The sequence below is a fragment of the Chlorocebus sabaeus genome, chromosome 2 (genome assembly GCF_047675955.1).
Source record: "Chlorocebus sabaeus isolate Y175 chromosome 2, mChlSab1.0.hap1, whole genome shotgun sequence".
Taxonomy (NCBI): domain Eukaryota; kingdom Metazoa; phylum Chordata; class Mammalia; order Primates; family Cercopithecidae; genus Chlorocebus; species Chlorocebus sabaeus.
Window position 1 is genome coordinate 63,196,143 of NC_132905.1, and position 270,964 is coordinate 63,467,106.

A 270,964-nucleotide genomic window follows, 5' to 3' on the forward strand; every position below is an offset into this window, starting at 1 on the left:
AAGGCTAAGGCAGGAGAATCACTTGAACCCAGGAGGTGAAGCTTGCAGTGAACTGAGATTGCACCACTGCACTCCAGCCTGGGCAACAGAGCAAGACTCTGTCTCAAAAAAAAAAAAAAAAAAAAAAAAATGTGGACCGGTCAGGCACAAAGGTCATGAAAACTGTTTTTTGGGATGCTCAAAGCATTTTGCTTGTTGGCTTTCTGGAGAACCAAAGAGTAAGAACACCTGCTTATTATGAGTGTTAGCTGAAGCTTTCAGAAGAAGCCCCAGAAAAGCTTCACCAGAAATCCTTCTCCACCACAATAATGCTCCTGCTCATTCCTCTCATCAAACAAAGGCAATTTTGTGAGAGTGTTGACTGGAATTCATTAAGCATCTACCATACTGTCCTGATTTGGCTCCATCTGACTTCTTTTTATTTCCTAATCTCTCTCTTTTTTTTTTTTTTTTTGAGACAGAGTCTTGCTCTGTCACCCAGGCTGGCGTGCAGTTGTGCAATTTTGGCTCACCGCAACCTCTGCCTCCCGAGTTCAAGCGATTCTCCCTCCTCAGCCTCCTGAATAGCTGGGATTACAAGTGTGTGCCACCATGCCCAGCTAATTTTTGCATTTTTAGTAGAGACAGGGTTGGTCAGGCATGTCTCAAACTCCTGACCTCAAGTGATCCTCCTGTCTCGGCCTCCCAAAGTGTTGCAGGCATGAGCCACTGTGCCCGGCCTGTTTCCTAATCTTAAAAACAAAATCTTTAAAGGTGCCCATTTCTTTTCAGTTAATTGTGTTTAAAAAAAAAAAAAAAAAAAAAAGACTATGTTAACATGGTTAAATCCCTTGGACCCTCAGTTCCTTAGGGATGGACTAAATGGCAGGTATTATTGTTTACAAAAATATCTTGAACTTGACAGAGCTCATATTGAGAAATAAAGTTTCTACTTTTTATGTTTATGTTTTAACGTTACTTTTCCATGAATCTTTTGAAGTCCCCTTGTAGGTGTTTAGGGAGGGGAACGTAGCTGAAGGTGGTGAGGGCCACCTGTCACATAGCTCTGTTTCCAGTACAATGCTCTTGCCCTTGGCGCCTTCAAGTAGCACTTTGATGGGACAAAACTGGCCTCACTGGTTATTCCAGCCCCAGTGGAAAGCAGAAGCCGCCTCAACAGCCAATGAGAAAGCCCTGCTTGTGAGTGGGAGAGGTGGAGAAATTGACAGAAGACAGCTTAGAAGTCCAAGGGAGAGTGTGAGTGGGAATGTGGTTTTGGAAATTACTAAGAAAAATGTGCAGGTAGAGAATACCTTTCAGCTGGTAGGGCAACACCCTGACCATGCCCTTAACAGAGGAAAGGCAGAACAGGTAGTTCAAGACTGAGAAAAGCCTTAGAGTTGGCTGGCCATGGGGCACTCAGAAGGACACCAGCAACAGGACTTTACTGAGGTTCAGGACTCCTGCTTCCATTGAGTCCCCCTGTCTCTTAAACACCATCTGAAACTTCATGAAGGCCCTCGACACCAAGTTAGGTCAGGGATCCAGGCTTTCACACACCAGAGGGGTCTCCAAACCTTTAGAACAGAGGTTGGCAAATTTTTCTGTCAATGACCAGATAGTAAATATTCCAGGCTTTGCAGGCCATAGAGTCTGTTACAACTACTCAACTCTGCTGCTATAGCATGAAAACTGCCATATATAGTGCATAAACAAATGAGCCTGGATGTATTGCAATAAAGTTTTATTTACAAAAACAGGTGGTGGGCCAAGTTCGGCCCACAGGTTGTAGTTGGCTGACCTTGCCGTAGAACAAAGCATTGCCTCAAATCTTGCTCCAGGACTGAGCTCCGACACGAGGCTACACCCTGCCCTAGGATCAAGCCCAAACCCAGACCAAGGCCAAGCCCTTAACAAGCCCCAGACTGAGACTAGGATGAGTTTCCAGCTTGTGACTGGAAACAGCCGTGACTCAGAGGCTGACTAGGTCATGACTCTGAGGCTAGATGAGCCCTAGACCTTGGCCTCACACTAAGCCCTGGATCCTACCATAGCTAAATTCTGACTTGACTCTGGCTCTAGACAGCTCTGGCTCCACATGGAGCCCTGGTCCAGTCCCAGACAGTCCTGATGCCAGACTGAGCTCCAATCCTGACTAAGTGAACTCTGACCCCAGACTAAGCCCTAACCTCAAACAGAGCTCTGATCCAAGACTGAGCTCTGAGCCCGCGCTGAGCCCTAATCTAGGCTCTGGCTGAGCCCTGACCTCACTCAGACCCCAGATGGATCTGGTCTTAGCTTTGGATTTCCATTCTGATCTGAGTTCCCCTTATCCCTGGTCACTGGGTGAAGATAGCCTGTCCCTGAGCCAGGGGTCTGCGCTCACCTTCCTTTCTCTTTGAGATACTTGGGTAGAAATATTTGAGAAGCATGGTGACCCCCTGGATCCTTTAGCTCTGTCACACTGTGAGAATCTGCATTCATGGCCCAATCCTTATGGAGCATCTGACCAGGGATCCCTCCGCTCATCATGTGGGTTCCTTTCTCCTCTTATGCATCTGCCACAAATGAAAGGAACCCTGTAAGCATCTTCCCTGCCACTCCATGTATAAAGATGCTCCTTCCCATAAGGAGACTCCACGTGTCCCAGATCCATTCCCCCTTGTGGTGGCTCCAGACACCTCATCCTTCCAGCAAATGCCAGCTATCTGTATGTCTCAAGCTCGGCTGTTGGAGGCTGAGTTCCTAGGAAGCTGATTGTGAGATGGAGTTTAGGATGCAGGATGTTGATCAAAGAGTGATCTAGGGTTCAACACCCATGAAAGGGAGTGGGGGAGCATGAGTGTTCAGAGGGAGGAATCAAACCATGGTGCAGGCCCAGAGACAGCCTGTCCTGATCCCAGGCAGCTCTGGAGCTAGAATGGCCTATCTGAGTTGTCCAGTTTGGGTCAAGATGGCTGGGCCTTCCTATGCCTGCCTCTGTTAGTGATTCACCCAGGAAGGGGCATGACTTTGGGCGAAACAGCTCTCTACAGCAGGCGCCAGCCCTGGAGCAGCTGACAGCTAAGGGTCATCTGCCTGCAGCACTCACAGCAGTTTGGGGAACGAGCCCTCCATCGAGGGAGCTCTGAGCCATGCGTCTCCATGTCCCCCACCTACATTCTGTCCAACCCCAAGAACAGAGCAGTGAGATGACAGGTTGCCTAGGCTCGTGCCTACAGGGATTATCCTCTAGCTGATGGAGACAGGTGTTCAATCACATTTGAAAAGATATGAAAAGTAAAATGAGAAATAAAAGTAAACAAGTAGACAAATTCGTGAAAAAATAAGCTAATTAAATGTAGTGAACAAGTGCCAAAAAGAAAATAAAAGTGACAGCCACCTCTCCCTGAGTGGTGGAGTTAAGATAGCCCTATAGCCTTACTTTATTTATTTTTATTTATTTTAGACAGAATCTTGCTCTGTTGCCCAGACTGGAGTGCAGTGGTGCAATCTTGTTTCACTGCAACTTCCGCTTCCCAGGTTCAGGCAAATCTTCTGCCTCAGCCTCCTGAATAGCTAAGAGTACAGGCACACACCACCACGCCTGTCTAGTTTTTGTTTGTTTTTCTTTTTTTCTTTTAGTAGAGATGGGGTTTCAGTGCATCAGCCAGGCTGGTCTCGAACTCCTGACCTCAGATGATCTGCCTGCCTCGGCCTCCCAAAGTGCTGGGATTACAGGCATGAGTCACTGCGCCCAGTCAAGATAGCCCTACTTTGGATGGAGGTACCAGAGAAAGATTCTCTGAGGAAGTGATGTTTGAGCTGAAATGTTAATAACTACAATAAAAATAATGATGAAAATTTAACTTAATTAATGTGCTTCCTACCTGCCAGGAACTGTTTCAGGTGCCTTACACATATTTATTTAATTTTCATAGTAATGTAAGAAAGTAGGTGCTATTATTATTTCCTCTTTCCAAATGAAACTGAGGCACAGAGAAATGAAGCCACTTTATACACAATTGCACAGCACGTAAGATGCAGACCTGATATTTGAACTCAGGCCAGCAGAGACTGCACTCTCAGCTGCTATGCTTTACTGCATGTGAAGAGCCAGCTGTGCAAAGACGTAGACAGCTGTGTTCCAGGTAGAGGCCACATGCATCAGTTTGAGGCCCTTCCAATAACACTTATTGGGAATCACTTTTCCCACACAGTCTTGTGGGAGGGTGACCTTGGTTCCCATTTCCCACTGCCCCTTTCTCTTCCTCAGGCTGAGGAAGACACATCCTTCTGCAGCCTGTCTTCAGTACAGCCCACAGTGGGCGTCTTGACTCAGAGGGTGCATATGCTCCCTCCTAGAACTTGGATCTTAAGAGATGAGAGCGGAGAAAAGCTTCAGAAGGCACTAAAGGTGGTGGTGGTGGTAGAGCCCTAGGCGGTGTTCTAACCAGGTGATTCCTGCTGAGACAGTTGCTGTGTTCCAGTTGCCAATTGCTGGGTAACAAGCAAATGATAACTTAAGGCTTAAAATAATGACAGTTATTGGCCAGGCACGGTGGCTCATGCCTGTAATCCCAGCACTTTGGGATGCTAAGGAGGGTGGATCACCTGAGGTTGGGAGTTCCAGACCAGCCTGACCAACTTGGAGAAACCCTGCCTCCACTAAAAATACAAAATTAGCTGGGTATGGTGGCGGGCGCCTGTAATCTCAGCTAGTTTGGAGGCTGAGGCAGGAGAATTGCTTCAACCTGGGGGGCAGAGGTTGTGGTGAGCCGAGATCGCACCATTGCACTCTAGCCTGGGCAACAAGAACGAAATTCTGTCTCTAAATAAATGAATAAATAATGACAGTTATTTTGTTCTTGAATCTGCAATTTGGGTGGGGCTTGGTGGGGACGTGTCATCTCTGGTCAACTCAGCAACAGCTGGTGTGGCTCAAAGACTGGAGGCTGGAATCATCTGAAAGCTCATTTACTCACCTTGCTGGTGGTTGACGCTGGCTGTTGACTGAGCCCTAAGCTGTGGTTGTCAGCTAGAACACCTACCCATGACCCCTCCACATGGCCTGGGCTTCCTCACAACACGGTGGCTGGGTTGCAAGGCCAAGCATATCCAGAGAGAAGGAGCACCAGAGGAAAGCCATCTCGCCTTTATGGCCTTGTGTTGGAAGTCACCTAGTGTTGCTTCTGCCACATTCTATTCATTGAGGCAGTTCCTCCCCGTCCCAATAGACTCCTATGAAGGGGTGGCCTGCCCCTCCACGCCTGTGGGTGTTTCTCGTTAGGTGGAACGAGAGACTTGAGAAAAGAAATGAGACACAGAGACAAAGTATAGAGAAAGAAAAAGTGGGCCCAGGGGACCGGCACTCAGCTTACAGAGGACCCACGCCAGCACCGGTCTCTGAGTTCCCTTAGTATTTATTGATAATTATCTTTACCATCTCAAAGATAAGGGAGTGGCAGGACAATAGGATCATTTTAGGGAGAAAATTAGTAGTAAGACATATGGATAAAGATCTCTGTGACATGAATAAGTTCAAAAGAAAATGCTGTGCCTTGATACGCATATGCAAACATCTCCACAAACCTCTTAGCAGCCTTGCTTCAGCAAGTCCGCCAGGAAGTCCCACCTTATGCCGTAAGGCGGTTTTCTCCTATCTCAGTAAACAGAGCATACAATCGGGTCTCACATCAAGATGTTCCATTGCCCAGGAGGTGCAGGATTTTTAACCAGCCAGCTGCCTTCAGGCACTTGTTTAACAAAGACGCATCCTGCACAGCCCAAAATCCATTAAACCTTGAGTCACCACAGCACACGTCTCTTGCAAGGACAAGGTTGGGGGTAGGGTCACAGATTAACAGCATCTCAAATACAGAACCAAATGGAGTCTCTTATGTCTACTACTTTCTATATAGACACAGTAACAGGCTGATCTCTCTTTCTTTTCCCCACACTCCAACTCATTGTAAGAGGTGGAAAGATTTTGGAAGAGCTTATGGGACTGGAAATATTGCTGTAGCTATTTTTGGAAGTATACAGTCTGCCATGCTGTTTCTTGCTGCCTGCTTCTTGACTCTCTGGAAATTCATGGGATCCAGTATTCCCTAGGTCTGGTCTGTCTCTTAGCATCCTCTCCAATGTTTGCTTAATTTCCACTCCCCATCCCCTTTTGCTTAAGCCATCAAGAGTCAGTTTATTTTGCTTGTGACAAAGAACACTGACCCATATAGGTGCTGATGTAGAGACGAACCAGATGCATCTAAGGAACAGAGTGAAGTCAAAGTGTCCTGCAGCTTATTACCCTCTTCTTGACACTGGTCAGTTGCCCTGACCTTCAATCCCTAGATGGTAACCAAAGAAGGAGATTCAGAGGCCAATACCTTGACTCTGATCACTCCAATATCTTCTCATTCAAGTCATCTTTGTAGTTTCTTCAGGGCTAAAGGGATGTCCTTCAGAAAGATCCCTGGCCTCCTGTTCATTGGTCAGCCAGAGGAGGTTATGACTATTTCTTATGTTGAAATAAGTAAAAGAGAGGGGTGGTGTAAGTGATGGAAGTTCTTGTATTGGAGTTCTCCAGAGAAACAAAACTAATAGCATGTGTATACAGACAGAAGAGATTGATTACAAGGAACCGGCTCACGGAATTATGAAGGCTAACAAGTCCCAAGATCTGTAGTTGGCAAGCTGGAGACCCAGGAGAGCTGGTGGTGTAGGCTCAATCTGAGTCCAAAAGCCTGAGAACCAGGAGAGTTAATGGTGTAGTTTTAGTCGTAAGGCCAGCAGGCTTGAGATCCAAGAAAAGCCAACGTTTCAGTTCAAGCCCAAAGGCAGGGGAAAGCTGAGTTTGAAGGCAGTGAGGCCGGAGGAATTCCCTCTTACACAGAGGAAAGTCAGCCAATTATTGTCCCATTCAGGCCTTCAATTGATTGGATTAGGCCCACCCACATCAGGGGGGGCAATCTGCTTTACTCAAGGTCTACCAATTTAAATGTTAATCTCATCCAAGAAACCCTCACAGAAGTGTCCAGAATAATGTTTGACCAAATGCCTGGGCACCCCATGGCCCAGTCAAATTGACACATTATAACTGACTATCACAGTGCTGAAGTTGGCCATTGAATAGACCTTAGAAAGCAGTGGCAGTCTAAGTTGGCTGTTGCTATTTATAAAATCGGTTTGCATCAAACATAGGCATGGGAGGCAGGGAGTTAATATTGTCTAATAACAACAATATTTAATGAGCTCTTATCATGTGCCAAATAGATAGATAGTATTGTTATTTCTATTTTACGGAGAAGGATGCTGAGTCCCTGAGATGTTGAGTAGCTTCTCATAGATTAATAAGTTAGTAATGGCGAAGCAGACAGTGAATTCAGGCAGTCTAGCTCCAGAGCCCTCATGTGCACAACCATCACAGAGTACATTTCTTTTCCTTGCCTGGGACATTTCCCCAATGTCTTTCTGGAATGAGAAAAGGGCAGATCGGTGAACATGCCATACAGTGTATGTTTATGCATGTATGTGCATGTGTGTTGCTGGTATTACAGCAACTGTTTGACACTTGCACACTATGTGACACTGACTTCATTTCTTCCCTCTTTCAAAGGCATTTGCATTTTTAGAGAAGTATCTGGAGAAGGCAATACTTATGAAAATAGATTTAGAAACTTAGAAACCTTTAGACTTAGAGACTTAGAAACTTATAGACTTAGAAGCTCAGAGACTTAGAGACTTAGAAACTTAGAAGCTTAGAAAAGCCACACCAGGTGGCTATCTAAAAGCACCCACCCAACGACCAGGTGGCCATCTAAAGCACCCGCCTGATGTCTGTGTGGCTATCTAAAACACCCACCCATATTCCTGGAACTCAAACAGAAGAACAAGTCCGGGAAATACCCCGCGCGGGTTCAAACCAGGTTCAAACCAACCAATTAGAGTAAGACATCTTGCTCAGGCCATAACCTGCTCCAATCATCTTGCGCCTCAAGCTTTGTAAATTTTTGTAGTTTTTGCCTTTATAAACTGTCTGTAAAAAGCATTCGGGGTCCTGTGGCCAACTTCGGACATAGGACCCTAGCGCGCTAGCAATAAATCTCTCCGCTGTGACTTCCGTGTCGGGTGGTCTCTCGCGGCGACCCCTGCCCAGGAAGGAATCTAAAAACTAGGTTCCTACACTTAATCCAGATTACAGGATTAAGTATTACTCTCTTGGGGGAATTTAAAGTATTAGCATGGGAACCTATTTGGATTACAGGACTTCCCAATAATCCCTCAAATTTTAGGATGCCTCCAGAACTGGGTGAGGTTCCAGAATCCTGTCTCACTAGACCAGGTCAAGTGACACAGCCCAGCCTAGAAATCTGACCCTCTTTAATCCCCCTTCTCTCCAGAGAAGTTGTCAGCCAAGATGCCAACAGGGAATGTGTTGATCTTCTGAGCTGTGTGAACCCAGGGAGGTTATGCTTAGGGGAGACTGAGGCCTTTTTCATCTCCAGACAAGGGCTAAACCCGTTTCCATAGCCTCAGAGCTGAGCTAGGTAGATGAGAAGGTGGTATGGTGATGCACTGGCATTTACATTTCTTCTTCTTCTTTTTTTTTTCAAGACAGGTCTCACTCTGTTGCCCAGGTCTGGAGTGCAGTCACACAATCTCGGCTCACTGCAACTTCCACCTCCTGGGTTCAAGTGATTCTCCCACCTCAGCCTTCTGAGTAGCTGGGACTGCAGGCATGCACCACCACACCCAGCTAATTTTTTTTTTTTTTTTTTTTGGTAGAGATGGGGTTTCACCATGTTGGCCAGGCTGGTCTCAAACTCATGACCTCAAGTGATCTACCCGCGTCAGCCTCTCAAAGTGCTGGGATTACAGGCGTGAGCCACTGTGCCTGGCCAGCATTTACATTTCTTGAGTATCCAGAGGCAGGAAGTGGGAGTGGTGACTGCGAATGAGGAAAAAATGTTCATTATTATTACTTCCATTTGGCAATGTACTGGAGCATCCAGTGCAATAAAGTAAGAAACAGAAATTAAAAGGGTAAAGATTGGAAAAGAAGAACTAAAATTGTCTTTATTCACAGTCCATATGATTATGTACAATTATAGAAAAATCCAAAAGTATCTAAGGTTAGTAGGATTAATAAGTGAATTTAGTAAAATTACTGGATATAAGGTTAATATAAAAGAGTAATCATATTTCTATATACCAGCAAGAAAAATTTTTAAATAAATTTTAAAAGATACCATTACAACAGCATCAAAAGTCATGAAATACTTGTAAAAAAGAATATAACAAAAGATGTGTTAGGCTTCTATCCAGAAAACAATAAAATATTAATGAGAAAAATGAAAGATCTATATAGTTGAAGAAATATACCAGGTTCATGAATTGGAAGACTACAAATTGATCTATGGGTGCAGTGCAATTGCAATAAAAATCACTATCTATCCATGTAGCCTAAAATGTATATGGAAATGCAAAAACCCAAAAGTAGCCAAGAGTATTTTAAAGAAGAACAAAATGAGAAGACTATCCCTATTAGATACCAAGATTCATTATAAAGCTATATTGATTAATATGATGAGGTATGACAGGAGGAAGATAAGGCCAATGGAACAAAATGGAGGCCAGAAATAGACCCATGGATGGATATTTGATTTATAATAAAGATAAAATGAAGGTTTTTAAAATAAATGATGTTGGGTCAGTCGAATATCCATAGAAAAAAAATTAAAATCCGGCTGGGCACAGTGGCTCACGCCTGTAATCCCAGCACTTTGGGAGGCTGAGGTGGGCGGATCATCTGAGTCCAGGAGTTTGAGACCAGCCTGGCCAACATGGTGAAACCCCATCTCTACAAAAATACAAAAATTAGCAGGCATGATGGTGGTTGCCTGCAATCCCAGCTTCTGGGGAGGCTGAGGCAGGAGAATCACTTGAACCCTGGAGGGAGAGGTTGCAGTGAGCAGAGATTGCACCACTACACTCCAGCCTGGGTGACAGAGCAAGACTCGGTCTCAAAAAAAAAAAAAAAAAAAAAAAGAGAAAGAAAAAAATTAAAATCCAAACGGTACCTGTGAAGACAAACGTGACGCCATCTTGGATGCTAATACACCGTGTTGACTTCTGATTAAACCCAGTCCCATGAATGCCTCCTGATTTCTATTTTATTTACTGTCCTTAGTGTGAGAACATGTACTCACTATAAATCCTGCCTTTAAATCAAAGCAACCTTGATGTTATCATACAAATTATAGGCTATGACACACACAGCATTCTTGCCTGTTCTGCAGGGTTACCTTTCATTGTCTTTACAGAACATTTACACTCTTTCCCCATAGTATGTAAGCTCTGATTTTAGGGAGTAACAGTGGGGAAATCTACCTGTATCGCTGCCGCCTAAGACTAGGCTTCTGTACATAAATTCCCTAATAAACCATCCCCTACTCACAAACTAGATTTGTCTGCCTCATTCTTTGGTTTATTGGCTCCTTCTGCATTTGTGGGTCACTTTGCATATCCAGCCCTTTCACAGAACAATCAGGGGTCACTTTACCTATATGGTCCTTTCGTGGAACACTACCCCACAGCATTCACAAAAATAAATTCCAGGTGGATGGCAAATCTAACTGTGAAAGGTAAAACAATAAAGATAACATAGAAAAAACTGCTACCTTAGAATAGGAAATATTTATTAAACGGTGCACACAAAAAAGCATTAACCATAAAGGAAAACATTAATAAATTGAACTACATTAAAATTTAAGACATTGTGTTAATCAAAAAACACCAGTAAGAAAGTAAAAGGGCAAACCATAAAATGAAAGAAAATATCCGTGACACATAAAATGGACAGAAGTTTATATCCAATGGATGTCTACAAATCAATAAAGAACAGACAGACAATGCAATTAAAAATAGGTTAGACACTTAAAAATGCACTGTAAACAAAATTTCTTAGAAAAAGAATTTGGAGGAAAGATACTTTATTCCAGTGAAAAGTTTGCAAACTGGGAAGACACAGCCTTCATGTAAAATGAAGATGCTTTCCAGAAAACAAAGGGAAAGCTCAGGTTTTATAGCAAAACTTGCCACCCCAGTTCCCAATTAGGTTCATTTACGCAAATGAAGGATTCAATCTTGCTCTGATTGGTCAATACAGTTGAACCCTGATTGGTCAAGGCAGGTGACCTCTGACTGGTTGGTTCAGGTGAGATCTGTAAGTCCCAAAGTTAAAAAGGTGTGAGCATTCTGGGAATGCAGAGTACATGTATAACCTCTAGTCAGCAAATGGCTGCTTGGCTGTATTTTATTTTATTTTACTTTATTTTATTTTAAGATGGAATCTCATTCTGTTGCCCAGGCTGGAATGCAGTGGCGCAGTCTCAGCTCACTGCAACCTCTGCCGCCTGGGTTCAAGAGATTCTCCTGCCTCAGCCTCCCCAGTAGCTGGGATTACAGGTGCCTGCCACTGCACCGGGAAAAGAGGGGGAAAGGGGAGCATCAAAATGTCCACATTCCCAGGATATCATCAGGAATGGCAGAGTACTAACCCCCAAATTCCACTCTCCATTAAAGCAGTAAGAACATTGACAAAAATTGTCAAAAACAACATGTTCAGAACTCTGTAAATTAATCAAAGGCTTCCAACAATCTGAGGAGTGTTTATTCAATTAAAAAAAAAAGGCATGAATATTAGTTCAAATGGTAAGAGCTTTGTAGTGGGTTTTTTCTTGTTTGTTTGTTTTCTGAGTCTCACTCTGTCACCCAGGCTGGAGTGCAGTGGCCCAATCTCAGCCCACTGCAACCTCCACCTCCTGGGCTCAAGAGATCCTCCCACCAGCCTTTTGGGAAGCTGGTAGTTCAGGCACATGCCATCATGCCCGGCTAACTTTTGTACTTTTTGTAGAGACAGGGTACCACCTTGTTGCCCATGGTGGTCTCAAACTCCTGGGCTCAAGAGATCCACCTGCCTCGGCCTCCCATTGTGCTGGGATTACAGGTATGGGCCTCCCTCCTCGGCCTCTTTGTAGTGTTTTTACTTCCCATCTCCTTGATTGTCTTAAAAACCGACATCGCTGCAGTTATAGTGAAAATCAGTAGCTTGGCAGACACTGGAAAGGGAAGAACAGGTTTCGAACTCCTCCAAGACATCATTCCCAGTGAATTATTATTATTTGACCTCTCTGGTGGTTCCCTAAAATCTTCACTTGTAGGGTTTCTTTTTATTTGAGCGGACTCAGAGCTTGCTCAGTACAAATAGACTCTTTCCCCTAGGAGTTTGTTGAAAACAAGCAGCGGAAATTGTTTACCATCAAAACTACCTAAAGTTGGGGCAAATAGGGTAAACAAAAAGCTAACTAAAAATATTAAAAGATGAGAAATGAGATGTCCATAGGGAACTTTGAAAAGCTCCAACATACATTTGGAAATCTAGGAGGACATTTGCATGCATAGGACTGTGCACCTGCCCAGGACTTCCTAAGATATTCCTGTACACCTGCCTAGGAATAACTTAGGATGACCTAAATTTTCACCTCTGGCTGCTACACAGGAAGGAAGTGGAGGATAAGAAGTAGCTGTAACTTCCTGCCTGAGAATTGAAGGTATGTCCTAACATACACAAGGAACTCCTCAGCAAAGGCTCGGGAGCTTGTTGGTTCAAGACATTTAAGGGAATCTGTGTTCAATAATTAGCTGACTACCAAGCTAATTGAGCAGAGACTCCACTGGTAATACACAACTTGAAAGAATTAATACAAGAAAGTCACTAAACGAACAACAAAAATAACAAGGCCTTGGGGAGCAGTGAACTTTGGCTTCCAGAGTCGCCACGTTATTTTCAATATCCAATTTTCAAACAATATATGAGACATACAATGAACTAAGAAAATATAGCCTATACCCAAGAAAATTTTAAAAACTCAATAATAACTGTTCCTGAGGAAACCCAGATACTGGATTTACTAGACAGTTTAAATAGTTGTTTTAAATATGTTCAAAGAACTAAAAAAAAAAAAAAACAAAAGCTATGTGTAAAAAAAGTTTTTAAGTATGAGGAAATGGCTCACCAAATAAAGCATATCAATAATAGATAGAAACCATATGAAAGAACAGAACTTCTGGAGTTGAAAAGTATAATAAATAAAATAAAAAATGTAATAGAGGGACTCAAGAACAGATTTGAGCTGACAGAAGAAAGAATAAGCAAACTTGAAAACAGATTAATTTGAGGTTAGAGACCGGCAGGGCTTGTTTTCTAGTCACAACCCTGCTGAACAAAATAGGATCCGGTCCAGACAGGATGAAGTAAAGACACTGGCTGAAACCAGCAGATGGTGGCAAAAGTAATCCTCAGCTGCCCTCGTTGCTCATTAGCATAAATCACTTCCACCAGTGCCAAAGCAGTTTTACAAATGCCATGGCAATGACGCAGAAGTTACCACCCCTTTCCTACAAAGTTCTAAATAGCCCACACCCTCAATTTGCATCAACCTGCCCCTTAAATTGCATGTAATCATAACTGGGTAAAATACAGTTGCCAACACCTTGCCGACTCTGGGTGCACTGCCTATGAGTTAGCCCTGCTCCACAAGCAGTAGCACCATTCAGTAAATGATTGCCGTCTAGCAGGGCGCAGTGGCTCATGCCTGTAATCCCAGCACTTTAGGAGGCCAAGATGGGCAGATCACTTGAGGTCAGGAGTTCAAGACCAACCTGGCCAACACAGCAAAACCTTGTCTCTACTAAAAATACAAAAATTAGCCGAGCGTGATGGTGCACACCTGCAATCCCAGCTTTTCAAGAGGCTAAGGCAGGAAAATCACCTGAACCCAGCAGGTGGAAGTTGCAGTGAGCCACTGCACTCCAGCCCGGGTGATAGAGCAAGTGAGACTCCATCTAAAAAAAAATAATTATATATATATATACACACACACACACACACACGGTTTTTTATGAAACATACAATCTATGTTAATCAGTTGGAAACTGAACAACACATTTCCAAGTAATTCATGGATCAAAAAGGAAGTCTCAAAGAAAAGTAAAAGATGTACTGAATTGAATTAAAATGAAGATAACCACATATCAAAATTTGTGAGACACAACTAAAACAGTACTGAGGGGAAAATTCGTAGAATATTTACATCGGAAAAAAATGAAAAGCCTCAAATCAACAATCTAAACTCCCACCTTAAGAACATAGAAAAAGGGCGGGGCACAGTGGCTCACGCTTGTAATCCCAGCACTTTGGGAGGCCGAGGCGGGCAGATCACCTGAGGTTGGGAGTTCCAGACCAGCCTGACCAACATGTAGAAACCCCGTCTCAACTAAAAATACAAAATTAGCCAGGTGTGGTGGCGCGTGCCTGTAATCCCAGCTACTTGGGTGGCTGAGGCAGGAGAATCACTTGAACCCAGGAGGCGGAGGTTGCAGTGAGCCGAAATCGCGCCATTGCACTCCAGCCTGGGAAACAAGAGCAAAGCGCCATCTCAAAAAAAAAAAAAAGCCTAGAAAAAGAGGAGCAAATTAAACTCAAAGGAAGTATAAGAAAGGAAATAATCACCAAAATCAACGAAATAAGAAACAGTAAAACAGGCCGAGTGCGGTGGCTAATGCCTATACTTCCAGCACTTTGGGAGTCGAAGGCAAGCAGATAACTTGAGATCAAGGGTTTGAGACCAGCCTGGCCAACATGGTGAAACTGTGTCTCCACAAAAAATACAAAAATTAGCCAGGCGTTGTGGTGGGCGCCTGTAATCCCAGCTACTTGGGAGGCTGAGGAAGGAGAATTACTTGAACTCAAGAGGCAGAGGTAGCAGTGAGCGGAGATCGCACCACTGCACTGCAGCCTCAGTGGCAGAGTAACTGAGACTCTATCTCAAAAAAAAAAAAAAAAAAAAGAAAGAAACAGAAAAACAATAGAGAAAATTAATGAAATGAAACAAAGAGTTAATTTTTTGAAAACATCAATAAAGTTGATAAACTTCTAGCAAGACTGATCTCCCAAAATTGAGAGAACATATAAATTGCCAATATCAGGAATGAAACAGAGGATATCACTATAGACCCTGAAGACATCAAAATAATAATAAGAGAAAATTCTAACTTAGAAGAAATGGACCAATTTCTTGAAAAATATGCTACTGCAAGTCACTCAGTATGAAAGATCATTAAAATAGCCCTATTATTGTTAAGGTTTTAATGTGTAATTTTTTAACTCTCAAAAAAAAACCCTCCAGGCCCAGGTTATTTCATTAGAGAACTCTACCAAATATTAAAGAAGAATTAACAACAATTCTACACCATCCTCTCCAGAAAAGAGAGGCAGGTGGCATTCCCATCCCATTTTATGAAGTTAAAATTACCCTTATACCAAAACCAGTCAAAGACAGCACAAAAAGAAAACTATAAACCAATAACCCTCATTGATATAGATGCAAAAGTCCTTAGCAAAATGAAGGAATAGAAGCTGACAGTAAAGCAATGAATAAAGGTTCCAATATTCCATTAACATATCAAAAGAGGCTCAGAGCAAAAGGTGACAGTAAAAAACAATCTAATTAAGAAAATGGCCAGGCCCGTTGGCTCACACTTGTAATCCTAGCACTTTGGGAGGCTGAGGCAGGCGGATCACTTGAGGTCAGGAGTTCAAGACCAGTCTGGCTAACATGGTGAAATCCCATCTCTACTAAAAATACAAAAATTCACCGGAAATCACTTGAACCCAGGAGGCGGAGTTTGCAATGAGCCGAGATCGTACCACTGCACTCCAGCCGGGGCGACTCCATCTCAAAAAGAAAAAGAAAAAGAAAATGGCTAAAAGACATAAACTTTTCACTGAATTGAATGTGCAGATGGCAAACAAGCCATCTGCCATGAAAAGATGTTCAATATTATTAGTCATTAGGAAAATGCAAATTAAAACCACAATGAAATGTCACTATATAAGAACAGAATGGCAAAAAAAAAAAAAAAAAAAAAAAAAATAGTGACAACACCTTCCCTCCTGGCAAGGATGCAAAGAAACTTGGTTACTCATCTATTGCTGATGTAAATGTAAAATGTTATAGCCACTCTGAAAAATAGTTTGGCATTTTCTTAAAACAACTAAACCCGCAACTAACATATAGCCCAGCAATTGCACTCCTGTTCATTCATCCCAGGGAACCGAAATTTGTGTTCCCACAAAAACCTGTACATGAATGTTTATAGCAGCTTTATTCATAATAGCAATAGATGAAACAACTTGGATGTCATGCAACCTGTAAGTAGTTAACCTGTGGTATATCCATACCATAGAATACTACTCAGTGATAGAAAGGAATAAATTGTTGGCACCTGCAACATCTGGAGGAACTTCCATAGAAGTATGCTGAGTGAAAAAAGTCAATCCTAAAAGGTTACATACTGTATGATTGCATTTATATGACATTCTTGAAACAACAAAATTATAGATCTAGAGAACAGATTAGTGGTTGCCTGAGGTTAAGGAGGGTGTGGGAGTGAGAATGAGTGGGCAGGTTATAAAAAGACAACACAGTCACACAAAGAACCTTGTTATGATGCAAATGTTCTCTATCTTGATGGTATCAATGTCAATATCCTTGTGATATATCCTGGTTGTGTTGATTTACTATAATTTTGCAAGATGTTACCATTAGGATAAATCAGGTAATATATAAGTATGTCTCCCTATTGTTTCTTACAAAGGCATGTGAATTGATAGTTACCTAAAAATAAAAAGTTTAATTTAAAAAGTTTAATTAAAATAGTTACAGGCCAGGTGCAGTGGCTCACACCTATAATCCCAACATTTTGGGAGGCCAAGGCAGGAGGATCACTTGAGCTCAGGAGTTCAAGATTAGCCTGGCCAACGTAGCAAGACCCCATCTCTACAAAAAAAAAATGTTCAACTTGAGACAGCTGATTGAAAAATAAAAATATAAATATAACAAAATTAATTGAGATTTGTTGTATTGCCTAGCATGTATATTCTGTGTATTCTTGAGAATGCTCAATGGGTACTCGAGAAGAGTGTATTCTGCTGTTGCTGGGAGTTGGGGATGTCTATAGATTTGTTAAGCCAACATATTTATAACAGCTGTGGTGAACCCTGTGTCTGCTAAGTCTAACATCTGGTGCCCTCAGAGATTTTGTGTATTGACTGCTTTTTTCTGTATATGAGTCGTACTTTCCTGGTGTGCATGTGCATGTGTGTGTGTGAGAGAGAGAGAAAGAAGAGAGAGACAGTTGCATGCCTCTTAATTTCTTGTGGAAGACTGGACATGTCACATAATATATTGTTGCAACTCTGAATTCCGATTCCCCCAGGAGAGGTGGTTGTTACTGCTGTTATTTGGTTATTTCCTGGATTTGGCTGGATTAATTCTGTGGAACCTATTTCCCTAGCACTGGGTGAGGGCTGATGTCTCTGTGGGGTTTTTTTTGTTTTTTTTTTTAATTCTTGTTTTTATTACTGTCTGACTTCCTAGAAGTCACCCCTGAATTAGCATATGATTAGTCAGAGGTTGTGCTTAATCACCTTGAGCAAATAAGCTTTCCATCCTTTGGTAGATTTTCTTAAATTAATGTTCCTCGATTTGTTGTGTGTAATTAATAAATCCAAAATGGAATTCCTGATTCTTGTCACCTTTCATTTGTCAATGAAAACTCTATCACTTTAGCTTTTTAGGTCAAAACCCTTGAATTATTCTTTATCCCTATTTTTCTCCCTCACCTCATTAAATCCAACTTCAAACCCTGCCAGTTTGACCTTCAAGAGGTACCCAGAATCCATCTGTCTCTCAACACCACCACCAACCCCAGCCTGATCCACGCCCCCATCATCTGTTGTTTGCAATATGGCCGTAGCCTCCTCACTGGTCTCACCGCTTCTGCTCCTACCTCACTTTCTGTCCCTTCTGCTCCTTTTAAGCAGCCACAGGGAGCCTCTGAAAAATCTAATCACATCATATCATTCCTTTGTTCAAATCCCCTCCATGGATGACCCCTCTCATTCAATGTCCTCCAGGAACCCTGGCTCCTCTCTGACTTCATCTTCTACCCTTTATTCTCTTGCTCCTTTAATGCCAGAGTGACTGTATCAGTCAGGGTCTACTAAGATAGAAACCATACAGTAATTTGTGGGAGAGAAATTTAATATACAGAATTATTTACCATAACAGGGGGTTGGAAGAAATGGAAGGTGTTGAGGTCAAAATAAAAATACAGAGATGAATCTCTACATTTAAAACATTTTATTTGGAAAGCAAGAATTGCAACTCAGGACACACACATAGACCAGGGTGTCTTCAGTATGTCCAAAGAACAAAGAGAAGGTTGGGAGTTTAACTGGAAAAAGTAATGTTGCGTATTGTTTTGAAAGAAAGTTCATTGGCATTAGAGGAGCTTTTGGGAGCTGGCAAGCTCTGACTGGTGAGTGGCGGCTGTGGGTAAAACCAGCCTTAGAGGCATGGCATGTTGTTCCAGCAGCTACTAGGTAACACTGGTCTTAGGGTTACAACAGGACATTTAGCAGCTGGGTGTGTGGAAAATTTAATTCTTGGAGTAAGTGCTATGTGCCCAATGTGATTTTTTCCCCCTGGCCCCTCAACTCTGATTTAGTCGGATAGGACAAGAATGGCCTCAATTTGCATAGTCAATTTTCACAGGGGTGAGCTAATAAGAAATAAAGAGAATGCCAAAGAATGCAGGAATTGCAGAATTAAGGAACATCTACTATCCCTAGAGTGCCCAAGGCAGAGCACACTCCCCTCACCCCAACAAGGTTGAGGGCCAGGCTTCGTTGGACAGGGCATGCTGTGGTTCAGTGGATCTCAGAGAAGTCACTGTGGTTCCTTACTGGTGGAACTTGCTGGAAATATGCCCAATGGGATAGCAGGGAAAGCCATTCATGGTGAGCCATTTCCCCAGAGGCACTCTGTTGCAAATATTATCCCAGAAGGTGCCAAAAGCAGCTGCTGGTTGCTGGGTGCTGATGGCCACCATGCATTGCAAAAGCCATCTTCCTTACAGAAGTCTGGTGCTGGAGAAATCACTGAGGCTGTGAGCCAGGCCCTGGGGAAGCAGGGCAGGCTGCAGAACTGCTAAGACCTGGAACTCCAGACTCCAGAACCTGGAAAGAAAGCCTGTCTTCCTCCAATGTCTCTCCAGCACCCTCTACCGGCCAACCTTAACATTGTGCCGGCTGACAAAAACTATTACGAGGCTTATCTATTCTACAGAGCAGGCGCTGAAGGGTGGATTTGGAGCTGAGATGCAATAAATTGGTAACTAGCATTGTGACCTTCTTGATAGTCTTTGAAAAATAAAGCTAGTTCCCACCTCAATGCCTTTGCCGTTGGTCTACCCTCTACCTGGAATTCTTTTTCTCAGTTCCCAAACATATCTGTGTAGCTTTTCCCCTTATCTCCTACAGGTTTCTGCTCAAGTTAATCTTTATCACTAGAGCCTTTCCTGACCACCCTAATGAAATAGATCCATGTTGACAGCACTTTCCATCTCCCTTTCTGTTTACTTTTCTCCATAGCGATTATTACCATTTGACATCGTTTATTTACATGTTTATTGTTTACTGTCCATCTCCCATTTCTAGAACGTAAACTATCAAGGACAGGGAATTCTTCTATTTTGTTCCTTCTTATACCCAGGAGAGCTGAACAGAACAGTACCTAGCACATAGTAGGCATTTAAATATGCCTTGGATTAATGAGTGAATTATAGTAAACTGGAAGCATACAGGAAGAGAAGGGAAACCCCCAGCCACAGCCTCATCACGTGGACACTACCACAGCTAACATGATGGCAACTTTTCCTTTAGGTTTTTCTCCACTGAGGAAGTTTGCTTTTTTTTTTTTTTTAAGACTAGTCAAGATCAGTAGTGAGAAGGGGGGAAAAAGTAGACCAAAGAATTCAGTCTTTGACTGTGAACAATCAACGGAGATATCTCACTACCTTCAGACTAGTTCATTTTAGCTTTCTTTTGTTTTTTAAATTTTTATAGGGGCTTAACATATACACTGAAATGTATTTATATCAAAAATGTGCAGCTCACTGAATTTTTTCCACAAACTGAACCCACCCAGGGAACCAGCCCTCAGATCAAGAAATAGAACATTATCAGCACCATGGAAGTTCCCTTTGTGCCCCTTCCAGGGTAACCATTATCCTAAATTGTAGAAGCAAAGATGAGTTTTTGTACTTTGTATGAGTGGAATGACATAGTACATACGCTTTCGTGTTTGTCCTTTGGCTTCTGTCATTGACATTTTGTATAGTATATTCATTCATATCGCTGTGCGTTATTGTGGACCTTTTGTGCTCTTTGATGTGTAATACTCCATTGTTGGAAACACTATAATTTGTCCATTATACAATGCTGTTTGGGCAGTTCCCAGTTTGGAGCTATTATGAATAGAGTTGCTACACATATTCTTGTGCTTGTTTTTTTCGTGAACACATGTCAGTATTTCTGTTGGGTATGTATCTAGGAATGGAATTGCTGGATCACAGGATATGCAAATGTTCAGCTTTACCAACCAATCCTTCCCCCAAGGATATATTCTTTCCTTCATGTCAACTCGTATTTGCTGACATAACCTACATGAAGCTTTGTGTGTGGTCTTCAATACGAGGCATCACTCCCTTAAACCATTTTGGACCTGCTAGGGAGCCTGCCCTGCTCTCCCCAGAAAGCTTCATGATGTCAGTCTTTTCATGCCTCTTGGTACATGTGTAGAATCCTCCATGGCATATGACCAACCACATTTGGATGGAGAGGGAGGGTCAATGCCACCCTCAGGTGAGGCAACTACAAGACACGCCCCCATTCTACAGCTGAGGAAACTGGAGCTCAGAAAAGTTATTCATCATTCATTCATTCAACAATATGTATTGTCAGCACAGAGCAGTGGGAACAACATAGACAAATTCCCTGCCCTCCTTAGAGTGGGGGAAGTAGTTCACAGAAAAATACTGCTTTTTAACTGCATAAAAACATAATCAGCCTCCTTTATAACTAAACATATACAATTAAAACAAGGAGATTTTCTTATCAGATTGAACAAGATCTAGCAAAATAACAATACACTGTATTGGCAAGGATGTTGGGAACAGGCATCGGTATACACTGTTATCAATAGCATAGAATAATACAACTAGAGGGCTGTCTGTTCAGCATAGCTACCAATATTTATCGTATTTTATTTATTTATTTATTTACTTTTTATTTACTTCGAGATGGAGTCTCGCTCTGCTCTGTCACCCAGGCTGGAGTGCAGTGGCACAATGTCAGCTCACTGCAACCTCCGCCTCATGGGTTCAAGTGTTTCTCCTGCCTCAGCCTCCCAAGTAGCTGGGATTACAGGCATGTGCCACCATGCCGGGCTAATTTTTGTGTTTTTAGTAGAAATGGGTTTTTGTCGTTTTGGCCAGTCTGGTCTCAACCTCAAGTGATCCGCCCGCCTCGGCATTGCAGGCGTGAGCCACTGCGTCCGACCCTCTACCAATACTTTAAATGTAACCCCGCCCCCGCTCCTCAGAATTCTACTTTTAGGAATTTAAATACAGAGGGATGGCTACATGGCTAAAGAGGGACAGGGCCTGACACTTCTTCCTCTCTTTAAATAAAATGTATTTTATTTCTATATAGGTCTTAGTAGAAAATGGGGACAATACAGAAATTAGGAAAAAAATGTAAGTCACGATCCCAGCACCCATGCTAAGGCGGAGCCCACGCACTTGCGGCTCCCTTCCTCCCTGCAAAGCAATGCTGCCCCCTTGTGGATTTGATGGAGGTTTTTAAAAACACATTATTTCGCACTTAGATTTTTTAAATGCAATTAATTTTTTTAACTAGGTAAGGCACTTAATGGTTCAATATTTATTTATTTATTTATTTATTTATTTATTTATTTATTTATTTATTTAGAGATGGAGTTTCACGGTCTCGGCTCACTGCAACCTCCGCCTCCCGAGTTCAAGCGACTAGCCTCAGCCTCCCGAGTAGCTGGGACTACAGGCATGAGCCACCACCCCCGGCTAATTTTGTATTTTTAGTAGAGACGGGGTTTCTCCATGTTGGTCAGGCTGGCCTCGAACTCCCGACCTCAGGTGATCCGCCCGCCTCGGCCTCCCAAAGTGCTGGAATTACAGGCGTGAGCCATCTGCACCAGGCTCAATATATAAAATTAACTGGTATTCAGTGAAAATTCTCCCTATCTTTTCTACTCCTCTCAAACCAGGTTCCTTTCCCCACAGGCAATCAAACTGGCCAATTCGTTATATACAGACTTCCAGAGATAGGTCATGCACATGCCTCGGTTCAATAAATGACAGTTTCCTTCTTTCCAGTCCCCGCCTTTGAATCATGACTGTTGCTCCTAAAAGCCTAGAAACGCCAAATAAAAAAACTTTTATGCAAATTATCCAGCATTGCCTGATTTACAATTACAAAAAATCAGAAATATGAATTCCCAAAATAAGAGCAATGCCCAAGTTAGATTGCATTAAGTCATCATTAAGACTTGTATAACAACATGGAAAAATGTCTATCACAAGTTTTGTGTTTTTTTTAAGACAATATACAAAAGAGGACATAGGTAATTTAAAAGTAAAAACAAGAAGCCTGGGCAAAAAAGTGAGACCCTGTCTCTACCAAAAAAAAAAGAAAGAAAAAGAAAGTGAAGGGAAAAGAGAAAAGAGGAGGGGAGGGGCAAGGAGAAGAGAGGAGAGGAAAGAAAAGGAAAAGGGGAAAGGAAAGAAGGAGTCAGGGAGGGAGTGAGGAAGGATTAGCTGGGCATTGGTGGGGTGTGCCTGTAGTCCCAGCTATTCCGGAGGCTGAGGCAGGAGAATGGCTAAAGCCCAGGAGTTCAAGGCTGCAATGAGCTAAGATTGCATCACTGCACTCCAGCCTGGGTGACAGAGTGAGACTCTGCCGCTCCATTTCCTGCTGCTCCCACCCCTGGAAACTTCTAATCTGCTGTCTCTACAGATTTGTCTATTATGGGTAGCAAATATCCCCATAAAAGCAATTATATAATAGATGATCTTTCATGTCTGGCTTTTTTCTACATGGTAAGATGTATCAATATTTCTTTCCTTTCAGCTCTATTGTAGTCCATTATATGTATTGTGAAAGTTGTCAGAACCAAAATGGAGTCACCTGTATGTCTTTTAAAAATCCCTGACAAAGCCTAAAAAGGCTATGGAAGATTCTGATGCATAAATAACAAAAACTATCACAAAAGACTGTAAAAACATAATCTTGCACAAAGACCATTGCAACCTTATATACATACAAAAATATTTCTGCAAGGACTTCTGCCTGGCCACCGCTTGTCCAACCTCAGACTGGTGCCACCAGGACTTATTATTAATCCTTGGAGTTAAGGTTATCCCAAGACAATTACATAATCCTTGTTTTTCCTTTTAATCTGTCTTCTTTTACCTCCCTGAATACGCATAGTTCACTATGGCACACTGACTCCCATTACAATGCCCTGTTCATGAATAGGTATCATTTTCTTTTAGAGCCTCTGTTTATTTAGGTTGACAGTATATACCACAATCTGTTTATCCATTATATGTTGAATACTTTGGGTTGTTTCCACCTTTGGGCTGTTATGCATAATTCTGCTATAAACACTTGTATACAAGTTTCTGTGTATGAAACTGCCTTTGCAAAAGTGACAGTAAGAGAAATCTGACATGGCTGACTCTGTCTTGCTTCTGAACTCACAGGCCTACATCTTAGTACAATTCAGGCCCCTCTCATCCTCCTAACTTTAGTGCCTTTCACTAGTTTTAAAAGGGCAGTTTAGCTTTTGGGAAGAGCTCATTAAATCTCATTGTTGATGAGTTTTTATAGAGCTTTATCTCCAGCCACCTCTACTCCAGGAGGCTGGGGGTAGTTGGGAGTGAAAGTTCCAACCTTCTCATCACTGGGTCTTTCTGGTGGCTGGCCCCATCGGGAGGCTAGCTAGGGGTCCCACTCTAAGTCATCTCATTAGCATGAATTCACGTATTACCAAATGTGCTGATTACAAATAACAGATACTCCCATTACACAGGAAATTCCAAGTGTTTTTTAGGTGCTGTGACAGGAACCAGGAACAAAGGCTAAATATATTTCATATTACTACCACAGATAAAAATACCTAGGAGTGGAACTGTCATATTATATAGTAATTCTGTTTAGCCTTCAGGAACTGCCACTGTTTTCCATAGGGGCTACACCACTTGACATTCTCATCAGCAATGCATGAGGGCTCCTGTTTCTCCACATCCTCACCAAGAGTTGTTTTTTTTTGTTTTTTTGTTTTTAATAAATGAGCCATCCTCTTGGGTATGAGCTGGCATCTTATTGTAGTTTTGATTTGCATTTCTTTAATAACCAATGATGTTGAACCAGTTTTCATGTACTTTTCAGCCATTTGTGTATCTTCTTTGGGGAAATACTTGTTCAATTCCTCTCATTTTTGAAAAGGGTTATCTTTTTACAAGAATTCTTTTCATAGTTCACATCTCAGACTATCAGATAGTTTGCAAAAATATTCTGCCCTTCTGTAAGTTGTTTTGCACATTCGTCACCGCATTCTTGGATGTACAAGTTTTTAATTTTGATGAAGTTCCATTTGCATATTTTTTCTCTTGTTGCTTGTTTTCAGTGTCCAATCCAATAATCCATTGCCAAATCCAAGGTCATGAGGACTTACTCATTTTCTTCTAATAGATCTAGCTCTTATAGATTGTTTACCAATTTTGAGTTAATCAGTGATAAACGAAGGTATATGAGGTAGAGCTCCAACTTCATTCTTTTACCTGTGGTCATCCAGTTGTCCCAGTACCATCTGAAAAGACTACTCTTTCCCCAGTAGATGGTTTTGGTACCATTGCAGGAAATCAATTGACCATTTATGTAAAGGTTTATTTCTGTACCCTCATCTATCCATTGTCTATCTTTGCCAGATGCAGCTTTGATTAGTTTTCTAAGTTTTGTGGGACTTCTACTAATGTGATCAAGATTGTTTTGGCTATTTGGGGTCTTTTGCAGCTTCATATATATGAGGATTAGCTTCGCCATTTCTGCAATGACCACTGCAATTATTATAGGGATTACATTGAATGTTTGGAGACTATTATTTGCTACTATAATAGTAAGTCTGGATCCATGAACATGTTGTCTTTCCTCATCTACTTAGTTTTCTTTCAGGATTTGTACTTTTCAGTAGTCTCACCACCATGGTTTGATTCCTGGGTATTCCGGTATTGCTTGCTTTCTTAGGTATTCTTTCGATTGCTATCCCAAATGGAATTCTTTTCTATTTCCTTTCAGATTGTTGGTGGTGTATGGAATAGTTTTTATGTGATCTTGTACCCTAAAACTGCTGAATTCATTCATTAGCTCTAGTAGCTATCTTGTAGATGGTTTCCTATACACAGGATATCTCTGCAGAGATAGTTTTACTTCTTCCTTTCCAATTGCGATTCTTTTTCTTGCCTAATCGCTCTGGCTAGAACTTCCAGTACAATGTTGGAAGTGGCCAAAGTGGGAACCCTTGTCTTATTCCTAATTATAAGGGTAAAGCTTTCAGTCTTTCACTATTGCTAGCTGTTTCATAAATCCCTTAATCTTGTTTAAAAACTGCCTTCTGAGCTGGGTGCAGTGACTCATGCTTGCAATCCCAGGCAGAGGCAGGATACCTTGAGGGCAGAAGTCTTGAGACCAGCCTGGGCAACACAGTGAGACCCCACTATCTCTTTAAAAAAAAAAAAAAATCCCTTCTATTCCCAATTTGCTGTATTTATCATCAAAGGGTATTGAAATCGTCTCAAATGTTTTTTCTGCATCTGTTGAGAAGATCCTGTGGCTTTTTCTTCTTCTATTAATGTAGTAAGTGCCGCTGACTGCATTTACAATTATCTCCCCCCTACACAGCAACTTTAGAACAGTGTTCACCTTATTTTTGTACCCTTAGAGCTTGATGCACTAAGTACTAGAGTGCTGCTCAGTGAACACAGGCTTTGGGTGGAAGAAATCATGAAGATACCACAACTCAAAAGTTATGTTAGGTTATATGTTATGTGTGTGACCCTGGCAGAGAGTTATGCCAAAATTGTTCCTCTTCCAGTAGAATTTTCATTGTTAGCATTTGCTTCATGGAGGAGCTATCCAGGTAAGTGCCTTCCCAAGAGGACATTATGGGTACTGATTTCAACAAAACTGATCTTTGAATTTGATTAAGTGAAAATGTCACTTTTCAATTGAAAATGTTCAATTTTAAATTATCTTAGTGTACAAGGATGTACAGATGCAAATGGGTAGTAAAATGTTTTATAGGGAAGAAGCTGAGGGATTTTTCCAAGGCAATCCTTCTTGACTCTATTAAGCACCCAATATATCAAAGATTTTTCTAAAAATAAAGACACATAGGTACAATTATAATGTTCTCTTAAGAGTTTATTATAAACCAGTTTCATAGGCCACAAGGAAATAAAAGGACTATGTACAGCCTTACGGGAAACAGGCAGGGAGCTGAGGAGGGCCAAGATGAGTCTAGGGCCTTGGTGGGCGCATTCCCGGGGGAGGGGGCCCTGTAAGGGAAACCAGACAATCCCGTGAGACTCCGCGAACAACAGCATAAGAAACAAACAGGTCTGTGGTAACGTGGCCCTGAGGAATCGAGCCCACGCCTCTGCGGAGCTATTTCCATACTCTGTGGCCAAGGGTCAAAGAAGGCCTGAAGTAAGAGTAAGAAGTTTAGTCAGTGCCTGATCTGCAACTTGAATCCCCAACCCTGCCCCAGCCTCCCAGGCCCTGCAGTAATCAAGTGAGGAGAGGGGTATGCATGGCATATGTGCTAACTAGGGATTTCTCTGAGGCTGACTGGGTTCCTATGCCTATAAAAACCCAGAGGAATAACCCAGACTAAAGAAACAGGGGTCACCAAGTTTGCCAATGGGTTATCTTATGGGGAAAGAACACTGGGCTTGGAGTCCAAACTCTCTGGGGGCCTATTTTCTCATCCATGTGGGGACTGATCTCAGAATTTCTCCAACTGAAGTTAAAGAGAAATCCATAATAATAATATAGCAAAGCCCAGAGCCCCCTCTTAATTACTAGGCACTGTCAAACCAAAGAGCAGTAAGACAATCTCATAACTTTTGTTAGGGATCCTCAGAATGCATTATTTCATAGTGTCCTAAGGCTGCTGCCTCAGATATTGAGAAACACTTTGGGTACAGGGCTGCTCTAACTGTTCTAAGAGGGGTGGTAAGCCCAATTTTAGAAATGCATGTTCCCTCTCTCTTTCCTTTCTGGATTTCCCTAGACTTAAGGCTTGAAAGCCCATGGGAATATGGTCTAAATGCAATCTTCCCTCCATTTCCTATCCCACTAGGCTCTAGGGAAAGAAGCCTAAGTTTTACCACTGCAGGCACTTACCTCGCATCCCAGGGGGAGGAGGCCGCATTCCCGGAGGGGGCATGCCCATTGGAGTCCCTCTTCCAGGGGGGATCCCCATTGGGGGACCCATAGGAGGCCTCATACCAGGAGGTGGGCCCATCATGCCTACAAGAGAAAAGCCCCAAGAATATAGCTCAAGTATCTAATCTTGAAAAGGTAGCAAAAAAACTACCAAGCTTTCCACCAAGTTCTGAGAAAGAGGGACTATTCCACCCTCTCAGCAGCTCCCAGAAACTGATACTGGGAGCACCTAGGGCTCCCAATGGTTCTTGTCCTACTAGTTTCATCCGTCAGCCACGCTGGATCTCAGAGTAATCCTGCTTAATTATATAAACTCATCACCAGTTTCAGTGAAGTTATATCTCATCATTAATCCAGCTAAGGCATCTTCTATCCATTAGCACTGGTCTCCTTATGGGCTCCTCACCTGGAGGGGGTGCTCCTCGGCCCATTGGTGGGGGAGGACCCCCACGGCCAGGTGGGTACTGGGTCGGGGCCCCGGCAATACTGGCTGTGGCAGCAGCTGCAGCAGCTGCAACAGTACCTCTTCCTTGTGGGGTCATCACCTAACAGGACATAAGAAGAAAGAGTTAGAAGAGTCCACTACAATGCAGCTTCCCACTCTCCTCCCCAACTGGGGGAAGGACAGCGGGAAACAGCAGACACCAAATCCCTTAATGCCGCAACTCTCAGCACCAGACTTCCTATCCAAAACCACGTCAGGAAAGATCAAGCTTGAATTCCCAACTCCCATCTTCTAGACCTGAATGTAAGGATGTCCAATCCAAGTGAGAGAAGGCAACTGCCTTTTCAAATATGACTCATGATTTCAAATGTTGTCATGAAAATATTTTCCTTAAATAAAGTTGGCTAATTCGTACATCTCTTTGATAGCATCAACATAATTTACAATGGCAAATTATCATTTTTCACTTGATTCTAGGGCCACGTAGAAACCACAGTGAAACACTGATAGTCTGACAATCATAGGTTGGTCACTCTGGACCCTTTTGAAACTATGGGCCCTCCCCTTTATCCTTTATTTTAGCCACCAGGAGGTGGTACCCTTTCCCCAACCCCTCACCTGTTGGGATGGCCCGCCAACCCCACGGACTGGCCCAGCAAGTCCTGCAGGAGCCTGAGGCATGGGAACCCCAGCCGGGATTCCTCTGCCGGCAGCCCTGCCGATCCCTGGGCCCCCGGCAGCTCCAGCAAGCGGCACTCGAGCAATACCAGTCTGAAAAATAAACAAACACGCTCTGACGCCCAGTGGCCTGAAGATCAGAAGCATACTTTGGAAAATCATTGCCAAGAGAGCCCCTCAGATTTAGAGGGCATCGAAACAGCTTATAAATACTACCTCCCCATGTGTGCCAACACCATTCTTCCTCCATCAAGACTATGAGTGATCCCTGAAGCAGGGTAGAACTTAAGAGTAAGTCTAGAGAAACATGCCACAACTCAACCACCTATATGCACTCCTGTGAAAGTTCAACCAAGAGCAAAGGGCCAGGGTTCCACTCAGGGTTCAGCAGGCAAGGCATTAAAGGGACATGAGATCCATTCCCAGCTGATTCTAATCCGCTAGGTGACAATGGGCAAATAATCCCACAATCCCAGGCTGAGTTGCCTCATCTGCAAATGACATGGTTATGGTAAAACTGGTTGTGATCACAAAGGTTTACAATGGGTTACGTTAGACCAGCCAGTTCTATTGGAAGTAGGTACTAAGAAATTTGAATATGTACATAGGCTTTGAACCAAGATACGCTAACATCCCTTGCAGACATTTATAACTGGAAAAGGCAGAAACGTAAAAATCCCCGAAAAAGAAAATGACGAGGATAAACTACTCTGTACTCACTTGAGAAAATCTTTCGGTCGTTAACTTGACTTGGTGTAGAGCAATTAGAAAAATGCTAACATTAAGTGAAAACACAGAACAACATAATATATGCATATTATAAGTACAAAAAAATTCAGATAATCTATGTGGACTTGTAAAAAGTTAAAAGGATTATTCTCTTTTGATTAAAATAATGTCTTGGCAGGGCCCGGTGGCTTACACCTATAATCTCAGCATTTTGGGAGGCCAAGGTGGGCAGATCACAAGGTCAAGAGATCGAGACCATCCTGGCTAACATGGTGAAACTGAAGCTAAAATACAAAGATTAGCTGGGCGTGGTGGCGCACACCTGTAACCCCAGCTACTCGTGAGGCCGAGGCAAGGGAATCGCTTGAACCCGGGAGGCGGAGGTTGCAGTGAGCCAAGATCACGCCACTGCACTCCAGCCTGGCGACACAGCGAGACTCCGCCCCCTCCCCCAAAAAGGCTTCAAATGCAAAAGAGAAAGGGAAAACAAATTTCACTAGGTCTCTAAAGCCTGTTCTATTTCTATGTGTAGCTTGGTGTTTACAGAATCAAGATTGTCTGAGATCAAATGTCAGTTTCACCACTCAGTAGCTGTGGCACCGTGGGCAAGTTACTAAGCCCTGTTTTACTCTATTTATAAGGTGAGAATTTATCTCTAAAGACTTATGAGGATCAAATAAAATACTGAAGTGGTTGGCGCAAAGCAGATTCTCAGTAACTATGAACTATAACTGTACAAAACAAAATACACACATATTCTACTGTTTTGGAGTTACAACTTTTTAAAGTCCACCTAGGCTTTATCATCACATTAAGGACTGACCCGGATGGCCTCAGGTGCTTCCTCCAATGACTCACTATGTACATCATCTGAGAAAGAAGTAGAGCTTTAAAGTCAGAGATATCCAAATTCTAGTTCCCTTTTTCTACTTCTTTCTTGCAGGGTAACCTCTTTAAGATTCTATTTATTATCTGAAAAAGGGGGCAAAATCCAGAGGATGCCTGTGAGAACCGCAGTGAAACAGAATCTAACACAGAGCCTGGCTCACGGTAGGGCCTCCCTCCTCCACAAGGCTTCCTGCTCTGACTTACATCTTTGGGAGGAGGTCCCTCTACTGTCATTGAGACCAGATTCTCCCCTCGCAGCAGCACCAGACCGAGGACTCGCTTCTCTTCCCTTTCGGCTTGTTTGGAGTTCTTTGGCCTAAAGAGAGGTTTAGAAGAAACAAAAAAAGTGTTAGAGGTGGGTAGTTCACCTGCCTAGTGGCCTCCAAGATTTGCTTACACTGCATCTCCTAACAAACAGTACACAAACTTTCCCAAGATAGCCCTCCTGGATAGTCTCTGCAGTCTGAACACATAACCTCTTAGGTGGCTATCTACCTGTTTCCTACCACAAGAGGACACACTGTAGGACAAGGGCAACAAAGCCTAGGTCTGGCCCATATACTATTCCACAGCAACTGTGAAGGCCCTTCCCTCAGCTAAGTCTTAAGTCTTTTTTCTTATGACCCTATTACCTCCCTTCAGCTTAAGGCCTTGCCAACATCAGGAGGCTGCCTAAACAATTCCAGTCAAATGACTCCCACCCACCTCACTTACGTGCAGTGTCCTTCTAATATCAATTCAACCTCACAGGCCTATAATTCTGCCCCTCATCTTACATCAGAAATAGAAGCCATAGAAGGAAAAGGTTAAGAGAAATTTCACATACACAGAAATTGAAATTTCATATCTGTTCCTCAAAAGCACAAAAACAGAAACCCCCAAAAAGCAACAACCAGAAAAAGATGAACAAAATATAAATGTGAAGTAGGAAAAATAACTGCAACAGGATAGGAAAGTGGGGGGAAAAAGCTAAAGCTAAGATCCTAAAAATAAAGGGGAAAAAATAGCCTGATTTAAAAAAAGAACTCAAAAGATTTTGTTCTGATATTTTACAGTACATCAACTGGTTGTCTGCGGATGGACAGTTTTTCCCTTTTTCGGCTCACATTTTCTTATTTTTTAAAATAACAACCATGTATTTTCCTTTCATAATTAGAAAAAAACCCTTCTGGATATTTTAGTTTCTACTCATAGACTTCTTTGTATTTTCAAAAATATTTTCCAATAAACATTTTTTATTATCAGGAGGGAACTCTGGAGTAGCTCCACACTCATCTGTTGGCCCCTCTAATATGTACCTGGCACCCAGGCATCCCTACCACATTTTTAAACTATACTTCTTGACCTTGGGCCACAGAAGAAATCAGCCCCAAGGAGCATCAAAGGGAATTCAAAGCGAGGGACAACATAATATGGACACTGCATATGACAAAAGAGCTGATAACTACGGAAGTCACATCATCTTTTAGTGCCTCAAGTAGCCTTGAATGTAAAACATGATGGGAAGCTAGATCTTATCTTTCAATGGGCCAAAAGCTTAACATCTGTGAGACTCAAGACAAGGGAGTTAGCCAATAACTTATGTAATTGTAGCGAAGTAGAAAATATCTCCAATTGTTTGTATAAATGCCAACAAAAATCACTGGCCCCAAACCCACATGGGGAGCTGAGCACTTACCCTGAAGAGGGTCAGAGGCTTCTTAAAGCAGTTTCAGACCAGGCTGCATTGGGAGAGCCCTTTAGGCTACAGCTTTACAAATAGGCAATGAGGCCAGAAACTCAAGCTCTCCCCCCTCACACACCTGTGGGGAGAACATGAGAGCCCTTTACCCCAGTACCCAGGGGCACACAAAGTCAGAGAAACAAAAAGCCTAGCAGCCCTTCACAACTTGTACTTTGCCAGACCTAGAGAGTAAGGTTTGCTGGACTGAAAAAGATTTCTTAGTGTTCAATGTCCCCATTTAAGTCTGCCCTCTAAAACTGGAGAATAAACAGAGAAGAACCAACTAGCTACATCACCACCTCTACTGCTTGGCCCACCCACTCAATCCATTCCCATCCTCCAGTCTCCGCCCCCCACAGTCCACTCCTCACTTGATCTTCCTGAACTCATCACAGTCACAGAGGATCAAATTCATGTGCTTGTCAAAAGCCTTGAAGGTGCCAATGAAGATCCGGCCGTCCTGCAGGATGCACCTCATCCTGTAGTCAATATGCTGCAGCATCTTGCTGCTTTTGCCCACCGTCTGCAAGGAGAAATAGACAGGGATGAGACTCTGCTCTTTCGGACAAAAGCACCTCTGGCCCTCCCCAGAACTTCCCATGGCCTTCTTGTCCATGTGTCCATCTTTCTCAATAGATTCTTAGCTCAGTCTTCTACCCACAGTCCTTTCCTTGGAATTCTCCCATGCCACCCTGTTTTAGGCCTGACCTCTACCCAGTAATCTGCTATTCTCTCTTCCCTTAAAACCGGTCTTTCTCATATTATAATCGCCTTTGTCTATGTTGTGTCAGTTGCAGGGATGAGAGTATACAGTGTGTCCCCAAATGAATCCAATCCATATATACTAGAGCCATCTACCATTGTGCAGATTATAGGTATGTGACTCAAGTGCTATGGAATATCCAAATCTCATTAAAAAGACTGAGTAAAGGAGGAGCTAGAATGGGGCTAAAACTAAAAATCTAATCAACAAGAAGCTTGTTATCAGCAGGGAGATGAGCTTCAAGGTGAAAAATGAAATCCACAAATCAAGAATTTGTTAGTGTGCCTCCAAGACTATATTTGGCAGATGGAAACTCTGGTGGTTAGGGCGCTAATCGGTTTGGACATATAATGGTCTTTAACCCAACAAACATTTGTCTTTATAACCTGGGTTCCAATGTGCTAAAATAAAGAAGTGACTATAGAGGTATCACTTTGTGAACTGTCAGGTACCCTAAGCAGTTGTATTTCTCTATATAAACAAATCACCTGGCATTTGATCTGTGTATCATCCTCCCATCAGTCTGACTGCTATACCCCAGTCTGACTCCCAAGTGCGTTCTATGGACCTCTGTTCCTCTCTGTGAGCTCAGACAACAAAGTTCCGAACCTGCAAATATGCAGATCAAAACTTTGACTCCATGGCTGGGCTCAGTGGCTCACTCCTGTAATCCCAGCATTTTGGGAGGCTGAGGTGGGCAGATCACCTGAGGTCAGGAGTTCGAGACCAGCCTGGCTAACATGGCAAAACTCCATCTCTACTAAAATTACAAAAATTAGCCACGCATGGTGGCAAATGCCAGTAATCCCAACTACTCGGGAGGCTGAAGTGGGAGAATCGAATCGCTTGAACCTGGGAGGTGGAGGTTGCAGTGAGCTGAGATCACGCCACTGCACTCCAGCCTGGGTGACAGGGAAAGACTCCATCTCAAAAAAACAAAAACGAAACTTGACTCCACACAAAGATACTGGAGCCACCCTCAGGTTAGGTGGTTCAGTTTCCCTTCAATGACCATTTTAACCACAAGGAATCTGAACCTTTAGGGCAACATTCACCCGTCCAGTTGAACTAATGTTCACTGTGTATCTGGCACTGTGATAAGCACTGTACATCTCATTTAATCCTCAAAATTGGACCCATTATTATCCCTATTTTACAGATGAGGTCACTGAGGCTGGGAGAGGTTAAGTAACTTGTCCAGTTTCACAGCTGGAAAGCTGTGTTGGAACCTAGACAGAATGAATCCAGTGTCTATTCTAACCAATTATCCAAACAATATCCTACCAGGTTTTCCTGCTTCCAGTCCAATCGAATATACATGCCAGAGCTAGAGCAATCTTTCTAAACACCACTAAGTTTATGTCATTTTGCTGATTAAAATCCTTCAGCGGGCAGGGTGAGATGGCTCACGGCTGTAATCCCAGAACTTTGGGAGGCCGAGGCGGGTGGACTAACTGAGGTCAGGAGTTTGAGACCAGCCTGGACAACATGGTGAAACCCCGTCTTTACTAAAAATACAAAAAATTAGCCAAGTGTGGTGGCGGGCACCTATAATCCCAGCTACTCGGGAGGCCGAGGCAGAATCGCTTGAACCCGGGAGGCAGAGGTTACAGTGAACCGTGATCGAGCCACTGCACTCCAGCCTGGGCAACAAAAGCAAAACTCCATCTCAAAAAAAAAATTAATTAATTAAATTAAATCCTTCAATGACATGCCTCACCACCACCAAGGTAAAATAACATGCAAGGCCTTCAGTAACTAGCCTCCTGCCAATTCTTCCCATCTTCCCTACTCTTTCTTCCTTTCTCCTCCAGCAACTTTTTCTCAGTCAACAGGCGCAGAAAAATCCAGTAACTTTTTAAATCTTGCTACTCTTCAGCCTTTGTTCCTTCAGTTCTCCGGGTCTGTAATACTCCCCCCATTTTCGCCGGGTACATTCTTGCTAATCTTTTAGGAAACTGCTCAGGAACCATCTATTTGAGAAAACATTCTTACGCCGCCCGCCGCCGTTACTTTTACCGAATGACCATAAAATTATATTATGTGTCTCCAACTACCTCTGTGAAGGAAGCAAACATATTTCAGAGAGTAGCCCCAGCGCCTGAGAAGTCAGGCACAGGCAAACACAGAAACATGATGAACAACTGAGTGGAACTCTTCCTCCAAACATTCCCTATCCCCTCCTCCGCCCTCCTCTCCATCAAGGAGACCTAGCAAGACTCTAGCGTGGTCCACAAGCCCCTTCCTTCCACCCACGTCCACAACTCTTTCTCAGACTCACAACCTTTCACAAGTCTGAGCCGTTTACCGGGTCCCCCTGCGGCTCCAGTGCCTGCTCCGAAGCCCGGGACATATATTTATTCGGCAAAAGTTAACTTAGTACCTACGGGGTCCCAGGCATTATGGCTACAGCGGTGTCGAGAGCCGCGGTTCTACCCTCGCCCCTGCCGAACGACCTCAGCCTCCGTCCCCGGTTCCAACCTTTTCCTCGACCCCATGCCTAGCCGAACCGCCAAGGTCCTGGTCTTTCCCGCCCAGACCGAGCGGCCAAGGCCCAGGCCTTCACCGCCGTAAGTAGCTCTAACCCACGGCTTCCTCCCCGATCAGTCGCGGTTCCCACTCCACAACAGACTCAGAAGTTCCCGCGCCGCCAGCCTGTGCCCTCCTCACCATGGTGGCGGTTCTGATGGCTCTGATCCCCGCCGGATTCGCCTCCACAGAGGCCTAGCCTCTCTCCCGTAGCCGATTTCCCGCCGCCGCTACCGGAAATGCAGCAGCACGTAAAATGCGGTCGGGTGGAAATCTACTTCCGGTCCGGACACGGAGCCCTAGAGTTCCAGACACTGAGCCCCAGAGTTCCGGCCACGGAGCTGAGCTTGTGCCGAGCAGGGGCGGGGCCTGGGGACTGGGCGTTAACATCCGGCTTTGAAGTAATAGGAGAGCCTCAAGTTCCTGTTTGGACACCTTCCTAGCTTAAATCCGTACTCAGGGCTGCTCTGTGTCACACTCATTTCTCTTCACCCCACCTTTTCCATCACCCTCTCCGGCTGTCTCCTCTACAGCCACTATTCTTGCTTTTCCCTCCACTGGCTGGACGTGCTCCTTTTCAGCCCCTCTGCATTTGCTTTTGCCTCTGCCTGGAATGCTAGTCCTCAAGGTATACCAAAAGGCTGCTGCCCTCACCTCTTTCAAGACTTAAGCTTAAATAACACTTTCCCAGTGAGGATTTCCCTAGCCATCCTGTAACCTTCCCACCCACCTCATCCTCATCTCTCCTGTATTTCCCTCTTGCTATCTCACACGCTGTGTATTTTTGTTATTTTATTATCCCCTCCCCATTAGAATGTAAGATTCATAAGGGTGTGAATTTTTCTTTGTGTATTACTCATTGCTGTAGTGCCTAGAACACTTTAGTAGCGCAAAATAAGGGCTCTACCCATATTTGTTGATAATCGCATCCAGTCATATGACATTTTTTTTTCTATGGCTTGCTTTTTTTTTGAGACAGACTCTCAGTCTGTCACCAAGGCTGGAGTGCAGTGGCAGAATGGCGGCTCACTGCAACCTCCGCCTCCCCAGTTCAAGCGATTCTCCTGCCTCAGCCTCTCGAGTAACTGGGAATACAGGCCTGTGCCACCACCCTTGGCTAATTTTTGTATTTTTAGTAGACACGGGGTTTCGCCATGTTGGCCAGACTGGTCTCTGAACTCCTGACCTCAAGTGATCCACCCGCCTTGGCCTCCCAAAGTGCTGGAATTACAGGCGTGAGCCACCACACCGGGCCCTTCCTATGACTTTTAAATACAACATATACACCCAGGGTTTTCAAGTTTGTTCCTCTAACCTTGGCCTCATCATTTAACTCTTGGCCCTTTATATCCAGCTGCCAGCGTGATGTGAATGTCTAATAGGTATACCAAATTTAACATGTTGAAAACTGAATTATTGATTCTATTCACTCCTTCTAAAACCACTTCACCAGTGTTCCCCATCCCCGAAGTTTTTTGGATTAAAAAAGGAAAAAAAGAAAATGACAAATTTGAAGCATATTTCATTCTTCCCTTTCTCTGCCATCGAATAATCAAATTCATCAGCAAATCCTGTGGCCCCCACCTTCAAATTATCTTGAATATGACTGTTGTCACCCACTCCATTGCTTCCACTCTAGTCATAGCCACCATCATCTCTGTCTTGGATCATTGAACAAACCCATAACTTGTCTCTTTGCTTCCTTTCTTGTTCTCACAGCAGCCAGAGGGATCCTTTAAACGTACTGGGATATCAGATGATTTCATGCCCTGGTCTCCACTTACCAAAAACTGCCCAGCACACATGGAATAAAATCTAACTCTGCACTCCTCTCCAACCTCACTCATCTCCTTCAACATTCCCCTCATTCATCATTCTCCAGTCACACTAATCTCCTTGCTGTTCCTCAAATCCAGCAAAGAAAGCTTCCACCTTGGTGCTTTGTCATTTTCACACCATCTCAAAAAGGTATGTTCTGTTATCTGGTTTCTGTCACCTGTAGATGAAGAGGTGAAGCCTCATAGAAATGAATTATATTGCCCAAGGTGGCAGAGTCAGAGTGGGAATATAGGTCTGTCTGGCTCCTCAGCTGTTCATTTGCCCCCACCTTACCCAGCTGCCTAACACATCATTCAAGCATGCATTTAAAATAATTTTTATTTAGCATCTACTAAGGCCATGCACTGTTATTGGGATAAAGTCCTTTCCCTCATGGAGCTTTACATTCTAGTGAGAAAGACATAGTAAATCAAATAAATAAGTATGCAATGTAACATTAGAGTGATATGAAAAAAATAAATAAAGGCAGAGGACTGAGAGGGATGGGATACGATTTTGGCTAGGTGGTCAGGGAAAACTTCTTTGAGGAGTGGTATGTGAGCAGAGACCTGAACCTACACTCAGGTCTATCAGAAGGATGAATATTATGAAGGACATTCTAGAAAATGTATATAAAGGGAATCATATAATAATATGTGGTCTTTTGTGACTACCTTCTTTCACTAAGCACCGTGTTTTTAAGGTTCATACATGTCATGACACGACACGTATCAATACTCCATTCCTTTTTATGGCCAAATAAGATTCCATTGTATGGATGTACAGTAGTCCCCCCATATCCGTCTTTCACTTTCTGTGGTTGCAGGTACCTATAATCAACTGCAGTATAAAAATGGGTGAGTAGAGTACAAGATATTTTGAGACCACATTCATGTAATTTTTAATACAGTATATTTTTATAATGGTTCTATTAGTATTGTTGTCAATCTCTTACTGTACCTAATTTATAAAGTTTATCATAGCTATGTATGTATAGGAGAAAATTGTATATATAGGGTTTGGTAGTATCTGCCATTCCACGAATCCACTGGGGATCTTGGAATATAACCTCCTCAGATAAGGAGGGGACTATCATATTTTGTTTTTCAGTTCATCAAATGATGAACATTTGGATTGTTTCCACCTTTGGCTTTTATAAATAATGTTGCTGTAAACATTCATGTACAAGTTTTCATGTGGACATGTTTTAATTCCTCTTTGGTATCTAGCTAGGAGTGGAATTTCTGAGTCATATGATAATTCTTATTAATCATTTGAGGAACTGCCAGACTGTTTTCCAAAATGGCTTCACCATCGTACATTCCCACAAGTGGCGTATGAGGGTTCTGATTTCTCCAAATCTTCACCCATATTTGTTATTATCTGACTTTTTGATTCAAGCCATCTTAATGAATGTGAAGTGCTATCAATTTCATCGTGGTTTTGATTTGCATTTCCCTCATGACTAATGATATTGAACATCTTTTCATGTGCTTTTTGGCCATTTATCTATCATCCTTGGAGAAATGCCCATTCAGATCCTTTGCTCGTTTTTTAATTTGAACCATTTGCCTTTTATTATTGAGTTGTAAGAATTCTTTCTACATTACAGATACAAGTTCCTTGTCAGATATATGATTTATACAGGTTTACTCCCATTCTGTGCGTTGTCTGGTTTTTGTTTTGTTTTGTTTTGTTTTTGAGACAGAGTCTCGCCCCATCACCCAGGCTGGAGTGCAGTGGTGCGATCACAACTCACTGCAGCCTGACCTCCAGTGCTCAAGCAATTCTCCCACCTCAGCCTTCCGAGTAGGTACATGGACTACAGGTACATGCCAGCACACTGGCTAATTTTTGTATTTTTTTATAGAGACAGGGTTTCGCCATGTTGCCCAAGTTGGTCTTGAACTCCTGGGTTCAAGCGATCCACCCACTTCAGCCTCCCAAACTGCTGGGATTGCAGGCATGAGCTAACATGCCTGGCCTTTTCACTTTCTTGATAATATCCTGTACAAAAGTTTTTAATTTGGATGAAGTCTAATTTATCTTTTCATTGTTGTTGTTGCTCATGTTTTTGGTGCAATATGAAAAATCTCTTTTGCCAAATCTAAGATCATGAAGATTTACCCCTTTGTTTTCTTCTAATAGTTTTACAGTTTTAGCTCTTACATTTAGATTTTTGATACATTTTTAGTTCATATTTTATATATGGTATAAGGTGGGGTCAAACTGTATTCTTTTGTAAGTAGATAGACAGTTGTCGCCACATCATTTGTTAAAAAGACTCTTCTTTCCCCCACTGAATAATCTTGGCACCCTAGGGGAAAATCATTGACCATTGACACATGGTTTTATTTCTGGACTTCCAATTCTATTCCTTTGATCTCTATGGCTATCCTTATGCCAGTACTATACTATCCTGATTACCATTTGCTTTATAGTAAGTTTTGAAGTCAGAAAGTGTGAATCCTCCTCCCTTTTCTTTTTCAAGGTTGTTTTGGCTATTCTAGATGCCTTGCAACTCAATTAGTTTGCCAGTCTACAAATAAGAGAAAAGAGGTCATGAATTCAGAGCCGGGGATTAAACAGGCAATTCATTTGGTCTTTACTTGATAAAATGGTCCCAAGTTTCAGTCTAGATTGGGGCGGGCCAACTTTTTTAAAATACGTATAAGACTGGTTTGTTTCCAATACATTTTTTGTTAAGGGCCAGAGAGCATTTTAGGGTTGGCGAGCCATTTGGTCTCTGTTGCAATTACTCAGCTTTACCATGTAGCATGGAAGCAGCTATAGACAATACCTAGCAAATGACTGTGGTTGGGTTACAACAAAATTTTATTTATGGATACAAATAGATGTCACAAAATATTATCCTTTGAATTACTTGCAACCATTTAAAATATAAAGACCATTCTTAGCTCAAGGTCACACAGAAACATGTGATCAGCAAGGATTGGTGTTTAGGCTGTAGTTCGCCAAACTCTGATGTAGACCATCAGATTTCTGTGTCTAGATTCAGGATCACAGCCCCAGCTGCGTATTCATAATTAATAGTTTTGACTTGTATTATTTCTTTGGCTTATCTCTGGGCTTACTAAATATATGCAGTCAAAATTCATGTCTTTGCCCTCATTTTAAAAACACACACATATACGTTCACACCTGTATCAATCTGGGTTCGACAAGGAGACAGAAACCATACAGTAATTTAAATTAAAGAATTATTTTGCTGGGGATGGTGGCTCATACCTGTAATCCCAGCACTTTGGGAGGCTGAGGTCAGGAGTTTGAGACCAGTCTGGCAACATGGTGAAACCCCATCTCTACTAAAAATACAAAATTAGCTGAGTGTGGTGGTGGGTGCCTATAATCCCAGCTACTTGGGAGGCTGAGGCAGGGAGAATTGCTTGAACTGGGGAGGTGGAGGTTGCAGTGAGCCGAGATTGCGCCATTGCACTCTGGCCTGGGCAACACAGCAAGGCTCCATCCCGAATATATATATATCATAAATATAAATATGAAAAGAAAATCCTACAGCTGAGGGGGATTACCCAAGGATAAACTTGGAAAGAGGGTTCCCTCCCCAAGGCTAGGGTTCAGTCCTCCTTGGAGTTGTGGTTGCAGCCTATTAGATAGCAGAAAAGTTTGAGGGGGAAGGTTGTGCAGGCCAGAGTTGGTCCACAGTCACTAGGCAAGCAGGAATAACCCTCTGGGGCACAAGCAAGCCAAAGCTGGTAAATAGTACACAGAGGGAATTGGGAATACAGAGAGAGCTGGGGTGTTGATGTTGATACAAGGCCTGGATCACATGGTGTCTGTGTGGGGAAGGCCTAAGGAAACAACAGGAGCCAAGGTTAATGGGTGGATGAGCAGAGGCGGCCAAGGCACTGCTGTGGGCACTGCTGGAAATGGAGGCTGGAGAGCTGCAAGAACCTAGTACACTTCTGTGCACAGCTTGGGCTGGGACAGCCAGTGGTGGCTACTGGGGCCCTGGTGTGCATGCACTAGAGCTGGGGAGAGGGTCAATGTGGGCTGGGGAGGCTCGAGCCTCTGCACAGGAGGAGGTCAGGTGGTCTGCTTGCTAGACAGCCAGTCCTGTGGGGCCCCCAGCATATGTGGGACTACAGAGAGGGTATAACAGTGGCCTGGGCTGGGGCACAGGCCTGTGCTGTTTAGGCTCCCAACTGAGCCACCAGTGCCTAAGTGGAGAGCTGGAGAAAACGTACTCCTTTGGTGGCCAATTGGTAGAAAAAGCTATGTCCTGCAGGCATTTAGCATGGGAGAAAACTTCACTGGCCCTGGAGTGGAGTAAAAATGGGTACTCTCGCAGAGGTTGCAGTGAGCCGAGATCACGCCATTTCACTCCAGCCTGGGCAGCAAGAGCAAAACTCTGTCTTAAAAAAAAAAAAAAAGAAAAGAATAAAACAGGTACTCTCCAGGGACCTGGTGAAAGAGCCACCTAACCCAGGAAAGAGGGCCCTTCCCCCTGCAGTGTTGTTCTGGTGCCCTCTACTGATAAACCTTATGCCAGCTGGCAAAGGAAACACATAAAGGGCCCAGATCCATTTTCACAGACCAGGCAACAAAAGGAGAATTTGAAGTTCAAACAATAAATTGATAATTGGCACAATTTCACATACACACACAGACACAGCCTACCACATAGAGAGGCATAATCCTGGATGCAGATGGGAAAAAGAGGAGATACAGTTTGGCTTACCCTCTAGAGAAGAAACTATTCTTATGGTAAACACAGATAAGAGGGGTGTTGACTTTCTGCTTGGATTCCTGGAGTGGTGAGAACTTTTTCTCTTTTGCAAATGTGTTTACTGTTCCAAAGCTGTGTTTGTGGGAGTCTTCTTTTACATTCTCACCTGTCTTCTACATTCAGGCAATCACCAAGTGCTTTGGAGACAAACCCTATGAAGTCTATCTTCTCTTTCAGTCCACTCTGCTATTGCCATAGCTTGTTATAAATTTTGCCTGGACAACTGCAATACTTCTGACTTCCCAAATTTATACTGGTCTCAGTGCTGTTTATCACACTTCCTTTCATTCTCTTAAGTTTCCTCTCAGATTCTCTGCAATATCTCTTCCAGATCTCCAACCCCATATGAAATTCCTTTGCCAATATATTCAGCAGAAAATCTGATTGGAAATGTTTTCATATTCTTACTAGCTATGTCAAGTGTACCTCCAATACTGCACAATTTATTTACCCTAAGATTTTTACAGGTTGAGCCTTTCTCTCAAGACAGGTGATCAGATACAATGGCTCATGCCTGTAATCCTAACACTTTAGAAGGCCAAGGTGGGAGAACTGCTTAAGCCCAGGAGTTCAAGACCACCTGGGTAACATAGTAAAAACTTGTCTCTATTAAAAAAAAAAAAAAAAAAAAAGACAAATAAGCTCTTTTAGTGGCCGTGACTTAGGGGAAGGTACAGGCCCTTCTTCTTTAACCTAGGTTTCAGGTTACTAGAACAGACACAGAAGAGAGGAAGCTAAGACAAAAACAATTTTAAGTAGCATTAAAATTGACAAAACTCAGCTCTCTTTCTCCCTGCCAAAAAAATCACTTTCTAGTTCCCAAAGGAATTGGAAAGCAGGGAAAAGGTAAGAACTGATGGCTGGCAGCAGCAAGGGCGCTGCTGAGCCAACTGCTCTGCCTGAGATTGGGCCGAGCTGGGGAAGCTGGACTCGGCCTTGGGGTCTGCATCAGTAGCAGATAAGAGCATCACCTATCGTCATGTGTAACCTGGCTTTGTGAGATTTTTCTAGTCGTCAACTATTGCCCCATAACTCACAGAAGGAATGCTTTTACCCTTTAAGAACACTAGTTAGGTAGAACTCTAGGAATCTTGTTTCACTATTTTTTATTTTTATTTTTATTTTAGGATTATAGAACGTCATGCTTCAAACAGTCCCAAATTTCTCTTTAATCAAAGAGCAGCTGTTTGGCTATTCTCCAAAATCATTTCTAGGTTAAAATTAATGAATAAGATATAGGGCTAGATAAAAATAATCTTTCCACAATGAGAATATAGATTTTATCCCTTACACATTTCATGCATATTAGAGAAAATAAAAAAGCATAACATGATATTTACTCATGGAAAAAGATTATGCAATGAGAGAATCTCATGTCTGTCAAGAATCCTCTACCACTTGCTCTCTTTTAGAAAAAATGATTTTAAAAATTATATGTGCTTGCTTTGTTTTTGTTTGAAATGGAGTCTCACTCTGTCGCCCAAGCTGCAGTGCAATGGCATGATCTCGGCTCACTTCAACCTCCATCTCCCAGGTTCAAGCAATTCTCTTGCCTCAGCCTCCCGAGTAGCTGGGATTACAGGCATGTGCCACCAAACCTGGCTAATTTTTGTATTTTTAGTAGAGACAGGGTTCCACCATGTTGGCCAGGCTGGTCTCGAATGCCTGACCTCAGGTGATCCACCTGCCTTGGCCTCCCAAAGTGCTGGGATTGAGCCCAGCACTTCGGGAGTTTTGGATTTGAGCCCAGCACCGGGTGTGAGCCACCGCGCCTGGCCAACTTACTTTGGATATATGAGAAATATATGCACAGATATTTTGAAATTAGGTTAGAGCTTGCATGTATAAATTATTTCACCTTTAATCTGAATTACTTTACCTAATTTCACAGCCAGGTGCTGTCAGATTACCTGCCATCTTGAAAGTCCCTTCAACCCAAATCCTTTCTGTGGACTCATCACACAAGGTACCACCTTATAACTATTCCAGGTAGTCATATTTCTGTAAGTTTTTTAAATCAGATTTCATTGTTTCTGCTCATTGTGATTACTGGGTCAAATGTTTCCAAACTAAAATTGACCTTTTTTTTTTTTGCCAAAGAGATAAGGTCTGACTATTTTGTCCAGGCTGGTCTCAAACTCCTGGGCTCAAGTGATCCTCCTATAATGGCTTCCCAAAATGCTGCGATTACAGGCATGAGCTACCATGCCTGGCAATCCACTACCAATTTTTCAGAAAACTCAGCAAAAATCAATATGAAAAAAAAATTCTAAAACTAAAAGTGAGGAAGAATGATGGTGGGTTCTGAACTCAAGATCATGGTTTGAAGAAATGGGTAGGACATTTGGATAGCTAAACTAAAAGGCCAAAAAGAGGTGCAGCTCAAGACTTCTTGGAGTGAGGCTTAAATGGTGAGGCCAGGAAGGATGCAGGTAGCAATCTGACTTTAGTTTGAGTCCCCCAGTTCTCCGTACCCCCCATCCCACCCAATCTGGGCTTGGTCCCCTCATTAGTAGGACTTGTTTGGATGCTGCAGGTATTTGAACACCCATCTCATGCTGGAAATAAGCTGATACATAAAGACTGAACTCTTCCTTCTTAGGCACCAAAGCCATAGTCCTACAGTGGAGAATCTGCACCTTTCTTTCTTCTGAGAGAAACTCTAGTACATTTCAATTCCGTTTCCTGCTGAGATGGAATGGAAAGGTCCTGATAGTGACCCTTCCTAGAAACAAAGGAGGGGAGTGAGCATACCCTGGGGAAGCCCCTTCCGGGGCTGGAAAGATGACATCTTTGCCCCTCTCCCTTTGCTGGGCTAGGGTGGGCAGTCCTTTCCCTGGGCCATGTCTGAGGTCGCTACAGGTTATGGGGGATTTCAGTAAAAATCAATAATAATTCTGCATCATTTTTTTTCTTTCCACTCCTTTTTTCAAGGGTAAGAGCTGGTTTTCTTGTTTGTTTTTTCTTTCCAAGTGGTAGGAGGAATGTTGGGATTGTCTGGAATTGGGAGGGCCTACCCTTCATTCTTCAAAATCCTAGAGATTATATACCTGCATATACTTTTCCCTCAGTGGCCTCCAATTCTGATCAGAAGTTGGTGTTATAGGGGTAGTTCTGGCAAAGGGTAGGGGCCCACACTCCCAGACATGCACATCCTTTTCCCCCATCAGACCTGACTTTAAGGAGCCATTGGAAAATTGATGCTCTGGTGTGAATGTCTCCTCCAAAATTCATGTTGAAATTCAATTGCCATTATGATGAGATTTGTGGGTGGGACCTTTAAGAGGTGTTTAGGTTATGAGGGCTCAGCCCTCACAAATAGATTAATACCAATATCACAAGAGTGGATTAGTTATCTTGGAGTGGGTTCCTGATAAAAAGGGTAATTCCAGCCCCCTTTTTCTCTCTGTCTCACATACTCGCTTGCTCTACTGTCTTCACCATGGGATGATGCAGCATAAAGGCCCCCACTGGATGCTGGCACCATGCTCTTGGACTTCCCAGCCTCTAGAACCACGAACCAAATAAATATGTGTACATTATAAATCACTGAGTCTGTGACATTCTGTTATAACAGCAGAAAACAGATTAAGACCGCTAACTTCATGCCTGGGGCAGGCAAGTGGGGAGAGGCCTTGGAGCCAGTAATTCTTTCTTTTTTCATTGTCTCCTTGAATGAGGTGTCCAAAACACTTCGTGCTTCTTCTGATTTTCCAAGCCTGATATGCATTTTATGGATCTTGCAAACTCCAGTTGGGCAAACAAATTTGCTGGAGCCTAGGAAGACCCTCTCCAGTGAATAGTTATTGACCCAAGACAGAGAATCAGAGCCAGGGCATGCGGAGTTTATTCAAAAGTCTGGGCAATTTGGGCTCTGAGGGAGGAAGATTAAAAAAGGGTGTGGGTAAAAGACAGATCCTTGGCCTGAAAAACAATGGATGGAGTATGACTAGGTTGTCTCAGACCAGTTATTGGAGGGATGATGTGTGGGTATCATTAGCAGGACTGGGCTCTAGAATTAGAGGGCCAAGGGGACATGGTATCGGAGCTATGTTTAGGAGTCCTTACATCTATTATTGTTGATCTGACATGGGGAGTAGCTAAGAGGCCCAAAGCAATGACTCATGACTCGAGAACAGTGTGGGCATGGTTAAAGGACCTGCCCCTGCAATCCAGAAGGCTGCAGGGGGGATGTGGTTAAAGGGTCCCTGAAACTGGAGGACTGAGCAGATCATTAAGGACTGCAAAACTTCAGTGGAGTAGAGAAGTATTCAGCAAAGACAGCTGCAGAAAGAAAGAAAAAGAGAGAGGGCGAGGTGGGGAGAGAAAGAGAAAGACACAAAGAGAGAAAGAGAATACCTAGGGAAGGAAGCTTTCACAGAAGCTGAAGAAAGTGACCAGTCTGGAGAAGAGGCAACCCAGCCCCTGGAGACCTGGAAAATCCCCTCCCGGCAACTGGCCTGTCTCTAGAACCTAATCACTCCTCCACATGAAAAGGAGTAGATTCTCCAAAAAATCTATTAGATTGATTCTCAAGGGTTGAATTCATGCAGGAAACCCCTGACTGTGAATTTGAATTCCTTGCACCTTTCCGGTCAGCTGAGTGGCCAAGCCACACAGCCTGAACTTACTAAAGAAATTTTGAACTAAAACAAAGGGATAAGAAAACATGGGAAAGAAGTGGTATATGAAAATAAAACGAGTTGATCATTTTTTGATTACTTAAATAAAGCCTACTTTTTTATTCGGATTCCAAGAAGTAGAAAAGAATGCTTATTTAACAGTTACTGCCATCTTCGCTCACATTCAGAGTACATGGGGGAGTCAAGACATCTCCTGAAAACCCCTCAGAGGTGAGTGAGGTAGGGACTTGGGGTAAAGACTCTGTCTTCCTAAGTCAGTTGAGGAGGGACATCGGGATGAAGCTCCACCCACAAGCCCTGCACACACAGGTCTTCTCCCTGAGTGTGTCCTCCTTTAGTACAAGATGAGGTTGAACTTATTGCTAATGTGTTTCACATTTTCCCTCCCCACCCATGTAAAGCTTGTCCCAAAAAAGCTGTTCTTTGCTGAGGTGTGCCTTTTTACTAAGTCCTTGTCCATTCTCCCGACATGTGCAGAATTTCTATTCTATATACTCTGGGGCTTATTGAGGGGTGACTTGTGGCTGAAGCCTTATCTACACCCCTTATATACCTAACATGTCTTAGAATCAATTCTCTGGAGAGACAATGAGATGGAAAATTGAGGATTCACTGGGGAGTGAGGGCAGGACTGGGCAGAGGAAAAGGCTGATGTACAACGTGTCTGCAACCCAGTGATCCTTCAGTTCAATGGGGATCTCTGGATCTGGAATGACCTTCTGGAATTGTCCGCATTGAGTCAAGGGTTGGGGCCAGAAGCTACCCCTGCAAAGAGGCATAGCCCCTGTGGTGTGTGCAGTTCCCTGTGGCTGAGAGCGAGTTCCAGAGTGGAATGCATCACTGCCAGCAGCAACGCTGTTCTCTCAAGCAGCTGGGGTGTTAGCCATGAAAAGGTCATCTGGGCAGAGCTCCACAGTGTCCCCACATGCAGAGTCTCCCTGTGGTGTGTGATCACAAAAGCTTTGCCCATACATCCTGCAAACAAAGACCTCCTTCCGGAGGGCCACCTTGTGCCTGACTGTCCATTCTTTTGCTGATGCTCACCAACACTCCCCAGACAAGGGTGCCTTCCCCTGAAGCAGTCATTGGATGTTTGGTAAATGTTGATTATTGCTAAAGCCTTCCCACAGTCCCTACACAAAAACTTCTCTCCTAAGTGTGTCTTCTTGTGCATGCTGAAGGCTGACTGATGGCTACAGTTGCCCATACTCTATACTCATAAGGCTCCTCTCCTGAACGTGTCCCTCCCATGCCTGATAAAGGTCGACACATCTCTGGAACTTCACTCACAATCTGCATACACAGGGTCTACTTCCCATGTGTGTCTCTGGGGTAACATGAGGCTTGACTGATCACTCGGGTCTTGTTCACAACCCCTGTATACACAGGTTTCTCCCGTCAGTGTGTCCTCTGGTGTCTGACGAGATTTGACTTATGACTAAAGCCTCGCCCACACTCCCTACAAACATAATGCTTCTCCCCTGAGTGTATCCTCTGGTGGACAAGGAGGAGTGATTTCCGGCTAAAGCCTCGGCCACACTCACTGCACACGTAAGGCTTCTCTCCTGAGTGTGTCCTCTCATGTACAATGAGGGTTGACTTGTCACAAAAGCCTCGCCCACATTCCCTGCAAATATAAGGCTTCTCATTTGAGTGTGTCCTCTGGTGTCTGATGAGATTTGACTTCTGGCTAAAACCTCTTCTACACTCCCTGCAGACATAATGCTTCTCCCCTGAGTGTGTCCTCTGGTGGACAAGGAGGAGTGATGTCCGACTAAAGCCTCGGCCACACTCACCACACACATAAGGCTTCTCTCCAGAGTGCGTCCGCTCGTGTATGATGAGGGTTGACTTGTCGCAAAAGCCTCTCCCACACTCCCTGCAAACATAAGGCTTCTCATCCAAGTGTGTCCTCTGGTGTTTGATGAGATCTGAGTTCTGGCTAAAGCCTCGCCCACACTCCCTGCAAACATAAGGCTTCTCCCCTGAGTGTATCCTCTGGTGTTTTCTGAGGGTTGACTTGTCACAAAAGCCTCGTCCACACTCCAGGCACACATAGGGTTTCTCACCGGAGTGTGTCCTCTGGTGTCTGATGAAGGATGACTTCTCACTAAAGCCTCGCCCACACTCGCTGCAAACATAGGGCTTCTCCTCTGAGTGAGTCCACTGATGTCTCTTGAGGATGGACTTATTTCTAAAGCTTTGCCCACACTCCCTGCACAAGTAAGGCTTCTCTTCTGAATGTGTTCTCTGGTGTCTGCTGAGGTTGGACTTCTGGCTAAAACCTCGCCCGCACTCACTGCACACATAAGGTTTCTCCATCGAGTGCGTACGATGGTGTCTGATGAGGGCTGATCTATCTTTAAAGCTTCGCCCACAATCACTGCAAATGTAGGGCTTCTTCCCTAAGAGAGTCCTCGGGTTTGTAATAAAGTTTGATTCCAGGCTACGGTCCGGTTCACACTCTCTACAGTTGATTGCTCCAAATCTCAAGATTTCTGATTCCTTCAAGCCTTTGTCTGGCTGCACAGGGTTTGGTCTTTGGGCTGAGCTGGGCTCTATTTTTACCACCATGTTGCCTTTTCTGGGACTTGCTGACTGTCTTTGGAGTGGGCTGGGGAATGCCCTTGAGGTTTCTCTCTCCTCTGTCCTTGGAGACCAGGGTTTGGAACCACCTCCTCTCTCCTGACCTTCTGCATTTTCATACCAACAGCTTAGATGGGAATACTGCTGCCCCTGCTGTTTCCAATGCCTTGGGCTAGAATTCCCTGGATGGGAGTGATTTTCTGCACATAAGCCCAGGAAGATCTGAAGTACATGCTGGCTGAGGAATTGCTGACAGGAGAAGGCCAGAAGGCAGGAGGAACAAGGGTAGATTTCTGGCTTTGGTTCTGCTGAAGAATGAAAGTTTTCAGTTAGAGTAGCCATAAGTAGGGCTGCTGAGTTGTTCTGCCTTGTCTTAGGACAGAGAATGTTTTACTGCCATACCTGTAATTGATAATATAAGTACAACACAATTTGCTTCTGAGCAATGATTCCTTTACATTCCATCACATTTTCTATTGAGATCCAGAAAATCCACACCAAAAATATCTTGAGAAACCAGGAACCTCTCAAGTGAATATTCTGCTCTGTAAACAACTTCAATTATAATTAGCCTTCTCCTAAGCCACAGACATTCACATTGGTATATACTGTCCACAACTCTTTGTTCTGCTTGGAGATAGTGGTCTCTATGACACATGTGGAAATCCCCTTATGACTTTTCTTATTATATAAAAAAGGGTCTCATAGACATAAAAAGTCCCTCCATCTGGAGGGCTTCCGAATGTAGGAGAAAGTGTATGGAATACTGGTTAAAGAAATTATTGTATATAAAACAAATATAAATTTCAGGCTGCCCACCTGTAAACAAAGACTTATTAGAAAATGTCAAAGTATTAGGTTTTCTACTAAGTATTATGAATTCAACAATGAACAAGACATGGTCTGTGATTTTAGGATTCTGGCACCAAGCCAAAACAACAAAATCTGCCTTTCTTTCCACTTTTCATAAATCAGTAAAAAGAAAAACTTTTCATTTACAGCAGCACCTGCCTATAAAATATCAAAACCAGATGTTGCATTTCATCACAACAGGATCTATCCAATTGATGCTGAGAAATGACCACGTACTTGGCCCCAGACCCTACTGGGCCTAATTAAAGACTTCTGCCTAACTAAGGAACACTGGAATGTTTATAATCAACTGTGTCTGTCCGTAAAAACTCATCCTATCCTATCCAGAATGCTAGTTTTCAAACCTTAATTAGCATAACCATCATGAAACTGCTCCCTAAGAGTAAAACCTTTTATTTTTTCCCCCTCACCAAACTATACAGTGAATTTCTTCACTGCTGTGTCTCCTTGCCTGTTAAGTAAATGATTTGTGCCATTTGATTTTTTGACCTTTTGTGGTCTTTTAGTTTTTGACAATGTGTTTTCCCTTTGGTTGCTTTGACAGGGCACTCACCAGTGCTGGAACTGCTGGACTGCCAGAGGAACACAGCTGTGTGTAGACTGCTCCGTAGGTGCTCAAAGCTGCTTCTGGCAGCCTTGCCATAGGTGAGGCTCTGAGCAGCCGTCAGGCTCTGCTTGCTGTCACTGAGCACTCCCTGGGTTTATTTGGTTTACTTGGGTTCTCAAAGTAACTCATTATTTGTTTCTATTTCTGGTCAGTCATCTCTTATAAGACTTGTGGTCATTCTGGTATTTTGTGACATGAACTTTTTGTCTTGATATTTTGACTGTGATTCGCTGCCATCTTTTTGGCTTATCTAGAAGCATACCAGGTCATTCAGACTACAGTCTGAATATATATATGGCAGTGACGTAACACCCTACATCACTGAGAAGTATTTCAGTAGAAAAAATCTCATTTGTGTCTATTTTGTGTTAAACACTGGAACCAAAAGCTCCTTACACTTAACACCCTGCTAAAGGGACCCCGTGTATACTCATTATGATTCTAATCCTTACGCCTTACTAGCAAAGTGTCATCATTTCATTAAAGATAATTTAGATTTACTGAGGCCATTTTGAGGAACTCTGTTTTCTCTCATGCCCCTTTGCTGTATAATAATTCAGTATATATTTCTTTTTTTTTTTTTTTTTTGAGATGGAGTCTCGCTCTCTCTCCCAGTCTGGAGTGCAGTGGCACGATCTCAGCTCACTGCAAGCTCTGCCTCTCAGGTTCACGCCATTCTCCTGCCTCAGCCTCCTGGGTAGCTGGGACTACAGGCGCCCACCACCACGCCTGGCTAATTTTTTGTATTTTTAGTCGAGACAGGGTTTCACCATGTTAGCCAGGATGGTCTCGATCTCCTGACCTCGTGATCCACCCGCCTCGGCCTCCCAAAGTGCTGGGATTACAGGTGTGAGCCACCGCACCTGGCCAATAATTCAGTATATATTTCTAAAGAACTATATAGTTGAGAGATCTGGCTTGCATCATCAATATATTTACTCATTTGCTTAATCTTAAAATGCAAGGAATAAGGCCAGGTGCAGTGGCTCACGCCTGTAATCCCAGCACTTTGGGAGGCTGAGGCAGGCAGATCACCTGAGGTCGGGAGTTCCAGAACAGCCTGACCAACATGGAGAAACCCCATCTCTACTAAAGATACAAAATTAGCCAGACGTGGTGGCACATGCCTGTAATCCCAGCTACTTGGGAGGCTGAGGCAGGAGAATCTCTTGAACCCGGGAGGCAGAGGTTGTGGTGAGCCAAGATCGTACCATTGCACTCTAGCCTGGGTAACAAAAGCGAAATTCTGTCTTTTAAAAAAAAAAAAAAAAAAAATGCAAGGAATATAGTTTCAGAATTGTTGACCCACATCCTTACAAAACACAATATACAAAATATAGTCCATATAGTTCAAGATTTGTATGCAGTTGTTCTTTGTCAATAGAGAAGGAGTTGGCCAATTTTTTCTGCAAAGAACCAAAGAGTAAATATTTTAGGCTTTGTAGGTGACATGGTCTCTGTCATGACTGCTTAACTCTGCCATTGTATAACAAAAGCAGCCATAAATAATTCATTGTTCCAAAAAAACTTTATTTACAAAAACAGGCAGTGAGACAGATTTGGCCTGTAGGCCCTAGTTTGCCAATCCTCATTTTCCTATGGAGTATGGTCAAGGCTCTCTGTTAAATGGGTGGTTTTCCCCTGTTACCTGTGGTCGTGTTATTATTTTGGAACAGTTAGGTAGATTTGTTTCTCTGGGTACTCCATTTTAGGGATTTTCCCTCTCTTTGTTCATTTAATTCCTTTCTTTGAGTATTTAAACACTAATATGCTCCAAAAGTGCAAAACTATTCAGAAAGGACATGCCTCTCCTTTCCATAGCCTTCCAGCCAAATTCCAATATAACCTCACAGCTAACCAATCTCATTAGTTTCTGGTTTATTAACCCTGTATTACTTTGTGGGGGAAAAAAAAAAGAAGAAGAAGAAGAAACAGATATGCATATGCTCATAATTTCTCACTTTTAAAAATATTCTTTGCACTTGGCTCTTTTCACTTAATATATCCTAGAATTTACTCCCTATCAGTTTAGAGGAGCTCTTCCGCATTTTGGAAGGATGTATCATAACTTCTTCAACCAATTTACTACATAAGGGCAATTAGGTTACTCTAATATTTTATAAAGAAACAATGCTATAATGAATAACCTTGTGCAAGTGTACTATCTTTGGAGATGAATCTTCAGGGTAAATTCCTATAGGTAGGATTGCCAGGTCAAAGCATATGCATATATAGTTTTGTTACATGTTGCCAAATTTCCCTCCACAATAGCTGTAGCATTTCTGCATTGCCATCTGCAGTGTATAATGTTGCCTGTATCCCTCAGCTTCGCCAAGTGTTCTGTCAACCTTTCGAAATGCTGCCAATGATAAGAATGGTGTGTAGTTTTAATTTGCATTAATCTAATTAGAAGTGAAATTGAACACCTTTTCAAACATTTAAGGGACAATGTTATATTTTATTTTGTGAATTGTCTATTCAGGTATTTTGCCTATTTTCTTCCTATCTGGTTTTAGGGTTCTTCTCTTTGAATTTTAAGATTCATTCTATATTATGGAAAATAACTCTTTATATGTGATATACTATGTGTGGCAAATATTTCCTGGAAATTTGTCCTTTCTTTTGATTTTGCTTACAGTGTCAAACTTATCACTCTTCTCCTCTAGGCATCTGGGTTTTTAGTCAAATTTAGAAAACCTTTTACTATGTCCAGGTGATAGAATGTTTACCCCCATTCTATCCTAGTATGTTTATGGTTTAATTTTTTACATTTAGATCTAGTCATTTGGGATTTTTCTTGTATATGGTGTGTGGTATATGGTCCAATGTTATGTTTTTCCAGATGGATATCTAGTTGCCCAACCCCATTTATTAAAATGTCCATCTTTACTCCAGGGATTTGCCACCTTCATCACATACCAAAGTTCCATAAGTACTTGGGTTGACTTCCTGACTTGCTCCTTGATTCCACTGGTCTATTTGTCTAGTCATGGGCCAGCACCACAATGTTTTCTTTCTTTATTTTCTGCTTGCAGCTTCAACTCAAAGGACACATTTTAATTCTAAAGGTTTTATAGCATACTTTAGTGTCTGATAAGGATAGTACCCTGTTATGGCTTTTATTTTTCAGTGTATTCTTGGTTATTTTTCCACCTTTATTTTTCCATGTGAATTTCACAAAAGAATTTCACTTTTTTATTGGGACATGTTAACTTTTTGAATTACCTTAGGGATAACTGACAACCTGATTTTAATCTATAAAAATATTTTTTGAGGTCAGGCATTGTGGCTCACACCTGTAATCCCAGCACTTCGGGACGCCCACGCAGGTGGATCACTTTAGACCAGGAGCTCAAGACCAGCCTGGGCAACATGGCAAAACCCTGTCTCTACTAAAAATACAAACAATTAGCTGGCATTGTGGCATGCACCTGTAATCCCAGATACTAGGAAGGTTGAGGTGGGAGAATCACCTGAGCCCAGGAAGTTGAGGCTGCAGTGAGCTATGATCATGCCACTGTACTCCAGCCTGGATGACAGACGTGAGACCCTGTCTCAAAATATATATAATTTTTTTTTTAATCAAAGAAATTTTAACACAGATTTGGTATTAGATGATATCATTAACTTTGTTGAATGTAGTTATGGTATTGTGGTTATGTAAGAATCCATTTTCACTTTTTAGAGAAATGTGGTATATTTAAGGGTGTCATGATATTTAGAATTAACTTTGAAATAATTTGGCCAGAAAGGGAGAAGTGAATGATAATGCAAGCGGGCAATGTGTTAGTAACTATTAAGTCTAGGTAATTCGTGTTGCTCCTTGATCTATCAGCCAAACAAACACTTATTTCTTTCTTTTTTTTTTTTTTGACACGGAGTCTCGCTGTCGCCCACGCTGGAGTGCAGTGGCCGGATCTCAGCTCACTGCAAGCTCCGCCTCCCGGGTTCACGCCATTCTCCTGCCTCAGCCTCCCAACTAGCTGGGACTACAGGCACCCGCCACCTCGCCCGGCTAATTTTTTGTATTTTTTAGTAGAGACGGGGTTTCACCGTGTTAGCCAGGATGGTCTCGATCTCCTGACCTCGTGATCGGCCCGTCTTGGCCTCCCAAAGTGCTGGGATTACAGGCTTGAGCCACCGCGCCCAGCCATGAACACTTATTTCTAAGATTCAGCCTAAGCTACCCTCTTGCAGCAAATGGTATTTTGGTCACAATATCTGCTGTTCCTCCCCACTGAGCCCATCTCTGAAGGAGGATTATCTTTCCCACCACAGTGACATCAGACTTAGCTGTGGGATTTGCTTTGGCCAATGAAGGTTAGCGGAAAGTCAGTGCACTTTCAAACAAGTTTTAAGAGCCACGATGTGGTCCCATCATTGCTCTTTTTCCCTATACCTTGAGAACCCCACGATCCAGACAGAAATTGCTCCTTTTGCTTGGATCCCAGAACCAAGAGAGTTGAACCACACCTGAAGTAACCAAGAGGTAATGTAAGTGAGAAATGAACATTGGCTGTTATAAGTATTGGGGTTATCACAGTATTATCTGGTCTAAGCTTATTAAATTATCTCCCCTGTGAAGGCTTTAAAGATTATTTCAGAAAGAACTGGCCCATTTATTTCTAACAATGCCCTTGAAGAAAAGACATTAACATGAATATGTGAAGAAAGAGAGAAAAACAGATTTGGGCTGAGCAACATGGCTCACACCCGTAATCCCAGCACTCTGGGAGGCCAGGGTGGGTGGACTGCTTAAGCCTAGGAGTTCGAGACCAGCTTGGGCAATGTGGCAAAACTCTGTCTGAAAAAAAAGAAATAAAATAAAATAAAATAAGGAAAGAAAAGGAAAAGGGAAAGGGGAAAAAGAGAAAAAAGGGGAAAAGAGAAAGAGAAAAGAAAGAAAGAAAGAGAAAGAGACTGGTTTAGGAGGAAAAATGGTATGCTGTCAAGTTTTTATAACTTAAAGAATAAACTTGCGGTTGCAGGCAAGGAGAAATATGGGGATGAAGCACAGGTGAGACAGCGGTAGATAATGGGTTCATTATAATATGTGATGGGGAAAATCGTTAAAGTTCACAAATTGTTAAAGGGTATAAATATAAACACGGAAAAGGAGCATGTGACACTAACTCCTATGGACCCCTGCAGTCCAAAGAAAAGAAAAAGAAGAAAGAGAATAGCCCAAAAGAGAGACGAAGAGGCTGGAAACTGTGGAACATTATGGTGTCAAGCAAGACAAAGCAAACAATTTCAAGGAATGCAATTGGGATCCAGGTTTTTAATATCAAGATTCATTTGAACTAAGTCATTTGTTTGTTTGTTGTTTTATGGGTTTTTTGTTTGTTTGTTTGTTTGAGATGGAGTTTTGCGCTTGTTCCCCAGGCTGGAGTGCAATGACATGATCTCGGCTCACTGCAACCTCCACCTCCTGGGTTCAAGTGAATCTCCTGCCTCAGCCTCCTGAGTAGCTGGGATTACAGGTGCCTGCCACCACACTTGGCTATGAACCAGGTCATTTTTAACATTTTCCTCTGAATCAGTTATATGTATTAACAGTGGGAGAGAAAACAGTATGACCAGAGAAAAATAAAAACAAAACCTAGTTGGACTAAGTAGCTAAGACCAAATCAAAACACACTAAACCATTCACAAAAATTATCAATCTTTTTTTTTAAAAGAAAAACACAGCCCACACAGAACCAGTCCGAAATGGATGAATCTATACTGATTTAGATGGAGCCAGGTCAGATGGGAGCTAGTTCAAACCAGAGGGAATCAGATCAAAACACATCAAAGAAGATGAAAATGGAATAAGGTAAGTCTGATTAAATCATATCAGGGAAACAGCCATGCCATTTGGAGCAAACTCCTGAAGAAACTCCTCCCTGAAACTGGTTTGTGTCTCCAAAAATGTGATTCTTCCCTACATGTTGTATCTAGAAATATAGGAATATCTAGAACAGTAAGCTCCAGTATAGCAGCCACTGGCCATGTGTTTACTGAACACTTGAAACGTGGCTAATCTGAACTAAGATGTGCTCTAAGTGTAAAATACAACCAGGTTTTGAACACAGTACAAAAAAAATAAGTAAAATACCTAATTAATAAGTTTTTACGTTAATTTCATGTTAAAATGATATTTTAATATATTGGGTTAAATAATATATATATTCTTAAAGTTGATTTCACCTGTAGTTACACTTGTAAAAATGTGGTTACTAGGAAATTTAAAATTACCTATGTGGCTCACATTATATTTCTACTAGACAGCACTGATCTAGAACAAGGAGTGGAAAATGACTGCCCACAAGCTAAATCCAGTCCTCTGTTTTTGTATCACCTACAAGCTAAGAATGGTTTTTACATTTTTAAGTGGCTAGAAAAAAGTAAAAAGAGTAGTAATATTTCATGATACATAAACATAATATTAAATTCAAATTTCAGTGTCTATAAAGAAAGTTTTATTGGAACACATCCACGCTCATTCGTTTGCATATTGTTTATGGCTGCAACTCAATGGCAAGTTAAGGGTTGTTACAGAGGCCTTATTACCTGCGAAAACAGTTATTGTTTGGCCCTTTACAGAAAAAGTTGGCCAATCCCTCATCTAGAGTTATGTTGCAATTGACATTTATCAACCCAGATTTAAATAATTTTTTTATTTTTAATTTTTATTTTTTCAGACTGAGTTTCACTCTGTCACCAGGCTGGAGTGCAATGGCACAATCTCAGCTCACTGCAACCTCCGACTCCCTGGTTTAAGCGATTCTCCTGCCCCAGTCTCCCAAGTAGTTGAGATTACAGGCACATGCCACCACACTCAGCTAATTGTTGTATTTTTAGTAGAGACGGGGTTTCACCATGTTGGCCAGGATTGTCTCGATCTCCTGACCTCGTTTAGGTTTGCAAACAAACGAAAAAGAAAAAAACATGGTTTATGAAACCCCCAAACCACAATAAACTTGACTCTTAATTTTAACTTACATCACAGAGCTGCATCTCTCCCTACTCTCCCCCTTGCAAACCACGCCCCAAGCCTCACTGGCCTCCTTGCAGCTTCATGTATTGGGCAGGTACATCCCTTCATTAAGGTCTTCGTGTCAGTAATTCCCTCCACCTGAAATGCTCGTACCCTAGATACCTACAGTTCTAACCTCCTCACCACATTATGTCTTTAGCCAAATATTACTTCTTCAGTGATTTCAAATACCCAGTTTTAAAATTCAGCCAGTCACCCTATCACACCCAATACCCCTTTATCCTGCCTTATATCATTATTTTTTACTAAGTTGCACTTATCACCTTTTAACATACCGTATTATAATATCCTTGTATATGAAGCTTTTGGTTTGTTGTCTGTCTCCTTATACTAGAAAGTAAGCCCCATGGAGGCAGGGATTACGATTTTGTTTACTAATGTGTTGTAAATATCTAGAACATTTTTTTGTGGTACATAGTAGGTGATCAATAAATTGCTATTGAATTAATGAAGGAAAGGAAAGAACACAGCCTCACCCAATGAGAGAAGATTCCTATAATTCTCCAGCATCACTTCTTTGTATAGATTCCTCTGCTCTGGACTCAGTCTCTTCCATTCTGCTTCTGTGAAGATCACAGCCACATCCCTGAATGTAACTGGTACCTACAAACAACCAGTAAATTAATGTACAGCAAGCCACCATCAATCTTCCCTGTGTGTGGAGCACAGCTGGTGACCCTGGAGAGCCTGGATATGCAAGTTGATGTAATTCATCAGAATATATGGTTCTCCCTATGAAGAAGTTCTGAACACTACTGTGTGCCTAGTTTTCTGTTAAAATCTGTGAGGAGCATAACTGAGCACAGAACACATTCTAGGCCCTTGACATGTATGATTTCACTGGAGAAATGATTTGTGAATTACTTTGTAAACCTCAGGCTGTGTTTAGGACAGTGACCTTGAGAATTCATAATGAAGGAATTCAGAGATAAAACAGCAGAGAATGGGCTGCAGAAGGAACAAAAGCATCACAGACTTAGGGCTTGTGCTGGGCAGCAGGGAGTGGTAAAGATTTAGAAAGAATGGAAGAAAACTTCGATTACAGAGAAAAATGGGAGTGAACAGATGGGGTCTGGAATGAGCATTTCTTAAAAGCTCAGGTTACTAAATGGGATCTATAAAATCCTTGTCTTTGCTATGTGCTTTAACAACTTTTTTCAAGAAAGCCTAATGCTTCACTCATCTACCCAGATGTTGACCGCCTTTTCCCTTCCCAAGAAAGAGAATATATGTCTGTTCTCTGGGAAATGAGCCAGCACTTCAGGGGGAAAAAAAATGTAATCCCAACTCACCACTATTTGGGCTTTTCCCTCCTTTTCCTGGGGCCAGTCAGTATCATTAGAAGGCAAGCCTAGTGAAAGAAAAAGAAGCTATGAGAAACCAGACCCCCGCCCCCCAGGCTCCCTGAGCAGCTCTTTTGAACCTTAGGATGAAGGAAGTAGTCACTTTACTCAGAGGTGACCTCTGAAGCATTTTCAGGTGAACCTGGAGACTTGGCTCCCTCTTCATCTTTCTGGCCCTTTCTCACCTTTCGCTTTATGATTTTGGATCAGTTTCTTCATGGTCTCTACATTTTCCCCATTCTTTGAAAGCAAAATCTCTTCCCAGTATTGATCTCCCAGTGCTGAAGGATGAGGCAACATCATGGCCCCAGAGTCAGCCCAGTGTGAGCCTTGAAATTCTGCCAGAGGTCCAGGTAGATGTTATTTCATCTCAAGATGGAGTTCTGCTGCCTGTGGTGACTTCTTCCAACCTTAATTGTAAAAGCTCATCTTGTTTCCATGCAGCCAGGACCTGTGGGGTGAAGAAGCAATTTGCTATTGCTGGGGCTTTTATTGTGGGCCCTAGGCTTATGCCTCTTCAACAGGGATTCTGTTCTCTCACACCCTCCTCATTCAACAAACAGAGTCTCCATCTACAAGGGTTCCCTGGATTTTCTACCTTCATTCACTCTACCTTCATTTCTAGGCCCTCATGCTTATGTTCTGCCACTTTCCCTTAGCTCTCAAACCTTACTTCTTCTGTCTCTGTACCTCAGATTCAAACTCTATGTTTCAGATCAGTCTCTGCTTCTACCTGAAGCCTGAGTCAGAGAGAAGACAAATTTTAACATAATGCCTATGGAGAAAGAGCCTCTGACTGTTTCCTGCAGACCAATCAAGGCGTGCAGAACTCAGCTTCTGATTCCCCTGCCCCAACCCCAGGTTCCATCTATATTCAGTTACTTATGTCTTGGATGGGCACAGTGGCTCACACCTGTAATCTCAGTACTCTGGGAGGCCAAGGCAAGCTAATTGCTTAAGCTCAGGGGCTCAAGACCATTCTGGGCAACATAGCGAAATGCCATCTCTACAAGAAATACAAAAATTAGTTGGGCATGATGGTGTGTGCCTATAGTCCTAGCTACTCAGCAGGCTAAGGTGGGAGGATCACCTGAGCTCAGGGAGTCAAGGCTGCAGTGAGCTGAGATCGTGCCACTGCACTCTAGCCTGGGTGACAGGAGTAAGAACCTATCTCAAAAAAAGAAAAAAAAAAAAAAAGATCCCTATGTCCCTGGTATTCTGAGGAGTTTAGGAGATCAAAAGTCAGTCCTTCTTACTTAAGGGAGAGCTCCAGGTCTCACAATTACTCTAAAGCGATAACCTCCTAGCTTCCATTTCTATGCATGTCTACAACATGACCTTACCAGAGATGTGCATTTGTGTATCCTGATGGGCCCAAATCAAAGTCCTACACTGATGTGGTCCCAGAGAAGGCAGGTGGTATTAGGAGTTATGCCACCTTCAGAAGCTCCTCAGACACTGTCCAGGATTTCAGCCCAAATGACTACAGGCCTATTGTTACCTAGTACCCTTCTGAGACTAGCTGGGGTCTCTAAGCAGCTCTTGTAATTCATCCCTCAACACCACAGGCAGAGATGACCACTCCCTCTTCTGTCCAACCTGGGCATCATACCATATTGCAATTTCTCTATTTACATGACTGTCTTGACTAAACTGTGAAGCTTCTCATAAGATGAAATGAATTTCAGTCTTTTTGCTAATCTACTTTTAGTGATTAGGATAAAAGAGGCCTTTGTGGTAGATTTTATCATCATTCCCAATTATTTGTTACCCTATAAAAAGACGGTACTTCCTTGTCCCAGACTTCAGGCTTGACCTTGTAACTTGCCTTGGAAAATGAATGAGTGAAAGCAACGATGCCGTTTCTAAGCATTGCATAATTCCACCATTTCTCTTGTTCTGAGAACAGCATGTCCCCAAAGGGACTGTGGTTCTATTGTAAAAGGTCATGGTACAAAGCTAAAGCCAACCTATAATACCTGCAGTACAACGTAGCTGAGGCTGACAAAACCTTTCTCCTAGTAACACTAGTATCTGTAGCTAACATTTATAAAGCAAGATCTTTAAGTGCAGACTTTTTTTTTTTTTTTTTTTGTGAGACAGAGTCTCACTCTGTTGCCCAAGCTGGAGTGCAGTGCTGTGATCTCGGCTCACTGCAACCTCTGCCTCCTGGGTTCAAGTGATTCTTTTGCCTCAGCCTCCCAAGAACCTGGGATTACAGGTGCCTGCCACCACGCCCGGCTAATTTTTGAATTTTTAGTAGAGACGGGGTTTCACCATGTTGGCCAGGCTGGTCTTGAACTCCTGACCTCGTGATCTGCCTGCCTTGGCCTCCCAAAGCACTGGGATTACATGCATGAGCCACCATGCCTGGTTACTAGGTACAGATTTCTGTTAATCTTCACAAAACAGCCAAGAGGTGGATGCTGCTATTTCTTTCCATCTCACAGAGGAGGAAACTGGGGCATCAAGAGGTTGGTTTATTTGTCTTTAAGATTACACAGCTACCAAATGTGTTCTAGGCACAGCCACAAATCTTAGCACATTGAAGGCCCAATCAATAGTGGGAACTAGGGCTGGGTGAGAATGGGTTTATGGGCTTGCGTCCTTGTAGTAGCATGTTTCACTCTCCATCCCCAGTGTGTGCCACTCCTTATAGGTATACACCCTATCACGTTGAACTCAGGAGTGACCATGTGACTTGATTTGCCAGTGAGCTATGATCAGAATTGTCTCTTTGGGTAGAATCTAGTGATGGGGACAGTTTTCACACTATTTATACTGGAGCTTTGGAATGGCTTCAGAATGCTGGAAAATGCTGGAACCCTAAAAGTGAAAAGTCAGCTAAGCTACAAACGACTGTCTATAGTTATCATTTTGCTATTGTTTGTTTTTTCTAGGAATCTGAGAACACACCACATAGCTCCCAGACCATGTTTCCTCCTACCTGCTGGACATCTCACTTCAGCAAACACTTACTGAACATCTGCTACAAGCTAGGCACTGGGATGAGCTTTGCAGATATCAGGGAAATATGACAGCACCCTGTCACGGAGAGCCCAGCTGAGGTGTGCAGCGCCGTGAGCAGGGCAGTCCGCAAGCTGTCACATAAACACCTAGTCTCCTTTCCTTCTCTTCCTAACCTGCTACTCCTTCTTTCCTCAGCTTCTTCACTTCCAAGACTCCCAGTTCCATCACCACACTTGACCTCTGGGTCATCACTGACTCTATGCCTCCCTGCCACGCCTAACCAATTACAAAGGCCTGTAGATTCTGTCCACATCAGAGCTGCCTCCCATCACCCCGCACCAGCTGGGAAGCTCAGACAACAGCAACAGCCTCCTGACAGGGGTCTCTGCAGATCTCCCCCACACCCCGATACTCCTTATCCATGCCTCCCACAATTGGCTCTATGTGCTGTTGATTGAGCTATTCAATCGTTCCATAATTACCAGTGCCCACTGTGTGCTAAGGACTGCTCCAACATTTGGGATACTGCTGCAAATGCAACAGAAAAAATACCAGCCCTCATGTAGCTGCCATTTTAGTGCGGTAGGGGCAAGGAGATGGACAAAAATAAAATATAGCTCAGAAAAGACACAAGATGTCAGATGGCGATACGCACTGAAGGATCCAGTGGTAGAGACTGGAGGAGTTGCAATTTTAAATTGAGTATTTAAGGAAAGCTTTTTAAAGGTGATTTCTTGAGATCTGAACAATGTGAGGGAGTGATTCATGTGGGCCACTGTGTCAACAGAACTATAAGGAAAGAAACCAGCCCATTGAAGGTCCTAGGGCAGGAGTGAGCCCTGCTCTTTCAGAAATACATTCCCTGTGGCAGAAGGGTGTGAGACACAGTGGTGGCAGTTAAAAGCAGTCAAGGACAGTGGTACCAGGGCACAGGTCATGTGCAGTCTTGAGAATGCTGGTCTTGATGTGGAGGGAAATGAGAAGCCATCAGAGGATTTGGAGCAGAGGGATAACAAGCTTGGATTTACATTTTAAAAGATGTCTCTGGCTGGTAGACTAGGAACAGACAAAGGGGACAGGGGACAAGGAGAGAGGCAAGGAAATCTCATAAAGGCTGTTGAAATAATTCAGGTGGGAGATAATGGTGGTTTGGACAAAAGTGGACACAGCGGAGGTGGTGAGTAGCAATCACATCCTGAATTTCTTTACTGTATGTGATTTGCGAGATGAAAAGAAAAATCAAGACAATTCTAAGATTTTTGCCTGGAGCAGTTGGAAGGATAAGACTTACCATCAGCCATGCACGGTGGTTCATGCCTTTAATCCCAGCACTTTGGGAGGCCAAAACGGGCGGATCACCTGAGGTCGGGAGTTCGAGACCAACCTGACCAACATGGAGAACCTCCATCTCTACTAAAAATACAAAATTAGCCAGGCATGGTGGCACATGCCTGTAATCCCAGCTACTCAGGAGCTTGAACCCGGGAGGCAGAGGTTGTGGTGAGCCGAGATCACGCCATTGCACTCTAGCCTGGGCAACAAGAGCAAAACTTCGTCTCCAAAAAAATAAAAAGTTGTTTGGTGCTAAAGAAGAGGCTGAGGACAACTTTGCCTGAGAAAATCAAGGCATGCTTTGCAATGGAGTAAATGTGTGACTGAATCAATAGGAGCTCAATTGCCAAGTAGAAAACCACAGAGGAATAAAACAGTACAGAATGGAATCTATTCCCATACAGCTACAAGGGCGCACTACTACAAAAGGAGTAACTGGTAGGGACAAGACTGAAAAGGTGAGTTGAGAGATAATTCAGATATTAATCAGATATCAATATTAACAATTACAGTTCATATTTACTAAGCATATACTATGTGCCAGGCACTACCTTATAGGAATTATCTGCCAGGCCTTACAGGAATTACCACATTTCTTCCACACAACTCCCTGAGATGGGCACTATTATTTTCCCCATTATACAGATGAGGAGTAGAAGACACAGTGAAATAATGTCTCCAAGGTTACACAGCTAATGTGTGGTAAAGATGGGCTTTGAATCTAGGCAGTCTGTCTCCAGAGCCCACACCCAGGCTGGAGTGCAGTGGTGCGATCTCGGCTTACTGCAACCTCCACTTTCCAGGCTCAAGCCATCCTCCCATCTCAGCCTCCTGAGTAGCTGGGACCACAGGTGTGCACCACCATGCCCAGCTAATTTTTCTATTTTTAGTAGAGATGGGGTTTTGTCATGTTGCCCAGGCTGAGTTCAAGTGATCCATCCCTTCAGCCTCCCAAAGTGCTAGAATTATAGGTGTGAGCCACCACACGTGGCTTCACACTGTAATTACTGAGTTTGGACAGAGTTGAAAGTAGGTAATAAGAAATGGCCCGCTTGAGTAGGTGAGTGGCATGATCTTTATTTTTTCTTCAGAGGAGCAACTTAAAAGGCAGGGTGGAAGGTAAACTAGTGGTGGAGAAGAGATGAAAATTTGGGTAGCACAGCAGTGAGATGAGGGGAAAAGAATAAAGGGGTATGCCAAGGTAGAATTGAGAGGACTCCATCACTAATTAGAAGGATGAGAATTTCAGTATCAAAGTTATAAGCTACATAAAAGTTCAACTGTTCAAAAAAATTTACTGGGCTAGCTTTCTATTATAGGTATTGTTAGATTATAACAATATAGGTATTGTTAGATTATATTGCTCTGATAAGATTACTTTTTAAAAAGTTTGTACTTTTCTGTAAATCAAAAGAATATGGAGTCATAAAATGGCAAGTGTTTTAGGGTTAGCCTAAAATTGGGCATTGTCATCGATTTCAAAGAAGGTATGAACTAGCAGGCTTAAACAGCCTAATTCTTCTTTGGACTGGTCCTTGGCAGCAGTTCCTTTTCAGACTCAATACACAGAATTCAGACAGATATAAGTCAAAACAAAACTTTACAAAGCCAAACGTATTATCTTTTGCATTAACCTATTTTTTTCCATCATACATGCTACTAGTATGTGCATTAGCATGATATTCTAACATACATTGCATTAAAAATTAAAAGGTGGCGCCAGGTGCGGTGGCTCAAGCCTGTAATCCCAGCACTTTGGGAGGCCGAGACGGGCAGATCACGAGGTCAGGAGATCGAGACCATCCTGGCTAACACAGTGAAACCCTGTCTCTACTAAAAATACAAAAAAAAAAAAAATTAGCCGGACGAGGTGGCGGGCGCCTGTAGTCCCAGCTAGTTGGGAGGCTGAGGCAGGAGAATGGCGTGAACCCGGGAGTTTGCAGTGAGCTGAGATCCGGCCACTGCACTCCAGCCTGGGCGACAGAGCGAGACTCCGTCTCAAAAAAAAAAAAAAAAAAAAAAAAAATTAAAAGGTGGCAGCTCAGGGTGAGCTTTTCTGTTATTCATTTCTTCCTAAATTTTTAAGGGCTTTTTCTCAGTCAATAGTTTGTACAAACTGGTTAGTTTAACTTCAATACCCATTTCATTAAAGTTGATGGATCGTGATGAGATGCATTTAAGGCAGATAGTGATCAATGTTTTTTTATCTCTTGAACACAAGCTTTGTCTGAATGATATTCTTTTATCTCTTGAACACAAGCTTTGAATAATAACTACAGGTTTTAAGTGCTGTTACATTAATACCATAATGTATGTGTTAGAAACAAAGGGCTATTTCAAAGGTAGATACTTGAAAATTCTCTAGTCTCAATGTATATGTGTATTGAATATACTCTAAAAATAAATGTGCAATTTGCCAGTAGGACAATGCAGTGATTAGCATTAGGTATGTCTCTTTGATATCCTAGCTATGTCCCACTTTCTTCTAAGTGCAATCCTTTCATGTTCACTTGCTGTTTCACCCCATCTACTCTAACTTCATTTGGAAGACTTGTCTAGAGGATAGCATGTATTTTTACCTTTGCAGTGAATTGTATATGCTAATTGTAACCACAGCTATTTTTATGTTAACATAACTCCAAATGTTATATTAAATGTTCTATTATATATCAACTCTAATCCCTTAAGTAAATTTTAAGAAATAAGTTCTTGTTCAAAAAAAGAAAGGAAGAAGGATAAGAATTTCAGAAATAACAAGGTGGCAAGAAAGACTCAGAGCTCCCGTTGGTGACCAGGGGTGGAAGACACAGTTATTAACAGAAATCAGCAACAGATAAAGAGAAAAGGGAGAGGGAGAATTGGCCTTGCTGAATTCCAGATACTTCTCCCTCTTATACTTCTTACCTTAATTGTTAAGTGTGTACAGTTTGCACTAAGCAATGGCACTTTTTTAGAAGAAATGGGCAGATTTTAAAACAATCTAGAATTAAGACATTAAGGAATTACTGTCGGTTTTGTTGAATATGGTAATATTATGGTTACATTTTTAACAAACAGTCCTTCTCTGTTGGAAATGCATATGATAGTATTTTTAGGTAAAATTATGTGATGTCTGGGATTTCCTTCCAAATACTCCAGCAGCAAAAACAAGAAAATGAGGGGGCAGGGGCTCAATGAAACACGGATTACAGAATGTTGGTAACTAAAGAAGTTCTAAATCCTAATTCTACCCAACCCAGTCATATTACACAAGTAAATTTCTTAACCTCTGTAACATGCCACTTCTATCAATTCAGAGTTTTGATTCCTAACTTTCAAATTGTTGAGAGTTTAAAATATTATGGAGACCATAAACCCAGTTGCCTGGCAGATAACAGTGGCCCAATAAATGGTAATTACCATCATTTTTTATTTCACAGTAGCTGACAAATCCCTGGGAATCCAGCAGCCAGGATGAAATATGCCTGGGGCAAAGATGGTGGTTACCTTAATGAGAGTACCAGTCTGGGGTAATATTCCCTGTGGAGATCCTTGCCCTTAAAATCGCCCCACTATTGTAGAAAAGCAAGCAAGGCCTTGAGCCTCAATTTGGACACTTCAGGGTACAGATGTCAGATGGGCAAAGGAAATTCAGCCATGGTTTCGAGCAGAAATGACACTACAGGAATGTGAAAGGTAAGTGGTACCTACCTGATAGGAGGTTCTCAGGAGCACAGAAGTCCTTCCTTTCTCAAGAGATAGTCCTCTCCCAGCAGGCAGGTATTGGAGAAGGTGGACCTGAGGATGAAACAGGCAGTGTGAATTTCAGGATTGTCTCCTAGCACCCAGATATGGAGGCTAGAAATCCCCAAGTTTAAAATGAGTGCGCCAGCTAGGAGCGGTGGCTCATACCTGTAATCCCAGCACTTTGGGAGGCCAGGGCAGGTGGATTACCTGAGGTCAGAAGTTTGAGACCAGCCTGACCAACATGGAGAAATCCTGTGTCTACTAAAAATACAAAATTAGCCAGGCATGGTCGCGCTTACCTGTAATCCCAGCTACTCGGGAGGCTGAGGCAGGAGAATCGCTTGAACCTGGGAGGCTGAGGTTGTGGTGAGCTGAGATCGCACCACTGCACTCCAGCCTAGGCAACAAGTGTGAAACTGTGTCACAAAAAAAAAAAAAAAATTGAGCAGGCCTCCTCTTCCTTTAACAAGAAAGCCTCAGATCTGTCAGAGAAGAGAATAATGTAAACAGCTTCTAGGGCACAGAACCACGTGGGGACATCAGAATACAGTCTGCCCTGACAAGCTGCTATTACATATTTATCCCTTTAATGCCTATGGGCCTCAAGTTGTACTATTATTAGTAATAGTTAACACTTACTAAACTCTGACTGTATACCAGAGACAATTCCAGGCACCATACAAGTTTTACCTACCCAAAGCTCCATGAGTTACATACCTTCCTCAAATTGACAATGCTAGAAAGTGCCTAGATTTGAAGTCTAGCTGTGGAGCGCCACACCCTTAGCCAGCTGGGCCAGTAATGATGTCAGCAGTGACCAATCCCTATGGGGTCTGACAATTCTCAAAGTGTATCCACACATAGGGTTTAGGGGATGTAGATGAAACAGAATTGGCCATGAGTTAACAAATGTTGAATCTGGTGACAGGTCCGTGGCAGTTCATTGAATGGCTCTACTGGGTAGGTTTAAAATGTGCCCTTATGAAAAAATTAAAAATTAAATTAAACGCCTGATATCCAGAACTTGCCATATGCCAGAAGTGATTTGGATTGTCGACCAGAAGCCATCAGAGTTCTCCACCATACCTAACCCTTCACAGCCCCAAACCAGATATTTGGCCCTAATGTGTGAGGAAAAAGCAGTCCAGGAAAGAAGGAGTCAGCCAAATGGGCCACCCAGATGACGACCACACCCAGGACCTCTGCCACAAAGCACAGGGAGCACCTCCCACATGACACGCCTTGAGATAACAAGTCCCAGAGAAAAGGCCTGTCCCCATTAAAAAAAAAAAAACTACCTAGATGTATGTCAGAGTGATACAGCCCGCTATTATTAGAGGACAAAACCTCCCTCACCTCCCTAAAAACCCCAGGGACTCCTGACCCAAGACACTCGCCCAGACCCTCTCAGGATATTCTGACCACGTCTAGCTCACCTCCACTTCCACCCCTGCAACCCCTAACAAACCAAGGCCCATCAAGCATCAAGGCCTGAGATGGCCTCCCCCAAACCACCCTCGTCACCACTTGGGACATATCCAGCCCCACCCAAAACACAGAAAAACTCGGAGATGCAGGACTCAGAACGCTCCCCAGCCAAAAACCACCCAGGGATGTGCGGACCTAGCCACGTCCCCATCCCAGCCTTGGGGATGTTGGTCCATTTGGCCCTGGCAGAACTCAACCCCACAGCCCAAATAAACCCCAGGACGCACAACTGGGGCCGCCCTTCCTATTCGAAAACCGGTTGACCCAGAATAATCCCGCCTGGTTCAAGACAGACGTTAGAATTCCAGGTCACTCTCACAAGACAGACGATAGAATTCCAGGTCACTCTCGTCCCCCCAGGGGAAAAAAGGTCCGCAGAGGTCCCGGCAAGCAGGGGCTCACCCCATCGCCCCGTCCCAGGGAGCACCGCGAGCTGCGCCCCCTCCTCTAAAAACCAAATATCTCCAACCCGCACTCCCCATCGGCCACACTCTACCCTGCGTCCTAACCTACACCCGGCCTTTCCCGAACCTCCTTTCCCCACGAGAGAGGGCATCCTGGGGCCAAGGAGCCGCGGAGGCCGCGCTCACCCGAGCCAGTGGGCCCGGGACCTCGGCCGTCGACCTACGCCAGAACTACAGTTCCCAACATCCTCGCAGGCTTCGGCTCCCATTGGCCGCCACGTAGCCGCTTCTGGGCCGTGCAACGGTTAATTTTCCAGGACATTGGCTACTGCAGTGACATCCTCTCCGTCTCTTCTTAAAATACCCATGCTGGGCTGGGCGCAGTGGCTCACGCCTGTAATCCCAGCACTTTGGGAGGCCGAGGCGGGCGGATCACGAGGTCAGGAGATCGAGACCATCCTGGCTAAGACGATGAAACTCCGTCTCTATTAAAAATACAAAAAAATAGCAGGGCGTGATGGCAGGCGCCTGTAGTCCCAGCTACTCAGGAGGCTGAGGCAGAATGGCGTGAACCTGGGAGGCGGAGCTTGCAGTGAGCCGAGATCGCGCCACTGCACTCCAGCCTGGGCGACAGAGCGAGACTCCGTCTCAAAAGAAAAAAAAGCAAAAAAAAAAAAAAAAAAAAAAAAAAAGCCATGCTGAAAACAGGTTCTGGCTCCCGAGTGAAGTCTCTGTCCTCTAGGCCCATTCTGCCAAAAAAAAAAAAAAAAAAAAAAAGACTACACTCCCCACAAGCCTCTGCGGCAGCTTCGGCAGGCGCTTCCGGAAGCTGAGGTTACCGAGGGAAGTCATTTCCGATTGGCGAATCTAGACGGAGCAGTGCGAGAACTGTCAGGCGTGCATTGGGTACAGAGTTTCCTGCACTGGACCCACTGAATTCCCTGGGCTGAGGCTCCATAGCATGCGAGCTAGCTTATGTGAGCACTATGTAGATTCGACTTCGTGCTGCCTGTGGGACACAGGCAGGGCAAAACCGCCTCCCAGCGTCTCAGTTGAACCCTTACCCTCAGCACTCCTGTGGGTGGCCTGTAGTCACCTTCCTCTTGTCGAAGTCCTCAGAGTTAGTGACAGACTCTCATCCAGTTTCTGGAGGAGGGAAGCCTCACTCAGGATGGAGTCTGGCTCTGTGGCCTCTTATCTTAAGATCCCGATTCAGATCTGTGCTACTGGAGCCGGGCGTGGTGGCGCGCGCCTGTGATTCCTGTAACACCGAGGGAGGCTGAAGCTGGAGATGGCTTGAGGCCAGGAGTTAAATATATATATTTTAAAAATAATAATTTTTTAAAACTGGGCTACGCTGATACCTTGTGCAACACGGCAATTGGGGTTTTGCAGATCAGACCTTCAGCTCATAGGAGGAGTGTTTAAATCTTAATGGCAAATACAAATTGAATTAAATTTTACTTCTTACTGAAAGGGAAATAAACCTGACCTCCCGCCCTTGGAGTATTTCCGTAAGAAATCTATGTGTAAATGCCGCTTTGATATGTACCTGACACTTGAAACGCTGAATAAGCACCGGCCAGCTTTACGAAATAGGAATGTTTCCCCCAAAGGTCTGGTGAGCCATCTCTTTGAAATGTAAACAGTGACGAAGATAGTGCCCTTATCTCCCTGTCACCTTGGGAGTTTAGCTTAGGTGCCTAGCTCCAAACTGGTAACCGCCCGCTTGTCATAGATAAAAGTTTTATTTTTTATTTTTTATAAAGGCAATTAAAAGATGGCTACTCCAATTACCAGGTGAATTTAGGATGAACTATGAAAAATTGTACAGCAAACAATGTCAAATCCTCTTACAAGGGGGCAAATTACCATTAATTTTGAGGACATGTTTGTAATAGATTGTATCTGCCCAACTAGATAAAAAGTAAGATCTCTTTCTGTCTGGCATCTGATTAGCAGATTGTATATGATGTGCTTCCCAGTCCAGTTCAATATTATTTGGTAATAAAACTTATCTTTATTTTCTACGTTTGTGTAGGGGATTTTCTGGGTTAGCAGGAGATTTTGTTTTTATTTTTTCCAACACCCCCTTCCATCCTCTTATTTCTTTTTACCTTCCCAATGTCAGCCTTCTGAGACTTCTCTGTTCTCCAGTACTCAGGAGATAGAGAACAAGGCCCCAAGGCCATTGTGAGCCAGAAGACAGACAAACAATTCTTGATATTCTGTCCTGGCTTTCACAGAAAGGACCAATTCCCTTCTCTTTTTTTTTTTTTTTTTTTTTTTTTTTTTTTTTTTTTTTTTTTTTGAGATGGAGTCTGGCTCTGTCACCCAGGCTGGAGTGCAGTGGCCGGATCTCAGCTCACTGCAAGCTCCGCCTCCCGGGTTTAGCCATTCTCCTGCCTCAGCCTCCCGAGTAGCTGGGACTACAGGCGCCCGCCACCTCGCCCGGCTAGTTTTTTGTATTTTTTAGTAGAGACGGGGTTTCACCGTGTTAGCCAGGCTGGTCTCGATCTCCTGACCTCGTGATCCGCCCGTCTCGGCCTCCTAAAGTGCTGGGATTACAGGCTTGAGCCACCGCGCCCGGCCCCTTCTCTTGTCTTGGAGGCTGCCATGTTAGTACTGGGCAGAATCTGTTACTAAAACAACAGGGGTTGGGTCTAGGTCCTGCTGCTTGCCAGTCAGAAAGCCAATCACTGAGACAACGAGTATTGCAAGGGAAGAAGGCTTTAATTGAGTGCTGCAGCCAAGAAGATGGGAGATCAGTCTCACATCCATCTCCCTGACTGACCAAAATCAGGGGTTTGTGTAGCAGGGAAGAAACGTAACTGTGGGAAAACAGAACTTAGGGAGAAATAAGAAAGAGGATTTGGAACAGGAATCAGGTGATTGGTTAGGCAATCATGACTGATGAGGAGTGTGGGTTCTCATTGTCCAGATGCAGTGATTTGGTAAGTTGCAGTTCCTTGATACTGTCTGGGAGGACTGATGGTTGGTTTTCCTGAGAAAGGAACGCAGGACAAATGTGACCTTCTAAAGTTTTAAGACTGGGAGAATCCATTTCTTTTTCTTTTTCTTTTTCTTTCTTTCTTTTTTTTTTTTTTCTGAGACAGGGTCTTGCTCTGTCACCCAGGCTAGAGTGCGATGGCATGATCACCACTCACTGTAGCCTCAACCTCCTGGGCTCAAGTGAGTCTTCCACCTCAGCCCCAAGTAGTTGGGACTACAGGCGCATGCCACCACACCTGGCAATTTTTTTTATTTTTTGTAGAGATGGGGTTTCACCACATTGCCCGGGCTGATCTTAAATTCCTAGGCTCAAGTGATTCTCCCACCTCAGCTTCCCAAAGTGCTGGGATTACAGGCATGAGCCACCGCACCTGGCCTGGAAGGACCAATTTCTGTTTATTCAAAGAAACCATAAACATCAGTTCTGTGGGACAATTGAGACAGTTTCAAATCCAGCCCCTGATCTGGAGCCCTCCCTCAGCATCCCTCTGTGCTCCATGTGACTGTTATTCATCAAGTGAATAAAATCTATGGAACAGTTTAATTAAAAACACAAGGACAGAGGTGACATCAATGGGAAATCTCTGTCCCTTCTGTTTAATTTTGCTGTGGACCTAAAATTCCTCTAAAAATGAAGTCTATTCATAAAAGAAAAATTAGGAAAATTTTGCAATGTTTTACTTGCCCCTCACCCTGCTGTCCTCCCTGGCTCTTCAGCAGTCTCGAAGCCTACATTCACAGCATGGGATGCAATTATGACAGACCCACAGCTAACATCATACTCAGTGGTGAAAACTGAAAACTTTTCCCCTAAGGTCAGTGGCAAGACAAGGATGCCCACTTTTGCTGCTTCTATTCAACATTGTACTGGAAGGTCTGTTTACAGCAATTAGACAAGAAAAAAAAAGCCATCCAAATGGGAAAGGAAGAAGTAAAACTATCTCTATTCACAGATGATGTGATCTTATATATAGTAAAGCCTACATTTCTATAACTAACAAGCAATTTGAAAATAAGAAAATAGTTCCATTTGCAATAGCATCAAAAATAACAACATATTTAGGAATAACTTTAACCAAGAAGGAACAAGATTTGTACACTGAAAATTACAAATCATTGCTGAAAGAAATTGTATAAGCTCCAAATAAATGAAACTACATACTGTGTTCATGGGTTGAAAGACTTAATATTGTTAAAATGGCATTACTCCTCAAAGCAATCTACAGATTCAATGCTATCCCTGTCAAAATTCCAATGGCCTTTTTGCAGAAATGGAAAAGTTGATCCTAAAGTTCATAGGGAATTTTAAGGGACCCAGAATAGCCAAAACACTTTTGAAAAAAACAAGGTTGGAGGACTCACTCTTCTTAATTTTAAAACTTAACACAAAGCTTCAGTAATTAAAACAGTGTGGCACTGCCGTAAGCATAGACATAGACCAATGGATAGGATTGAAAGTCCAGAAATGAAACCATAGAGAAATGGTTAATTGCTTTTCAATGAGGATGCCAAGACCATTTAATGGGGAAAGAATAGCCTTTTCAATAAATGGTGCTGGAACAACTGGATAACCGCAAGTAAAAGAATGAAGTTGGACCTCTACCTCCCACTATATACAAAAATTAACTCAAAGATGATAAAGATCTAAATATAAAAGCTAAAACTCTTAGAAGAAAGCATAGGGGTTAATTTTCATTACCTGGCATCTGAAAAGTTGTTTCTTAGATATGACACCAAAAGCAGAAGCAACAAATGGAAAAATAAATTGGGCCAGACGCGGTGACTCACCCCTGTAATCCCAGCACTTTAGGAGGCCAAGGCAGGAGGATCATTTGAGCTCAGGAGGTCAAGACCAGACTGGGCAACACAGACCCTTCTCTACCAAAAAAAAGAAAAATTCCCCAAAAAATAGCTGGGCATGGTGGCAGGCATCTGTAGTCCCACCTACTTGGGAGGCTGAGATGGGAGGATAGCTTGAGTTTGGGAGTTCCGGGCTGCAGTGAGCCATGATTGTACCACTGCACTCCAGCCTGGATGACAAGAGTGAGACCCTGTCTCAAAAAAGAAATAGAAATTTATCAAAACTTAAAACTTTGTGCACCAAAGGACACTACTGGAAGAGTGACAAGGGAACCCATAAGAATGAAAGAAAATATTTGCAAATCATATATCTGATAATGGTCTAGCATCCAGAATATATTAAGATGTCTATGACTCAATAAAAAAAAGACTAACAACCCAATTTTTAAATGAGCAAATGACTTGAATAAAGGTTTCTTCAAAGAAGTAAGTGCATACAAAACAGCCATCAAGAACACATCAAAAAAATGCTTAATGTCACTAGTCATTAGAGAAATGCAAACTAAAACCATAATAAAATGCCACTTCACGCCCACTAGAATGGCTATAATAAAAATACTTTTTAATGGAAAATAACAACTGTTAGCAAAGATGTGGAGAGATTAGAACCCTTATACTGTACATTGCTGGTAAGAATTTAAAGTGTTCTATCTGTTGGGGAAATCCGTTTGGTGGTTCCTCAATAAGTTAAACATAGAATTAGCATTTGACCCAGCATTTCCACTCCAAGCTGTATGCCCCAAAGAATTGAAAACAGATGTTCAAACAAAAACTTGTATAGCATGTTTACATCAGCACTATTCAGAATAGCTGAAAGGTGGAAACAATCCAAATGTTCATCAGTTGATGAATGGATAAGCAAAATATGATAAATCCATACAATCAAATAGTATTCAGCCATAAAAAGGAATGAAGTATTGATACATGGTATAACATGGATGAACCTTGAAAGCATTATGCTAAGTGAAAGAAACCAGACACAAAAGACCATATACTGTATCATTCCACTTAAATGAATTTATATGTCCAGAATAGGCAGATCCATGGAGACAGAAAGCAGATTAGTAGCAGGGTCTAGTGGGAAGGTGAAATGCAAAATGACCACTTAATAGGCACAGGATTCCCTTTTGGGGTGATGAAAATGTTCTGGAATTGCCATAATGGGATGTCTTAATTGAAGAATCACATAAAAGGAAAAAGAAATTTAAAAATAAGAAAATAAATACAAAGAAAAACAACAACAACAAATGAAAATTTTCTGGAATTAGATAATGGTGATTGTTGGGCAATACTGTGAATGTACTAAATGCCTCTGTGCAACTTAAAATGGTTAAAATGGTTAAATGTGAAATTTCTTCTATTAGAATGAATTGAGATAAATATCACCTTTATATGAGCTAAAAGCCAAGGATACACACTTGCCTCAACTGCACTTTTCTTCTTCAAGTAAGACCAAATTAAATTTAGCTAGGGAGCATTTATGGAAATGAGCTTGAATCGCCTGTGTTCTCAAAAGAATCTTCAAAAGGATTCAAAAGTACTTAAGATGTTCAAAACTTCAAAGATCTTAGAATTTCTCTTATTGGGAGTTATAAGCAATTATAGTGAATCAAAGCAGTATTTGTGTAAATGAGCCCATAACCATACATGTTCTCAAAGAACCTTCTTGTTGCTAGTCAAATCAAAGTAAGATGAATCTAATCAGTATTTGTAAAAATAAGCAGTCTAAAGAAGCTCAATATTTACATATATATATATAAAAAATATCTTTTGATATCTTTTGAAAAGATTTTTTTAAAGACTAATACTGTGTGTTTAATGAATCAGAAGCCAAAGCGGGCCAGGCATGGTGGCTCACATCTGTAGTTCCAGCACTTTGGGAGGCCAAGGGAGGTAGATCACTTGAAGCCAGGAGTTCAAGACCAGCCTGGCTAATATGGCGAAACCCCATCTCTACTAAGAATATTAATACAAAAAATTAGCCGAACTTGGTGGCATGCACCTGTAGTCCCAGCTACTTGAGAGACTGAGGCAGAAGAAATGCTTGAACCCAGGAGGCGGAGATTGCAGTGAGCCAAGTGAGCTGAGATTACCCCACTGCACTGTACTCCAGCCTGGGTGACAGAGTGAGACATTGTATCAAAAAAAAAAAAAAAAAAAAGAAGAAGAAGAAAAAGAAGCCAAATCAGAAAAAGGAAGGAAAAAAAGACTAATACTGCAGTATTAGTAAACACAAGTTCAAACATTCTACTCAATTTATTGCTGATTAGAATACATTGATATTAATGTAAACTTTAAACAAACCAGGTGAGAAACACACTTTCATCTCACTTATTATTTGTCAGAGCTATTCATGATATTTGTGAAAAGGAGTTCTGAATCCCATATTTTTTTTCTTTTTTAGCCTCAATATATTACCACATTAAGAATCCCATATTGTTCTTAATAAATTTATAAATGTAGTCAAAAGCATTCAAAATATGTATTGTTATATGGAGGAGTTACAATGACTCAGCAGGATTTGTGAAATCAACTTAGAATTGTTCTCCAAAGAATCATAAAAAATATTCCAAAAGCATTAAAAAGTACTCCACCTCTAACTTCTTTTTTGAACTACTATTGCTAACTAGATAACTAGTGATAACTCAAGACATATATATGTCCTGGAGCCTCTCTTTTACATACTCTAGTTATTCTAATTATGTCTAGTTACCTAGTTAGTCTGGGTTATCTTGTTATCTCTACTTGTCAATAGTTCTCACTAGTTGTATGAACAAGAAATAAGCTATAGTTAACAAAAATGTATGGTTGACATTCTTTGCTTAACATTTGCCCTTGACTTAGATCTTTGGCATGAACTTCAACCTTACACTTCGAGGTTCAATATGAGGGTGAGAGACAGGCTCAGGTGATGGTACCGGAGTGAGCATCACACAGTCAGGGCGATGATCTGTATCTGCATCATCAGAAGGATCAGAGTAAGGGTGAGTGTCAGGGTCAGTTGTTGTGAAAGGAGGAGGGGGGGGTCAGACTCAGAGTGAGATTGAGGGTCAAGGTCAGAGTCAGAACGGGGTGAATGTGAGGGTGAATGTCAGGGCCAGACTGAAAGTGAGAGTGATGGTCAGACTGAGGTGATGAAATGAGAATGGGGGCTAGGATGAGGGTGAGGTTGAGAATTAGGGTGATGATCAAGGTTAGGGTTTGGGAGAGAGCAGGCTGAGTGTTTGATTCAGGTTAGAATCAAGGTGAGGATGAGTCAGGGTCACAGAGATGTTAAGGATGTGATGTTCTGGTGCGTGCCTGTAATCCCAACTACTCAGGAAGCTGAGGATTGCTTGAGTCCAACAATTAGAGGCCAGCCTGGGCAATGTAGCGAGACCCTGTCTCAAAAAAGGGAGGGGATTGTGATTTAGGGTAAAGGTGGGGCCAGAGTGATGCTGTGAGGGTCAGAGTCACTGTTAATGTCAGGCTGAGGGTGAGGATTAGTGTTTGATTTAGGATCAGAGTAGGTCCCAGTGAGGATTAAAGTCAGAGTGAAAGCAGGTGCACAGTGAGTGTGAGTATGGGCGTGAGAGAGAGATCAAAGTCAGTGTCAAGGTAAGCGTCCACCTGAGAAATAAACTCAGAGTGAGGATGAGTGAGCAGGGCAGGGTCAGGGCAACAGTGATGATGAAGGTCTGGTTTAGAGTCAAGGGCAAGTGTCAAGATGAAGCTGAAGGTCAGGGTGAATGTGAGAGTGAGGGAGAGTGAGGTTTAGCTGAGGATGAAAGTGAGAGAAAAAGTGAGAGTCAAGTGCAATTCAGGTCCAGTGTATGAGGCTTAGGTCAGGTTTAAGGCAAGGGTCGGGATAAGGGTTATGATCACAATGCGGGTCAGGTTGAGGATAAAGGTCAGGCTCAAGGCCAGAGTGTGTTAGGGTAAAGGTGGGCATGAGGTTCAGGGTCAGGGAGAAGATGTGAGTTGACATTGAGGATGTCCTTTATGATTAGTGTCAGTGTCACGGTCATTACTTTTTGTGCCTTACAACAAATTGGGATGAACCTAGTCAATTTAAGTCAGAATCATACATTCATATCTAAGGTAACTTACTATGGTGAATTCAATCAAATATATATGAAACTAAGCAGAATAGTTGAAAAGAGGTTGAAAACAGACAGGAAACCATGCTTCCAACTAAGGTTCAGGTCCAGGTTCGGGAATATTTCAAATGAAATGTCTCATTGTGCATTAGAGCATATTTAAATGAAACCAAGCTGTTTATGTCAAACGAGCTCAGAATCTGTCATTTTTCCTGAATGATACTGAGTGCTCCAGAGAAACAGAACCAACAGAATTTGTGTGTGTTTATATATTTGTGTATGTGTACACACACACAGGTATATATACAAATACACACACATATATATACACACATATACACATAGCAGGAGAGCCGATGGTGCCGTTCCAGTCCAAAGGATGGCCTGCTGAAGAATTCCTTCTGGTCTTTTTTTTGTTTTTATTTTTGAGATAGGGTCTCACTCTGCACTCTGTCACCCAGGCTAGAGTACAGTGGCATGATCATGGCTCACTGCAGCCTCGACTTCCTGGGCTCAAGCAATCTTCCCACCTCAGCCTTCCAAGTAGCTGGAACTACAGGCACACACTACTATGCCTGGCTAGTTATTAATTTTTTTTTGCAGAGATGGGTTCCCTCTGTGTCACCCAGGCTGGTCTTAAACTCCTGGCCTCAAGTGATCCTCTCACCTCAGCCTCCCAAAGTGCTGGGATTAAAGGAGTGAGCCATTGCCCTTGGCCTCAAATTTTTATTGCTTGTTAGAATAAATTGACATGAAAGTAAGCTTTATCTAATAATAATAATTTTAAAAAGGTGAGAAACACACATCATCAAAACTGTACTTAGAGCTAAGACAAAGAGAAACATTATATGTGAAAGACATCTCAAAATCACCTATTGTCCTTAATAAAATTTTTTAAGTACTCAAAGATTATTTATGTATTTTGAGACAGAGTCTCACTCTGTTGCCCAGGCTGGAGTACAGTGGCTCGATCTTGGCTCACTGAAACCTGTGCCTCCCAGGCTCAAGCGATTCTCCTGCCTTGGCTTCCTGAGTAGCTGGGATTACAAGTGCATGCTACCACATCTGGCTTTTTGTATTTTTTGAGTAGAGATGTGGTTTCACCATGTTGACCAAGCTTGTCTCGAACTCCTGAGCTCAGACAGTTTGCCCACCTTGGCCTCTCAAAGTGTTAGAATTACAGGCGTGAGCCACCTTAAAGATGAGAGCCTTAAAGATTGATTTCTATTTGGGAGAATTATAATGAATCAAAAGCAGTATTCGTGTAAATGAGCTCATTCTCACACTGCTCTTAAAAGATCCTTCTTATTGCCAGTTAGAGCAAACTAAGTAGAATCTAGAATTCTGAAGCCAACATAGAATCACTAACTGTTGTCAAATAATCTTTTGTACTCCAAAATACTCCAAAATATACAAAAGTATTCAAAAGTGCCAAACTCTAACTTCTGATTGCTAAATAGCTACCCCTCCAGTTCCACACTCACTCACAACCTACAACCCTCCCTTATAGACACTGCCTTCCAACATACCACGTGCCCTCAGCCCCGTGTCCACTTCCCTACACCACTTGCCCCACATCCACTCAATATCTATGCCCTGATGCTCACCCACACACCACCTACCTCTGCCCTATAAACCACTTACCCTTGCAGCCCACGCCCACTGATATGGTTTGGCCCTGTGTTCCCACCCACCCAAATCTCATCTCGAATTGTAATCCCCACATGTCAGGGGAGGGACCTGTTGGGAGGCAATTGGCTCATGGAGGTGGTTTCATCCATGCTGTCCTCGTGATAGTGAGTTCACACAAGATCTGATGGTTTAAAAGTGTTTGGCAGTCCCCTGCCCCCCTCTCTCTTTCCTGCCACCATGTAAGACATGCCTTGCTTCCCCTTCACCTTCCACCATGATTGTAAGTTTCCTGAAGCCTACTCAGCCATGTGCAACTGTGAGTCAATTAAACCTCTTTCCTTTATAAATTACCCAGTCTTGGGTAGTTCTTTATAATAGTGTGAAAATGGACTAATCCACCCATTCACCACCTTCTGACCCACACTGATTCTCTACTTACTACCTCGAATACCCGTAACCTACCCCACATTACATACCAACGCCCTACCCACACCCTGCCGCAAACTCCTTTACTACACTCTTATAACGATTCTGACACTGACACCCTAATCCTGACTGTGACACTGACCCTCCCTCTGACCCTGTACTTCCAGCTCACTCTCATACTCCCTCTGGTCCTAACAATAAGCCTGACCTTCACACTCACACTGACTCTGAACTTCGCCTTTGGATTCGCCTCACCTCATTGAATAGAACAAAAAAACCAGCCTCCTTAAACAGAGGAAACTCTTTAGCAGACTGCCTTTGGACTGGAATTGCACCATTGACTCTCCTGGGGCTCCAGCCTGCCAGCCTCCATAATTGTGTGAAGCTATTCCTCATACTAAATCTCCATATCTGTGTGTGCATGTGGTGTATACACATATAAATACACATTCTATTGGTTCTTTTTCTCTGGAGAACACTGACTCATTCAGGAAAAATGACAGATTCTAAACTCGTTTGACATAAACAGCTTGGTTTCATCTAAATATGCTCTAATGCACAGTGGACATTTCATTTGAGATGTTCCTGAAGCTGGACCTGAACCTTAGTTGGAAGTGTGGTTTCCTGCCTGTTTTCAACTGTTCTGTTCAGCTTTACATATATTTAATTGAATTCACCATAGGGAGATGATTCTGATTTAAATTGTCTAGGTTCATCCTAATTTGTTGTAAGTCACAAAAAAAATAAGGAAATTTAGAGAACAATATGTGATTGTAAGATTATTTTCTCTAATACTGATTAGATTCACGTAATTTGGCTCTAAGTTATTTTTGTCTGCTCTATCTCACCATTTCACACTTATTAAGGGGGAAAGTCCGGTTCTTAGCTTGTTTACTGCTTGGTTGTACATAGTTTAATCTATATTTCTACTAACTTAACATAATAGAGTACTTTGGAGGATAATGACTGCTTCTGAGCTAGGTTTCACTAATACTGCTTAGATTCACCTTAATTTAATGCACTTTAAGATTCTATGTTTGTATTCTATGTGCATGTTATGAGCTAGCTTGTATATATTATGAAGTTTACGTATCATTTTTAAATGTATAAATTTCACTTATAATGGATGAGTGATTTTGAACTTGACGTCATTTATATCACCTAATTTATGTGCTACTAGCAAGGCATGGTACCTCACACCTGTAATCCCAGCACTTTGGAAGGCCAAAGTGGGAGGATCTCTTGACCCCAGGGGTTAGAGATCAGCCTGGACACCATGGCGAGACCCCATCTCTATTAAAAAGAAATAATTTTGTTAATTAAAATATGTATTACATATGCCTAGCTACCCTTTAATTATTCCTAAGAGGTTACAATCACTTTTCAGAACAATGTCTGATTCTGAGCTTGTTCATTAATATACTGCTTTATTTTTATTTGTATTTTTATTTTTACTAGATATGCTCTAACTCATCTTAAAGAGGAGAATCGGTGGGAAATGGGTCTGAGAAGATGATTGGTCAGCTCTGGTCCCAGAAACTTGGGCAGGCACCCCCTGTAAAGCACTTGTCAACATGGGGACTTGTCTTCTACGCAGAAAAGTGGTTACTCATACAATGGGCAAGTGGCAGATATTCAGCCTCTGGAAGAGAATACTGGGGACAATTGCTGGCAGCACAGGTTGGCATTTGGACTCTGAAGCAAAAAATGGGGACTTCACTTCTGGAGGGAGAGGTGGGGACACAGCCCCAGGGCAGGGGGAGGGGACTTAGCTTCTTCGGGGAGACTGGGGAGACGCAGGGAGGAAGCTTCTGGCGTGGGAAGTCTGTAATGAGTGGCATGGATTTAGTCTGTAGAACTGAAATCAAAACTCATCTACTAGAAAGGTTAAGTGTAGACGTAGCCTTTGGGACAAGTGGTGAGGACATAGCGTCTGGAGGGAGAAGCAAGAACGTAGCCTCTGCTGAGGGAAATGAACATGTAATCTCTGGGGCAAAAGATAGGTACTTAACGTCTGGCATTGAAATCTAGACCCAGCCTCTGGAAGAAGAGTGAACTTACCCCCTGGACAGATGGTGGAAACCTTGCTTATGGGACAAGCATTGGGAACTCAGCCACTAGAGTCAAAATCAGGGCAGGCATAGACTCTGGGGCAAAAAGTGGAAACTTCACCTCTGGGGTGAACAGTGGGGGCTTCTTCTCTGGAGTCAGATGGGGACTCAGCGTTGGGAAGAATACAGTGGACTTTTTATATTCTGGAGACAGAAGTAGCCTTTAGGGAAAGAGATAGCGATAGCCTGTAGAGCCCAAATCCAGATGCAGCCTCTGGAGGGAGAAGTAGGGCCCTCACCTCTCGGGAGACCTCTGGGAACTCAGCTTCCAGCTCTAAAAGCAGAGCCCTAGACTCAGGTGTGGGTAGTGGGATGTAGTCTCTGAGGTAAGAGACGACTTCTGCAGTCAGAATTGGAGCCCAGCCTCTGGAGAGGGAAGTGTGGACCTAGCCAGTGAGTATATGGTGAAGACTCTTAGCCTTTGGATGGAGAAGTAGGCTTAGTCTCTGGTGTGGGAAATGGGGATTTAGATTCTGTGTGGGAAGTGGGGATTTAGCTTTTGAAGTGGGAGATGTGGTCTTAGCCTCTGAAGCTGAAAATCTGGACTCAGCTTCTAGAGGGAAAAGCTGGCACATACTCGTGGGTGGTGGCGGTCAAAATCAGTTCCACAAAGAGGGGCTTTTATGCCAGGCTGGAGGAGCTCCCCCTAGTGAGTGAGGGAAGCAGGACACTTTGAAATGAATGTTTCTCACCCTGTTTGCACATGTAAAGTTTACAAAGCACTTAAGAAGCATGTAAGGTTTGTTTAAAACGAATAAGTTATTTTGAGTTTGATTTAACATAAACTCTTATATATCTAACTCTTATATACTCTAAGTTACTCTAAGAAGGTCCTTTTGAGAATGCTTGAGTCTGCACTTGTTTTAATATCAACTGTTACATGTGAATTATCTCTAAGTAATAAAAGTGTGGTGGAAAATGAATGAGTAATTTTGAGCTTGATTTCACCTAAAATGCTTAGTATTGACTACATTGAGTCTAATTCCACATAACAAGTTAGGTTAAGGACATATTCCTTAATAGTGCTTAGATTTATCTAAATTAGTTCTAACTCATTTTATTTACTTTCTCACCATTAGAAGTTTCCTTAGAGGGGAATGTCTGATTCTTAGCTTGTTTGCAAACACTCTACTTGTTTGTAAACATACACTTCCGTTTCAACATAATAAGGTACTTTGGAGTTACCTTAGAGGTGATGCGACACTGTTTTTAATTAACCTACTTAATTTGTTCCAACTTGCACTTAGATGGTACTTTTCAGGTAACTGCGTTTCCTTTTTTTCTTTTTCTTTTCTTTTCTTTTCTTTTTTTTTTTTTTTTTTTGAGACAGAACTTCACTCTCGTGGCCCACGCTGGAGTGCAGTGGCACGATCTCAGCTCACTATGACCTCTGCCTCCTGGGTACAAGCAATTATCCTGCCTCAGCCTCCCAAGTAGCTGGGATTACAGGTGTGCGCCACCACACCTGGCTAATTTTGTATTTTTTTTACTACAGACGGGGTTTCACCATGTTGGTCAGGCTGGTCTTGCATTCCTGACCTCAAGTGATCCACCCACCTCGTCCTCCTAAAGTGCTGCGATTACAGGCATGAGCCACCATGCCTGGCCAAGGTGACTGTGTTTCTGAACTTGTTTGCATATGTGCAATTTACGCAGCACTTACAAAGCTCATACATTTTATTTTAAATGTGTGCTTTTGAGTTTGTTCTCACATAGATGTCATTTGTCCTAATTTACCATATGAAGTTGAGTTTGGGAATACTACTTAGATTTATCTTCATTTGTTCAAACTTACAAAAAGATACTTAGTTGGAGATGAGTCTTTCTAAGCCAGTTTATTAGTTTGTCTTCCTGAGCTAACATGCTCTAGTTCACAATAAGTCAGTCTAGCTCAGTTTCAATTTTAACATAAGCTGCTTAATTACATTTATATTTACTCCGACTCATAATAAGAAGTTACTTTTAAGATCAAAGTGTGAGGTCAGGCATGGTGGCTCACACCTATAATACTTTGGAAGGCCGAGGCAGGTGGATAGCTTGAGCTCAGGAGTTTGAGACCAGCCTGGGCAACATGGTGAAACCCTGTTTTCACAAAAGACACAAAAAAGCCAGATGTAAGCAACTTGTGCCTGTGGACCTGGCTACTTGGAGGCTGAGGTGGGAGGATTGCTTGAGCCTGGGAGGCAGAGGTTGTGGCAGCAGCATTTGATCCAGAGCAACTCCGTCTTGAATAGGGGCTGGGCAAAATAAGGCTGAGACCTACTGGGCTGCATTCCCAGGAGGCTAGGCATTCTAAGTCATAGGATGAGATTGGAAGTCAGCACAAGAAACAGGTCACAGAGACCTTGCTGATAAAACAGGATGTGGTAAAGAAGCTGGCCAAAACAAAAATGATGATGAAAATGACCTCTGGTCGTCCTCACTGCTCATTATACACTGAGTATAATTCATTAGCATACTAAAAGATGCTCCCACTAGCGCCATGACAGTTTACAGATGCCATGGCAATGTCAGGAAGACCTTATATGGTTTAAAAGAGGGAGGAACCCTCAGTTCCGAGAACTACCCACCCCTTTTCCAGAAAACTCATGAATAATCCACACCTTGTTTAGCATACAATCAAGAAATAACTATAAGTATAGTCAGTCCAGCAACCCATGCCACTGCTATGCCTATGGAGTGGCCATTCTTTTATTCCTTTTTTTTTTTTTTTTTTTTTAAATAAACTTGCCTTCACTTTATGGACTCGCGGGGAATTCTTTCCTTTTTTTTTTCCATTCAGAATTTTATTTTAAAACAAAGAATCAGAGTAACATTAATAATAGGAAATCCATATGGAAATATTCACTATCTTCTCAGTGAGAAATGGGAAAACAACTTCCCTGCCTTACTGCCAACCTACTGTTTGAGGAGCCAGAAGTTCACATGAAGTTGCAAGGTCACCTTTTCCAGCTAAACCCTACTCCATAGCTATGTGTAATCTTTTTTTTTTTTTTTTTTTTGAGACAGAGTCTTGCACTGTGGCCCAGGCTAGGGTGCAATGGTGCGATCTCAGCTCACTGCAGCCTCTGCATCCTGGGCTCACGTGATTCTCCTGCCTGAGGTTCCCCTGTAGCTGGGATTACAGGAGCCTGCCACCACACCCGGCTAGGAATTCTTTCTTTCTTACACACGATCCAAGAACCCTCTCTTGGAGTCTGGATGGGACACCTTTCCGGTAACAGTTGCAGTGAGCTGAGATCGTGCCACTGCACTCCAGCCTGGGTGACAGAGACCCCATCTCAAAAAAGAAAAGAAATCGAAGTGTGATTCTGAGTCTCTTTTAAAATACTGCTTAGGACAGCTGGGGTGGCCCATGCCCATAATCCCAGCACTTTGGGAGGCCTAGGCAGGAGGATCCCTTGAGCTCAGGAGTTCAAGACTATACTGGGCAACATAGTAAGACCCTGTCTCTCTACAAAATAAAATTAGGTGGGCATGGTAGCACGCACCTATGCTCCTAGCTACTTGGGAGGCTTAGGATCTGCTTGAGCTGGGGAGGTCGAGGCTGCAGTGAGCCATGATCATACCACTGCACTCCAGGCTGGGGGACAAAGGGAGACCCTGTCTCAAAAAGGAGACAGATAAATTATACTGCTGAAATTCATCTCAAGTCGCTCTAACTCACAACACATGCTTACCCTTGCAGAGAACGCGTGATTTTGAGGTTGCTTTCACATATACCTGCTAGTGTCCACTAGGTCTCCACTTCCCACCGTGAGGCTGGGTTTTGTGTTCTGGTTCCAGGCTGTCCCCACACTGCCTGCCCCTGCGGCGAATCGCAGGTTTGGCCGCAATGCCAAGTCCCCAACTTGGCCAACAGGGGGCGCCCGGCCGAACCGCTAGGACTGAGATGTGCGAGTTTCCAGGCCCAATTCCTCAGGTTCAACGCGGGCGAGAGCTGCGGGCCCTGCCGGGGGAGCCCAAGGGGCCTTCGCAGAGGGTCTGGAGGCCTTTCAGGAAGGAAGCCAGGTGCAGTGACGACCCGAAGCCCAGACCCCAGGCCGGGCGCTGCAGCAGGCCCGCCCTCCCTGCGTGGCCCTTCCCTCTTATTATTTTTATTTTGAGCGAGGTTCTCGCTCTCTCACCCAGGCTGGTCTCGAACTCCTGACCTCAACTGATCCGCCCGCCTCGGCTTCCCAAAGGGCTGGGATCACAGGCGTGAGCCACCGCGCCCGCTGGCTCCCGATCTTCCGCGGGGCCCAGAGGCCAAGGTCCCGGCCTTTCATTCGAAAGCGGAGTGGCCCTCTCCAGAGTCGAACGGAATCCCCGCTTCCCGGCTTCCCGCTCCTGAGGCTTAGTCCCCGCCTCTCCCTGAGGGGCTCAGCCAGGTCCAGAGGCGGATCCCGCAGTTTTCACCCCAGAAAAGGAGTCCGGAATTTTGATCCTAGGTCTAACCCGGCCTTCCGCTCCGAGACTAAGTGACTGTGTACGCCGCCGGCGGCCGAATCCCCACCCGCCCCACCAGAGGCGAAGCCCCCACTTCGCGCTCAGGGGAACGAGTCCCGATTTGTCGCCGTAGTGCCGACCCAGGCTGCCAGCCGCAGAGTCCCCGTTGCCTCCCCACCCGCCACCCTGCGGAGGCTGAGTCCCCGCTTGTCGCCCAAAAGCGAAGTCCCCATTTTTAGCTTTAGTAGCCTCAGAGACCTGACTTCTCCAAGCTTCCGTAGGGAGGTGAGGATGGAGAGCATCTGGCATCCGGAGCCCCTGGCCCTGGCACAGCTCCGAGGCCTCTGGGGGGTCAGGGGATGGGGGAAAGGGTTCGGGGACAGCAGGGGCGATGAAGCCCTAAACCCTGAGCCATTCGCCCTGCTTCTGGCTTTAGAGGGACTTGCGCACATGTGACTGAGAACATTCACCAAAAAGGTGTTACTGTTACCGGAACGGGGTCCCGATCCAGACCCTAAGAGAGAGTTCTTGGATCTTGGGCAAAAATCCCAGGCGATTCCATAGAGTAAAGTGAAAACAAGTTTATTAAGAAGGCATAGGAATAAAGAATGGCTACTCCATAGGCAGAGCAGCAGCGTGGGCTGCTCAACTGATTATAGTTACTTCCTGACTATGTGCCAAACAAGGGGTGGATTATTCAGGAGTTTTCCGGGAAAGGGGTGGGCAGTTCCCAGAACTGAAGATTCTTCCCCCCCTTTTAGACCCTATAGGGTAACTTCTGAACATAACCATGGTATTTGTAAACTGTCATGGTGAAAAAAAAGAAGACATTTTTATCATGCTAAAATATTATAATTAGCACATAATGAGCAGTGAGGACGACCAGAGGTCACTTTCGTGGTTTTTGGTTTTGGTGGGTTTGGGCAGGCTTCTTTATGGCATGCTGTTTTATCAGCAAGGTGTTTGGCTTTTTGTTTGTTTGTTTGTTTGTTCATTCTTTTCTTTTTTTCTTTTTTTGAGCCGGAGTTGTCTGTCACCCAGGCTGGAGTGCAGTGGCATGATCTTGGCTCACTGCAACCTCAGCCTCCCAGCTTCAAGCCATTCTCATGCCTCAGCCTCTCAAGTAGGTGGGACTACAGGTGCGTACCTCCACACCTGGTTAATTTTTGTATTTTTAGTAGAGTTGGGGTTTCACCATGTTGGCCAGGCTGGTCTTGAACTCCTGACTTCAGGTGATCCGCCCATCTAGGCCTCCCAAAGTGCTGGGATTACGGGTGTGAGCCACCGCTCTTGGCTAGTACCTTGTGCCTACCTCCTATCTCATCCTGTGACTTAGAATGCCTAACCTCCTGGAAGTAAAACCCAGTAGGTTTCAGCCTTATTTTACCCAGCCTCTATTGAACCAGTTGTTCTGGTTCAAATGCCTCTGACGTTACCAAAAAGAAAAATGTAAGCTATAATCACAGTCAGCACCAAATTAGAAAAACTTAATGAAACAGTCACCTGTGAAAACCAGAGACAGATGTGCGAATATACTAAAAAACACAGAATTGTTCACTTTAAAAGGGTAAATTTTGTAGTATGGTCATTATACCTCCATAAAGGTGTTCTTAAAAACAGACACATAAACAAAAAAGATTAGTTAGACCCTGGGGTTTCCCACTTCTTTCCCACTTCTGCAGATTCAAGGTTGGCTCTCTAAGAGGCTGACGTGGTGGAAAGCTCTGGGCTGAGGGTTTGTAGGCACAGCCAAGGGCAAGATGAGAAACCATATGAAAACAAGAGAACTGAGTGAAAATTTGCCTCCTGAAGAGTGGGACTCCGAGCTGCCTTCTCTTCCTCAGCTCCCCAAACACTGGCAGCCAAGGCGTGTTCTCTGAGAAAATGGGAAGATTTTTCTCTGGGAATTCTACCCTGCCCAGAAGAAATGGCCCATAAACACTGGGAGTGGGTGTCTCTTATCCCTGCCTTATCACCCTACAGCAGTGGGTCTCAAACTTGAGGGATACCCCATACCCCTGCCCCTCCTTCTCCTGGTGCATTTAACAGTGCCTGGAGATGCTGTGGGTCATCTCACCTGGTGGCAGGTGGGTGTTACAGGTATCTATCACATAGAGGTCAAGGATGCTGCTAAACATCTTACAACTCAAAAGACAGCTCTCACACAACAAAGAATTATCTGGTCCAAAATGTCCCTAATGCTGAGATTGAGAAACACTGTCCTAAACTGAGGCCCACCCATCCGCAAGGCCTGCCCACATGCAGAATTCTTCCACATAGCTTTTCAGCACCTCACAATGAAATATGAGCAGATAGCAAAGTGCCCCCAAACAAAAAAACAAGGATAAGAAGAGTGATGATTTAAAAGAGTTTGCCCAAGTGACAGGGAGACCAGTGTTGTCCCTGACAAATGCATCTCAATGGTGAAGTCTCCCTGCGTCCATTCCAACTCCCTTTGCCAAGGTCAAAGCTCACTGAGCAGTGGTCCAACCACAGGACTACTAGTTTCCAAGCAATCTTAAAACAGTGGGACTCTCTGGCTCAGCGGAGGTCTTCTCCACTCCAAACTGTATGCATGAATACTCTGACATTCTAGGATCTCAGATGAGCTGAGTCTTGCTAGGGAGAGCGAGCTCTAGAAACAAAGTAGGAGGTAGAATTCAAAACATCCAAGGAGAGGTGTTAGGGAGGTAATTCCTATGGCAGAAGTGGCTGAGAAACTTAAAGCAATTAAGTTGTCTCTGCTGCCCTGGGCTCTGCTACCACAACACCAGGTTATCTCCAAAGGGTTGGTGATGAGCGATTGCACATCATAGCCTGGCTTAGTGCTGCTCTGTGGAATAGAGAGAAAGCTTAGAGCCTAGTAGGGTAGAGAGAACACAGAAGAGGCTGGAGGTGGAGCAGCTGACAAGGCGAGGGCCACACCTCTACTACCATGTGGCCATATCTTCGTGAGGCAGTGAAGTAAGGAACTTTGCAGCAGGTGCATTGTGGAGCAGAAGAAAAGGGCAGGCTCATTCATGCCCTGGCAAAAGTGGGGCCCAGATGCACTGCAGGCCTAGGCAGTGAGGCTGGGAGCAAAGTGATAGTGAGCAGGAATCCCACAGAGCTCTCTCCTAACTCTTCAGGGCTTTGGGGTGTTCTGGTTATGACCATAATATCTCACTCCGTCCCCAAAGGCTCTTGCAGCAGAATTACCTCAACCCAGCAGATGAAAAAATGGAGGCAGAGAAAGCTTCAATAACTTGCTTATGGTAGTGTCGGGTGAAGAGGGGCTTGTCACCCTCTTTAATTAAGTTTTTAATTGGGCCAGGTGTGGTGGCTCATGCCTGTAATCTCATCACTTTGGGAAGCCGAGGTGGGCAGATCATTTGAGGCCAGGAGTTCAAGCCCAGCCTGGCCAACATGGTGAAACCCCATGATTTCAGCTGACACCTAAAAATGGGGGTTGACTTGATTTATTTAACACTTCTGATTTCAGCTGACACCTAAAAATGGGGGTTGACTTGATTTGTCTAACACTTTTGCTTTGAGGAGCATTCCAGTTGTCCTTATCCCGTATGGGCAGAAGTAACAGAGCCCCTGAATCTAGGCTCCCTACTTTCTTTCCCTGACTCTGCCTCCTGGGGTGGTGGGGGAGAAGCAGAAGAATAAAAAAACTATGACCCATAGTCACCAGCTGGTTGCAGTTTTCCTTGTGGGCTGTGTAGACTGTGCCTCTCAGTCTGTCTGGCTTATATCTGGCAGTAATCCTCCCCTGCCCTTGGAGTAATGGGTGGGGCGCCCTCAGGTCCCAGATACCTGGATGTGGGTCCAACTTCCTGCCTAAGAGTCTGAGATGGCAGAGACAACCTCAGCAGTTTCTCAAAAACAGGACCTTTCTGCCGCAACTTCAGTGCTGATCGAGAAAGGTCAAGGAACCAAGACTCTGACCAAACAAACTTAGGAGCACTGTTCATATTACACAACCCAAAGCTTTCAGGGACATGCTGCTACCATCCAGATCCCTATGGTCTCTCTCCCACCCTGTGCCACAAACTACCCCAGCACCAAGCTCGTTGGTGTGGGTTCGTAAGTGGAGGGCAGCATCCTTGAGATAGCGCCAGCTCGCGTTATCCAGCTAGGGTGTTAGCTGGCGTAACTGGATCCTCTCCATTGTGCCGGTTTACAACGTTCTGTGAGCAACACTGGATGTTTTGTAAGCAGATACCCACAGCTAATTATATATATATATGTATATACTTCTAATTGGAGAGATAAATTAACAAGATGGCCCAAGAAGCTTCCCCAAATAAAAGCTTTGGGGACAAAAGCACCCCTGGATTTGAACGCCCTGTGACTTTTGGTGCAGATTGCACATGTTATTTTTGTTGTTGTTGTATTGGGTCCTGGGCTTTTATTTTCTCTGAGCAAGCCATAACCATGAAAGATAATTAGTACAGAGCTCACCCTCCTCAGCTCTAGCAATAGGGACGTTCACTATCCTGATAACATTAGGGCACAACACTCTGTTATTATTACTCTTCAGAATAATGTTTGAGTTGAATGTCCAATAAGTGTTATTCAAATAGTATTAGCTTACGTATTGTGTTAAGAATGAAGAAAAAGAAAAGGAATATTTCACAAAAAGTTAAAAACACGTTTTTGTGCCACTTTTCCCTTAAAAGTTGCAAATGTGTGAACTCAAGAGGTTTCCAGTTACAGACATGTCAAGACCACCATGGAGAAAAAGGAAATCTTGATGAGGCAAAACCCAAGGGCAAAGCAGAGAGGGAATCTTCCCGGAGGCCGGAATGCTCTGCTCAGACACCAGACCCCACCTGGCAGTTTGTTAGAGTTATGGCTCTGCTAGGAAACATCATTCCAAGTCATATTGTAAAATGCTGGGTGGGCAGTGTGCCCAGGGCTCTGCCACATGTCCTGAGGTCAGCAGTCTTCATAGTTGTGCCCCAGGCAGAGGGGATAGTGGGAGCAAAGAGAAAGAGAAGTTCTAGTACCTCCAGTGAGAGTGAGAGCAAGTCACATTAGCGGGTAGGAATGGCTGCACTGAAAGAAAGAGGCAGAGGGGGCTGGAGGGTGTTGGAGCTCTCCAAGGCCTTAGATGGCACATTAGAGAGTCTGGGTTTTACCCCTAGGCCATGGAGTCCCAATGAAGGGTTTTAAGTAGAGGGCAGATGAAGTCAGACCTCTGCTCTGGGGGCTGCCTTGGCTGCCATGCAAGAGAGAAACTGAAGGGCAGCAGCCCAGTGCTCAGGTGGGAGGAAAACACGGGGACCTTTGGAAAGGAGGATATGGTGTGGTCTAGGTTTTTCCCAAGAGGTCAGAAAAGTGTAGGGAATAAAAGCCTGGGCTTGGGAGTAAGAACAGTCAACAGGGCTGAATCCTGTCTCCAGGGACTGCTGGGCCACATCACATCTCAGCCTCCATTTTTTCATCTGTAAAGAAAGATAATAAGACAATCTGCCTCAAATGGTTGTTGTGATGATTCAATAAGTCATTTGAAGGGGTTGGCAAGTGCCTGGCAGAAAGGCAGTGACAGGTAACTCTCAGCTGTGGCTGTCTTGAAGGGTGGGCTTTCTGAGTGTGCAGCCTGCGCGTGGCTGCCCATGGCTCCGCACTCAGAAGTGCCCTGTACTTGGTCTAATACTGTGCTGACACCATAGTAAAACTCTTTTTTTTTTTTTTTTTTTTTGAGACGGAGCTGTGTTGCCCAGGCTGGAGTTCAGTGGCGTGATCTTGGCTCACTGCAACCTCCACCTCCCAGGTTCAAGGGATTCTCCTGCCTCAGCCTCCCGAGTAGCTAGGATTACAGGCATATCCACGCAGCTAATTTTTGTATTTTTAGTAGAGATGGGGTTTCACCATCTTGGCCAGGCTTGTCTCGAACTCTTGACCTCTGGTGATCCACCTGCCTCAGCATCCCAAAGTGCTGAGATTACAGGCGTGAGCCACTGCGCCCAGCCTATAGTGAAATTCTTAAGAATTTTTATCTTTTGGGTTGGATGCAGTGGTTCATGCCTGTAATCCCAGCACTTTGGGAGGCTGAGGCAGGAGGACTGCATAAGCTAAAGAGTTCACGATCAGCCTGGGCAACACGGTGAGACCCATCTCTTAAAAAAAAAGTTTTTAATTGGGCCAGGTGTGGTGGCTCATGCCTGTAATCTCATCACTTTGGGAAGCCGAGGTGGGCAGATCATTTGAGGTCAAGAGTTCAAGCCCAGTCTGGCCAACATGGTGAAACCCCATCTCCCCCATCTCTACTAAAAATGCAAAATTAGCCAGGTGTGGGTGGCATATGCCTATAATCCTAGCTACTTCGGAGGCAAGAGAATCGCTTGAACCTGGGAGGCAGAGGTTGCAGTGAGCCAAGATCATGCCAATGCACTCCAGTCTGGGCAACAGAGTGAAACTCTGTTTCAAAAAAACAAAACAAAACAAAATTAGCTGGCCTTAGTGGTGCTTGTTTGTGGTCCCAGCTACTTGGGAGGCTGAAGCAGCAGGATCATTTGAGTCCAGGATGTTGAGGCTGCAGTGAACCATGTTCATGCCATTTCATTCTAGCCTCAGCCTGTGAAGAAGAAGAAAGAAGAAGGAAGAAGGAAGAAGAAGGAGGAGGAGGAAGAGGAGGAAGAGGAGGAGGAGGAGGAGAGCAGGAGAAGGAGGAGGGGCAGTCAATGGGACAATGGGGTGTGTACATGAGCAGTGGAGATATGAACATATGCTGCCCTGTTTGCATATCCCATATATTATGCCCCACGAGCACATAATTCCAGTGGGCCCATGATGCATGGGCTCAAAGCAAGACTCAAAGCCAGTACAAGGCAGTGGTGTAATATCTGTGGTTAAATATATAGGAATGCCTCCAGCCCGGAGGGGCTACACTTCCCATTTAATCCAGAACTTGCTTCAAATACTAAAAGATGGCAGTGGTGTTCTAAGAAGCATGACAACTAAGGAACCCTACCCTATTCTTTTTCATTCAAGTTACTTCCCTGGATTAACCAACCACATAGGCTGATAATAATGACCCGGAAGAAAAGGAAAAGATAGAGCAATCCATAATTCCTGTTTTTTTCAGTTCTTTTTTTACTCATCAGTAAGCCAAAGGCAGGGAACATTGGTAGAATATGCACGTGTCAAGATGTGAAGTAAAACCATTGAGTTAGCTTTGTGCAGCATTTCTACAGTCCTGATAAGCCTGAAATCCTGCACATGTACAAGCTACAAAATACAAATTGCGTCATTTCAGTGACTCCACATAGGAGTCAAGTACTCTTATACTTGCACTGAAACCTGGTTATTGCTCAATGTACGGATGAACAATGGGATGCATGCAAATAATTTAAAATTTTGAGTTTTCTCAAAATGACATTAAATAGCAGAAAGAGAAAGGCTTTATATTTTAGTACCTTTAACTGTTTGTTTTTCTTGCTTTTTGGATAAGGGACCCCACATTTTCATTTTCTACTGGGCCCTGCAAATTATGTAGACCTCTCTGCTGCTTGTATTATTAACCCCTGGGGGTGGGTGAGTGAGGACTGGGGAAAAAGCAGTAGAATCCTAATAGTCATTGGAGGCTAGAAGGACAGACATGTTATAGAATCCTTGCATTTGTTTCAGAGATACACCTTGGGTTCTATGTCCAAGCAGATGGGCCAGCCTAGCGGTGCTCAGGCCTGTCCCACCCTCCTCTTGGACCTTGTCTCTCCTTTGGTCTGAGTGAGCATCAGCATCCCTGACCCCTCCGCCTCCCCCCCCCGCCCTTCATCCCCACCAGCCTGGCTCCCTCAGTTCCTGCCCCAGCCTATGTGGGAGGACGAGCAGCTGCCTTTTTAGAATAGCCAACATTAGGCCTGGTTCCCTAACAGCAGAGCCTGAGATGGGGCAGGCAGGGGGTGGGGGTGCTCTCAGGAGAAGAGGCAAGAAGCAGGACAGGGCAGGGGAAGGGGATGAGCAAAGACCCCACTGGAGTCCAGCTTCTGGCTGATCTCACAGGAAACTCTGGGATGCAAATGACATCAATAAATTGTTCCCTTTTTGACAAAGGCTGGGCTGTCATACCTCCTTGTCCATCCATCCGTGACTGTAGGCTAACCCGGGGATGGTGACGGGGTTACCTCAGGGTTCAGCAGCCCCTGCTCGGCCAAGGGCAATTCTCCTCCATAGAAAGGGTCCACTATGTGCCTTAGCCCTGGGGGATGGGTGCACTTGCTCTGACAGGAATCTGGGCAGATCACCGGCAGTATCCACTACAGAGTCTAACCCAGAACAAGGAAACCACAGCCCAGAAGTGACCTTCACAAGAAGGCACTTGGGGATTGAATGGTCAACCCAAGTCAAAGCCACATATCCCAACTTCCAGACCCAGACTCAATTGATCTCTTGTCACGGACCTGTCCAGGAGACACAAGGGCTCTGCATTTTTTCATTTGCTCCATCTGATACATGGCGGTGACAACACTGTCTCATTGGGCTGTTGTGAGGAATAGAGAGGTTGGGGCAAGAGTGCCCTGGGCAGGACCTAGCACAGGGCAGTGCGTAACACACATTCCACAAGGATAATATTTTTAAGACATCACTGTCATTTTCTTTCTCACGCTCTCCGATACGAGAGCTGCTCCCTCTTGCCTGAACATATATTTATCTCAGGAAGCATTGGAATTGATCTAAGTGGCGTGTAAAGGAAAAAGCAAAATACTCTGTGTTCAGTATCTGACTTCCAAACTTGAATTTCTGAATTCTATAGAAATAATTGTGGAAAGCAGGGTTTGTTGTGAGACAGAAGAAATCTGCCAATTCCTAGATCACTCCTTCAGACACCAAGGGCTAAACCCAGCCACCAGACAGCAAAAACACATCAGCCCCTGAGGACAGAGGTCTCTGTTTCATTTGCTGATGAATCCCCAGAACCAAGAACTGGCTCTGACCCTAGTGGATGCTCATTTTTATCTGTGAGAAGGAGAAAAGTGGAGTTATCAACAGTGTGGTCAGGTACAAGGGAATTTGATAGTCCTATCTGCAGGGAATGTCTCTCCAGAGATGAAGATGTTGTAGAAAATCTTCCTCCTCTGGCAACAGAGAACAACAATAGCAGGGCAAAGGGCTGCTGGGGGTCCTCACTCGTCAGAGGAGAGGACTTGGGGCACCCCCAGCAGGAACCTTGCTCACCAGTCCTCTGGGCCAGGCTGTCCTGTGGCTGCACAGCTGCCCATGCTGCTTCTCACATGAATGGGGGCCCTGCACTGGGATGGCCCTGGTGGGGAGAGGGATTTGCTGCTGCAGTCCTGTAGTATGGATGCCAGAGAATCCAACTGAGATCCTCTCACTGCCTCATGCCCTGGGGACTGGGGAGGCCCTGCAGGAACCAGCTGGGTCAGAGACCAAGGTGAGGGACAAAGAGAAAAGCTTAAAAGCTTGAGATGAACTGTTGCATGTGCATTTTGGAGGTAGTTCCTTTGCCCCTTCCCTCACCAAGGTTGCATGAGGACAGGCACTCCTACTCCTGACCCCTGAGAAAGTACATGGGCATGATCAGAGGCTAGGTCTGTCCTTGACACCCATAGGAGACTTGCTCTGGGGCAGACTCTTGATTCTGTTGTGTCATAAAATCCTTTGGCATCCTGGTAAGGTCCGTAGACCCCTTTTCTTATTTATTTACTTATTTACTTATTTATTTATTTGTTTGTTTATTTATATTTTTGAGCCAGAGTCTCACTCTGTCACCCAGGCTGGAGTACAGTTGTGCAATCTCAGCTCACTGCAACCTCCACCTCCTGGGTCAAGCAATTCTCCTGCCTCAGCCTCCTGAGTAGCTGGGACTACAGACACATCCCACCACACCCGGCTAATTTTTGCATTTTTTTAGTAGACATGGGATTTCAACATGTTGGCCAGACTGGTCTCAAACTCCCAACCCTAGGTGATCCGCCTGCCTTGGCCTCCCAAAATTCTGGGATTACAGGCATGAGCTACCACGCCCAGCCACAGACCACTTTTCAGAACATAGACTTTAAATCCATAAAATAAAACACTAGGATTACAAAGGAGACCAATGATCCTGAAATAGGCATCAAAATCACTTTAAATAGCTTTCATATAATGACAATATATGCCTCCTAATTAAATAACAAGATTTCATGGCAGGTCTCTATTATAATTTTGAAGTTGTGATAACATGTAAGATATTTTGAGGCATCCTCATTGGTTTAACTGGGGAATAAAATATCTGTGACTTGCTGGCACAAAAATCACATGTCTTTGCTTACATTCGTGATTGAGGGAAATGCTAAATCTCAGTTGAGACTAAGAAAAGTGAAGGTGTAATATTTTCTCCATCACTATTCACAAACTCACAGAATTCAATCCACAGCTTTGGGGGTTCCAGGGATTCCAGGTTAAGAACTCCACACTCTGAGGCCTTGTGAATGTCTTCCAGAGGGTCCCTCTGACGCTTTGGTGATGGTTTTCAAAGCAGCCAAATCTGTGCCTCCCTGAAGCCAGGGGAGGAAAAGCTGCTGAGGGAGGGGGTGGGGGCTGAGTGGGAACATTCATCTGTGTGGTCTCGGGACTCCTGCAGCAGGATTCACAGTGCAGGTTCCTGGGGCCTGGCACAGACTGACTGATTCCAATACCCAGTGCCACTCCTGGGAATATGCATTTTATTTTTTAAAATTTATTATTATTGTTTTTCTTTTTGTGGAGATGGGGTCTCGCTATGTTGCTCAGGCTGGTCTTGAGCTCCTGGGCTCAAGCAATCCTCCTGCCTCTGCCTCCCTAAGTGCTGAGATGACAGGTGTGAATGACCACATGCCAGAATCTGCACTTTAAACAGAAGCCCAAGTAATAACTTAAACAAACATCCAGAATTTCCCTGGTGCTTTGTCCCAGTTAGAGACTCAAGATAATGGGAGAGGGCCTGGGATGCTCCTCACACCTCCTCTGGCTAGAGTGCCAGTGGCATCATTGCCGGGAGATGAGCCTGCAGCTCCTAGCCCCTCCAGGGCCCCTCATGTATAAGTGATGCCTGAAATGTGAGGCTACGCTGCTGCTTTGCCGGGAAACCTGAGAAGAGGAGTGTGTGGCCGGATTGATGGGCCGGGAACTCACCGCCTTCCTTCACCCATCTCTCTCCTGCAAACTTCATCCACCTCTACATTCAATCTCAAACCAAGAAGCCCTGGCTGCTGTCAGGTCTAGGAGGGGAGGCCAGCCACCATGAGGGAGGAAAGCGGCCCAGGCTGAAGGTGTGCATGCGTAAGCACGCTGCGTGAGCCTGTGCGGGACCCCAGCAGCCCTGCTGACCATGAGCCACCAGGTAAAGGGCCTGAAAGAGGAAGGTGAGTCCACGTCTTGATCCTATGTGGCCCGCCCACAGGGTTCCTGGGCAGCAGCAGGGGATGGGGGAAGCACATGTGGTGTTTAAGAGGCATAGGGAGGAGCTGGGTTTGACTCCAGGGCCTGCCCCCTGCACGCTGAGAGACCTCGGCTGGTTATTCAACCTCTCTGGTCCTTGTGCATGAGATGGGGATAGTCATCACCTCCTTGCAAGGCTACTGGAAGGATTCAAGACAACCCGTGCACCGTGCCTGTGTTCAGGCCAGCACTGGAGACTGTCCCGGCCGCTGCATGTTCCTCAGAGCCTGCTGGGGCCTCTCAGCCTTCTGTTGTCTCAGTTAGGGTTGCCTGTTCCGAGCCAGCCCCTCAGCAGATTTCTATCTGTCTCTGTCTCTGTCCAGGGCAGGGGGTGGGGGATGTTCTGACCTCATGACTGACAGTATCAGAGAAATGTCACAGGCAGGGGACTCTATAATTTGCTGAGCAAAACCACTGGAGCTGGGTCCCAATTTGAGGCAGACACAAACCAGCTGAGGGGTCCCACAGTGACTGGGGGGCTGCAGGGAGGGGGACTCACCGGAGGTCAGCCATTTGTCAGCAATCCTGTCTCTTACAGCACGAGGTGGAATGAAAGGGCGGGCGAGGAGTGGCTCTCCACGCACAGGTGAGACGGGGGTGGTGGGTGTCTGGGGAGCCTGCTGTGCCTGGGTGCCCTGTGCCCAGCCCAACAGTCCAGCTACCCATCTGACATTCTCCTTCATCTCCTTCCCTCTCATTCAACACCCTGCACGGAGCCTTCCTGGGAGGCAAGCTGTTTAACATGGGAGAGGGCAGAGTACCACTCAGAGAAGGTGCTACTTAGCACTCGGTGTCAGGGGAGACTCCCAGGGTTAGTGACACTCTGAGCTGAGCCTTGAGAAGCAGTGAACCTTCACCAGACAGAGGGCAGGGAAGCTCGGTGCAGGCTTCTGGTGGGTGGTGTGGCCAGACCCACATCCAGGCTGCCAGACTCCAGGGCGAACACTCTTAACCTCCAACAAGTAGCAGCCATAATGGGTGCTCCATCACCTTCCCATTGGGAATGTGACCACAGCTCTCCCATGAGCTGGCGAGGGAGCCAACTTGCTCCAAGAGAAGCAGGAGAGCCCAAGGAAGCCACAGGTGAAGAGAAAACCCTTGGTTGAGACTGAGGGTTCAGAGGAGAGGGGCAGAAGCCACACTCACAGGCTGGGCATCTTCATGTCACAAAATATTATGGATGTGATGCTGTTTTCTTCCCCTTCACATCCCAGGCAGGGCCGGGTCCTGCACCCAACCCTAGAAGGCAAGAAACCAGAACCTCGGGGACCAATGGGGTTCTGGAGGGTTGGAAGAGATCTCCTTCCTCCCCCATTCTGGGAGGGAGGGCCCTATCCTGGCCCCACTCTGGCACGCCATCAGCAGGGAGCTGGCCCCAGGAGCCCCTTCATCTGCCCTTTCCCCTCCTGTGACTCGCTGCTGCCTGGTTGTCGGGAGCCTGAGTCTCAGTGAGGAGCTCTGTTACAAGGGGAGAGACCCAGGAGCAGGAGACATGGAGGAGCTGGGCAGAGGCTGACAGGGGATTCTGCTGTGGCGTCTCAACAGCCCTTCCTGGCCCCCATCCCGGAACTTGCCTCAGCCACTGTCCCTTCTTCCTACCCCACCAGCCTGCCTCATCCATTCTTTATCTCAATCCAAAGATGTAGGACCAAACCTGAGAAAGTTCCCTGCCCCAGGGTGGCCAGACGAGAAACCTTCCTCCCGGGGGTCAGGCCGCGGTGCTCCTGTGGTGACCACCGCCTGTAGGATGCTCGGGCTGGTTCTCCACACTCCACTCCTCTCGTTGTCATCCAGATGTTGTCCCTTCCGCACCTAGCCTGGCCTCCCTCTGCCTCCGCTGCAGGGCTGTGCCGTGCGGGACTCCCCTGTGAGCAGTAGTCCTTGAGTAGGACTGAAATGGAAGACCATTTTGCCTAACACACAAACCCTTTCCTACTGAAATATTCCATGTCGCCTCTGCCATTTTCCCTTTCCCATAGAACACAGGAAATCGGTCAGAATTTTCACTTCACAGATCTAAGTGGTGAAGGGGTGCAGTAAAGTTAAATATTGAGAATATATTAAATTAACTGAAACCCAGCCCCATGAAGCTTTCCATTTTAAATCTCCTCTGGCGTCACCTGCGACGGGACCTGATAGCCTCATCCTTCCGTTTATACTCTACCAGGAGGGAATAAAAGTTTAAGAATACAATGTTCTTTTCTCAGAATAGCTACAGTTTGTTACTGTGTTCGTTGAAAAGAAGGATGAGAACTCTCCTTCCTCCTGTATCATTTGGTAAACGCACTGAACTGTTGAAATGACTGGACTGGAGGGCGGCTGCAGCCTCTCCTCAGCCTGTGTTTTGCACTGTGAATTCTCTGACCGAGTCAGGTGCTACACAGGAGGAGGCCTGTTACGTTTAGGAGAGCGTGTGCTGGGCTTGGAGGCCTTCCTAGCAAGACAGCTGCCTTTCCAGCTCCTAAATTATGCATTATGTGGAGTCTGCTGAAAACTGATTATGAAAGAGGAAAAAGCAGCTGATTTTCTGTGTAGAAGTGGTCTGGGGAAGATTGAAGGGCAAATTCTGGTTTGTTTTCCACATTGCATGTGAATTTTGTTCAGTTGGAGAACTAAATTACAGTAGGAATTACAGCTCGGAAAAAAAAAAAAAAGTGTAACACCAAATTGTATCTACGGTGCTAGGAAGGGTGCTTGGTGTAGTTCATTATCACAATGAAAACCATTGTATTAGCTGACTGAGAACACAGAGAGAGCTCACAAGAGGATGCAAACAATGACATTCCCATTCAGTCCTTTCAAGCAACATAGAGTGATCTTTATGGGAGCCCAGGGAACCCTTTCCATGATCCCTTGCCTTGATCTCTGCTTCTCTGTCCTTTCTGGGTGCTGGGCTCAGTCCTAGAGCTCTCTTAGGGGTCATGGCTGTGATAATATTTGTTTTGCTCTGTCCCTTTTCCAACAGGGAGAGGAGCATTTGTAAGACAAATCATCGCTCACTGGCTAACACTGACTAGCTTCCTACCTTGGATGTTAGGCAAAAATAGTATTTCTTTATGTTGTCTTATCAAAGACTGGTTTTCCATAGGGAGTGAGAAGAAGGAAAAGGTTGGGGCAGGAGTGGGCTAAGGAAACCTGCTCTATGATTAATACAGGACAGGTTCTCTTAGCTCACTCCTGCAAATAGCACACAAAACTTTTCTTTTCTTTTCTTTCCTTTTTCTTCTTTTCTTTTTTTTTGAAATGGAGTCTTGCTCTGTTGCCCAGGCTAGAGTGCAGTGGTGTGATCTCAGTTCACTGCAACCTCTGCCTCCCCAGTTCAAGTGATTCTCCTGCCTCAGCCTCCCAAGTAGCTGGGATTACAGGTGCACGCCACCACGCCCGGCTAATTTTTGTGTTTTCAGTAGAGACAGGGTTTCACCATCTTGGCCAGGCTGGTCTCAAACTCCTACCTCATGATCCACCTGCCTCAGCCTCCCAAAGTGCTGGGATTACAGGTGTGAGCCACCACGCCTGGCCGCAAGACTTTTCAATGCACCTATGCCAGTTGTCTCATCAATCCCGGCAGTAACCTCAGCATTTAAAACCGAGTCTCAAAGACATGGAGATGGCCAGGCACAGTGGCTCATAACTGTAATCCCAGCACTTTGGGAGGCTGAGGTGGGCAGATCACTTGAGGTCAGGAGTTTGAGACTAGCCTGGTCAACATGGTGAAACCTCGTCTCTACTAAAAATATAAAAATTAGCCAGGCGTGGTGGTGCTTGACTGTAGTCCCAGCTACTTGGGAGGCAGAGGTGAGAGAATTGCTTGAACCCAGGAGGCAGAGGTTGCAGTGAGCCTAGATGGCACCATTGCACTCTAGCGTGGGCGACAGAGAGAGGCTCTGTCTTAAAAAAAAAAAAAAAAAAAAATGGAGATTATTAATGATGGCTTCACACCCGTGTTGGTGCCTCTTTTTGCCTTTAAAATAAGTGCAGCAATCACAGCTACTATGCTCACAAGTTACCTTGCCTGTAGCAACTGCGGAGCAGTGTTACCCTCCCCACATCACCTTCTTCCATGTTGCTAGTGTGACCCTTTGATGCAGACCTTGCCCCAGCAAACATGCTCTGTTATCACACCCTTACCCTCCGGATTTCAACCCAGTTCCCTGTGGGTGCGTTCCCCTCTCCTCCTGCCTCCCATACCAGAACACACCTGGGACACAGCTCTGCCTTGGTCACCTATGCCCCAGACTCCCTGGCATTTCTGCTGGGGCCCCTCAATCCCCTGTTTCCTCTGCCTGGAATCCTCCTAACTTGCTACCACAATCACCCCCTCCATTTCTCTACCCACTTCTTCTCTTGGCAAACTCCTATTCATCCTTCAGGATTCAGAGTAGCCCCTAGGTATGTATTAAAGACTTCATAGTAATTATTTTTAATTGAGCCGTAAAATATTTCACACAGTAGATAAATCATAGGTTAATCAAACATTATTCTATTACTGAATATTTAGGTTATTTCTCATTTTTATAATAGAAATAATGTTGCATTGAAGATTCTTGGGCTTGGGTTGACTCCTACAGGTGGAATTAATAGATCAGAAAGTACTTTTAGGCTGGGCGTGGTGGCTCACGCTTGTAATCCCAGCACTTTGGGAGGCTGAGGCGGGCAGATCACTTAATCTCAGGAGTTTGAGACCAGCCTGGCCAACATGGCGAAACCCTTTCTCTGCTACAAATACAAAAATTAGCCAGGTGTGGTGGCACACACCTATAATCCTAGCTACTTGGGAGGCTAAGGCACAAGAATCTCTTGAATCCAGGAGCTTGAGGTTGCAGTGAGCCAAGATCGCACCACTGCCCTCCAGCCTGGGCAATAGAACAAGATTCTGTCTCAAAACCAAAAAAAAAAAAGAAAAGAAAAGAAAAGAAAAAAGAAAGTATTGTAAAGCTCTTGTTACATATTGCCAAACTGCATAAAGAGCTGCATTACAATTTTTATTGCTACCAGTAATAAATATACATTTTAACAAGTCTCATTAGTCCTGGATGGAAAATTTTAAAAACCTAATACCATAAACAAGACTTGAAATCTCATTATTGACTTATTTTAAATTTGTTTTGATCATTAGAAAAACTGCATTTTCACCTGTTTCCTAGTTGCATTTCCCCATGAGTAACTTACCTGTTCATAAGTTTTGCTTAACAGTCTTTGTGTCCTCCCCCATATTGATATGTGAGTTCTTTCCATTAGTCTCATGTTTGATTAAAAATTTTTCTTACTTGAAAAAAAAAAAAAGATTCAGAGTAAGTGTTGGAGAGGAGAATTTTTTTCCTCTACCTTCCTAGGTTCAGTGACTACAGGCTCTGTGAATCAAACCGACAAAAGACAGATCAACAAGAGGGGGAAAAAGGATTGGATTATATATGTACAAATGAGTGTTCACAAGGAAGACGACTTAAGGAGGTGGTTAGAATTTGGGGCTTATATACCATCTTAGAGGTAAATATCATCTTAAAGGGTGATAGAGTGTGGAGAAGAGGCTTGACAAAGGAAAAGCATTTTGGGGCTTCTGGGTAAGTTACGGAAGGTGACTAGGAAATGTATGGTAAATAAATGTTACTTAGTAAGGTTTGTTAAACAGGTAAGAGTCTTCTCAGGTGCTAAGAGCTGTCTCTAGAGTAGTTATCTTCCAAGTATAGGAGAGGGAGACCCCTTCCAAATGGAAATATACGTCCTGCTTTTAGTCCGAAAGGGGAAAGGAGCGACACATATGTAATTGCTTTCAGCTTGAAATAATCTTTATGCCGAAGCGGCATATTTTGGGAAGGTATCTTCTAGTCTCCTTCATAAACATCAGTTCTTTGTGAAGCATTTCCAACCATCCTGACGATAATTTATCACTCCCTTTCTCTTTCTGTATTTTTACAGTCTTTTCTCTTTAGTCCACCATTTTCTATCTTTCCTTCCTTCCCTCCCTCCCTCCCTCCCTCCCTCCCTCCTTTCTTTCCTTCCTTCCTTCCTTCCTTCCTTCCTTCCTTCCTTCCTTCCTTCCTTCCTTCCTTCCTTCCTTCCTTCCTTCCTTCTTTCTTTCTTTCTTTCTTTCTTTCTTTCTTTCTTTCTTTCTTTCTTTCTCTCTCTCTCTCTCTCTCTCTCTCTCTTTCTCTCTTTCTTTCTTTCTTTCTTTCTTTGACAGAGTCTCACTCTGTCACCTAGGTTACAGTCAGTGGCGCATCTTGGCTCGCTGCAACCTCTGCCTCCCAGCTTCAAGCAATTCCCCTGTCTCAGCCTCCTGAGTAGCTGGGATTACAGGCAAGCACTACCACGCCTGGCTAATTTTTGTATTTTTAGTATTTTATACTTAGTATATTTATTAATATACTAAGTAGTTAGTATTTTGTGTTTTTCTTTTCAAAAACAAAATACAAGGCCAGGCACGGTGGCACACACCTGTAATCCCAGTTACTCGGGAGGCTGAGGCAGGAGAACTGTTTGAACCCGGGAGGTAGAGGCTGCAGTGAGCCGAGATCTCACCACTTCACTTCAGCCTGGGTGACAGGGTGAGACTCTGTCTAAAAAATAAAATAAAATAAAATAAAAACAAAATACATTTATCTAAGTTATTGTCCAAAGCTGGCTCCCTAACACCCCACAACCTGTTGATAAGACAAAGCTGATTTATTGCCTATAGCAGGCAAAGCTTTGGCAGTATCTTACAGAGGGGAAGGTAAGGCCGGAACTTACTGAGAATTGGAAATTTGATTGAAGGCAGGTCTTTCAAAGTGAGAACTGGAATGAGATTGGGTAAGAATCACAACATAATAGTCCACAATAAACAGCATGGCCAGGATTTTGAGGTGAGGCATTCAAAGAATCTTAGAGCCCAGCTTGAAGAATTGACAGGTCTTTGGGAAAATCCTGTAATGAACAATCAACATTTGCCTGGGTAGGAGATGCCTAGAAAAATAAAGACACGCTCATGAAGCAGAGGCATAGCACAAAGTCATCTTAATACAGACACTAAGGTGTAGCTGGGCTGTCTGTGTCCACACTCAGTGTGAGGGAAGATGGTTTAAGTTCTCAATTTCTCCTTGTGGTCATTCTTCAGCCCAAGCTGAAGGAAAAGCCATCAGTATGTCAATCTAGATATTCACCAGTATTTGAGGGGTCATCATTTCATATCAATTGTCTGTTAACAGTTGTTTCACATCCAGTTTCTGGTGGCAACTGTTTCAACCTGCATGTCAGATTTTCCAGTTCTATTTTTTTTTTTTTTTTTTTGAGACAGAGTCTCTCTCTGTCACCCAGGCTGGAGTGCAGTGGCATGATCTCGGCTTACTGCAACCTCCGCCTCCTGGGTTCAAGTGATTCTCATGCCTCAGCCTCCCAAGCAGGTGGGACTACAGGTGCTTGCCACCATGCCCAGCTGACTTTTTTTTTTTTTTTTTTGGTATTTTTAGTAGAGATGGGGTTTCACCATGTTGGCTAGGCTGGTCTCGAACTCTTGACCTCAAGGATCCACCCGCCTTTGCCTCCCAAAGTGCTGGGATTACAGGCATGAGCCAACGCGCCCAGCCAGATTTTCCAGTTCTCTTTAGTGGATAACCCTTGCTGGATGATTAGAATAATGGCAGCAGTGCAGCAGCATTTAAAACTCTGGAGATCCCACCTCTGAATGCTGGCACACAGACAAATACTAAGAGAAGGATTATCATCAGAGTTTGTATAATCTACTTCTCAGCTGGGAGCTAAGAGTGCCCCAACTAAACAAGAAAGTAGATCTCATCCCGAATCTGGAGTCCATGTAACCAAATATGAGGTTACTCATCAAATTACCCAATTTCTGATTTCTTTGTTTACTTCCTAGATCTTTTTAGTAATATTAAAGATTTCAGAGAGGTCTGCAGGAATGTAAGTACAGCATTCTTCCTCTAAAACAGCACACATTCCCTGCCTTAGGAGATCAATATCTTATCTAAGGCAGCTCTGTTCTGGACCACCACCCACCCAATCTCATAAACCTCTTGACAAATGAGTTTTATGACCTTACTGACATTGTCTAAATCATCTGCTATTCTCTCAACCACAGCATGCTACATTTACCCTACTATCCAGATCTCTTGTAAATTATGAAATGAAGGTTGGGTGCAGTGGTTAACACCTGTAATCCCAGCACTTTGGGAGACCAAGATGAGAAAATCACATGAGGCCAGGAGTTCAAGGTCAGCCTGGGCAACATTGCAAGACTCCATCTCTACAAAAAAATTTAAAAATTGGCCAGGCATGATGGTGCATACTTGTAGTCCTAGCTATTCAAGAGGTGGAGGCAGGAGGATCACTTGAGGCCAGGAGTTCAAGAGCAGCCTGGGCAAATAATGAGACCCCTGTCTCTACAAAAAAAAAAAAAAAAAAAAAAATGAATTAGACATGCATGGTGGCACACACCTGTAGTTCTAACTACACAGGAGGCTGATATGAGAGGATCTCTTGAGCTCAGGAGTTTGAGGCTACAATGAGTTATGATGGCCCCATTACACTTCACTCTAGGTGACAGAGCCAGATCTTGTCTCAAAAATAAATAAATACATACACACATAAAGGCATGCATACATACATAAAGTATGAAAAGAAGTGTCTTGAGGGGAGAAGAAAGAAATCTAGAATGCCCCTAGGGTACTTAGGATTTCAGTTCTCAAACCAGGGCCCAGTTTTTCTCCTTCTTCAATGAACTATCTACTGATCTCATTTTACTAGAGAACAAATTAATAGATGATATCATAGACAATTCTGAGAGTAGGTATTAGTTTACAAAGGTAAGAAGTTCCTGTCTTGTTTGTGAGTAAGTCAAGAGGCTTCTGTTCCTTATCCAGTATCCATCACCGGGGGCCATTCAGTCATCTGGTTTTGGCCAGAATACTCCTATGTGATTGTCAAATAATGCTGTAAACTGTTGGTACCATTCATCACGAATAGTTTGGTGTCAAGCAGGTAATTGTGTAGTTTTGAGATCACTAAGTAGATCTAAAGCAAACAGAAGAGGAAGAAGAAGAAGGAGGAGGAGGAGGAGGAGGAGGGGAGGGGGAGGGGGAGGGGGGAGGAGGAAAGGAAGAAGGAAGAAAGAAGAAGGAAGAAGAAGGAGGAGGAGGAGAAGGAGGAGGAAAGAAGGAAAAAGGAAGAAAGTAGAAGGAAGAAGAAGGAGGAGGAAGGAGGAAGAAGGAAGAAGAAGAGGAGAAGGAGGAGGAAAAAACAAAACTGATGTCTTACTTTCTTTGAAAGTAGACAGTCTCCAAAACTATACCACCTATTCCTCAATCCGCTTGTAATTCTGTCAGTGAAAGTCTGGTCACAAAGACTAGCTCTCACAAAAGGTCCCCAGGTAGTGTTTCATGGAGGCAGGGCCCTTCTAGGACATGAGGAAGCTTTTGGATTTCTCCCCGCCTGACCTATTGCAGAGTTGCCATCTAAAAAGTCATCCAGTGGTTGAGTCCAGTTACCCAGGAAACCAACTGATTTCTTAAAAGGAACTGGAACCAAATTAAACTAGGTGGCTCCTGAAGAAAAATGTGCACTCTAGACAGTTCATGGGTTAACTGTAGCTGGGTACTAAACTCATACCAACAAGTGATTAAGGATGTAAACAGAAATATTAAAAATATAAGTCTTGTAAGTTACATAACTAAAGTAGCCTTAAGTCAGGGAGAGGACAGGAGGTAGGTAAAAGAATAGGAAACAGAGGAATATCGATTATAGAATAGCAATCTGCAGACTTGGGCATAAGCTGTAGATCTTCGACATAAGCTGTCTACATCTGAGGCTGTCTGCTTTGGGAGGTCTCCTAAGAATCTTTAGCTTGAGGTCACCAATAGGAATGGTTTTCTAGTAATTTTAGGATGGTTTATGTCTGTTTTGTTTTTTTTTTTTTTTTGAGACAGAGTCTCGCTCTGTCGCCCAGGCTGGAGTGCAGTGGATCTCAGCTCACTGCAAGCTCCGCCTCCTGGGTTTACGCCATTCTCCTGCCTCAGGCTCCCGAGTAGCTGGGACTACAGGCGCCCGCCACCTCGCCTGGCTAGTTTTTTGTATTTTTTTAGTAGAGACGGGGTTTCACCGTGTTAGCCAGGATGGTCTCGATCTCCTGACCTCATGATCCGCCCGTCTCGGCCTCCCAAAGTGCTGGGATTACAGGCTTGAGCCACCGTGCCCGGCCGGTTTATGTCTCTTGAGTTGAAGAACCTGACCAACTCTTTAAGAGTTTCGCCAGCATGTTAGTCGTTACCTAACAGAGTCCTTCCAACTAGGGTTCTGAAATAGTTCTTTGTTGAAGACAAACTCTGGAGGGTTTAAGAAAGCATTGGGGGCAAAACAAATAGTATCTGTAGGTGACACAGACTTTTTTTTTTTTTTTTTTTTTTTTTTTTTTTTTTTTTGAGACGGAGTCTCGCTCTCTCACCCAGGCTGGAGTGCAGTGGCCGGATCTCAGCTCACTGCAAGCTCCGCCTCCCGGGTTTACGCCATTCTCCGGCCTCAGCCTCCCTAGTAGCTGGGACTACAGGCGCCCGCCACCTCGCCCGGCTAGTTTTTTGTATTTTTTTTTAATAGAGACGGGGTTTCACCGTGTTAGCCAGAATGGTCTCGATCTCCTGACCTCGTGATCCGCCCGTCTCGGCCTCCCAAAGTGCTGGGATTACAGGCTTGAGCCACCGCGCCCGGCCCCCAGACTTAAACCGGTTGAGGGTAACTTATTCCTGAAAACTTTCAAAAGTGAAACATTTCATAACAATGAAACTGACAGGAAAATTTGGATGCTTCCATAGCATGCAAAACAAACAATGAAGGCATTCTAAAAGCTTTGGGTAAAATGTCTATAATGATTAAGCATGTTTTAACAGATAATGTACACTATATCTAATTTATAAAGATGGATAACCATAATTTTTACAGAGAAAAAAATCTTGAAGTAAAACATATAATTATCTAAAAACATAATGTACATGACATACCAAGAAAATATCAAACATATAAGAAAAATATATCAAGACTATATGAAGAATATCAAGTAAAAAGATTCAGTAAGTAAGTATGGAGTAGGCCCTAAACATCTACATTTTAATAAAAGTCCATAGATATGTCTGATGTGCATCTCCAATAGAAAAGCACTGGCCTGAAGGAGGCTAGATTGAAATTAAAGAGGAAACATTGTGTCCAAATAAACATTTTAAATGATAACTGAATTATGACTGATGATTCCACCGTTGTCTAACATCAGGCAGAGCACCACCAGGACTCCGACGACGAAAGGAAACAGACCATAGACAATGGAGGAATTAACAAATCTCTGAATATAGAACATATAGTTGCTGAAATGTTTGAACATTTTACCTACACAAGTTAACCTAGAGAAGGCTAAGCATCTCTTCTGATCTGACAAGCTTCCGGCAAAATCCTAACAACAATGTATCAAATCATCCTAATTGTTTCTGGCTCCTGTATTTTAAATAAGGTGAAAGAACAAGTCTTGTGGCCTTCTAGGGCCCCTCTGGGAAATCTCAAAGGTAGTCTTAGGTAAAAAGGTATTCTGAAGGTTATTCAACTTCATTTGAGAGTCAATCTTAGAAACAAACAAAATTGTCTGGAGAGTTGAACACAGGAATAACATTTGGCTACTCATTTGAAAGTGGCGATAAAACATTTAAAATATTTAAAAACAAGCATAGAAGGTAAGGTGATCACCCGCTAAGAACCTTAACTCTTTCATAAGTGAAGAAGCTTTATTATCTTAAATAAAATTTCCTTTCTGCAAACCTTCTGCTATTTCCTATTTCCATTCGGGTTTTGTCCTTCACAGATGTCTTTACTACTCTGGAACAAGTAGGCATTTTACTTCAGGACAAAACTGTTCTTTTTTTCTTAACAAAAACACATTTTGTTACTTTGCATACAAAGTTGTACCTCTCTATCAAGATTGATCGTAATAGAGTATCATTTAATTATAACTTTTAACCAAAGGATCTTCTGTTTCACAGAACAAACTGGGAGAATGGAAAATTGTCAGCTGTCACACATCAGCATTTTAGATTAGCAAGGAACATATGTAAGTCTAGAAATAGCATATTCAAGTAGAATTAAAGATGTAAGCTAGTCTTTTACTTAATGCTGAAAAACCAAAGAAGGCATAGCGGTTTTTATTAAATTAAACATAATAAATTAGTTCATTTGCCAAATTTTTACCTAATTTCTGGGATTTAAAAAATTTGTGTTTTTTTTTTTGTTTTTGTTTTTGCATTTGTTTAGAAACAGGGTCTTGCTCTGTTACCCAGGCTGGAGTGCACTGGTGCCCTCTCAGCTCACTTGGGCAATCCTGCTATCTCAGTCTCCCGAGTAGCTAGTACTACCAGCACTTACCACTGTGCCTGGCTAAATTTTTAGATTTTTGGACAGCCAGGATCTCACTGTGTTGCCCAGGATGGTCCTGAATTCCTAGGTTCAAATTATTCTCCCTCTTCAGCCTCCCAAAGTGCTGGGATTATAGGCATGAGTCACCGCGCCCAGCCTAAGCACTTAATATCTTTTCAGCCAATTAAATGAGCTCTTTTATTTTGTTGTCGTTGTTGTTTTTTTTTTAAAGAATATTTTTCCAGCCAGGCATGGTTGCTCACGTCTGTAGTCTCAGCACTTTTGGAGGCCAAGGTGGGCGGATCACTTGAGGTCAGGAGTTTGAGACCAGCCTGGCCAACACAGTGAAACCCTGTCTCTACTGAAAATACAAAAATTAGCCAGGCATGGTGGCACGTGCCTGTAATCCCAGCTACTCAAGAGGCTGAGGCAGAAGAATCCCTTGAATTCAGGGAGCAGATGTTGCAGTGAGCTGAGAGCACGCCACTGCACTCCAGCCAAAGAGGAAAAATATTTTTCCTATCCTTCTACAGTTTGCAACTCCTTTATCTTCAGAAAAACTTACCCTTGAGTTTCCTCAGAGCATCTCATTCAGCAATCATTTCATTTTTTAAAAATAGACTTCATTTTTTACAGCAGTTTTAGGATTAGAGAAAAATTTTGCAGAAATTACGTAGAGTTTTGGCCAGGTGCAGTGGCTCATGCCCGTAATTCCAGCATTTTGGGAGGACAAGGTGGGCGACTCACCTGAGGTCAGAAGTTGGAGACCAGCTTGGCCAACATGGTAAAACCCTGTCTGTACTAAAAATACAAAAATTAGCTGGGCACGGTGGTGTGCACCTATAATCCCAGCTACTCGGTGGCTGGGGCAAGAGAATCGCTTGAACCCTGGAGGCAGAGGATGCAGTGAGCCGAGATCACACCACTGCACTCCAGCCTGGGCAACAGAGCCAGACTCTGTCTTAAAAAAACAAAACAAAACAAAAAGCTCCGTGCAGTGGCGCATGCCTATAGTTCTAGCTACTTAGGAGGCTGAGGCAGGAGGATCACTTGAGCGTGGGAGGCTGTAGTGTGCTGAGATTGTGCCACTGCACTCCAGCCTGGGTGACAGAACAAGACCCTGTCTCAAAAAAACAGAAATTAAAATTTTTAAAAATTACATAGTTTCCATGTATAACCTTCTTTCCTCCCCTAGCCCAGTGTTTCTCCTAGCATGTTGTATTGGGTGTGCTGCATTTGTTAACAACTGATGGGCTAATACGGATACATTATTAACTAAAGCGCATATTTTACACTAGAGTTAACTCTTTGTACATTCCATAGATTTTGACAGATGCATAATAAATCATGTATCCATCATCACAGTATGATACAGAATAATATGCCTTCAAAATATCCTGTGGCCCAGTTATTCAACCCTCTCTCCCTCCTGCTGAACCCTTGGCAACCACTGATCATTTTTTCCGCTGTCTCTAGAGTGTCCTCTTTCTCCAGAATGCTGTATAGTTACAATCATACAGCATATAACCTTTTCATATTGCCTTCTTTCACTTAGAAATATGCATTTCAGTTTCCCTCATGTCTCCTCATCGCTTGAAAGTTCATTTCATCACTGAGTAATAGTTCATTGTATTTATGACCACAGTTGGTTTATGCATTCACCTATTGAAGGACATCTTAGTTGCTTCCACATTTTGATAATTGTGAATAAGGCGGCTGTAAATATTTGTGTGCAGGCTTTTTTTTGGGACATAAATTTCCAGCTTATTTGGGTTAACACCTAGGAGTGCAAATGCTGGATTTTATGGTCAATCTATGTTTGGTTTTGTAAGAAACTGCCATACTGTTTTCCAAAGTAGCTGTACCATTTTGCATCCTCACTAGCAATAAATGAGAGTTCCTGTTGTTCTACATTTTTTATAGCGTTTTGTGTTGCCAATAAGCGTGTAATAGTATTTCATTGGCGTTTTAATTCACAGTTCCCTAATGACATACCATGTAGAGCATCTTTTCATATGCCTATTTACCATCTGTATACTTTCGTTGATGAGATGTCTGTTCAGATCTTTTCTCCATTTTTTAATTGTGTGTTTCCTTATTCTTGAATTTTAATGTGCATATTTTGGATACAAGTCCTTTGTCAGTTACATGTTTTGCAAATATTTTCTCCTAGTTTGTGGCTTTTTAAAAAAATTCTCTTAACGGTGTCTTTTGCAGAGCAGAAGTTTTTAATTTTAATGAAGTAAAACATCAATTTTTGTCTTTAATGGATTATGCTTTTGGTATTGTATTTTATTCTTGGTTTTTGTTTTTGTTTTCATTTATGGTGTGGTATTTTAAAAGTCATTGCCAAATCGAAGGTCATTTCAATTTTCTCCTTTGTTATCTTTTACAGTTTTATAGCTTTGTGTTTTACATTTAGGTTTATGATCCATTTGGAGTTAATTTTTGTGAAAGGCATAAGGTCTGTATCTAGATTTTTGGTTTTGGCCTATGGGTGTCCAGTTGTCCCAGCACAGTTTGTTGAAAAAAACTATCCTTTCTCCATTGTGTTTTCTTTGTTCCTTTGTCAAAGGTTGGCTCTGTTTGTGTGGGTCTATTTCTGAGCTCTCTATTCTGTCCCATTGATCTAATTCTCTTTCACCAGTATCACACTGTCTTGATCACGGTACCTTTATAGTGTTGATGTGTATGAAGTAGAGCTTTATAGTCTTGATGTGGATTGTGTTGGATATTCTGGGTCTTCTGCCTTTCCATACAAACTTTAGAATCAGGGCCAGGTGCAGTAGCTCACGCCTATAATCCCAGCACTTTGGGAGGCCAAACTGGGAGGATTGCTTGATCCCAGGGCGTTGAGAACAACTCGGGCAATATAGAGACTGCGTCTCTACAAAAAAACAAATATATATATATTTATATATATATAAATATAAAATTAGCTGGTCATGGTTAGTGTGCACCTGTAGCCCCTGCTATTTTGGAGGCTGAAGTGGGAGGATTGCTTGAGGCCAGGAGTTCGAGGTTGCAGTGAGCTATCTTCGTGCCATTGCACTCCAGCCTGAGCAAAAGAATGAGACCCTGTCTCTAAACAAACAAACAAACAAGCAAACACTTTAGAATTAGTTTATCAATATCCACAGAATAATTTGCTGGGATTTTGACTGATATCGCATTAACTCTGTAGAGACAGCTGCAAAGAACTGACATTTTAATAATGTTGAGTCTTCTTATTCATGAATGTTCCATGTTCGTTCCATTGAACATTCATTTATTTAAGTTTTTGAGTTCTTTCATCAGAATTTTGCAGTCTTCTTCATATAGCTCTTACGCATATATTGTTAGATTTACACATAAGTTTTGTTTGTTTGTTTTTGAGACAGAGTTCTGTCATCCATGCTGGAGTGCAGTGGCACAATCTTGGCTCACTGCAACCTCCGCCTCATGAGTTCAAGGGATCTTCCCACTTCAGCTTCTGACGTAGCTGGAAATACAGACTCGTGCCACCACACCAGCTAATTTTTGCATTTTTAGTAGAGACGGGGTTTCACCACGTTGGCCAGGCTGGTCTGGAACTCCAGACCTCAACTGATCCATCTGCCTTGGCCTCCCAAAGTGCTGGGATTACAGGCATGAACCACCGTGCCCTGCCAAATATTTCACTTTTTTTAGTTCTAATATAAATGGTGTTGTGGTTTTAATTTTAAATTTCAATTGTTCATTGCTGGCGTATAGGAGCAATTGACTTTTGCATATTAACCTTGTATCCTGCACCCTTGTTACAAAGTGGCTTATTGGTTCTAGGAAGTTCTTGTGGTTTGTTTTGTTTTGTTTTGTTTTTGTCAATTCTTTGAGATTTTCTACATAGACAATTATGCTATCTGTGAACAAATACAGTTTTATTTCTTTGTTCCCATTTAGTCTACTGTTAACATCCTTTTATTGTCTTGCTGCATTATCTAGGACTTCCAATACAGTGCTGAATAGGTGACAGGAGACATCCTTGTCTTGTTCCCAGTCTTGGGGGAAAAGCATCTAGTTTCTCACCACTAAGTATGATGTTAGTTGTAGGGTTTTTGTAGCAATTCTTCATCAGGTTGAGGAATTATCCCCTCTATTTCTAGTTTGCTGAGAATTTTTAAAATCATGAATGGGTGTTGTTTTTTTAGTGTTTTCTCTGCATCTATTGATATGATCCTGTGATTGTTTTTCATTAGCTGTTGATATGATGGATTACATCAATTGATTTTCTAATGTTGAGCCAGTCTTGCATGCCTGGACTAAATCCCACTTGACCTTGGTATACAACTCTTTTTATATGTTCTTGAATTCAATTTTCTCTTTTATTAAGGTTTTTTATATCTATGTTTATAAGAGATACAAGTCTGTTTTGTGTGACGTTTTTGTCTGTTTTTTGTTCTAGAGTAATGCTGGCGTCGTAAAATGAGTTAGGAAGTGTTCTGTCTGCTTCTATTTTCTAGAAGAAATGTCAAAAAAAAATTGTACCATTTCTTTTTTAAACATTTGATAAAATCACCAGTGAAATCATCCAGGCCTGGTGTTTTCTACTTAAAAGGTTATTAATTGTCGAGACAATTTCTTTGATAAATATAGGCCTATTCAGATTACCTGTTTTGCTTTGTGTGAGTTTTGGTAGATTGTGTTTTTCCAGGAATTTGTCGAGTTCATCTGAGCCAGCAAATTTATAGGCATCAAGTTGTTTGCAACACTCCTTTGTTATCCTTTTTTGTTTGTTTGTTTTGGTTTTTTTTGGTTTTTTTTTTTGAGACAGAGTTTTGCTCTTGTTGCCCAGGCTGGAGTACAATGGCATGATGTCAGCTCACTGCAACCTCCACCACCTGGGTTCACATGATTCTCCTGCCTCAGCCTCCCGAGTAGCTAGGATTACAGGCACCCGCCACCACGCCTGGCTAATTTTTTGTATTTTTAGTGGAGACAGGGCTTCACCATGTTGGCCAGGCTGGTCTCGAACTCCTGACCTCAGGTGATCCACCCTCCTCGGCCTCCCAAAGTGCTGGGATTACAGCATGAGCTACCATGCCCAGCCTCCTTTATTATCTTTTTAATGTCCTTGAGATAAATGGTGATGATCCCTCTTTTATTTCTGATATGAATAATTTAAGTCTCCAGCCTGGGCAACGGAGCAAGACCCTGTCTCAAAAATAAATTGATAAATAATGTATGTTTTCTCACCTTTGTTCTTGGTTGGCCTGGCTAGAGGGTCATCAATATTATCAATCTTTTCAAAGAACCACTCTGTGATTTCATGCTTCTCTCCGTCATTTTCTTGTGTTCAATTTCATTGATTTCTGCTCACATTTTTATTATTTCTTTTATTCTGCTTACTTTGGATATAATTTGCTCTTTTTTAGTTTTATACAGTAGAAGCTTGGCTTATTGATTTTAGATCTTTCTTCTTTTCTAATACATGCATTCAGTGCTACAAGTTTCTTTCTAAGCACTGCTTTTGCTGCATCCCATAAATTTTGATCAGTTGTATTTTCATTTAAATGTAGTCCAAAATATTTTTTCATTCTTTTGAGGCTTCTCTGACCTATGTGTTATTCAGAAGTGTGCTGTTTTATCTCCAAATATTTTGGTATTTTCCAGTTATCTTTCTGTTACAGATTTCTAGTCTAATTCCGTTATGATCAGAGAGAGTATATTGTATGATATCTCTTCTCTTAAATTTGTTAAGGTGTGTTTTATGGTCCAGGATATGGTCTATTTTGGTGCATGTACCATATGAGCTTGAGAAGAGTCTGTTGTCGTTGGCTGATATGTTCTATACATATTAATTTAATCCAATTGATTAACAGTGGTATTCAGTTCAACCACGTCCTTACTATTTTCTACCTGCTGGCTCTGCCAATGGTTGTTAGAAGAATATTAAAGTCTCCAACTAGAGTAGTGAATTGGTCTATTTCTCCTTGCAGTCTTTTTTGTTTGTTTGTTTGTTTGTTTGTTTTGTTTTGTTTTATTTTGTTTTTTGAGATGGAATCTCACTCTGTCACCCAGGCTGGAGTGCAATGGTGCCATCTCTCCTCACTGCAACCTCGCCCTCCCAGGTTTAAGCCATTCTCCTGCCTCAGCCTCCAAAGTAGCTGAAATTACAGGCATGCGCCATGATGCCCAGCTAATTTTTGTATTTTGCAGTAGAGATGGGGTTTCGCCATGTTGGCCAGGCTGGTCTTGAACACCTGACCTCAGGTGATTCAGCCACCTCGGCCTCCCAAAGTGCTGGGATTACAGGCGTGAGCCACCGAGCCCAGTCTTTCTCCTTGCAGTTCTATTGTGTTTTTGCCACATGTATTTTGGCACTCTGTTGTTAGGTGCATACACTTTAAGTATTATATATCTTCTTGGAGAATTGACCCTTTTGTAATGCTCGTTCTTTTTATTTTTTATTTTTTGGCCTTAAACTCCTGGGCTCAAGCGATCTGTCTGCCTCTGCTTCCCAAAGTGCTGGGATTACAGGCATGAACCACCACACCTGGTCTTGCCCTTCTTTATCTCTGATAATTTTACTTGCTCTGAAAACTGCTTTGTCTGAAATTACTCTAGCTTTTTTTTTTTTTTTTTTTTGATCAGGGTTAACACGGTTATCTTTCTCTGCCCTTTACTTTTAATCTATAAGTGTGTTTATATTTAAAGTGGGTTTCTTATAGACAACATATACTTGGGTCTTGGTTTTTGATCAATTCTCTGACAATCTCTTTCTTTAGTTGGTGTACTGGGATTATTTACACGTAAAATGATTATTGATACAGTTGGGTTAATGTTTACCATATTTGTTGCTGTCTTCTCTTTGATGTACTTGTTCTTTGTTCCTATTTTTATCTTCCACTCTTTTTCTGCCTTTTGCGGTTTTGACTGAGCATTTAATATGATTCCAGTTTTTCTCCTTTGTTAGCATATTAATTTTGCTTCCTTGTTACTTTTTAAAAAGGGTTTGTTCTGTAATTTGCATTTCTAACTAATTCAAGTCCACTTTTAAATAACACTATACCTCTTCATGGGTAGCGCAGGTACTTTATAAAAGGTTATTCCCAGTGTCTCCCTCCCGTCTCTTTGACATTGCTTTAATTCATTTAGCTTATCCATGAGCTGTGATTATCCAACATATTGTTGCTATTATTATCCTAAACAAACCCTTATCTTTTAGGTCAGTTATGAATTTAAAAAGAAGGATTTTATTTATTTGTTTATTTATTTTTGAGATGGAGCCTTGCTGTGTCACCCAGGCTGGAGTGCAGTGGTGCGATCTCATCTCACTGCAACCTCCACTTCCTAGGTTCAAGCGATTCTCCTGTCTCACCCTCCCCAGTAGCTGGGATTACAGGCACGTGCCATCATGCCCGGCTAATTTTTGTATTTTTAGTAGAGACAGGGCTTCACCGTCTTGGCCAGGCTGGTCTCGAACTCCTCGTGATCCACCCGCCTTGGCCTCCCAAAGTGCTGGGATTACAGGCGTGAGCCACCAGGTCCGGCCTATTTTTTCTTTATTTATTCCTTCTTGAATGCTCTTCCTTTATGTAAATCCAAGTTTCTGACCTATGTCATTTTCCTTCCCTCTGAAGAACCTCCTTTAACATTTTGAGGGGCTGGACAGGGTGGCTCATGCCTATAATTCCAGCACTTTGGTAGGCTAAGGCAGGAGAATCTCTTGAGGCCAGGAGTTTGAGATCAGCCTGGGCAAGATAGTGATACCCCACCTCTAAAAAAAAAATTGTTTTTTGATTAGCTGGGAGGCCAAGGCAGGAGAATCACTTGAACCCAGCAGTTCAAGGTTATAGTGAGCTATGATGGCACCACTGCACTCCAGCCTAGGCAACAAGGTCCCTGTCTCTAAATGAAAATAAAATAAAACCGTTTTTGCAAGTCAGGTCTACTGACAACAAATTATCTCCATTTTTGTTTGTCTGAGAAAGTCTATCTTCCTCACTTTTGAAGGATAATTTTGATGGATACAGAATTCTGTGCTTTTTTTTTTCCCCCTTCAACACTTTAAATATATCACTCTACTCTCTTACTTGCACAGTTTCTGGAGAGAAATCTAGTGTAATTCTTATCTTTGTACCAATAGGTAAGGTGAGTTTTTTCCTCCAGCTTTTTTCAAGATTTTATCTTTGTCTTTAGTTTTCTGCAGTGTGAATACGATACGCCTTGGTGGAGATTTGTGGCATTTATCCTGCTTGATGTTCTCTGGGCTTTCTGGATGTGTAGTTTGGTGTTTGTCATTAATATTAGAAAAGTCTTAGCAATTATTAATTCAAATATTTATTCTCTTCTTTTCTCTCTTTGCTTTCTGGCATTCCCATTATGCATATGTTACTCCTTTTGAAATTGTCCCACAGTTTGGGGATATTTTGTTCCATCTCTGAAATTTCTTTTCTTTTTGCTTTCAGTTTGGGAAGTTTCTATTGACATATCCTCTGCCCACTGACTCTTTCCTTGACTGTGACCAGTCTACTAATGAGCCCATCAAAGGTGTTCTTTACTTCTATTACAGTGTTTTTGGTTTTTACCATTTCTTTTTTATTGTTTCTTAGAGTTTCAATCTCTTTGATTATATTACTCATCTGTTCTTGCATGTTGTCCATTTTTTCCATGAGATCTGTTAACATATTAATCAGTTATTTTTATTTTTGTTTTCTTCAGATGGAGTCTTGCTCTTGTCGCCTAGGCTGGAGTGCAGTGGTGCAATCTCGGCTCACTGCAATCTCCACCTCCCGGGTTCAAGCAATTCTCCTTCCTCAGCCTTCCAAGTAGCTGGAATTACAGACGTGCACCACCACGCCCAGCTAATTTTTGTATTTTTAGTATAGATGGGGTTTCACCATGTTGGCCAGGCTGGTCTCCAACTCCTGACCTCAGATGATCCACCCGCCTCAGCCTCCCAACGTGGGAAGATTGCAGGCGTGAGCCACTGCACCCGGCCTAATCAGTTATTTAAAATTCCCACCAAATCTCTGTCATAGCTGAGTCTGATTCTGATGCTTGCTCTGTCTCTTCAAATTATGTCTTTCGCCTTCTAGTATACCTTGTCATTTTTTTTGTTGAAACTGAGCGTGATGTGCTAGAAAAAAGGAACTTCAGTGAATATGCCATTAATGTGAAGTGTTATGTTTAACAGGATAGGAGTTAGGCTATATTTACCATTTGCTGTAGTTGTAGGTGTCAGATGATTCAATCTCCCCTAAAGCCCTTGCTACTGTTTTCTCTATTCATTTAGGGTTTCCCTCAATATAGCAGTTTTTTCTGTTATAACCCCCTGACATTATACAGGGGTCCTATTGATGTGGTGGTAAGGTGTAGGGGGGAGGAAAAATGTTCTATAGTTCTATAACTATATCTCAGTCTTTTAGTGAGCCTGTGCCCCTGGGCTGTGACCTTCACAAATGCTTCTCAGCTTCCTTCCTCACCTCAGGTGAGACAGGAAAACCTGAAGGGACTAGAGGTGGGTACTTTTCTTTCCCCAGGTCAGTTACGCTCTGGTCAAACTCCAGTCAGCTAGGCTCACTTCGGCAAAACAGTTTCCCTCAAGAGCAGACCTTTGTTAAGATCAGAATGCTCTGGGCATATTTCAAACTGGTTGTTTTTCCTGCTGGAAGCATCAGGGAATTTTCCTTCAATCCCCACAGGCATGCGCCACCGCACGAAGCTATTTTTTTTTTTTTTTTTTTAAAGACAGAGTTTGGCTCTGTCACCCCAGCTGGAGTGCAATGGCATGATCTCAGCTCACTACATCCTCCACCTCCCGGGTTCAAGCGATTCTCTTGCCTCAGTCACCCAAGTAGCTGGGATTATAGGTGCGCACCACCATGCCCAGCAATTTTTGTATTTTTAGTAGAAATGGGGTTTTACCATGTTGGCCAGGCTGGTCTCCAACTCCTGACCTAACAGTGAAATTCAGTAGGGCTCCTGGAGGTAAAACTCATGAAAATGTGCCCCAACCAAGGCAGTCATTCTCACCCAGACCAGAGGCTTTCAAAATAGGTGGCCTTTGGACCTTGAGGGAGAAGAGATTTCTTTCCCTAGCCTTTGCAAGGTTTGTGGCTGAGGCCCCAATAACAAAAGACAGATTAACAAGAGAAAAGCATCCAATTTTATTTAATGTAAGTTTTAGGGGACACACAAGCCTTCAGAAATGAAGACCCAAATATACGGGAAAAACTGTATTTTTACGGACATTTGTGCAGAAGTATGATTGCAGGACAAAAGGGTATGATGTCACGGTTATCAACCAGGGGGAAGTAGCAAGGTCTGTTTGTTCAGATTCCTCTTGGCCTCTCTGTGTGACTTTCCTTTCCTTGGGTATAGGGCAGGACACCTGTCACAGGAGGTGTTCAAGGGAGAAGGGAGGGAGAAGTCTAGGGAGTGACCTTCCTGCTTCTGCAGTTTTCTTAGTTTCCTTCGGCTTAAAATACTCAATATACCAAGGTGCCATATTTTGGGGTGTCCTGTTCTGAGCCCCGCAGAGCTCACAAGCTCTCATAATCATCTTGGACGTTTGATTTCTCACGGCCAGGGACATTTTCCTGGGCCTGAGGCCGTTGGAACCAGAACTGTCCATTTCCTGCCCCTGCAGGTGACAGGCTGGGAAGGAGATCCTCGAGCAAGCGGGCTGTCAAAGCCGAGGCGACTCCGGGCAGGCGCGGAGCTCAGCGAAGCCAGAAGGAGCGCACTGGGGGCAGCCCAAGCCCGGGGTCTCCCAGGAGGAAGCAAACAGGGCGCAGGAGACACGGAGAAGAGCTGGGGGAACAGGAGCGGAGCAAGGCAGAGAGGACCTGCCAGGGGAGGAGAAAGCGGGACGAGAGGGCTTCCTTCAAGGAGCAGACAGCAGCCCCAAAGAAGAAAAAGGAGATTCCGAGGAAGGAGAAGTTGAAGCGGCAGAAGAAACCCAGGTGTGTTGTGGCTCCGATTCTGCGCGCTCGCTCCGCGCGCTCCCGCTCCTTCGCGGCCCTTCTCCTTCCCCCATGAGGGGCTGATGTCCTCCTCCCTGGTGAGAAGCAGCCCGTGCCCTCGCTCTGGCTTCCGCGTCTCCCAGCCCTTACCACTGCCCCGCTCTGCGGTGGGTTCTTTATCCCAGAACCGGGATGAAGGTCGCAGGTCCTCGCACGAGGAGTGCCCACGGGCTCTCCACTCCAGTGTCTCATGGCACACTGGTGAAGTGGGGCGCGGGTGGTGAGGTGACAGGGCAGCAGGGTGGGACAAGACCCCGCGTCCCCTGAATTTCAGCTGGTGACTCACCCCAGCTCTTGAAGAGGAGGAGCTGAGACACATGAACAAAATTGGATTCAGGAACCATCCGAGGGCTTAAGCACACCTCTTTCCGGATTCCGGATCTGGGCCAGTTTCCTATTCCGGAAACGTGGCACTGTCTAGGAGACCTTCAAGGATGCTACTAGCTCTGAAATTCTGGAGCTTGGAGGTTTTATTTGTTTTGCCTCCTTTGTTCCATTACCATTAGCACCAACTAGCACGTGTGGGTTAGTGGACAGGGCCAGCTTATGGTATCAGAAAGTGAAGATTTGGGGTTCATGTTTTTGCTATCAATTTTAGTAGCTGTCTCTCTCTTTGCCTCGCTTTTTCAATCATTGAGGATAATAGATGCCTTATTCGTTGCTCAGATTGTTTTAAGAATTCCTTGTGATAGGAGTAGGAAGGCTTTTGCAAGAGCTGGGAATATTAGGATTATGGTGAAGAGTTGATGTTCTTTCCCGCTGGTTTGTAGCAAATCCTCCTTGCCCACAGCTTCAGTTGGGTGCTCCACCTTCCTCTCCACCTTTACAGACAGGCTCTTAAACAAGGCCACTGATTTTCTTCTGTCGCCATGCCAACCATCCTGGCTTGGTTAGAGCCTTTGTCTACTGTCTGGCTGCTCCCAGACATGAACTAAAGAGGTAAAGGGTGCATAGTGCCCTTGGCCATTTAAAAATAACGTGAATGCACTGTTGATGGGCCCTGGGTGTCCTGAACTTTAGAGGGAGCCTGTACCATCCCAATGAGCCACAGACTCATTCGTCATTTTCAGCTGAGGGCCATGCCAGGGCATTAGAGAGATAAAAACGTTCAGTTCCTGTTGCCTAGATACTGACAGTGTGGCACAGGAGATAAGACACAGGCACTGGTAATCCTAAGACAAGGCAGAAAGCAATATGCATGCAAGACAGGACTTGACGGAGCGCTGAATTCCTGGGGTGCTGGGCCATCAGGGTTCCTCCATGGAGAAGGTGAACATCTCAGTGAGGCTTTGAAGAACAGGTGGAATGTGAATAAGCGATGACTGAATGCCCAACCCCCCAAACTGTGGGAACACCCTATGCAGAGACTCAAAGGCAGCTATCATTGATTGGGTGTGCGCGAAGTATGGCAAAAAAAAAAAAAAAAAAAAAAAAAAAAAAAAAAAAATTCTCTGTGTTCTAGGCTTTTCAACCTTTAAGGGCATCCTAAAACTTCTGCTTTGCTCCCCGGGAGTTAATCAGAAGCTAAAACACCCTGAGACTGCTGCAAACCTGTCTCTAAAACCTGCAGTAACCCAAGCTCACACCCTGATACTGCCATTTATGAAACACACTCAGGCCGCCCAACCATAACCCTTCCTTAGTCCTTTTCTTTACCTACCCGATTGGGCGCTGTCTCGCTCAGCTGAGAGTCACTATTTTTATCACTAAAGGAGTCAGAATAGGCTGGAGGCTGTAAGGAGCACACACAGACACTTGGATTTTGGGACAATTGAGCACATAGTATTATCTGGGAGATGGGGAGGTCCCCAGCTGGAAATTCTCCACAGCCCTGCTGTCCAGTATGACCGCCACTAGCCTCATATGGTTGCCAAGCACTTGAAATGTGGCCCATGTACCTGAGGAACCGCATTTCTCATTTAATTGTAACTCAATGTTAATACCACTGAGTTGACATAAGCATTGGTGAATTTACTTAATTTGGGCAGATGTAGTTTTGAAACTGATTTGATTTGACTTTGAAGCCAGAACAGTTCTTCTACAAAAAGAAAAACTACTGTTGTCAATGCAGATACAAATATCAAAGGAAAATAATATTTTGCTACTTGATTCAGTTATTGGGAATCTTTCAAGTATGTCTAAAACAATTTCGGCAAATCTACTTTTTTCACCTATCAACTTATGAAATATACAGATTAAATATATCTGATGAAAGTTTAACATCTGAATAGCCTTGCAGTGTGAGTACAAAAGGAATACTGACCTTTGAAGACAGTATTTTTTAAATGACTGAAATATCTCTAATAATTTTCTATTGATTACAGGTTAAATTCCAGTTTTTAATATATTTGATAAAATAAACTATATTATTAAAATTGCTTTAATCCATTGCTTTTTACCACTTCAAGGTGCCTACTAGAAAAATTTACATTACAGCAAGTGGCTTGTGTCCTATTTCTGTTGGGGTGCACTGAGCTGTGTGTGGTTTGTGGGAGGACTCGGAGAAATGGAGGATGGGGACGCAGCCCTCTGGGGCCCTGGGCTACAGGATGGAATTTTGGTCTCCACTGCCAGGCAATGGGAGTCACCAATGGCTTCTGAGCAGGGGGCAGGAGTGCCATCTTGCCTGTGGGTGCCTCCTCACTCCACAGCACCTGAGGACACCACCTCCTTTCCATCTCCCCTCTGCCTCTGTCCTGGCTCTGCCTCCAGATCATCCTCCTTGGCCTCCAGCACCTCTGGTGGGGAGTCCCTGTCTGAGGAGGAACTGGCCCGGATCTTGGAGCAGGTGGAAGAAAAAAAGAAGCTCATTGCCACCATGCGGAGCAAGCCCTGGCCCATGGCGAAGAAGCTGACAGAGCTCAGGTGAGCAGGCTGCGGGCCAACCAGGGCCGCCCGATTCCACAGCTCCTTCTGATGGAATGGGAGCCCCTCCCTCCACATTTCCCCAAAGGGGCTTGATGTGAAGGGGGATGCTCCAGCAAGGAGCACAGCACTCAGGGAGCCTCATGACAGTCAAGGCAACCCTGCTGTTCGTCAGCACCACAGGCCCTGGAGGGGGAGCCACGGAAGACTCAGAGGACTCCCGACCTGTGCCCATGCCTTCCCCTGCCTGGCTGCCCCTTTTGTCCCATGCTGCACCTCATCTTGTGGCTTCTATGCCTCCCTCACAGCCCAACACAGACATGCCTTCCCCTGGAAGCCTTCTAGACCCCTCTCCTCCTCAAAAGCAGCTCTCTCTCATGTTCCTGGAGCACCCAGCATCTCTCCACGTGTACACACTCTCACTTGTGTGATTTGCACAGTGAGTGGGAGAGAGTCTGTCTGAGCCACTGTCACATGCCCATTGCCTGGCACAAGGTCAAGCTGGCCCCCATGCAGCATGAATATTACTCTGCGAATGGCAGCAGGCCTCCCGCCCATGCTACTCGACTCCTGTTTTCTACTCAGCCACTTCTTTGGTTTTCATGTAAAAGGCTGATGCACAGAGCATTGGATGATTCTGGGGTCTTTGCTGCAGTTTTGAAATAACAGTAGACTGGGCGCAGTGGCTCACACCTGTAATCCCAGCACTTGGGAGGCCAAGGCGGGTGGATCACTTGAGGTCAGGAGTTTGAGTCCAGCCTGGCCAACATGGTGAAACCCCATCTTCACTAAAAAGACAAAAATTACCTGGGTGTGGTGGCAGGCACCTGTAGTCCCAGCTACTCGGGAGGCTGAGGCAGGAGAATCGCTTGAACCCAGGAGACAGAGGTTGTAGTGAGCCAAGATCATGCCACTGCACTCCAGTCTGGGCAACAGAGCAAGACTCCGTCTCAAAAAAAAAAAAAAAAAAAAAAAAAAAGGCCTTTCTTCAATAACTTCCTTCCCTTTTGAGTGTTGGGGGAGCCTAAGGGCTTAACAAACCTGGCCAAAGTCACCTTGAGATCCAGGCCCCCTAGAAGCTTCTCCCAGAGCAAAGGATCCCTCTTCTTTTACCTTTTCACTTCATTTACTACCCACCATTTGGTTTGAAGAAAAGGAGAGGTGAGCTTGCAGAGTTCCCATTTGAAAAGGATTCTGCTAACAAAAAGGGGGCAACAGCACCTTACAGATGTAGAATTTACAACAACTGGGAGGTGCAGGGCAGCAGCCAATGTTTCCATATGCCAAATGCTATCTCTTATAAGGAAGAACATGTTATCTTAGATAGCAGATAACTTGTTAAGAGAAATTTACTGTAAAAATGTTAGTTGTTATTATTTATATATCTTCACAGAGTTCAAAAAAAGTTTGCTATGCCCATTGAAATTCCTAAACCAGGTGGACTCTTCACCGTGACTGGTCTTCATAGTTTGCAACTAGCCTTTGGTAGGGTCCCCTGTTCTCTTGGGGGTTTGCTGGATGTCTGGACACAGAGTCTGAACAGAGAGAAGAGAAACATTTGCTGCTGGGCTCAATGGCTCAGGCACAAGAGCTGCCCCTACCTTTGAGAATTGTTATCTGAAGTTGCTAAATCTTAAAACTTGGCACATTTAAGCTCACAGAACTCCAAGTGCTTTCGAGTATTTGCCCACTTGTAAAATACAAGAAGTGGACAAAAATATGAATATTGTGAAACCATTCTTTGTTGTTGCAGTGGTGTTGGTGGTCACTGATAAGTCACTGGCAGGACATCTCCTGCCAAGAGGGGGAACAGGGAGAAGATCCCATTTAGGAGGACATACAGCCCAGCTCTTGACCCTGGGGTTAGGAGCCGGACAGGCAGCCTCACTAGCATTGAGACACTGAAACATCCCAATAAAGCCAGCCTCAAGGTTAGAATGCAACTTCACATGTATCAACTGCCCACACTTGTACCTTGGAGGCAGCAGGAACAGTGGGGTAGGTATTTTGTAGGAGCAGTGGTGACTGTAGCAATTGCAGCCAGACACACAGCTCCACAACACCTTCTTCCATCTGCCCTAAGATGGACTTCATTCTTCACCCACATGATTGGGTTTATCTAGTGGTGACTGATAAACTAGCTCTCTGAGGTGTGGGACAGGAGGAGGAGCCCTGGTCATAGTATTTGCTGATTTCCATGGTCTAAATACTCCCACCATGGCCAACTCAAAGCTACTAACAGTTTAACAACTGGTTGCCCAAGTTCCTGAAGATTTAACAATCTGTTCTCAAAGGCTGTCCTCACCAGGTCCAGCAACCACTTCAGAATATTTAATAGACAAATTGATTCACTTGTTTCTCATCCAACTTTACCAGGATGTTCATTCACTCACTCATTCAACATCCATGCATTCCACAAATACCTGTCTAATGATGCCTTACTTACAATGGTTCAACTTATAATTTTTCAACTTCACAGTGGGTTTATTGGATATACCCCATCATAAGATGAGGAGCATATGGGCTTATGATGGTTCAACTTACAATTTTTTTTACTTAACAATGGGCTTTTTGGGGTATTACGTACATGTTCTTTCTTTCTTTTCTTTTCTTTTCTTTTCTTTTCTTTTCTTTTCTTTTCTTTTCTTTTTTTTGAGACAGAATCTCATTGTGTTGCCCAGGCTGTTGCCCAGGCTGGAGTGCAGTGGCACAATCTCGGCTCACTGTAAGCTCTGCCTCTCGGGTTCACATCATTCTCCTGCCTCAGCCTCCCGAGTAGCTGGGACTACAGGCGCCCGCCACCAAGCCCAACTAATTTTTTTTTCTCTTTTTGTATTTTTAGTAGAAACAGGGTTTCACCATGTTAGCCAGGATGGTCTCATCTCCTGACCTCGTGATCCACCTGCCTCGGCCTCCCAAAGTGCTGGGATTACAGGCATGAGCCACTGCACCCAGCTGTACATTTTCAACGTATGATATTTTCAACTCACAATAAGTTTATTGGAACATAATCCCTTGTACATCAAGGGACATCTGTATTAATTTTATATTGCTATTGCAACAAATTACCACAGGTTAAGAGTTTAAAATACCACTTGTTAATTAGCGCACAGTTCTGTAGGTCAGAAGTTCAGCACGACATGGCTGGATTCTCTGTTCAGGGTCTCATCACACCAAAATCACGGTATCAGTAAGACTGCAGTTCTCATCCAGGACTAAGGTTCTCTTTTGAGCTCACCGACTGTTGGCAGAATTCATTTCCTTCTCATGCTTTTTATGTAGCCCCTCCAGAGGGGCCCCAGATACAGAGGGTCAATAATTTTCCTGCTTCACATTTGATAAAATCTAATATCCCTTCATGATAAAAGCCTCCAACAAACTAGGCATTGAAGGAACATACCTCAAAATAATAAAAGTTATCTATGAGAAACCCATAGTGAAATTCATAATGAATGGGCAAAAACTGGAATAATTTCCCTTAAAAACTGGAACAAGACAAGAATGCCCATTCTCACTTCTATTCAATATAGTACTGGAAGTCTTAATCAGAGCAATCAGACAAAAGGAAAAAATGAAAGGCAAGAAAGAAGGAAATAAAAGAAAAGAAGTCAAATTATCTGTCTTTGCTGATTATATAATTCTCTACCTAGAAAACCCTAAAGACTCTGCCAAAAGGCTCCTGGAATTGATAAACGACTTCAGCAAAGTTTCAAGATACAAAATCAATGTACAAAAATCAAGAGCATTGGGGAGGCCCAGGCAGGCGGATCACAAGGTCAGGAGATCGTGACCATCCTGGCTAACATGGTGAAACCCCATCTCTACTAAAAATACAAAAATTAGCTGGGCATGGTGGCAGGCGCCTGTAGTCCCAACTACTCAGGAGGCTGAGGCAGGAGAATGGTGTGAACCCGGGAGGTGGAGCTTGCAGTGAGCCAAGATCGAATCACTGCACTCCAGCCTGGGCGACAGAGGCAAAAAAAAAAAAAAAAAGAGTGGACAAAGAATATGAACAAACATTTCTCAAAAGAAAACATACAAGCCTCCAACAAACATATAAGAAAATTCTCATCACTAATCATCAGAAAAATGCAAATCAAAACCACAATGACGCACCATCTTCTGCCAGTCAGAATAGCTATATTAAAAAGTCAAAACATAACAGATGCTGGTGAGAGTGTGGGGGAAAAAAAAACACTTACGCATTGTTGGTGGGAATGTAAATTACTTCAGCCACCGTGGAAAGCAATTTGGAGATTTCTTAAGAGACTTCTCTTCTGTTTTTAAGGGCTCATGTTATTTTATTACACTGGGGCCATGCAGATGACCCAGAATAATCTCCTTATTTTAAAATCAATAATCTTGGCTGGGCATGGTGGTTCACACCTGCCATCCCAGCACTTTGGGAGCTGGAGGCAGGTGACTGCTTGAGCTCAGGAGTTCAAGAGCAGCCTGAGCAACACAGCGAGACCCTATCTCTAAAAATAAATAAATAAATAAAATCAGTAATCTTAATTACATCTTCAAAGTCCTTTTTGCCATGTAATATATTATATTCATGGGTGGAACACCAGCAAACGAAGGTCACAGAGGCCATAGTTCTGCCTCTACCATGCCTGTTATGTACCAAGCACTCTTCTCAGCATTTGGGAAACTTCAGTGGATAAAATAGACAGAATGTCCTGCCTTAATGGAATTTATATTTTAACCAGAGGTATACAAAGGCATAAGCCTTCGCACATATGTTTGAGCCTTCATAGTTCAGATTTTCTTTGGTTAGGTGCTAACTGAATTCCTGTGTTTTTGTTTGTTAGTTTGTTTGTTTTGTTTTTTCTAAGCAGGGAGGCCCAGGAATTTGTGGAGAAGTATGAAGGTGCCTTGGGAAAGGGGAAAGGCAAGCGACTGTATGCCTACCAGATGCTGATGGCCAAGGTGTGTGGGGTGGAGGCAGTAAATCTGTGGGGAGGGATTGCTCAGCTTTGGAATCTGGGGACCAACTCAGGCACCTGCCCAGCTTCGCCATTTGTGTCCAGCTGCCCCCAGAATCCTGGGTGTGAAGGCCACCTGACCATTCTGATCCATCTAGGAATGGAAACCAATCGTATCCTGCCAATTTCTCCATACTTACTGTGAGGGCTTCAATACATTTGAGACTTGTTTTCTCTCCAGTGAATACACTTAGAGAACTAATGATGTTAAAACCACTGGGATTTTATTTTCCAAACCCCAAATCGGGAGAGGTTGAGTTGGTAGAGACCCAGAAGGGCTGTGGCATGATCAGGGTCACATGGATGATAAACAGCGATGTCCCCAGAGGGATGGGGGGCAGCTCTGTTTTGTTGAGTTGTATCATAATCTGGGCATCTGATTTAAGTTAGGACAATGTTTCATGTTGGATATTTAATGTGAGACTTACTGAAGTATCTTTCCTTTACCTACTGATTTGAAAAACTACCATTCTCATTCACTTAATTCTTGTACAGAGCCTGTTTCAGGGCTTTTATGATGAACAATCATTTGATGTCATTACCTCAACTCTTAATTTTGATGCCTGGTAGTTCTAGGTTCCCCTTTTTACGTTTGGTTTTTTGTTGGTTTGTTTTTAGAAACAGTCTCACTCTGCCACTAAGGCTGGAGTGCAACGTCACCACTCCAGCCTTAGTGGCAGCCTTGAACTCCTTGGCTCAAGAGCTCACTGGAGCTTTGAACTCCTGGACTCAAGAGATCCTCTAGCCTCAGCCTCCTGAGTAGCTAGAACTACAGGAGCACCCCACCACACCCTGATAAAACTTTGGTTTTTTTTTTTTTTTTTAATGTCTTGGCTGTCTTGCCTATTTTTCTACATGCATTTAAAAAAATCCCTTTGCCAAGTTCCACCATAGTGTATTGAGATTTTGGTTGGAATTTCTTTTAATCCTGTATTTAATTTGGGACTTCCTTATCTATACAATGTTTAGTCTTCACATCTAGAATACCACACATTTCTCAAGGCTATATTATATCCTTAAGCAAAGTTTGTCATTTTCTCCCTATAGATCTTTACCATGTTTTATTTCTGCACATTTAATAGCCTAGTTGCTTTTGCAAATGAGATCATTTTTCAATTATTTAATAACTAGTTATTGGTAGTATGTAAGAAAGCTACAATTTGTGTGCTAATTTTATATCTGGTTCTCTTATGGTACTCTCTTATTAATTCTAATCTTTTTCATCTGATTATGTTCATAAAGATGTTTTTGTTGGGTTCTCCTAAATGCAGCATCTCATTCCTATCCTAAAATGTGGGCTAGCAATCCTAAAACAGTAACAATTGATCATGGTGATCATAGTTCTTTTTGTCTTTGCATCACTTCAATGAGAATGACTCTAATGATTTTCACACTAAGCTGGTGGGAGTTGTTGGCTTGAAATAGATTTTCTTTGTCACCATAAAAAATTATTGTCTAGTTATTGTTTAGTAAGACTTCCACTTCATTGGAAATAGATAATTAGGTTTTATTAAACACCTTTTCCTTTATGTTATTAATTTTTTTATTTCTGGGATAACCTCAGTCATGGTACATTACTTCTAACTCCATGTTTGATTTTCCAATATTTTATTTATGATTTTTACATATATTTTCATAAGATTGATCTGAATTTGTGTCTGTTTGTACACAAGTGTATGCATGTGCAGTATCTTGGCAGAATTTAACATTAGGACTGCACTTGCTTTACAATTGTAAAAGAATAGCATTACCTCCTCTTTATGCTGTAAATCAGTTTTGGGAGCATGATAATACACTTTTTGTTAATTTTAAAGATGATACCCTTACAATAGTAGAGATCAAGACCATTTTTATAGAATACCTTGAAATTTTTTTTCAAGTATTCAGTGTATTGATGTACTCAAGTTTTAACTTTTTCTTGGGACCATTTCAATAATTCATATTCTTCCTGAAACTTGATCATTTCATTCAAATTTTCATATGTGTTAACATAAAGTCACATATGGTAGCCCCATAATTTTTGTAATTACTTTTTGTATCTGTTGGGTTTGAATCTTTTTCCTTTTTTTTTTTTTTTTCCTCTGTTGCCCAGGCTAGAGTGCCGTGGCATGATCTCCGCTCAACCTCTGCCTCCCAGGTTCAAGCGATTCTCCTGTCTCAGCCTCCCAAGTAGCTGGGATTATGGGCATGCACCACCATATCCAGCTAATTTTTGTATTTTTAGTAGATACAGTGTTTCACCATGTCGGACAGGCTGGTCTCAAACTCCTGACCTCAGGTGATCCTCCTGCCTTGGCCTCCCAAAGTGCTGGGATTACAGGTGTGAGCCACTGTGCACAGCCTGAATCTTTCTTATTCCTAATATTATTTTTTCTCCTTTTCCAGTTATACTTGCCAGACAACTCTCTATGGGTGATTTTATTAATTTTGTCTAGAGACTATTTACCACTTACCAACTGCACACTCACATCTTATTTTTTCCAATGAAGAATGTGCTCTTCAAGTATATTTTTTTTAGATTTTTACTGTGACAAACAATGCTTCAACAAACACCTTTATAGATTTATCTTGGATCTGTGCATTTTCTTAAATCACAAGACAATCCCTCAAATAGTCCTGCTAGTTCAAAAGTGTGCATATTTTAACTTTTACTTCACATTTTTCAAACTATTTTCCCCAATTTGTAGCAAATCATACTCACAGGAACAAAGTCGGAGAATGGCTTATCTTCACTAGTTATGAATGTTACATCTTTTTAACTTTGTGCTAAGCTAATGGGTAAAAAAATAGGTTATTATTCTTTCTTTAATTTGTATTCACTGCTTTTTTTTATTGCAGTAAGAACACTTGAGATTTACCTTTTTAGCTAATTAAGTACACAATACTGTGTTGTTAAGTATAAACATTGTGTCATACAGCAGATCTCTAGACAAATACATCTTTGATAAATGATTCTGTTCAACCACATTTCTGTTCACACAGTTCTAGCTTCCCCCTTAGGAAAAGGATTGCCTCTCCCCACCCCCATCCTCCATATTTACTTTTCCACATTATTTTTAGCTCTTTGCTTCTTTCTCTTTGCAATCTCAGATATTTATCAGGTTCATTCTCAATATCATTGAATCCGTTTTCCTCTGTGTCAATTATAGTCTTTATTTTGTCTAATGTTTTCTTCATTCGATTACTAAGCTCTTAGCTTCCTTGTAATCTTTCCATATCTCATCTGTATTCCTTTCAAATTGGTATCCTTTACTTTAGAAGCCATATTTCTTGCATTCTGTTAGGAATGCTGAACTGCTCTCTAGAATTTATGTCTGTATCTTGGAGGAAATGCTTTCCACAGATATCAAAGACTGGTGTTCCTTTTTCCCTGTTCTGCAATAATATTTCCCAGGCCTCACTGGTTGTTTTCATTTTCATCACCCAGATCCTGATTTCATTGACAGGACATGTAGCTTGCCTGTGTCTTGCTCCACCATGACTTGAAACTTTTTTCCTATATATAGCTGGAGGGCAAGACAGCATGACAACTAACAACCCATCCTAGGACCAGCAGCAACCACCTCACACAGCCCTGAGAAAGGGGCTTGGAATCTTCTGCCATGCCCCAGCCCAGTTTTCTGACTTTTACAACCAATGAAGGATAAGAGAATTTGCGCCAGAGCATCTCCCAGGCCTCTCTCTGCTTCTGCTCCAGTTCTGGGGTCTCACTTTTCAGTCCGAGATACCCACAGCCTTGAGGGGCTGTCAGGTGGTTGCCAAGGAACCGACCGGCAGGCTGTGCCTCCAGGGGACTCACTTGGCAATGTTCATTACCCCTGCTGGTCCTCAGCCTTGCCAGCCTATATTTTATACTGATTTTATCAGCACCCTGACAGGGGATCCATCTCTTGGGGGAGGACTCGCATTAATAAAGCTTATGAGACCGCTACATGAAACCAGATGCTGGATTATTGACTTACAAGAAGAAATAAATGATGCAAGATGGAAAATTTGAAGTCCACAGCAGCCATGCCTTTTATTTTCGATAGCTGAGTTAGTTATACAAGAAGCTAAACCACCATGCCAATTCCTATCTGTGAATTTGCAATGAAAGTCACTGCCATAGAAACCAAAATACTCAGGGCAAATGCTCTCTTTATAGGCAGACCTACATAGGAAGCCAAATAGTCAAAGAGTGTTTTTGGGTTTGGGAGGTTTTCTTGTTTTTTTTTTGAGAGGGAGTCTCGCTCTGTCGCCCAGGCTGGAGTGCAGTGGTGCGATCCTGGCTCACTGCAACCTCCGCCTCCTGGGTCAAGTGATTCCCCTGCCTCAGCCTCCTGAGTAGCTGGAATTACAGGTGCCTGCCACCATGCCCAGCTAAGTATTGTATTTTTAGTAGAGACAGGGTTTGATCATGTTGGACAGGCTGGTCTTGAACTCCTGCCCTCAGGTGATCCACCAGCCTCGGCCTCCCAAAGTGCTGAGATTACAGGTGTGAGCCACTGCCCCCAGCCTTTATTTATTTTTAGTAGAGACAGGGTTTCACTATGTTAACCAGGCTGGTTTCGAACTCATGACCTCAAGTGATCCACCTGCCTCGGCCTCCCAAAAAGCTGGGATTACAGGCATGAGCCACCACACCCAGCCCAGAGTATTTTTGAACACAGACTCAGAGCTAGGGAGGGTGGATGAAGCAATGAGACTGGGCTGCCCAGTGTCTGTGCTCTGCCAATCACCATATCCCCCATATCTTTGCCACTGCTATCAACCAGTCTGCTCATAGGCTTCTCTTCTCTTTTGTATCTGGGACCATATCCCACTTCTGAGAGCTGGTTCCCCCCTTTATACAATCATTCAATCAGGAGATGGTCAAAACCATATCTGGAAAACCAAGTCTGGAAGCCTGTCTGATTCTTCACAAAATTTTTGATGGATGTGGTGGCTCATGCCTGAAATCCTAACACTTTGGGAGGCTGAAGGCAGAAGGATCACCTGAGCCCAGGAGTTTGAGACCAGCCTGGGCCACATGGTAAGACCCTGTCTCTACAAAAAATAAAAAAAATTAGCTGCATATGGTGGCTACTCAGGAGGCTGAGGCAAGAAGATCACTTGACCCCAGGAGGTCAAGGCTGCAGTGAGCCGTGTTTGTGCCACTGCACTCACGGCCTGGGCAACAGAGTGAGACCATGTCTGAAAAGAGAAACATTTCCCTTTCATCTTCTGATGACTTTATTTTTTGTCCCTTCTTTTCACAGGTGCAGACTTTAGTGACTTTACAGGGGAAAATCTCATGTCCTCCATGAACAAGTTCTGAGGAGACCTTTTAATAATAGGAACTGGGCCAGGCACAGTGACTCACGAATGTAATCCCGACACTTTGGGAGGTCGAGGCGGGCAGATTACTTGAGATCAGGAGTTCAAGACCAGCCTGGCCAACATGGTGAAACCCCATCTGTACTAAAAATACAAAAACTAGCCAGGCATGGTGGCACACAACTGTAATCCCAGCTACTCAGGAGGCTGAGCCAGGAGAATAGCTTGAACCCGGGAGGTGGAGGTTGCAGTGAACTGAGATTGTGCCACTGCACTACAGCCTGGGCATCAGAGTGAGACTCAGTCTCAAAATAACAACAACAACAACAATAATAATAATAATAGGAAGTGATCTTAGGATCTGCTCTCTACTACCTCTTACGCTTTCTACGAGTATTTCTACCTCAGCTTTCTATGAGTATTTGTTTTATTCCAAATGAATTTGTTTCCAGAGTATGGGGTTGGTGGAGAGCAGCCCCTTGGAGAGTTGACAAAACAACACCCAGCCATAGAAAGACAACTGATCAGGTTTCTGTTTGGTACACAGTCTGGGTGTCGAGCTGGGAACAGACCACAGGAGGGGGCAACATGCCTTTCTGACTCTTTTCAGAAAAGCGAGGCTGTTGTTTCCCCAGGAGAAGAATGTTCAGTCATGGGTTGAGATCTCCTTATCAGTTGCACCACCCTTGCAATTTTGCGACAGTTCTTATCAGAGAGAGGCACTTGGCTGTCTGCCAGACATGGATCTGAGAGTTGCCGGAGTTCCTTTCTCCTTTGAATTTTGTTTTAAGTTGAAGGAAATCATATCAGAGGTTGCTAACTCAATTGGACCCTCCAAACCAGAAATCGTACAGAGAATTTCTTACTTTATCTATAAACTGTCCAAACCAGAAATTTTAGCAGCACAGTAAGGGGTGGCCCTCACTTGCCTCTCACTCCATGCCTGACGTTGGAGAAGTAAAGGTTTGAACACTTGCCTCTGGCAGCCTGGGCTCAAGGACAGCAGGAGCTGGGGACTACAAGACAGCAGCCTCACTCATGCTGACCTGTTGGCCTCCTCGTGCCCCTCATCATGCCCCTTTGTGCTCTAGGTTGACATATTAACGAACTGAGAGTTTTACCTCTTTTATTTCAGAAATGGGTCAAATTTAAAAGAGACTTTGATAATTTTAAGACTCAATGTATCCCCTGGGAAATGAAGATCAAGGACATTGAAAGTGAGTATGCTGGTGTCACTGTTTTTTAAATTGGTTTCCTAAAGCATTTCCCAAGAGCTTGGATTGTTTCCTTGGCCCTCTGAGTAGATTATTTCATTGGTTCTGTTGTATTAGGAAAAAAGAATGGGTTTTGAACTTGTCAGATCAAGATTTGTTTTTTATTTATTTATTTGTTTGTTTGTTTGTTTTTATTTTTGAAAGAGAGTCTCACTCTGTTGCCCAGGCTGTGAGTGCAGTGGTGTGATCTCAGCTCACTGCAACCTTCACCTCCCAGGTTCAAGCAATTCTCCTGCCTCAAGCTCTTGAGTAGCTGGGATTACAGGTCTGGGCCACCGCACCTGGCTAATTTTTTTTGTATATTTAGTAAAGACAGGGTTTCACCATGTTGGCCAGGCTGGTCTCGAACCCTTGACCTCAAGTCATTCACCCACCTTGGCCTCCCAAAGTGCTGGGATTACAGACGTGAGCCACGGCACCCATCCCAGACCAATATTTAAATTCTGCTTCTTCACTTTCTTACTGTGGGCACTTTGGCAAGTTAGTTAACCCCAAAGAGCCTCAGGTTATTTATCCAGGAAAAGAAAGGGAGATCCAGGTGTCATTCAACAGACTGATGTGAAAATTGAATTCATCACACACATAAAGTGCTCAATGGTGTCCATGTTTCCCTTCCGCAGTACTCATACCCACCATCTTTTCTCTCTCTAGGTCACTTTGGTTCTTCAGTGGCATCATATTTCATCTTTCTCCGATGGATGTATGGAGTTAACCTCGTCCTTTTTGGTTTAATATTTGGTCTAGTCATAATCCCAGAGGTAAGAAAAGAACTTCCTAAATCTTTGGATAGAGTTAAGGCTTATGACCACCATCATCAATTATCAACCAAATACTTCCTATTTTACAAAGAATCAGTCATTCATTTAAAATGCTATTAGGTTGGTGCAAAAGTAATTGTGGGTTTTGCCATTAAAAGTAATTTATAAATTACTGCCATGAAAAGTAAATTTATAAAATTAAAAGTAATGGCAAAAACCACAGTTACTTTTGCACCAACCTATGACCTAATATACTCACATCAATTACCCAGATAGTTAAGTACAAAGAATGGAACCAAAATACTTTGTTCCTTGATTAATAGGTGAATCTTAGATTTTTCTACTTCTCATTTTACCTTAAGATCAGTGGAGAATTTATGTTTCGGTGAGTTTTTTTCTTTTACCCTCAAACAAAAGAGAGGGATAGAATACATTATATCATTATTTATCACCAAAAAAAAACCTTGGATTTGAATATCACTCCTCACTATTCTCCCATATATAATATTTTAAGGAAGTTTTTTTAAGAAACAGAGTCTCACTCTGTTGCCCAGGTTGGAGGGCAGTGATGTGATCAAGGTTCAGTGCAGCCTTGAACTCCTGGGCTCAAGTAGCCCTCCCACCTCAGCCTCCCAAAGTGTTGGGATTACAGGCATAACCCACCACACCTGGCCCCAGATGTGATCTTATTATGGACGTAAATAGATTCTTATCTACAGATGATTAATTGAGAAACAAAAAAGGGGTAGTAAGCAATTTGTGAAAAGTCACACAATAAGTTCATTGTGAATTGGATCCCAGGTCCCCAGAGTGAAGGCCTGGGGTCTTTTCCAGGGAGCCTGTGGCTCACTAAGCACTGAGCACAGCAATTGCTACAATTGCTACAGTCCTGACTGAAATACTTGGTGCCAGTGCTGGGTACACAAGTGGGTCTACTTCAACAGCTTTCAGAGGAACAATATGTCTGCATTTAGTATGTTCTTCCTCACAGGTGTATTAATTGGTTCTTTGATGACTTACTGACTCCTACTTTGTTATAAATGGTTCTGTGAGCATATTGGAGTCAATTCTATCTGCAGTTACATGCTTAACTTTTCTGCACAGCCACTTTCAGGACATTAAAAACCTTTCACATCATGTGAATTTAATCAGATTTATTGGAGGAGGTTGACCATGCATTATAAAAGCCTTTGGTAGCAAAGGAGTGTTACATTATTTATAAAATTGTTGAATTCTTTTCTAAATTACCCAAAACATGTGCTTACAAATATGTCATTAACTAGCCTTTGTACTCTTACATATACACACCCAGAAGTCAAGGGTTCTGAGTTCACTGAGCCCTACATATATTCCTATGCCAATATCACTTTCTGACCTAGAAGTTAGCATTTTAAACCTCACTGTCAAGCATACACAAACACTCTGACACCAAGTCTGGTTCTCCCCAGGGGGAAAATATTGTCAAAAGCTAATAGGAAGTTTCATTTCTCTCCTCCATAGTCAGGTAAATATGAAATGTTTTCCTCAGTAGTCAATGGGGAAATTTACCTTCACAGAGCTCTTGGCTTTCTTCTTGGGATCTTTTTATTCCATGAGAAGAGAGCACATTTAAATTCTATAAGCCTATGAGACATCTCTGGAATTTTGCTATGCAGTGGTCCATGAAAGGCAGCTTTGTGGGAAGTTGAGGAATTTTAAGGACACTCAGTTGTTTTTTTAAATAAAACGTTAAATTTGGTATAATTTATATAAGTTTATAAATATTTTTATGAGGGAACATTTATTCGAAAAAATAAAAACTTAGTGATTGGTGCATTCCAATGAAGCAGCCAAGATCTGAACCATTCGTGCTAGAGCACCTTGATTTGATTGGCAGGTGATTGGGAAACCCGTGTTGGAGTGGGTTGAGAGTAAGAGAGAGAGAGAGAGAGAGATGTCTTGCAGGAAAGAGGAGCCTTGACTTGGGAAGAGGGAGAATGGAAGAAGGGAAATAGAGGAGAAGGGAAGAGGTTTAGACCAGATAGGAGCCTGTTGCAGTAGGTCAGTGCTAGATCCGGGTAATATCAATGGGAATGGATTAAAAGAGAGGAATCAGAGTGAAGTGCACGGACAAGTCTTGATGACAGGTTGGATAACAGCAATTAGGATGTGCGGTGTCCTAAGATGCCTTTTTATTTAGGATGATGGGAAATTGGCCATATAGGAATCAGACACAACCAAATTCACTGCATATATGAAGTGTCCTGTTGGTCAAAGACACAGAGAACTTCAGGGCCCAAGGGTTTTCAGCATAAGCTAAGGTTCAGAGATATCCTCGTGACTCATGGATGTTTTAAAATGAAGCATAGTGAATCAGAGGGTCCAGGGATAAGAATAGTAGAAGTACTCAAACATGACTTTTAAAAAAATTATTATTATTATTATTATATATTTTTTGAGACAGAGCCTCATTCTATCTCCTGGGCTGGAGTACAGTGGCACAGTTTTGGCTCACTGCAGCTTCCACGTCCCAGATTCGAGCAATTCTTGTGCCTCAGCCTTCTACGTAGCTGGGATTACAGGCACGGACCACCAGGCCCAGCTAGTTTTTGTATTTTTAGTAGAGACGGGTTTTCGCCATGTTGGCCAGGCTAGTCTAGAACTCCTGACCTTAAGCAATCTGCTCGCCTCAGCCTCCCAAAGTGTTGGGATTACAGGCATGAGCCACCGTGCCTGGCCTTGAATGCAACTTTAACGAAATTCTCCTTATGTTCATTTTCCTTTTGCTACAAACCCTTAATACCACTTTATGAAATTAAACAGCTCTGAATGTAAGAATGAGCCTTGTTTATCTTTAATTGCCATTGCCTGCACAACCCAGGATATCTACGTGATCCCTGAGGAACCCTCAGTTATGCTGCAGGAGCTGGCTGGCAAGGCCCCGCTGGATAAAAAGTTTATGTACTTCTCTTCCAACACTGGCTGTATGTGAAAATCACCTGGGGGACTTTAAGAAATACCAGATCTTAGGCCCATCCCCAGTCAAATAAATTTGACTCTCTGAGGGTATGGTCTCGTTATCTCTGTTGTAAAAGCTTCTGTAGTAAGCTGACTTCTATGATAACCTCCAATGACCCTTCTCTCCTGGTATTCATGCCCTTGTGTTATCCCTCCCTTTGAGTATAGGCAAGACCTAGAGACTTGCTTTTAAGAAATAGAATATAGAATGGTTAGGTTATGAAAGATTGTGATTTCCATCTTGCTGACAGAATTCTCTGTTCATTCCCCTCTTGGCTTGGGTGCTTTAAAGAAGCAGTCTGACAGATTGGAGAGTCCCACCTGGCAAGGAACTGAGTTTGGCCTTTGGACAATGGCCAGCAAGGAACTGAGGCCCTTAGTCCAGCAACCCAGCAACAACCACATAAGCACTTTTTTTTTGTTGTTTGTTTGTTTGTTTTGAGACGGAGTCTTGCTCTGTCATCCAAGCTGAAGTGCAGTGGCATGATCTCTGCTCACTGCAACCTCTGCCACCCAGGTTCAAGCAATTCACCTGCCTCAGCCTCCCGAATAGTTGGGATCACAGGCATGTGCCACCATGCCCAGCTAATTTGTATATTTTTAGTGGAGACGGGGTTTCAGCATCTTGGCCAGGCTGGTCTTGAACTGCTGACCTCATGATCCACCCGTCTCAGCCTCCCAAAGTGCTGGGATTACAGGCATGAGCCACCATGCCCAGCCTCACATCAGCACATTTTAAGGCAGATTCTTCCCCAGTCAAACTTTCAAATGAGACCAAAGCAGAAATTTTGGTTGCAGCCTTGTGAATGATCCTGAAGTGAAGGACCCAGCTAAGCCATACCCAAAATGCTAGCTACAGAAACAGTGAGACAATGAATATGTGTTTTTTAAAGCCTCTACATTTTAGGATAATGTGTTATATAGCACTAGATGACTAATACAGCTCCCCTAGGTGAGTCTGATATGCAGCTAGGGTTGAAAACTGCTAAGGTACATTATAAGGTCTTTAAGTAAGCTGTGCTCTAGGTTTACTTAGCAAGCATTCAGTCTGTAAACCTCATATGATACTTCCCCTTAAAAAATCTACTAAATTATTTCAGACATATGAAAAGATATAATGAATGAGCCTACCTGCTCATCACCATGCCTAAAAAATAAAATATTACATATACACTGAAGTCCTCTAATTAATTTTCCCCAATTTTATTACCTACCTAACCCTCACTGTCCTGAACTTTCCATTTCAATGTACATTTTGAAATTTATTGACTTAAATACAGTCATTTCTTATTTTCTAAAATTGCAGTGTATCTAAAGGTGTATCGCCTTTTGCATTACAGTATAATTTTTTTTGTCTCATTTACAGCAAAGGTTTGTCTTTTTTAGTTATTTTGTTCAAGAAAAAACTTTTGGCTTTGCTGATTCTCTCTGAAATGTCTTTTTAAAAAAAAATTCAGTCTTTGGGGGGCACAATTTGCATAAAGTAAAATTTACTCCTTTTAAGTATACAATTCAATGGCTTTTGACAAATGTATAATCAGGTAACCACCACACAACTGATATATAGAACATTTTCATCACCCTCTAAATTTCTCTAGTATCCACTTTGCAAGCAATCTCCTCTTCCAACTCCCAGCCCTTGACAACCAAGGATTGATTTCTGATTCCTGTTCCTAAAGTTTTGCCCTTTTCAGAATATCATGTGAATAGAAATATGTAGTATGCAGTTTTTTTGTGTCTAACCTCTTTCAGTTGGTACAATGTCTTTGAAATTCATTCATGTAGTTTTATCAATCATTTGTCCCTTTATTGCTGAAATGGAATTGAAAATTACAATGGGATTGTAATATTCCACCATATGGGTATATCATATTTTGTTATCCATTCACCAGCTCTTGGACATTTCAGTTGTTTCTATTTGGAAACTATTATGAATAACTCGGCTATAAACATTCACATTCAGGTCTTTTTCTTATATATCTTTACTTTTATATTACTAATTTCTCTTATATGTTTCATTTCATTCCTTCTAATTTCTTGGGGTTTGTATTCATTATCTATTGCTGTGTAACAAGTTACTCCCTAATTTTTTGCTGAATACAACCACCATTTATGATTATTTCTGTGGGTCAGAAATCCAGAAGTGGTTCTGACTTGGGGTCTCCCACAGGCTACAATCTAGGTTTTGACCAAGGCTACAATTATCTTGAGGCTGAACTGAAGAAGATCTGCTTCCAAGATCACTCACAAGGCTACTGGCAGATCTCAGAAGACACGATGTCAAGCTTACTCACGTGGCTTCTGCAGGCCTCAGAAGATCTGCTTCCAACCTTACTTATGTGGCTGTTCCCAGGGTTCAGGTACTCAATGGCTATTGGCCAGAGACATCAATTTCTTACTACATGAGTTTTTCCATAGGCATGCTCGTAAGGTGGCAGCTTTCTTCTCCCAGAAGGAGAGAATACAAGAAGGAAATAGAGCAAAAAGAAGCTTCCCACATAGAAGCCACCGTTTTTTATAACCTAATCTCAGAAATGACATTCCATCACTTCTGCCATATTTTATTCCTTAGTAGTGAGTCACTAAATCAAGCCCACACTCAGTGGGAGGGTATTATTGTACACAACAATAAATACCAGAGGCAGGGATCATGTGAGCCACCTCACAGGCTGCCTACCACATTCGACCCTCTGGTCCTCAATGATTCACATCCCTTCCACGTGCAGAATACACTTACCCCTCCTCAAGGCCTCTAAAAATCTCATTCTGGCACAGCATCAGCTCAGATTCCAAACTCTTACTCTAAATCAGTAGTTCAGGTGCAGATGAGGCTCCATGGGAGTAGCTCTTTAAATACAACTCCTTGGGTGCAGTTCTCTTTACCGTAAGACTAAAGAGATGTTATCTGCACCAACACAACAAACATAAAATGGTGGGACAGGCCTAAGATAAATGCTATAGACATGTCTGTGTTCAAACAGGAGAAAAATGGGAGGCACAGGGGAGTTATTGGTCCATAGCAAGTCTTTAACTGTATTAGGCTGTTCTTGTCCTGCTATGAAGAAATACCTGAGGCTGGGTAATTTATAAAGAAAAGAGGTTTAATTGGCTCACGGTCCTGCAGGCTGTACAGAAAGCAAAGTGCCAGCATCTGCTTCTGTTGCGGGCCTCAGAAAGCTTACATCATGATGGAAGGTGAAGGGAACCAGCACATCACTTGGCGAGAGCAAGAGCAAGAGAGTGATTGGGGGAGGTCCTAGACTTTTAAACAACCATATCTCGCGTGAACTAACTGAGTGAGAATTCACTTATCACCAAGGGGATGGTTCTAAGCCATTTATGAAGACTCTGCCCTCATGATCCAATATGTCCCACCAGGCCCCACCTCCAACATTGGGAATCACATTTCAACATGAGATTTGGAAGGGACAAACATCCAAATGACAGCAATAACACAACACCCATTTATAAATTTTCCTCTCAATACCATTTTAGTTGCATTCCATATACTTTGATGTACATTGCCATTATTTATTTTTAGGCATTTTCTAATTTCCTTGTGATCTACAAGTTATTTATGAATATATTTTCAAGACCTTAATATATAGAAAGATTAGCGGCATTTTTTACTGGTTTTTAGTATAATTTTATGTGATCATTGTGTATATTTTGTATGAAACTGATACTTTTTCATTACTTGGGACTTGCTTTATTTGCTTAGAATATGGTTAATTTTCCTCAATTTTTATATTTTTTGCATGGTTCAAAATATTACTTGTATTCTACAAATTGTCTATAATCTTTCTAATTTTAGAGCAGCATGATCAATTGCTGAGTGCGATCAATTTAATCTCCTGCTATTGTCTTTTTCTCATTGTAATTATTATTTTTTGTTTTATATATGTTGCTGCCATGTTATTGAGTACATACAAATTTAAGATTGTTATGTGGTGAATTATACTGATATATTTTCAAATGTTAAACCAGATTGCATTCCTGCAATAAACCCAACTAGGTTATTATGGATTATCTTTTTCATATATCCTCTGATTTTGATTTGTGAATATTTTATCTAGAATTTTTGCATTTATTTTTGAGATATTAGCCTGTAAATATCCTTCTTATAATGTTCTTATCATATTTGGGGATCAATATTCAACCTCATAAAGTGATTTAGGAATGTTTCTTTTTTTATTATTCTCTTGAAGAATTTGTGTAAATTTTCCTGTGGTAGGTTTAGGTGAATTTTTTAAAATTTACTTATTTTAATTGACAAATATAAATTGCATATATTTATGTTGTACAAAATGCTGTCTTGGAATGTGTATATATTGTGGAATGGTAAAATCAAGCTAATTAACATATGTATCACCTCATATACCTATACTTATGATTTATTTTTGGTGAGAACACTTAAAATCTACACACAGAAATGCACATGCAAATGCACACGCAAATGCACACACATATATGTAGTCCCAGAAGGAGAGAGAAGATGGAATGGCACAGATACAGTATTCAAAGGGATTATGGCAGAGAATTTTCCCAATGTGACAAAAAAAAGTTTTAGTATTTAGTAAGTGCTACAGATCCAAAGCTGGATATCTACTGCTTTGGATTTCTATTGCTGTGTAACAAATTACCACAAAGAGGGTCTAAAGCAACACCCACAGTTCTGTAGGTCAGCAGTCTAGCATGGTGTGGCTGGATTCTCTGCTCAGGGTCTCACCAGACTGAAATCAAAGAGTCAGCAGGGGCTAAGGGTCTCATCTGGGGTCTGGAGCCCTTTTCCAAGCTTGGAGCCCTTCTTCCAAGATTGTTGGCAGAATTTATTTCCTTGTGCTTGTAGGACTGAGGTCCCTGTTTCCTTGCTGGGTGGCAGATGGTGTCCATGCTCAGCCTCTCGAGGGCTCCCACATTCCCCGTTACATGGTTCCCTCCATCTTTAAGCCAGCAGTAGTGTGTTCAGTCCTTCTCATGTTTTGAATGATCTGTGACTTCTTCTGCAACCAGCCAGAGAAAACTCTTGGCTTTTAAAGAGCTCATGTGATTAAATTAGGCTCACTCAAATAATCTTGGCGTGATAACTCATTCCCAGGTTCTGTCCATACTCAAAGGGGAGGGGATTATACAAGATTGAGGGTCATTTAGGGTCATTCTTAGAATTCTGCCTACCACATATACAAAAAGCAACAAATCAACAATGACAACAAAAACTTCACTTGGGGAATTGGGGAGATTGGGAAATGTTGCTCAAAGGATACAAAATTTCAGTTAGATAGGAAGTATAAATTCAAGAGATCTATTGTACAACATGGTGACTATAGTTAATAATAATGTATTGTATACTGGAAAATCTCATGGCTGTAATCCCAGCACTTTGGGAAGCCAACGTGGGTGGATCACCTGAGGTCAGGGGTCCAAGACCAGCCTGGCCAACATGGTGAAACCCTGTCTCTACTAAAAACACAAAAATTAGCCAGGCGTGTTGGGCGGCACCTGTAATCCCAGCTACTTGGGAGGCTGAGGCAGGACACGTGAACCTGGGAGGTGGAGGTTGCAGTGAGCTGAGACTGCGCCACTGCTCTCCAACCTGGGTGATGAGAGTGAAACTCCATCTCAAAAAATAAAAACAAATTAAATTAATAAGTACATAAAAAAGAAGAAAATAGGTGTGGCCCACTCTGGGAAGGAAAGCATTTACCCCAGTATATGAATGTCTCTGTGTGTTTGTATTTCCTCCACTCATACTTGTGTCATTGTGTTTCTGCACAAGGTACTGATGGGCATGCCCTATGGGAGTATTCCCAGAAAGACAGTGCCTCGGGCTGAGGAAGAAAAGGCCATGGATTTTTCTGTCCTTTGGGATTTTGAGGTACTATTGTCAACATGCCAATGAACTTGCATTTGTGATTATAAAGCCTAAAGATTGCATGGATAAGTATGAAATAGTGCATGCAATTATTGAAAAACCATTGCTTTAATAAAATAGGATCCCAGCACTAAGCTAAATGAGCTTGCAAACCATGTCTCTGCACAGTCCTCCAGGGTCTCCTTCATGCACTGCTCTCTCCAGCCACACTCTGATGGATGTGGGCTCCCCATGTGGCCACTGCGCCTCTCTGTCTGCCAGGTCTCTGCAAGGTGATCTCACAGTATGGTTTTCTTTCCTCATTCCCACATTAAGACCCCAGATCTATCTCCACTCCAGGCTTCCCCCAAGTTTCACATGACATCTTCAACTGAATGTACTACTTGCTCTTCAAATGCAACACCTATCCAGCCAAAACCCACATCTCTTTTTCCCATCTCCTTTACTGGAATCACCATTCATCCAATCATCCATGTCTGAAGCCTGAAAATCATCCCACACTTCTCCCTCTTCCTCACCAATCACCCCCACTGCCATCCAACCAACCACTAAATCTGAGCCTACCTACTAAATATTTCTTAAATCTTTTACAAACCCAATTGTATTAGTTCATTTTCAGACTACTACCTGAGACTAGGTAATTTATAAATACAGGGTTTTAATTGACTCACAGTTCTGCGTGGGAACAGTTCTTGAGGGAAGGCCTCAAGAAACTTGCAATCGTGGTGAAAGGCAAAGGGGAAGCAAGACACTTCTTACATGGCAGCAGAAGAGAGAGAGCGCAGGGGAAATGCCAGACACTTATTAGAACAACCGGATCTCACCAGAACTCCCTCACTATCATGAGAACAGCATGGGGGAAACTGCCCCCATGATCCAATCACCTCCCACCAGGTCCCTCCCTCAACATCTGGAGATTACAATTCAAGATGAGATTTGGGTGGGGACACAGAGCCAAACCATATCACCAATTAAGAACCTTGGCTTTCATTCCATTTGGGAATGGGAATCAATGACTATCTGAGGAGGAAGAAAATCAATGAATATCTGGACTGAGTAAGAAAAAGCCATGGAGTTTTTCATCCTTCGGGATTTCAAGGTGCTATTGCCAACGTATCAATGAACTTCCATTTGTGATTGTGAGGCCTAAAGATTGCGTGTGTAAGTGTGAAACAGTGGACTTAATTATTGAAAAACCAGTGCTTTAATCAAATAGGATCCCATCATTAGGCAAAATGCTTTTTTCCATGTCTTTTACCTTCACTTTGAATAATGTCCTCACTTTACCAGGACTGCTGTCAGAATCATCTACCTCTCCTCCCTGCCTTGGCTTGGCTCCTAAAATTTCCATTCCCTTTGTTGCTGGAGTGATCTTTATTAAATGCAGATCTGACCCTGTCACTCCCCTACCTCAAATTTTCATTGATTCTCATTCCCAGCAGAATAAAAGCCAGTGTTCTTAATTGGGTTTACAAAACAACTGTTCATGACCAGGCTGCTCGCTACCTCTCCAGTCCCATGTCCATGTAATACCTCACACTTTAGTGCCCCAATGCCACCGAGCTTTGAGGAAGTCCCAGCATGCATCACACACTGTCATTGCCTCTCTGCCTTTGCTTATGGCCCTCTGCCTGCAGCACTCTTCCCTCCTTTGTGAGCTTCATACCCCCATGCCTCTGGAGGCTTAGTCTGCAGCTCCAAGGGCTTGCTGAGGCTGGGAGGTATGGTTGTAGTGCCTCCCACAGCAAGTCATTGCTGCTGCCATCCTTCACTCTCAAAGTCAGATTGGAAACCCTTCAGAAAGTTATTTGGAACAGGGGTTCCCAACTATACTATTACTAAGGAGTCTTTTATTCCTTTTTTTTTTTTTTTTTTTTTTTTAAGACAGAGTCTCCCTCTGTTGCCCAGGTTGGAGTGCAGGGGCATGATCTCTGCTCACTGCAACCTCCACCTCCCAAGTTCAAGTGATTCTCCTGCCTCAGCCTCCCAAATAGCTGAGATTACAGGCGCCTACTATCACACCTGGCAAATTTTTGTATTTTTAGTAGAGATGAGGTTTCACCACGTTGGCCAGGTTGGTCATGAACTCCTGACCTCAAGTGATCGGCCCACTTCAGCCTCCCAAAGTGCTGGGATTACAGGCGTGAGCCACAGTGCCCAACCCCCATCCCTGATTTTATCCCAAATGTTAACAACACTCTCCTCTCCCTCCCATGTCTCCATGTACTCTGTGTAATGAGGAAATAGAGAGAATGAAGAAGAGAAAGAAGGGGAAACATGGAGGGGCTCTGGAGCTACTGGAGGAGGTGAAGGGAAGAACAAGAACATCTGGAACTCTTCCTTTGGCCCCTTAGACTCAGTTAAGACTCTGAGAAAGAAATCCCTGGTAGAATGGACGTGTCTGGTGACCACCAGCTCTGAGCTTATCAACCCAGAGCATTTGGCTTTGCTGTCCCCAGGGCTATATCAAGTACTCTGCACTCTTCTATGGCTACTACAACAACCAGAGGACCATCGGGTGGCTGAGGTACCGGCTGCCTATGGCTTACTTTATGGTGGGGGTCAGCGTGTTCGGCTACAGCCTGATGATTGTTATTCGATCGTAAGTATGACCGTCTCATCCACAGGCTTTGACTTCACAGCCACAGCTCACTCCCCTGGTCACTCTATGCCTACCTCCCTTCTGGTGGGGCATTCAGAGAGAAAACAGGAAATGAACACAGAAAGCATATGTACATTATAATTTTTGGTATGAAAGACATGAACCAGGTCATGTGGGATGTTCTGGGAAATAGGATTGAAACTACCCCTTTGGATGAGGCTGAGAACGCCAGCCATGCTGAAATTCTGGGGAGCAGCATTTTAGACAAAAGAAGAGCATGTGCAAAGGCCCTGAGGCAGCAATAGCCTAGTGTTTGCCCCAAACTGCCAAAAGGCCAGTGTGGCTTGAGAGGGAGCATAGTACCTGGTAAGGTAGGGCTGGAGGTTTGTCAGGCCTGTTTCTGCTTTTCTCCAGAGCTCAGCTTCCTCCAAAAAACTCTTCTGCTCCTCCCAACTCTAGCTTGTGTGTCAGAACCAAGGCTGGCATATAGAAAGATACAACCAATAAACTTATACTAAATAAACGTATGTGGCAATGATTAACCATGGCGGCCTCTCTGGCCCCAACTCTACTTGTCTCTGTGGTCAGAAGTGGCCTTTTAATATGAATGTAACACTTAATTCATATTCTCTGAAGAAAAAACGTGGCCCAGCCCATGGATTGATCGCCTTCTTCAGAATCAGGGGACCCCATCAGCTGTGGCTGGGGGTTGCGGGGTGGAAGTCACTGTCTCCTGCACAAACCTATCCACCTGGGTCCACTCTCCCTTCAGCACAGACATGAGGGGTCGCTTCTCCCAAAACAGTGTGGGTGGCTGTGCCTGCAGGAGAGGAGTGGAGCTCTGGGTAGAGTGAAGCCTGGGTAGAGCCCCCGAAAGGGCAATGGGGACGCGGGGCTTGGCTTTCTACCACATGGTCTCAGGCGGAAATGCTGCTGTTCACAAGGCCCTGCCCATCACCCGACAGTGACCACTGGGTGATCTCGGACTGCACAGCGCTATCAGGCAAAAGGAACAGAACAAGGAGACAGGCGTGCTTTTATTCTTAGCCCTCATGTTGTTGCTTTTTCCCTGTTCTCACCCCAGATAAGTATAGAAATAGGGAATGTTTTTGTGACAAACCAAAAAAAGCTAACTAAGCCCTGTGGAACAGCAAATCCAGAAAGCCAACATATTAGGGAAGATGACAAACCCCTCCCCGTATCTTACAGCACCCCTGCTTGGAATTCTGTGATTCCCACAGGGTCAAACTCTAGGGAGCATAGGTTGAAGACAGGTAGGATGAAATAGGAAGGTCCAAAGTGCTTTCAGCCAAACTTGCTTAAGAAAAGGATATATGACCTGATTGTAGTAGGATGGTGCAAAAGTAATTGATGGTTTTGAAATTAAAAGTAGTCCTGGGCCGGTTGTGGTGGTTCACACCTGTAATCCCAGCACTTTAGGAGGCCGAGGCAGGCAGATCACCTGAGGTCAGGAATTCAAGACCAGCCTGGCCAACATGGCAAAACCCCATCTCTACCAAAAATACAAAAAAATTAGCCAGGTGTCGTGGTAGGTGCTTGTAATCCCAGCTACTCAGGAGGCTGAGACAGGAGAATCGCTTGAACCTGGGAGGCAGAGGCTGTAGTGAGCCAAGATCAGGCCACTGCACTCCAGCCTGGATGACAGAGCGAGACTGTATTACCAAAAAAAAAAAAAAGTAGCACAACAAAATAGCACCAGCCACCTCAGTGTGCTTTGCATTTTATATCAGAAATATATATAGATATGTTCTATCCAAGCAAATAGATGGCATAGAAGGGAATGCTCTTGTTTGAGAATAGACTCCCAGTAAAGAGTTCTCAAACTGCATTTGCAGGTGAGTCAAGCCACAGGAAATTAGGTATAGGGAAGAAAACATGGTCACGTGTCCTATCTCCTGCAGGCCTTTTATTACCTAACTGATACCATGTGTGCTTGCAGGGGACTCTGAATTTGTGGGGAAAGGTGCCCTGGCTATCCTAAAAGCTGTCTTGGTTCAAGTCCCTGCCTGGCTTGTTTTGTCGCTGAATATCAGCTACCTGTTCATCTGTTACCTGTGTCCAAGACTGGCTTAGGCCAAGATTCCCTGCGGGTGACACAGCAGAAAGAGGGCAGACATTGCAACAGTCCTGTGTGCCCTACAGGATGGCCAGCAATACCCAAGGAAGCACAGGCGAAGGGGAGAGTGACAACTTCACATTCAGCTTCAAGATGTTCACCAGCTGGGACTACCTGATCGGGAATTCAGAGACAGCTGACAACAAATATGCTTCCATCACCACCAGCTTCAAGGTAGTCACCCCAGGGCAGTTCCCACTTCCGGGGGAACTCTAGGTCCCTCTGATCATTGAGAGACTTCTCCCAGCTGGGACATAGAAAATAAGGTCCTCAAATAACTTGTGGCAAGAGCCTTCCCAGAAATGTGAGTCCAGTTTTCAAGCCCTTAAATAAGGAATGCTCGTGGCTGGTACCCACTGCCTGTTTCTTTTCTTTCTTTCTTTCTTTCTTTCTTTTTTTTTTTTTTTTTTTTTTTTACAATGTCTCTTCCCATTGCCCAGGCTGGAGTGCAGTGGTGTGCTCTCAGCACACTACAACCTCTGCCTCCTGGGCTTAAGCAATGCTCCTGCCTCAGCCTCCCAAGTAGCTGGGACTACAGGTGCCTGCCACCATGGCCAGCTAATCTTGTGTGTGTGTGTGTGTGTGTATTTTTAGTAGAGATAGGGTTTCACCATGTTGGCCAGGCTGGTCTTGAACTCCTGACCTCAAGTGATCCGCCCTCCTCCACCTCCCAAAGTGCTGGGATTACAGACATGAGCCACCACCCCCAGCCTGTCTGTTTCTTAATATGACAGAGTATCCTGGATGCTGAGACCTGGTGCTGCCTCTTTCTACATGAAACACCTTTCTGCTGGAATAAGTGGAAGGATGCATTTGGGGAAAGCGTTTCTCAACCTTTTCTGCATGCTAGAATCACCCCAGGAGCTTAAAAGATCTCCTGGGATCCACTAACAGAGACTCTGATATAAATGGCCTGGAGTGGGGTCCTGACATTGATTTTTCAAAAGCTCCCCAAGTGATTAGAATACCCAGAAAGAGTTGAGAATCCTGGTTTGGAGGTGTGGGAATAAAGAAATTAACCCTGATGCCTGCACCAAAATCTCAGAAATCACCACTGAATAACTTATTCATGTAACCAAACACCACCTGTTCCCCAGAAAGCTATTGAAATAAAAAAAAAAAAAAAAAAAAAAAAAAAAAGAATTTGAACTTGGTAGTTAGAAAATAACAAAGAGAGAGAAAGGGAGACAGAGTGAAAGCTTGGTGATGGAAGGCTTAGCAATACGGTCTGCGCAGATCAGTCCTACAGGGGCTGAGGTGGGCAAACCTTTGCAAGTGTGTACAATTCTGACTGAGAGGGTTCCTTCACAGACCTTGCCTCTACTTTATTTATTTATTTATTTATTTATTTATTGAGACAGAGTGTTGCTCTGTCACCCAGGCTGGAGTGTAGTGGCAAAATCTCAGTTCACTGCAACCTCCGGCTCCCGGGTTCAAGTGATTCTCCTGCTTCAGCCTCTTGAGTAGCTGGGATTACAGGTGCACGCCACCACGCCCGGCTAATTTTTTTTTATTTTTAGTAGAGTCATGGTTTCACCACGTTGGCCAGGCTGGTCTCAAACTCCTGACCTCAAGTGATCTGCCCACCTCGGCCTCCCAAAGTGCTGGGATTACAAGTGTAAGCCACCGTGCCCGGCCCATGTCTCTACTTTAAAATCACAATTTATTTTCTAAACAAGAGATTTTAAAAATATATATATGAAGTGCTGCTGACAAAGTTTCCATCATTTTCCAGTGAGACTAGGTGTTGTTTGTTTATGCGACTGGTATAAAAACAGGCATGGGGCGTTCTGAAAACAAAACACAGTTCCATGAGATTATGAAAGAGCCAGAAAGTTTCCTGTGTGTACATGTCCAAAAAAAAGTGCAACAAAGCAGAAAAGCTCTTCTGAGGGTGCATGATAAATAAAGGACTACTGCAGGGTTCTAAGTTGCGGTTGAAACATATGTATAATTGAGTGGTTGGGTTTGCATATTAAAAAAACAAAAAGTATTTTTAGTAGAGATGGAGTTTTACCATTTTGGCCAGGCTGGTCTCGAACTCCTGACCTCAAATGATCCACCTGCCAATCCCAGCTACTCGGGAGGCTGAGGCATGAGAATCGCTTGAATCCAAAAGGCAGAAGTTGCAGTGAGCCAAGATCGCACCACTGCATTCCAGCCTGAGTGACAGAGTGAGACTCTGGCTCAAAATGAATGAATGAATGAATGAGATGTTAAAAAAAAAAGATGAAATTAACCCTATGTTTCTTTCAATCCACATACAAATAATTTCTTTACAAGAGAAGTTTGAGGAGGCCTATAGAACTACAGCTCATATAAAATAGCCATCCAGCTGGGAAGCAAATGAATGAAGGCCAAAGATGTAATGCTGAAGTACTGCACATTGTACTTTGCCCCTGTGATTGTAAAAACCATTCCAAGTTCTTCCTTTTTTCTTCTTTAATCCAATTTTTTTTTTTTTTTTTTTTTTTTTGAGACAAGGTCTCACTCCGGCTGGAGTGCCGTGCTCAGTTAAATTTTTCTATTTTTTGTAGAGATGGGGTCTTTCACTATGTTGCCCAGGCTGGTCTCAAATTCCTGGTGTCAAGCAATCCTCCCTCCTTGGCCTCCCAAAGCACTGGGATTACAGGTGTGAGCCACTGCATCCAGCTCCCATGTCAAGTTCTTTATGGCTCAATATTTCTCCTGTCTAATCAGTTTCCCCCAGGACCTAGCGAAGCTCACATTTACACGGCAACTGTGCTTGGTTCTCTTTTCTTTGTCCCTCTCCTCTCTTGAATTCCTTCCTGCTGTCCACTGACTGATGCCTGCAGATGGCAGGGACACCCACTAGGAAAAGGGCTTGAGCTCAGCAACTCACAGCATGGGTTTCCCAGCCTAGAGCCCGGTGGGCTTTGTAGTGCATGGAGCAGGGAGCTGACTCTGTCTCCTCTCCTTCTTCTTACAGCAATGGGGGGCTTATGGCCACTTCCATCCAAAGCCAGGGTAGGGGTGATTGGGGGCTTCGACTTTTCCTCCAGGACTGTGAGAAAGGGACAAAGAAGATCAATGTCTTTGAAACACTTTGAACATGTGAGAAGTAAAATGACTTCTTTTGTGAGTTTATTAAAAGAGACATAATATACTTGTATAACAGAATAGAGGTGAAAATTCTGTGAATTAAGACTTTGGGGTCTGGGAGAGTTCATTTTTCATCCTGGTTCTACCACTTACTCTCTGTGTCTAGGGCACAAGTTTAATAATCAAAAATCAATTTTTATATACTGACAGAAAACAATTAGAAAATAAGTTTAAGGCCAGGCACAGTGGCTCATACCTGTAATCCCCACACTTTGGGAGGCTGAGACAGGTGGATCACCTGAGGTCAAGAGTTTGAGACCAGCCTGGACAACATAGAGAAACCCTACCTGTACTAAAGATACAAAAAATAGCCGGGTGTAGTGGTGGGCATCTGTAATTCCAGCTACTCAGGAGACTGAGGCAGAAGAATCGCTTGAACATAGGAGGCGGAGGTTGCAGTGAGCTGAGATCATGCCATGCACTCCAGCCTAGGCGACACAGTGAGACTCTGTCTCAAACAAAAAAAAAAAAAAAAAAAAAAGAAAAAAAAAAAAGAAAGAAAAAAGCAAAAGAAAAAAAGTTTAATTTCTATTGATAATAGTATCCAAAAAAACCCATAAAATTCCTAAGTATAAATTTAGCCAAAATAATGTACAAGACCATTACACCAAAAGTATAAAATAATGCTGAAAGAAATTAAGAAACCCTAAGTAAATGGAAGATACGCTATGCTGATGCATTAGAACAGAGGTTGGCAAACTATGGCCCACAGGCCAAATCCAGCCTACTGCCTACTTTTACAAATAAAGTTTTATCGAAACAAAGCATTCCAATGTATTTACACCTTGTCTATGGTTGCTTTCATGCCACGATGGTTGAGTGGTTGTGAGACAGATCATATGACCAGCAAACCAAAAATACTATCTAGCTTTTTATAGAATGAGTTTGCCAACCCTCGATTAGAAGACTCAATATTTTAAGATTCAGTTGGAATCTATTTGACCTATAGACTTAGTCCCAATCAGTTACTGAAATCTCTCTGGGCCTTAGGGTCTGTAATATGGGCAATAACAGTAACTATTCTACTGGTTTGTTGCTGGGATTAAGAGGGACAATGCAGCCGGGCACAGTGGCTCATGCCTGTAATCCCAGCAGCTTGGGAAACTGAGGCAGACAGATCACCTAAGATCGGGAGATCGAGACTGGTCTGACCAACATGGAGAAACCTCATCTCTGCTAAAAATATAAAATTAGCCAGGGGTGGTGGCGCATGCCTGTAATCCCAGCTACTCGGGAGGCTGAGGCAGAAGAATCACTTGAACCCGGGAGGTGGTGAGCCGAGATTGTGCCATTGCACTCCCACCTGGGCAACAAGAGCAAAACTCTGTCTCAAAAAAGAAAAAAAGAGGGACAATGCATGGAAAGTACCATGTCTGACTCATGGTGACTATTTAAGAAATCTAAGTTTTTCTTATACGTACTGGAATAGCAGTAACAACAAACGTATTTTTTACAGAAAATAATTCTCCATAGGGCACAGGGCATTACATCATCTCCTCTGTATTACTTCATTTCTGGAAATACAGAAAGTACTATTTTCAGGGACCCAACAGCCATGGTTCTGGCATTTCTGGCCTGACATTTATGCACATCTCATTTTCACACATTAAGGAATCAATAGTGGATGAACAAGAGAGTAACAAAGAAGAAAATATCCATCTGACAAGATTTCTTCGTGTCCTGGCCAACTTTCTCATCATCTGCTGTTTGTGTGGAAGTGGGTACCTCATTTACTTTGTGGTGAAGCGATCCCAGCAGTTCTCCAAAATGCAGAATGTTAGCTGGTATGAAAGGAATGAGGTAAGAACACATCTCTGATGAAGTGAAGGTTGACAGCAAATACTGAAAATCACTGGTTCCTATGCCATTCATTTGATTTATTGAAAGTCTGGATTATAGGCTTGTTTTAATAAGTGAAATTACATCCCTTTCCAGTCAAATAGCATGAATATCCTGAACAAAAAGTCACCTGTTATTAGGTTTTCGGAACTGGCTTTTACAACTAGAAAAACTGGATTAGCAACTGGATAGCCAACTGTGCAACACCAATTATTAACGAGGTGATCCTTTCCTCACAGCTTTGCAGTTCCTTACGTCGTAAATCAAGTGCTTATTAATGCATTGGTGTGATTCTGGGCTCTCTTTTCTATTCCTATTTGTCTATTCCTGCACAAATAAGAAACTGATATACTATGCATTTACACTATGTCTTAATATCTGATAGAGTGAGTTTTCTCATCAAGCTCCACAATAAAATGCATTAAGGTTTTATTGTGATAACATAGAATCCATAAACCTCTTTTGGGAATTTGAAATCTGTGGTCATTTGTGAAAATGGCTACAAATTTGTCCTGTCATTTTATGCACATCCCTTTGCTTTCCTTTGCACATTCATGAAGAGGTGGCATCTGTGTCCCCCATCTTTTGAATCCACCTTAGCTTGGTCATGTGAGTTGGTTTAGCCAATGCAACAATAGCAACCATGAAACGTGCAGAGATTTGAAAAGTGCTTGTGTATTGAGACTTGCTCTTTTATTGCTTTTGGAAACCCTCACACCTCCATCATGTGAATAATCTCTGGCTAGCCTCCTGAATGACACATGGTCCATCTCCCCACCCTGGCCAATAGCCAGTAAACCACCAGATATTTGAATGGAGCCATCAGCTATCAGCAGGTAAGGCTAACAAAAGAACCACCCAGTTAAGTCCAGTTAAAAAAAAAAATGCTGCCCCACAGAATCATGAGCTAGATAAATTAATAATAAGAAAGAGTTTATCTTGCATTCAAACTGCAATTTTAAAAAAAGAAGACAGCCTATCTTCTCCCAACAAAGCAAGAAAGGATATAAAAAAGGAAATATGGAATTGATAGGACAAATATAAAGCACAAAATCAGATTTAAATCTAAATATATCAGTGATTCTAACAGATGTAAATGGATTTGATGCTACAGTTTGAAGACAATAATAATTAGATCAAAAACTGTTAAAGCTATGTGCTATTTATAATTAACTCATCTAAAACATCGGGACACAAAAAGGTTTAAAATAAAAGAATGGGGCTGGTGGTTTCTGCTAAGGGTGGCCTAGGTTATTTGGATCAAGTAACCAATTAAAAGCACTAAAAATGCTGGTTTAAAGAAAAAGCATACCTTGAAAACACTGAGGATCTGAAAGCACAGTGAGAGACTCCCAAGACCAATTTTAAGTGAAAGCCCGTGACCAGAAATATAAGGGGAGTATCAGTGCCAAGTCTCTTATGCTCTGAAGGCAAATGCTGACTTTTCAAACACTTGTTCCTGTGCTCTAGTTCCATCCCACTAGGGCCAGTGTCTTAGCCTGTGTTGGTTTAATTAGGTTCCTGCAGCCTTGATGTGGTGACTCTGTCCTAAGGTGGGAAGTTTCACAATAGCCAATTAGCAGTTCTCGAATTCCCAATTTATTTCGAGGCCTTCATACCCCATCAGTCACTCGACTAATATTCAACACACAGGCAGTAATAAAAGGGAGGTAACAAACCACAACGATGGCTCCGGAGACCAACACATCAACAGATGAGCCGAGTGGATCCAGAAGTCATTCAGGCACTGGCCAGCAGAAGCAGGCATCGCTGTTTCTCTCTTGCAGGGCTTCCAGCAGCCGCTGCTAAAATCAGGAGAAGGTTCCAGAGTTCTCATGGGCAGAGCCTCCAAAGGCTTTTTGAACAAGGCCAGGTCCTGGCTGCTTTTATGATCCTCCCAGATGGGTCTGTTCTCTTTATCTCAGCCAACCTTTCATTCTCTATCAGTTCATTTCAGGAAATACCAGGCAGCAGCAGGTGTTCACTTATCACCTCAGTTCATTATATACATGCTTATCACTTTGAGAGGGGGTGGAACAACTTCACTATGGGCTTAATGCTTTTTGACATGACTGACTCCATTTTGAGACATTAGGATCACAAATTATGACATATCAGTTTGCTAGGACTGTGATATTATTACACATTTCTTATTATATATTGGTCTGCTCCCAGTTTCTGGCACACAGCCCCTAAAACCCTTGGAATCTCTAGAGTGATCAGTGTTTTTGTGTATGCCAGTAAGATGACTGGTGGCTGGAAGCTCCTGGATAATCTCTGCATGTGGGCTGGCTGCCAGGGGAACCAGTGATTAGAAAATTGGAACTTTCAGCTGTATCCCCTCACCTCCAGGGAGGGGAGAGGGGCTGAGGTAGAGTTGATCACCAATGGCCACTGATTTAATCAATCATGACTACATAATGATGCCTCCATAAAAACCCAAAGGGCAGTGTTTGAAGAGCTTATGGGTTGCTGAACACGTGGAGTGTGGCAAGCCCAGAGGGTCTGGAAGCTCCAAGCACCTTGCCCATACCTTATCCTACGGATCTCTTCCACTTGGCCATTCCTGAGTTATATCCTTTGAGATAAACAGATAATCTAGTAATTAAATTGTTTTCCTGAATGATTTGCTCACTCTAGCAAATGACCAAACCCAAGAAAGGGGTTGTGAGAATCTCTGCTTTATAGCCAAATCAGACAGAAGTTGCCAGTAACCTGGCGACCTAATACTTGTGATTGGCATCCAAAGTGGGGGCAGCCTTGTGGGATTGAGCCCTTCACCTGTGGAGTCTGTGCTCACTCTGGTTAGTGTCCTAATTGAATTGAATTTTACGCTACCCAGCTGGTATCAGAAAATTGGTTGGTATGGGGAAAAATGTGGTGTCAGAAGTGTCAAATGTGTCTGACACATTTGGTGTCAGAAGTGTCCTGGAAGTAAAGTGTTGAGAGTATAGAACAAAAAACATATAGGCTGCCACAACAAAGCACCACAGACTGAGTAGCTTAAACAACAGAAATGTATTTGCTCACCGTTCTGGAGGCCGGAAGTCCGAGATCAAGGAGTTGGCAGATTTGCTTTCTCCTGAGGCTTGCAGAGGCTGTCTTCTCCCGGTGTCCTTCTGTGACCTTTCTTCTGTGCATGTGCACGGAGACAGAGAGAGATGTCTGGTGTCTTTTCCTCTTCTTAGAAGAACACCAGTCTTATTGGATTAGGTCCCACCCTTGTGACCTCACTTAACCTTAATTACCTCCTTAAAGGCCCCATCTCCAAATAGTCACATTGAGAGTTACAGCTTCAAGATACAAATTTGTGGGAGGGGGAGGAGGAGACACGATTTAGTCCATAAAGTCCAAAGAGACAAAGTTTCCAAACCAGGACTTTTCCATATTAGGAGAAGGGGAAAATCTCCCTAAGTTGACCTCACCACCTCTCTCCCAGGAGTTAAGGCATTCAAGGTTTGGGTGAACCTGATCTGACCCTCCTCGTACCTCCAGTAACTACTGAGGGGGCAGCTTCCTGTTTAGGCTGGAAGTGGAAAAGAGAAGGAAAAGGTGCTGTCCCCAGAGCCTATGGTCTCAGACCTTCCACTGAGCAGACTTATATCTGGGGCTCTCAGCCCTCGACTTTGGTTTGAAGCGTTGTAGATGGTAGTGTACCAGGCACCTGGCAGAACCAAGCTTAGAGCCTCTCTAATTCAGCATGTACATATCTAGGCCTCAAAGAACTCCATAAATAATTATTAAAGGTCAATGACCAGAAAGAAGTTATAGGTTATCTGGTATACAAGAAAATAAGGCAAAATGATAGACTTGCTCCTTTTACCTACATGCCAAGATTTATTTTCCTTTTTCTTTAAAGTCCATTAACTTTACTTAAGAATGCGTCTTGGTGTTGGTCATTCTGGTTTGATATTCTCGGATACACAATGTGTTCTCTCTCTTTTTTTTTTTTTTTTTGAGATGAAGTCTCACTCTGTCGCCCAGGCTGGAGTGCAGTGGCATGATCTTGGCTCACTGCAATCTCCACCTCCTGGATTCAAACAATTCTCTTGCCTCAGCCTCCTGAGTAGCTGGGATTACAGGTGCATGCCACCATGCCTGGCTAATTTTTGTATTTTTAGTAGTGATGGGGTTTCACCCTATTGGCCAGGCTGGTCTCGATCTCCTGACCTCAAATGATCTGCCCACCCCACCTCCCAAAGTGCTGAGATTACAGGTGTGAGCCACTGTACCAGACCCCAAAGTTTTTTTAAATGTTAGGCAGATTCAAATCTTGTTTTTCATTTAAAGGAAGATTTATTGAATTACAGTTGTTTTAATTTGTTCTGTTCCCATGTTTGGGTTTTCTTCTTCAGGACCTCCTATTATACCTGTGTTGAATCTTCTTTGTCTCTCTTCAATACATCTTATTTTCTTTCAAATCCTATTAACTTCTTTCTTCATATATTTTTTACTTTTAAAATTCTCCCCCTTTTTATCTTTTTCTTGTAATTATCATTATGTTTTTTAATTGTGATTCTCTTAGGTATTCTTCAATTTTAATATAGTTTTCCCTTAATTTTTTTTTTTTTTTTTTTTTTTGTTGCAGTATTCTGTTACCAGTATTCTGGGTTTTTCTAATTTTTATTTATATTGTTTTGTGACCTGTATTTTCTTAACATCTTTCAGTCTTCTGTTTTTGAATACTGATTATAATTTTTTTAACTGTTTTGCATAACTTACTTTTTGGTGCATTTTCATTATCTGAAAGGATTTTAACCTACTTCTTGTTCTCTTTTCCTTGTAATAACTTTGTATGGGATTTGACCTAGAAAAAAACTTTTCTGCTGTTCATTTTCATATAAAATTAGTTTTGCTGAAGTTTTAGTGAGCCATGGTTCAGGAAAACTTTCCTAATTTAACAGAGCTCTCTCTTCCACTGTTTTTTGTGAAGTCTTCAAAATATATGGTGGCTTGCTTTCTGTGAGCTCCTGCCTCTCATCCCTTTTCTACTTTTTATCTAGACCTTCCCATTCCTTTCTCTATATTCCCCCTGTCTGCTTAATTTCAATTCTGTTCTCAGAATAGTCTCCTTCATGTTGTTCCCTGTCCTATTAGGGAGCTTGACTGATCAATTTCAAAAGTTCAAGAGGCCCAGGCTGTTTTAGCTCATCTCCAGATTAACCAAGAATGACCTTGTACTCACCTATTATCGGACTGAGCAGAGTTCCTCACAGTTTCAGCTGCTGTTCTCTGATTGTTCCACTATGCTTTTCATTGAGTACCTATTAGCCATTTTGACATCCTCCTGTTCTCAAATTCACTGGACACCCCACTGTTTCTCTTGGCCTTCTCTCATCCAAACATGAACTCTGTAAGAACTTGTGGCTGTTGGTAATTTGTATTGTATTGTAACCACTTGTATTTAAGGATTCATTAGGACATCTAACTTTGATGTCTATGTGATTTTTCTTTTATTATTTAATTGCTTCATCCAGTTTTACATGAGAATTCAGGGAGATTCAAAAATCATGTTGTGGCTATCATTATCTTCCCAGAACTCCAAGTTATTATTTTTAGTATGAAGATGCATTCATCATGAAAACCATCATTTTCTCTTAGGAAAAAGTCCTAGATGGCTTTCCCTGACTTACCTTCCCAGTTGTACCTTTATTTTTCTTTATTATTATTATTGAGATGAAGTCATGCTCTGTCATCCAGGCTGGAATGCAGTGACACAATTTCAGTTCACTGCAACCTCCACCTCCTGAGTTCAAGTGATTCTCTTGCCTCAGCCTCCCAAGTAGCTGGGACTATAGGCACGCACCACCATACCTGGCTAATTTTTATATTTTTAGTAGAGACAAGGTTTTGCCATGTTGGCCAGGCTGGTCTCAAACTCCTGACCCCAGGTGATCCACCTGCCTCAGCTTCCCAAAGTGCTGGGATTACAGGCATGACCCACCACACCTAGCCACCAATTGTACCTTTAGTCACTCTTCCCATCTTCACTAAACTGCAGCGACATTGGTCTCTGTTCTGCTGAGATGCTTTCTCTCACACACTCTCATCTCTCTTGAATAATTTCAGGTATGAGTTTAAATGTTATATCCTTATTTCTATTATATACTTAATGTACTTACCCTTTGCAGCATTTTTACCGTTGTAATGATTATGTAATGATTAACTCATTATGGAATTATTTACATCTACTTTAAGTCCTTGTGGGCAGAGTGTGTATGACTTTTTATTCTTTGTTGCATCTTTAGAATTTGGCACAGTGACTCACACATAGTAAGTGCTTAATAAATGAGAGATGGAGGAAAGACAAAGGAGATAACTATTAACTGAATACCTACAATAGACCTCTATATGCATTATTTATGCCTCATAGCACCACGGCAGGATAGGCATCCTTAGTCCTAGTTTTTGCATAAATATCTGAGGACCAGAAAATTTAAGACACACACTTACTAGCAACGGAGTCAGGATTAGGACCCAGTACCTGTCTGGCTCTGAGTCTCTCTCTGGGGCCTCATTCCTGATTGCCTAAACTTACCTCTAACCTACTCTGGATCAGTGCAGCTGGACATCAACTCAGGCACTCCCAACAGTGGATTAGAGGCCCCAATGTAGCTCCTGACCTGGTCAGGATGGGTTTAAGATATGGAAAGACAGGGACTTTGGGGGCCCCTCTGTAGGATGGGAGAACTGAGGAATAGAGTAAGAAGGGGAAAATGTCCCTTCCACAAAGCCTCACTGGGTCACTGAGCTGTGAGAAGGACTCAAAAGATGCCCAAGATGAATTCTACTCTTAAGAGGATTGCAGTTTCCTTAGGATGCAGGCTTGACAAGAATAAACCAAAGCACAAACAACAGTAGGCAGGAATACCATGATCAAATAAGATGTTTTAGGTTACAGATGGAACTGTCCATGAGAACTGAAGAGGTAGTGGAATTTTGTGGCAGAGAAGGGAATTAGGCTGAGCATTACACAAAGATGTAACGAAGGGCAGTGGTAGATATGGGGCAGTGATGGCTCTCCAGGTAAGAACTATATGGACAGGTATGGAGATGATGAGAAACCAAGCCAAGGGTTGGTGTGAGAGAGAGTGGGAGAGTCAGGACAAGCCTAGAAGAGCTGACCAACTTCCAATTTGGTCAACAGTTCAGGGATTTACTTTCCACTGGGTGAGCAGTTATTTTTTGTTTGTTTTTTGTTTTTGTTTTTGTTTTTTTGAGATGGAGTCTTGCTCTGCCGCCCAGGCTGGAGTGCAGTGGCATGATCTCACCTCACTGTAGTCTCCGCCTCCTGGGTTCAAGCAATTCTCCTGCCTCAGCCTCCTGAGTAGCTGGGATTACAGGTGCGTGCCACCACGCCCAGCTAATTTTTTGTATTTTTACTACAGATGGGGTTGCACCATGTTAACCAGAATCTCCTGGCTATCTCCTGACCTCATGATCCACCTGCCTTGGCCTCCCAAAGTGCTGGGATTACAGGCGTGAGCCACCGCGCCCAGCCGGGTGAGCAGTTTTAATTGCAGAGAGATGTCCCATTGTGGTCAGATTCAGTCATATGAGTCGGTATTCTCCCAAAACTGGAGCCAAAATTGAGTGCTTGATGCTTACCATGCTCTGGGATAGTAGATTTACATATATTATCTCTTCTGATTCTCACCACAAGGACTGTCATCACAATTTTACCCATGAAGAAACAAGAAGGACAGAGAAGTGATGTAACTTTTCCTAAGTTACAAAGACAGCAAGTGTTAGAGCTGGGGCTTAAACCCAGAGAGCTGACTCCAAATGCACACTCTCTCTATTTTGGTTTGTTTGTTTGCTTGTTTGTTTATTTTGAGACAGAGTCTCACTCTGTCGCCCAGGCTGGAGTGCAGTGGCACGATCTCGGCTCCCTGCAACCTCCACCTCCCAGGTTCAAGCGATTGTTAAGCCTCAGCCTTCCGAGTAGCTGGGACTACAGGCACCTGCCACCATGCCTGGCTAAGTTTTGTATCTTTAGTAAGAGATGGGGTTTTACCATGTTAGCCAGGATGCTCTCAATCTATTGACCTCGTGATCCACCTGCCTCAGTCTCCCAAAGTGCTGGGATTACAGGCGTGAGCCACCGAGCCTGGTCAGAAAGTGTTATTTTCATCAATACTAATAACAAAAACCATGATAGCATCTGATCACACAGCAATTATGATATGCAAGCACAGGCCGACTGCTCAGGGCATGTTGATGCCTTTGCCAGGGTCACACTGCAAGCTATATAGACCCCAGGGCATCTCCAGGGGCAGCGGAGAGGGCAGCAGAGAAGTGGAGATCGATGGCCATGGGAGTGCAGGGATGGCGGCCAAACAAGTATAATGTTGATGATCCAACCTAGGCTTTCCTGATTCCTCAGGTAGAGATCGTGATGTCCCTGCTTGGAATGTTTTGTCCCCCTCTGTTTGAAACCATCGCTCTCCTAGAGAATTACCATCCACGCACTGGACTGAAGTGGCAGCTGGGACGCATCTTTGCACTCTTCCTGGGGAACCTCTACACGTTTCTCTTGGCCCTGATGGATGATGTCCACCTCAAGGTAAAAACCACAACGCCCTCCACCCCACTGCAATTCCTGGTGCCCATAGTATTTTCTTTTTTAATATAATAATTTCATTATGTATAATTCATATTAATTAAATAAATGTAAATTCAGAAAAATAAAATAAAAAAAAAACTCCTCAGAATCTATGACCCAAAGATGGCCATTGTCAACCTTTTCCTATTTTTTTTTACTGTCTTCTTCTCTGGTTGTATTTTTTCATACCATATACATGTCATTTGATACCTTAATATTTTATCTTCAGCCTTTTCCACACTGTTTCAGAGCTGCCATAAATGATTAACAGCCAAGTAATTGTCCTCTAAGGTGCTATGTCATGACTTAACCATTCATCAGTGCTCACCACACAATTATGGAGCACCCACAATGGCAGTCCCTGGGGTAGAGCAGACAGGAAGACACAGTCCTGTCCCAAGTGTGTTCACACTCTGGGCCAGGAGACAGACTTCATTACAGCACTCTGTGAGATGTGCATCAGTAGGGGTAAGCCCAGGGCAGCATGGCAGCGCACAGGAGAAGCTCCAGATCCCACACCCTGGGAACCTTAGCAGACATTGAAAAAGGCAGAGGGAACAGCTGGGTCAACAGGGAACTAGATGATGGCTGAACAATGGAGTGGAGCAGAAGAGTGGAAAAAAATAGAGCAAGGGAGGGCCTGATGATGCTGATGCCCCTCTTCTCCATCTCTTCCCTCCTTATTATTGAGTTGTAGGAACTTTTTCCTGATGCTAACAGAAAATTGTTCTAAGCATGGAAGTGACTGAATCTGGCCCTAACCTCCCCTCCCGGCTCATCTCTGGCTTCCCTCCTCCCCAGGAGACTGCTCTACTCTCCTGAGCCTCACATTTCTGCCACAGGGCAAAATTCTCTCTTGCCTCTCTCTCTACCCCTCTCCTCATGTTTGATTGGTTGACTAATCCTCCTTGAGGTTTTGGCCCAGATGTCACCACCTCCAGGAAGTCTTTTGTGGCCCCCACTGTGTGATGTGGATGCTCCTTCTCCCAGAGATAATTTCCCACAGCTCGTATCGCTCTGTTCTGTAATTGCCTGTTCATCTCCGTCATTTACTAGACTCTAACCTTTCTGAGCACAGCTCCATCTCTCTTGGTCACTCTGTATCACCACTACTTTATATGCACAGAAGAAACCCTGAATAAATTATTTTCAAGAGAATAATGAATGACTGGATGAATACATGAATGGATGGATGAATGCTTGGATGGATGGATGGATGGATGGATGGTTGAATGGATGAACAGACAAATGGATGGATGGACAGACAGATAGTGACTTAGAGTAGAAGATACCTTCATGGGAAAGACCCAAATGGTAGGGTTGTGGCATTTGCTTGCTTTCATTGTTCTTATAGAAACAGTTGGACCATCCCTGGCTCCTTCCTACCCCACACCTCCATCTTCTGTTCTAGCTTGCTAATGAAGAGACAATAAAGAACATCACTCACTGGACTCTGTTTAACTATTATAACTCTTCTGGTTGGAATGAGAGTGTCCCCCGACCACCACTGCACCCTGCAGATGTGCCCCGGGGTTCTTGCTGGGAGACAGCTGTGGGCATTGTGAGTAGTCATGCTCTCTCTGAAAAGGTGACCCCTGTTCTTGGTTCTTTGTTATTGCCTCCTTGATGTTTCCATTTGCAGAATAAACCTGAAAACTTACCAGCTGTTCATCCAGCAAACATTTCATAATCATCTTGGAAGAAATAAAATTACCAAAGCAGATTCTGTGCCCCCCAGGAACTCCAAATCTCTTTGGTATCTCAAAGGTTGTGATGGTGTCTGGTAGATATTTTCAATTTTTCCAGAAAAATAGTAAATTATGTCTATTCTACAAATGCAGAGAAAGCTTTGTCCTTCAGTTTTTGGTCCTTCTTCTATGTGCCTCTGTGCAAAACCTGTTTTATTTTCTCTATATATCAAAAAGAGAGAGAGAGAGAGAGAAATCCGACTAGCAGGAGGTGAAAAAAGCTAGGCATTGTCCCCAGTGACTGATGGTCACATTTAGTCTTAGTGGGGGCAGCTGGCACTTCAGAATAAGTGGGGAAGCAAGGCCTTCGGGTCCTAGTGATGCTGACTACAATGCATTGGGCATAGCCAATTTAACAGGCAATTTATATACATAATTACTAAGTTTCCCAACTTAGTAATTTGTTGGTATCAATATCAGATTGAGAATGATATCAGTATCAGCTTCAAGAGGTTCAGAGATTATTCCAAAGCCATACAATTGGTAATCTGTTGTGTTGGGACCTAAATTAAGCATTTTCCAGAGCCAGGGGTCGCCTCTCTTCACAACAAAGAATCAGAGGGTCACAGAGAGAAAGTCAGGTGGGTGGGAGAGAGTTTATGAGACTCTCAACGAACTCTCAGGGAGGGTGGAAGAAGTGGGCAAGGTCTCCAACCACCCCTTCTTCCTATGTTTCTCTGCAGGAATTCATGAGGCTGACAGTGTCCGACATGCTGGTAACGTACATCACCATCCTGCTGGGGGACTTCCTACGGGCTTGTTTTGTGCGGTTCATGAACTACTGCTGGTGCTGGGACTTGGAGGCTGGATTTGTAGGTCACCACTTCATGGACATTCTGCTCAAAGGAATTTCAACCATCCTCTTTGATACTTATAACAAGATGCATTCTTGGGCATTTCATTTCTTTGGAGGCTTAATGCCAGTCTCTGCTTTGTGGAGTAGTAAAGTGTTTAATTTGTTTTGCCTTTAAGGGTCTTATCTGCCTTCATAGGGGAAACTGCTTTTTCCCAATGTAGTGAACAATGTGACCTTCTATTCTAGGAAATGGAGGCATCTGGTCTAGGGGAAAGTGGACCACACGCTCCAGTACTGAGTCAATGGTTGATAGGGAATTGCACCTGAGCAGCCTCAACTCTCACTAGGGAGGCTGAAATCTGACAGTGGAGGCGAATATTTTGGGAAGTCCATTGCAAGAATGCAATAACCACCAGTCCTGTCTTCTGTATGATGCTTTGAGAAACCTCCTTTGACTCGTATTCCCTTATAGCCCTCTTCTCCACCTACCTGGTAAATGTGTGTCATTTCCTCTCAGTAGTGGCCTTCTATGCTCTGGCAGAACCTCTGGCTCAGACACCTGTGCTGGACGTGTCTCTTCCACGACACCTCACTGGCCCAGCCTGTAGTCACTGGTGTGCATGTAAGTTACCTATCTCTTACCTGAGCTCCTGGTGAGAGGCTCCATAGGATGTTGACCTGTGTAGCCCTCATCCTGGCCTGGCCCAGGTAAGGGCCCCAGTACAGGTTTCTGTCACTTTTTTTTTTCTTTCAGTCATCAGTCTCAGTTATAAACAAGTCTGCTGAGCTCCTCAGCAGCCAGGAAAGCTTCATAATCTTGTCTGAGAACAAAGATGAAAGAACTTTGTGCTCAAAGAGGATGACATCTTTGATAGAAAGACACAATATTACTAAGAGGTCATTGTTCTTAAATTTGTTTGTAAGATCACCACGATTTCCAAATAATACTAAAGTTAATTTGAAAAATAAGCATGTGAGAATATCCAGAAAAAATATTTAAAAAGAAGAATAAGGCCAGGTATGGTGGCTCACACCTGTAATCCTAGCACTTTGGGAGGCCAAAGCAGGAGAACTGCTTGAGTCCAGGAGTTCAAGACCAGCCTGGGCAATCTAGCAAGACCCTATCTCTACAAAAAATTAAAAAAGTAGCTGGGTGTGGTGGTGCATGCCTGTAGTCCCAGGTACTCGGGAGGCTAAGGCAGGAGGATCCCTTGATCCCTTGATCCCTTGATCACACCACTGCATTCCAGCCTGGGCAACAGAGTGAGGCCCTGTCTCAAAAAATAAAGAAAAAAATAAAAAGAAGACTAAAAGGAACTAGACTTACCATAATACTAAAACATATGATAAAGCTATAATAACCAAAACTGGTACTAGAAAATAGACCAACATGTCAATGGAACAGAATAGAAAGTCCAGAAATAGATACTATCTATATAGGCCTTTAGTTTATGATAAAGGGAGACTTTCAAATGCACTGGAGCGAAAGGATTTTATTTAAAAATATATAAATTATATAAAAATGTGGGAGACTATATCCCTCATTCATCTCACCTAGATTAACTGTAGGTGAATCAAAGTCTTAAACATCAAAAAAATGAAAATATAAGTTTCTAAAAGAAAGCATGTACAAACTTAGAATCTTGAAGCAAGGATGATTTGTCTAAGCAGGACATGAAACCCAGTAGACAAGTGTTTTTTTAACATTTTAAAATATTAAAATTAAAATTTTGGGTCCGGGTGCAGTGGCTCACACCTGTAGTCCCAGCACTTTGGGAGGCTGAGGCAGGTGGATCACTTGAGGTCAGGAATTCAAGACCAGCCTGGCCAGCATGGTGAAACCCCGTAATCACTTGAACCAGGAGGCAGAGGTTGCAGTGAGCCGAGATCGTGCCACTGCACTCCAGCCTGAGTGACAGAGTGAGACTCCATCTCAATAAATAAATATCCAAGACTTCACCCCCATGGATTTAGCGTATGCATGTTTCGTCCTTCCATCCATGCGTGCTGGCCCTTCCTTTGTCTCTTTCCTAACTTCCCATCTCTCCTTCTTGTGTTCTCATTTCCTTTTATCTCCATTTCTGGAAGACGAATTGGGATGTGGGCTTTAGCATACTTCATGGGACCCTCATATCCTCAGTGCTCACAGATTTTATGTTCTTTCAAATATTGGACAAATCACGAAAACTGAAAATCAGTTAGGCTGAAAATGTGAACCAAGCTGGGCACTTTCCTTTCCATGAACTGCTCTCAGACTGGAGGAAGAAGATAAGGAGAAAGAAGAGTTGGAAGGATGATTTGGTTTTTGTTTGATTTTAAGCTTTCTTTTCTTTTGACTCCTCATTTAATTATTTGCATTTCATTATTTATTAGATTTCTCCTTGATTATAATTTCAAGGTATGTTTCCGATTAAAACATGATAAAATGTTCTCTTAGAGGCAAGGGTCTTCCCAAGAACACACTGTCAGCCTGCAAGTCCTGAAAGATAGAAACTCTCACTTTTTTTTTTTTAACTGAAACAGGCATTTTAAAAGTTTCAGCTTTGAGAATGTCAAATTTTTTCGTTAAAAGTTGAAAACATATTAAAGAAACAGAGTGCTAAATCTAAGGTTCTTCTCTAGTTACCAGAGCAAGCTCTTTGGGATGGAATGGCCTTGGCTTGGCCAGTTGGTTAGTAGTAGGGTTTGGCTGAATTCATCCAACATGCTTTCTTTTTTTTCTCTCTCTCTCTCCCTCCCTCCCTCTCTAGCCTTCATATGCTGAGTTTGATATTAGTGGAAATGTGCTGGGTTTAATCTTCAACCAAGGAATGATCTGGTGAGTTATCCATTTCATCTGGTGATCGCCTCATCCAAGGAGTCAAAAAACCGGAGTCCAAGACTTTGCAACTTAACTAGTTGGAAGAGGCTGGATAAGTCATCTTGCCTCTCTGAACTCCCCTCTTTCACATGAAAAATCCAGAGCAGGACTAGATGAGAAGCAGGACAGTTTCTGGCCCACCCATATGCTACCATAGAAGTAGAGAGAAAGGGAGAGACGGGGGGGGTAGGGGAGAAAAGGAAAAGAAAGGAAGGCAGGAGAGAAGGAGGAGAAGAGGTAAGAAAAAGAGAGGAAGGAAAGAAGACAAAGGAAAGGGAAAAGGAAGGAGTAAAGAAGAGACGAGGAAAGGAAAACAAAGAAGGAGGGAGAGAGAAAAGAAGAGAAGGTGGAAGGTAAATGAACTACGGAACTCCCTCCTTTGAAAAGCGAGTTTGAGGAGGTACATAACTTTAGGTAAAGACTTTCAAGGTGCCAAGGGCTTGCTGCAAGCCACTGTCCAATTCTCTTAATTGAAGGACTTCAAATACTCTTCTGAGCAGCAATGCTGTTTTATGGAAACCAAGGAGAAACAGGCAAGAGACAGTATAATTTGCTAGATGCCTGGGGGTGAAGCAGTGGTAAAATCCTGGCCAGAACGTAAGCCAGGAATGCTCGGAGTGCCTCCCTCTCCTGAGGACTACATGGTTCTGGCTTGATGATCAATATTCTGGTTAAATGGGAGGTCCCTTACCTGGGGACTTGCCAGGAAAGCAGCTGAGCCTCATGCCCCTAACCCATCCGTCGCATTTCCTTCTATCACCTTTCCCTTGCCTTCCCTGCTGTCCAGCCAATCAGGTGTTCGGTTTCTGCCCTTCCAGGATGGGCTCCTTCTATGCTCCAGGCCTGGTGGGCATTAACGTGCTGCGCCTGCTGACCTCCATGTACTTCCAGTGTTGGGCAGTGATGAGCAGCAACGTACCCCATGAACGCGTGTTCAAAGCCTCCCGATCCAACAACTTCTACATGGGCCTCCTGCTGCTGGTGCTCTTCCTCAGCCTCCTGCCAGTGGCCTACACCATCATGTCCCTCCCACCCTCCTTTGACTGCGGGCCGTTCAGGTGCAGAGTCTCAGTTGCCCAGGAGCACCTCTCCTCCTGAGGCAGTCTGCTCAGAGGGCCTTGGCCCAGAATTCCAGTTCTGGTTTCATGCCAGCTTGTAAAAGGCCATGGAGCTTTGAGTGAATCATCGATGTTATGCAAGAGCGTTTTCTGCCAGGATGGAAATGTTCTGTTGTTCTGTGTCTGTGCTATTCATTTCTTTTTTTTTTTTTTTTTGAGACGGAGTCTCACTCTGTCACCCAGGCTGGAGTGCAGGGGCACGATCTCAGCTCAGCTCACTGCAAGCCCCGCCTCCCAGGTTCACGGCATTCTCCTGCCTCAGCCTCCTGAGTAGCTGGGACTACAGGCGCCCACCACCATGCCTGGCTAATTTTTTTGTAGTTTTAGTAGAGATGGGGTTTCACCGTCTTAACCAGAATGGTCTCGATCTCCTGACCTCGTGATCTACCTGCCTCGGCCTCCCAAAGTGCTGGGATTACAGGCGGCAGCCACGACGCCCGGCCTGTGCTGTTCATTACAGTAGCCACCAGCCACCTGTGGCTGTTGAATGATTGAAATAAGGAACTGAGAAAATGAATTTCTCATGTATTTATTTTTCTAATTTATTTATTAATTTTTAATTGATAGTTGTACATATTTTGGGGTACATGTGATATTTGGATACGCATATACAATGTATAATGATCAAATCAGGGTAACTGGGATATCTGTCACATCAAACATTATCTTTAAAAAATTTTTTTTTAACCGAGTCTCGCTCTGTCACCCAGGCTGGAGTGCAGTGGTGCGATCTCAGCTTACCGCAACCTCCGCCTCTCAGGTTCAAGTGATTCTTGTGCCTCTGCCTCCCAAGTAGCTGGGACTACAGGCACACACCATGATGCCCAACTAATTTTTGTATTTTTGGTAGAGACGGGGTTTTACCATGTGGCCCAGACTGGTCTCAAACTCCTGGCCTCAAACAATACACTTGCCTCAGCCTCCCAAAGTGCTAGGATTACAGGCATGAGCCACAGCACCTGGCCTAAACATTTATCTTTTCTTTGTGTTGGGAACTTTGAAATCACACAATAAATTATTGTAAACTGTCATCTCCCTGCTGTGCTATGGAACACTGGGACTTCTTCCCTCTCTCTAACTGTATATTTGTACCAGTTAACCAACCGTACTTCATCTCCGCTCCTCTCTATCCTTCCCAGCCTCTGGTCACCTCATTCTACTCTCTACCTCCATGAGATCCACTTTTTTAGCTCCCACATGTAAGAACATGCAATATTTGTCTTTCTGTGCCTGGCTTATTTCACTTAACAATAATTACTTCCTGTTCCATCCATGTTGTTACATGACAAGATTTCATTCTTATTTTAATTTCAATTAAAATAACCACACATGGCTAATGGCTACCATATTCGACAGCACAGTTCTACCCTTTTAACACATGGATAACTTACTACCTGGGATTAGTTTACCACAGGATAAGTAACAGTAGATATTCTGAGGATGAATTACCATACACTTACACGTGCCATTTAAATGTGAAGCAGCTGCAGTGGACTCTTGCCCAACCTCAACTGAGCTCTCTGCTTTCTAGAGCATTGGCCTGAGGGTTCAAGATATAAGTCAAGCTAGTTAGGAGACTGGATATTGTATAAAAGGACAAATAGTTATGTAAGGAGGTAGATCAAGAAATAATGTGTATCTACTGTTCTCTTTCCAAATGAATGACCTTCTGAAAACAAAGCCCTCTGCTGACTCCATAAAGAGAGGTTCTGTAGTTAAAGCAGTTTGGGACATACTGCCCCTTCTGTCTGCCATTATCTCACTTAGAAATGCTCGATGCACACTCCTTTGTTAAAGGCTCTGAAGAATCATGTAATGAGGTAACACCTGTAAGCTAGTGTCTCCATCCTTATTGACCACAGAACCCTGTCTGCATGGATCACTCATCCAGGGCTGGAAATAGGGTGAGGCAGGTGAATGACGCCCTACACTGCACATGAGCAACCCTGAGGGCATTACTTCCTTAAATTGTGCACTCAGGGCCTCACCTGCCTCACTCTAGTCCCAACCCTGCCTACCAATGAGGAGAAACACTGTTCCGTGAAAGGGTTGTATATGCAAAACAGCCCCTAAATGCCCAAAGAGCCTAGAATCCAAAGGAGGAAGGAGACAAATGCAGTTTGTCTGCTTTGAGTGATTTATTAGGGGTAACTTACAGACAGAAGTATGGTCGCAAGCAGCCGCAAGACAAGTAGATCTCCACACCTCAATCCCCCAGGCCCAGGGCTTATATCTTGGGGAAAGTATGCGTGCTCTGGAAGGAATGCATAGGTGGCTCTGAACATCACAGCCTATGATTTCTGCAGCAGCATCCAGGGTTGTTTTGGAGGAAACTTACAGGGAACAAGGGTTCCTACATAAAGAGTTATACATCTGCTAGACATGTGGGAGGCACTCCCAGACTCAGGGTTAGTTAGAAGTTACAAGGCAGATTAGCATGTAAAATAAAGTCACTCATGTCCCCCACAAACACACTTTGAGAAATGCTGATCTACTCCTTCTCAGTTCATAAGGAACTTACCTAGATAAAGACCTGTGATAGTTGGACCCCAGGGATGTTAGCAGGAGTATTCCAGCAGGGTGTGATCTGGAAAACAGGGTTCACACCGAAGGAGGGGATCAGTCTAGAACAGAAGGAATGTGCTGGACTGCAGGCAGCCTGAGATGCCAGGCTGAAGGGAAAACTGCATGGAAGAAGCCTCTGTTGGCTTCTTCCTAAGCAAGGTTTGGAGGGCTGGGCCCTGGGTGCAAATGCCAGCACCCCTTTTCTCAGTTTCCCATCTATCACTGGGTAGGAGGTCAGCAGGGACAACTATACTATGATAAGAACCATCTCCTACAGTTGTATGGAAAGCTGAACTTATAAGAAAGGAACGTGGCTAGCCATGTATGGTGGTACGTGCCTGTAGTCCCAGCAACTTGGGAGGCTGAGGTGGGAGGATTGCTTGAGCCCAGGAGGTGGAAGTTACAATAAGCTATGATTGCACCACTGCACTCCAGCCTGGGCAACATAGCAAGGCTCTGCTTCAAAAGAGAGAAGAGAAGAGAAGAGAAGAGAAGAGAAGAGAAGAGAAGAGAAGAGAAGGAAAAGAACTCGGGTATTTAGCTGAAGAGATTCCCAAGCAAAGTATTGAAGGTACAGCCTGGTTTCTACATGCTGCTTATAGAAAATGTGCAAGGAAAGAGGTACATTGAGTAAGTAACTGATAAACAAGAAAGTACCAGGATTTGATGATTCTGGAAATTCTCAGCCTTATCTAGATTGCAAAATATGCTAAAACTAGATTCACTGTCATGAGAATGTGCTATAAAAAGAAAGCCAAGAGTGAATCTGGACAACCTTTTACTACTGTTTCTGAAGGATCAAAAGATCTGAATATCATTCACACAGAAAACTCTGACTAATCATGTGACTAATGGATCCCCTCAACCATCACATCAGAAGTCAGGAATAGAAATAGGATTATCTGGCTGGGCGTGGTGGCTCAAGCCTGTAATCCCTGCACTTTGGGAAGCTGAGGCGGGTGGATCACGAGGTCAGGAGATCAAGACCATCCTGGCTAACACGCTGAAACTCCGTCTCTACTAAAAATACAAAAAATTAGCCAGGCACGGTGGCAGGCACCTGTAGTCCCAGCTACTCGGGAGGCTGAGGCAGGAGAATGGAGTGAACCCAAGAGATGGAGCTTGCAGTGAGCTGAGATCACGCCACTGCACTCGAGCCTGGGCGACAGAGCGAGACTCCATCTCAAAAAAAAAAAAAAAAAAAAAGAAATAGGATTATCCAGAAAAGATCATGGGGGCCTCTCTTGTTTAACAGAGTAAATTCTCATGACATACATGAAAAACTCACAAGGTTTTTGAGAATATTATATCAGCAGAAACACTGCCAACTTGGACTGAAAGAAGCAGAAGGAAGACAAAATAAAGGCAGACCACTGGCCTCCCAGAATTCTGTGGCAGGAAACAGACTGATAAAATTTACTCAGCTGAAACATGTGCTATCCTTCAAGAAGAAGGATTCTTCCATGAGCAGAACTGTGAACCTAGAGGGCAAAGCTGTGGCACACCAGGGCAGAGTCTGGAGCCCAGAGGATTATTTTCAGGACTTTAAAACTTAATAGAGTTTGGCTGATTGGATTTCAAAATTGCTTGGAACGGGTGATTCCTTTCTTTCTCCCATTTGCTCCCTTTTGGTAATGGAGTGTTTACAACTTTTATCCTACGCCTGTCCCACCATTTTATTTTTGAGAGTAAATAACTCATTTTCTAGTTTCTAGAATCTTGAGATGGGGATATCATCATGGATTAGTCAGGTGGGCCCTAAGTCACAAGTGTTCTTATAAGAAGGAGGGAAGCTGGGCGCCGTGGCTTATGCCTGTAATCCCAGCACTTTGGGAGGCCGAGGCAGGCGGATCACAAGGTCAGGAGTTCAAGACCAGCCTGGCCAACACAGTGAAACCCCACCTCTACTAAAGATACAAAAAATTAGTCAGGTGTGGTGGAGCATGCCTGTAATCCCAACTACTAGGGAGGATGAGGCAGGAGAATTGCTTGAACCCGGGAGTTGGAGGTTGCAGTGAGCTGAGATGATGCCACTATACTCCAGAATGGGCAACAGGGGAAGACTCCATCTCAACAACAACAACAACAACAAAAAAGAGGGACAGGGAGATTTGACTGCAGAAAAATAGAAGGTGATGTGACCATAGAAGCAGGCAAAGATTTAAAGATTCTATGCTGTTGGTTTTGAACATGAAGAAACCCCCATCTCTACTAAAAATAGAAAAATTAGCCAGGCATGGTGGCAGGTGCCTATAATTCCAGCTACTTGCGAGGCTGAGGTAGGAGAATCACCTGAACCCTGGAGGCAGAGGTTACAGTGAGCCGAAATCATGCCACTGCACTCCAGACTGGGCAACAGAGCAAAATTCAGTCTCAAAAAATACATAAATAAATAAACCCTAATGGAGCTTGGCTGACTGGATTTCAAAATTGCTTGAGATTGGTGATTCTTTCTTCCTTCCATTTTCTCCTTTTTGGGATTGGAATGTTTATAACTGTTATCCTATGCCTGCCCCAGGTTGGTTTCAACCCAGTGAAACCCTTTCAGACTTCTGGCCTCCAGAACTGTAAGTTATTAAATTTAAGTCACCCGTATGACAAACAGCAGGCACTGGAATCTGATACACCATCTAATTCAATGACAAAATAATCTACACTCAACTGTCACATAAAAGCCTAACATGTAAACTTAACTTTTCTCATTTTTACATGGTGGGTATGCACTGGAAATAAAAATAATAATAAATTAAACATTGTGATACAGTCATGTGCCTGGCACTTGAAATGCCATCATGCTATAACTGCCTCATTGCAATTTGTAGTGTGGTACGCAACTGTTGTAAGCAATGAGATGGCCATAAATGGTCTCTGACAACTGCTCTTCCCTGTCATTATAGCACAAAAAATGAATGAGTATAGCTGTGTTCCAATAAAACTTTATTTACAGACACTAAAATTTTAATTTTATACATCCATTTTTACATGTCACAAAATAGTATTCCTATTTTGATTTGTTTTCAACTACTTAAAAATGTAAAAATGATTCTTAGCTCACAGACTATATGAAAACAGGTGACAGATCAGGTGCAGCGACTCATACCTGTAATCCCAGCATTTTGAGAGGCCGAAGCAGGTGGATCACCTGAGGTCAAGAGTTCGAAACCAGCCTGGCCAACATGGCGAAACCCCATCTCTACTAAAAATACAAAAATTAGCCAGGTGTAGTGGTGCCTGCCTGTAATCCATCAGGCATTGTGTGTAAACTCCCGTGGCTGAGACAGGAGAATTGCTTGAAACCCAGAGGCAGAGGTTGCAGTGAGCCGAAATTGCACCACTGCACTCCAGCCTGGGCAACAGAGAGAGACTCTGTAAGAAAGAAAGAGAGAAAGAGAGAACAGAGAGAAAGAGAGAGAGAGAGAGAGAGAAAGGAAAGAAAAAGAAAGAAAGAGAAAGAAAGAAAGAAAGAAAGAAAGAAAGAAAGAAAGAAAGAAAAAAGAAAGAAGAAAGAAAGAAAAGAAAGAAAGAAAGAAAGAAAGAAAGAAAGAAAGAAAGAAAGAGAAAGAAAGAAAGAAAGAAAGAAAAGAAAGAAAAGAAAAGAAAAGAAAAGAAAACAGGTAACAAGCTGAATTTGTCCAGGAGCCATTGTTGGTCAACTCCTCATCTATACTTTACACAGAAAATGTTTAGCTGCAAAATGTCAAAGGGCACTTATAACTTAACAGCACCATACTCAATGTTTTGTATCAATTCTCATCTATATCCTCTAAACAATCTTCCGAGATAAATACAATTATTATACTTAAAATACCATATTATACTATAGTATTATTATATTACATTATACAGATGAGGAAACTGGGGCAGAGAAGTTTTCAATATCTTGCCCAAAGGTATTAAACTTCTGCAGATATTGTACATCCAACAGAACGTACTATAATGATGAAAACATTACATATCTGCATTTCTAACAGAGCAGCTACTAATCATATGACTACTGAGCACTTGAAATGTGTAACTAAGAAACTGATTTTTAAATTTTACTTCATCTTAATTTTTATTTTTAACACATCAGACAGCACAGCTTTCGTGGGAAGAACCAGGGCAGGATATGAAGCAAAAAGAGAATAATTGTCAGGCCGGGCACGGTGGTTCACACCTGTAATCCCAGCATTTTGGGAGGCCGAGGAGGGCGGATCATTTGAGGTCAGAAGTTCGAGATCAGCCTGGCCAACATGGTGAAACACCATCTCTACTAAAAATTCAAAAAACTAGGCGGACGTGGTGGCGCTCACCTGTAATCCCAGTTAGTCGAGAGGTTGAGGCAGGAGAATTGCTTGAACCCGCAGGTGGAGGTTGCAGTGAGCTGAAATTGCACCACTGTACTCCAGCCTGGGTGACAGAGTGAGACTCCATCTCAAAAAAAAAAAAAAAAAGAGAGAGAGAGAAATTGTCCACGTGTCTCACAAGTGATAAATGGGGGAGCAAGGATTTAAACCAGGAATTTCAAACTCCATATTCCACCTCTTGGCACCAAAATTACCAACCAAGAGCCAGTAGCATCCAGGAGGCTCTCGGCCAGCATTTGTAGAAGTAAATCTGCATAATGGTTCTTAGGTATTTGAAGAAAATAAAAATTACAGTTGCGAACTGTCCAGGAGCCTGTCCTAGGTGATCCAATATCTCCTAGACTTAAAATCTGTAGGTTAATTCTAGGTATTTCTGAGAGACACTCAGGTTGTCCAGCACATCAGCTTCTGCAGAACTGTTTCCAGGCCCAAAGGAAGCTCCATGTTGGTCTGGTAGCTAAAACACAGGCAATTTCTCCAGTTAGAGTATATGAGAAAAAAACCATTTTTTTCTGGCTGAGGAAGGTGTCAGACACAAAAGACCAGTGAAGACCGAGAGGTTGTAAGTCACTTAGGATAGAAAGCTGGTGACCCATGTGCCGACCCAGCTGTCACCCTAGCCAGAATGGCAGCCCCTCAAGGGGAATTTTTTACTTGCAGTTCATTTGGAGCAGAGCTCTGGTTCTTCCAGGAAAGCAGTGGCAAGCAGCAGTCCTGGACCTGGTTGAGGGGGCATGGATACAGTTGTGAATGCCACAGGCACTTGGCAGCATGTTATAATGTGTCCTCTCCTTTTTCCAGTGGGAAAAACAGAATGTATGACGTCCTCCAAGAGACCATTGAAAATGATTTCCCAACCTTCCTGGGCAAGATCTTTGCTTTCCTCGCTAATCCAGGCCTGATCATCCCAGCCATCCTGCTGATGTTGTAAGTTAGCCAGGACCCATGGCTCCACCCCGTGAAAACCTCTCCTTGAATTTGAAACTTCCTTGGCAGGTCCCTTTCATCTTGCCTTTTTAGTCTGCACTCCCCAGAAGCAGACTCCATGATGAAGATTCAAGTGCAAGTATTTTATTGGGGAGGGGGTGAGGACTTGAGACAAGGAAGGGAAAGGAAAGTGCATGGTTATCACTGTGAGGATTCTGGGAGGCAGTATGCCTCAGACTTATCCCCTGCTAAGGGCAAAGGATCCGGGGCATTTGTAGACCAGCTCCCAGCGTCATTCATGGGTAAAATAGCTTCAAGGGGTGTGAGTGAGGGGCCCAAGATGAAAGGGAAGCTTCTGGTAACAGAGATGAGAGCACCAGCAAGTGCAAGTCTTTCGGAGCACACTGAAAATTTGGGTGAGCCCTGACATTATCTGCAACAATTCCCACTAAAATGCTCACTAGAAATATCAAAGACCTGTGGGCTCTGAGCCTCTCAGGAAGCTGGACGGTGATTCGGCCTGATCCTGGCTGGGCCCACAGCACTACTCGATTGAGCAGCTTATGCACTGGAACAAGCTGGTTCCTTCATCACTGTCCCCGTCAACAACTGTTAGAGAACAAGTTTGAAAATCTCTGTATCCCCAGCGCCAGCCTAATGCCTAGAGCATAGTACACAAACAGTAAATGCTCAAGGAAGGAACTAGGGAAGAAAAGCAGGAAGCCAGAGTCTTGGATTGGAATTGCTGCCATCAAAAAACGTGCTAGTAAAAATGTTAGCATTTTTCTTTATTTAAAAAAACATATTTTGGCATGCTTTTAAAAAAATTATGAAATATTCCCAGCATACAAATGAGTACAGACAACCATGTACACTATCACAAGATTCAACAGATGTGAATATTTTGCAATATTTACTTCAGGTTTATCTTTCTTCTTAATAGAAATAAAACATTACGGATGCACTTCAAGCCCCACCTAATCCTTTCTTCTTCCCTCCCCAAAGGTAACTATTATTCAGAGTATATTTAATTGTTTCCCTGCATATTTTGTACTTTTCAATCATATGTGTGTATACTACTGTTTCCAGAGTTCTAAACCTTTTCATGAATGACTCACATTACATGCTTTTCCTCAATCAACATTATGTTGGGGGATTTATCCATGTGGATACATGAGCACACGTTTGAAGGCTCTTCTATGTTCCATTGCATGAATAAGCCACAGTTCATTCATTCCTCTGCTTAGAGATAGTTAGGCTGTTTCCAGTTTTCAGCTATTGCAAACTGCACTGCAGCCGGCATTTTGTATATATCTCCTTGCACAATTCTGAGAGTTTCCCTAAGGTGGACATCTAGAAGCAGAATTTTGGGTCATCAGATGTGTTTCTTCAATCTTTTTAGATCTTACAGAATTGCTCTCCAAAGTGGTTGTATTTCCTTTTGACTGTTATTTATAAATTCCAACTCTCTAGTGAAATTCTCCAACTTTCTATTTTCTTGAACATAGTGATTATAATTATTTTTAAAATCCCAGTCTGATATTCCAATCTCTGAACCACCTGGGTGTATTTTTGTTGTCATTTGTTTTCCTCTTGTTTATCATCAGCTCTACTTTTAGCATGACATGTAATTACCAGATTTCAGACATGTGGATGAAAAATTATAGAGGCTATGAATAATGTTATCTTTCCCCAGGGGGATGGGTTTTTTCCCAGAAAGGCAAATGAAATACTAGGAGATCACTTAATCCTGTCAAGGCTTGATGTTTTAGCTATCTATTATTACATAAGAAACAACCCCCAAAATTGAAAAATAATATTTTATTAATGAATCTGCAATTTCGGTAGGATTCAGCAGGAATCATTCTTTTCCTCTCTACTCAACATCATCTGGGTCAGCTCAGCTGGAGGCTGGAGGGTCCACTTTCAAGATGGTCACTCACATGACTGGCCAGCTGGCACCAGCCATCACCTGGAAACTCAACAAGGGCTATGGACTAGAGGCCTCACTTCCTTCCCACAAGCTGCTTGGGCTTCCTCATAGCATGGTGGCTGAGTTTCAAGAGCAAGCATCCCAAGAGAATGCAGTGGATATACATGGCATCTTTACTTACTCCTGCCATACTCTATTGGAGCAATCACAAAGGGATACCCAGGTTCAAGAGAAAGAAATATAGACTCATCTCTTGATGCAATGGCAAGATTCTAGAAGCACATGTAATATGGGAGTCATAGTATTGTGGCCATCTTTGGAAAATAGTTTGCCATTGCTAGCTTTGGGCTTTCTCAGGGCTGATTTATTTCAGTTTCACCCTATTTCCAAGACATTAACCTTACTCATACAACGTGATCCTTACTATTGAGCAGTCTTTTAGGGGTCTCAACTGAAAGCCTACAGTGTTTACCAATTCCCTCTTGTGACAGTTACTACAGGACTGAACGAAGGAGGACAAACACAGAAATGAAGACAAAGAAAAAAGGATTTGTTTTAAAGAAGGGGTCAGGGAACTCCATGCTTCTAGTGAGCAAAGGCAGTCTTGAGCTTCTACAGTCCTTCATATTTATTGGGTAGAAAGAGCAGGGAGAAGGAGGTAATGATTGGTCAGCTGTTTGATTGATCACAGGTTCACATCATTGCTAACAGGCCTCAGATGTGCCTAATCACAAGAAACACTGCGCTGGGAGTGTGACTGCCCTCAGCATTCCTTCTGGGCGCCGACATAGTGGTCAGCTTGCCAACATCCTGCATTCATGAGAACAGTTTGCTGTTTACTCATATAGCCTCCAGTGGTATACTGAGTTGATCACGACCCTTATTCTTTCAGCCTCCAACACCCTCCACCTTGGCGGGGCTTGAAACCCATTCTCTTTTCCCAATTCTGCAGTCTTTGCTTATACTCTTTCTCCAGTAGTACTGCTACAGCCACTGTGAAATCTCTGCTCTGCTCTTCAGCCTCCCTGGTGTCATTTTCTTCTGGGCTTCCTGAAGCAATTAAAGAATTGGTCAATCATTTGAGGGCAATATGTACGCAGAGTTTGGCTTATTTATCAGCAATTTGTTCTTCTCTGGGATTCTGTCCCTCAAGTCCCAAAGACTCTGGCAGTAATTAACTCTGACCTGTATCTTCTCCACATTGTAGGATTTCCACTTTCTGCTTGGACTCTGCTTCTGGGTCACAAATTGGAAAATACTCTCAGGGAGAAACCCTGGAGGAATGTAGAGCTCACCTCACATGCTTCCCTTCTCTTAAGCTTCCAGCCCCTTTAGTCTGCCTGTTTTGTCACTCTCCCATGTCTTAAACTACAGTTTTGTAAATTTTGCTCAGCATTTACAGTTGTTTTTCTCTGCAGAGCTGGACCAATACAAGTCCCTCAGTGAAGACCAGAAAAAGAAGTCTTTGCTCTCTTTGTTTATTTGATTTTCCAGAGTCAGGTTGCCTAGCACCAAAACAACAACAAAAATAATCTGTGATCATGTTTGTCAGAAAGAAGACCGGGCATGGTGGCTCACACCTGTAATCCCAGCACTTTGGGAGGCCAAGGCAGGCAGATCACCTGAGGTCAGGAGTTCGAGACAAGCCTGGCCAACATGGTGAAATCCCGTCTCTACTAAAACTACAAAAATCAGCCAGCTGTGGTGGTGTGTGCCTGTAATCCCAGCTACTTGAGAGGCTGAGGCAGCAGAATCACTTGAACTCAGGAGGCAGAGGTTGCAGTGAGCCAAGACCATGCCACTGCACTCCAGCCTGGGCAAGAAAGCAAGACTCTTGTCTCAAAAAAAAAAAAAAAAAAAAAAAGTCAGAAAAAATTGGCATGCCTATGTTGTTAAGTTTTCCAATCCAAGAATACCATATTCCTTATCATTTGTTCATTTATGTCCCTCAATATTTTTAAGTTTTCTTCATAAATTTCATGCACATTTCTTATTAAATATATTCCTCTGCATTTCATCTTTTTGTTTTATACTAAATTAGGATAGTGTTTTCATCACACTTTCTCACTAGTTTTTGTTTTTCTATGTAAATGCTATTTATTTTCTATATATAAATTTTGTATTCAGTCACTGATATACCTAGACTTTGTGTCCCCATCCACATTTCATCTTGAATTGTAATCCCCACAGTCCCCACATTTAAAGGGAGGGACCAGGTGGAGGCAACTGGTTCATAGAGGCAGTTTCCCCCATGCTGTTCTTGTGATAGTGAGTTCTCACAAGATCTGATGGTTTTATAAGGGGCTCTTCCACTTTGCTCGGCACTTCTCCTTCACGCCACTTTGTGAAGAAGGTGCCTTGCTTCCCCTTCACCTTCCACCTGTAAGTTTCCTGAGGCCTCCACAGCGATGCTGAACTGTGAGTCAATTAAATCTCTTTCCTTTATAAATTACCCAGTCTTGGGTAGTTCTTTAAAGCAGTATGAAAACAGGCTAATACAGTCACCCTACGAGTGTATTGTTTATAATATTTACTCGACCAAAGTTCTTGAATCTTCCAGGTCATTTTCTCATTTGTAAACAATGAAAATGTTATATTTTATTTAATTCTTAGATCTTTTTTTCTCTGTAGGATTAATTAGTAGCTTCCATGGGAAAAACAAGTTAATTCATATTTGGTGATAAAATATATTTTTGTATTTTTCCTGCATTTACAGGGTGGGGAATGCTTTTAATGTTTTCAGTTAAGCACAGTGCTGCTTTTTTGGAGGGCTGAGATAAGTGTATTCATGAAATAAGGAAGAAAACAACCAGGGAATGTAAGTCATTGTAACATAGGTATAAGAAATCAGGAAATTAGGAAAGTGGAGTAACTTTCCTGATTATTGATTTCTTACAGAAGTTAAAAAAAAAAAAAAGTGACCTCAAAAGGCGGTGGTGAATTTAGGGCCACCACTAGCCCATGTAGTACCTTGTGCAAATTTTTTAAAGGTGCCCACTCCTTCAGACAGAGGCAGGCCCATGCCAAGGGGCACATTTGACAAACAGAATATGGATAGATCTCAGCCAACCGTCACCCCCTTAGTCAGGTGCCTTTTATGCAGTAAACAGCCTGTATAATGGCTATCTATGCCAGAATCTTTTTCCTTTGGTGTAGACCAGGGGTCATCATAGTCCACAAGCTAAATCCAGACCACACTTGATTTTGTTAAATAAAGTTTTATTGGAACACATTCATGCTCATTCATTTATTTATTATCTATGACTGTTTTTCACAAAAAAAGACAAAATTTACTTGTTGTGATAAAGAATGTATTGTCTAGAAAGACTAAAATATTTATTGCCTGGCCCTCTGCAGAAAAAGTTTGCTGACCCCTAATGCAGACAATAAGGTACCACTTTCAAATATGCTTTGAGACTGAATTTAAAACATCTAATCAGTAAGACTTAAAAACTATGACAAATAATAAGTCCAAAAAATATTTAGACGAAGAAGGGATTAGGATTGTAGAAAACAATAAATATTGAACTTGAGCCTTGATAAATTCAAGGCTCAGGAAAAGGAGTTGATGGCATTGGATAGAACTTTTAGAGTTGTTCAAGTCTACTATTTTCTGGTTGACCTTCTAATTGTTTCTATTACTGAAGGTAAAGCATTGAATTTCCAACTATTATTATTGGATTGTCCATTATCTCTCCCTTAAATTCTGTTTTTCCTTCATATGTTTTAAGGCTGTGTTGTTAGGTGCATATATGTTTTTACTTGTTACATTTTCTTGATGAAATGACCCTTTCACAATTAAAAAACAATCCCATTTGTCTCTATTTTTGCCTTAATATGTTTCCCAACCTTTTACTTTCAATCTATTTTTACCTTAAAAATCTGAAGTGTGCCTTTTTAGGCTGGGTGTGGTGCCTCATGCCTGTAATACCAGCACTTTGGGAGGCAGGAAGATTGCTTGAGCCCAGGAGTTTGATACCAGGCTGGGCAACATGGCAAGACCCATCTCTACAAAAACTTTAAAAATTAACTGAGTGTGGTGGCACGTGCCTGTAGTTCCAGCTACTTGGCAGGTGACCAAGGTGGAGGATTGCTTGAACCGAAAAGGTTGAGGCTGCAGTGAACCATGTTTGTGCCACTGCATTCCAGCCTGGGTGACAGTGAGACCTTCTCGCTAAATAAAATAAAATATAGTGTGCTTCTTTGGAACAGCATATAGCTGAAGCATAGTGTTTATCCATTCTGTCACTCTGTGCTTTTTATATGGAGTGTTTGATTCATTTACATTTAATTACCAATAAGTTAGCATTTATGTCTGCTGTTTTCCATATGTCTTACGTATTTTTGTTATTTTATTCCTCCATTACTGCCTTCTTTTGGGTTAAAGATTTTAGTATATAATTTTAGTTCCCTTGTCATTTCTTTTACTATATTTTGTTTTAGTTATTTTCTTAGTGATTGCCCTGGAGATTGCAATTAATATCTTATAACAAACTACTTTGGATTAATACCAACTTAATTATAATAGTATACAAAAACTTTGTTCCTATACAACTTCATTTCCTCCTCTCTCCTTCAGGTTGTTTCTGCCATACAAATTTCATCTTTATACATTTTATGCCAACTAAATAGTTACAAAGACTATATTGATATTAGCTTTTATATTAACCCATGTAGTTACCTTTACGAGTGCTCTTATTTCTTCATGTAGATTCAGGTTACTGTCTAGTGTCCTTTCGTTTTAACCTAAAGAGCTCCCTCTAGCATTTCTTACAGAGTAGGTCCGCTAGTGATTACTTCTCTTAGTTTTTATCTGGGAATGACTTAATTTCTCCTTCATTCTTGAAAAACAGTTTTGCTGGATTTAGAATTTTTGGTTTATAGTCTTTCTCTTTCAATCTTTCAAATATGTCATCCCACTGCCATTTGGCCTCCAAGGTTTATATGGAAAAACAATGGACTGTTAATCTTTCTGAGGCTTTCTTGTATATGATTATTTGTTTCTCTCTTTCAGGATTCTCTCTTTGACTATGGCTTTTTTTTTTTTTTTTTTAATTTGCTATGATATGTCTAGGAATAGATCTGAGTTTATCCTGAATGGAATTTGTTGAGTTTCCTGTGTAAATTAATATTTTTTTCATCATATTTGGGGATGAAATCTGATTAAAATAGTCATTATTTACTCAAATATTCTTTCTGACCCTTTCTGTCTTTCCTCTCCTCCTCAGATTCCCATTAGGCATGTGCTGATACATTTGATGTTGTCCCATAGGCTCTGTTATTTTACCTCATTCTTTTTTCTTTCTGTTCCTCAGACTGGATAATCTCAATTGATCTATTTTGAAGTTCGTTGATATTTTTTTTTTCCCAAGACAGTATCTCACTCTGTCACCCAGGCTAGAGTGCAGTGGTGCAATCTCGGCTCACTGCAGCCTCCACCTCCCAGGCTCCAGCAATTCTCCTGCCTCAGCCTCTTGAGTAGCTGGGATTACACACGTGCACCACCACACCTGGCTAATTTTTGTATTTTTAGTAGAGATGGGTTTCACTATGTTGGCCAGGCTGGTTCTTTCTTCTGTCAACTCAGATATGTTGGGAACCTCCAGGAAATTTATTATTTCAGTTATTGTAGATTTCAACGCTAGAATTTCTATTTGGTTATTTATTTCTTTTTGCTAAAATTCTTTATTTGGTGAGACACCATTTTGATACTTTCAGTTCTTTAGAAATGGTTTTCTATAATTCTTTGATCATATTCTTTGATCGTATTTAACATAACTGATTTAAAGTCTTTGTCTCTTAAATGCAGCATTGAGGTTTCCTCAGGAATGGTTTCTATTGACTACTTTTCCCCTTGTGTATGGGCCAGACTTTCTTTTTTCTTTGTATGTCTTACTAGTGTTTTTTGTTTGTTTGTTTTTTGAGACAGAGTCTCGCTCTGTTGCCCAGGCTGGAGTGCAGTGGCAAGATCTCGGCTCACTGCAACCTCCACCTCCTGGGCTCAAGTGATTCTCCTGCCCCAGCCTCCCGAGTAGCTGGGATTACAGGCACCTGCCACTATGTCAAGCTAATTTTTTGTATTTTTAGTAGAGACGGGGTTTCACCATGTTGGCCAGGTTGGTCTTGAACTCCTGACTTCGTGATTCGCCCACCTCAGCCTCCCAAAGTTCTGGGATTACAGGCGTAAGCCACTGCACCCAGCCATGTCTTACTAGTTTTTGTTGAAAACTGGTTATCTTAAATAATATTATATGGCAGCCATGGAAATCAGGTTCTCCTCCCTTCCATGCATTTGTTGTTGTTGCTGTTTGTTGTTACAATTGTTGCTGTTATTCTTGTTTGGTAGCTTTTCTGAACTAATTATGTAAAGTCTGTTTTCTTTGTTGTGTGTGGCCACTAAAGTCTGTACTCTGTTAGCTTAGTAGTCACCTACTGACTGGACAGACATTTTCTTACATGTCTGGAACCAGTAAGACTCCCAGTATTTCCCAAGAGGCTCTGTGTATGTACTGGGGTATGCCTTCAACATTCAACCAGGCAGTTTACAACTCTACCTTAGCTCTCACTGACTGCTTGTTCAGAGACTCAAGGTTACCAGAGGTGAGAGCTTAGGGCCTTCTCAAGTCGTTCTTGGACATATAAACAGCCCTGGACAGGCACAGAGCCTTACACATCATGCACACAGTTCTCTAGATTCCCAGGAATAGTTGAAAGTGTTTTAAAGCCCCCATTGGACATCTCATTCCCCAGTTCTCCTTTTAAGCTTTTTGGTTAGCCTATTGTTTGCCCCAGCTGTCATGCAACACTTCGCACAGCCATGATGTTCAACAATTGCCTCTGATTGCTTTTGCCAATCTCAGAGAAAAGGTTGTTCACACTGATTGGGCTCTGAGCCAGGTTAAATAAAGATAGCCTTGTGAGTAGTATCAACCACTGGATAAATCAAATAATGACAATTCTCTGGGTATGAGAATTTTAAGGTGCTCCAAATCCATTCTACCTCCTCCAGTGACTGCCAGGCTACTGATTTTCACCAAAATTTTGGGCTGTTGGTTTTCAAACCTACTACAGAACTGGGTAGGAGAGGGGATACAAGGCAACTTAGATGCTGCAAAACTCACTGTTCTGAGATTTAGCTGTTTTCCTTGAAAAGGTCGGGCGCAGTAGCTCACACCTATAATCCCAGCACTTTGCAAGGCCAAGGCAGGCAAATCACAAGGTCAGGAGTTTGAGACCAGCCTGGCCAACACGGTGAAACCCCATCCCTACTAAAAATACAAAAAATTAGCTGTGTGTGGTATTGGGCACCTGTAATCCCAGCTACTTGGGAGGCTGAGGCAGGAGAATTGCTTGAACCCGGGAGGCAAAGGTTGCAGTGAGTCAAGATTGCGCCACTGTACTCCAGCCTGGGCGACAGTGCGAGACTCTAAAAAAAAAAAAAGAAAAGAAAAGAAAAGAAAAGACACTCCCTAGATTTGCTGCAAACGTTTGGTTAATTTTGAGTTCTGAAAAAAATTGATTCTGACTATTTTTGCTGGCATTCTCATTGCTTTTAAGGAAGAGAGGATTTTCAGAGATCTTTGCCAATTTGCTGACATCCAATTGAACTTTAGTTTAGCCTTGGGTGGGCTTAAAGACTTTGTTAAAACCTTCCCTCTTTGACTATCATCTTTGTTGTTCCTTAGAAATATCTCTTTGTCTCTGTCTGTTTATGGTTTGAAATTCCCAAAAAGTATTTCAAGAAATGGCTGCTCCCCATCAGGGCTCTCTTCAGCTCCAGGATAGTCTGATGAAACCAGACTCCCCCAACCCTGTGGTCAGTTTCCTGGCTGCTGCTCAAGGGCTGCCAGCCTGAAGGGGAACTGGAGCTCCACACTCTGCAATGGTGCCTCTCCTTCAGCACCCTCTCTGGTAGCTTACTGGAAATGAACATGGACTCACAGAGATTCCAGGGCCCTAAGGGGGCCGGAGTGAATGTAGAATCCTTTCATTTGTTCATCTATTCATGTAACACCCATTCTTGAAGGTCTGCTCTGTGCCCTGAATACTGTCATTGCCAACAGCAAACACTTGCATGTTGTTTTATATCCTTGATTTCCAATTTCCTCTGCTGCTGGCATGACAGGGATGACATGATAGTGACCACTTGGATTGCCCTGTGCCCTCCTGGAGAAATTCTGAAACCCAGACACCAAACCTGACCCCGAAGGCACCAAAGAGAAATGCTAAACTTGTAAACAACCTTGGGAGGTACATAGCCACCCATGAGCATTTTATCCACCATTTGCTGGGCATGTGATCTTGAGCCAGACAAGTCACCTCTCTGACCTCTGATTCCTCCCTTAAAAAAATGGGCTAATTAGGTGAATGGCAAGGCCTGGCCCAGAGTAACAGCCTTACATAACAGAAATTGGTCTCTTCACCTGTCCTTTATTCTTTCCTCCCCTCCCTCACAGTTCTCTGAATCCTTGCTTCAGAAGGCTCACTTGACAGCCTCTGACCTACGCCCTGCCCCAAGGACCATGGGACTCCTCTTCTCTGGCTGGAGAAGGCTCACAGGCTCTACTGAGGCAGCTATGGATGGCCTAGCCCTGAGAGGGAAGGTTCTGGAGACCAAAGCTGGAGCAGCTGAGGCTTGAAAGTCATGGAGAAAATCTACTAATAAGGATGGACATTAAAAGCTAGCAGATAATAGGCTGGCAAAGCATCCACTCCAGGTGGCACCCTGGCTTTTGTGTGTCCTGTGTAGTCATAACCCCAGATCTTAGGTCCTGTGAAAAGAAAGCCTGGGTTGCAGCCTCAAAGGACACCCAGACATCCAGCAAGCCTATGGGGGCTGGACTCTAAAACCCATAAGGTCAGGGCCAGACATGCTAGGGCACTTTGAGCAGGAGGCCTTCAGAGCGTCTGCAATTGTGCTTCTTAGGCAAACTTAGAACAGGTCTCTTAACACCTCTACCTCTCCCCTCTCAGGACTTGAAAATTGTAGAAAAAGTACTGGTTTCCAATGTGGGCTGCAAAGAGTACTAATGGGTGGGATGACCTTGGCAAATTATTTAACCTCACTGAGTCCCAGGACCCAGGTCTTTAAACATAGAAGTCTACTCTCTGCTTCACGGTATTTTTATCAAAGTCAATGAGATGGGGTGGGGTGGGGGTGGACTGTGCACATGGCACAGAGCTTGGCACAAGGCAGGTGCACAGGAAATGTGACCAGCTTCTTCTGCAGTCAGTAAACCCTGCCACCCTCTGACCACCTCAGATTTCCCAGAAGAGGGATGATTCCTCCAGCCAACCTTTACTGAGCACTCTCAGAGCTAGAGCTATATAGTCATGCCCATGCGTAATGAAATAGAGAGGATGCAGGGGCATCCAGGACCTTCTCCACACTGAGAAAAGAAGATGGTAGGACACCTACCCTCTACCTAAAGCCTCAGTAACTATTCCAGGAATCCTGCCTTGATTCTCCAAGAAAGATGCCCAGCTCCTGTCATCTGCCAAGATCACAGGACCACAGGAGGCATGCTTTTCTCTTGCAGCTTGGCCATTTACTACCTGAACTCAGTTTCCAAAAGCCTTTCCCGAGCTAATGCCCAGCTGAGGAAGAAAATCCAAGCGGTGAGTCTGTTGGAAGTTTCCTCCTGGAGGGTAAAAAGAAATCACGTTTTTGGTTTTTGCTAATTTGCTGTGTGAGCCCAGCTGTGTTATCTAAATGGCTTTTTTCTAAACCAAATACCAAAATATCTGTATCATAGCAAGTAGCCTTGTGAGATTCAACAGCATGCATTTATATTATTGAGGCTATTTGGTGATTTGTGACAATAATGACTTAAATGTCGACGGGCTGCTATAGAACAGGAGAAATTCAGTGAGTTCAACCAACGCCCATACAGAAAAAGCCAGTACCCACAGTAATACCTACAGATTCAAGTGAATATTTAAATACTAAAAGAAATGTTGTCAAAATGACGTATTTCTTGTGCCCTTTAGCCTAAAAGATCTCCTGAGTCTCCTTCACACGTGGGAAGCCTGTCTCAACATCCCAGCTGATACCCTACTTCTGACTGCTCTCTCCTGACACACACACATACTCCCTAAAATTCAGACCCTAACCCTCCCTAAGCCCTGTCCTTGCTTTCTCTGCCTCTTCCGGAATGAATCTCATCTGTCTTGCTACTGGTCCCCCCATCCACACCTTCTTCTGGATTTTTTTTTGTTTGTTTTTGTTTTTTAGATGGAGTCTCGCTCTGTCACCAGGCTGGAGTGCAGTGGCATGATCTCAGCTCACTGCAACCTCCACCTCCCAGGTTCAAGTGATTCTCCTGCCTTGGCCTCCCAAATAGCTGGGACTACAGGCATGTACCACCACACCCAGCTAATTTTTGTATTTTTAGTAGAGATGGGGTTTCAACATGTCGGCCAGGATGGTCTCCATATCTTGACCTCGTGATCCAGCCGCCTCAGCCTCCCAAAGTGCTGGGATTACAGGCATGAGCCACCGTGCCAAGCCCCTTCTTCTGTTAATCTCGCTGGGCTCCTGCCCAGGTACAAAAAACCACTGAAATAGAGGATTGGAAGGGTTGCTGTCCTCTGGCCACATGTTCCTTCAATAGCTGTGCGAATCTGAGAGCCTCAGGCTGCCCTCTCCAGTCAGTTGTGAGGACCAGTAACAGGCAGTTTAAGGTAGTTACCAAGAACTGAAAACAGGCCAGGCATGGTGGCTCACACCTGTAATCCCAGCACTTTCTGAGGCCGAGGCCGGTGGATCACCTGAAGTCAGGAGTTGAAGACCAGCCGGGCCAACATGGTGAACCTGTTTCTACTAAAAATGCAAAAATTAGCCAGGTATGGTGGCACACACCTGTAATCCCAGTTACTTGAGAGGCTGAGGGCCGAAGAATCGCTTGAACCCAGAAGGCAAAGGTTGCAGTGACCCAAGTTCATGCTGCTGCACTCCAGCCTGGGCAACAGAGCGAGACTCTGTCTCAAAAAAAAAAAAAAAAAAAAAAAAAATCACTCTCAGCACCTCTGAGCCTCAAATACCCATTTCCTGGGCCAGGACCAACAGTTCATTATTTTGTGCAGCTCCGTGAAGTTGAGAAGAGCCACAAATCTGTGAAAGGCAAAGCCACAGCCAGAGATTCAGGGGACACACCTAAAAGCAGCTCCAAAAATGCCACCCAGCTCCAACTCACCAAGGAAGGTAAGCTCTTTGTCATGATGATTACGTTTTACAAGGTCACATGGAAAGGTGTAAAGAGCCTATGAAACAGTGTGAAATCAGACTGTTCTGGGATTGAAATCAGAATCCTAACAATTATTAGCTGATGAAGTTGGGCAGGTGAATATAGGGGTCAATCATAGCACCTGCCTCATGGGATGGTGAAGATGAGATGAAATCATGCATGTAAAGTGCCTACCAGAATTCCTGGCACAGAGAATGAGCCAGTGAATACCAGCTGGCAGTAGTGCCGTCATACACCCCTTAATAACATTTGGATCAACCATGGAACACATATACAGCAGCCCCATAAGATAAGATTATAATGGAGCTGAAAAATTCCTATTGCCAAGTGACGTAACTGTCAACATTGTAACAAAACACATTACTCATGTCTTTGTTTTTTTTTTTTTTTTGAGGCGGAGTCTCGCTCTGTGGCCCAGGCTGGAGTGCAGTGGCCAGATCTCAGCTCACTGCAAGCTCCGCCTCCCGGGTTTACGCCATTCTCCTACCTCAGCCTCCCCAGTAGCTGGGACTACAGGCACCCGCCACCTCGCCCGGCTAGTTTTTTGTATTTTTTAGTAGAGACAGGGTTTCACTGGGTTAGCCAGGATGGTCTCGATCTCCTGACCTCGTGATCCGCCCATCTCGGCCTCCCAAAGTGCTGGGATTACAAGCTTGAGCCACCACGCCCGGCCTCATGTCTTTGTTGTGAGCTGATGTAAACAAGCCTACTGAACTGCCAGTTACATAAAAGTCTAGGCCAGGCCTGGTGGCTCAAGCCTGTAATTCCAGCACTTTGGGAGGCTGAGGTGGGCGGATTACGAGGTCAGGAGATCAAGACCACCCTGGCTGAAACAGTGAAACCCCATCTCTACTAAAAATACAAAAAATTAGCCGGGCGTGGTGGCGGGCGCCTGTAGTCCCAGCTGCTAGGGAGGCTGAGGCAGAAGAATGGCGTGAACCTGGGAGGCAGAGCTTGCAGTGAGCTAAGATTGCGCCACTGCACTCCAGCCTGGGCGACAGAGCAAGACTGCGTCTCAAAAAAAAAAAAAAAAAAAAAAGTCTAGCACATACAATTATATACGGTACAGAATACTTGATAATGATAATTGTGTTACTGGCTTATGTGTTTACTATACTATACTTTAGAGTAGATTCCTTCTACTTATATAAAAAAGTTAACTATAAAACAGCCTCATGCAGGTCCTTCAGGAGGCATTCCAGAAGAAGGCATTGTTATCATAGGAGATGACAGCTCCATGTGTGTTATTGCCCTTGAAGACCTTCCAGTGGGACAAGATATGGAGGTGGAAGACAGTGATATTGATGATTTCAACCCTTTGTAGACCTAGGCTAATGTGTGTGTTGTATATTAGTTTTTAACAAGAAAAATTTAAAACATAAAAAGAAAAAAGATTCTTAGTTTAAAAACAGAAAAAGCTTATCAAATAAGGATATAAAGAAAAATATATTTTTGTACAGGTGGTCACTGTATTTGTGTTTTAAGCCAACTGTTATTATAAAAGAGACAAAATGTTTTTTAAAATTTAAAAGTTTATAAAATAGAAAAGTTACAATAAGCTAAGGTTTATTATTGAAGAAAGAAAACTTTTTTTTTTATTTTGAGATGGAGTCTCGCTCTGTCACCCAGGCTGGAATGCAGTGGTGTGATCTCGGCTCACAGCCGCCTCCACCTCCAGGGCTCAAGTGATTCTCCTGCCTCAGCCTCCTGAGTAGCTGGGATTACAGGTGCCCACCACCATGCCTGGCTAATATTTTGTATTTTTAGTAGAGACAGGGTTTCACCATGTCAGCCAGGCTGGTCTTGAACTTCTGACCTCATGATCCACCCGCCTCAGGCTTCCCAAAGTGCTGGGATTACAGGCCTGAGCCACCGTGCCTGGTCTAGAAAAAATGTTTGTAAATTGAGTGTAACCTAAGTGTACAGTGTTTATAAAGTCTGCAGCAGTGACAGTGGTGTCCTAAGCTTTCACATTCACTCATCACTCACTCACTGACTCACCTGGAGCAACTTCCAGTCCTGCAAGCTCCATTCATGGTCAGTGCCCTAGACAGGTTTACCATGTGTCATATTTCACATACTCTACCCTTTCTATGTTTACATACACATATATTTACCATTATGTTCCAACTGCCTAAAGTATTCGGTACAGTAGGTGTTGTGCAGGTTTACAGTCTAGGAGCAATAGGCTAAACCATATAGCCTATGTGTATAACAGGCCATGCCATCTAGGTTTGGGTAAGTACATTCTATGATGGTCACACAACAAAATCACCTAATGATGCATTTCTCAGAATGTATCTGCATCTTTAAGCAATGTGTGCTATAGTTTATATTCTCTGAAAAGAGAAGCACTGGAATATCTAGAATAATAGAGTGAGAAAAGTCCACATAAAAAGTTCCCAAGAAAGTATCTTGGGGCTATTGTTTCTCGGCCTTTTGGCTAAGGTCAAGTGAAAATATCCTGGGGCTTCAAAGTGGAGTGATCATAGACCATCTCAAATTAGGAGTGAGGAGAGTTCAAGTTGAAACAGACCATCTCTGAGGTGATCCCATTTTCCAAAGATCATCTCTGTTTTAAAATTAAACAGTATCTGCATGCAGACACTTGTAGTCCCAGCTACTCGGGAGGCTGAGGCAGGAGAAAGGCCATGAACCCGGGAGGTGGAGCTTGCAGTGAGCTGAGATCCGGCCACTGCACTCCAGCCTGGGCGACAGAGCAAGACTCTGTCTCAAAAAAAAAAAAAAAAAAAAAAAGAAGTGAATGAGATGCATAAGGAATGACTGACAGTTTAGGAATCTGAACTTTATTTTTTGAAACAGAGTCTCACTCTGTTGCCCAGGCTGGAGTGCAGTGGCACAATCTCTGATCACTGCAATCTCTGCCTCCCAGGTTCAAGCGATTCTCCTGCTCAGCCTTCTGAGTGGTTGGGATTACAGGCACCTGCCACCATGCCTGGTTAATTTTTGTATTTTTAGCAGAGATGGGATTTCACCATGTTGACCAGGCTAATCTCAAACTCCTGACCTCAAATATTAGCCTCAAGTGATCCACCACAAATGGCCTCCCAAAGTGCTAGGATTACAGGCATGAGCCACTGCACTCGGCCTGACCTTTTTTTTTATACAAGCATTCCAATTTCTTAGTAACTGGCATTTTATTTATTTATTATTACTAAGTATTAGCTATATTAAAATGATACTAGCTGCTGCAACAAAGAGACCAAAATGGCTAGTGGCTCAGACACCATAAAAGTTCACTTCTCACTCAACACAAAGTTCAAACTGGGTGTTTTCACCTGACAGCCACAAGTGCTGATATGGGGACCCTGGCTTCTTCCATCTTGTGGCTCTGCCTGCATCAAGCTAGTGCAAGGGGAAGAGCTTAGGGGACACACCTGGATGTGGTCCCATCAAAGCCTGGAACTCCAGCATAGGCCACACTCATCCACAAGGGAACCAGAGCCCATTTCTGTGTCCCAGAACAAGAGGGACTGGGTTTAGTAGAGAGCAGTCATTGTCCCTAACTTGGAGATAGAGGAGGGGAAGGAAACAAGTTAATGAAGGATTGGAAAGTAGATTTGATTCCAAACAATTCCCACAGCCCCTTCCCTTCCATCATCACATTTGACCCTGGCAGTCACCCTGCAAAGCTGCTGTTATTCTTGTCTCAATTTTATACTCTAGAAAACCCAGGATCAGAGAGTCTAGCCTAAGGCCAGGGTTCAAAATCAAGTTCTCTAGCCAGCAGACCATACTCCTCCAACAGATGTGTTTATGCAAAAGCCAGGCCAAGGTGACCCCGAGACAGCTGAGCACAATCTGACAGCTCTCACATCACCAAATGGACTAAAACCTACACACACCGCAGGGCGGCTCCAGAGAGCTCCAATTCAACCTGTACAAAATCTCCCACTTCCTCTTTCTTGTCTTGGTTCATTTTCCAGAGACCACGCCTCCCTCTGCCAGCCAAAGCCAGGCCATGGACAAGAAGGCTCAGGGTCCTGGAACCTCCAATTCTGCCAGCCGGACCGCGCTGCCTGCCTCTGGACACCTTCCTATATCTCGGCCCCCTGGAGTCAAACCAGATTCTGGCCATGCCCCATCTCAGACTCATCTGTGGAGGTCAGCCTCTGGGAAGAGTGCTCAGAGACCTCCGCACTGATGGCTGGGACTCCAGGGAGCCTCCATCCTGGGGCTGATCCTCAAGTTCCCCAGTTTCCCATATACCAAACTGAGGTTCTCTCCCCTCTTTCCTCTCAGATACATGCTCTCTCTCCTCTCTTGGAATGTGTGAACTTTGATTCCTTCAGGCCCTTGTCAGCTACCAAAGGAGGAAGACAGTGGCTTCACCTGTCTTTTAGGGAAGCTGGAGGCATCTCTGCACTAACTGCCCTCACCAATATCTTGATTCAGACAGCTCTGAACCCCACACTCGCAGTAGTTGACATCGCCTCCAGATTTTGGGAGTTGGGGAAGGGCCATGACCACCCTCGTAGACTTTTTCCATGGGACACAGTTTAGGACACGGGTTTCTGCCAGCTTCCCTAGCTGGGAGGGAGATGTGGAAGGGCCTACATTTCTCAATCCAGAGGAAATGAGCTGGTTTAAATGGAAGGTCCAGGCCAGGCACAGTGGCTCACACCTGTAGCCCCAGCACTTTGAGAGGCCGAGGTGGGTGGATCGCTTGCGCCCAGGAGTTCAAGACCAGCCTGGGCAACGTGGCAAAACCCCATCTCTACAAAAAAATTAGCCAGGCATGGTGGTACGCACCTGTCATCCCAGTTGCTCAGGAAGCTGAGGCAGAAGGATCACTTGAGCCCAGGAGGCAGAGGTTGCAGTTAGCTAAGATCATGTCACTACACTCCAGTCTGGGCAACAGTGTGAGACCCTGTCTTAACAACAACAACAACAAGAAGTCTGGCCAGGAGTGGTGGCTCACACCTGTAATCCAAACACTTTAAGAGGCTGAAGTGGGAGGCCAGGGGTTTAAGACGAGCCTGAGCACCATAGCAAGACCCTTGTCTCTACAAATAAATAAATAAATAAATGAAAGTGAATGAAAATAAAGGTAAATGGACCAAAGACCAGTCATGGTGAGTGGGACTGGTGGGAAGACTGGTGATACCCCAGTACCCAGCCCAAGCGAAGCTCACACCATGGAGCACAAAACCTGGAGTGCAGCCTCCTAACTGTGAATCACAGGAGCAAGTGAGCTGCCCAGTGCCTCTTATCTTGGAAGGAAACCTGCCTTACCCAGGGCAGACAAATCTCTTTTATGCACCAAATTCTAAAAGGAATTTGATAACCTGATTATTGTACAAGGGACCTCGAAGATGGTTTCTTTGAAGAGTTTTGCAAAAGATACAATGCAGAGCATCATCTCTGGGGATTCTATGTTCACTTAGTGTCATACCCTGGTTCTATGCAGAATATTTCTTAGGGGGAAGAAGCCGGGGGCCAGACCATTAAGAAGGCCTTGATGGCAAGGGCAGAGCCTTGATAGGGTGGGAGTCGCGGTACAGGACTCTGCAAGAGCCCAGTTATCTTGCGGACAGCTCCTTCCTTTCCTCCACTCCATGCTCCCAGACCCAGGTGAGCAGTGTGGCCTCAGGATCAAGGGACCCTCTCACCCATGTCTCTGAGTGTTCTAAAGGGAGTCTGCCACCTTAACCTCATCAGCTGTTACAGCCACCACCCAACCAGGTCCCCAGGGGTTCTCAGGAGAATCCTCCAGACCCAGAAAGTCAGGTAAAGCCCTGGTAGAGAGACGAAGATTTTTACAGCAATTCCATAAGCTGTATAATTAAAATAATTTCTAACTTCCCTCCCAAATCCTTTTCCTTCTCAATCCAGCACCAAAACTTCACATATACGAACTGCAATGGAATAATAGGGACATGTGACCAGGAGAAACAGGATAAATTATTTCACACCAATCTATCTCCTGGCAAGGCTAACGAAGATGTTGCAATGCCTGATTTCCATGGAACCCAGGTCCAACTCCTAAATCCAAAACTGCCTGTGTGTCATATGCCTTCCCCCAAGCTAACCTACCTGAGGCCTCAATACAGGGATCCTGGCACTGTAACCCAACCAATCAGGACCAGAAGGCCCCAAGATGGCCACCACACCAACACCTGGCCTTCTGCATCAGAATGCCAGGCCCTGAGGAAGGGAACACTCTGCCTGCCTGAGCCATTGGTCCCCTAGTGATTACTGTCAGGCCTCCACTGGTTACTAATACACATAAATACCCACCACAAACACAAACAAACCATCCTGATCTGAGGAAGTGTAATTTTATGTGACGGAATGTATGTGTTATCTAACGCTGCATAACAAATTATTCCCAAAACATAACAGCCTAAAACAATAAACAGTTATGTATTATTGTACGTGGTTTCTGTTCTGTGGGTTATAAATTTGGGAGTGGCTTAACTAGGCAGATGTGGTTCTGGATATTTCAGTCAAATTCTCAGCTAGGGCTACAATTATTGGAAGGTCTAACTGGGACTGAAAGATCTGCTCTCAACATGGCTCACACAAGACTATTGGTAGGAGGCTTTTGTTCCTTGCTGGCTATTGACAGGTGACCATGGTTACTCTCCATGTGGGCCTCTCCATAGAGCTGCTTGGGTGTCCTCACAACATGGCTGCTGGTTTCCCCCAGAGCAAGTGATCGGAGAGGGAGAGCAAGGAGGAAGCCCAATGCCTCTTATGACCTAGTCTCGGAAGTCACACCATCAATTCCACCACTTTTACTCATTAGAACTGAGTCACTAAGTCTAGCTCACACTGGAAGGGAAGGGAATTAGGCTTCACTTCTTGAAGGGAGGGTTATCAAAGAATTCGTGGACATACTTTAACAGAAAAGTTTCTAATTCAAATAATTACAAGACCTCTATCAAGAAAACTCTGGCCAGGCGTAGTGGTTCATGCTTGTAATCCCAGCACTTTGGGAGGCCGAGGTGGGTGGATCACTTGAGGTCAGAAGTTTGAGACCAGCTTGGCCAACATGGTGAAACCCCGTCTCTACCAAAAATTCAAAAATCAGCTGGGTGTGGTGGTACGCGCCTATAGTCCCAGCTACTTGGGAAGCTAAGGCAGGAGAATCACTTGAACCCGGGAGGCAGAGGTTGCAGTGAGCTGAGATCATGCCACTGCACTCCAGCCTGGCAACACAGCGAGACTCCATCTCAAAAAAAAAAAAAAAAAAAAGAAAAAAGACTTTCAGAATTACAAAATTACACCCATTTTTGTCTTCTTTTTTACTTTTTTTTAATCCTTCAGTGGAAATTTTAATTAAAAGTGGCATTAGGCCAGGCCCAGTGGCTCACGCCTGTAATCCCAACACTTTGGGACGCTGCGGAGGGCAGATACCTGAGGTAAGGAGTTCAAGACCAGCCTGACCAACATGGAGAAACCCTGTCTCTACTAAAAATACAAAATTAACTGTGCATGGTGGCTCATGCCTGTAATCCCAGCTACTCGGGAGGCTGAGGCAGGAGAATCACTTGCATCCGGGAGGCAGAGGTTGCAGTGAGCCAAGATCGTGCCATTGCACTCCAGCCTAGGCAACAAGAGCAAAACCCCATCTCAAAAAAAAAAAAAAAAAAGTGGCATTAGGTTGATAGTGCCTCCAAAATGGGAAGAAAAACGCAAATAAACAAAAATAGCACAACAAATATAAAGCACGTAAGATGAAAGAAATAAACCAAACTATATCAGGAATCAAAATAAATGCAAATGGACTAAACTTCTAGATAGAAGGCAAAGACTATCTGATGGAGATTTTAAAATCCTATATGCTGTTTTCAAGAGATGCCTTTAAAACTAAGGATAGGGGACAGGCATGGTGGCTCATGCCTGTAACCCCAGCATTTTGGAGGCTGAGGCAGGTGGATCGCTTGAACCCAGGAGTTCGAGACCAGCCTGGGCAACACGGTGATACCCCATTTCTACAAAAAATACAAAAATTAGCCAGTGCATGCCTGTAGTCCCAACTACTCAGAAGGCTGCGACGGGAAGGATCGCTTGAGCCCAGGAGGCAGAGGTTGCAGTGAGCCAAGACAACACCACTGCACTACAGCCTGGGTGACAGAGTGAGGGACCTTGTCTCAAAACCAAAAATAAACAAAACTAAGATAGGAACTGTATCCTTTTTGATTCCTAGGGAATAAAAACTGAAGTATAATTTTCTTTTTTTTTTTTTTTTTTTTTTTTGAGACGGAGTCTCGCTCTGTCGCCCAGGCTGGAGTGCAGTGGCCGGATCTCAGCTCACTGCAAGCTCCGCCTCCCGGGTTCACGCCATTCTCCCGCCTCAGCCTCCCGAGTAGCTGGGACTACAGGCGTCCGCCACATTGCCCGGCTAGTTTTTTGTATTTTTTAGTAGAGACGGGGTTTCATCGTGTTAGCCAGGATGGTCTCGATCTCCTGACCTCGTGATCCACCCGTCTCGGCCTCCCAAAGTGCTGGGATTACAGGCTTGAGCCACCGCGCCCGGCCTGAAGTATAATTTTCAATGGCAAAATCACCAGGTGTGATTTTTGTACCATCAAATCTTCTAAGCAAGTTTGTTTTTAGAGTGTGAGGATTGCTATTAAAGACAACTGTCTGCAGTGTTGTGCCAGATAACTTTATCTTTCAATGTAGTAGTAGTTTGAAAAACACGTAGAAAGGCCCAAGGTCATAGTTGGGGTAGATGAGGTATATAGAAGATACAGAAAACTCTTATCACTGAACTGTGTCTGTCATATAAAACCAAACTCCAAATCTGTCTGTGAAGATTCAACAAGTTGATGGAGGTAAGACTGTAACGTACCAAGCATTATGCTAAGTACTCAATAAATAACAGCTATCATCACAGGCATGGATAAGATCTAACATCCTCGGGCTCGGGGGATAAACACAACAGCACCCTGTGCCCTATAATCCTAATCAACGGCCAGGCTGCAGAAGCTGCCACGTCATCATTGCCAAAAAATACAAGGAATGCTGGGCTAAACCACCTTCCCAAGGTGCCTTCCATTCTTCTGTGTCTTTATAAAGAAATGTTGCGTATACATGTAACTCACTGCCAAAGAATGTTGCAGGGTTTCTTTCCACTTTTGAGAAAAGAGCCCAGGAATTGCTAGAAAGCCTTTTAAATTGTATATGAGCATTTTCTCACTCTCAAAATAAGTATAAAGTGCCACCCTCTTGTGGTAGTTTCATGCAATTTCCTTTCCCGAAGCTCTCCCAAGGCACTGAATTAATTAATTAATTTGTTTATTTATTTATTTATTTTTGAGATGGAATCTCGCTGTCACCTAGGTTGGAGTACAATGGAGTGATCTTGGCTCACTGCAGCCTCCAACTCCCAGGTTCAAGCGATTCTCCTGCCTCAGCCTCCCAAGTAGCTGGGATTACAGGCACCCACCACCACGCCTGGCTAATTTTTGTATTTTTAGTAGAGATGGGGTGTCACCATGTTGGCTAGGCTGGTCTTGAACTCCTGACCTCAAGTGATCCACCCACCTCGGCCTCCCAAAGTGCTGGGATTACAGGCGTGAGCCACCGTGCATGGCCTGGTGCTGAAATTTAAATAGCACATTCCACTTCCATAGGTCCCCATCAGTGTCGCCAGAGTAAAAACCCTGGGCTAATGTACACCAACATGACATAGTTAGCCATAGGCTGATCTAAATGAAAAAGGTCAGATGATATACTGTATGGTTCTTCCCAATGGGCGAATAGTCTTATGGACAGAGAAAAAGAAATAGGCCCCATGTGCCACCTGGCTTTAAGGTAGAACCTGGAGCACATCTGGGAAACTCATGGGAGCAGGGCTCCCATTCAGCCCTGCTGTCCCCGCAGTACATTTGCTCAGTGAGAGCCCTGTGGGCAATTTGTCCTGCACATCCCCTCCAAATTAATCTCCAAACACTGCTTAATGGAAAAACAAGAGTCTTATCAGACCCAAACCACTCATCCTGACTTTCATTCAAGGTTTCTTACATTCTAGATCCTTCAGTCTTTTGTCCAACTACTGACCAGGTTGCATTTTACACCTCTAGCAGGTTCTTCTCTTGTTTCTGGCTTTTACTTCCACTATCTTTCCATCCTCCATCCTCCTCTAAATGACCTACACACTCTTCTATGAATACCTAAATCCCTTCTTGCTATGAAGTCTACCTCAGGAACACTGGGCCAAATTGTCTTCTGGTCAGCTTGCATACAACTGCATCTTAGCACCTGATTATATTCAGTCTCCCAGGATTGCAAAGTCTCTGAAGTTAGAGGTCACAGGTTAGTACAGGTTGAGTATCCCTTATCCAAAATGCTTGGAACCAGAAGTGTTTTGGATTTTGAATTCTTTTTTCAGATTTTAGAATATTTGCATAATACTTACCAGTTTGAGCATCCCTAATTCAAAAATCCAAAATCTAGAACATATAAGGAACTCAAACAACTCTTTAAGGAAAAAACATAATAATCCAATTAAAAAATAGGCAAAAGATCTGAATAAACATTTCTCAAAATAAGATATACAGGCCGGGCATGGTGGCTCATGCCTGTAATCCTATCACTTTAGGAGGCCAAGGCAGGCAGATCACCTGAGGTCAGGAGTTTGAGACCAGGCTGGCCAACATGGTGAACCCCATCTCTACTAAAAATACAAAAATCAGCCAGGAGGGGTGGCTCACAGCTGTAATCCCAGCACTTTGAGAGGCTGAGGCGGGCAGATCACGAGGTCAGGAGTTTGAGACTAGCCTGGCCAACACAGTGAAACCCTGTCTCTACTAAAAATACAAAAATTAGCTGGTGTGGTGCCGGTGCCTGTAATCCCAGCTACTCAGGAGGCTGAACCCGGGAGGTGGAGGCTGCAGTGAGCCAAGATGGCGCCACTGCACTCCAGCCTGGGTGACAGACCAAGACTCTGTCTGAGAAAAAAAAAAAAAAAAAATACAAAAATTAGCTGGGCCTGATGGCACACGCCTGTAGTCCCAGTTACTCGGGAGGCTGAGGCAGGAGAATCACTTGAACCCGGGAGGCGGGAGTTCAGTGAGCCAAGATGGCACCACTGCACTCCAGCCTGGGCGACAGAGGGAGACTCCATTTAAAAAAAAAAAAAGAAAAAGACATACAAATGGCACAGGTATATGAAAAGGTGTTCAACATCACTGATCATCAGAGAAATGCAAATCAAAACGACAATGAGATATCAGCCTACCCCAGCTAAAACGGCTTTTATCCAAAAGACAGGCACTAACAAACGCTGGCAAGGATGTGGAGAAAAGGGAACGCTCACATACTGCTGACAAGAATGTAATTAGTACAAACAGTGTGGAGAACAGTTTGGAGGTTCCTCAAAAACTAAAAATAGGACCACCATATGATCCAAGAATCCCGCTACTGGGTATTTACCCAAAAGAAAGGAAATCAGCATATCGAAAAGATATCTGCACTCCCATGTTTATTGCAGCTCTGTTCACAATAACCAAGATTTGGAAGCAACCTAAGTGTCCATCAACAGAATCAATCAATAAAGAAAATGTGGTATGTATACAAAATGGAGTACTATTCAGCCATAAAAAATAAGATCCTGGCCGGGTGCAGTGGCTCATGCCTGTAATCCCAATACTTTGAGAAGCCGAGGCAGGAGGATGACCTGAGGTCAGGAGTTCGAGACCAGCCTGGCCAACACAGTAAAACCCCGTCTCTACTAATAATACAAAAATTAGCTGGGCGTGGTGGCACACACCTGTAATCCCAACTACTCCGGAGGCTGAGGCAGGAGAATCACATGAACCCAGGAGGTGGAGGTTGCAGTGAGCTGAGATCACACCATTGTACTCCAGCCTGGGTGACAAGAGTGAAACATCATCTCAAAAATTAAAAAAAAAAATCCTGTTGGCCAGGCGTGGTGGCTCACACCTGTAATCCCAGCACATGAAGAGGCTGAGGCGGGGGGATCACGAGGTCAGGAGTTCGAGACCAGCCTGGCCAATATGGTGAAATCCTGTCTCTACTGAAAAGACAAAAATTAGCCAGGTGTGGTGGTGCCCACCTGTAGTCCCAGCTACCCAGGAGGTTGAGGCAGAAGAATCACTTGAACTCGGGAGGTGGAGGCTGCAGTGAGCTAAGATCGCGCCACTGCACTCCAGCCTGGGCAACAGAGTGAGACTCCATCTCAAAAAATAAAAATAAAGAAATAAGATCCTGTCGTTTGCAAAGACAAGGATGGAACTGGAGGTCATTAAGTGAAATAAGCCAGGCACAGAAAGACAAATTTCACATGTTCTTACTTATTTATGGGAGCTAAAATTAAAACAATTGAACTGATGGAGATAGAGAGTGGAATGATGGTTATCAGAGGCTAGGAAGGGTACTGCAGTGGGGAAAGTGGGGATACTCAATAGGTCCAAAAATATAGTTAGATGAATAAGATCTAGAGAGCACAATAGGGTGACTACAGTCAACAATAATTTAATTGTACAATTTAAAATAACAGAGTATAATTGAATTGTCTGTAACACAAAGGATAGATGCTTGAGGTGACAGATACCTCATTTACCCTGATATGATTATTACAAATTGCAAGCTGGTATCAAAATATCTCATGTACTCCATAAATATATACACGTACTATGTACCCACAAAAATTAAAAATAAGAAATTTTTAAAACATAAACCAGGAACGGTGGCTCACATCTGTAATCCCACTTTGGGAGACCAAGGCAGGAAAATCACTTGAACTCAACAGTTCAAGACCAACATGGCAAAACCCTGTGTCTACAAAAAAAATTAGCCAGGCATGGTGGTGCACATCTGTAGTTTCAGCAACTCAGGAGGCTGAGGTGGGAGGATCGCTTGAGCCCAGGAGGTCAAGGCTGTAGTGAGCTGTGATCGCACCACTGCACTTCAGCCTGGGTGACAGAGTGAGACCCTGTTTCAAAAAAATAAATAAAAAATAAAAGAAAATCCAAAATCTGAGAAGTTCCAATAAACATTTCCTTTGAGCATGTCAGCCCTCAGAAAGTTTCAGATTTTAGGGATGGGCACTGTGGCTCACACCTGTAATCCCAGCACTTTGGGAGGCCAAGGCGAGTGGATCACCTTAGGTCAGGAGTTTGAGACCAGCCTGACCAATATGGTGAAACCCCATCTCTACTAAAAATAAAAGATAAAAATTAGCCAGGCATGGTGGCGGGTGCCTCTAATCCCAGCTACTCGGGAGGCTGGGACAAGCGAATCGCTTGAACCTGGGAGGCAGAGCTTGCATGAGCCAAAATGGCACCACTGTACTCCAGCCTGGGCGACAGAGCAAGACTCCGTGTCAAAAAAAAAAAAAAAAAAAAAAAAAAAGGTTTCAGATTTTAGAGTATTTTGGATGTCAGATTTTCACATTAGGGATATTCGATCGTATTACCATTGTTCTCTTTACTCTCCCAGATCTCCACCCTTGCGCCTTAAGCTCCTCCCTTGCTCCCTTAAGATCTCTGCTCAAATGTCCCCTCTTTACTGAGGGCCTCTTTGAGACAGCACAACATTCCCTACACTGTGGACTCCGGATGCACTACACAATGATGTGACTTTCTGAAGCCACCAGAACATAAACTCCATAATGGCAGGAACTTAGCAGAACTTTTACTACTGTACCTCATCATTTAAAGATACCTGGCTCACGCCTGCAGTCCCAGCACTTTGGGGAGTCTGACATGGGAGGATTGCTCGAACCCAGGAGTTAGAGGCTGTAGTGAGCTATCCTGGCTCCACTACACTCCAACCTGGGTGACAGAGTGAGACCCCAATTGCTCCATGTTGCATTCAAGATAAATTATTTGGCTCTCTCTTCCAGTTCACTAAACTGTCTTCGGCTGCGCCTAATTTGCTAATGAGTCATTTGCATTTCTTTTTAATTTAAGCGCGTTTCTCAGGTCTACAAGTACCATGTCTGTTTCTTCCTGTCTTCCTGCTCCCCTGACCGTGGCACAGATGAAGCTCCATGCCTCAAGAACCCGGACCAGCAATCTTTTTCTTTAAAGGATCAAATCCAAATAGTATTTTGGATTTTGTTAGTCTCTGTGTCTTCTTTTTTGTTTTTGTTTTTTAATTGAGATAGAGCCTCTCTCTGTTGCCCAGGCTGGAGTGCAGTGGCGTGATCTCGGCTCACTGCAACCTCCACCTCCCGGGTTCAAGTTATTCTCCTGCCTCAGCCTCCTGAGTAGCTGGGATTACAGGCGTGCATCACCACGCCTGGCTGATTTTTGTAGTTTTAGTAGAGACTGGGTTTCACCATGTTGGTCAGGCTGGTCTCGAGCTCCTGAGCTCGTGATCTGCCCACCTCAGTCTCCCAAAGTGCTGGGATTACAGGCGTAAGCCACTGCGCCCGGCTTTTATTTTATTTTTTTTTAAACAACCCTTTAAAAATGTAAAAATCATTTTTTGCTAATTGGCACTACCAAACAAGCCACAGGCCAGATTTGGCCCATGGCTGATAGTTTGCCGGCCCCTGCTATAGAGGTCCCACACTTGACTGGGCACAGTGGCTCATGCCTGTAATCCCAACACTTTGGGAGGCCACGGCGGGTAGATCACTTGGGGTCAGGAGTTTGAGACCAGCCTGGCCAACATAGTGAAACCCCGTCTCTACTAAAAATACGAAAATTAGCCCAGTGGCTCATGCCTAAAATCACAGCACTTTGGGAGGCCAAGGCAGGTGGATCACCTGAGATTGGGAGTTCGAGACCAGCCTGACCAACATGGAGAAAACTCGTCTCTACTAAAAATACAAAATTAGCCAGGCATGGTGGTGCAAGACTGTAATCCCAGCTACTTGGGAGGCTGCAGCAGAAGAATCGCTTGAACCTGGGAGGCGGAGGTTGTAGTGAGCCAAGACTGCACCATTGCACTCCAGCCTGGGCAACAAGAGGAAAACTCCATCTCAAAAAAAAAAAAAAAATTAGCTGGGGGGGTGTTAGCACACACCTATAATTCCAGCTACTTGGGAGGCTGAGGCAGAAGAATCACTTGAACTCAGAAGGTGGAAGTTGCAGTGAACCAATATCACGCCACTGCACTCCAGCCTGGGTGACTCAAAAATAAAACAAAATAACAGCAAAATAAAAATTTTTAAAAATAGAGGTCTGGTCAGGCACGGTGGCTCATGCGTGTAATCCTAGCACTTTGGGAGGCCAAGGTGGGCAGATCACCTGAGGTCAGGAGTTTGAAACCAGCCTGGCCAATATGGCAAAACCCCGTCTCTACTAAAAATACAAAAATTAGCCAGGCGCAGTGGTAGAGGCCTGTAATCCCAGCTACTCAGGAGGCTGAGGCAGGAGAATCACTTGAACCCAGGAGGCAGAGGTTGTAGTGAGCCCAGGATGCCGCCATCGCACTGCAGCCTGGGCGATAGAGCGAGACTCTGTCTCAAAAAAAAAAAAAGAAAAAAGAAAAAAGAAAAAAAAGTAAGAGGTCCCACACTCGACCCAATGTGGTGGTCAGTACAGCACAGGAAACCCAGCACAGCATTGGTGAGGCAAGAGCTAGGATCAAGTCCCCGCTCTTAATGAGTCTAGTCCCCATTATGCGGCAGGCAGGTAATCTCAAAGGTCATGCATGCCTCAGTGAGAGAATCCACAGATGCCAAACAGCATGAAACCACTAGAGACCTGCAGAGATTTTGAGCAACTGGCTGGGCAGCGTATCTCACAGGACAGAGTCGCAGGCCTAAGGGGCCAGCCCAAAAGCAGCCAGGTTACAGCAGAGATTAATGGCTCCCAGGACATAGCACTAGAGCCTGAGCACAAAGACTTGAGACATCGTCCCCTTTTCCCTGAATCTAGGGCTATGAGAATGTGTTCATTATCACACGCGTTTGAACCAGAGCAACTCCATCTTGAATAGGGGCTGGGTAAAATGAGGCTGAGACCTACTGGGCTGCATTCCCAGACAGTTTAGGCATTCTAAGTCACAGGAAGAGACAGGAGGTCAGCACAAGATACAGATCATAAAGACCTTGCTGATAAAACACGTTTCAGTAAAGAAACCGGCCAAACCCACCAAAACCAAGATGGCGATGAGAGAGACCTGGTTGTCCATACTGCTACACTCCTGTCAGCCCCATAAAAGTTTACAAATGCCATGGCAACATCAGGAAGTTACCCTATCTGGTCTAAATAGGGGAGGCATGAATAATCCACCCCTTGTTTAGCATATCATCAAGAAATAACCATAAATATGGTCAACCAGCAGCCCTCGGGGCTGCTGTCTATGGAGTAGCCATTCTTTTATTCCTCTACTTTCTTAATAAACTTGCTTTCTCTTTATAGACTCACCCTGAATTCTTTCTTGCCTGAGATCCAAGAATACCCTCTTGGGGTCTGGATCAGGACACTTCTGCCACTTTGAAAAGAGCCAAAGAAGAAAGACAACTCTTAACAAGACTGTTGTACTGATGATCGCAGAAAAGACTGAGATATCAAAAATTGGCAAATTTACACAATGAGCGAATTTTCCAGTTTCCAAGAACATTTAATCAGAGTGACAAAAGTGTCCATCTACTGCCACTGAAGTTGCAAAACGGAATTATGTAACTGTTTCACTGTGTGAAGCTAAACTGTGTTTGGAGATTATGTGTCTACCTCTGTCAGTTAATGGATGAAGTATTAGAAATGAATCAGGGTAAGCAGGAGTGTTAAAAAGAGATGTGGGCAGCATGGTGGCTCACACCTGTAATTCCAGCACTTCAGGAGGCCAAGGCGGGTGGATCACAAGGTCAGGAGATCAAGACCATCCTGGCTAACATGGTGAAACCCTGTGTCTACTAAAAATACAAAAAAAATTAGCCAGGTGTGGTGGCGGGCACCTGTATTCCCAGCTACTCGGGAAGCTGAGGCAGGAGAATGACGTGAACCCAGGAGGCGGAGCTTGCAGTGAGCCGAGTTGCGCCACTGCACTCCAGCCTGGGGGATAGAGCGAGACTCCGTCTCAAAAAGAAAAAGAGATGTACAGGCCAGGCATGGTGGCTCACACCTATAACCCAGCATTTGGGGAGGCCGAGGAGGCAGATAGCTCAAGCCCAGGAGTTTGACATCAGCCTGGGCAACATGGCTAAATCCTCTCTCTACAAAAAAATTAGTCTGGCATGGGGGTGTATGCCTGTAGTCCCAGCTACTTGGGAAGCTGAGGCAGGATGATCACTTGAGCCCAGGAAATCAAGGCTGCAATGAGCAAAGATCGTGCCATTGCATTCCAGCCTGGGCTACAGGATACCCTGTCCTAAAAAAATTTTTTTTTTTTTTGAGACAGAGTCTCGCTCTGTCGCCCAGGCTGGAGTGCAGTGGCCAGATCTCAGCTCACTGCAAGCTCCGCCTCCCGGGTTTACGCCATTCTCCTGCCTCAGCCTCCTGAGTAGCTGGGACTACAGGCGCCCGCCGCCTCGCCCGGCTAGTTTTTTGGTATTTTTTAGTAGAGACGGGGTTTCATCGTGTTAGCCAGGATGGTCTACGATCTCCTGACCTCGTGATCCGCCCGACTTGGCCTCCCAAAGTGCTGGGATTACAGGCTTGAGCCACCGCGCCCGGCCCTAAAAAAATTTTTAAAATGAGGTTTTGGTAGCTTCTATGCAAGGTGATAATTGCAGAGAACTGAGACGCAACTGCAAACAGGTGATACATTTTGTTGTGCTATTTATTGACTAAAGGACAAAAGAGCAAGATGAAAGATCACTAATATTTTTTGAGCTCCCACTACATGCCAGGTACCACACCATTGTCACACCTGGCCCACCAGAGATCTTCAATAAATGTTTGTTAAAGGGATGAACGAAACCGCAACCTTCATTCTGCAAAGGAAATGAAAGCTCAGGAAGATTCAGTGATTAAGATCACATTGTAAGTACTGGCAGAGCTGGGGCTTGAACCCAGGTGAACTGATTCAAATTTACTGCTGCTTAACAAATCACCCCTACATTTAGTGGCTTCAAACCACAATGTACTACGTGTCACAATCAGGGTAGACAGGATGCAGATGGTTCTGCTAGTCTTGTTTGGGGTCTTACATGCCTGCACTCAGATGGTGACAGGGACTGGGACAACAGGATGGCTTCACCCACACGTCTATCTTGGCCATTTTTGGAAACTACCATAGGTGACACTTTGCGCCACTGTGAGCACCCACAAATAGCACCTGATTGGATATTCTACCTTAGGAAGATCATTCTGGCAGTAGAAAGTGCCTTGAAGGGGAAACCAAAGGTTTTGTAAAAAGTCTACTTTGGTGATGAAGACCTGAGCCTAGACAGGAGCAGTGCACCCAGCAAAAAGTCCAAGGGGAAGGCAAAGATGGTCTATTCCACCACAGGTTGCAGAGATGCCCACTGGATAACAGTGTCAAGGATAACAGGAGTACTGTGTTATCCCATTGGAGTCAGATTACAAGTATGGGTGAAATATTTTATTGAAAGGATGGAGATGAGAAAACCGAAGGAATCCTTTTAGTATTCATACCACATCCCTATCTGATTACAAGCATTGGTTATCTCATCAGCAGAAGCACTTTTCTTCAGCCATCTCTTTAAGTCAGCAAACTACTTCATGGCAGCTCCTTTGTAACCAGAGGACCCAAATTTTTCCAGAGTACGACTGGTTACCTTTTGGCTCACTGACTGACCCTCAGGTTTTTTATATTCTGACTTAACACAAAAAAGTGTTTATATAGATACATATATGTGTATATATGAAAAATATTTGTGTACATATTTCTATATATGTATGTAGAGCTGAGACAAAAGTTTTACAATGAACAGCACCTTACTCTATGCAACATACTCTTATTTCTACTCGCTTTAATCCTTTTTCTTTCTTTTTTTTTTTTTTAAGGAGACAGAGCCTCGCTCTGTTGCCCAGGCTGGAGTTCAGTGGCAGGATCCCAGCTCATTGCAACCTCCGCCTCCCGGGTTCAAGCGATTCTCCTTCCTCAGCCTCCCGAGTAGCTGGGATTACAGACATGCGCCACCACGTCCCGCTAATTTTTTTATTTTTTGGTAGAGACGGGGTTTCACCATGTTGGCCAGGCTGGTCTCGAACTCCTGACTGCAAGTGATCCGCCTGCCTTGGCCTCCTAAAGTGCTGGATTATAGCCCACCCAATCCTACTTTTTAAAAATGCTGTCCATTAATGCATTCTGACTTCTTGCTTGAAAGCCCCTGGTTTAGTGAATAAGCACCTGTAACCCCAGGAAGATTCAGGATTAAGGACAGAAATAACGAAGTAAATTGAAGTCTTAGCATTAATATTTTCCATTACATTTTGGAATCGTCTAATTTTATGTATTGATGACGGTTAAAATAATTCAACATGCTAATGTATGGATTAATTTTGCAATTCCATTTTAAAATGTTAAATGGAATAACGATTCAGATTCGTTAAGTCGACATGTGTAACAGAATTCAACCACATCTGTAAACTATATTAAAATTATGTGAGTAAGATTTACCGGCCATATTTCTTAGGTTTGACATATTAGATTTGTGAGTGAACTATGTACTTGGATTTTGTCAAGTAACTCAATCGATTAACAAAGTAACAATTAAATGTATAAATGTGGTTTATAGCTATACAGCATTTTTAAAAATCCCCTTCGAATGACTCTTTGAAATATATCAGGGGATATGCTACTTAAACATAACTAGGTTTTGGATTTATAACGTTAATATTAATTATTAAAGCAAAACTCATTTCTAAATAGTCGCCTGAGAGCCCAAAAGACGCCCTCGAGGACAGGGAAGGAGCTCCGATTCACTTGGCGCTCGCCGGTGCCCAGAATTCAGGGCCGCTCAAGCGGAGGAGCAACACGTGGCCAGCAAAAGAAGCTGGGTCCCGTGCAGCACAGCAACAAGAAACTGGCCTAGGAGGGCGTTGGAGCGTCTTTCTTTCGCACGTCACTGCCTGACACCGTCAATTTAAAAAATAATAAAGTATGAAGAAAGCTGCGCAAGCCACGTTCCCAGCAGGGTCTGCGCCAAAGCGCGCAAGGAAACGCTCCCGTTCCGGGTGGGAGGAAAGGATGCGCGGCCCACCCAGCGTCCACGAGTAGGGGACGGGAACGGATGGGTCCCGGGGACTTGGGGCGCAGGGTCTGGGGCCCGAGGCCACGGGCGCAGCGGGCAACCGGCTAGGCAGCGGTCTCTGGGATGGACGCCGTGCCCTACGCGGAGCCTCCCACCCCGACTTCACCCATCTCTGCTGCCCGCAACTTATATGACAAGAACATCTGGAACCGGACTATTATACCGAAAGGGCCTACCCATGTCTTTTCGCCGCCAGCAAGGCCCGACTCCGGGCCGCGCGTCCCCGGCAACCGCGCCCGCCCACGCAGCTGCAGAGGCCAGGGAAGGCCTGCTCGCCCGCGCTCGGCGCCACCCAGCCCGCGCTCCGGGCGATACCACCCCGGGCGGCCCCTCTAAAGGCCGGGAGATGGTGTCGTCCCCCGCCTCCGATTGGTCTGCGGGGCGGGGGCGTGGCCTCTGGAGCCTGGTTCCGCGCGCCAGAACGCGCTAGCCGCATTGCGAGCCGAACCCGGGAGCAGGCGCCATGGTGAGGAGTGGTTGTGGGGCGCGGGCGACGCGAAGGTGGGGGCTTCGGTCTGGGTTCGCGCTTCAGATAGAGCCTGGGCCTGGGCCTGGGCCTGCGCCTGCGCCTGCTCTGGGAGCGGGTTCCGGCAGACGCGGAGGTTGAGCTGACGCTCGCGCCCCGGCTCCCGTTCCAGGTGCTGTTGCACGTGCTATTTGAGCATGCGGTCGGCTACGCGCTGCTGGCACTGAAGGAAGTGGAGGAGATCAGTCTGCTGCAGCCGCAGGTGGGTGAGATCCATGGGCTCCTCAGACGGCCCCGCAGACCCTCACCGCGCAGGTCCCAGCATGCAGCGCGCGCTCCCACGTGGCCGGCCGAGAGGTTCGGGGCGGGGGGCGGGCCTGGAAAGCTCTAGATCCGGGGGTCTTTACCTTGACTCATGGGAAGAATCGCTCTAGCAGTTAGAAATAAGCTTCCCGGACCCCGCGCCGGAACGATTAAAGCAGAAGCTGGGTTGTGGGGTCCCGCTGTCAGCATATTTTAAGAGCTTCCAAGGCTGAGAACCGCTGCTTTACTGCGCCGCAGAGGCAGGAGGGAGGGAAGGAAACCACTCAGCCTCTTTCTCCCCCGCTAGGTGGAGGAGTCCGTGCTCAACTTGGGCAAATTCCACAACATCGTTCGTCTGGTGGCCTTTTGTCCCTTTGCCTCGTCCCAGGTTGCCTTGGAAAATGCCAACGCCGTGTCAGAAGGTGAGTCGGCCACCACCAAGTATCACAGGGAGATGTGGTTCCTTGCGGTATCCTCTCGGGCAGCTTGTGATAGTATTTGCCGGCCTTGGCCGGCTGTGAGTCTGATAGGTGTGAGGCAGTATTTGAGACATAACTGTGTAATTTGAAATAATTGTCTTCACAGAGCTCAAGATCTGGGAACTGTGATGGACCAAACTGTTGAAAGCAGACGATGTGGGATGTGTGTTACGTTTCCTTGTGGGCACTGTAGTGACAAATTATTTTTTGAGACAGTCTCTGCCCTCCAGGCTGGAGTGCAGTGGCACGATCTGGGCTCACTGCAACCTCCGCCTCCCTGGTTCACGCGATTCTTCTACCTCAACCTCCCGAGTAACGGGGATTACAGGCGTGTGCCAGCCACCACACCCGGCTAATTTTGTGTTTTTAATAGAGACGGGGTTTCACCATGTTGGCCAGGATGGTCTCATCTCCTGACCTCGTGATCCCCCGCCTCAGCCTCCCAAAGTGCTGAGATTACAGGCGCGAGCCACCGTGCCCGGCTTGACAAAGGGGGTTTCTTAAAGGGGGTTGGCTTAACACCTACCTGTGCCTGAGTTTTTTGCCTAAACACAATCAGGTGTCTAGTTTTCTGCTTTCTATTTGCTTGGAAAGGGCAGTTGGATAAACACAGGCTAAGAAAAAAAGGTTTGGTTCCAAGAAGGCAAATTCTACTAAATACTCAAGGGTGTGTTACAAGCTATTATTTATTGCACGATTGTGCTATCAGACCTGAGTGCAATTGTTCCCATGGCTGGGCCAGGCTTTGCAGTGATGACTTGCGAATCAAATCTGTCAATCCCCTGAGTGCAGTCACTGATGTCTCCATGTCTCTGAGCAATGCCTGATGGGGAGGGGTCTAGGTATGCCATCCCAGCATGCTCGGTGGGAGCAGGGTAATCAGCTGAGATGTTAGAATTGATCATCCTTCAGCCTGTGAGTGGGAACTGTGTTCTTTTCCTCTGAGGGGTTGTTCATGAGGACCTCCGCCTGCTCTTGGAGACCCACCTGCCATCCAAAAAGAAGAAAGTACTCTTGGGAGTTGGGGATCCCAAGATTGGTGCTGCAATACAGGAGGAGTTAGGGTACAACTGCCAGACTGGAGGCGTCATAGCTGAGATCCTGCGAGGTGAGACCATCATCTGTTATATTCATGTTATCCTTGACATTTTCGGGGAGGAGGTTCTGGAAATGTGGGTCTTGTTGTGACTTCTGGGAAGGCCTTGGACTTGGCTAGTGCCCATGGGTGCAGGAGCTAGCTCAGAGCCCCTTGTTGCTCACCGTCCTGCCCTCTTCTTAGGAGTTCGTCTGCACTTCCACAATCTGGTGAAGGGTCTGACTGATCTGTCAGCTTGTAAAGCACAGCTGGGGCTGGGACACAGCTATTCCCGTGCCAAAGTTAAGTTTAATGTGAACCGAGTGGACAATATGATCATCCAATCCATTAGCCTCCTGGACCAGCTGGATAAGGACATCAATACCTTCTCGATGCGTGTCAGGTAAAGTGCAGGGGCCACCCATAATACTGGAGCCTTTGGTCTGTAGTTTAGCTAATTTTGAGTCTTGATGAGGACTGACCATCCTGTGGGTAGAACCATGTGGACTGGGGCTGGGTCTAGGCCTCTTGGTGCTTACCACAGGCTGTGTTCTTACACTGACTGTATAGAAAGAGGAGGTAGAGTAAACCTACCCTATATACACCTCAGCTCAGGCCTTGTGCCTGGTCTGTATTGTGAATGGGGGAACATAGAATGAAGATTTGTAGCTCTATGGTTTTTGATGAAGCAGCTGGGCCAGGGAGTGACTGTGGCTCTTTGCAGGGAGTGGTATGGGTATCACTTTCCGGAGCTGGTGAAGATCATCAACGACAATGCCACATACTGCCGTCTTGCCCAGTTTATTGGAAACCGAAGGGAACTGAATGAGGAAAAGCTGGAGAAGCTGGAGGAGCTGACAATGGATGGGGCCAAGGCTAAGGCTATTCTGGATGCCTCACGGTCCTCCATGGGTCAGTGCAGAGCCTGGCAGCCTGCATAAGGTATGGGGCTCTGAATATCTGGCCTCCTGCATTCACACTTGGTTTTTCCTAGGCATGGACATATCTGCCATTGACTTGATAAACATCGAGAGCTTCTCCAGTCGTGTGGTGTCTTTATCTGAGTACCGCCAGAGCCTACACACTTACCTGCGCTCCAAGATGAGCCAAGTAGCCCCCAGCCTGTCAGCCCTAATTGGGGAAGCGGTGCGTCACGGGACACAAAAATGGGAGAATAAGGACTGTTGCCATGTGCACCTGCACTGCTGTATTTTTTCACCCACTATGTCTTCCCTAGTTGTGCTTGATGGGGAGGTGGGGAGCAGGGCTGTCATGCAACTGGCAGGTCAGCAGTTCGTTTCTCTGACTGCTTCCTTGACTCTTTCCAGGTAGGTGCACGTCTCATCGCACATGCTGGCAGCCTCACCAACCTGGCCAAGTATCCAGCATCCACAGTGCAGATCCTTGGGGCTGAAAAGGCCCTGTTCAGGTACCAGTGAGGGCACCTGCCCACAATCAGGTGCCACTTCTGGTGCCCACTGCTTGTTGGGGGATCACGGTGATGGCTGACCAGGGCTCCCTGACCTATACAGGCCTCTGCTATGGGGGTGATGGCCAGTCCTGGTGTCTGAGTGATTCCCAGGGCCCAGCAAAGGGACCAAGTCTCCAGGTCAGCGACATCGGATGCCTTCCCTCTGCCTCTGGGAGCTATGGGTTGGCATGCATTGGGGTAGAGATCCAATCTGGCCTGAGGCTCACTCAGGACTTGGGGATGAGAGGTGGGGAGGAGCTGAGCTGCCTTGGCTAATGGGGTTGAAATTTCTGATCTTAAACTCTCCATTGAATATTCTCTCAGAGCCCTGAAGACAAGGGGTAACACACCAAAATATGGACTCATTTTCCACTCCACCTTCATTGGCCGAGCAGCTGCCAAGAACAAAGGCCGCATCTCCCGATACCTGGCAAACAAATGCAGTATTGCCTCACGAATCGATTGCTTCTCTGGTATGGGTGAGGGGGCTGGCAGTTGTGAGAAGGGGCTGGCTGGCTGGGTGGGTGGGGAGGCTCACAACCATAGCTTCCACGATGATGGCAATATTTTTCGTCAACAGCAGTTCACCTAGTGAGTGTTGAGACTCTGGGTCTGAGTGAAGCTGAGGGCAGAGGGAACACAGGGTGGGGGTAGTTTTTCTCTTTGGGCTGACAGGCTTTGTTACGCACATCCAGAGGTGCCCACGAGTGTATTTGGGGAGAAGCTTCGAGAACAAGTTGAAGAGCGACTGTCCTTCTATGAGACTGGAGAGATACCACGAAAGAATCTGGATGTCATGAAGGAAGCAATGGTTCAGGTTAGTTGGGCTTTGCTGGGTGTGGAGAGGCATAGCTAGCTGTTGGAGGTGATGAACTGTCTGAGCCTGACCTCGTAGAGTGGAGGCAAAAAAAACTGATTTAATGAGCCTGATCCAATAATGCCAGAAAGGAGTCCTCAGAGCACCAGAGGTCTTCAGGCCCTTTTAGCACTTTACTTTGACCAGGCAGAGGAAGCGGCTGCTGAGATTACTAGGAAGCTGGAGAAACAGGAGAAGAAACGCTTAAAGAAGGAAAAGAAACGGCTGGCTGCACTTGCCCTCGCATCTTCAGAAAACAGCAGTAGTACTCCAGAGGAGTGTGAGGTCAGTAGGCAGCATGACCCTGGCAGAGATCCTAGGTTGTAGGATTTTCAACAGCAGAATAAAGGATGTGCTGCATCAAGCCATGGTCTTGAGTCCAGGCTTTTGGACTGAAACAAGGACCTGAAACATCTAAAACTACCTCTTGATTCTATAGGAAGGATATAGGTGCTGAACTTGCTCAAGAGCCCAGAGAGCTGGTTGTAGCTCACACCTGTTCCCTGGGCATGTGTGTTCTGTCCTCGGCTGCTTCCCAGGAGTCCTCAACCTGGGGTAGTGTAAATTCCTGCTCTGCTTATTCTCAGACGTGTGTCCGGAGGTGGTAGTGTTTCACAGTGGGGATGGGGGCAGGGAGGTCCCCAGTGTGCTAAGCTACAATCATTCTCCCTGAGATTTTCATTTAGCACCCAGTTTCTTAAACAGTGTTTCAGGGCCCTGTCTGGAACTTGGCATGAGGCTTCTGTTGTGACCAGCATGGTGGGTGTTTCTTTAGGTTTTTTTTTAATGGGCTGAGGTAATTTCTCATTACATGTTTTCCTTCTAATTTGGGACAGTCTTTGGGATGGATTTCTAAAGTTAATACCCACACAATTAAACTATGCCAGAAACACTGGGCAATGTTAGTAACTACACAGTTTCCCCTGCTTTGGCTACTTAATTGCTGAAGATGTAATGGGGGTGTGTGTGATGGCACTGTTCTCACAGCCTGTTCCCCTGTCCTTCCCTTTAGGAGACGAGTGAAAAACCCAAAAAGAAGAAAAAGCAAAAGCCCCAGGAGGTTCCTCAGGAGAATGGAATGGAAGACCCATCTATCCCTTTCTCCAAACCCAAGAAAAAGAAATCTTTTTCCAAGGAGGAGTTGATGAGTAGTGATCTTGAAGAGACCGCTGGCAGCACCAGTCTTCCCAAGAGGAAGAAGTCTTCACCCAAGGAGGAAACAGTTAATGACCCCGAAGAGGCAGGCCACAGAAGTGGCTCCAAGAAAAAGAGGAAATTCTCCAAAGAGGAGCCAGTCAGCAGTGGGCCTGAAGAGGCAGCTGGCAAGAGCAGCTCCAAGAAGAAGAAAAAGTTCCATAAAGCATCCCAGGAAGATTAGAATGCAAATGGACATTCTCTGGGAGGTGGGACATACCATAGCCCAAGGTGACATCTTCCACCCTGTGCCCTGTTCCCCAATAAAAACAAATTCACAAAAGTTGGTTCATGTTCTTTATTGGACACCTTACATGAGTATGGACAAGGCCTATGGGTGGGGCAAGGCAGCAATGACAGCCTCAGTGAAGTCATGGCAAGTAGCATAGCCACCCATGTCAGAGGTTCGAACCTGTGGGGGAGAATCATCATCATCCATGTGGCCTGGGTTCCAGCCTAACAATTCCCATCACCACCCAACAGTCTCCCCTAAGGAAGCGGGTCCAAGGACAACCTAGGCTCTACCCAGCAAGGTGACCATGGTCCACTGCCTAGAGGCACAAGGTCTCTTCCCTGGTGCACTGCACTGAAGGGTATGGGGAGTGGTCCTTGCAAGGCTGGAAGAAATAAAGGGCTCTAGCTCCCATGGGGGTGCAGGTGACCGATGACAGACTTGATGAAGTCCGTTGTGGTGCTGTAGCCGCCCATGTCTCGAGTCCGCACCTACAGCCACCACCGGCAACAGCCGTGGGGAGGGAGAAAAGAGAGCCCATGAAGGGAGGTAGGGCAATGTGATTGAGGAAATGGAATCCAAGAATGCGTGACAGCCAGAAAAAAGAGGCAATGCACAGGAATGGAAGGAGGAGCCAGGTTGGGAAGCACATGGACCTGCCCACTCCTCTTAAGCCACTATTAGCTGTGCTGCAGCCAGAGCAGGACAGGAGGCTGAGCAGGCAAAGATGATGGGAAATGCAGATCAGAGGCGCGATGTGGCAGGCAAAGATGATGGGAAATGCAGATCAGAGGCGCGATGTGGCTACCTTCCTTGGAAGAAATAGAGACAAGACCAGGTGGAAGGAAAGAATCGCAGTGGAAAGGAGATGGGTGTGAAGGTGAAGCTGATGCTTCAGCCTGCCTGTATCCCTTGCTGTTCCACCCCCAAGGAGAGCTGCAAGTTCTGCATTCAGATGGCCCATGAAAAGGGCAGTGGATGGAGCAGGAAAGAGGGAACAGCAGATGGGATCTAAGAGGCAAAAGAGATCAAGAGGATGAAACAGCCAAGAGAAGGGAGGTGAAGAACAGCCCTGAGAGGGATGCAGGGATGTCAGGGAGCAGATGTTCTGGGAACCTGGGGGAAAAAGAGACCCCCATTCAGGTTCCCCAGAGAGTAGTACCGAGGTGCTGACCCCAGAAGTACTCTAAACCCTGAAGCCAGCACTACTCTTCTAAACTCACCTTGCCAACTTTGATCACCTTCTTCACTGCATCTGCAATCATGTTGGAGTGATACTCAAGACTGTGGATATGGACAGGAAGAAACTGTGACTCCCCCAAGACACCTCCCACTAATTTCCCCACCGGGCTCCTCCTCACAACACCCAACCTCTGCCCACAGCCTCCCGTGACCTACTTGAGATGCCGCAACATGTTGGAAGCCGACAGCAGCATGGCTGTGGGATTGGCTATATTCCTGCCCACTGCCTGGGCAAATGGGTGCCGGGCACCCTGTGGAAAGAGGGGCAGGCTAGACACTGGGAGGAGCCAGGAGGGTTACGCAGAGGCTTAGGTTGGAAAAGGACATTATAGGAGGGGAAGGTCAGGCCAGGGTCACTGAAAAGAGGCATGGTGGGCAGCGTGGGGGAAGAACAGGCTAAGATCACTTAGGAAGTGGAGAAACGGCAGACTTGAGGTCAGAGAAAGGGCACGTAGGAAGGGCCGAAGGAGAAAGCAGCCTCACTCACCGTCTCAAAGACTGCATATTCTGCACTATAGCTCTCACCAGGGACCACACCAGCTCCCCCAACCAGGCCAGCAGCCAGATTGTCAATAATGTTCCCATAGAGATTGGGCATCACGAGCACATCAAACTGGTAAGGATTCTGCACCAGCTAGAGGATGAAAGGTGTAGGCATGAAGTAAATTCCACTCCCCACCCTCCTCCTCCGCCCCGTGAGTGGAGATGTGGGGAGGCCTCACCTGCATGCAGCAGTTGTCTATGATCATTGTCTCAAATTTGATTTTGGGGTACAGTTCAGCAACTTCCTCGCAGCACTGCAGGAACAACCCATCCCCAAGTTTCCTGTCCATGGGCCAAAGGGGACAGAATCAGCCGAGAAAGTACAGGGGCTACCTTCCCAGGAAACCATCCTACACAAAGTCATGTCCCTCACATGATGTTGGCCTTGTGGACAGCAGTGACCTTGCTCCGCCCTTTCTTGGTGGCATAGTCAAAGGCGAACTTTGCAATCCGCTGAGACTTGGCTCGTGTGACAATCTTCAAACACTCAATCACACCCCTTGCACTCTGGGTAAGAAGACAGCAGCAGCTAGGTGACACTGGGAAGGGAAACAAAGAGCTCCACCTCTCTCCCACCTTCATCCTTGCCCTTCCCCAGTTTCTGGGGCCTCACCTCATGTTCCAGAGAGCTGTACTCCCCTTCGGTCTGCTCTCGAATGATCACCAGGTCTAGATTGTTGTGCCGAGTCATATACCCAGGAAGTGACTTCACATGGACTACGTTGGCAAACAAGTCCAACTTACGCCTGAGGGTGGGCAGGGCCATCAGCTCCGCTCCTGGTGCCCTGACACCTCTCGACCATTCGCCCCACCCAGACCACCTACCTCAGCCGCATATCATAGGAGGCTAGCTCCCCCTTATACTCCATCGGAGTATGAATCTTTCCTGTGTAAACAAAGTGGGAAAAGGAGTGTCAGGCACTGGCCAAGACCAAGGGAACCCAGACCAGTGTCTAACCCCCTTAGGAACATAATGTAACCCAGACTCCCATCTCCCATTCCCAAATCAGTAATTTTTAAATTGTTGCTGGGGGCAAGGGACAAAAGAGAATAATGTGGTTATAGCCAGAAACATTTCATCTATTGCTGTGTGTGTGTGTGTGCGGGGGGGAGAGACAGGGTCTCACCCTGTCACCTAGAGTGCAGTGGCGCTATCTGGGCTCACTGCAACCTCCACCTCCCAAGTTCAAGCAATTCTCCTGCCTCAGCCGCCCCAGTAGCTGGGATTATAGGCATGTGCCACCATACCTGGCTAACTTTTTGTATTTTTAGTAGAGGCGGGGGTCTCACCATATTGGCCAGGCTGGTCTCGAACTCCTGACCTCAAGTGATCCACCCGCCCCAGCCTTAATGCTTTATTTTTAGTCAACATATTTAATTTAGGCTGAAACTTCAAAATGGAGAATGGATTTTTTTCTATTTATCAAAAAAGAGCCTGGGTTTAATAAGAAGTTGAAAAACAATGCTAGCAGATCTGTGATCTTTTAGATGTTTCTGTGCCTTCTCCTTATTTGACATTTTTTAATCCAACAACTACTGATGAATGTCAATTATATGTCAGGCAATAAGGATAGCAACTAAAACCATACAACTCCTGCCCTCGAGAAGCAAACGGTACACTGGGAAAGACAGAAAATATGAAAGACATGATAAATACCATGGGAAACTTGCATAGCAACACAAAGAGGAAATCCTCTCCAGTAATATCAGGATATAGCACAGAAGAGCTAGCACTTCAGTCACGCCTTAAGTTATGTGAGCACAATGGGCTCAACAGTGATCCCCAAAATGACTGTCCATGCCGTGAGCCCCAGAACCTATATATGTGACCTTATTTGGGAAAAGAGGCTTTGCAGATGTAACTAAGTTAAGGATCTTGAGAAAAAATCGTCCTGGATGAGGGTTGGCCCTAAATCCAGTGATTAAATATTTAAGGAGAAAAATGATACAGAGATAGAGAAGGAAGAAAACCACAGATACTGGGGTGATGCATCCACTAGTCAAAAAACAGCAGGAGCCACCAGAAGAGGCAAGAAAGGATTCTCCCCTAAACCTTCAGAGGGAGCAGGGCCCTGCTAACACCTTAATTTCAGACTTATGGCCTCCAGTACTGTGAGAGAATACATTTCTGTTATGATAAGCCACCAGGTTCATGGTAGTGTGTTAAGGCAGCTATGGGAAACTAATACAGTGAATGAGTGACAAGGACTCTAACAGGTAGCTTCAAAGAAAGAATGTTCTGGGTACAGGGAACAGTATAAGTCAGGTAGTACATATTTGGCATCTAACACACAATCTAGTGTGATTGAAGCACAGAACAAGAGTTGTGGAACCAAGGCAGAAAAGTTAAGGGTCAACTTATAAAGTACTGACTTTCCTATGGTAAGGCTGACCTGGAAAAGTCAGGCTGTTCTTTCCAAGAAAAGAGATATGGAAGATGAACTGTAAGGGCAGAACTAGAAGCCAAAAAATTCAAACGAGGAGATTAACGCATGGAAGACAAAAGAAAAGGGGCAGCTAGGCAGGGTGGCTCATGCCTATAATCCCAGCACTTTGGAATGCTGAGGTGGGTGGATCACTTGAGGTCAAGAGTTCGAGACCTGCCTGGCCAACATGATAAAACCCTGCCTCTACTAAAAATTCAAAAATTAGCCTGGGCATGGTGGCTCACGCTTGTAATCCCAGCACTTTGGGAGGCCAAGGCGGGCAGATCACAAGGTCAGGAGTTCAAGACCAGCCCGACTGACATGGTGAAACCCCACCTCTACTAAAAATACAAAAATTAGTCAGGCGTGGTGGCACACTCCTGTAATACCAGCCAGCTACTCAGGAGGCTGAGGCAGGAGAATCGCTTGAACCCGGGAGGCGGAGGTTGCAGTGAGCCAAGATGGCGACATTGCACTCCAGCCTGGGAGACAGAGCAAGACTCTGTCTTAAACAAAACAAAACAAATACAAAAATTAGCTGGGTGTGGTGATGCACACCTGTAGTCCCAGCTACCCAGGAGGCTGAAGCAGGAGAATCGCTTGAACTGGAGATGGGGAGGTTGCAGTGAGCAGAGATCACACCACTGCACTCCAGCCTGGGCAACAGAGTGAGACTCTGTCTCAAAAAAAAAAAAAGAAAGAGAGAAAGAGAGAGGGGGAGAGGGGAAGAAGGGAAGAGGGGAAGGGAAGGGAAGAAAAGTGGGAGGGAGGGGGGGAAAGAAAACAAATGAAAAGAGAAGAGAAGAGAAGAAAAGGGGCACCTAGAAGTGGTATTCCAGAAATGCAATGAACAAGATTTGATGACAGTTTATGTAGCCTCAGGACAGACTCAGAACCCCTGGAACTTTTCTGCATAGACAGCTGACATGATCTCTCAACTCCTGGGTTCCCAATGGGAAAGAACAAATGTCCAAATACCAGTGGTGGTTGCCCTGGAGAGTTAATATAATTGCATACCATGTGGGGAGAAGGGCTTAATAAACATTTGATCATTTGACTTTAAATGGCACATGGACAAGTGGCAAGAGGGCACACATACCAATGATAGCCACTTTATTCTCCTTCATGGAACTCAGCACCTGCTCCAGCTTCTCCTCAGATGCCATATTCTGCACCTCACTCAGGTGGTGCTCCTGGAACTCCACTGGGACAGCGGCAGCCTTCAGAGACAGGTTCCCAAAACATCACAGTCAAGGTCAAGTCCTTTCCAACCCACTACTGTCCTCTACTGTCTGATTCCCGAGGCCACTCACCTTGAACACCTCCTTGACGGCGTGCATCAGCTCAGGTCCCACACCGTCTCCCGGAAGCATGGTCACGGGAAAGGAGCCCTCCACCCTCACGTCCTCGGCCTTAATTGGGGGAAGAGGGGAGAAGCAAAGATAGAGCTGGGGCGGGAGAAGGGATCCTGGGAGTAGGGAAGTGGGGAGACCCGGGAAGGATGGAGAAAAGCCAGGGGAGGGAGCAGCGAGGAAGGGGCAGGGTCGTGAGCGAGACCCCAGCCAGATTCATGCATACCTGGCTCCGCGATGCAGCGTGCGCCGCGGCCGAGGTACTCAGACCTCTCCATGCCCCAGGGTTCCCGGCGGAGACCAACGCCTACAACAGGGACACACAAGCCTGTAAGGTCAGATTTCAGACATCCAGACCCCGAACACCACAGTTGACTTTGCCCTGTTTAGGAAACCCCAGGACAAATTCTCCGCTCCCTCGCCCGCCCCTGCCCCACATGTCCTGGGCGCTCACTCGGGTCAGCCAGCGGACACCGCTCAGTGCCGCCATGTTTCCCGCAGAAAGTCGCGTGAGAAGTGACGCCTGAAGCTGGCGCGGCCCTCTACCCCGACTTCCGGCCTGTGCTGAGTGCCTGGTACTTCTCTCTCTGCGCCAACCAGCGCTGCTTGCTCACGCCTGTTTCTCCTCTTTCTTGCCGGTGGGGAGGTCATGGGATGCGCGAGCACTTTGTCTCTTGATTTATTTTCAGTCGCCATATTTAATCTACGTGGAAACTTCAAAATAACATTAGGGGGGAAAATGTAACGTCATGTTTATCAGACGAGGAGCTGAGCTTAACAAGAGATTGAGAGAAAATCCTTGGGAAGCTGTTAAAATTGTGTCAATGCGTTTGTTATTCTTTTAACCAGTACTCACTGAATACCTGTATGTCAGGCTCTGGAGGAACACAGTACAGCCATGGGAGGTGTGTGTGGGGTTTCTCCGCCAGTCTCCGAGAGTGCCCAGTACCTCTGTATTACCCGTTGCCTCGTAGTTTTTTTCTTAAAGGGTCTTGTTCTTTGCTGTGACAGTTATTTCCCTAATAGTGTGTCCCGGACTTGAACTCCCCAGGACAGGCCCATAACTAGTGCCAGAAATGAGTTCAAGCGTGTGGTGTGACTAAAGGGAATTTCAGACTGATCCTTAAAGTAACAATCATAAAAAATAAAAAGAGTTTGGACAACATAGGGAGACCTCGACTCTACAAAAAATTTAAAAATTAGCCAGGCGTGGTGACACACCTGTAGTCCCAGCTACTTAGGAGGCGGAGGTGGGAGGATCACTTAAGCCCAGGAGGTGGAAGCTGTAGAGAGCCGTGATGGCACCACTGCACTCCAGCTTGGGAGACAGGGCGAGACCCGTCTCAAAACAACTCCAGTCACGATATTAGGTGTGTACAATTGACACACCTAAAGACAAACTGATACAGGAAGACTTGCCTCACCCACTCTTCTGGAAGTATGGTTTTGGATCACCTATGCAGATGGACCAGAGCACTTGTTAAAAATGTAGGCTTGTGAGTCATACCTCATTTGCTGAATCCAAATCTCAGTGTCGCGGGCCCAGAAAATATATCTCTAACAGACTTCCCCTGTTAATACATGCTGAAATGTAAGAACCACTAACTAGGTTCTCTGTGATAAGTTCCTCCTCCGTATATACCTCAACCAGCCAAAAAGGTGGCAAGGCAAAGGCATTCCCAGTGGTTCTAATCTTGGGGAACAAGCATAGGCTTTGTGCCTCCTCTGCAATCCTTTAGGTGAGACATTCTCCTATATAGTAGTAGGATGAGAAGATTAAATTAGATAATGTGTAAGAGTTTTGAACAAATGAAAAGTACTGGGTAAATACAGAGCTGTTATTATAGCTAATATAATATTAATATAACACACTCCTCTATTTCCATTCATATATCCCATGAAACCAACCAAAACCAGAAAGCACCACTGTCTTGCTCCCATAGACTCCCTAGTCCAAGCTTCCACATCAGTATTACCATTCGTCACCATTTTTCTTCTCCAAATATTTCTCCTTCTGACTAAGAAAAAAAATGGAAGATTTACGAACTCTGCCTCCCGGGTTCCAGCGATTCTCCTGCCTCCGCCTCCCTGGTAGCTGGGATTACAGGCATATGCCAACACACCCGGCTAATTTTTGTATTTTTATTAGCGACAGGGTTTCACCGTGTTGGCCAGGCTGGTCTCAAACTCCTGACCTCAGGTGATCCGCCCGCCTCAGCCTCCCAAAGTGCTGGGATTACAGGCATGAGCCACCGCACCCAGCTAGATTTACTCTTTTTAAAAAACTACATTTTCTGTTACTTCAGGAAATTTAGGATAAGAAAGAAGAGAGATGTACCATCTTAATCCAATCTCTGATAGCAATCTAATTTTCTTGAGGGTAACTACATCATTTCCATCCCTAAAGTCTGCACAGACTTGTTCCCCACCTAACACTCAAAAAATATCTGCTAACTGATAAAACACTAAGTGACTGTCACCAGGGTGAAAGGAACTGATGGAGGTCACCAGTGGACACAGGCCAAGGAAATGAGACCATTATTGTCTGAAGGCCACTGTGTTCTCCCCATGAACTCAGCAAGCTCTCCTGGCCTTCAAGTCCCCATGAGGGCATCTTTGACCAATACTGCCTGATAATGGAGAAATCCAGTCAGGACCTTTGAAAAGTTTCTTAACCAGTCTCCTGGGGGATGGAAGGGAGGTTCTACCATTTTGTTCTCTTCTGTTGTGGAGTCTCCTCTGCCTAGCACAAGAGGCCATAATGATGGATAAGCTGCCTGTACTTGAGTGTTCAGTGTGAAGCTGAGTGACTTGAATGTCTGCTTCCCAGGCCTGCAAATCCTCCAGCACAGGAGTCCTAACTTGGGGTCTACAGAATCCCCTCAGTGTCCATGAATAGGAATCAGTACTGTGAACCCGGATGGGGAAAAACCAAAAATCACATCTTTATTCTCACCTCTAACTGAAATTTAGCATTTCCTTTCATTATGAATGCAGGTCACAGATTACAGTGCTACCTGTAGTACTCTTGACTTTGTCAATCATAAAAAATATAGATATTTTCATACTACATTTTAGTTATAGTAGATATCTTAAAGTATTACTTTAATCCCTATTTTTACATTATTTGACCCAATGCTAGATTGTGTTATTTAATGAATTAACAAAGCAGCAAACATAGTAATATGTTACAAGGTAGCTTTATTCCTTTTTCTTTTTCTCTTTTTAGAGAGATGGTTTTAGTCTGTTGCCCAGGCTAGTGTGTGATCATGGCTCACTGTAACTCAAACCCTGGGCTCAGGAGATCCTCCCACCTCAGCCTCCCAAGTAGCTGGAACTACAGGCATGCGCCACCATGCCTAGCTAATTTTTAAATATTTTGTAGACATGAGGTCTTGCTATGTCGCCCAGGCTTGTCTTAATCATATTTGTCTTGTCTTGTAATTCTATTTATTTTGTGTATTTAAAAGCCTCTTCTTTTTTTTTTTTTTTTTTTTTTTTTTTGGAGACAAGAGTCTTGCTCTGTTGCCCAGGCTGAAGTGCAGTGGCGTGATCTTGGCTCACTGCAAGCTCCACCTCCCAGGTTCACACCATTCTCCTGCCTCAGCCTCCCAAGTAGCTGGGATTACAGGTGCCTGCCACCACGCCCAGCTAATTTTTTTTATATTTTTAGTAGAGACGGGGTTTCACCGTGTTAGCCAGGATAGTCTTGATCTCCTGACCTCGTGATGCGCCCACCTCGGCCTTCCAAAGTGCTGGGATTACAGGCGTGAGCCACCATGCCCGGCCTAAAAACCTCTTCTAAGAAAGATTCCACAGGCTTCACCAGCCTTCCAAAGAGGTCCACTGCACACAAAAGTTTCAGAATTTCTGGTGTGTTAGGCCTACTGGATCTTTTTCTGAAACCATGAACAATCAAAAGAGTAATATAACAAATGACAATTCCTTGAAAATTAAAGTCTGAAAAAGCTTCTTGGGAGAAAGAATTTGATCTGTGGTTGAAAGGATAAACAAAATTACAAAGAAGAAGTGATTACAGTCAAGGAAAATGGAAATGTAAGCAAAGGTACTGTCTCATATCAACTGCCCTAGAAGCGGAGCCCAAGACAGGGATGCTATGCAATTGACCTGTTGAAGGAGTGCTCTCAGGAAAAACACATCAGAAGGCGAATGAGCAGAAGATGGCAGGGGAAGGAGCTCAACGAGATGTGGCCTCAGCCGGAGTCCACCTCAGCCCCATCTCCTGGGGAGCTCTGGAGCATGAATGACAACTCAAGGTTGTCACAATTTGAGACAAAGCTTAACAACCCTGCTTCACCCCTGCGTGGCATAGGTCAGGGACAACCCTTCAGAGAAGGAGGAAGCTGTGAGCCATTAGTGGCCAATACCTGAAGCAATTAGGGGAATGGATACACCAGCTGGGCAAAAGGATCTGGCCAAGGCAGCCACTACCTTGTGGAGGTGACAGTGAGCATGGTATGCTGACGAACAGTGAGGCGGGCAGACATATTTGAGGAGATGAGTTATAGTAAGGATTGGTGAGTAAGTAAGGACCCTGTTGAGGTTGGTGACCGTTAAATTTATTGTGGTGCAATTGTGTGTGATTTCACAGTGAAAGCAAACACTTGAGTTCATCCAAAAGTGATATTTTGCTAGGGAGAGGTACAAGGGAGTTGAGAGTGTTGGCAAAATGGGATCAGGAGGTAAGTGAAGATAGAAGAGATCTAATCAATAGGCAGGTGAGGAAAGAATCAAAAACCCCCAAAATATTCAAAGAGTAGTATTTGTGGGGGTCATTGAGCAACTAAGATGGGAAGAGAGGATGCTGCTTCCACCAGTGGTTTTGGAGGTGGAGCAGATGCTGGTGATGATGAAGTCCCAGATGGGAAATGGGAGTGGATGCCAAGGAGAGCTCAAGGACCCTGCAGATGAGGACTCAGACCCACAATATTGATGAGGCATCCATATCACCATGGGTGTCAATGAGGATAGTGGCCTCAGCTGAGGCAGGGGAAAGCTGGGATCCAAATGCCATAGTCTTCTCATGATAAGCAAAAGAGACGAGGAGGTGAGAGATGGCAGAGAATGAGAGAGGTGATATCAGTTACCAGAAAGAGCCCCTAAAAGGCAACACTACTTTTTTTTTTTTCTGTTAGTTTTAATATAAAATTTTGCTTTAGTACTTTTAGACAACCCTCTTTTAAAATATATATAATATATAATATATATGTGTGTCTGAAGGTTCTTACCACACCAACCACAGCCCCAATCTTTTTGCCCTAACCTCAGAATCAGTTAGTTGTCCCCTTTAAAACCCTTTTCTTACACACACACACACACACACACACACACACACGGAATATATGTTTTTGGTGTATGAGTGTGTGCTTCAGAATAAATGGTTTCATACTCTATATGCTTACTGTTCCATAATTTACTTTTTTCACTTAACACTGTATCTCAGATGTCTTAGAGAATGAGCAGCCTCATTGTTTTATTCTGTAATATAAATTAACTAAATTTATGGAGCCTTTCTCTCTCTTTTTTTTTTTTTTTTTTGTTTTTTTGAGACATAGTCTTACTCTGTCATCCAGGTTGGAGTACAATGGCATGAACTCGGCTCACTGCAACCTCCGCCTCCCGGGTTCAAGCAATTCTCTTGCCTCAGCCTCCAGAGTAGCTGGGATTACAGGCACACGCCACCACGCCCAGATAATTGTTTGTATTTTTAGTAAAGACAGAGTTTCACCATGTTGGCCAGGCTGGTCTCAAACTCCTGACCTAAGGTGAGCCGCCCACCTCAGCCTCCCAAAGTGCTGGAATTACAAGCATGAGCCACCGAGCCCGGCCTGAGGCTTTCTTAAATTGATGACAGTGTGGTTTCCAGTTTGGGCCATTATCAGCAACATTGCTGTGTACATCTCTTTATGTCAGGGTGTCCAGTCTTTCAGCTTCCCTGGGCCACATTGGAAGAAGAATTGTCTTGGGCCACACATAAAATACACTAACACTGACGGTAGTTCATGAGCTAAAAAAAAAAAAAAAAAGGCAAAACAACTCATGTATTTTACAAAAGTTTATGAATTTGTGTTGGGCTGCATTCAAAACTGTCCTGGGCTGCATTCAAAATTTGTCCTTGGTTGGACAAGTTTGCCGTACATCTTTCTTTGTACACACGATGAATGTCACAGAGAGCCCACAAAGCAGCTGTACCATGTGTATGTTTCAGGTATGAATATGTTCTGCTGCAATAAACAGAAAACTCATTAAACAAATATGGAGCTGGTGTGGTGGCTCATGCCTGTAACCCCAGCACTTTAGGAGGTCGAGGCGGGCAGATCACCTGAGGTCAGGAGTTCGAGACCAGGCTGACCAATATGGAGAAACCCCATCTCTACTAAAAATACAAAAACAAATTAACCGGGCATGGTGGTGCATGCCTATAATCCTGGCTACTTGGGAGGCTGAGGTAGGAGAATCGCTTGAACCCGGGAGGCGGAGGTTGCAGTGAGCCGAGATTGTGCCATTGCACTCCAACCTGGGCAACAGGAGGGAAACTTCATCTCAAAAAACAAAGTAAAACAAATATGGGTTGTTTTTTCTCCCCTCACCTCTGAAGGTAAGGAGTTACTGAGATTGTTTTAGCTGCTTGGTAATGCCCCAGGGATCCAGGCTGTCTTCCCTTCTGCTCTGCCAGCCTTAGTGTGTTGCCTGATGTCCTCATCCTTGGTGCTTCATAGTCACAATATGACTGCTGCTGCTCTGGACATCACTTCTGCATTCAGAGATGGAAAGGGAGAAATAACAGTCCCAGCCACAACCACTCTTCTTATCAGAAATGTAAAAACATTCCCAGAAGATTTCTTAGGACTCACAGGCCAGAACCAAATCCATGACCGCTCCTACTGCAAGGGAGTCTAGGAAAGAGAGGAATAGATTTCCCTGACTGGCTTAAACAAATGCTTCACATCCCAGCTGCACATTTTAATCACTTGGGAGCTCTAATATCTATCTGGGCTTCACCTCCAGAGGTTTTGATATAATTTTTCTGAGATGGGGCCTAGACACTGCTGTTTTGAAAAGTTCCATAGATGACTCTCAAAACTGACCAGAGTTGAGAGACACTGGGTTCCACCAATCATGATCCTTCATTTAGGGCTGGGCAGGTATATCAGTTAGGATTATATTCAGTTGCAAGTGACAATATACAACATACCAAGCCTAAACAAGAGAGGAGTTTATTTATTGCTCACATAAAAGTTCAGCAGGCTGAGTGCAGTGGCTCATATTTGTAATCTCAGAACTTTGGGAGGCTGCGGCAAGAGAAAGCCACGAGGTTGAGACCAGCCTGGGCAACATAATGAGCCCTCTACCTCTACAAAAATTAAAAAAAAAAAAAAAAAAAAGGTTTCAGTGATCAATGGTCCAGGGCTGGAAGGCCCTGCATGGTGTCAAGGCATAGGCTCATGATCTTGCTGGCCCACCTCCCGTGGCCTTCATTCCCAAGATCATTCAAGATCCAAGATGGTTATTCCAGCTCTAGCATTCCAACAGCAGGAAGAAAGACAGAGAAATAGAAGAGCAGAGGCCCACAGACCTTTACTGGCACTTCCCCCGAGTTGCACACACCATTTCTGCTTACCTCCCAGAAGTGTGCTGGTCTTTTCCTCCTAGGCTCTAAATTTTGTTTCACAAGACCTTGTCTACTTCAAGATGATAAGCATATTCTCCAATATTTTTTCTAATGTTCTCCTAGTGTGGTGTGTTTATGTGGTTTCAGTGATTAGTTTATCTGAAGTTTAGTTTTACAAAAGATAAATGATAAAGACCTAATTTTATGATTTTTCCAAAGCTTAGCTAATTGCTCAGTATTATTCATTATTTTTTCCTCCAGATAATTAATTCTGCCTTTGTCAAATACCAAATTTCCACATATATATGTTAGGTCAAGCCAAGTGAAACTGCTAATACTTATCACCTTGACCCAGCTTTATTTTCTCAATTATACCAGTTACTACTAGACATCATATTACACATTTCTTCTTCTTTTTTTTTTTTCTTTTGAGGCAGAGTCTCACTCTGTTGCCCAGGCTGGAGTGCAGTGTCATGATCTCAGCTCACTGCAACCTCTGCCTCGCAGGTTCAAGCAATTCTCCTTCCTCAGCTTCCCAAGTAGCTGGGATTACAGGGACACGCCACCATCCTCAGCTACTTTTTGTATTTTTAGTAGAGACGAAGTTTCACCATGTTGGCCAGGTTGGTCTTGAACTCCTGACCTCAAGTGATCCACCCACCTCAGCCTCCCAAAGTGCTGGGATTACAGGCATGAGCCATCATGCCCAGTCTGCATTTATTCTTAAAGCATATTATTGCTTGTGTTTGCAGTGAGCAACTTTGAGGAATGAGGAACTATCTCCCTAAAGAGCAGGCTTGCTTATTTCCTGCTGTGAAAGGGGTCAGTTCCCCAAGCTCAGTGTTCCCCTAGATGCCACACAAACCCACAGCATCCACCAGGGCCCTCCACATTGCTCCCGTGGAGGACAAGGGGACAGGGGGACAAGGGAGTCAATATAAACATGCTGCCTAGGCTGCGCGCTGTGCCGTGGGTAATAAAGTCCTTTGTCTGTGACCCAGCAGTCTCATCTTCACCAGCATGCATGAAACAGTAAGAGGCAAGTTATTCGCACATCGGCAGGGAAAATTCAAATGCCAGGCCCTGACAGTTCTGGCAATGAGGACAGGATGCTTATAAACATGACTTTCTGGAAGAGGAAGGACAAGGACCTTATGGACCAGATTAGGGGATATGAAAAGACTCCTTGGCATATGTTAGTAGATTCTCTCACCCAGATGGTGGGTGGCAGGGAGAGGGTGGATAAGGAGCTCACACTGTCCTACCTGTTAATGAGGTTAAGCAGCAAGAGGTGGGATTGAAACAAGTCACTCAAATGGTGCTTCGTTTCTTGCTCATCTCCTCCATGCAGGAGGAGGAAGGGATGTTAGAACAAGGGGGCAGCAAGCCCCGCAGCCACACCCAGAAGGCAGCATGGATGTGGCTGCTGAGTCAAAGAATCTCCAAAGCTGAAATACATAGTATCAGCCATCATGTTTGATAAAAAGAGCTTCAGGGTGACCCCAAAACACTACAAGGTATTTGGCTAAGCCCCACAGGTAGCCACTGGAATCCAAAGTGGATGCAAAGCCTTGCTCACTGGCACAGGCTTGCTCTCTCCCTTGTGTTCCCCAATCCCTCTATTCCCTCTCTACTCCACCTTCGGCTGCTTTTATTTAATTTATTAATTTCTTGAGATAGGGTCTTGCTTTGTCACCCAGGCTGGAGTGCTGTGGAATGATCACGGCTCATTGCAGCCTCGACCTCTTGAGCTCAGGTGATCCTCCCACTTCAGCCTCGCTAATAACTGGAACCACAGGTGAACACCACCACACCTGGCTTACTTTTTGTAGAACCAGGGTTTCACCATGTTGCTCAGGCTGGTCTCGAACTCTTGGGCTCAAGTGATCTGCCGGCCTTGGTCTTCCAAAGTGCTGAGATTACAGGCATGAGTCACTGTGTCTGGCTCGGCTGTTTTAATGAAAAAGCTGAGTATGCTGGAGAACTTCACGGAGGCAAACGCCTCAAAACTTGTATCTCTCTGTTGTGCCCAAGCGCCCAATTCACCATCTCACCTAGTCCCATGGATGGGTGCAGAGATGGCTGAAGGCACCACCCCAGGACTGCAGTGTGGAGTGGCGACAAAATGAAAGGGGACTTGGGGCTTGGGAACTCTCTGGATGGATGCTGGAGCTACAAAGAGGATGCAATGGCAATGCCAACCCTGAAGCCAGGGGCCAAAGAGAAATAAAAGCCTCGCAGCTGCACTCTGTGAGCTAGCCTGAGCTCCTGGCAGCTGTCGGTTCAGCTCCTAATGTGCACATACTAAACACCTTGGTTTGTTTTCCCATTAGGTAAAAAAATCCCCCAAGTTCAACTGATAGGCTTTGAGCAAAGTTTGCAGTGGAGAAGGCAAATTAAGTAACCCTCCCTTGAGCCAATTCAGTGGCTTTCACTGCAAATGTGTTACTGGTTTTGATGCTCATACAGGCTTGTACTGCCAATGCCCGTAAATGTCAGATGGGATTCACCCTTTCAGAGACTGTTGCATGAGGAAAGGTGGTTCCTGAACCCTCTTAGACGGTCCAGGAGAAACAGTTTAGACTTTCAAGAGGGAGGCCGGGTGCGGTGGCTCACACCTGTAATCCCAGCACTTTGGGAGGAGGCCAAGGCCTGGATCACTTGAGGTCAGGTGTTTGAGACTAGCCTGGCCAACATGGTGAAACCCCATCTCTACTAAAAATGCAAAAATTAGCCAGGCGTGGTGGCAAGCACCTGTCATCCCAGCTACTCAGGAGGCTAGGCAGAATTGCTTGAACCCAGGAGTCGGAGGTTGCAGTGAGCCGAGATCGTGCCACTGCATTCCAGCCTGGGCGACAGAGCAAGACTCCATCTTAAATAAAGATAAAAATAAAAAATCAAGAGGGAAAAGGGAAATCCGAGAATATGTCTCAAAGGCTGCCAGAAGACTCAGAGGCAGTTTTCAAGCACAATAGCGCCACCTGTCTGACACACTCACCAAGCACATCGCTTTAAAAAATTGTTTAGAGAGGGGCTGCTGATCCGTCACCCAGGCTAGAGTGCAGTGAGGCCATCAGAGCCCCTTGCAGTCTCGAATTCCTGGGCTCAAGTCATCCTCTCACCTCACTGTCCTGACAACAATTGTGAGCTACCATGCCCAGCTAATTTTACAGCATTTTTTAGAGACGTGGTCTCTCAGGCTGGTCTTAAACTCCTTGGCCTCAAGTGATCCTTCCATCCCACCACACCCGGCCCCATCCCTCCCCCACCCCCCTTTTTTGTTTGAGACAGTCTCTCTGGAGGCTGGAATGCAGTGGCACAATCACAGATCATTGCAGCCTGGAACTCCTGGGCTCAAGCAATCCTCCCCACTCAGCCTCCTGAGTAGCTTGGTGCCTGCCACCATGTACCATGCCAGCTAATTCTTAAAATCCATTTTTGTAGAGACAAGATCTTGCTTTGTTGCCAAGGCTAGTCTTGAACTCCTGACTTCAAGTGATCTTCCCTCTGTAATCCCAAAGCCCTGGGACTACAGGCCTGAGCCACCACATCCAGCCCCATCTCCCCCTTTTTTTTTTTTAATTAAATTTTATTTTATTTTATTTTACGACAGAGTCTTGCTCTGTCTCCCAGACTGCCAGGCTGCAGTGCAGTGGTGTGATCTCAGTTCACTGCAACCTCCACCTCCCAGGTTCAAGCTATTGCCTCAGCTTCCCGAGTAACTGGGACCACAGGCATGTGCCACCATGCCTGGCTAATTTTTGTTTGTTTGTTTGTTTTTTTTTTTTTAGTAGAGACAGGGTTTCACCGTGTTGGCCAGGCTGATCTAGAACTCCTGACCTCAAGCAACCTGCCCTCCTCGGCCTCTCAAACTGCTGGGATTACAGGCATGAAACACCATGCCAGGCCTCCATCCCCTTTTTAAAAAGGTACCCACTAACTTGTTACTGATGCAAAGAGGTCCTGTGACTCTCCAAAATGACACCCCCATTTTGGGATGGGTCAACTTGGATTTGGTGGCTATAAAGGGAGGGGCACAACAGGTCTTATTAGTCCAATGGAAATACTATATTCAGGAACACAGCTGGCCTGGTCCTAATATTATCTGAGTTTTACATGAAAAAGTGGCAGCAAAAATCCCTTCGGTGGAAACCTTTTCCTCACTTCACCACTTGAAGCAAAGTTGCTGGCTCAATGGGGCCCTCAAGTCTCAGAGGGTTCCCTAGGCACCTGGACTGGTACACTGATGGTTTGGCTAGGCTGACACCTTATGGTGTTCATGTTCAACCTCAGCACCAGCTATGCAGAACCAAAAGCAGGCATGGGCTGTGCATGGTGGCTCACGCCTGTAATCCCAGCACTTTGGGAGGCTGAGGCAGGTGGATCACTTGAGGTCAGGAGCTCGAGATCAGCCTGGCCAACATGGTGAAACCCTGTCTCTACTAAAAATACAAAAATTAGCCAGGTGTGGTGGCATGCATCTGTAATCCCAGCTACTTGGGAGGCTGGGGCAAGAGAATTGCTTGAACTCAGGAGGCGAGGTTGCAGTGAGCCGAGATCGCGCCATTGCACTCCAGTCTAGGCAACAGAGTGAGACTCCATCTCAAATGAAAAAATAAAAATAAAAATAAAAAATAAAAAAAAGCAAGCATGACTGCTCCACTCAATGGATAGAGCTCAAGGGAGTGCTGAGAGTTCTGGCCAATACTCCCCGTGATGAGCCCTTCTACATTTTTACTGCCTTTTGTGTGGTTGCCAATGGCCTAGCTATCTTGCCCACAAGACTGGAAGATTAAAGACATTCCCTGTTGCAGCTGCATATTGTGGAAATAATTTCAGCTGCCAATCAGACGCCCAAGTTACTCACAGAGATGCCCATGGTAAGGGCCCTTCTCTAATGAGACAAACTGTAGTCAAGCTGCTGATCCAGCCTTCACCGCGCATACCACCACCACCACCACCTAGATCCATCATCGAACAAGACACAGCAACACATTCACCATCGTGGATTGAGCACAAAGTCAAAAACTATGTTTCAGGCCAGGCGCAGTGACTCACGCTTGTAATCCCAGTACTTTGGGAGGCCAAGACGGGCGGATCACTTGAGGTCAGGAGTTTGAGACCAGCCTGGCCAACATGGTGAAACCCCATCTCTACTAAAAATACAAAAAGTAGCCGCGCATGGTGGCAGGCGCCTGTAATCCCACCTACTTGGGAGGCTGAGGCAGGAGAGTCGCTTGAACCTGGGGTGCAAAAGTTGCAGTGAGCCGAAATCGCATCACTGCATAGTGAGACTCTGTCTCAAACAATAACAACAACAACAAAACAACCATGTGTTTCTGATGCAGAAGACTTCTACTACATACCAGAGCTGTGATGCCTCCCAAAATCTGAGCCATTTGTCTTACAGGGAAGGAGGCTGCATTGCACACAGAGTATTGCCCCCAGTTGCTCCTGGATGATTGTCCATATATCAGATAGCTGACCCCCTCTCCAGGCTGTGTCACTGGTGCCTCATCTCTGTCAGAATGTTTTCAGGTTAAAGTGTTGCTGTTCTTGTTTGTTCTAGTCTGAATAGAGTCTGTGACCCTGGTCACACCATTTTGGCCCCTGAAATTAAATCATGTCAAGTTTTTGGATTCTCAGACCACCTACAGTCTGACAGTGATGCACCTTTTATTGCAAAAGCCACCCAACAATGGGCCAGTAGTCAAAGTATTCAATGGACATTCCAGCTCCCTACCATCTGCTGGTATCTGGTATTATTGAGCACTGGAATGACCTCCTCCAAAACTTCCAACTACCTCCATCAATTCCTTATGGGCCACATACTTCAGCGAGGCAGTGTGATCACTGCATGCAGCTATCCCCAAAGATCATCTCCTCTCAGCCACTTCCTGGGTACTGATCAGGACAAAAAAGGTGGAGGGTTATATGGATCTATTCTGAAAAGTAGGTTGGCAGCATGGTGCTTCTTTTTTCTTTCCTCCCCCACCCCCAACCCAACAGCAACCCCACACTAGCCTGCTTGGTGCACACTCCAGGTGTCAGCCTGGTGGCAAAAGGGGACTTAGGGGATTCAAACTTATTTCTAATTCTGGTTTAGCCACTTGGATTCTCTTGACAGATTAACCTGGTCCCAGATCAGTGTACTCATTGAATACAATTGCTTGCCAAATTGAGTACATTGGTTGAGTACATTCCTTGCCAAGTTCTCTCACACTGGCTCATATAGGCCAAGGTGCAAGATACAATGGATGTCTGTAAATTTTGTGAAAATATCCTTGTCTCACTCATGTCTCGCCCTCGCAGATAAAAGGTCTGGGCATGAGTAGGGAAAGATCGGAGAAATGATGAAGTTATGGTTATTGGGATGAGATATACTGCTTTCATAGCCAGGAAGCCTGTGAGAAGACACCTTAGATGCCAGCAGGTGCAAACAGTGGGAGTGGTCAATGTGCCCTTTGTCCCCTAGATTCAGCACTGAAACCTAGAAAAACCATCATCTGGTTGATCTGAGTTGAGCAGCAGCTGCAGCTGACAGTCTTACCCTCTCTGGATTTATCATGCTGCCCGCATGCTATGAAAACAGGGGAATTCTTAAGGAGGTGGCCAGTCCTGAACTACTCAGTTGTGGCCTTTGCCAGCCATCAATGGCAGCTCCCAAATATGGAACCTCCCCTTACCCCACACATGCACAAACACACCATCCAGCACAACCTTGTTTCAGTCTGACTGGTGCAAACACAGGCACTTTTCCTATCACCCAAGTGGCTTGGGTTCATGTATGGTGTCTGAGGATGCAACCATTAGGTGACACCATCCATGTGGCTAAATCAAACCAGTGTAATGATAATCCAAATCAGAATCAACAACAAATTCTGAATTCCAGTAACATGTAACCTTTTGGGTGTATGTTTGTATGTAGGCCATATAATGTCTCTCATTAGGGATGAGGGTTGCTTTTGGCTCATCTATCACTTCATATAATTACTGGCGATGCCATTGAGGACCAGTAGATTAGTCTACAACTCACTTATGCAGGCTGTAATGGATAATGACCTGGCCTTAAACTGTATCCTGGCCTACTGATCCCCTTGAGACTTATTCACAGGTGACTGAGTCTGAGACCCTGGGTGGCATTGTTGAAGCCAATACTGCAGGTTGGCCTCATCTTGTTTGAGGTTCTATTGGCGTAGTAGTTAAATTCTATATGAAACAAATGGAGCAAATTTGGTCTCAGTCCAGGATGATCAGATTGACTGGAGTGGCAGATGGAGTGGTATACTCATGGGAATATTCCACTTTGGCCAAGAATGTGTAGGGTCAATTATTGGGAGAGGAAAGCTGTCAGAGGCCCTGAACATCTCAGCACATTTTTACTGAGTATGCCAAGACTACAAGGCCCTGACCCCTCTTTTCCTGGGCTGTTTCTCAGGGTCGTGCATTGCAGCAAGCCACCTTGAGGAATGAAGTAATCTCTCTCTCCAAGACAAAGAGCAGGTTTGCTTACTGCTGCCTATGAAAGACGCAGTTCCCCAGGCTCAGTGTTCCTCATGTGGGACACAAACCCAGTGCATGCACAGAATCCATAAGGCTCCTTCCCATTTTCCTTGTGGAACTCAGGGAACAAGGGGAGCTGATGCAAACAGGATGCTTTTGCTACTTGCTATGCTGTTAATATGCTTTGCTTTGTCTCTAATCCAGGAATCTCGTGTCCCCTGCCAGCATTCATGAAACAGTATCAAGTTAACTTATCTTGAATGGAGGGCTGTTGGGAACAGGCCCCCCAAAATCTGGCCATAAACTGGCCCCAAAACTGGCCATAAACAAAATTTCTGCAGCACTGTGACATGTTCGTGATGGCCATTACGCCCACGCTGGAAGGTTGCAGGTTTACCGGAATGAGGGCAAGGAACACCTGGCCCACCCAGGGTGGAAAACAGCTTAAAGGTGTTCTTAAACCACAAACAATAGCATGAGCAATCTATGGCTTAAGGACATGCTCCTGCTGCAGATAACTAGCCCAACCCATCCCTTTATTTCGGCCCATCCCTTTGTTTCCCATAAGGGATACTTTTAGTTAATCTAATATCTATAGAAACAATGCTAATGACTGGCTTGCTGTTAATAAATACGTGGGTAAATCTCTGTTGGGGTCTCTCAGCTCTGAGGGCTGTGAGACCCCTGATTTCCCACTTCACACCTCTATATTTCTGTGTGTGTGTCTTTAATTCCTCTAGCGCCACTGGGTTAGGGTCTCCCCAACCGAGCTGGTCTGAGCAGAGGGCAAAATAAAATCCCAGATATTTATATATAGCGAAGTGAAAGAGAATAAACTGTAACTGCTATAGAATGCCTTAGGCAAAAAGGCATCCTTGGATGTTGTCTTAGTTGGCTCAGGTTACCATAACAAAATGCCATAGGCTGGGTGGCTTCAACAACAGAAATTTATTTTCTCAGAGTTCTGGAGGCTGGGAAGTCCAAGATCAAGGTACCAGCTGATTTGGGTCCTGGTGAGAGCTGTCTTCCTGGCTTGCAGATGGTCACTTTCTCATTGTGTCCTCACATAGTGGAGATTGATAGCTTTAGTGTCCCTTCCTCCTCACGTAAGGGCACTGGCCCTATCGGATAGGGATCTACCCTTATGACCTTTATCATTTCAGCCTTTATCACCTCCTCACAGCCTTTTTTTTTTTTTTTTTTTTTTTTTTTTTTTTGAGATGGAGTCTCACTCTGTCGCCAGGCTGGAGTGCAGTGGCGTGATCTCGGCTCACTGCAACTTCCACCTCCTGGGTTCAAGCGATTCTCCTGCCTCAGCCTCCTGAATAGCTGGGACTACAGGCACATGCCACCATGCCCAGCTAATTTTTTGTATTTATAGTAGAGATAGGGTTTCACCATGTTAGCCAGGATGGTCTCAATCTCCTGACCTCACGATCCACCCACCTCGGCCTCCCAAAGTGTTGGGATTACAGGCATGAGCCATCATGCCCAGCCTCCTCATAGCCTTTATCTCCAAATATAGTTACTTAGGGGGTTAGGGTTTCAACATATGCATTTAAGGGAGACAAGCATTCATTCCATAACAGGTGTCATTCAGGTTTCAGTTAAGGCTGGTGGTGAGAGAAAGCTTTAAAAGAAATGTTGAAAATATGAAGAAATTGGTTAATTTTGCAGAGGGGAATTTTTTTTTTTTTTTTTTTTTTTTAAGACCTCAACCTCCCAAGTAGCTGGGATTGCAGGTGTGTATTGCCAGGCCTGGCTAATTTGTTGCAGCAACAGAGTTTCACCATGTTGGCCAGGCTGGTCTAAAACTCCTGAGCTCAAGCGATTTGCCCGCCTTGGCCTCCAGAAGTGCTTGCATCTGTAAGCCACTGCCTTACAGATGGGATTCTGAAGGGCATGGCGGATGTTGGAGGTGAAGTGGTGGAGGATAGGTCAGGGCCAAGGAGAAACAGAGCATTATGGGACTGAGTATGTGGCCAGTGGGATCCACAGTTTCAGAGTTGACAGACAAAAGCAGGCATAAGAAGCATAAAAAAGTTTTAATAAGTTAAAACTGGGCTGGCGCAGTGGCTCACGCCTGTAATCCCAGCACTTTGGGAGGCCGAGGCAGGTGGATCACCAGGTCAGGAGATCGAGACCATCCTGGCTAACATGGTGAAACCCCGTCTCTACTAAAAATACAAAAATTAGCCGGGCGTTGTGGTGGGCACCTGTAGTCCCAGTTACTCAGGAGGCTGAGACAGGAGACTGGCGTGAACCTGGGAGGCACAGCTTGCAGTGAGCCGAGATCACACCACTGCACTCCAGCCTGGGCAACAGAGCGAGACTCCAGCTCAAAAAAAAAAAAAAAAAAAAGTTAAAACTACTGAAAGTCTGTGGTAGGAATACTACCTAGGAATGAAAACAAATGAATTATACTCTTATACACAACAACATGGATAAATCTCACAGGTAATGATGAGTGAAAGCTAAATATTTAAAAACTACATAATGCATGATGTCATTTACGTGAACTTCAAGAATGAGAAAAACTAGTTTATGGTGCAAGGAATCAGGAGGGGCTTACCTCTTGAGGGGCAAGTGTTCACTGGGAGTAGGAACCAGGAGGATTTGGGGATGTTGAAAATGCCCTGCATCTTAATCTGAATGGTTGGTTATATGGGTGTATATGTGTGTAAAATTTTACCAATGTGAGTATTTTGTACTTTGCTGTAAATTATGTCATAATTTTAAAAAGGCAAATAATTTTTTAACTAAAAACAAAGATGGACATTAGGCCAAAGTGATCATCCACATACATCTTGCCCACATAAAATGATCTTACCAGCAAAAAGAACAGCTGGGCTGACTGCAGTGGCTCATGCCTGTAATCTCAGCACTTTAGGAGGCCAGGGCAGGGGGATCACTTGAGCCCACAACCTCGAAACCAACCTGGGCAACTTGGCAAGACCCTGTCACTACAAAAAAATTTTTTTTTTTTTTTTTTTTTTTTTTTTTTTTCTGAGACAGAGCTTCGCTCTTATTGCCTAGGCTGGAGCACAATTGTGTGATCTCGGCTCACTGCAACCTCCGCCTCCCAGGTTCAAGTGATTCTCCTGTCTCAGCCTCCCAAGTAGCTGGGATTACAGGTGCCCACCAGCACACCCAGGTAATTTTTTGTATTTTTAGTAAAGACTGGGTTTCACCATGTTGGCCAGACTGGTCTTGAACTCCTGACCTCAGGTGATCCACCTGCTTCAGTTTCTCCAAGTGCTGAGATTACAGGCATGAGCCACCACGCCTGGCCTACAAAATTTTTTTTTAGAAAATTAGCCAGGTGTGGTGGTACAGCCCTATAGTCCAAGCTACTCAGCAGGCTGAGGCAGGAGGATCGCTTGAGCCCAGAGGTCCAGGCTGCAGTGAGCCAAGATCGAGCCACTGCACTCCAGTCAGGGCAAACAGTGAGACTCTGTATTTGAAAAAAAATAATAATAAGAGGAAGAAGAATTTCCCATACACAGCTTGGCACAGAATATGAGAGTCCATCATCCAACATTTTGTTCAAATAAAGTAAGACCCTAGTCCTTGAGACCCCTACAGGAGTGTGCTGGAGTTGGATTGCACAGACTCTGAAGAGGCTATTGTGTGTCTCTCCTAACATGTTCAGTGATACCACACTGGTAGTTTGAAATCAGCCATGGTAGGAATGTGTTGTCACCTAAAATTCAGCAAATGCTACAAAGCAAGTTTATTTTTTGAGAGGAAGCTGTTAACCACTTACCGTTGCACCACTTGGCCACCAGCACCTCAGGTTTATCCATGAAGTAACTGCAGCTGAGAAAAAGTCAGTAACTTACCTACTGAGGTCAGGTCTCCAGACCCCAAGTCCACTGTTCTTTCCAACACATGGCACATTCCAAGGACCTCGCTCCCCCAGGCCAAGCAGCCATTGAAGGCTAAGGAAAGAGAGAGCCACTAAGACCCCACACCAGGAATAGGCCTGGTTGACAGAGCAGAGTAGGGATAGGTGACAGGGGATAGGTGTGGGGAGTTTTTTTTTTTTTTTTTTAGACAGAGTCTCGCTCTGTCACCCAGGCTGTAGTGCAGTGGCACAATATGGGCTCACTGCAACCTCCACCTCCTGAGTTCAAGCAATTCTCCTGCCTCAGCCTCCCGAGTAGCTAGAACTACAGGTGTGTGCCACCACACCCAGCTAATTTTTTGTACTTTTAGTAGAAACGGGGTTTCACCATGTTGGCCTGGCTGACCTCAGGTGATCCACCTGCCTTGGCCTCTCAAAGTACTAGGATTACAGGCGTAAGCCACTGCGCCCGGCTGGGAGCTCATCTCTTTGGGGCACGCTGTGGTGCCAATCAATCATGAGTTTCTGACCTCCACCTCCCAAACAAGTATTCATCCACAAGTATTTATCCTCCAGGCACTATTCACAGCACTATGGCTACAGAAAAGAAGAAAAGAATCAAACATCTTCATCTGCAAGAGCTACAGGCCAGTAAATGACAGCACTTTTCTATTAAGAAACACAACCCTCCCCACTGACTTTGTCTCAGTTGAGATGTTTATTATCTCTTACCTGAACTGTTCCTACCCAACTCCAGTTCCCACCAGAAGATCTAGGTTTTGGGGGTCCTGAAGCTTATATAATTGGAGGAGTAACTCCTTAAGAAGAGTACAAAATTATGAATACACAATTACATGTAGTCATGTGAACGTGTCACAAGGAACATTCGAGGGGCCTTGGAAGGGGCCAGTGTAGATGACAGCCTAAAGATTAAGCCTCATGGAGAATCAGCCTCTGCCAAGTCCTCTCCCCACTTCACCCAGGACAAGGGGAAAAACAGCTCCCTCCTGCCTACACCTTATATTCCCCTCACCCCCTACCCCTACCCCACCCTGCTCTACCTTAAGGATAATAGTTTCCTTTCCTCTTGACCCCCACTCCCCCACCCTCTGCCTACCTCCCCAGCGATTTGGGTTTTGGTTTTTGTTTATTGAGGCAGTGTCATTCTGTTGCCCCGGCTGGAGTGCAATGGCACAATCGGCTCACTGCAACAGCCTCTTCCTTCTGGGTTCAAGCACTTCTCATGTTTGTTTGTTTGTTTGTTTGTTTTTAATATTATGCTCTTGGCCGGGCGCAGTGGCTCAAGCCTGTAATCCCAGCACTTTGGGAGGCCGAGACGGGCGGATCACGAGGTCAGGAGATCTAGACCATCCTGGCTAACGCGGTGAAACCCTGTCTCTACTGAAAATACAAAAAAAAAACTAGCTGGGCATGGTGGCGGGCGCCTGTAGTCCCAGCTACTCGGGAGGCTGAGGCAGGAGAATGGCGTGAACCCGGGAGGCGGAGCTTGCAGTGAGCTGAGATCCGGCCACTGCACTCCAGCCTGGGCAACAGAGCGAGACTCCGTCTCAAAAAAAAAAAAAAAAAAAAATTATGGTCTTGGGTTTTTGTTTTTAATGTAATAGTTTAAGTATGAATATTTGTCCCTAGTATCTATTTGGAAAAAAAAATAAGCTGCTTAATGTCTCCAACAAAGACAGTTACATATCTTCCCTACTTCCACGAGAAAACCCAAGGTGATGAACACCCAGAAGAGCAACCTTACACAGGTATAGTGTTCAAAAGTTTGTAAAATTGCTTTCCTTATGTTTAATTTTATTTCACCTTCACAACTGTGTGCTATCATTCTCATTTGATGGGGAACTGAGGCTCAGTATAAGTTTACACATCCGGTGAGTGGCAGAGATGGGATTCTGACTTAAGTTCAGCATTTTAGGAAACTCAAGGCCAGGCACCGTGGCTCATGCCTGTAATCCCAGCACTTTGGGAGGCTGAGGTGGGTGGATCACCTGAGGTCAGGAGCTCAAGACCAGCCTGGCGAACATGGTGAAACCCTGTCTCTACTAAAAATACAAAAATTAGCTGGGCGTGGTGGCGGTTGCCTGTAATCCCAGCTGCTCAGGAGGCTAAGGAAGGAGAATCGCCTGAACCCGGGAGGTGGAGGTTGCAGTTAGCCTAGATCGCACCACTGCACTCCAGCCTGCGCGACAAGAGCGAGACTCCATCTCAAAAAAAAAAAAAAAAAAAGAAAGAAACTCAAATGTGATCTAGAATAAACACCTACTGCCAACGGGATACTGGGTCAAGTGAGAGTGAAGACAACATAGCCATAGTACTGAACTTCAATTTACACTGGTGGCTAGACATTGATTTAAACTAAGTAAGCTGAACTCAGGTTTGCTCCCAATGTACTTGGAATTGTAACTGCACTGAGCTTTTACTTATTTATTTCAAGTACTTTATAGTAGTTCTGAGTCCCTGCTCCCCGTGTTGCTGGGACTAGAGGCACGTGCCACTGCATCCGGCTAGTTTTTGTTTTCTTTGTATTGTTTTGCTTTTTTTTTTTTTCCCCAGTAGAGGCAGGTTTTTGCCATGTTGGCCAGGCTGGTCTCGAACTCCTGGCCTCAAATGATCCGCCCACCTTGGCCTCCCAAAGTGCCGGGGTTACAGGCGTGAGCCACCGCACCTGGCCCTCCCCAGCAATTTGAAAATGAATTTGATCTTGCCCCATGGGTAAATACATATATATATATATATAAAATTTCAAAATTGTTGCCATTGCCTATGAGTAGCTAAAGGGCAGCCATCAGGGTTAGTGTTGGGTGCTGCTGCAGTTTTAGGTTCGAGACTGCAGGGGACAGCCCCATGTTCTGCAAAATAGCAGGGAGTGGGCATAGCTTGCTGCACTGGGAAAATGGTTCCCTTCCTCTTCCTCAATGGGCATTGAGACCAGGTGTCTTTGAAGTTGTTTGTGATTGGCAGGCGTGTGAACAACCAGGACCAATGATCCCAGAGCCTGGGGATAGGAGCTCGACTCTCCTGCCAAAGGGTCCACCATGAAGCTTCCTATTGTGTTATTATTCAAGATTGAATAACTCAGCCTAGATGTGGGGATGGGATGGATCCTAAGACAAGGTTAACACTTGTGGTGTGGGGTTTTCTTGAAGCAATTGAAGAGGCCTCAGAAATCAACAGCAAGGAAAGCCCAGAGCTGATGCATACCTACCAGACCACCTTCTTGGATGGCCTTTGTCATTCTGGATTTCTTTATGGAACTATGAGAATTGCCATAATTAATGCGCGCTTTAATTTTTGTATTCCTCCTTTAATTTTAATTACCATCAGGGGACTTGACAGGAAGTGGATCCAAGTGCCAGCCTCACACTCTGGGGCCTCCAGGGGGCGCTATGGCCCAACACACAGCGTGGCCAATCTGTTTTACATGGTTTGCATCCGCTTAAGGAGGCGGGTGGTGGGGGGAAGTTCTGCTCATTTAAAAAAAACAGGTCTGTTTTATGACTAGACCTACAGAAAAAAATTTCCAAAATCCTTAGCACGGCATGTTAGGCACCAGCATGACCCTCCCGGTGCTAGGTGCTAAAACTTCCACCTTGAAGCAAGTGCAGCAAACCCACTCATTCCGCTCTGCTAGTCCTTACACAAGCTGCTCCCGGCCCTCCTCACTTTCAGGCTCAGGCCCTTTTTCTGTGCTTGTCCCAGGACTTGCTCCACTTCTGTAACAGCCCAGATCACTCTAGAGTGACACTGAGCATTCATGAGTCTCCTGCCACCTGACTGTGAGCTCATAAGGGCGCCACCTGGGTTTCATTATCTGCTCACTCTCTAGCACTGGCCACTCATAAAAAAGCCCTTCTCGTGGACATGAGCACAATGAAAGGGCGGAATGAGACCAGAGGCTCTGGCCTGAGGGTTTGTGGTGAGCCCCGGCCAGAAGACAGTGGCATTCTCTGCAGGCATACACCAAGCTTCCTCTGTCACCACCAACCCTCTAGCTCTCTATGGTCACAGTTGCAGCACCCCACCCCAACCCGCCCCACCAAATTCCTTTCTCATGAAGAAGATGCAGCAGTAGGAATGGGAAAATATACAAAGGAACTAAGATAAATAATGCATGGCCGGCACAGTGGCTCACACCTATAATCCCAACACTTTGGTAGGCCAAGGCGTGAGGATCACTTGAGGCCAGGAGTTCGAGACCAGCCTGGGCAACATAGCAAAACCTCTGCCAAAAAAAAAAAAAAATTATATTAGCCAGGCATGGTGGTGCACACCTGCAATCCCAGCTACTTGAGAGGCTAAGGAGGGAGGACTTGAGCCCAGGAGTTTGAGGATGCAGTGAGCTATGATCACATGACTGCACTCCACCCTGGGTGATAGAGTGAGACCCTGACTCTAAAAAAATAAATAAATGAAAGGTTAAAAAATAAGATAACTAATACAAAATAAAACCACACAGAGAGTTCCAAGAAACAACAGACTTTCACCTGGATCTAAACCAGAGACACTCACCTCCCGCCCCCAGGTGCTGCCCCAGAACTGCTCATTGACCTTCATCACCACTTGGTTCAGCAGCTCTAACCCAGGAGCCCTTCTCTGAGGCTGCAGGCTCTGGGAAGCCTCAAACACCGTCCTGGCTGGTTTTCTGTTCCATGTGGTTAAGATAGAACAGAAACCCACGCACGTTGGGAGTCTGCCCCAGCTTATGACTGAGCCTTAACTCAGTGCCACTTTCCTGGGCCGACTGATTCCACCTTCTGCCGCAGGTTAATTCTGAGCACCTATCCTCCAATCTACCTTGGGGACAACCTTCCAGAATGAAAAGCACTCCAACCAAAGCACTTCAACCATCACAAAAAGAAATGCTGCAAAGTGAGGACATTCCCACGGGAAGGGCCAGCCAGCATGAAGGCTGGAGCTGGGAGAGAGGGAGCTAGGTTTGGGAAACAGTGTGATCTCCCATGCTGGATAAGCAAGGAACTCACACAGCAAGGGAGTGGAGGTAAGGCTGGACGGCAAGAGAAATTGGATAGGGCATCAAAGGGCCTAGAATGTTCCCAAACTAAGGGCCTAAATGTCTATTCGAGAAGCCACAAAACACATTAAAGTTTCTAAGCAGGCGATGGCCCAATACAAGCAACACTTTTTAAAACTGTGGCAGGAGGATGGGGGTGTTTGGGGGTGAGCAGCTGGGGACGGGAGCTAAGGGAGGAGGCTGTGGGCAGAACTGGGAATTCCATATCTGCTCCAAGCCAGGGTGGAGTCCAGTGGAGGAAAAGTATGTTTTGCTGTTAAAGATATTCTCTGTGGGAACTGGGGCAGGGAGTAAAAGGAAGGGAGACCCCTTAAGACCAAACAAACGGGTAGCTGCAGGACAGGGAGAGATAAGTATTAGAGATGATTCCCAAACTCCAAGCCTGGTGGGCAGCAGGAGGAGGTGCCCAGCACAGACACAGTGGAGTCAGGAAGAAGACCTGGCTGGTGGACAGTGAGCCTGTGGAGACCAAGAAGCCCCATCCCAGCCTAGGAACAGAGCCTCTTGGGATGGGGACCCTCCCTAGAGGCAGGTGCTCCTCTCCTCTCTGAGGGCCAAGCCCAGCCCTGTCCTCACCCACTGATGTTCAGGACTGACAGAAGCGAGAGTCCCATATGGGGAGACCATTTCCTCAAAGATGTTCTCTGAGACCATGGAGGAACGTGAGTTCTATGAGGGGAGAACAGGAGAAGAGCGCCAGGCACAGCAGCCTGAGGTGCTCAGAGGGCAGAGGAGAAAGACAGTGTGCGCTGGTCATCAAGGCAGTTTCCCCGGTGTGTGTGGGGTTGGGGGGTAGGGTAGCCCCACTGCTGGCAGGAGGTCCCAGGACCTGAAGCCCAAGAGAGACCACGGAGTCTGAGAGCAGAAGCAGAAAGGCAGGGCTGGAAGGGAGCCAGCCCACAAGGGCTCCAGGAGTGGCTTGCTGGGGGCCAGTCAGGCGTCCTTGGCAGAGCGTTCCTGTGAACAGTCTCAGACACAGGAGGGGCAGAAATTTACGAAGGAGGCGAGGAGGAGGGGACAGTTCTTTTAAGAATGGGGAGATCTGAGCAGAAAAAAGAACATATTGAGACACAAATAGGAGATCAGTGGGGTAACCTCAGGAAAGGCAGAAGACAGGACTGAGCAAAAAGGTTCCACATCCATCTCCACAGTGGAAGACGGGGAGAAGAGAATGGGTGAAAAGACAGAAACGAGGAGGAGCATCCGCCACTGATGGTGCCAGCAGGGTTCTGCCAAGATTCCCCGAGTCCTCTCCACTGGGTAAGAAGAAGGGTGTCTGCTGGAAATGAGCCAGAGGTGGGTCTGAATGTTGGGGAGAGGAGTGGAGCAAGTGTGGAACAGCTCGGTGGGGGGGGGCTTCTCATATGTAGTGTGTGTACAGATCTTGGTAAATTGCAGGTTCTGATTCAGCAGGTCCGGGCAGGGCCTAAGAGTCTGCATTCCTCACCAGCTCCCAGGTGATGTCAATGCTGCTGGTCCTGGGACCACACTGTGAGATACAAGATTTAGAGAGGCAGATCAGGAGATGGAGAAAGAGACTGGCTTAAGAATTGTCGGCCAGGCGCGGTGGCTCATGCCTGTAATCCCAGGACTTTGGGAGGTGGAGGGGTGAATCACAAGGTCAGAAGATCGAGTCCACAGTGAAACCCCATCTCTACTAAAAATACAAAAAATTAGCCGGGCGTGGTGGCGGCCGCCTGTAGTCCCAGCTACTTGGGAGGCTAAGGCAGGAGAATGGCGTGAACCCGGGAGGCAGAGCTTGCAGTGAGCCGAGATCGAGCCACTGCAATTCAGCCTGGGCGACACAGCAAGACTCTGTCTCAAAAAAAAAAAAAAAAAAGAGAGAGATCCATGTTTGATAATCCCACCTGGGGTAAAAGCTGAGACCTGAAGGAGTCCTGGTGGGAATGGCAGTCCCCTGCGGGTGATGGGGAGAGGCATAGAGAGGAGGGGTGGTAAAGAGACCAGAAAAGGAGGTGAGAGGGCCTCTGTGATGACAGGAGAACCAGCAGTGCCCCCGGGACGCCTCATCTGGGCCAATGTGGGACAGAACACTAACTCACACGTGGAGGCCCCCCCAAAAGAGGATAGGAGTCAGTCGGGGCAGGAAGGTGTTACTGCAGGGGTGTCTGAGCTTGCAGGCAGGACAGGTGGCCCCCATGCTGTTCTGCAGGAAATTGCTGGACTCATTCTGGGCTTGCCCAAAGCCTGGCCAGGGCAACGTGGGGAGAGGGGCAGAAATGTATCTGCCCCACGGTCAAGGGCCAGATGACTTCTGTGCCAGGAACTAATTAAAAAAAAGGAATGGGATGTGAGAGGGGACGTGGCTGGGGAGAAACAGGAGGTGAGCTGGGCTCTGAGCCTACCTGTCCAACTTGCAATAAGAAATCAGGAGGTTCCTGAAAGGCACAGACAGAAACTGAAAATGCTTTAGGCTTAGATAACCCAGCATCAGGAATAGGGGTGGTTGGATGCAGGGAACTTGCCCAGCTTGTCTGGGGCCCCAGCCTAAGGACAGAGGCGTTTCAGTCCTTAGCTGGGGTTAAAGCGAGGTCAGGGTCGCCGGGGAAATGCGGGAGTACAGTCGCGCCAGAGAAAAACGTCAAGAGCAAAAGCTCGGAGGCGTCAAAATGAGCAGCAAGTCCAGGCACAAGGCGTCGGGCGCGGAGAGTACGGCGGGTGCCAGGGGAGGGAGATGAGTCCGCGAAGACGCCGGGGCTTCGTCCGGCGGCGACGGGGAGGCCGCGGAGGTTCCCGAGCGCTGCAGGGCGCGCACCTCCAGCTCGGGCCGGGCTCCCTCGTCGCGCGGCCCCAGATCCTCCCTGAGCGGGTCTCCGAGGCCCCCGCCGAGCTCTTCCGTTCCCTCCCGTGGCCTCCACCAGGCCGCAGCCCCCAGCCCGGGCGACCGACTCGCCAGGGTCCGCCCCGTTGCCGCGGCCCGGGCCCGGCCGCTCCTCCCCCGATGATGTCACGTCCCCAGCCGCCCCTCGGCCGGCCGCGCCGCCCCGCCCCCGCCTCCCCCGGGCCCCCGTCCCCTGGGCTCGCCCGCTCCCGACATCCCTCCTCCCGCCCGCACTCCCTCCCTTCGGCTACCGCTCCCCCGGGAGCGGCGGCGGCGGCGGCGGGATGGCCCGGGCCCGCGGCCAGGCCCCGGGGAGCGGCGGGCGGCGGCGGCCGCGGCGGGGCGGCGCGGGAACCGGGCCCCGGGGGGAGTCGGCCGGGCTGCTGCTGCTGCTGCTCCAGGTGCTGCCGCCCGGGGCTACGGCAGGGCCAGGACGCCGGGGCACGCGGGGCGCCGGCGGCGGCGGCGTCTGCTGGCCCGGCGCGGCCCCAGCCTTTCCCCGGGACGCGCGGCTGCTGCTGCTCCTGCCGCCGCTGCGGCCACTGTCGCCGCCGCCGCCGAGCTCCGCGCCCGCAGCCTCCGCCTCCCGGATGGTAATCAGCGCCCCGCGCTGGCGCCGCGGGCGGGCGGGAGGTGGGGGCGGCGAGGGGGAAAGGGCGGGCAGCCCCGAGCCCCCGCCTTGCCCGAGGCAGTTCCCGGGGCGCTCAGGCCCCCCCTCCGACGACCGCGGCCCTGGGCAGCCGCCAGAGCGCGCCTCTGGGGCGCCTCCGCGCGGACCGGGTGCGGGCTCCGCTCCCCGCCCTCCCCGCCCCGCTCGCAGTCCGCCCGCCAGCGCTCAGGCCGCGGGGGAATCCCTCCATCTCCCCGCCCCGCGCCCCAGGAGGGGAGGGGACAGCGCCGGCACCCGCGGACTTGCTTTCTCCGAGGGAGCACCCAAGAGGCGAGCGCGCACTGAGCCGCCCGGACTCTGTGCTGCGCTGCTGGAGGCGCCTGGTGCCGTCGGGTCGGGCTGAGCTAGACGCCTGCAGCCTAGGCGGGACGGGATCCCGGGCGGCGGGGGCGCCCACTCACTGCGCGCTCTCATGTTCCCTGCGCAGGAGGCTCTGCCCCGCGGCGGGCTGAACCTGAAGGAGGAGCCGCTGCTGCCCGCCGGCCTGGGCTCAGTGCGCTCCTGGATGCAGGGCGCGGGCATCCTGGACGCCAGCACCGCGGCGCAGAGGTAAGCGCTGGGACCAGACCTGGTGCGCTCGGGTTGGACGGCTCCGCGCCGCCTCGGCTCAGCTTGTTGGAGCTGCTGGAGCCAGGGGCGGAAGGAGCCCTAACTCTGGACGGTCCCGGCGAGCTCCCCCGCCCACCCCGTCCGGAGCGCCTGAGCTGCCTCCTGAGGATGTGGGGCGGGCCGGGGCGGGGCTTCTGCCTCCACTCCAGGCTGTCCCGGCAGATTTATGACGGCCGCTCGCGGGTGCAGCGATGAACGCCACCCCAGCTGGGCCGTCTATGGCTCTGAGAGAAGAGGCAGAGCCTGCAGCCATGACCCACAGCCACCGGCTGTCTAGGAACGTCCAGCCCCTCCTTCCTGGGCAGTCCCAGCGGCTCTCCTTGTCCAATTCCGCAGCTCTCTGTCAGGAAAGGCACGAAACCCAGCCCCCTTTTTCCTTTCCCACGCCCCTCAGAATTGGGGGATGGGGGTATGCAGACCCAGAGAAGAGGCTGGGGGCTGGACAGTGGCGAAGAGATGAGGTGGGCAGTCGGTCTGGCTGGACTGATTGGCCTGAGAACCGGGCAGAGGCCCTGCCTCTCCCTCAGGTGTTTTTCTGGTAGGTCCTGTGGAAGGCAGAGAGTCCCTGGGAACCCAGCACCCGCGCCGGTCTCCTCTGACTCCTTTGCAAGGGTCTGGGAACGTTAGTTGGGGATTGACTCCAGGATTTGAAGGCGAACTTTAAAAGTTTATTGACCTGCCCCCAAACCACCTGCACCTCCTGGCTTTTTGCACCTTCAGCGGTGACCATGGAGGGAGGCATTTAGGTATCCTATGGGGAGTCACTGTGGTTTAGGATTAGGGAGGTGCCAGCTCTGCTGACAGCTGGGACAGGGTTGGCACTGGGCTTCCCAGAAGTCTGAGCTGTTGCAGCAGCCCGAAGGGATTCCGAATGGGGGGCTTAGGGCAGACCGGGCCTGACACAGGAGCCCACATTCACACCCAAGAGGACGCCTCAATCTCACCCTGTAACAGACACACCGCGCTTCATGTGCAAACTGAAGCCCGTCCTTTCCTGGCCCGTCAGGAGGGAACACTGTGGGGCTCTGGAGTTGATCTCTTCCGGAAGAGAAAGGGTCTTGTGGATGAATTAATTTCCAAAAGTTTTACAAGGGATATAGCTATATTCCAGAAAAATTGGAAAATAAAATATTTAGTCCTTCCTCTCTAATACTACTACTGTCAACATTTTAGTGTATTTCCTTCCTATTTTTCTTTCCATTAACTTGTGTTTTCCTATGCTATGCTTACAATTCCACCTCCTGCCTGATCTTCTGTTGGTTCTGGCTTTGTATTCAATATGAGACGGTCAGTTTCTTTAACATGGCCCCCTCTTTATCCCCACCACCTGCTGTGTGGCGAGAGCTCTTTGTAACAGTGGATGAGGAGTGCTGACAGGGGCCTCTGGGAGTTAAGTTTCCATTTCTTTCCCTCTGTGCCCACCCAGAGGCAGGTCTGATGAAGGGGAAGCAAATGTGAAGGAGGCAGTGCCCTTGGAGTCTGTGTGGGGTTCAGAGCATGGGCCACAGCAGTGGTGTCTGCACATAGTGGGGCTGCGTGGGCTTGGGGTGTCCAGTAGGAGTCCCCACATTGTGAGGGCCACATTGCTGGGATGCAGAGGGCTTCTGCAATGTGAACAGGGGCTTTCTCGAGGCTCAGTCTGCTAATCCCCAAGTTTGGAGACTTCTCTGTCTCAGGACATAGACTGGGAGCCCCTACTTGCTTTGTTGTTCAGCTGACTGTCCTTCCAATCCCAGAGGGAGCCACTTCATCCTTCCTTCCCACTCTTCCTCGTGTTGTCTGTTATCACTCCTGTTGTATCTTGTTCCTCAGTCAGTCCTCTGCGCAGGTCTTCTCATCCCAAATCAGCAACAGTGAAAATTCCTCCCCCTGCCCCTGCCCCTGCCCCTGCCTGCATCCGCTGCCTGGTTTCTCTCCCTCTCCTCTCTGAGAAACTTGCACAGAAGCACTCTCCCAAAAGGCTCCCTGGGATCCGAGAGGTGGCTTTGACACCTTCCTCAGCCTCACCCCACAGTTGCCTGGTTGTCAAGGCTTAGGAATGATCCTTTCCGTGTCCTAGTCCCAATCTCAGTGCCCTCCACCACCGCTTTTAGCAATGAAACCCCTGGCCCTCCACCCACTTCCTCCCTGGCTTGAAGGTTAATTGCACCCTGGTTACCACCTCAGCCTTCTGGCCCAGTACCTAGCCCCAGCCATTCACCACTCCCCTAAAACCATCCTCCCTGCACTGGGGACCAAAGCAGTATTTCCAAAGTACTTTTTTCTGCTCATGTCTCTCTCTGATTACAAATAAAGTGACCAGGCTGGGCATGGTGGCTCACACCTGTAATTCCAGCACTTTGGGAGGCCGAGGTGGGCGTTCACTTGAGGTCAGGAGTTCAAGACCAGGCTAGCCAACAGTAGAGAGCATCATTTCTACTACTAATGCAAAAATAAACCGGGCGTGGTGAAGCATGCCTGTAGTCCCAGCTACTTGGGAGGCTGGGGTGGGAGGATTGCTTGAGCCCGGGAGGCAGAGGCTTCAGTAAGCCGAGATCGCACCACTGCACTACAGCCTGGGCGGCAGAGTGAAACTGTGCCTTAAAAATAAATAAGTAGGCCGGGCGCGGTGGCTCAAGCCTGTAATCCCAGCACTTTGGGAGGCTGAGACAGGCGGATCATGAGGTCAGGAGATGGAGACCATCCTGGCTAACATGGTGAAACCCTGTCTCTACTAAAAAATACAAAAAAAAAATTAGCCAGGCTAGGTGGCGGGAGCCTGTAATCCCAGCTACTCAGGAGGCTGGGGGAGGAGAATGGTGTGAACCCGGGAGGCGGAACTTGCAGTGAGCTGAGATCGGCCACTGCACTCCAGCCTGTGTGACAGAGCGAGACTCCGTCTCAATAAATAAATAAATAAATAAATAAATAAATAAATAAATAAATAAATAAAATAAAATAAAATAAAATAAAATAAAACGACCAACCCCCAAGCCCCACTGCTTCCTCATGGATATCTCCAACATTCAAGGCCTATCATGGTCTGACTCCAGTCTTCCTCCCCAGCCTCCTCTGCATGATACTTGGCAGGCAATGGATACTTGGAGAATTAGCTGCACCACTGGTTAAGTGCTGTGGTCTATTGAAACAGTCCCTCTGTCCTCAGCACCTGCATGTCCCCTGCATTAAGTCTCACCAGCCTCAGGACTCCCTCCCACACCCACCGAGCCCAGCACCTGCTCTTTCTATGCCCTCCCACCATGCCCAGGGCAGTGGTTTTAGTGCTGCCTACGAATGCTTACCACAGGCCAGCATCTGCTGTCCTCTGCCTGTCCCGGTCCTCCTTGCCCTGCCAGCTGGGGCCTTCCATTAAGGCAAGGGTAGCGGTCTGTTCATCCTTGTGTCCACAGCACCTGGGGCAGGCTCAAGCAGTCCATGCGGGGTGGGGGTGATGACAGTCTGCCAGAGGAAGCAGGAATGTTTCCCAGAGGGCTCCCAAGTCCCCTTATGTTGGGTTCCCCTCTTGACTTTAGAAGACTCCAGGTTCTACCTGACCCAGGAATCAGCTACTGGAGCAGCTTCTCCTGCCCAGTTCTACAGTTTGGCTTTTACAATAATGCCAAGATTTTACAGAAGGTGGGTGGGGAGGAAAAGGCCCAGAAGGCCTGCTAAGATGAGTGAGGGAGGCTGTGCCAACAGGAAGGAAAGGTCTGAGCAAAAGAGGGGTAGGGAGAGCAGAGGGGCTGCATACCCTTAAACTGGAGGCAATGGGGATGGAAAGGCTGGTGGAGAGGGCTGCCCTCTCCCTACCAAGGTCTTCCTACCAGGGAAGTCTGCACAAGGACCCCTGCCCCTGCCCTGAGCCAACAGGACTTTATCTCTAAGATCCATTTGCCCAGCCCCAGCCCATCTTCCCCTGACTCCCCTGAAGACCCAAGTCCTATTGCTGGCACACTCAGCACAGAAGTAGCTCTCCTTTCCTTCTGATATGCTTCCCAGTCTGGGGAGACCTCTGGAGGGCCCAGGCCAGGCCTCCCCCTGGAGGAGACCCCTGGAGGACCCAGGCCAGCCCTCCCACTGGAGCTGGTCCCAGCACACTAGCAGGGCCCCGGAGAGGGAGGCCAGCTGGGGCTGCCTTTCCTGTAAGCAGCTGCAGGCTAGCATCCCTGCTAGGAAATGCTTTTGTTTGCTTTAATAATTCATAGCCGATCTTCAGCCTGGGACCTGGCAGGCAGGCCTGTGGGTGGGTGGTGAGAGGGTGGGCAGAGAGCAGTGGAGTGGGGAGTCTTTAGGTGGAATTGAGGGCCAAAGGAAGAGGGGGAGAGCAGGCCTGTGAGATCCTTCCCCCTCCCTCTCCACCTCCTTCAGGGACTTTGGTCACTGTACCAATTTCCTGGGGCAGGTGAGCTGGGGCAGTGGGAAGAGGGAATAGGGACCTCCCCCAGACCCAAACCTCACCTCCAGCAGGACCATCTGGACACAGGCTCTGGGCAGCTCTCTGCAGCCACCAGGTCCTCCCTGTGCGAGCATTGTTGAGGTGGGTGTGCCCCACTGAGCTGCTCCTTTTATCTTCCCCAGTCTGCAGCATGGCCAGGGGTTGGCATGTCAGGGGCTGGGCAGGGCCAGGCCAATAGATCTTGTCTGGGGCATTAATGCCAGGCCCAGCTTGATCATCATCAGCAGTCCCAGGGTCCAGAGGATGCCTTCAGGGGAGAGTGGGGCCCAACGGGATGCTTGGAGGAAGAGGGGATGTAGAGGAAAGGGACTGATGGAACCCTGTCAGGATGGGGCTAAGAAGAGCCGCACTTGGCAGAGAGAGACTTTGGGGAAATCTGTGGAAAGGGATGAGATGCAGGAGTCATACTCCTTTTGCTCCTTCCACTTCCTGGGATGAGGGGTGTCAACAAGGAGCCTCCCCCTATTACTGATGAAAGTAGGGCTTGTCCCCTGTAGGCCCAGCATCCCAGACTCATATAGACAAGTTAGGCCCAGGTCAAGGCACAGCTCAAAACCTTGAGTTATCAAGGCAGCCAAGAGTTAGGATTTGGTGGGGAGAAGGGAAGGCAAGAGGCCTGGGGGTGCCTCTGAGAGGAGGCTAAGGCTCCAGCCTCGGTCATTTGTCCTGTGTGGGATTTGAGCTGGCTGTGGCTAAATTGCTCACATTTATAACAAGCATGTAGTCAAGGATGTGAAGAGCCATGAGTAGCCTTGGGAAGAGAGAACAGAGACTGTGAGGGGGCCTGTGTCTGCACCAGACAGTTATGCTGTGGCAGGGGTGAGCAGCTGCCATGAGAAGGGCCCTGGAGTGTCCTGCTCAGCCTTGCAAAGGAGCATCTCCCAGGACCTGCTGGGCAGCCCCAGCAATAGCAGTCAGACACCTCTGCAGCTTCCCACATCTCCCCACATGCATCCGCGTACACTCTGGAGCACAGTCTGCCTGAATGGCCTAGGCTGTGAAGGTCAGGTTGCCCTTGGTATTGGCTTGAACCTGGATTCTTAACAGTGCTCAGGAAGTCCATGCACACCCATGCTCACTACAAAGCATGTTGACTCTGACCAAAATGCATCTGTGCAACGTAAATCTTTTTTGGTGTCTCAAACAATCTCCTTTAATTTTCGGCCTATTTAAGAACGAAAGATGGGAAGGAGGTGAGTGGGGCACAGTGGAAATACAAAAGTGAGCATATTCTCTTCCCAAATCTGGGTTCTTTAATACAGGAGCAAATGTCCCACTGCCTCAGGACACTCCGGAGTTGAGAAGAAAGTGTTTTGAACATTGTGCTTGAAACAATCTTTTTAAGAAAGCGAGGAAATGTATAATTCATGTTGCAGTCTTGCAAAAGTGGTTAATGTGGCTGATTTTGTCACTCAGCTGCATTTCTCTGGAAAAGGCGCTTATGTGGCATGGTTTGTTCACTAATGATGCTAAGTGAATAAGCTGTTTCTGAATTATGGGCGTGAGCATTACATGTGCCAGGTGAGGCAGTTCTTTCTTGTATTTGTCATAAACTGATACCTGCCAAGCTGCACTCAGGCCCTTGGGGCTGTAGCTTTACTGGCATCCATTATACCTCAGGCCTCTGAATGGCTGGCAGTTGGTACCCACCCACATCCCCTCAGGACCCTTGGTCAAGGGTCTGCCTCCTCCGCTGTTATCTGCTTCCCTTTGCTTGAGGACTTGCTCAGGCTGCCAGAGCCTGCTCTGCCCACTTGCACAGCAGCCCAGAAGTACCTGAGAAGTAACAGCCCTAGAAGCCCTCCACCAGTGACTGACTAGAGTTGGTGGATAAATACCCCAGCTCCCTCACCCATCCCTCTGGTTGGATAATGCTGAGGCACACATTCCATGCTGTTTCCAGAGTTCCCCATGGGATGGAGCTCCAGGTGCCCACAGTGTGGAGTTGTTGAAAATGCACCCTCTATATGCTGCGTTCTCATCTTTGTCTCACCCCCAACCCCCAGTGTTTCCAAATCACTGCCCAGATACACTGTTGGTACCTCCACCCCCTTGCTGTGTGTTTCTTGCTTATCCAGCTTGGGGTCAATCAGGAGAAGGAAGCACCATCCACACCTGCCTCTGTCGCTCTCGAGCCCTATTCCCTGCAATGTGCTGTTCCTTGTGTCCTTCTCTGTCTCTTGTTCATAGGAAATATCCTTTACTCATCTTGCCTTGAGCTTCTCCAAGCCTGGCAGTGCCATGAATAGGGTGAACTGGAGACATTCCCAGGCAAGGAGCAGCCTCATGTGCGCTGCAGGGCTCTTGCCCACTCTGCAGTCCTCCTCTGGTTGGAAGGGGGCTGGAGCTGTCATTGACACTGCCCTGTTGTTGTCCACTGCACGGATCTTTTCCTGAAGCTGTAAACTAACCAGTGCTGCTCCACCGGTGGGTGTAAGCCTGGGAGGATGAGTGTGCCTCAGACCCACTGAGCCGTGCTGGGAAAGGGCAGGATGCCGCTCTGGGCTGCCTTGGGGCAGTGGACTGAGCCCAAACCTACTATGGGGCAGGGCACAGGCATGCAAAGCAGGGAAGCCCCTTCATGCCCCTAGCTGGCAGGAGATGCTGGCCCAGAGACCCCAGGGGAACCTGCTGTCTTCCCCCTCCCCAGGTCCCTGTGCCCTCGCTCCTGTGTAATCCCCTCCTGCAGGGATGCTGAACCCTGTGAAGGAAGCTTGGCTTGGGGCTTATGCCAGGCTTCCCAGGTCTGGTCCTCAGCAGTCTATCAGAAGCTAGGGGGCTTCCAGGACCCAGGAATGGCTGATATTTGGGTGGGACAGGAAGCTCAAGCCAGCATCTTTGATTTATGCTGCACTAGTCTGGAATTTGGCCTGAGCACTTGCAGGGTGTCTGTGTAGAAAGGGCATGTCCGGTGGTCTGGGAGATTCTGTTCTCAGCACCCACCACTCCTCTGGCAAGGCCTCCTTTTCTCTCTACAGCCTCCCTCCCCGCTGCCTGAGAGCCTTCCAGGCCCCTTCGCTGGGCTGGATGACAGGATAAAAAGCCACAGGGACCTGGGGTTGCTTCACAAACCCACCTCCTCTGACCTTCTCTCCCACTAGGTGGTCCTGGAACCCATCCCCAGTGGAGTTCAAGTTAAGCTGGTCCTGGGAGCAGGAGGGAGGAGCTCAGGGTTGAGGCCTCATTAGCATATTCATCAGCAGTAATCAGGGCCCCGCTGTGATCGAAAGCCCTCTTAGGGCTTCCCTGCCTCTTGCTGGCTGGGGAGCGGGTGAGGGGAGATCAAGGCCTCAACTTGAAAGGACTGCAGCCTGAGGGCGAGGGGGTGGAGGGAATAGGGAAGGATGGAGGGACAGTGAATTCCCTAGGGAAAGGAGCATCTGTAAAAACAATCTGTGGTCAGAAAGAAAGGTGCTGAGCAGAGCAGTGGCTCAAGCCTATAATCCCAGCACTTTGGGAGGCCAAGGCAGGAGGATCACTGGAGCCCAGGAATTCAAGATCAGTCTGGACAACATAGTGAGACCCCATCTTTCCAAAATTAATTTGCTGGGCGTGGTGGCTTATGCCTGTAGTCCCAGCTAGTCAGAAGGCTGAGGTAGGAGGATCATGTGAGCCTAGGAGGTTGAGGCTGCAGTGAGCTATAATTGTGCTGTCGCACTCCCGCCTGGGTGACAGAGCAAGATCCTGTCTCAAAAAAAAAAAAAAAAAAAAAGGTATTGGAGGTCCCCTCCCCTCATCTTGATCAGGGACAAGAAGACTTATGGCTTCTACCTCCTAAGTCAGCATTTCATGTGGACCACTGAGGGAGGCTCCGGGGCAAGCTTTCAAGAGGAGGAAACATTTTCATTTTACTATTTATTACAATTTGTATGTGTAAAGCAATAGCAAGTGCCTCATGCCCATGACATCCCAGATGTTAATGCCTTAGCGTGAAGTCAAGTAAAAGAATAAATTGATTTAAAGTTATATGAAGAATAATAGTAAGTAGTGGTGACTGTGGCAGCCATTGTCACAGGAGCATGCTCATGGTGGGCACCTGGACAAACTGACCTAAGTGGCCCTCAAGGCAGTTCCCCATCCTCTTCACTTCCTTGCATCCCTGCAACAGTCTCTCACTTGTCCTTCACACGGCACCCTCCTTTCTCCCATAGCATCTTTAAGCCTTGCCTGGCTTCAGAACTTTCTAGTGGCCTTTAGTCATGTTTCCCAAGCCATGACCCTCAACAAAAGTGCTCCGTAACCAAGCAAGCAGGGTGTGTTATTTGGCGAGGCGTAGTGGTTGGCACCTATAATCCCAGCACTTTGGGAGGCCAAGGTGGGAGAAAGCTGGAGCCCAGAAGTTCGAGTCCAGCCTGGGCAACATATGGAGACCTCATCTCTACAAAAAGTAAACAAAATTATCCAGGCATGGTGGTGCATGCCTGTAGTCCCAGCTAGTCAGGAGGCTGAGGTAGGAGGATTGCCTGAGCCCCAGAGGTTGAGGCTACAGTAAGCTGAGATCACACCACTGCACTCCAGCCTGGGCAACAGAGCAAAACCCTGTCTAAAAAAAAAAAAAAAAAAAAAAAAAGTTACTCCAAGCTGGGCATGGTGGCTCACACCTGTAACCCCAGCTCTTTGGGAGTCTGAGGCAGGAGGATCGCTTAAGTCTAGGAGTTCAAGGTTACAGTGAGCTATGATTACGCCACTCCACTTCAGCCTGGATGACAGAGCAAAACCCTGTCTCAAAAAAAATTATTCCGTATTGGGCGTGGTGGCTCATGCCTGTAATCACAGCACTTTGGGAGGCCAAGGCAGGAGGATCATTTGAGCCCAGGAGTTCAATACCAGTCTGAACAACATGGCAAAACCCTGTCTCTACAAAAAAATTAAAAATTTAGCCGGGTCTGGAGTCACCTGTAGTCCCACCTCCTTGGAGGACTGAGGCAGGAGGATCATTTGAGCCAGCAGGTCGAAGCTGCAGTGAGCCGTGATTGCACCCTGCACTCCAGCCTGCATGACAGAGTGAGATCCTGCCTTGAAGAAAAAAAGGCGGGGCAGATCTTGAGTCCAAGTCTCTCTGTCTTCAAATTTGTATCTTAAAAAAAAAAAAAAACCGGACTCCAAAACTTAGCAACTTAAGACAACAAATATTTATTATCACACAATTTCTGAGGTCAGAAATAAGGGAGCAGACTAGCCTGGTGATTCTGGATCAGGGCCTCAAGAGGCTGCAGCAAGATGAGAGCTGGGGCCACAGTCGTCTGAAGGATTGACTGAGGCGGGTGGATCTGCTTCCAAGGTTGCTCGTGCTGGCAAGTCAGGGCTGGCTATCGGCAGGAGGCCTCAGTTCTTCTCCCTGTGGACCTCTCCATAGGGCTACTTGAGTGTCCTCAAGACATGGCAGTTGGCTTCCCCCTGAATCACTAATCCAAAAGAGAGAACAAGGCAGAAGCTGCAGTGCTTTCATGATCTAACCTTGGAAGTTATATGCTATTACTCCTGCCATAGTCTACTGGCCCCACAGGCCAATCCCAACACAATACAAGAGGGGGCTAACTAAGGGCATGAATCCCAGGCAGTGGGGATCACTGGGAACCATCTTGTAGACTGGCTCCCACTCGTGCAGAGCACCAGCCCTAGCCAACTCAAGCAGGGTCCATTCCTGGAGGGTGTCCCAGGCCCCCCCAAATACACCCATGTCTGTGGCCACAGCACCCTTTTCTCAAGGGAGGCTCTGGAGCCATGAGAGATCTAAGGAACACACTTTGGAAGGCCGTGGCTCAGAGAAGAGAATCTAACCCCTTCCCTCGGAGTCTGTGTCCCTTCATGATCTGGCACAAACTTCCAGTGCAAACTTTCCTTCTTTCACTTCACATTTTGACACCTGCAGTACAGCAGCAGCCTCTACACATCCAGCCATTCCTTATGCTGTTTATTCTGTCTTTTTCCTCGTCCACCTATTGAGCTCCTGTTTATTCCTCAAGGACTTAGGGAAAAGTCACCATTCCATGAAGCCTTCCCTTCATCTCCCATAAAAAGAATTAATATTTTTTTCCTTTACTTCTCGAGTTTTTTGCATGGTGACATCTTTTGGGGGCACCTGCCCCTTTGTCTGATATCGTACCTCTCTGTCTCTCTCCCCTCTTCCAGGCATTTGCCTCCAGCCCTAGTTGTTGCCGTGTGTTCAGTGCTTGGTGTATCATTGGGATGCAGGGGATATTTGGGGCAGAGGGAATCCCTTCCTCCTGCTCTCACCCTGGCCTTGCTTCTGGGCATGGTTTCTGATGAGCCAGGAGAGATCCCTTAGCAAGGCCAGATGAGAAATTCCTCCTGCCCAAGGGAGCCTGTGGTTGTCTCTCCCAAAGCCTGGAGGCAGGTCCCTTTACATCTTGGGGGTGCTCCCCACCTTCAGCCAGGGCCCAGGCCAGGCAGACTAGTGGTCCTGAACCGGTTTGACGTCTGCAAGGGTCTGATGGACATCATCATTCCCCAGGCAACACCACAGGCTCATGACAACCTCAGCCTGGGCTGGGGTTTAGTAGGATATCTGTTCTAGGGCCCCCTGGGTCTCCTTGAAGCCCTAAAGGGCAGTCACAAGAGCTTCTGGTCAGAAAGACGGATTGGTTCATACTTTTGTTTTTGGAGACTGGCCTTGCAAAATGTGCGGCCTAGGGAAAAGCCTGGGAGGGAGGCTGACAGGGTCTCCTCCTTTGCAGTCATCACTGTGCCTCTTGTTTTCCAGGGGGCAGGCTGGGGTGCCCTCAGTGCTGAGAGATCTCTATCTGGAAGCGAGATGGCCCTGGTCAGGCTGGAAAGGGCCTGTCTAGTTGGATTAAACTCTTAGCATCTTGGAGCCATGTCCTGGCCAGCATGCCTGCCTGGCCCGAGGCACTGGAGTCTTTCTCACTGGGGGGGCCCTTCCAGTGGTTTCCCAGCTCTTTTCCTCCCACAGTGGCGTGGGTCTGGCACGAGCACATTTTGAGAAGCAGCCTCCCTCCAACCTCAGGAAATCCAACTTCTTCCACTTCGTGCTGGCCATGTACGATCGGCAGGGGCAGCCCGTGGAGGTGGAGCGCACAGCCTTCATCGACTTTGTGGAAAAGGATCGAGTGAGAGGCTCGTGGGCTTGGCTGGGACTGGCCCCGGGAGGGAACCCCCAACCACACACACACACAGGCGTGCACACACACACACACACTGGGCGGATGAATGGATGGATGCTGGCTGAGTGGCTGGAAGGGTGAGAAAGAAGTTGGGGTTAGGAGAAGGGGGTGGGTGAGGGAGGCTGGAGGATCCCTGAGCACCCGAGTATCCTCCCATCTTGTCCCTGCAGGAGCCCGGGGCGGAAAAGACTAACAATGGGATCCACTACCGCCTCCGACTGGTGTATAACAATGGTGAGTGGAGACCCCTGCCCTGCCTGGCCCTGCCCCTGAAGTCTGTGCACTGCAGCATCATGCAACACCTAATGCCCCACGTGCCAGGCCTGGGGAGGGTGTGATGTGGTCTGATCATTGAGGCTGCCCATGCTCCCCCGGCAGCAAGCCCTCTCCATCTTCCCATCCTAGGACTTCGGACGGAGCAAGACCTCTATGTGCGTCTCATCGACTCCATGTCCAAGCAGGTGAGTCAGTGCAGGGGGTGCTGAGGCCCATCCCACTCTCTTTCCGGACCCTGCCCCACTTTGGTCTGAGTGAGCCTCCTTGTTCCTGCCTCATCTCCCTATGCCCTCCGTCCCCATCAGCCTAGCTCCCCCAGTTCCCACCCCAGCCTGTGCCGGAGGGTGTGTGGCTCTTGCCCTCTGTTCTAGAAAAGACAATGTTTGTGCAAAAACCCTGGCTTGGGTCATGTTTCCTAGCAGCCCAGCTTTAGATGGGAACTCAGGTGCAGGTAGTTTATTTGGGGAGATGGGAGGGGCTGCCGGGAGCAGGGGAGGGAGGCAGGCTGGACAGAAAACTGCACAGGGAGCTCTGGAGAAGGAGTGGCACCAGACGTGTCCCCCCTCGAAGCAAATACCAGGATTTTGTACCCTGTATCAATTAGTCATTGGCTGGGAACCACTCCTAAGGGTAGCATGTAACCTCCCAGACATTTTCAGACCAGGCAGTTCCTATCCACTGAGAGCAGTTCTCAGGAGGAAGCCCTCTGCAGCAGACATCAGCCACAGCCATGGGAAGGTGCACGTGTCCAGTAAAGGGGATGTGGGCATAGCCCCGAGAATTTCCACTGCAGACCCTCAGTACCTTGCTGATGTGACGGTCACGGGAAGGAGGCTCAGAGGCCAGCATAAGGAGCTGGAGGAAACTGAAACCTGAATAGGCCCTGATGGAGTCTGCCAACACAGGGCCCCAAATCTCAGGGCTTTTCAGAGAAGCTGTGCATGCTGGCAAGGAGGGGGCTGAGTCTCAAATGGGCCAGATTAGTGGGCTAGGAATGCAAGGTGGAGATTTGGGCTTCCTACACAGGCAGGGTCTTTTGGCAGCCTCCACCCAATTCCAGGGCAGAGGGAAGAATGGTTTTTCTAGAATACCCATGGCCACTGGGCTGGGGGAGGCAGGCCAGGCAGTGCCCAGCGGAACTGTCGAGGGGATGAGTGTGGAAGGAGTTCGAGGAAGTTGACAGGGAGAGGGATCCCACAAATGGGGGAAGGCACCGAGGGTTACAAACTGGGAAGGCAGATTTGCAGTTAGGAAGCTCACTTCTTGCTTCTGGGCAGAGGGAGGCTGGAAGACTGGTGAGGAGGTGATGCAGCAGTCCCAGGGGAAGACCAGGCCTGGGCTGGGGATGGTATGGGGGAAGAGGCGATAGGTATCTCGGGGGAAGAGGCAGCTGTGCAGCCCTCAGAGCTGACTGGGCTGGCAGGGATAGCTGAGAAGGACAACACTCATCAACAGAAGCAGAGGTCCGCCAGGACATGGAGGATACACACAGGAGGATGCTGGGGGAGGGGAGGGGCCTGGTGCTGGGTGGACACAGGAGTATGTCTACCCACCAGCCACCTGACCTTGGTCCTGGAGCCCTCGGGAATCCCCTGCCCCAAGCAGAGCCAGCTCTGGAAAGAGCCGGCTGCAGACAGACAGAATCTGCAGACTTCATATCATTCTTGCCAGCCGGTGGTGGTCCGGTTTGGGAGGAGGGATTATCCTCCGCGTGGGCAGCCCAGAGCAAGGCAGAGGGCGTGCTCTTCCCTGGGGCAGGGTCTCCCTGGGCCTAGGCTTGGAAGATGCCAGGCCCATCTGTGCTGCCACCTGCACCTCAGAGGAGCCTCCTTCCCCTCCAGCCTGTGCACCTCCCTCTCCCCAGGCTATCATCTATGAGGGGCAGGACAAGAACCCCGAAATGTGCCGAGTGCTGCTCACCCATGAGATCATGTGCAGGTGAGATGGCCATGTCACTCACACCTCGCCCCTCTGCCAAGGCGTTGCCGAGGACTCCACCCAGGCCCTGCCCCCTCGCCACCCTTGCCCCTGGCTGCTCTCTGCTGCTGCTCCCTGGAGAAGCCTGGTGGCAGGTGATGAAGGGAGAGGGTGAGGCCCCTGGGCACAGTGCTGGCTGAGAAGAGGGTCCTTGAGGCCCCATTAGCCTGGCCTGTTTATGTGGCTTCTCCGAGTGTTTTTGTAAGAGAGGCCTCCTGCCGCCACTGGGAAGCTTAGCTAATAAAGCTCAGGGGAGGGCTGCTGGGGATGTGGGAACAGGGCCTGGGAAGGCCTCTGGGATTAGCTGAGAAGCTAATCTTTGAGGAAATTTTGAACCCTAGGGCAGCTCTCTGGTGGGGCAGGGTGGGAGTGAGGAGGTGCACAGCTCTTGGTTCCCTTTTCCCCATTATCCAAGAGCTTGGCATTTCTAGTAAGGTCTCCCCAGGAGATGCCGGTCATACAGGGTCCTCGGAGGCAGTTCCTGATGCATGGAAAAGAGAACAGGGTTCTGAAATCTGTGGTTGGTAGCCAGGCGCCTGTAATCCCAGCTACTTGGAAGGCTGAGGCAGGAGGATCGCATGAGCCCAGGAGTTCAAGGCTGCAGTGAGTGATGATTGCACCACTGCATTCTAGCCTGGGCAACAGATCCAGACCCTGTCACTAAAAAAATAAATAAGTAAAATAAATTTAAAATAAATAAATCTGTGGTTGGAACTGTGGCTACCCTTGGAAAGGGGAGTGACAAGGAAGAGGTATGACTGGCATCTGGGCTGCTGGCCACTCAGCACTTCTTGGTGTGGATGCTGCTTTCATGGGTAGATTCACTTTGTGGCCATTCATTGGCCAGGCACAGTGGCTCAAGCCTGTAATCCCAGCACTTTGGGAAGCCGAGGTGGGCGGATCACTTGAGGTCAGGAGTTCAAGACCAGCCTGGTCAACATGGTGAAACCCCATCTCTACCAAAATTACAAAAATTAGCCAGGCATGGTGGTGCACACCTATAATCCCAGCTACGTTAGGAGGCTGAGGCACGAGAATTGCCTGAACTCAGGAGGCAGAGGTTGCAGTGAGCCAAGATCACGCCACTGTACTCCAGCCTGGGTGACAGAATGAGACTCTGTCTCAAAAAGAAAAAGAAAAAAAGATTCACTTTGTGGTCATTCATGAGCTCACTGTTTGAGCTCCTGTCTCTGCGTGGACTGTGTTTCCATAGAGAGAGACCCTGTAGGTGACCTGCAGCCTGCCCTTTCCTGAGTTCTCCAGGAATGAGGTGCCTTTGGGGCAGGGCTCTCTGGCCAGCCTCAACCCCAGGCTAGGCTCTCAGGCTCCCTGCCGAGGAGCCACAGCCTTTCTCCCCCAAGGCCCTGGGAGTGAGCCCCTCCAGCCCAGGGATTCCACACTTGAGACAGGACATCAGCACCCTCAGCTCAGGGCGCCCCTCACAACTCACATACTGTCATGGCCCCCTCCTTCCTTGGCTTCCACCTTCCCTCCTTCCTTATCTTTTCTTCAGCCGGTGCTGTGACCGGAAGAGCTGTGGCAACCGGAATGAGACGCCCTCAGACCCAGTCATCATTGACAGGTACAGACTCGGGGAGGGGGCCTGGAAGCTCAGAGGGGAGTGGGGTAGGGGCGGCTGTTTTCAACCACAGAGCACCAAGGCTCAAGGGAGGAGCGGAGCAGCCAGCTCCCCGGGGCACCAGGTTGGGTGGCTCTGAGCAGAGAGAGAAACTGCCAGGCACCAGGGAGCCTCCAGCCGTGGCCCCTGAGTGAGACACCTGGTGGCCAACTTTCTGGAGCTGCTTTCCCCAACTCCCTAAGAGAAAGAGCCGGGGAGGGCAGGGAGGCTGAGAGGAGGGTGGGAAGGGAGGGGAGGAACCAGCACTCAGGGACGGGCTGCCTAGGTAGAGTGGCCAGCGTGGTCATGTCAGCAAAAACCGGGTTCAGGTTCCCAGTTCAACCCTGTGCTGTCTGACTTGACTTCTCTGAATGTTCTTTTCCTTCTTTGGAAAAGTGGGGAAAGAGCTGGTGGGTTTCGGTCACAGAATTGTCGAGGTGATGTATGTGAAAGTGCATTTGCACACCATGATTTCTATTTCTTTATTTTCTTTTTTGTGTATTTGTTTTGTTTTGTTGAGACAGGATCTCACTCTGTCACCCAGGCTAAAGTGCAGTGGTGTGGTCATGGCTCACTGCAGCCTCAATCTTCGAGGTTCCAGTGATCCTCCCACCTCAGCCTCCCAGGTAATTGGGACTACAAGCACACACCTCCACACCTGGCTAATTTTTTGTTATTTTTTGTAGAGACCGGGTTTTGCCATATTGCCCAGGCTGGTCTTGAACTCCTGGGCTCAAGCAATCCGCCCACCTCGACCTTCCAAAGTGCTGGGATTACAAACATGAGCCACTGTGCCTGGCCTACTTCTTTTTGAAGAGGAAATGCATAAATAAGGTGCAAAATTCAAATGGTACGAAACAGTAATTAGTGAAAAGTAAGTCTCCCTCCACCCCTATGTAGAGCATACTGTACATGTTATTTTTTATTTTTTGTAACAATGTATTTTAGATATTTCATATAGGAACATAAGCCATATCTTATTCTCCTTTTAATAGAAAAAGCATTCATAGGTGCAAAAATTGAAGAAGTTTAAAAGGGTTTGCAGCAAACTGTCTCCCACCTCTGTCTCCCAACCCATCCATTCTCCACCAAATAAGCTACCACTGTTACCATTTTCTGTTTTATCCTTCCTGAGACAGTTTGCACATATACAATAAAGTAGTTATATGTTCTTTTTGTACCCTTGCCTTTTGTTTTTATAAAAATGGTGACAGTGGCTGGGTGCAGCGGCCCATGCCTGTAATCCCAACACTTTGGGAGGCTGAGGCAGGGAGATTTCTTGAGCTAGTGAGTTTGAGACCAGCCTGGCCAACAGGGTAAAATCCTGTCTCAACAAAAAATACACACACAAAAATTAGCTGGGCATGGTGGTGTACATCTGTGGTCCCAGCTACTCAGGAGGCTGAGGTGGGAGGATCACCTGAGCCCAGGATGTCTAGACTGCAGTGAGCTGTGATTGTGCCACTGCACTCCAGTCTGGGCAACAGAGTGAGACCCTGTCTAAAAAATAATAATAATAAAATAAAATTAAAATTAAAATGGTGGCGAGAAGCACGACTTTCAGCACCTTTCTTTTTCCTTGAAAAATTTAGATCTGGGAGTTTACATCAGGACACAAGAAGTCTCCTTATTCTTTTTTTGCCACTGCAAAATATTTCATTGTATGGGTATGCCATAATTTATTTAAATAGTCGGCTATTGCTGGACATTTTGGTTGTTTTCATCGCTTTCAGGGATTTAAAAATGCTGCAGTGAATTACTTTGTTCATGTGTCATTTCACACGTGGAAATTTATATGAAGGCTATTACTAAGTAGAATTGCTGGGACAAAGAATACGTGCATTTGTAGTTTTGATAGTTACTGCCAATTCGACCTCTGTAAGGGTTATACCAACTGCATTGAAACCAGCAATTTTGAGAATGCCTATTCCTTACACTCTGGCTAATTAAGTATTTTTGTTTATTTGTTCAATCAACAATTCTTGAGCATCTACTCTGTGCCAAGATCTTTTCTATATGCTGTGGATTAAGCAATGACCAAAATAGACAAAAAGCCTTGTGTTCATGGGCTTACAATCTGGTAGGGGAAATAGACATTAACAAACTAAATGAGTAAAATGCATAGCATGTTAGGTGGTGATAACAGCTAAGAAAAATAAAGCCATTGAGGAAGATCTGGGAGTGCCTAGGAAAGAAGGTTTGAAGCTTTAGGGTATTTAAGGTCTCACTGAAAAGATGACATTTGAGCCAAGACCTCAAGGAAGTAAGGGAGTGAGGGATGTATTTATGTATCTGGAGGAAGAATGTTCTCGGCAAGAGTGTGCCTGCTGTGTTTAAGGGACAACAAGGAGGCCCAGGTGGCTGGAGCAAGGAAGATAGTAGGAGGAAATGCTGTCAGAAGTAATGAATAGGGCAGAGGAAGGCACGACCATGCAGGGTCTTATAGGCTGCATGTAGGCCATGCCTGTGGATCACTGTAAGGGCTTTGGCATGACACGGAAGCCATTGAGGGGTGTTCATAATGATAAGACCCGGCTTATATTATAGCAAGATCACTGTAGCTGCCATGTTGACAATGACCTGTATGAGGCAGGGAGATGAGTTAGGAAGCCAGTACAATAGCCCAGGTGAAGGATGATGGAAGCTGAGACTAGGAATGCAATAGGGGAGGTTGTAAGAAGCAGCTGCCTTCTGTGTACATTTCATTTCATAGGCAGGACTGACAGGATTTGTTATGGAAGGAGAGAGAGAGAGAGTCAAAGATTCAAAGATGTCTCCAAGGTTTCTGACCTGATCAACTTAGAAGGATGGAGTTTCCTGAGAAAGGTGTGATTTGGGGAAGAGCAGGTTTTGGAGGAGAAAGATCTGGAGTTTGGTTTGAGCATGTTATGTTTATGATGCTCACTAAACATCCAAGTGAGGAGCTGAAAAAGCCACTGAAAACATGAGGATGGGTCTCAAGACAAAGGTTCAGGCTGCAGATGTAAATTTGAATGAATGAAATCATCGAAGGGATGAGTGTTGATAGCAAACAGAAGAGGCCTAATAACTGAATCCTGGGATGTCTAGTATTTAGAGGTCATTGAGACGTGGAACCAGCAAAGGAGAATGAGAAGAAATGACCAGTGAGGTAAGAGGGAAGTCAGGGGAGTGTCATGTCCTGGAACCAAGATAAGAAAATGTTCCAAGAAGGAGGCATCTGCGTCCAGTGCTGCTTGTGGATATGATAACAAAGACTAGGGACTGACCATTAGATTTAGCAACGAGGAGGATATTGGTGACTGCCACAGGAGCCACTTCAGTGGAGTGGAGAGGCAGAAGCCTGATAGGATTGTGTCTAAGAGAGATCAGGAGGAGAGAGATTGGAGACAATGAGTAGAGGAACTCTTTTGAGTTTTGCTCTAAAGAGATCAAAGGAATCAGATGATGGCTGGAGCACAGTGCATGGCCAAGAAAAAATGTAGCTTGCTTGTATGCTGATGAGAAACAGCCAGGAGGGAAGGGAAAAATGAGGATGCAAGAAAGAGGGGAGAATTGCTGAAGCAATATCCTTCAGGTGGCAAAAGGGATGGGACCTAGTGCATAGATAGAGAGGCTGGTTTTAGCTGGGAGCATAGACAGTTCATCCATGGAAAGGCAGGGAAGACAGAGAACATGGACACAGAAGTGAATAAATGGGTATATCCAAGTGGGAGCTTGGACGTTCTCTTCTGATTGCTTTGTTTTCTCTGTGAACTAAGAACCAAGGTCAACAGTTGAAGATAAGGATAGGGAGGGAGACACTAGAGGGCGTGATGTAGTTATCCAAGAGAGTGAGTGAACCAGGGGGATGAATGTCTTGTGATTGACAAGCAGCACTGAGAGTATCCCTGATGTTTATGATCATAAATTTGGTGATAACTTTCTCCAGCCATGTTGAGCTGCACAGGTGCAGGTGCAGAATAGGTGAGTGGTTGCATAAAACCAGAGTTAGGGGTTTGTCAGTTGAGTAGAAGGAAACATGAGAGGGCAAGAGAGTGAAATGTATGTGCAAGGGGATATTTATTTTTTAAAAATGAAAAGATTTAAGCTGGGTAAAGAGAGGAGTGTGATGAGAGTGTGGACGTCGATTCTGATGGGGCCAAAGAATTGTTGGAGTTGAGATATGAGACAGGGGTTGAGCTGGATATTAGCTGCATGGAGAATGGGTTGCCTGCAGATGGGATTCAGGGTTGAATTGGTAATACATGGCCAGGGAAGGTGGAGATAAGATCCTTGGAGAAAAGATGCTCACGGAATGGAGAAGAGAGTGCATTGGAAGAATTATCTGTCTATACTGACATTGAAATAATCAAGAATTATGACAGGGACAAATGTTCAAGGGTGTATATAATGATCCAGGAGTAAAGCTTCGTGGAGTGAAGGTAAGTGATCTTGGGGAAGATAAACAGCAGCAACAAACACTGGTTACCTTAACTGTTTTTTCTCATATTTCTGCATCATGTAAGTGAACAGCGGTATCCCAGTGACTTCCGTTTCTCTTACTCTGAGTGAGGTTGAGCCCACCGGGTCTATTTAAAG

At 44.9% G+C, this 270,964-nt stretch overlaps 6 protein-coding genes, 1 long non-coding RNA gene and 5 other non-coding genes across 22 annotated transcripts in view; 8 read left to right on the forward strand and 4 right to left on the reverse strand.

The window, feature by feature from the left end:
- Positions 1-26,428: 26,428 nt before the first annotated feature.
- SNRPB (small nuclear ribonucleoprotein polypeptides B and B1) lies at positions 26,429-35,553 on the reverse strand. 2 transcript variants are annotated; one of them, XM_007962315.3, is made up of 7 exons: positions 35,369-35,553; positions 32,307-32,458; positions 30,417-30,528; positions 28,536-28,688; positions 27,879-28,017; positions 27,431-27,556; positions 26,429-26,726 (listed from the first exon to the last, which is right to left on the reverse strand). In XM_007962315.3, the coding sequence occupies exons 1-7, from the start codon at positions 35,369-35,371 to the stop codon at positions 26,716-26,718; spliced, it is 696 nt and encodes a 231-aa protein (XP_007960506.1). In that variant the 5' UTR covers positions 35,372-35,553; the 3' UTR covers positions 26,429-26,715. The 2 variants fall into 2 exon arrangements, with proteins under 2 accessions (XP_007960506.1, XP_007960497.1); XM_007962306.3 differs by having other exon boundaries at positions 26,429-26,580; positions 35,369-35,497.
- A 10,970-nt stretch (positions 35,554-46,523) lies between these two features.
- On the reverse strand, positions 46,524-69,603 carry ZNF343 (zinc finger protein 343). 2 transcript variants are annotated; one of them, XM_073008930.1, is made up of 7 exons: positions 69,014-69,603; positions 67,235-67,332; positions 66,900-66,986; positions 59,093-59,358; positions 58,857-58,915; positions 58,041-58,167; positions 46,524-49,350 (listed from the first exon to the last, which is right to left on the reverse strand). In XM_073008930.1, exons 4-7 carry the CDS (start codon positions 59,208-59,210, stop codon positions 47,855-47,857), a joined length of 1,800 nt encoding a protein of 599 aa, XP_072865031.1. In that variant the 5' UTR covers positions 59,211-59,358; positions 66,900-66,986; positions 67,235-67,332; positions 69,014-69,603; the 3' UTR covers positions 46,524-47,854. The 2 variants fall into 2 exon arrangements, with proteins under 2 accessions (XP_072865031.1, XP_037850939.2); XM_037995011.2 differs by having other exon boundaries at positions 46,524-49,347; positions 67,235-69,405.
- Positions 69,604-97,358: 27,755 nt separating this feature from the next.
- TMC2 (transmembrane channel like 2) lies at positions 97,359-195,206 on the forward strand. The gene is made up of 20 exons (XM_073008974.1): positions 97,359-97,711; positions 98,326-98,373; positions 120,772-121,087; positions 123,860-124,012; positions 128,854-128,944; positions 135,431-135,512; positions 136,221-136,327; positions 145,101-145,199; positions 147,656-147,798; positions 149,962-150,109; positions 154,670-154,858; positions 163,284-163,463; positions 164,914-165,063; positions 165,934-166,062; positions 168,797-168,864; positions 169,725-169,964; positions 177,737-177,862; positions 189,335-189,413; positions 190,881-190,998; positions 194,989-195,206. Exons 1-20 carry the CDS (start codon positions 97,678-97,680, stop codon positions 195,204-195,206), a joined length of 2,718 nt encoding a protein of 905 aa, XP_072865075.1. The 5' UTR covers positions 97,359-97,677.
- LOC119622615 (uncharacterized) lies at positions 179,669-211,428 on the reverse strand. The gene is made up of 2 exons (XR_012090311.1): positions 211,334-211,428; positions 179,669-180,845 (listed from the first exon to the last, which is right to left on the reverse strand). It is a non-coding gene; the product is annotated as an uncharacterized lncRNA (long non-coding RNA).
- A 99-nt stretch (positions 211,429-211,527) lies between these two features.
- Positions 211,528-217,284, forward strand: NOP56 (NOP56 ribonucleoprotein). Of its 4 annotated transcripts, XR_490244.3 has the most exons (13): positions 211,528-211,623; positions 211,796-211,885; positions 212,234-212,348; positions 213,352-213,513; positions 213,685-213,883; positions 214,205-214,392; positions 214,475-214,626; positions 214,809-214,909; positions 215,276-215,424; positions 215,647-215,768; positions 215,955-216,092; positions 216,247-216,362; positions 216,820-217,284. XR_490244.3 is itself a non-coding variant. In XM_007962258.3 (12 exons), the coding sequence occupies exons 1-12, from the start codon at positions 211,621-211,623 to the stop codon at positions 216,262-216,264; spliced, it is 1,437 nt and encodes a 478-aa protein (XP_007960449.1). In that variant the 5' UTR covers positions 211,528-211,620; the 3' UTR covers positions 216,265-217,284. The 4 variants fall into 4 exon arrangements, 3 of the variants coding, with proteins under 3 accessions (XP_007960449.1, XP_007960434.2, XP_072865053.1); XM_007962258.3 differs by having other exon boundaries at positions 216,247-217,284; XM_007962243.3 differs by lacking the exon at positions 216,247-216,362.
- LOC119622639 (small nucleolar RNA SNORD110) lies at positions 213,151-213,225 on the forward strand. The gene has a single exon (XR_005239246.1). It is a non-coding gene; the product is annotated as a small nucleolar RNA SNORD110 (small nucleolar RNA).
- On the forward strand, positions 214,003-214,134 carry LOC119622637 (small nucleolar RNA SNORA51). The gene has a single exon (XR_005239244.2). It is a non-coding gene; the product is annotated as a small nucleolar RNA SNORA51 (small nucleolar RNA).
- On the forward strand, positions 214,972-215,057 carry LOC119622638 (small nucleolar RNA SNORD86). The gene has a single exon (XR_005239245.1). It is a non-coding gene; the product is annotated as a small nucleolar RNA SNORD86 (small nucleolar RNA).
- Positions 215,501-215,571, forward strand: LOC119622636 (small nucleolar RNA SNORD56). The gene has a single exon (XR_005239243.1). It is a non-coding gene; the product is annotated as a small nucleolar RNA SNORD56 (small nucleolar RNA).
- On the forward strand, positions 215,812-215,884 carry LOC119622635 (small nucleolar RNA SNORD57). Its single transcript, XR_005239242.1, has one exon. It is a non-coding gene; the product is annotated as a small nucleolar RNA SNORD57 (small nucleolar RNA).
- A 1-nt stretch (position 217,285) lies between the features above and the next one.
- Positions 217,286-223,375, reverse strand: IDH3B (isocitrate dehydrogenase (NAD(+)) 3 non-catalytic subunit beta). Of its 4 annotated transcripts, XR_490234.3 has the most exons (13): positions 223,251-223,375; positions 223,023-223,103; positions 222,758-222,856; positions 222,544-222,664; positions 219,844-219,904; positions 219,632-219,764; positions 219,392-219,525; positions 219,198-219,300; positions 218,963-219,109; positions 218,632-218,726; positions 218,457-218,517; positions 217,516-217,724; positions 217,286-217,413 (listed from the first exon to the last, which is right to left on the reverse strand). XR_490234.3 is itself a non-coding variant. In XM_007962180.3 (12 exons), the coding sequence occupies exons 1-12, from the start codon at positions 223,284-223,286 to the stop codon at positions 217,333-217,335; spliced, it is 1,152 nt and encodes a 383-aa protein (XP_007960371.1). In that variant the 5' UTR covers positions 223,287-223,375; the 3' UTR covers positions 217,286-217,332. The 4 variants fall into 4 exon arrangements, 3 of the variants coding, with proteins under 3 accessions (XP_007960371.1, XP_007960359.1, XP_007960379.1); XM_007962180.3 differs by lacking the exon at positions 217,516-217,724; XM_007962168.3 differs by having other exon boundaries at positions 217,286-217,724.
- Positions 223,376-249,883: 26,508 nt separating this feature from the next.
- EBF4 (EBF family member 4) overlaps positions 249,884-270,964 on the forward strand; it is a 64,678-nt gene continuing 43,597 nt past the window's right edge. Inside the window, exons 1-7 of one of the 3 annotated variants that reach the window (XR_005239227.2) lie at positions 249,884-250,267; positions 250,772-250,893; positions 262,323-262,479; positions 262,704-262,767; positions 262,939-262,994; positions 264,674-264,747; positions 266,300-266,368. Coding sequence is in view for 1 of the 3 variants with exons in the window: in XM_007962154.3 (XP_007960345.2) it covers positions 249,959-250,267; positions 250,772-250,893; positions 262,323-262,479; positions 262,704-262,767; positions 262,939-262,994; positions 264,674-264,747; positions 266,300-266,368 (851 nt within the window). In the remaining 2 variants the exon portion in view is untranslated. The remainder of the gene's footprint in view (positions 250,268-250,771; positions 250,894-262,322; positions 262,480-262,703; positions 262,768-262,938; positions 262,995-264,673; positions 264,748-266,299; positions 266,369-270,964) is intronic. The other 2 variants (XR_005239226.2, XM_007962154.3) reach the window with 2 other exon arrangements.

Excerpts from the sequence above, each read along its gene's own strand:
- IDH3B (XM_007962168.3), bottom strand. The coding sequence starts at position 223,286 with ATGGCGGCACTGAGCGGTGTCCGCTGGCTGACCCGA. Across the intron at positions 222,857-223,022 it reads ACGCTGCATCGCGGAGCCAG|GCCGAGGACGTGAGGGTGGA; the intron begins GTATGCATGAAT and ends CCCCCAATTAAG. Across the intron at positions 219,765-219,843 it reads TCCTATGATATGCGGCTGAG|GCGTAAGTTGGACTTGTTTG; the intron begins GTAGGTGGTCTG and ends GCCCACCCTCAG.
- NOP56 (XM_007962243.3), top strand. Across the intron at positions 212,349-213,351 it reads TGCCAACGCCGTGTCAGAAG|GGGTTGTTCATGAGGACCTC; the intron begins GTGAGTCGGCCA and ends TTTTCCTCTGAG. Across the intron at positions 214,393-214,474 it reads TGCCTCACGGTCCTCCATGG|GCATGGACATATCTGCCATT; the intron begins GTCAGTGCAGAG and ends GGTTTTTCCTAG.
- SNRPB (XM_007962306.3), bottom strand. Across the intron at positions 27,557-27,878 it reads CCGAGGAGCACCCCCTCCAG|GCATGATGGGCCCACCTCCT; the intron begins GTGAGGAGCCCA and ends TTTCTCTTGTAG. Across the intron at positions 26,581-27,430 it reads TCCTCCCCCTGGGATGCGAG|GGCCCCCTCCCCCGGGAATG; the intron begins GTAAGTGCCTGC and ends TTTCCCTTACAG.
- TMC2 (XM_073008974.1), top strand. The coding sequence starts at position 97,678 with ATGAGCCACCAGGTAAAGGGCCTGAAAGAGGAAG. Across the intron at positions 98,374-120,771 it reads GAGTGGCTCTCCACGCACAG|GTGACAGGCTGGGAAGGAGA; the intron begins GTGAGACGGGGG and ends CTGCCCCTGCAG. Across the intron at positions 190,999-194,988 it reads GCTCCAACTCACCAAGGAAG|AGACCACGCCTCCCTCTGCC; the intron begins GTAAGCTCTTTG and ends TTCATTTTCCAG.
- ZNF343 (XM_073008930.1), bottom strand. The coding sequence starts at position 59,210 with ATGATGTTGCCTCATCCTTCAGCACTGGGAGATCAATACTGGGAAGAG. Across the intron at positions 58,916-59,092 it reads CCAAAATCATAAAGCGAAAG|GCTTGCCTTCTAATGATACT; the intron begins GTGAGAAAGGGC and ends TTCTTTCACTAG. Across the intron at positions 58,168-58,856 it reads AGGGAAAAGCCCAAATAGTG|GTACCAGTTACATTCAGGGA; the intron begins GTGAGTTGGGAT and ends GGTTGTTTGTAG.